Source organism: Emys orbicularis, chromosome 7, assembly GCF_028017835.1.
Source record: "Emys orbicularis isolate rEmyOrb1 chromosome 7, rEmyOrb1.hap1, whole genome shotgun sequence".
Taxonomy (NCBI): Eukaryota; Metazoa; Chordata; order Testudines; family Emydidae; genus Emys; species Emys orbicularis.
In genome coordinates this window covers 125,741,952-125,985,744 of record NC_088689.1, presented here as the reverse complement: position 1 = coordinate 125,985,744, position 243,793 = coordinate 125,741,952, and the positions used below count along the sequence as shown (strand labels likewise).

The following is a 243,793-nucleotide window of genomic DNA, read 5'->3' as shown; positions in this document are numbered from 1 at the left end:
GGAAGAATCCTTCTGTCAACCTAGTGCTGTCTACACTGGGGCTTTGGTTGGCTTAACTAAATTTCTCGGGGGGCGTGTGAGTTTTCCCCCCCCTTACGCAACATAGCCAGATTGACCTAAGTTTCAGGTGTAGAGCAGGCCTCACAAATTCATGGGTGTGCTCCTCACAGATTCATGGGTGTTCTTGTTCTGACCCAAGGCAGTTCTGAGCTTGTAACCACAGGAAAAAACACTCGGTGGGGTTTGAAGGACTGTTCAGGTGCCAGTGCCGTTGTTGTCGCTGGGGTGATCTCTGAAAAACATACTGGCGTATGTTCTTTTATTGTTCTCCGTGTATTTTCTCTGTAATGCTTGCACCTTAAGAATAAACGTGCTTGCTTAGAAAAGGCTAGGTGGTAACTTTACAGAAGGCAAAGCAGGCCTGCTGAGGTAGATTACCTTATTGGGGTTATCAGAGTGTAGGCCGGGAGCTGTGCAGCCTGGAAATACCCTAGTCAGGATGCAGAAAGACACGTGTTTCTGCCCAAGAGAAGTGATGGCCGGGGAGCTGGAAGCCTGCGGGCAGGTGCCCTTGCTGGACCGCAAGAGGGAAATACAGGTGCCGTTGCTCTGAATGGTGACAATGATCATCTTGTTTGAGCTCCTGCGTAGCACAGGTCAGAGAATCTCACCTAGGAATTTCTGCAATGGACTCATTGCCCCACACGTCATAGGTAAATACTCTTGAGTCCAACAACATTTGGATGGACAAGAGTGTATCTTTTAGCCAGGGCGGATCTGGGGAGGATCTTGTGGGGGGCTATAACCACCCCCAAATTTTCCTTAGTCCCCCTGTAGCAGCCGCTGGACTCCAGCCGCCCAGCTCTGAAGGCAGAGTGGAGAGAGCAATGGCTGCTGGCCAGGCACCCAGCTCCAGCAGCAGCAGAGAAGTAAGCCCGGGCAGTGGTGCTCGAGAGCAGCCCCCCGCCCCACCCATCGGGGCACACCGACTAGGGCAGGTGGAGGGTCTGGGGCTCCCCACAGCAGCCTGGATTGACCCACTCCAGCCCAGGCTCCTGGGCCCTCCTCCCTGTGTGCCACGAGGGCTCTGCTAGTCCCAGAGCTGGGTCTCCCTGCCCGGGCAGCTCTTACCACCTGCGAGCAGCCAGTTCCACGCACTGCTCTGGCTTCTGGCCTCTGTCCTGGCCAGGGGGTGGGGCCCTGGGGGTGGAGAGGAGGAGGAGGGCCTTGGGGGCATGGCCTCATGGTAATGGGGGGCTAAGGCCCACCTCAGCCCCACCACCACCAGGAAGAGGCTGGCACCACCCCTGCCTTTTAGACAGACCTTCAGTCTTGATGTAACAACTCCAACTGATGGAGAATTTACTATGTCCCTTGGTGAGTTGTCCCAATTGTTAATTACCTTCACTGTTAACAAGTCGTCGTATTTCCAGTTTGAATTCCTGTGCCTTTGTCTGCTAGATAAAAGGGCCTTCTAGTGTCAGCTATGGCCTCCCAGCCAGAGATTCCAGCTAGGTGGGGCAGAAGCAGCCAAAGCAGGAATGGCTGCACTGGGTGGAGGAGGGAAGATGGGGCCCAGACAGAGCCTTCCTTCCCCCTGCACTGCTGTGGACCCAGAACTGTGCGGGGAAGGGCCCCTCGCAACACCCACACACTCTGGGGGCAGGAGGACCCAGGAGGTGCTTTTCCTCTGCTCCCCCATTTGGCCTTGTGATAAAATTGCAAAGAGGCCAGCTAGAGACACCATTTAGATTGTAAATTCTTCAGGGCAGGGACAGTGTGTTACTGTGTTTGTATAGGGCCTAGCACAACAGGGCCCCACTCTTGGTTGTCCCTTAGACACTACTATAATAAACATTAATAATAATATTAATAAGCTAAATAGGTTTGGCTCCTTAAGTCTTGCCCTGTAGCATATAGCTACCTGACCTCAAATCACTCTTGCAACTCTTTGACCTCTCGCCAATTGTCCAAAGTGTGCACACCACACCTGACCACAGGATTCCAAGTAGTGATTTCCCTGCTCTATAGAACATACGCCTCTCATTTAAAAGCAGGAGGAAAAAAGCATTCATGCAGGAAGTGAACAGATGCAAAGTAGCTGTGTTACAAGAGATAACAATGAAACGTTGGCATGGATGAAATATTTAGGTCAAACACATGGGCATGGAAGTCATGCAGGAGACATCCTGATGGTTGACAAATTTTTAGCTGTGCTCCAATTCTGTGATAGCAGAGCACAGATGATTTTGGGCGGTTTAAGATCTGGGGGTGAAATCCTGGCCCCATTGAAGTCAATGGCAAAACCCCAATTGACTTCAACTGGGATGGTACTTCCTCTAGGTGTCTCCATGGCCCCATTGAAGTCAATGGCAATGTCTCCTCCCTCCTCTGTGATGACAGCTTGCACCCAGCCTTTAGGGTGTGGCAGAGCTTTTCCTTTTCTTTGCAGAGTCTGTTAACCCTTTCTTCCCCTTGCTGATGAAGGGGGCAGGGTACATCCACCCCATCAAAGGCAGCTCTGTTATTAATCATTATTAGTAGTGTTTGCATTATCACAGCATCCTGGAGCACCAGTCATGGACCAAGTCCCCATTGTGGGAGATGCTGTGCAAACATAACCCAAAGACAGTGCCTGTCTCACAGAGCTTACCATCTAAGTAAGCTTTGTCTCACTCTTATCCCCTGCCACCACATGCCAACCAGCCCCCAACCCAAACTCCTCTCACGATGACCCTGCAAGAGATGGGACAGTCCAAAGGCAAGAGCTCAACCCTGCAAAGTGCTGAGCGCTGCAGCCCCCCCATCCAGCCAAGCACTGAAGCACACGCTTCACTTGCAGTGGTTGACTTCAACGAGACAACTCATGCTCAAAAATAAGCATGTGTGCAAGTGATGGCCTGGAGTCAGAATGCTCAGCACCTACCAGATTTGAGCCCTAACAGCTTCAGGGGAGAAGGAACACGCTGGTGCTTCCGGAGATGCCAACATGGTGGTCACCTTAGTGCACGTTCTGTATGAGACACCGGCATTGCTGTACGCTCCCCGGCTAAGCAAACAAGTCTCAATTCCCTAAGAGAGGGGAAATGCTAATTTATACAGTAATATTTCCTACTAGGTATACATCAGTAGATTAAGGACCAGACATTCTCTAGGTCTTTTAACCAGCATTTCATCTTCTTGCTCTACCAATCATCCCTGTAGCATGACTCTCCAAGGGACGCATTTTTGACAATCTTTTACAGTAAGCCCCTTATTGCTGATGAGAAGAACTGTACCAGTATACAAAACATAGGCTGAAGAATACAAAGCAATCAATGTAATCTTTATAGCAATGAATCCTGAATGCAAAAGTAATGAGTTTGCAGAGGTTTTTTTGGCAGGCTTCTAGGACTCAGTAAGTCAATAATTCTGCAATCGTCACTTTTTGAGGTTACCACCAGAAGTTCTGATTGCGAGGACGTGCAGTACAGAACCAGCTAGTCTGGCCTTGGTAAAACTGTGTGATCCAAAAACGGGAAGGTTATATGTTTCTAGTTTTAAAGAACAAAAAGTCTCCTTTTGTACAGACAACAGCTGAATTAGCACTGAGACATAGTAAATTAGATTATATGTTTTAGGGTATATTCAAGCACATTTCTGTACGCATCATGCTACCAAATCATGAAAGGCACATAATTAGCTTAGAGAGCATGTCTAAACTTCCTTTTTAAAGCAGAACCAACACAGCAGCACACTGGCATTCCAGTTCTGAAACCAACACGCCAAATTCAGCCCTCGGGCCTACTGTGCTGTCTTAATGGGGTTACTTACTGGTGGCTACTGAGAGCAAAACTCAGCCCAGCACCTTTAAACAAGCCCATCACTTTGGAGAACTTACCGCAAAAATATCTGAAGGAAAGTGATGCAGTAAAAACCACGAGGGGCAATACGCATGGCATTGAACTGTCTGGGTGAATTTAACACTTTCAATCCCTTGTCATGGACTGCACCAGAAGCATTTAAACAAATAGGTGGACCCAGAAATGTATTTCACTCTTGTTCACTAGAGTATTCGATAGAGAGAGGTTTTCTGTTGGAATTGTCTTTAGTTAGGTGCACTCAGTGCTTAATATGTAATGAAAGTGGCACTGGGGCTCAAGCAATTTTTTTTACTTTCATAACGGACGCAGCAAGTCCACAGGTGCCGTGGCTATGAACTGCCAAGCCCACAGGTGCCAGGGCTATGAACTGCCAAGCCCACAGGTGCCGGGGCTCAGCCCTGGCACAAATTAAGCACAGTGGGCACTTAATGGTATGTTACTATCTGCTGTAGATGGTTGCATCTATGGCTACATCGCCATAATGCGCTAGGAACTTGGGCCCCTGCTTGCGTATACATACGCTACCTTGCGAGTATAAATAGCAGCATAGCTGTGGTAGCACAGCTACCGTGCTCTGGGGCAATTCTGCACCAAAAAATAAAAAATTCTGCACCAAAAATTTTAAAATTCTGCGCATATTTCAAAATTCTGCCAAATTCTGCATATTTTATTTGTCAAAATAATGCAATATAATCACTCTGGTTTCAATTATTTAGGTAATTTATTTAAACTACAATACAATGGATGCAGAATGGCAGTGGGGAGCATTGGAGGAAATCCCCAACCCCCCTTACCTAATAGTAATGTAGCTAGGTTTGACCCTTTATTTCTAGTTATTAGTCAACAAATATATGCAGCCATATGCTCAGTGTTACAGCATAGGTAACTGAAGAGCAAGTGAGAGCTGGGGAATCAAACTCACAATTTATATTGGCTACTGACCATCTCTAGAAAGGTCAGTAGCAAACAGTTCATGGAGCACATTTTGATAGGAAATGTTTTCAGTCCAAATATTTAGACCAGTTCTAATCATGAAAGCACCATAAGCATTTATAAGGCCATACTGCCCTTTACACCCCTCTGGCAATATGAGGGAGTCTTAAAACTTTTACACCTGTTTTATACTCCTGGGGGAATTCACAAAGACAATGGGAACAATTGACTAAGCAGGCAGGCTGCTTCATTCTGCTCTGCCTGAGGGGACAGAGTCTGCCCCATGCCTGCCTCCTCAGAAACACCCTGAAGTCCTGCCCCTCCATGCTGAGCTTGCTGTAATAGCTTGCACGACTGCCCACTCACCCCCTCACGGAGGTGATTTAAGTCTCTACCAGCTGCTCCGGGCACCCGAGCCAATCTGCCTGTGCTGCCAGGGAGGGGCGCATGACCGCTCTTGCAGCTTTCCTTTGCATTCCCATAAGAAGTCATTTTTCTGCGGGGAAGCAAAGAAATCTGCGGGAGTCATGAATTCTGCGCATGCGCAGTGGTGCAGAATACCCCCAGGAGTACACTACTAGTGGCAGCAAAGGCATGGCTCAGCTGTGCCAAGTGCATACCCACCAGTTTCAGGCAGGTTGGGGACTCTTATTAGTGCTTGGCTACATAGAGCATTAGTCCCACCAGAAGGGTGTAAATTTTAGTCTGCACTAACAGGCTGCAAATGGGCCTGCATGGACCCTGCTGGCGTTAAAAGTTCCCTACTGCATGTTAACATAGTCCTGTTTCAAACAGTCCTACATTAATGCACACTGGGGAATTTTTAGTGCATGCCAGCAGGGCCCACATGGGCCAGTTAGCGTGTGACACACTTGTGCAGACTAAAACATACACCCCTCTGGTGAAGACTAACACATCATATTGACAAACCCTAAGATATAGTATTCTTGGTGGAATGTATCATTGCTTGGTAACGTTCCTGTAGGATCATTCTACAGATAGAGGATCTGAGGCACAGAAAAGCTAAGTGACTGACCCAAGGTCACACAGGGAGTTTGTGGCAGAGCAGGAACTTGAACCCAGTTCTCCCAAATCCCAGTGTAGTGGCCTAACCCCTGGACCATCCCTCCTTCCAAAAGACATCCATTTTTGATTAACTCTTTAAATCAGCATTGGCCTCATTGGAGCTACTACTCTATTTCCATCAGCTGAGGATGTGGCCCATAATATTTCACCTTATTCCTACCTCCTGAAACTTTTGATAATGTGGTATTATGTCTCCTATTTTTCCTTCATTCCTTTGCACTGAAGAACTCCAGCAATCAAAAGCTTGGGAAAAGAGATGTTAGTGTAACATTCACTTTGATCAGCAATGAATTATTCCCTTGTGTACAAAGTATTTGGTCTCTACAATAGCGCACAGGTAGTGACCCGCGATGATGGCAAAGAAAGACCACAAATGCATATGCTACAGATCTTTTCATTTCCTTTTGGTGGTAAGAAAAGAAAAAATAATCTTGTACAGGAAAGTGCTTGGAAAAAAACAATTGTTAGAAAAATAATAGCATTGGTACAGCAAAAAAATATAATTACATTTACTTCACAAGAACTAATATTTCAGTGGTCCCCACCTTTTTTTCCCTAACTTATTTAAATCTATCAGTGATTCTAAAGATAAGTAACTATAAATAATTCCCTTACATTTTATTTCATAATTTTAGGTTTCTCTTGCCTCTGTTGCCAGCGGTTATTAAACTACATGGTAGAAAGGAATACGTACAGGTCTAAATAATATTTCTTTTTTATAAATACTCATTCACTTCATTACAGAAAATAAAATCAGCCTGCACTGTCTAAGCATTAATTGAGCACCATTGTTTTTCTCCTAAAGTTAGTGCAATTTTCCCTTTTCCCCTACAGGACAGAAGCTTTAACGATGAGTAGTAAACACAAAATCACGATTTCATAGCTACTCTTTCTCTTCCCCCTCGCCCTGTTATTTTTTTTTAATAAAACATACTTTGAAATGGTATTTTTGGCATTTTCTCAAAAAATATTATGGGTGTCATTTCATTACCATTACTCATAAAGGTTGGTGATAAACTATTAGTCTGCCTGTTGTATGACCATATCCTATTACTTGGTGAAATATAAAATGCAAAATGCATATGGGATAATGTATCTTCTTTTTGGATCCAAACATTACATGCACGAATTCTTAGGCAACATTTGACAAAGTAGGCAAAGGCCAGAGTCTCCGAGAGGTGGAAATTAGCATAACCTTGTTGACTTTAATAGAGCTATGTCAATTTATACCCACTGGGGATCTGGCTAGCAATTTTCATTCTAAAATAGACCAAGTTTAGATGGCAGAATAAAGATGCTGATAACAGCCTAGCAAAGGCATGGATTACAAAACAGTGGACATGATCATGAACAGATTAGACAAACACCAGCCCGGGATGGTCTAGTTAACAACTAGTCCTGCCTTAGTGCAGGGGAGTGAACTAGATGACCTATCGAGGTACCTTCCAGCCCTATGTTTCTATGATCGTAGTTTATCGATACCATAGTTTTCAACAAACTGATTACATTTGCTCTCCTTAGTGATGACTGAGGTATAATGCAGGTTAACAGGATCTCAAAAGGTTCTGAGGTTGGGTTTGGTAAGTATGTGCACCCAAAAGTTCAGGTATTTATCCAAATTTTTGGATAAACTCTTTGGTTTCACACATTGCTGAAAGTCCCCGGATGTTCCCTCCTATACTGTTCCTGAGAGTGCCTGGCTTCTGATCACACCCAAAATAGAGTGAAAATGGGCAATATGTTCCCATGTGTAGTAAAACTGTAGGGAAAGAACTAAGGGGCAGAGTCATCATACAAAAATAGCCTCGCCAAGTCACCACCACACAACGTCCTGCAGAGTTCTGAGTAGATGGTCTATATGTAACAGGCAGCAAGGCTGGTGACATACAGACAAAGACCACTTCTGCAGTCATCACTCAGCCAAACTGACTCCAGTGGGAGCTATTCTTGAACAAGGACTACAGAATCAGTTGCGCCTAGATGGGAGAAACCCAAAGAGCACAGATGCCTTGCTGGGGAAGAGCAAAGCAATGCACTAGTACACATTAACCAGCGTGTGTAAGAGGGGCCACGTGTTTGCACGTACAAAGTGATCTGATTGAGACACCTTGGAAATCCGAGATGAAGCTTACTCATCCCCTCTTGTTTGCAGATGGCCCTGTATGTATAGAAATCCACTGCAGCATTGCAGATGTCTGCTGATACTGAGTTACTGCAGCCCAGAACAGTAACTTATGCCTTGTCTGGTAAGTTAGGATGTTTTTCCAGTGTGTCCTGGCTCTTCCATGACCCCTCCCACATTTTCACAGACCCCACTGCCAAGATGATGTTTAGAAGCTTGATGTCCCAAGGTGGCAGGAGCATAATGCAAAGTAGGTGGGTTTGGCTTACAATTTTGAGGCAGATTTTGCTATGCTTTTCAGTGTACACACCATGGGATCATATGGCCCAATCAGACTGTCTTGGACAAATCCAGCGTCCCATTTCAAGACGGAACCAGGAGGTTCCACAGCTGATGCAATTAGAATATATTAATTTTAAAAATGTAACCAAGGTTTTGTGAACCTTAAAAATGGGTTTCAAGTTTTGGACCCATTGGCAGGGTGAGATCCTAGGTTTGGGTTAGACCTTAGTTTATCTTAATTGGCTCATCCATCCATTTCCCCCTTTTATCTATGGTGGCACTGTATCTAACTGTCTAAAGCTACAGAGAATTAATAAATACATTGTGGTAGCACCAAACCAGCGGCTGTTAGCACTGGCCACAGAGGTCATATGAAATTTAAAATATACCTAAAAGATAGTGACTGATAAAACAGCACACAGTGTATTCATTCTTCATTTGTTCCCCCCTTAGTGCTGTCGGCCTAATAAGTAAAAAAAAAAAACAACAACCCAACCTGCTCTATTTTCCTTATAAAAAGATTGTACTGAAATGCCAAAAATACCCCTATGCAAATTGCGTAGCACCTTGAAAGGCCAAAGCAGCCTGTAACAAGAAGACAAATTACTGATTGAAAGTAAACAATTGAGTACAGTGACAATGAAGTATCACTTTTGTCATAATGCTACATATAATGTAGAGTACGTAAAATGCAGTGGTTTGACTGCAAGGTTTAACACAAAAAACAGTAAAAGCAGCCTTAATATAAACATTTTACGTACAAAAATATTAAATCAAAATAAATAATTCCAGCCATAAATATTATACTTTACATCATTAAGAATATACAATATCTATATACACACACACACAAGTACAAAAGTAGAAGGCAGAGGTATTGCAACACTATCCTTCATCCATCTCATCTCCCTGCTTTCAGAAAACCTGAAATATACAAACAAGTTACATGGTTTAGTAAGATGGTTATTTTTGCTTTTGAAACATCGACTTCTCATATCAGAAAAGCTTGGAGCCAAACAGCTTGAGGACGCCAACTCGAAAATCAAATATCCATCTGAAAATGTTATGTCATATCTGCTATTGTTACACGTAGTACCTGAGGTCGCAAGAGCTGAAAAGAGCAGAGAAAACACGTTTCTCCACCTCTTTCAGTTTGCATATGACAGTTCTGTATGTACAGTCAGTCTCACTGTTTCCCTGAGCTTGACCCTGCTCCCATTCAAGAAAATCGACAAATTCCCATAAAGTTTAATGGTGCAGAACCAAGTGGTTTATGGTGTGATCCACTCAGCATGGGGGGAGGGGGGGGGAAGCCATCAAGGAACCACAACCATAAGTGTAACCGGATTCTTGATTCTAAGGTGGGCCTGGGGTGAGTTAGTGCAGGGGCTCTAATTGACCCCAGCTGGCTATGGTCTAAGGGGCTGTACTCCAGCTGAGAATGGGTGGAGCACAGTTCTTGGCACTTCTGAGTAAAATCAACCCGTCTCCAGTGTGGGGGTCTTTTGGACAACATCTTAAAAACGGAGGCCCAGCCTACGTGGAAATGGAGGACTAAATTTTCAATGGGCAATTTGAACACTGAAGACTGGACCCATGTGATTTACCACTGCACTTACCATGACTGCATGTGTAATTGCTGCACATGCAAATGAATATTTAGATGTCTAAATCCCCATTCTGAACATGCAATTTCAGTAAGTGTGCGTACAATCATGGAAAATGCAGGCTTAAATGTAGGTCCACAAATGAACATGCCTTCTTGCATGTGGACCTTCTCTAAAAATTTGGTCCATATGATCTCTGGTATTTTCTTCAAGTGGAGTGTTTTGTCCTGGTGTCTAGGACATAAAGCAATTCCTTGCCTTGTGTTGTATGTGCCAGCTGACAGTCCTTTCCATCCCAATGGTGGCTGAGTATCAGTGAAGCCGTATGAATTTACATGGTTGTTTGATAATTCCTTTGGAATTAAAGGCATTATATACAAGTCAAATTTTAATACCAGTGGAGTTTAAATACTGGGTAACATTTTCAAAAGCACTTAAGTGACTTAGAAACCCAAAGCCCAAGTCCCATTTTCAAAAGAGACTTAGGCATTCAGGGTAACATTTTAAAAAATGCCTAAGTCCAAAGCAGACAGAATTCTAAGTGCCTAAATCTGGTTTGAAAATAGGACTCAGGAGTGTTTTTCTTTAGCAATAAATTCCTGGAACGATTTCCCTTAGCACCAAAACAATGGGAACCTACCATTGCTACAACACTTGAACCTCGAGGCCTGTTCCAGATGATGGAGTGCACTTTCCACAGTAACCACCACATTTCCCTATTACTTTGGTACCATCCTGCGGGAAAAATCAGAAATGATGTCTCAAAACCATGTCACACCAGAGGAAATCAAATGCTGCCATTTCCAGATACCCGAGTCTGTGGCTCTTTTAATAATAAAACTGAAAAGGTTTATTGGAAGGGAAAAAATTCTGCCCAAAAATCTATAATGATTTATGAATTAACAGCTATTTTTTTCCTTCGATGCAAATGTAATTACATTTATGGCTAATAGGTCAGATGCTGGCCCATTTGCATGCAGAGAAAGTAGAGTATTTGTGAACTGCCAAATGAAATGACACCCAAGGAGAAGGCCATTCGATGGGAAGTCCTCTAGGCCTGAGCTTTCTCCAACTTGCCCCCACAGAGAGAACTTTCTCATGAGTGAATTACTCGGCTCCTCCCCGTGGATAGGGACGCAGATTAGATAGGAGAAACAAGAGAGCTGGAAAGAAACTGCACCTCAAATGTTACCGAGCACGTGAAAGGCAAGGGAAGATGTTTGCGGACACGACAGCCAAGTGTTTATTTGGAGGGGAAAAGCCTGGTGTGGTGCAGCAGCCCCAGGTGTGATGAAAAGTGATGCTGTGGGAATGCGGAGTTCACTAGATCTGGCAGCTATTCTCCCAGATTCCTACAGCGCTCTCCATCCTTTCTACGCTGTAGACCAGGGGCAGTCCATTATTTTTTGGTCAGGGTCCAAATTTCTTGGTCAAGGTCCAGACTCCGGAGGAAAATAATAAAAAACCAAATATCCCCACCAACAACCACCCACCACCTCAAGTAAATAAAAAAAGATTTCTGGGTTTGTTCAAAAGGGTCTGGCAGTCCAGATTTGGCCTGTAGTCCACCTATAGACTACCCCTGCTGTAGCCCACTGATAGATGGTGAAAGACAGACAAGAACGAGAAGACCTTAGGCCTGAGTCTGATCTCAGTTAAATCAGTGTCACCCCATCAGATTCAATGGATCTACACCAGAGTAACTGAGATTTGAATCTGGCCCTCTCCGCCTCCTATTGTCTACAGAGCATGCCCCCCTCTTGGTCATTTCCACAGACACACGCTTTTCAGAGGGGAATTGAGCCTTAAATTACCTGAAGATTGGACTTAAATGCAGCGCAATTCTGCACAGAGCACTTATTTTTAAACTGCAGTGTATGAGCTCTCTCCTGCGCTTGGTGCTATTGATCTGTGATTGTAGCAGACCACTCTCATCTCCGATTGGTATTTCTTCTCTCCTTCGGTTTGCTCTGGCACTTACACCCCAAGAAGGTTGCCAAGGGTGATCAAACTAAGCCATGTCCCTCAGGGCTTGATTTGATTCTGCCAACTATAATTGCCCCATTCGCCTCTCTCAGCACCTAACTGGACTGCTGGAGGTCTGCTGCTGAAGCTTCTCCTTCCTGAAGGGGAGATGAATAGATCTGTCCCGGCCCCGACTCGGATCCAGGGCTTTGCGTCCTGAGCTCACTGGCAGCTAAAGTGGAGCAGAAGCAGCTGCTTCTCCCCAGTATTAGGTACCAGTGATGTCAGCAGCTGTCGCAAAGGATACAGAGACCCCTGAAACTGACAAACACCAATCTAAGGCTGGATTCTGCTGGGCCCTGACATGGGTGCAGCGTGGGGCGCGGCACAAGGAGCTTCCCCCAGCACTGAGCTGCCCCCAAAAGGACCAGACAGAATGGCTAACCTTGCAAGGAAAGAGAGGAGAGGGGCAAAGGGAGGCAGGAGAAGAGGACAGGGCCACAGCTGGACTCCCCTGTACAAAGGTGAGAGCAGAGATTGCTTTGTTCTCATTACTCTAGGGGCGCACAGTGCCCTCAGAAAGGGCAGAGAAGAGGGAAAGCTATGCCTGCTTCCCCCCCACACTCCATGCACTGGTGAGCAGAGAGGGGCTGGTGTACCAGAAGCACGGGCATGGTAGTGCCCCTTGTGCTGGGGGAGTTCAGGGAGGTATTCTGCCTCCTGGTGCTAGCCCTGGGGCAGTGCAGCGCCTCACCACCCCTTCGGATGAGCTCTGACCCCAGTCCATAATCAGGCACAAAACTGACTGCTGGCTCCAAACCCTCTCCCCGCTGCCACCAAAATATAATCTTTAGCAAAGTGAGATAAAAAGGTCTAGAAAGAAACACTGACATATCACGCCATTGCTATGAGAGTCCAAACTGACTAACACCAGGAGACTGCACCAGCTCAAACACCAGTGGCATTATCCTTATCAAAATGCATCTGAGTTTGGACAGCACCTCGCACAATAGGGTCCTGGGCCACAAGCATGACTTCTAGGCACTGTCACAATACACATAATAAATGATGTTATGCTGGATGGTGTGAATGGCTGCCATCAGGTGGGGCTTTGATCATGAGACCTGTTTAAATGGCAACTGGAGGAAGCAATTAATCTCCTTTTATATAGTGATAGCTAAAACAATAGAAGCCACTGCCCAAGGCGTTGGGGTGCACGGCAAGCCTGAGCAAGAATTAACTGAGGGAAATAAGAAGGGTTTCTTTGGGACTGATTGCAAACACGGGGCCAAGGGCTTGTTTGACACGCCAAGTGTGTGTGTGTGAAGCGAACAGACTGAGAGAGAAGCAGTGGTGAGCGTGACCCTGAGAAAGAGAGCAGAGAGACAGAGTTCCTTGGGACACATGACTGCCTAGGGAAGCAGGCTTGGAAGCAAAGTAATTGCCTGCTGTTTGTTCTTACTGTGTTCAGGGAAACGGGAGGTTGTGTACATTCTTTGTAAATAAATAGGATTACACCAAAGAATATACCTGACTTGTATCTTCCATTTCTCCTAACGGAAGCAATCCTGCAAAGCCTCGATAACTGGCTAGCCACTTGGGCCACGGAGCAACAGTAATAATAATAACCAAGCCATAGAGCAGAAAAGTAATGCCAGGTATAAATGTTAAATGCTTATGGTGACATGGGGTTGTAGATGGGGGCTCTCTGAGGCACTGATGTCTGGATAATACCGCGCACTGGAAATAATGACCAAAATCACTTCCAAAAGTTAGCACCAATTCTCAGAGTTCAAAGCATGATCAATATCTGGAGGGGGAAGGTGTGAGAGGTGAATATCCACAGGGAATATCCCCCTCCCATTGACCACATGCTGCAAGCAATTCACACCGTGTCTGTGCAAGCCAGGAAGGGCTCCATCCAATGAGATGTTGAGCACTGCAGCCCAGATCCTGCCAGGCACGTAACTTTGATTTCAGTGAGATTGCTCTCACGCTGCTCGGCACCTGGCTGGATGAAGCCCCAAGTATAAAGTGGGAATCTGTAGTGAGCAGAGGGCAGAACCCACCCCCCCTTGCCTGAGCTGATCCTCGCGTTCTTATTCAGGGTGCTGGCTGGAAGTTTGAAAGGTGCCTATGGGAGTTAGATGTTCAGTTCCTCTTCAAACCCAGAGAGGCTCCTCTGAAAACCTTAGCCATGAACTCTAAGAGGACGCAGCCTGAAGACATTACAGCCTAAGAATGACTCTCTTGCTTGGTTCTTCTTTTCCTCTCTGCTAGCTTCAGTCTTTATCTTTTCTCACTTTCCCCCCCACTCTCTCTTCTCACCTCATACCTTGACATCCTCTTCTCCCACTGTCTGTCACCCCTTCTGCCTCTCTCCTCTTTCCCTTTGTAAGTAATACCAGCACCACAGTTCAGGGCAACTGCACCTGTATTTCCACCTCTGTGGTCCCCCAAGGGCACCTACTCTAGGCTCCAGGCTCTTCAACCGTCACCTCTCTTGGGTGGAGACCTGTGCTTCTTCCCCTCCTGACCGGGGTTTTTCCAGACTGCACAGTTCCCTGCTTACACACATGCTAAGAAGCTTACCAGAGATCACTCTCCAACTCTAAGAAGGGCTCTGGTCGGAGTTAGTCCTTCAAACCTCCCCAAAGGGTTTTTCTGTGGTTACAAGTTCATAACAGCCTCAACTCAGAACAAGACACCGACAGCGCAGATCAGCCTGTTTCTTTTTTCAGCTTGGGCCTTTGATCCCCAACCTTCGGAAACAGGTAATGAGCAGATAACAATCCCTTCCTCCGGGCCTGGCTTCAAAAGGTTGCGTTTTGGCTAACCAGCAGATGGCATTTGTATTCACCTCCTCCTAAGAATTCCGCGTCATGCATATTGTCCCAAAAGATCGTTCTTGTCTGCCGCATTGTTCAATAGAGCCCCTTGATCACCCCAGCCCACAATAATGCAGAACCTCGGCATTTAATACATTGGACTCCAAAGATACTTAAACTTAATTCAGTAAGGTTTTCCAAGCATATTGCAGGAAATTGCCATGTCTGTCACAACCAGCATCTGATACTGACCAGGGATAAGCCAGCATCTAACTCTAATATCTACCCATGCTGGACACAGATGGACAAACATTGACTAAGTGGGTCTTTAAGAGTAACTGCTCTAGCAGCCAAAAGAGTTAAGCTGCTTGGGGGCAGAGCTGGCTTCTTCATTATAGTGAAATGGGATCCTGATTCTAAAAGCTACTGCAAGCAAATAATAATAGCCGCACCCCCATTATTGGTTTTACTGATTGCTCTTGGTCATGAAATTAGACATTATAGACAGAAAAGGCTGATGAGGTCAAATTTTGCAGCCCTTACTCAGGCAAAGCTCCCAGCAAGAACTTTTCCTGAAGCAGGGACACAGAATGTGGTCCGTTCTGGTTCCACATCCTGTCTGGCGCAGGCTCCCTGCAGAAGGATTCAGAAGCTAATTAAAGACGCGTGTGCACCGCAGTGTTCAGTGATTTTAGCTTCCTGGTTAAACAGACCCATTAATTAATTGCAATAATTCAGATCAAGTAAAGTTTACTACACCTGTCCTACTCCAATACACACACACACACACACAAAGTTATGGGCTATGCTTCACATATCTAATGCCTTACGTTGGATTTCATTATGACATGTTGTTAGAAGAATGATTCTATGCACGATAAGGTGGCACACAGTAATTAGGTACCTCACATTAGCAGGAATAACCAGATTCAGAATTAATACGCTCGTTCTCTTACCGGGGATTTTTGAATTTCCGACACCGCGTAATTCCCTTGCGAGATCCATTTTGCTGTTTCTGTTAGCGAAAGGCCTGTTCTGTAAAGGTCAATGCTAAAGCGACCCTAAAACATAAAAACACATCGATTATCACAAAGACGTACCTTCTGAAATGGCTCACGCAAAACACGCTCTGAGAAGGGTGCACAAGGAACCTGAGACCCCACATAACCCCAGAGCCATATTTAAATTATATTATTCTTCATTGTTGCAAGCACGCTTCTGTAACAACATGCCACGGTGTCATTTTTCTAACAAGATCTCGCCGGCGATGTTTTCAATTTTTCCAAGCCCTGAGAGTGATTAGCACATACTGTACAAATCACAGCATGACTCAGATTAAGAATTTCTTTTCATTTGGGGCTTCAAAGGAGGGGGCTGCTTTTCCACCATTGGCCAGCTGAGGGCACTCTTGGCCTTCCCATTGCAAGCTGCAGAACCTGGTATCCTTCATCAGCTCCTGGAACATGGAACAAAACTGCATCCAACTCAGCCACACTTGATAGCTTTTTTCCCCTTCCTTCTCACCTGCAGAGGGCATCCATGTTCTTATTTTGTCCTACCTTCCCCCCCGCCCCAACTTAAATAAAAATCAAAACTCTGTTTTGTTTGGTTTTTAGATATGTCCTTAACTTAACTGTCCTTTTTTTATCAGAAGCAAAAAATGCTCACAAAATTAAGGGGTAAGTCTGCACTTGATGCCCATGCATAACTCCCATTAGCAAACGCCCACCTGACTTTGTGCTTTGAAATACCCCTTTCCACCTAACCCAAAGTCCGTGAACCTGCTGGGTGTTATCTCAGCCTGACCTGGAGTCCAAGATGGCTGCTCTACTAGGAAAAGGCAGACTGTGGCTAGCTGTGCTCAATGTACTCGCTACCTCGGGAATGTGAATTTCCAGTTAAATGCCACATATCTACTTAGGTGGAGAGAAATCAACATTCCTGAACGTTCCTGAAGTAACAAGTCAATCCCTGAGACGTGGTGCTGTACAGAAACACAACAGCTCCAAAAGTTGGAAGGCAAGGAACCGGAGAGACCTCTCTTCCGCTTTCAGCTTCCTGGACTCCTTATTCACTAAACCTCGCTCCCAGACCCTCCCCCTATGACCAAGGTCGAGAAACAAGTTCTTTCTATCAGAACTGATCACTCGTTATTCTTGCTCCAGAATTCAACAGTGTTATAAGCTGGTTGTGCTGGAAGCCGATAACACCTAGGAGGCTAAATGAGGCACCGGTAACATAATGTAAACTAGCCTTCTACTGACATATTGTATTTCAATATAGTGTATATCACGCCACGCGTCAGGGTGAAGCTACTACATGCTAGCAGGAGCGGCAGAAGGTCCCTAAAAGTGGGGGGGCTACCGAACGGAGGCTCCGCCCTTGCACCGCCCCTCCCCTCCCGAGGCCCCACCCCCATGCCAACCCTTCCCCCGTCCTTGCACCACCCTTTCCCCCTAAGATCCCATCCCCCACTCGCTCCTCTCCAGCCTCTCCTTCCCATCGCTAGGTAAAAAGTGGGAGGGCCATGGCCCCCTGGCCCCCCATTCCGGCGCCCCTGCATGCTAGAGCATTTCCAAATGTGCATATTGGTCACAACCACACTTCTCCACCTCACTGGGCCTGTTCTTCCCTCCCTTTCCTCTGCAGGCTGCACAAACACCTCCACACTTGGCCCCTTCGCTCTCCTCTCCCTCTGCTGTGTGCACCCCAACACCAGCGCACCGCTCCCCTGCGGCGGAGACCAGACGATCACACAGACTTCAGTAGATTGATCGATTCTGTCTTCAGCGCCACCATCTTCCTTGCCAAACAGCTCTACTGCTCACGGGCTGCACCTGTGCCCACAGTCCCCCCGGCCCCTTTTTGCTTCTGACTCTCAACTTCCTCTTGCTTGCATTCTCTGCGGGAACACGTGTGTTATCTGAGGAGGACTCTCTCCACTGCCTTCCACTTGCCTCAATCCTCTTCACACACCTTTCCCAGCACTGTCTCCTTCAACCTGATCTCCAACTTGAGGTGTCTCTCTCGCTCTTCTCTCCTAAATCCCCCATATCCTTGCAACTCTGAACCTTCCTCTTCCATCCGCTCTCCCTCCTCTTTAACCACTCTCCCCTTCGCCTTCAGATATGCCACATTCCCTCCGGCCCCCGAAAACTTTCCTGCAAGCCTCATGACAAGCCCATCTCCATCCTCCATTTTGCCTCTAGGCTTCTCAAGTGCATGATCCCTGTTCCTGCTCACCTGACTTCCTTTTCCTTGATCTGCTGTTTGGCTCTGTCCCCTTCCCAGCCACACCTCCTCTTTGGTTGCATTCTTCTTGACTTGGCTGGTAAAGTTGTCCTCTCTCTCTATGCCTTAGCACTCTGTGACTGTGCTATCTTGATCTCCATCCTTGTTCTCCAGCCGCTCCTTCAGTGCCTCCTCCTCTGCGTCTCTCTCACTAGTGCAGAAGTCCCTCAGGGTTCCCTGATTGGCTCTCCCCTTTTTCTCTTTGTACATTCAGCCTGTGTGCCCTCAGCCACTCAAACAGCGTGAAGCATCACTGTTATGCTGATGATTCACAGATCTGCTGCTCCACCCCAGACCCACCCCTGCAATTCAGCTACTTCACATATCTCAGACTGTCTCATGCAGTGGTTTTCAACCCTGGGGGTCCACAGACTATGTCTAAGAGGTCTGCGAAAGGTTGTCGTTACCAGAGAACAGTGGTTTTCAACCTCTGGTCTGCGCACTCCTGGGGGTCCGCAGACTATGGCTAAGATTTCCAAAGGGGTCCGCACCTCCATCCAAAATTTTTTAGGGGTCCGCAAATGAAAAAGATTGACAACCACTGATCTAATAGCTCAATCTAGCAGAAGAATGGTTCAGAGCTTAAGGTGCTAACTAGGGATTTGGGAGATCCAGGTTCAATTCCCTACTTCACCACAGACTTCCTAGGCAAGTCACTTAGTCTCTTTGTGCCCCAACTGAAAAGTGGGGGTAATAGCACTGCCCTATCTCACAGGTGTGCTGTGAGGATAAATGCATTAAAGAAAGCAAGGTACATAGATACTACTGTTGGGGGCCAGATAAGTATCCAAGATCAATAGAGGGGGAGGGATAGCTCAGTGGTTTGAGCATTGGCCTGCTAAACCCACGGTTGTGAGTTCAATTCTTGAGGGGACCACTTAGGGATCTGGGGCAAAATCAGTACTTGGTCCTGCTTGTGAAGGCAGGGGGCTGGACTCGATGACCTTTCGGGGTCCCTTCCAGTTCTATGAGATAGGTATATCTCCATATATTAGATCCCACCAATGCAAACTGAATCAGGCAAAACCTCCCCAATCTTTTTTTTTACCCTTGTTTCCCCTTTATTGTCAATTCTCTCCCCCCGTGCTGGGCTGTTGGATCAGGCCTGGCTTTATGGAATGTCTTTTTTTGAACCCTGCTGGTTGTCTCCCAATAACCCAATAGCTGTTTGCAGAACAGAAAGTACACTTTGTACAGACAAAAGAAAGTTTCAGACCGCTGAGATGAGAATGTGACAGTTGTTGGAGTTGGGCTGACGTGATCAAGAGTAATTAATATAAAGTCTGAACATAACAAATGGAACCAGTCCCTAAGAAATGTTATTGTCAAATACCTGTGGGCATTTGGCCGCACTGTAGCAGTCCCCCGCAGTGGCATAAGGAACAGGTCGTCCATCATGTGTCCGTGCAAACTGTAAATCAGTTGCTGAGAAAATTATTTGGTGAACAGCATAGAGAGGACATATGGGGAGAGAGAGAAATTTGAACACGTTATTTGCTAACCAGTACATCTGGGAAATTTGCTTTTATATGTTTATCTAGTGAGTTCAGCAAGATCTTTTCTCTTCGCTTTGCAGCAGTAAAACCCCAGTTCAGCAGGTTGCTTAAGAATGTGCATAACATTCCGCACACGAGTAACACACTGCACTGAGTGGGGTTCCTCACACATGGAAAGTTGCGCATGTCTTCAAGTACCTTGATGAATTTGATTGTGTAGAAACAACAACTAACACGGACAGAATGGTTTTGGTTATATTCTCACAGCAGAAAATTTCCCAGTAATCTGAACCCACCGGTAACACAAAACACATGAACATCCAAAGCATATATTTTCCCTTAAACAAAACACGGTATTGGAACAGAACAAAACTGTTGTTTCAAAGTTAGAAGGGCTTAGTGAAAAATGCCAGCTAATTGATTTCAAATAACGTACAACAAATCAGACTGGGATTTTCAGAGGAGACTATGGAGAATAAATGACCATTTCCTTTTGTATTTTGATGGGACTGGGGTGTCTCATCCCCTTAGGCTCCTTTGAAAATCTGAATCTTCTGGTTTCTATAGCTCACATGGCGGGGATATTGCCAAAGTGCCTAGCAATTTGCAAAGGAAGCGATAGCAATCACGTGAGATTGGTTTATCTGGCCGTTTAAAAAATCTGCAATCTTTGCCCCCTCAATGCCAGTACTAATACTATGCTGAAAACTGATACCCAGCCAAATTCTACCCTTAGATGAAGGTGTGTGGGGCTCCTCTTGGAGTCAATCTCAATGGGCCATCAGACATGCACCCCCAGCTCACCCAGCGTCCATGGGCATGGCAGGCATAGGAGATACATGTCCCATCCTCCTCCCACTGAAACCAATAGCACAGCTCCCATCGCCTTCAACAGGAGTAAGTTTGGTTCCCTATGGTTGGCTCATTACTTACTGAAGTCAAGGGAAATACTCCTATTGACTTCAATGGCCATTGGCTCAGGCCCTTGAAGAGTTCAGAGTTCAGTTCCAACTGCACTAATGGGAGTTATATACTGGAGTGCTCCATGCAGGGATGAGCATCTCTGAGTCCCTGGGGCCCTATCGTGCAATTGCAGCTAATGGCATGTTGTGAGTGAGAGAGAGACGCAGGGCCAGGCTCTCCAGGGTTATATTTGCAATTCGATTCCAATTTAATCTAAAAATATCAACAAACCAACGCATAAACCAGGCTGAGTTCACAGCAAGGTAACAGATAATTCAAAGGAATGAGAAAACAGTCATTATTCTGTGTTTTTTCCTGTCTCAAGGTGATCTAGTTTAATCATTCCTAGTGCACCTAAACTGCTTTTCAGGGTAAAGATCTGATGATTTGGGGTGATCGAGTATAAAATGAAAGGAGGTCTTTCACAAGACAGCCCAAGAACATGGCACACTGAATTCCCTCTCTTTGTCTGTATTTACAGCTCCATTTGGGTAAAAGGCCCTGTTTTTTACTCACTTATTATCTGCATTGTGTTCAGGTCCAGCCTGACTTTGCTGAAGGCAGAAAAACCAGCTGCTGTGTAATCTTTCCTACATTGGCAGTCTTCTCGTCTGCTCCCGTTATACGGACATTCGGTCGGGTTATGTAATCTAAATCAAAAGAAAACCCTTTCTACTCATGACAGGAAAATATTGCCATGGAAAACAAAGCAGCATGAAGCTCAGAGCCAAGAGATTGCTTACCTGTAGCCGTACACTTCAGAGAAATTCTCCGCATACCCACTGACAAGAGTCACATACTCTTTTGGGCTGTCAGTCTGCATCCCAGCACAATAGATCTGAGAGTGACAGAGATCATAATTTTGTCAGACACTGACTGTGAAAAGCATGTGACTAGAAAACTGACGGTGGGAAATGCATAAGTGAAGAGCGCACACAAGATAACCATGCAGCTTTAAGAAATGCGGAATAGGTTGCCGAAACACACCTTTAATATCCTTCCTTTAACTTTAAGATAATATTCACCATCTTCAATGACACCTTTGAGTCTTTTAACATCTTGGCAGCTGCTTGGTAATTCACCTGAAATGACACCGAAATAGTTGTAGTCAAGTAGTCATTGTAGATCACCATTCCTTCTGGGAGCGCTTAGGCCCTGATCCCGTGTAGCATCTAAACATATGCTTAACTTTAAGCACGGGAGTGGTTCCAGGGAAATCACCCACATGTTCAGCGCTTTGCCGAATCAAGGGCCTGATGCGGGAAGTGCCGAGGACTGCAGCCCTCACGGAAGTCAATGGGAGCTGCAGGCGCTCGGTGCCTCTCTGGCTCCACCGTAACTGGAAAGCACCAATCCCTAGACTTACAGTCATAGATGTTGTGACACGTCCTCCTCTCTTCGGGTTTTAAATCAGCATGGCACAAAGCGCTCGCCTGGTCATCGTTGGTCAAGCATTGCACTGACCGGTGCATCACTCCAATGCCACAAGTCACCGAGCACTATAAAATAAAACATTGTAAGGACTGTGCTATGGTGCTAGGCAGGTAAAACACAGACCGTTGGTTGGTGAAGATCAGATTGCCAAGGCCCCAGCCCAGCACGTGAGCACACGCTGAACTTTAGACACACAAGGAGTCCCATGGTTTCTGTGGGACTACTCACCAGCCTTAAAGTGCTTTGCAGGATTGGGGCAGAAGTGGTTCAAGTGAACCATATGCTCAAGCAAAGAGTCCCAGTGGCTGCTCATTCCACTTGCTCAACCCAGTGGATTGACATTGTTTCACACCAGCAGGGATGCACGACAGAGAAACATTCATTAGGGAGCCAGAATCCAAGCAAGTCTGCTTACGAATGTGAATCTCTGCTCCGGGTCAAAGAAAGGCCCCTTTGAACAAACATGGGTTCATTTATGATTTCATATCCAAACTGTGCAAGAGATCAGGTGAAATGGTGGCTACACCTGGGCTCTCTTTGAAACCCAAACTCAAAAGGAAACTCAGGGGTAAGGACTGAAACCAAAGGAAGTGTTTACACCAGCTCCTGTAAACGGAAATCATCCGGTTTTGCGCAGCTCGAGGCCTGAATTTTCAAAAGCGAAGAGTGATTTTGGATGCTCTCCATGTTTGGGAGCCCAACCAGAGACACCTTAAAAGGACCAGTGCTCCCATTAAGTTTTAAAAATCAGGCCCATTTACGGTGTCTCAGGATGGGCAGCCAGAATCACTAGTTCCTGTTGAAAATTTATTCCTAACTAGTGCACAGTAAGATGGCGAAAACATTCTGCACGTGTTAGAGCCAATCACAAATTATCAATTTGTGTCTGTCCCTGGGTCACTCTGTATCAGTCCCTGAACCATAACATTTCAATGGGAGCAGAATGGGGCCCAGGATTTGAACAAAGCTGAGAATTATTTCCACACTAAATTATTTTGAAAATCAAAGGTTGGCAAAGCCATGGTAGTTTACAATGGTTGGTAAGGACAATAGGGGAAACCAACAGCCAAATTTTTACTTTCTGAAGTGTGTGTAACTCCCAAAAGAAGTTCTATTAACTCAGACAAATTTCACAATGTTTTGCTTGACTCAGTCCTCATAAAGATTCGATACATGTCCTTATATGCCTGAGATGTGTTAATGAATCAAAGCCACTGGGGAACATAATGTTTCAAAGAATGGCAAAGTCTTCAAAAGTGAATTGTCATCTTTTAACCAAAATCTGATCTGGTGGTTTAGGATCCAGAAAAGGTTTGGCGCTATAATAATTTTACACTGAAAGGATAGTTTCTTTTCAATGCTCTATCATAGCACTTGAAGTAAGGGGGGAAAGGAAAGTGTAATTCTTTGTGTGTTGAAGCTCAACATTTGTCCAAATTTTGGTGGATCAATTATTCACATATTAAGCCTTGAACATTCATGTGAGTGAATTTCATTCCAAAACACATGGCCAACCATCGCTTTTGCTAGATCCCAGTCAAAAGATCACTTCCTCTTTTTTGCCCATCTGTGCAAAGGCTGCTGGGATATACAAGCTACCTGGGATGGCAAGAGTAAGTCAAGCAGAGCACAGAGGGGAGCTGGGAGGAAGAGATCTGTGCCATGCAGTCTTGCTAAGACAGAAGGGGAGAGCAGAAAGGAAGGGCCATAGGGATCAGAGAACCATTGACGGTTCTGTGACTGGAGTTATCGGTCACCTGGCTTCAGCAGCAGTGCTGTGAGCATCGGAGCTGTCAGCTGTTTGACCGCTGGGTGTGGGACCCTTGGGAACAGTCTCATAGGCTAAAGCTGCCATTGCCTGAATGTGTGTTAACCAACGCATCAATTTCGGGCCAATGTTTTGACCCACCGGCTCAACTTCAGCCTTTCTCGCCCCTTGGTAATACTGCCTCTCTCCAGGCACAATTCAACATTAAACTTACGCTCCCCCAGTTGCCAACTCGCCATGTTGCCAAAACTGGACATTCCCCGAGGTAGCATGTGTGGACATTTGGTGGCTGGGTGCCAGGGCAGTTGTCTGTATTCTGGTAACCGTACTCGTAATGGTCCTTCTCGGTGTAAATTTCACTGCACGAGACCAACCTTTGCTTATAGCCCTTGCCGCAGGTCACAGAGCACTGGGGAAATGAAGGAGTTTGGTTAACGTTGTCCATGGCCGCTCGCAGCGTGTCTTTCACAAACAGGGAAAAAGAAAGGCTAGCTTGAATTTTATGCCAGTTATGGAGGTGGTGTGGGGGAAGGGATACTATACGCTTGTGCTCAGAATGATCAATAAATGACCGGTCTCTCTCTCTGTATCTCTCTCCCCTGTATTTTCTTGGGCTCCTCCCCACCTCACCTTTTACCATTTCTTTCTTTCTTTTTCTCTCTCTCTCATCTCTGCTGTGTCAGCAGCAGCCTGGTCAGTTTCCTCTGTTGCTCTTCCAAGTGGAAAGTACTCCTTCACTTGATGCAGAAAGAAACAATCTGTGATTAGTTTGTTTCCTTCTGCAGTGAGCTCTGGCTCCAAAGGGAAGTAGACAATTTTCCTCGGCACGCCTCCTCCTTCACATTTTAAGTGGCAAATCCTGCTCACTTTACTCCCACGAGTAGCCCTGTGAGGGCCAGTGAGAGTGCTGGGGTCAGGAAAGCGAGCAGGATTGGGCTCTCAAATGCTACGGTATGCAGGATTAAGAGAAGGATCTGGTAATTATGCTGATCTTCGAAGGCCAGATTCTAGGCTGATGAAATTGGTGTAGCTCCACTGAACTCAATGGAGTTATACCAATTCCCACCAGCTAAGGAGCCGTTTCTAGTGGAACTGTGCAAACAGGAGGCCGTGGTTTGACTGCGTTCACTTATGTTATGTGTACCAAGGGAATAAAAACATATTTAATCTACACTGTACAGTAGGTGGAATCCATGTGGGAATAAAAACGCTTCAAGTTATCAACCAGGACTGTACTGGAAACTGATCTTTACTTTTTAATATCCTCTCTTTTGTTCCTCTCTCCCACAGAGAAACTACATAGAAAGAAACAAACTAATAATTAAAGTATCCAGCACCATGCTGCCAGCACTAATTACTGCTCCAGCACATCAACCCAGGCTTTTCTTGGGGGGAGGGGGCAAAGGGATGGTGCTCCTGTGTGGAAAGACTTGAGTTTTTTGGTGACATTTGCACCAAGCTGAGAATCAGCATCACTCCGTCCAAGTCAAAGGAACTCTCCATTGCTTTGCTCCAGCGGGGGGGGGGGGGGGGGGGGGTGTTGGCTCTGGCTATTCAGAGGGTACATTCACACCCTGCTCAGACTAATGATGTTGAGGCTCCCAGTCCAATCAGCAGAATGACGATTGCCGCGGAGCGCTGCGGTAGATTCCCTATGGTGCTCACCTCCGACCACTCCCCTGTAATCCAGATGTACTCGCAAGGCAGTAAATTGCAGCTCTCCCTATCAGAGGGGCGCTTGCTCGCATCACAATTCACGCTGTCCTCCTCTTGGTTATTCTGATTCATGCACACAACTTTCCGGTACCGGGACCCTTCCCCGCACGTTTTCATGCACTGCCAATAAATGAGAGAGGTCAGCACGGATGTCACAGAACTTCATTTTAATTCACGTAATGACGCAAAAACATTTCCCCAGTACAAATGATAAACTAATGCTACTTATAACTAATAATAGAAAGCAACAGCATTCATTTGTATCAGAGGTAGCGACAAGCGGCCACAACTGAGATCAAGGCTCCACGGTGCTAGGCACTGCACAAACTAATAAAGAGAAAGAGCCCAGGTCTTGAAGTGCAAACGTTTACATAGTAGGGCTGCCAATTTTGGTTGGATGTATTCCTGGAGGTTTCATCACAGGACATAATTTTTAATGAAATATTCATCTTTAATTCCTGGAGACTCCAGGCCAATCCTGGAGGGTTGTCAACCCTACTACATGAACAAGACAAAGGGTGGAAGGGGAAACAGAGGCACAAAGAGGTTGAATGACTTTCAAAAGGTCACACAGCTAGTCAGTGGGTATATAATATAGGTTTTCTGATTCCCAGTCCAGTGCCCTACCCACTCACTAGACCCTACCTGCCTCTTATTGTCTTTCTAACATGCCTATTTTATATCCAATTAATGTAAAATATGGTTTTGCTTCCTTATTGGCCATCCTTATTTTGAGACTAGGAATTGTTCAGGGGCTGCTCGCAGCCTGATGTAACAAGAGTTGGCAAGAGTCAATAGGGCGGCACGGATTAGTTTTTAAATGCTGGTGGATCCAATTTGTCCTTGGCTACCTTGCGCAGCCCAGATGGAAGAATTAACTTCAGTGTGGGTTTATGTATTTAGATTTAGCCAACAACATACTGAGGAGAATGGCAGGTAAGTAGTAAGGTAAGCAGGTAAGGTAAGAATGGCAGGTAAGTGGAGGGTAGACAGAATGTGCACGGAAAAATGAGGGGAAGATAAACTTGGAACTCTCGTTGATGGATTGGCTGGAGAATGCACATTTGAGGAGGGTTGGACATGTGATAAGAATGGGAGAAGAATGACCGGCAAAGAAAGCATTGGAGGAAAGGGACCGCAATGGAAGACAGAGGATACAATGGAAAGACTCTGCCAAGAGAAGACTGAAGAAAAAAGGACTTGAACTCCAGGGCCTATAACCCTGTAGGGGTAGATTGACTTCTATATTTGGGGAGACAACTCCAGCCAGGCCAACGGGGCCGCGTGTGGGGGGCAAATTCTGCACCTTCCTGAGACTTGCAGTTTGGAGGAGCAATGCTCCCCCATGGCCCTCCCCAAACTATGTGCATGCCTATAACCAGAAGTAGTGGCAAATAATCATGGGCACCTCCGACACCATGTAAACGGGAAAAGGAGTTGAGAAGTGAAGCGAAGTGGGGTTTATGTATTTAGGTTTATTAAAAAGCACCTATCACCAATATTAAAAAATAAAAAATGATTTGTGTCCTACACAAAAGATGAGAGCCCAGAGAAGGACTCCGGAAGAAAGGTTCCCCAATGATCGCTCATTTTGAATAATAAGCTAGCTACGTACGGTACACATCTGGCACCCTTTACAACAATATTTCAGTGCTTCACAATCTTGAATATATTTATCCTCCCCACATCCTTGTGAGGCAGGGCAGGGCTACCACCCCCATTTTATAGACGGGGAACTGAGGCACAAAGTCTGTGGCAAAGCACGGACATGAACCCAGGTCGACACTAGACAAGAGCCCTGACCTCTGGGCCAGCCTCCGTCTACTGCCCTACAACCAGACAACTCAACCCTTCCTGCAAGGCCCAGGAACCTTTGCAACACACCCCAAAGCTCAACAGACTTGGGCTTTGTTGGGCAAAAAGTAGGGGGAAGTGAGACTTTCAGAGTGAAGGGAGCCTGTCAGCTGGCTCATTTCTTTTAAACCTGGGGTCCGTCAGCTCAAGCACCTCCTCTGATTGCAAACACCATGTTACCCCCGAGGGAGAAGAGCTCTCTCTCTCTCTCTCTCTCACACACACAGCCTGGGCCCAAACCATGGAAGGCTTCCAAAGTCAAAACCAACATTTTAGACTCCGCTTACAATCTGACTGGAAGCCGGTGCAGACCTGGGAGCATCAGCACAGTGCGTTCACTGTCTGATGGAGCAAGCTGCCTTCTGCACTAATTTACGTTTCCAAAAGATCTGGAGGGGAAACCCCCTGGGGAGTGCACCACAGCCGTCTCGCCTCGAGGGGACCCAGGCGTGGCTCATTGGAGCAAGGCCCGCATTTCAAAGGGAAGGTCGCCCCTGATTTCCCAAGCACTGGTGAAGAAAAAGCAGCCCTACTGAGACTGCTTGGACTGTGGGAGGGCGACTGAGAGCAGAACGGGAGCTCTTCATCAGCCAAAACATGCTAGGCAAACAGGTCCTGTGTACACGCTTTACCCACCTCGGGCTGGGCTCTGAAAATACCTTGATCGATGGATGGAGAGGTTCACCACTGCTCCTGAAAGGCCCAATCATTCAGCCCTCTCTGTGGCACTACTCCCATGAGTAAGGGCTGGAAGATCAAGCGCCTAACTCAGCTTAAAGGTTAAAGTAAAGGGAAAGCGCAGCTCCCCCACCCATGCTAAAAGCAGAAGGAGCTCCCCTTCTCAACTTGGCTTGAGTAAAGCGGGCTCCCCTCTCTCCTCCTTGACTGGTGCCTTGAGAGGTCCCCCTACTGCTTCAACCTGGTTTAACCACTGCCGCTACAATGCATGGTATTACGAGCAGGATACTTCAGACAAGCCCAACAAATGCTTTCTAAGCCTTCTACAGCCACCGGAGGGTGGAGAAACACTCCGATCACAAGGCCGTGCTAAACTAGGGCATGGTTCCTTCCTGCACTCACACAGATAGGTTCTCTTCTCAAGGCGCATTCTACCAAAAGTATGGAAGGGTCAGAGCCATTGACAGCAGAAAAGTCAAAATAAAAAATTACCAGAAGCGGCTAAGCTTTCAGCTACCTGGAGTCGTTAACAGACCATTTTTGAAAATTATCATTGGATATAATGTGCAGGAATTGTCTTCCTCTAAGCAAAGGATGTAATATTCAATCGGACTGCACGCACGCCCACACACACAAATCTACATGCCAAGTTACCTAGGGTTTCATCCAGTTAGCTTCACCATTTGTACATAATTTTCAAGATCTCTGACCCAGTCACTGCTTTCCTATGATGAGCGAGATCTACCGAATACACCTAGGTGAAAGGCAGTACTATCAGAGCCTTTTGTTTTTAATTAGCTGTCAGAACCCAGACCTCAAATTATTTCTTGAGAAGGCTGAAATAAAACGTCAATAAATAGAAGTGCTGTGGTTACGAGCAGCATAGCCCTTTGGATGCAGAGGGCTCACAGGAAATGCAAGTTAATGCTCAACATCAATATTTAGTAAATAGTAATCATGCAAAACTGGAAACACCCCCAACCAGCAGCTTTTATTTTGGAGGAGTAATTTAGCAGCTCTGAGACAAGAGCCAATATTAAAAAATCTGCAGTCTGGCAAAAGACCCCACGGTCCGCATGTGCTTTCCACCTTATTTACTCTCTTGTTGTAAGTCCCGAGAGTGGAAATTTCCCCTAGGTCCGAACTGAAATGTAGCACTCCTAAGGGGAACAGAATAATTTGCTTGACTGTGATTTCCCCAGAGAAATCACAAATGTGCTATATTTGCCCTTCTCAGGTATCGCCTCATGGTATAAGTAGAGAACTCTTTAAATTACATTTAAAAGTGGGTTACTGGATTCCCTAAGCACAGTCAACAAAAAGCATTAATTGTCACCTTTCCAATGCAGCCGTAGAGCTCCATTCTAATTAGGGAGTTTCTGCAGAAACCTGGATGCGACGGGAGAGGGAATAAGTTGTATGATTTTTAAGCTAGACTGATGCCAGCCCCGGTAAATGAAGAGAAACTTCATCTAAGCCCAGCAATAATACCACAGGCAACAGGTTTGAGCATAGGCCTGCTAAACCCAGGGTTGAGAGTTCAATCCATTTAGGGAACTGGGGTAAAAATCTGTCTGGGGATTGGTCCTGCTTTGAGCAGGGGGTTGGACTAGATGACCTCCTGAGGTCCCTTCCAACCCTGAGATTCTATGACTCTAGGTAGTGGAAGCCCCCTTGCTAGGCTGAAACATACTAGAAAAAGTTCAGACTGTCACATTGTCCAAGAGGCAGAAGAATCCTTGAACATGACTTCCAGTTTGCCCTTAGATGCCATGGGGAAAAGACAAAGTGACTGACACATACAGTGACAATATATTGCCATATTGTGTTATTCATTTTTTAACTCGGGAGGAAGGAGGGTCTTGCAGTTAAGATACATGGACTGAGACCCAGGAAATGAGATTCCAGTTCCTGGATTTCATGAGTGACCCATGGCAAATCGCTTCATCTCTCGGTGCCTCACAGTTGCTCATTTGTAAAATGAGGAACCTCGCCATGTTCCCTGAAGAGCAAAAGACCTGAGCAAAGAGGAAGGCGAAGCAAGTCTAATGCATCTCCCACCTTTCTTCCGTCTTGTCTATTTAAGCTCTGATTTAGCAAGATACTTAAGCAGGCACTTAACTTTAAGCTCATGAATAGAGTTGGCCAAAAATTTTAACTTTTTTTCCCACCAAAAAAATTGCAGCTTTAGGTCAACTGAAGCATTTTGTGAATTCATGTCAAGCAAGCAAACAAAACAAAACAAAAAAAGTAAAAAACAAAATTAGAACATGTTTCAATGGGCATTCTGCCTAAGTCAGGACTGAAAGATTTCCCCTGAAGTAACAAATGCCAGAAATACACAATTTCGTATTTTTGCTGTTGTTGTTGTAACTTCCATTCTTTTGCAGCATTCTCGCATAAGGGTGAACATACAAATTCTTTCCCTCCCAATTTTGTGCTTTTCCTTTTGGTCCCACCTAGGGTGACCTGATGTCCCGATTTTACAGGGACAGTCCCGATATTTGGGGCTTTGTCTAATATAGGTGCCTATTACCCCCCACCCCCTGTCCCAATTTTTCACATTTGTTATCTGGTCACCTAGTCCCACACCCATTTCGTCCTTGCAATTAACAGGGCCTTTTCTATTGACATCCGTTTCATGGAATCACTGAGTAGAAGGCCAGAAGGGAACATACAGCATGTTCAGGCCCTCAGGCCCGCCGACAGCAGTTCTGAGTCCCAAGGCAGAACAGTCAATGGGTCCCCTAGAAAGGGATGGCTGAGGTTTGATTCGTGCAGGGCGGGCTGGAGCCGGGCCCCACGCTGCTGCTGGCCTGGCGTGGCCACACGGGCGCGGAGCTGGATCTCGTGTGGCAGCTGGTGCAGGCACGCACAAGCCGCGGACGCGCTCTGCCTAACATTTGGGTGGTGCTGTGCCTGCGCTGGCTGGTGCCCAGCGAGCTGCCGGCTGTACTGCTGGGTGCTCTCTTCTGGCACGGCCAGGGCTTCCACCTGCCCGCCCGGCTGCCTTCACCACCGCTGGTTTTTAGCCGCCAACTCCGTGGGTGCTTGGGGGCTGCAGCACCCATGGGAAAAAATGGGGGAAAAAAACCCCCACTGGCAGCCCCACTACCAGAACCTCCCCCTTCCCCGAGCGCCGCCGGGCCCCGCTGATCAGCGCCTTCCTCTCCCTCCCAACACCTACCGCCTGCCACGGATCAGGCTTTGGGGGAGGGTGGAGGAGCGAGGGCGCAGCATGTTCTGGGGGAGGGGGCGGAACTGGGCGGGGGCAGGAAGAGGCGGGGCGGGGGCGGGGCCTCGGGGGAAAGGGTGGAGCGGGGTGGGGCCAGGGCAGAGCCGGGGGGGGTAGCACCCCCCCCCGCAGATTAGAAACTCGGTGCTGGCCGTGCATGCCTAGGAGCCCTGTGGCCCGCCTGGGCGATTTAAAAGGGCATGGGGCTCCCGGCCACTGCTACTGTGGCAGCAGCCCCCCAGGCCCTTTTAAATCGCCCGGGCCCCTGGGCAATTGGCCCCTTTGCTGGGCCTGTCTCCCCTATATCAGAGGCCACCAACACCATACAGCACCTGCCCTCTCAACCCAACAACCTCAGCATCCTCAGTGCTGTAAGAAGCAAGAGATGGTTTTCAGGATGTTCCCTATGGCTTTTCACTGGCAACACTAGAGTGGTGTTTTAAAAAAAGGAAGACTAAACAATGCTTGACAAACTCCCTGTCAAAAATGAAATCAAAAAGAGAAGGGTTCTGTAATGTTATTTTAGGTCATGCCATTCGTGTCAATTTGGGTTCCCTGCATTCCTTGTTCAGAGCATGCTAAAGCAATCTGTGCCTCAGCCCTATGAATAACGTGCAAGCTACATTTATAGCTGGCAAGGAGGTGATTTGGCTTTAACCGTACATCTGACAAAATAAAAACTACTCCAAGAGAAGGACTTGGGAACAGATACAAAGTGACAAATTCAAAATGGGCAACGTCCGCAGTGGGTTTCAATTAGTGATTCTTCATGGGCAAGGAGGGTTTTCTCTCCCCCCTCTGTCCCTAAAGCTTCCTTGGAATCCAACGTGTCACATGCTTGAGATCTCCAGAGTGCACAAAGTCCGGTGGGGAGCCCTTTAAGAAACCAATGTGAACCATAGGCGTGCGCACGGGGTGTGCTGGGTGTGCCCAGGCACACCCTAATGCAGGGGTGGGCAAATGGCCCCCCCTCTCCCAGCGCGGCAAGCCGCGGGGTCTGCGCTCCCGGGCCGGAGTGCCCGGCTGAGTGTAGCACGCCGCTGGCCCCTCTCCCGCCTTCCCCCCTCCCCTGGAGCCCTGCCGCCGCACGTGCAGCACTCTGGGGGCCGGGGCTGTGCGCTCCCGCGGGACAGTGTTTGGCTCCGCGGGGACGCTAGGAACCTCATCTCATGGTAAGGGGTCTGGGGCCAGGGGGGTTGGATAAGGGGTGGGGCAGTCAGGGGACAGGGAGCAGGGTGGGTTGGATACGGGGTGGAATCCCGGGGGGGGTGGTTAGGGGTGGGGGGTCTCTGGAGGGGGCAGTCAGGGAGCAGGGGGGTTGGATGGGGCATGGGAGTCCCAGGGTCTGTCAGGGAGTGAATAGGGGTCAGGGCAGTCAGGGGACAGGGAGCAAGGAGGGTCCTGGGGAGGCAGTTAGGGTGGGGGGGGTCTCTGGAGGGGGTGGTCAGGGGACAAGGAGCTCGGTGGGTTTGGATGAGTCAGGAGTTCTGGGGGGGGGGCTGTCAGGAGGCAGGGGTGTGGAGAAGGGTTTGGGGAGGCAGGAAGCAGGGGGGGGTTGTATGGGTTGGGAGTTCTGGGGGTCCTGTCAGGGGGTGGGGAGCGGTTGGATAGGTGTGGGAGTCCCGGGGGTCTGTCTGGGGGTGGGGGTGTGGATAAGGGTCGGGGCAGTCAGGGGACAGGTAGGTGGTAAGGTCCTAGGGGGGCAGTCAGGGGACAAGGAGCAAGGAGGCTTAGATGGGGTGGGGTCCTGGGGGGCAGTTAGGGGCAGGGGTCCCAGGAGGGGGTAGTCAGGGGACAAGGAGCAGGGGGGGTTAGGAGTTCTGAGGGGGGAAGTCAGGGGGCGGGAAGTAGGTGGGAGTGGATGGGGGCAGGGTGGGGGCATGGCGGGGGCGGGGCTCCCTGGGTGCACACCCTAATGGAATGGGCTGTGCACGTCTATGATGTGAACATCCGCCTCCCACAAAAGTGGTGGGAAGAGGAGCGGGTCATTCTCTCCAGTTGCAAAAATGAGAGCGAGGACCACAGGTTGGAGATGTTCCTTGAAGGGCTAATTATGTTGTTTGGTAAGTACTAAAACTGCATGCTGGTTGGTGATCTACTTTGCTTCCCGCTTGCACATTCATTAGCTGAATGGGTTTAATGTGCTCTGTAGAAGAGAATGTGTTGTTTGGCCTTTTGCACAGCTCAGCCTTTTGCAAATTTCTTTTATGCTAACGCACTTCTGTCTGAGGCAAACAGCTCATCGTCTATTCTGTTCGGCCTCTGTTTCTTACCTCCTCAGTCTTGTAACTGCAGGGTCAAATCTTCAGCAGCTGTAAATTGGTGTAGCTCCATTCAATGGACCTATGTCACTTTACACCAGCTACAGATCTGATCCCCAACGTTTCTAGTAGTTTTGGAATCATTCCTCAGATGCCCCCACATAAGAATCTAACATCATTACAGCTTTCAAACACTAAGATTATGGCACAGCTAATGGAACGAAGTTGGTTACATTTGTCTGTAACATAGTCCATAAGGCCAAGTACTACAGGGCCGTGAGGTATATACAATAATCCGTTATGCTGCAATGAGTGAGTGTACTGTACTGTAATGAATCAAGGATGAGCGAGTAGAGAAGGAACAAATAAAAGGAAGAATGGAGCTGCTGCTTTGACCTTGGATCTTCTTGCTGCAGGTGAAACATTCCACAGCCTTTGTAGGACTGAAATGCTTTTTGTTTCGTCTGTGAATTTTTTTCTTATTTCTTGTATACAACTGATGTTGTGCAGTCTATATGGTTTTATAAAAAGTGAATATAATGTAACTGGAATAGTTTTATAAAAATATGATAAGTGAATATAATGTAACTGGAATATGCTTCATGCAAAAGGTCTCTTGTAAGGTATCATTACAAAGCTTATAATCTACTGAGTGTGATCATCCGATTTGTATAAATGTACCACTCTTGTATCTGAAACTAGAAATATGAAATATAACTCTGAGGGGCTATTGTAATTATGCAAAGTGTGGGCCATTAATGATGGTTTGGAATCTTGATGACTCCCATTAACAAGGACCATTGTCTGCAGATGACTGTGTTTACCTGTGAGTCTTCCTGTATATGTGTGTGCTGGCAAGTGAGTATTGAAGTCTTGCAGTGACATGTGATCATGTCACCTGAACTGAAATCCATCTTTAACCTGGTGCTTTTCCAGTGAGGGGGGTTGGAAACCCAGAGGGACAAAGGGTTCCCGCCTTATGCAAAAGATATATAAAGGGGTGGAAGAGAACAGAGAGGGAGAGGAGCCATCATGGAGAATCCCCTAGCTAACACCTAAGCTGGAACAAGAGCTGTACCAGGGGAAAGAATTGTGCCCAGGCCTGGAAGGTGTCCAGTCTGAGAAAAAACTTACTGAAGCATCTCTGAGGGTGAGATTATCTGTATTTAGTTTGATTAGGCATAAATTTGCGCATTTTATTTTATTTTGCTTGTGACTTACTTTGTTCTGTCTGTTACTACTTGAAACTACTTAAATCCTACTGTCTGTATTTAATAAAATCACTTTTTATTTAGTAACTTACTCAGAGTATGTATTAATACCTGGGGGAGCAAACAACTGTGCATATCTCTCTATCAGTGTTATAGAGGGCGAACAATTTATGAGTTTGCCCTGCATAAGCTTTAGGCAGGGTAAAACGGATTTATCTGGGTTTAGACCCCATTGGGAGTTGGGCATCTGAGTGCTAAAGACAAGCACACTCCTGTGAGCTGTTTTTAGGTAAACTTGCAGCTTTGGGGCAAGTGATTCAGACCCTGGGTCTGTGTTGGAGCAGACTGGAGTGTCTGGCTCAGCAAGACAGGGTGCTGGAGTCCTGAGCTGGCAGGGAAAACAGGAGCAGAGGTAGTCTTGGTACATCAGGTGGCAGCTCCCAAGGGGGTTTCTGTGATCCAACCCGTCACAACCACCACAGAACAATAATAAAGAAAATGGGAGTTTTCGAGCACACCAATATTCTGAGCAGGTGAAGATAGTAAACAGGCAGTGCTGGATTGTCCTTTGCATTCTGAATAGAAAGGACCAGATTCCCATTTAAACTGAAGACCCCCTCTGGCAGCATAAACAGGCCTTAAAGAATTTATTCCTGCTTTAAGACCCTTTTGCATTGCAAAAGCATTGTAAAGGGACCTTAGTGTACATGAACACCAGGCCCTAGATCGCTTAACGATTATTCTGCTCTCCTTATGGGTTGGAATCCGCACCATTGCTGCCTTCATTACTAACCACAATGTACATAGGTTCAGGACATAGGCTCTGATCCTGCACCATTCAAGTCACTGGGAGCTTTGCCATTGATTTCAATAGGTCCTTAATGCACACCAACCCCCCACTGATATCAATAAGGGTTATGTGCCTGCAGCAGGAGACAGAGCAAAAGGCACATTAAGCAGGTTGCCATTTGGATTGAAGAGGAGATTCATGAAAGGTCTCTTACACAGGAGGATGCAAAGCAATTCTCCTCATAAAAGCAGCAGAATAAAACCCTGAACTTGACCCTCTCTGTGCTCAGAAATCTCTCTCAGCTATTGCTTACTAGGAAATACCCAGCCCCAGGGTTCTCCAGGAGAACGGGATGGCATTTAAAAAGAACCCACCATAATTAAATATTGACACATTTTAAAGTGGTTTCCATTTTGCAGTGTTTGAAACAGACCCACAAGTTTCATTTTGCTAGAAATCACCAAAAATGTCTCCAATAAATGAAACATTTCAAAAAGTCAGCAGGTTGTCCGATTCCCCCCCCCCCCCCCCCAAAAGACCATTTTTTGGACCATCCAGCTGAAAAATTTCAAACAGTCCTACGCTCACCCCTTTTCATCTCCTGGCCTGTTGCGTATTACAGGGATTCTTTGGGGAGCCACGTCTCTCCCTCCCATTCACCATTGTACCACTTGGGGTAACTACAGCAGAAGTTACGTGTTTTAACTGTGTTAGAATGTAATGTAGCAGCTGGAAATAAGGGGGAGAGGCTAGTACCATGTGACCAGTCAACTGCCAATGGATTATGCCTTGAGAACCTCTGACATAGGCCATTTTAGAACAAAATTGGCTCTGTGTTCTCATTTCGAGTGTACATTTTGTGAACTGGGGTTTATAGACCATCATATTTATCTTCAGAAAAATAATCTGGCATCATATTAAGCTTCCTTCATTAATAATTGTCTTTGTGTCCTTCATTTTGGTTCATTAGAAGTCTAAATTCTGACTGTGGATGGCCTAAGAGGCATAAAAATCCTGCATTTAGATAATCAAATTGGCAACCTGAATATCCAAATGCAGGATTTAGACAGCTGAAAAGTGGCCCCTACATCCACTTGTAGGCCTTGGTAGATAGTAAGAATCCATAGCTTCCCTGCTGACCTTAAAAAGGCCTCTGGTTTCATCCTCGTTTGCCCTTGCTATAGTCACGGGGTCCAGCAGGTGTGTCATAATCTCTGTTATAACGATCATCATCCCATTTAGACACAGTCTAGTAGGTTTACCACAAGTAATGGTGAATATTCTAACGATGCCTGATACCGCGTGTTACACCAACAGACCCTGGTCGTCGGCGAGTGGGATAGAACCTAGGACCTCTGCAGCTTAGTGCATGAGCCTCTACTGCATGAGCTAAAAGCCATAAGGCTCTTAGGTAAGGCCGCAGAGCAGACTCATTAATCTCTCTCTAAGTGGTCTCGGTACCACTAGATGGGACAGAGCACCACACCCAGGAGGTGTGTGGGTTACACACGCACCGGTCATAGTAAGTGCACACAGTGCAAGAGATCTGAGTGCAGCTTGAATCTAGGTGTGTTTCAAAGATGGTGGAGTGAGGAGGAGGAATTGGCCTGCTGGATGGGGAGAGTTATCACGTTACTGCAGGGGGCGGGGCGGAGGGAGTTTGGACAAGTATCCCAAAGGCACATAGATGATTATGTAGGGTGGGAGGTTACTTTTTAAATGCCCAGCTTACACAGCTTCCTACAGCTCTGCAAATAGTGAAACTTAGCTCAATAAAACGTACTTACCAAGTTACTACTCCCGCATGTGTACGGATGGCAGACTCACGCCCAAAGTCAGCTACTAATGAACGGGACTAGTGGAGTGGAATCGGGTGCAGCGTCAGCAAAATGTGAAAAATACTGGCTTTGTGTAGGTCCTACCAAAACATTCTGCAGCATGCACATATACAACTATACTATGCATCTTCTTAAGCTCCAGTGCTTTCTTTGGTACTTTCTAAAAAACTGGCACAATCTGCACACATCACTGTTTAATTTATGCCAGACTTTCTTTTACATATTTTTTTTTTTTGGCCATCTAAAGTTTTAAACTTAAATGCGTGCACACACATACATACGCACACACACAAATACACCTTCAGTCTGGATCAAGGCAAGCGCTAACCCTGCTTAGTGTAAACCCTGGCCATCTGACAACAATCTTTTGAACAAGCCAGCCATCTCCTAAGTCTCTCTGTAGTTCACACTTCACAGAACGAGTAATGTGATACTGGTAAACGTCAGGAAGAAGGTCTTACTTTGGTATGCTTTGAATACTGCTGAAGCTGCCCACTACGGGCCCTTTCTACTTACAGCTTGCCATTCCTCCATTTCCCAGCTGTAACGGGGACATTCAGCAATGTGGCATTCCTGTTCAGAGACTGGTCTTGTGAATTGGTAACAGTCGGTCTCCCTGGCTGTTTTCTGAGTGCCCGTGTGGCAATACACATTTCTCTGCTGAATGCCTCGTCCACAGGACACGGAGCACTAAAGAGGGACAAAAAGAAGTAAGTTGCAGCTTTCCTTATTTTCCTTGTGAAACTCTCTGTTGCTATAGTGAACTTCTCTGATTTCAGACGAGGACGGGAGCGGAGATAATGCTCTGCTTTGAGTTTGGAAACACATTTAACACTTGTCTGAGCTAGCAAGCAACAGCACCTAGACATTTAAAACTCTGACTCCTTTTGATGCAGAAAATTCTTCTCCATGTAAGAAAACATTTTGCAGGGAATCTGAACCCATAGGGTGAAGTCCTGGCTCCAGTGAAGTCAATGGGAGTTTTGCCATTAACTTCAGCGGAGTCAGGGTTTCACCTATAAGATTTATACTGCAAAAATCTCTAAGGATAGCAGCATTGTTAAAAATAATCACAAGATGCTAGAGGCAGCAGGAATTGTATGTTACTCCTTGCACACTCAGTTCAATAGTTTAAATAAATCAAACTTTACAGAAACATCGTTCAGTAGACTGATCAGCCTGTAATGAAAAGCAAGCACGAATTATATAGCATAAGAACTGAAGCAACGAAGAATTGTAGGTACGAGACTTCTGGCATTACTTTTAATTTACATATACACCATAGCAAATTACTACATACCGCATATCCCCACAAACAGAACTATTTTTGTAAATTAGTTGCTTTACTTTCACATATATTAGCTTCATTATGGCATGAGCACATTTTTATCCACGTCTAGTCATATAATGAAAGCCTGGTTTTAATCATGAGCAAAATAAGTTTTTCAGATTTTTGAATATTGATATCTACAGCTCACTGTTTTCAATAGCTTAATTTTTTCCATACAAAAATACTTTCTGCTAACATCCCACAATATAATATGTTTAACTGGTACTTAACTTCACTGTTCTATGGATTCTTTATTGTTAGGTCCTAATATATAGTTTGTAAATGCGGAACAAGATTAGTAAAGATTAGATAGAAGTGTGTATAACAGAGGTGTATGGTTGAAATGTAGATATTATGATTAACATTTTGCTTTATTCAAAATTAGTAGAAAAGACCTAATTAATATATGAGATACTGAGCAAACAAGTTTATAATACCACAAAAGTAAGCCTTATTAAGTAATGGAATTAAGCAATTTATAACGTGCAAGGAATCCTCTTCCAAAACTTTAAAAAGTATTCTTCTGTAATGCAGCGTTTCCTTTACTATCTGAACACATCAGAAAGCAAAGGAGACCAAAAAACCCCCAACCCCTGACTCTGAACATTCTCCTGATTATAAATATTTATGAAAGGCTGGTTTGTGTAACTTGGAAAAGTAGCACAACGCAGTTAGATTCCTATGATTGGTGATGCAAATACATCCCATATGTTGTAGTGCTTCTATTGTGATTAATAACACGGTTTATCTTAAACATTCCACAAGGGAGAGCGAGCTGAACAGTGGAAACACAGTCGGAGAAACACATCCACCCGGATGCTTAGTACATTTTAAAATAACTTTTGTCCAAGTTTATCACCTACAAAACACATTTGCAAGAATGTTGTGATAGTGACAGAAGCGGTTAAAGTTGCAGCTCTGTCCTAGACGGGGCTGATCCTGCATTTGATATCGAATTGAACAGGAAAATGTTATACAACATAGTGAGCCAAAAAGGACAAAAAGGACATGTTCTCTATATGTGTATATACACACCTCTATCCTGATATAACGCTGTCCTCGGGAGTCAAAAAATCTTACCATGTTATAGGTGAAACTGCGTTATATCGAACTTGCTTTGATCCGCCGGAGTGCGCAGCCCCGCCTCCCCGGAGCACTGCTTTGCCGCGTTATATCCGAATTCATGTTATATCGGGGTAGAGGTGTATCTCCTCACTATATGTTCCATTCTATACATCCGATGAAGTGGGCTGTAGCCCACGAAAGCTTATGCTCAAATAAATTTGTTAGTCTCTAAGGTGCCACAAGGACTCCTCGTTCTTTTTGCGGATACAGACTAACATGGCTGCTACTCTGAAAAAAGGACAGTGATGTCTTATTTTAGTAATGGGAGTTTATTGTATGAAAAGCTGTAATAACTGGACTCCAATTTACTATATGTAAAACTGTAATACTCCCAAGGACCAGACAGGGGCTTTTAAGCCATGGACACAAGCCCCCAGGAAAAGATTTTGGCTAATTTAGGGGCCCACCTGGAATGAAATCCTGGCTCAATTGAAGTCAAGAAAAAAACTTAATTCAGTGGAGCCAGGATCGCGCCCATGTGTGAGCTTAAGTCAGGAAAAATCTTTTGGAGTGGGAATTTTTTCATCAACTTGAATGCGGCCAGGATTTCACTCCTGAGATCCCTGCTATACTGTCATGTTTATCCAGAACACATCCAAAAATCCCAAAAGAGACAAGGCTCCAAAACTACTTCTTTGGCTTAATCGATAACAGAAGAGAAACTGCTGCCGCTATTAGAACATTAATACTGGATGGACATCATTTTCCTTACAAATCAGAGCGGTGTCATCTATAAGGTTCTGAAAACAAGGAAGTTGCCAGTTTATGGGCTAGAATTCTTTCAAAGAGGTTACCACACAGTCTGCTTTGGATCAAGCCCCTAATCAGTATGCAGCCTTCTCACTCTCTGTTTATAACGTTTACATATGTGTCAGAGTACAGATAGGATTTTACAACTGGATTCCTAATAATAGAATGATACACTATTATAAATGCCCATTTAGACAGAAACTCTGCCCTACAGTATTTTTAACAGTGATCATTGTTTTGCTTTATCAAACCAATTGACTCACCTCTGTTGATCTGAGAAGAGCAACTCTGATTTACACCTACTGGATATCTGGCCCTAAAAGCATAATGAACCTGATACTACAGTCCTCCCCCTGTTCATGTAAGGATCAGGATGTACTGTTACTATACCATATATAAATATCATATTTTTGTCATCTATGGGACAGAACAAACCTGCCACTATTTTCACCATAGACCTCAATGTAGTTTAGCACAATTTCTCCACTGTCTACAGAGAAACACAACAGTAAAAATGGAACATATTAACGCACGCACAAGTTTATCACTGAGAAAAATATAGGGCCAGGTTTCAGCCTGAAATCTACATAAAGAAACAGACAATTTTCAGACTACAGAATAAGTATTGTTATTTTTACTGCTTAAAAGATAATGGTGCTGATTTACACATAAGACATAAGCCGTAGACATATCTGGCATGAGCTGTCAGACATATCTGATGTCTCAGGGCATTTCCTTAGTTAAAAACACAAGTCCATTCATTACCAGAAGAGAAAAACCTTTTCAGATGAATGCATAAATTAAAAAATATTTTGCTCTAGGAAGGAGGATTTACAATTATCTAGAAAAGAATTGCTCAGAATTTAAATACAAGCAGTCCAGATAATAGAAAACATATGGGACTGGAGCACTCTCTTAAACTTCGTGCTGGCTAGTATTCATTATTAATCATTCACCTTCCCATTCCTAAAAGGAAAAGGAAATGGCCACGGGCACACACAACACAGACTGTGGGTGTGTGGTGACAAAGAAAATGTACGTGTATTTTAAAACTCTGTCTTACATCTCACACAATCTATTGCTGGTTTACCTGCTACAGAAAGAGACAATCTCGTGGTAGCATAGCACCGCTCTTATTTTTACAGCTGATAAGAGCTATGAAAAAAACAGAGTGCTTCTTTGATGGTATCCAAACTGTTCATAGCTAAGATTTCAAACAGCACATAGCTCATTTCACCCGGTGTGGAAGGATCACACCAGCTCTCTCCTCTCTCTTTAACATGGCGTGTGAATGGTGCCCAGGCCTTGAACTGGCCTGCTACAAAATGTCACTCTCCTTGAAAAAGGCATATACAACTGGCTGTAGTTTTGCCCATATTTGTATTAATTGGGGACCTTATCCTGCAGTCCTAATTCAGGCCAACCCCCTCCTGGTTGTTGAAGCCAATGAGCCATCTGCATATGCACTCCACCATGCCTGGGGCTGTGTCCTGTATCTCTAAGGTCCTGCTCCAAAACCCATTGACATCAACGACTGAACTGACGTCAGTAGGCACTGGATCCAGAGTGCAATTGTTAAATTTCTTCTGTTTTAGAATCCAGGCACATTAGATATGTGTTCAGTGTTACAGAACGCAGAGCTTTACTTTTTGCTGTCAAGTTTCCAATCAGAAATCAATTTCTTAACTCATTTAACCATTCTAGTGACATCTTTGTGCCCAATTAGAGAGCAGATGTTTGAAAAAACTCTGGGCCCGGGCTTCAGTTGGTGTAAATCATTACAGCTGCATAGGCGTCAATGAAGCTACATTGATTTACACCAGTGTGGGATCTGGCCAAGCTGACTTCAGTTGACCAGTTATGCTTTTCTTTTTTATTTAGCAGGCTTCAGGATGCATCATACAGAGAAAGCATTTTAATCACTGTTGTTCAGCAGTTTATAAACAAATCACTTGTATACCTCCAAAAGTATTTAGCATAAAAGGCACTTCTAGAAGTGTGACATGCATGTCACTATGGCATGACATTATTCAAACCTTCTAACTGTTCCAGTTTTACTATATCAAACGTAGACAAACTCTGCCGATTTACTATATGGTGACTGGCTCTGTGTTACAGACAGAATAAAAGGAAACAGTATCATAACATCATTATTTTTAAATGATCTATTTTGCTGTTATAAGATGCATTTTCATCTTTGCTTTCATAGCTAATTTTTAGGGCCAGATCCTCAGCTGGTCACGCGGGCAATGCTCTATAGTATATAAAGAATACAAATATTCTTTAATTGCCTAGTCATAACAGATTACTTTAGGCCATAAATCACCTCATATTCTCATTAAGCTGAGCTTCTTTCTCAAATTGCATGAAACTGAATCCTATCATGCAGTAGAATGTTTTGAATTTTAAAGCATTTATCTTTATCAATTAAAATTAGCATGTTTTTAAGCAATCAACAGACCGTTGTGTTGGTACGTTGACTTTTATTAGCTGCAAAAATTGCTTTCAGGAGCAGTCACTTTAAATAAAGTGCAGATCTGATATGATGAGACATTTTAATGGTCATGTGATTCTTTATTCTTGTAGGCTCTGGGACAAAATTAAGGCCTCAGTACTGCAAACAATAAGGCACCGGGCTTAACTTTAAATCTGGGAGGAGTCCCATGGAGTTCAATAGGGCTGCTCGGGTGCTTAACGTTAACTACTTGTGTATTTTTTGGAGGATCAGGGCCTAAACAACTAAACCTGTATGATGAATATATGCAAAAAGAACAGGAGTACTTGTGGCACCTTAGAGACTAACAATGATGAATATATGATTACCCCATTCTCCAAGAAAGAAACACAAATATTGTACAGCACATATTCTACTTATTCTAAGAGGAGAATAAAAAATCCAAGTCTGAAAATAATGATGGATTTCATGCTTTTTTAATTTAATATTTGACATTTGATAAAAATTTATCTACTAATATTAATATTTGTCTACACAAATGCATGTATAGATGTGCTCATGGTTTATCTTTTAGGGAAGGATGCATACAGCAAGAATCTTAGGGTTTCATATAGAAAGCAAAGAAAGATTGTGAATGAATATGACATTGTACAAGTTAAAAATTCATTTACTTATGGATCTTCAATAATTTGACTGATTAGCACATCATTAAGGTACATGCAAAATGGAGATTCAGAGGTAAAAATAAATCTGATTAAATAGGTTAAAGGTGCAATTTGGTGTTATGGAAAATATGAAATTTTAGTTTCAAAACCCAAATCCCACTATCAGTGTTAGCGGAAAAAGGATGAGAAAAGCAAACTGATATTTTTCATGCCTGAAATATTTCTCAATAGTTTAATATGGGGAAAGCAATGTAAATAAAGAATCAAAATGGATTAAAGTTATGCTCTCAGCAAACAGCATACTTGAAAAATCCAGACTTTCCTACTTTCCTGCAGCCTATGCACTAAGCAGCTGATTTTGTACTGACAGGGAGGTAAACTGCTGTTGTTACAGTGTAATGCATTTGGAAGAACACAAAACGGAGTGAAAAGTATGTTTTAAAATTAATAGCTTCTATACATTTTCTCAACTTTAATAGGAAAATGATAAACATATTTTAATTTCATATGCCTCCAAATTCATCACAATTGTATTTAGGAGCCAACATATTTAAATAATAAAGAAGAAGAAGGAGAAAAGAGAGTCTGCTTACTCATACACAGTAATGCCTTTTCTAGCAGCAGTCGAAGAAATTTACAACAGTTGCTTTTTTGTTAGCAGTTCACCACCTTTTTGTATCTAAAACAGTGCTAGGGTTTCAGCTGATGCAGATAGTGCAACTCCAGAGGCTTATGCCGATCTACCCCCGCTGAGAATGTCACCCAGAACATTTATACTTTTATTGCAAAAGGATTGAAATTACGCTGGCAAACAATTCAACAGATAAGGAATAGCTAATGGTGCAAAAGGTAAAATGTTGCATCTCACCTGTCCCCAGTCTCCCGTTTTCCACTTCGGACATCTGCCCCCTCTGCACTTTCTTTGCACGTTCGGTTTAGCAAGGTGCTTGCAATAATCGTTCTCTAAGCGGTTTCCTTCCTTTGACAAGCAGTACACATTTCGGTGTTTATGTCCCCGTCCACAAGAAGCAGAACACTGGAAATGGAAAGCAATGAGACAGTTTTAATACAGTTAGGGCTACATTGTTACATACATCCAATAACTAAACAGGGTATTTATTCTCAACGTAACAAGCCAAAAATTATGCCCTCCGTCTCACCAGGGTAGCCATTAATGATGAGGGGTTGTAACTAAGGACAGAATTTAGCCCATGAGAAATGTCCTCATTTGTATCATGTATTGCATCTTATTCTTGCTTGTAAAAGCCTTTCTAAGAAGAAAATACCAACAACAACATAAAGGAATTGGATAGAAATTGGCATTCAGCAGGCTAGATTCTTGGCTGATATAAGTCAGCATGACTCCAGTGACTTCAAAGGACCAAAGTCAATTTACAGCAGCCGAGAATCTGGCCTTTAGTATGGCACATTCTACCACTAAAAAAATTAAAGGGACAGAGTCCCTTTTGGGTAGCCATTGACTTATGTGCCAAGCGAGAGTAAAAGGCGGGGTAAATCAGAAGAGTAACATACTACGCCCACTTTGCGCAAATTAAAACGACTCCACAAGGAGCGAGGCAGTGGAGAAACAAATCCATAACCTTCCGAACGCCACGTTTCTAAAGCTATGTTTGTTTTAATGTTGTACTAAACAGTGCAGACCGATTTATTTTTTATTAAATAAATACTGAAATCGGGACAAGCTCCCACTTCAGATTTATACGTTTTGAAACCGACTCAGAAGAAGCCAAGAAGACAGAGCATAAAGAATCAAAGCAAAAAGCAAATCAGCAGGTAGGTGAGCTGTAAGCTTTGTAGTGAAGCAACTAATTTCAACCTCTCTCTGCAGGTTCATTGAACTTTTTCAAATGTGACCACTTCTGGCATGCCAACCCTAAGCAACTTTGCTTTGATTTCAGATTAGTCTCCTTCAAAAGATTTAGGACTCAAAAGCGGTCTGGAATCACGACAAGAATTTAATACGACAGTTTCTTGTTGAACAAACCCTTTACTCAGCATGATGCACTGAGAGATTCAATTTCAATTTCTTCATTACATGTTAGGCAAGTCATTGCATGTTATATCACAAACATACTGATTTAATCCTTCAATACAAGCACAGGATTTCTGCAATCTCTCAGTATAACTGTTCTCCTGCTTTCATTTTAGAATGGAATGAATGCAAGACAATGGAGATAAATAATGTCAAATAGACCTTAGGATTCTTCCTTTCTCTTGATGACTCTTATCAGTGCTTTTACTAAGAAATAAATCAAGCCAAAAGTTTCCCCTCACCCCCAGCTGGTAAATAAAAACACAAGGATTGTACATGTAGGAGCTTGGAGGTTTCATTAGGTTTAGAAATTGGCCAGAGCCAACCCCCATCTATTATTATTTTAATTACAGCAGTCAGGTTCAATTGTGTAGGACACCGTGTTGACTAGCCATCAGAGAGACTTCCTGCTCTGAAAGGCTTACAAACTAAATAGACCAGACAAAAGTGGGGAGCAGGGGAGACAGCACATAAGCAAAAGGTACAAACTGAGGCCAGGAGATATTTTAGGTCCCAGATCAGGAAAGCCCTCACACACACGTTTAAGTGCTGCCCTGAATAGGGATTGTTCCCTGAAGCAGTGCCTAAATGACTTGGCCAAAGACACACAGGAGTTAGGAACTGTGGCAGAGCTAGGAACTGAATCCAGATTTCCTGAGTCCCAGTCCAGTATCTTAACAACATACGAATGGCCATACTGGGTCAGTCCAATGGTCCATCTAGGCCAGTGTCCTGTCTCTTGACAGTGGCCAATGCCAGATGCTTCAGAGGGAATGAACAGAACAGAGCAATTACCGAGTGATCCATCTCCCATCATCCACTCCCAGCTTCTGGCAGTCAGAGGCTTATGGATACCCAGAGCATGGGGTTGCATTCCTGATCATCTTGGCTAATAGCCATCGATGGACCTATCCTCCATGAACTTATCTAATTCTTAACCAGTAGATCATGCAGATGCAGAGTTTGGGGAAGTCCAGATCCAAACCATGTGCCTGGCCCCAGTCACTGTAACATGGTATGTCAAAACCCTGAAGCTAAACACCCTGGTCTTTGAAGGTGTTCAGATCCATATTTGAACTCCGTATCTCAGGCCCAGCCCATTACTTTGTCAATTATTTGTTAGGATGGCCGGCTGGCTGTTCACTTCTTATTCCTTATGCCCGATCTATAGCTCCTTTCATCTCAAAGGATCCCAAACTGCTGTGCAATCCCCGGAGTGGATGTTTGAAATACTTACACGGATTGTGTAGTAGTTACCAATGCTCATCTCATTGACTTCAGCTGAGTGTTACTCAACACGCAAAAAATGGCAGCAACTGGTACTGTGGAAACAGAGTACCCCCGAAACATGACTCCCCTGGAGATCGAATGAAGGACAGTGCACAGCACATTGGAAATGGGGGAATGGAAAATTTGGCCAAAGCTATTAGGTTTAATCCTTACGCGTACAAAAAGAGCCATGGGATATTTATTGTTAACATAGAGCAGAGGTCCAGCACCTTGGTTTTTAGCATCTCCCTTAGAAAACACCCTCCCCACACCCAATATCAAAGATGGCATGGTGAACAATCTACCTTGGAAAGCTAAATAACCAAGTTGACTCCACTGGGAACTGAACCTGCGAGGCCAGGTATTCAAATGTTCATGTATTTGAGCAATCGGAGTGGGAGGAAGCCCTTGCGTGTGATTGGGAAAGGGGGAGCCAAGGACCGTCTCAACTGTAAAGTAATACAGTCTACTATGGAGCACCCAAAGAACAGAGAAGATGAACCAACATAGGATGCAGTGGTGCCTACACAGTGACCGTAGTTAGACTACTTCATTCCACCATGCTATGTGTCAGCGGTGGGATTTGAGCAGGCTGAACTTTCCTCTGGATGAGTCAATCCACTGTGCCACCCAAGCGAAGACTACATGTATTTTCAGTTAGGGGAGGGTCTTTAAGTTTTCCTAAGGGTTTTGTTGATGTGTACTGTAGTTTCAAGGTGGGCCACAAAACAGCTCAGCCTCACATTAAAAAACAAACAGAAAACACAGCTCCTTCCTCCAACACAGGGATGTCTTAAAATTATGGAAATTCACAATCTTGACAAAATTTCAGATGTCAGCAGAAAAAAAAAAAAAAAAAAAAAAAGGTCAGAATTTTTTCCAAAATTTTCTTTTGCTTTTTTGCCAGGCTTCAGAGCTGGTTAAAAAAATTCAATGGTATTTTTAATTGGAAACTCAGTGGTTTTTGTGAAAAATGTTCAAACAGCTCAACTTCAAAGCAAATGTAATTAAAAATAAATTGTGTCTGGGCAGCAAAGATTAAGAACATTCTCAAATATTGTTACAACCAAATACCTTCTAATGTTTTCATTTGGTTACCGTCTTTGGACTACATCCAGCCATTATTATTTAATACAAATTTCCGTTATCTTCATTACATATTCTGCACCTGGAATGGTGGCGGACGTGGCTTTTAAACATAACAGTGAAAAATCAAATAAATCCCTAGACTTGATTAGTATTTGGAGAAATGTACGTCTTTAATCTATATATTTTCCTCACATTCATTACATAGAGAGACTAATAACAATGCTCATGCATAGCACCTTTCTAGGGAGCTGAAGGTATTTGACAAATATTCTGTCTTTCAAGAACTATGGTACTGTAGGTACGGTGCCAGTGGTAAGTATTTTTATCCTCATTTTACAGATTGATGTACAGAGAGATTCAGGGTCCAATCCTGTGAGATGTTGAGAGCTCTTATAGAAGGTGATGAACTCCCATGTGCGTTGGGGGTCATACATGCAATTCATTCACAGTACCAGGAAGAGTATTCAGAATATCTGACTCTAAGACCTATACTCTACATGGGAAAAGAGTTAGAATCATAGAATCATAGGACTGGAAGGGACCTTGAGAGGTCATCTAGTCCAGTCCCCTGAACTCATGGCAGGACTAAGTATTATCTAGACCTCCCCTGACAGGTGTTTGTCTAACCTGCTCTTAAAAATCTCCAATGATGGAGATTCCACAACCTCCCTAGGCAATTTGTTCCAGTGCTTAATCACCCTGACAGTTAGGAAGTTTTTCCTAATGTCCAACCTAAACTGCCCTTGCTGCAATTTCTCTGCCTGTAGCACATGAATAGTTCAGTCTCCTGTGGGCTGTAATACTTTGGTCTCGTTTTGGTTATTTGGTTTAGTGTGTGGGTGGCCTGTGATATACCTGATATGATCTGATGGCCTCTTCTGGCCTTAAACCTGATGTCGCTAGGCAAGTTTCACGCACATTTACATGCACAGAGTTGCATTCTGACTTTAAAGTCTAGGAGTCTGTGTACATTTAACTGATTTTGCTAATGCTTGAATATAATTGGGATATTCTCAAGATGATGTTGTCTGGTACCAAACATTCTTCTGTTCTCCCTTTCTAGAACATAAATGAAAAATAGACAGCTATGCATAAACATTTTTCGATCTAAGCCGTATTTGCTTTCACGTACATGTGAATTGTAAACTCTTTTACTCTTAAAGGAATGATAGTAGGATGAACAATCGAATGCAACTAAGACTGTAAGGGCTGGTCCACTCTAAGCCCCCAGTTCGAACTAAGATACGCAACTTCAGCTACGTGAATAACGTAGCTGAAGTCGAAGTATCTTAGTTTGAACTTAAAGGTACTTACCGCGGGTCCACACGCAGCAGGCAGGCTCCCCCGTCGACTCCGCCTACTCCTCTCGCGGAGCAGGAGTACCGGCGTCGACGGCGAGCACTTCCGGGATCGATTTATCGCGTCTAGACAAGACGCGATAAATCGATCCCAGAAGATCGATTGCTTACCGCCGAACCAGCGGGTAAGTATAGACGTACCCTAAGGACTGAAAATCCCTTTGCCAAGAGCATGCATTGTGAGTTTTTTAAAATTCTTTTCAGGTATTTCAAGTTTTATTGGGGCACTATTTTTAAGCATATGTGATGCAGAAAAAAAGCTTAAGGATGTGCTTCACTTCTACTGTATGTGATTTACGGAAGTACACACCAGGGTGGTGCACCCCGGCGCATCTTTTATTTCTAACACTGGAAGAACTTTGCAGGTCATTAACAGAATTTAGAATTCTTTTATAGCTGGAAACAACACGGTCCGCTTACAATTTAGGTCAGTAACAGCTCCACGGTGAGGTAAGCTTTGACCTTGGCTTCTTTAAAGCCTGTGAAGTGTACGGATGAAAACACTTCCTTTTTTTCTTGGTTTTGTTTGTAGAAAATACTTCAAAGTAATGGGGAAAGGGGGGAAATGAGACTCTCTTTTCATGGAATATCAGTCTAATCCAAAGATCATTTAAGTCAATAAAGAGACTGCTACTAACCAAAATTGGCTTTGGATCTGGCCCTAAATGTACAGCAGAGATATTGGATGGATGGTCTTATGCGAATTGGGTTTCTGGACTTAGGGGTTGTACTCTCAGACATGCTCAGTTAGTCTAACTCTGTTCCCACTGACGTGCTTTTGAAGATTCTACCCTAACACCTTACAAACGGGGCAGATTGTCAGGCCAGGAAACAACAACAAAATCCAACACGAATCTTGCAGACTGCCCTCATGCAAAACTTCCATTAGCTATGGCTGGGTTTAAGAGAGTAGAAAGACTCCAGGAAGTTGATACCCTGGGGTTTTTCATATACTTTGGAGCGCAAATTAAATGGAGAATTCCCATTCGTCTGAGAGAAAGAATAGCCCAGAAAAGTCAATCTGAGCTACTGCAATTAGTCTGCACAGGCAACTGCCACTGATATTAGACACTGACTGAGGACTGCAGAAGGCTCTACAAGCGAAACTGGGCTCTAGGTTGCACCAACATAAAATGGAGTCACTCCCTTGAAGTAATGGGCACTCACAGCACCTGGCGAGATTGGGCCCTTTGGTAGCTATATGAACGTTTTAGACATATACGGTCAGTGAACTTAGAAGTTCAAGTGAAGTTTTTCTTGGGTCTTTCAGAACTGCCCCGAACCTTTACTCCCTGCCACGTGGGGCTTTGGAGGGTGGTAAAGATCCTCCCTCTCGCACCTATGTGGCTAGCCTGAGCTAGAGAGGTGCTTCAGAATAGCAACAAAGTCCCAATCCACTCCCAACAGGCTTCATTCACTGCCAGCTAGGGAATGTAACTTGGATCTTATCAGCACAAACTGATGAAACAGTGGTGCTATCTGGCAAAGCATTCTGTAGGCTGATTTCTAGTCAATTTCACTTTTGTTTGCTGTCAGTTTCAGCCTTCTGCTTCTCATACTTAAGCAGGTTGCTGGGGTTGAGAAAATAAATGTGGAAAACTGTTATTACTTTAAAAATAAACTGTGTCCACTACCCTAAAGGGATAGTGAAACATTTCTATCCTTTATTGTTACCGTTATTCTTTAACATGTGTATAACATGCTTTACACAGAGAATAAACAATCTCTTCCCAGAAAAGCTTAGAATCAATGTCCGGGGTGCATAGGTTTAATTTACTTCTATTTTTTATGTGATTAATTATAGTAAGGCACCTAGAGTCTTGGAAAGGTGTCTATTTAAAAATAACAAACCTAAAATGTTCTACTTAAATTAAATAAATATTCGTATTAGTTGTTCCCATCAAGGTCAGTGAAGCTGTAACTCAGAATGTGAAGCAAAACGTTTCCTGGGATGCAATGCTCAGTTCCACTGTCCAGGTGCTGGCATTTTCATTTTCACATAAATTTGCTTTCTATTTCAGACTTCAAGAATTATGAAGATTATTTCATTGTTACCAACTATGTGTGAACTGCATCAGCTTATTCCTCACTGCATTGCCTGTGTATAAAATTTGGAAGATAAGAAGCCACCTTCTTCATTAAGGCTCTTACAAAATGGAAAGTGTGCATTAGATTCCAAGATTTCTGACTGGCTTAGTGCCTGAAAAGAACGGAATATATACCCACAAAGACCACCTAGGTTATAAAAGATTTCCACAAATTATAATCAGTTAGGACCAACTTCTGCAACTGGATATATGTGGATGATACCAGCGCGAGAACTGACCCTTATAATGTGCATACTTTACACTGTCTGTATTTTCAAAATGGACACCTGGCTGTAACTACAGGGCAGAACTGCTAACTCCCACCAAGAATATGGCTAATTCTTCAGAGTAACAAAATGTTATGAAGTGTTGTCAAGGCCATTTTTACAGACACCGTGCAGCAGCCTTACAATTTGGGAAGTATTAAATGTAATGAATACAAGCTGCAACAAAAGGGCTTCCTAAGCTAATTATAATCAGTTACCTGAAGAAGGGAGGGAAAAATCAAGCTAAACACATTTTTATCAGATTTTGCAATCTGCAACTTTTCAAAGGCAATTAAAACCCATTCCTGAAGGTTTACATTTCCACACTTTTAGTATCATACTAAAAGTAAACACTCATTCGTCCAAAAATCTTAGCTGAAACATATGCTAGATGAAACAAAACAGAAAAACTAAGGAGGTTAATGTTTCTCCTTCATACAACGTAGTGTCATTTTACATTAGGCACTAAGCTACTGAAATTCAGTGGGCCTCTTTAAATGCAACTGTAACCAGATCATGGCAATCAAATAGCTACTGCACTTCGCTTCTGCATTGGTGCACGCAAACAGATCCACTCACAGATACTGCCAGTGCTCTGCAAATGTGGCCCTATGAAGCACACAGCGCCATTTCTATTGTCAGGATGAAGACATGTTAAGACCTATGCATATCTGTTAGCAAGATTAGCATGGATAGCTTCTGGCCAGCTGGCTGCTTATTGGACCACATGGATTTTTAAAAACATATTAAGGTCTTTACATGGCATTCAGCAACACCGAAACAACCTCCAAAAGTGGCAATTGTACAAGGACTTGCTAATTTCATAGGCCCTGATTCAGCAAGGTATGTAAGCACCTGCCTAACTTTAAATACATGAGTATTCCCGTTGACATCAGTAGGCCTAGGCACTTGCTTAATTAGGGCCCTAGTTTTCATATAGAACGACTTCACCACATTTGTGGAACTCATGGTGCTAATGATTGCAATGCTACTAGTGCATCTCTACTGCTGGTGTCCGTCTCTGGTAACAAGTCAAAAGACATGTCAGCTATTTACAACTAACATGGGAAGAGTAATCTTTATACTAAAGAGACAGAGCTACTGAAGCAGGGACATAAACAAAAATTACTCCACGGCACCAGAGTCTACCAACGTCCCCCCCTTCCCCCAAGCAATATGCACGGTAATACTTTCCTTTCCACTGACACTGTAAGAGAAAGGAGGGAAGTGAAAAGTAAATGGACATTGGGATTTTTCTTGAATTGGATAAAATTAATATATTTGTGAAAGAAAATGCACATGCCTGCTACAGAACAACACATTCTATTTTTAACACTTCAGACCAAATTCTACCTCCACTGAAGTCACTGGATTTCCTTGAGAGTGAACTGGGCAGAACATGCCTATGTTTCTGTAAGGAAAGTTACTGCCATGGACACCATAGTGTTGTATCCTGTTTGGCTTTTCAACCACATGAAAGGTGGTTTTACAATAGACTATTTGGCTTCTTTGGACTTCTGCCATCCACTCTATGGATCAGAAGTGCGATCAGTGGAGCAGGTTGAAATTTTCTGGCATTTGAATTTTTGAATCAGTTTTTCATTTCAATGACAAAACCATGGCCAAAAAACGGACAGAATTTTCACAATTTCCCCTCCTCCTCCATAGCTGCTGGAATTAGGAGTGTTGCGGGTGTTCCCGCACCCACTGGCTTGAAGTGGTTTCCATTATATACAAGGGTTATAGTTTGGTTCAGTGGCTCTCAGCACCCCCACAATAAAAACTGTTCCAGCGCCCCTGTCCTCCTCCTCCTCACATTTTCCAACAAAACTCTATTGATCAGTGATCAATCCTGCTGACAAAAAAAAATCGTTGACTTCAAGTGGAGCAGTAGGCGCTCAGAATTGCTGAAAATCAGGGCCTTTGGACACATCTCCAGTTGGGCTATCTATTTCCAGCGTGGGTAGACATACGCACGCTAGCTCTGCTCGAGGCAGTCTGCTAAAATAGCGGTGGATTGGTGGCAGCGGGTAGTGGCATGGGCTAGCTGACCCATACGTACCTAGGGTCTCCGAAGGGATTGTACTTGGGTGGCTAACTCAAGCTGCCGCCCCCACCCTCACAGCTATGCTGCTATTTTTCCCATGCTAGTCTGATCAGAACGAATGCGTGTACATCTACCGGAGCTGGGACTTACACCTCCAGCCGCAATGGAGACGTACTCTAAGTGTGTAAAGACAGGAACCCATAATCTGAGGCACCTAAGTTAGTGAGTGCTGTGGAAAATTTTGCCTTAAGTGAATACTGTGCAATTTGTACAACAGAGATGGATGTGTATGTAGCTTATTTTACTGGTCCTACCCTGCACACTAAGCCCAGGCTCTGACTCAGGTTTGAGCCCAAGCTCCCTTTCTGTATACACACACACACACACACACACACACCAGTCTGCGTTGGGTCAAACACTCAGGACCCTACTAGGAGCTGGCTCTGACCCAGTCCAAGCCCTACAAAATGATGCGAGTCAGAAGGTCTGTGTATGAACACGTTGGCATGGCTCTGACACCAGATCCAGTAACCATAAACCCAGGTTTATGATGCAGTGTGGATGCTCAGGGGCAGGGTTGGAAACATTGAGTCCACGAGCCCGGACCCATAAACTTGGGCTCACACTATGGGGCTAAAAATAGCAGGGTAGATGTTCCAGCTGGAGCCTGGGCTCTGAAACCCAGCGAAGGAGGTTGATCCGTGGTCTGAGAGTCGCTGATGCGGGGTTTTATTTTGCAGTGTAGTCCTACCCTGAGAGATGGCCCTTGGTCAAACAACTCTTTGGCAGGGAGGTTGCGCTAACTCTTCAAAAGACCTGAGCCAAAGCCCACTGAGTTCAGTGGAAAGATTCCCAGTGACGTCTTCACGCTTTGGATCAGGTTCCGACTGCCCATATCTGTAGGCAATAGGGAGCTCTGAATACACCACAAGCCAGGAAAAAGTCACGTACCCATCTTTCTCCCTGCAGCATCCAGGTCATGTTTGTAATAGCCCAGAACAGCCCTAGAAGGAAATATGGGCCATCTGTTCTGCAACGTCATTATATCCTGTGTAGTGATGTGCCAGCTGCTGAAGACCACACTGCTGCACATGCATCACTACGTGCAGAATTTTCCCACGTGTCCCATGGTCCAAGCTATTTAACTTCAAAAAATAATACCTCGTAATGACCTCGGGTCGCACTGATGCGGGCAGCATTACCGGCACCATTTCCCCAGTGCATTAGCTACTGACATATTTTCAGTCAACATGAGGCCTGCACTTTTTCCTTCCTTCTTCACCCTCCAGGACAAAGTGATATCTAGGTTACATGAGCAAGTTGGTGTATGAAAGTGTAAAGGCGTCTGTGTGTCCAGGGAAGCGTGACTGACATGCTGAGGAACTAAGATGGGATCAATTAAAGCAGAGGGTGACCTAATTTAGCTGACATCACACGTTTCTAATGATGACGTATTTGTACTACGGTAGTGCCTAGAGGCCCCAACTAAGACTCTGGTTTTGTTATGCTTGGTGCTGTACAAACACATAGTAAGAGACAGCCCCTGTCCGGAAGAACTGACAATCTAAATAGGCAAGACAGAGAAAATGACTTGCTACAGGGATTTGGTAGCAGAGCTCCCTTAAAACAGAAAATATCTTGGTATGACTCTATATTCAAATACATCATCGATCACGTACTGTCCAGAGGCTAACATATGGTGCTTAGTATCAAAGAAATCATGCATGCAGCTAACCCACCTGCCTTACCGATGAAAAACATGAATAGAGTTCCTTAAGTGTCTTTGCAACTAGGTTTACACCACTATTTCTTTAACAACCTAATAGTCACTATGTGTGTTATATTTATGGTAAATGCCTGCATGCTCAGAGTCCATGATAATAGCATATTCTTCTTTCTAAAGAACAAATCTATTACTATTTCTAATATTTCAGCAATGAGGAACCAACTACTATAGTAGTCTAGGGTATTTACGGATAAATTTGCAACATGGGGAAAAAAATATGTGTAGGCTTCAAATCATAGCCCAGCTTGAAGGCACTGTGTTCTTCATCTCATCCATGGACATTCCATTTCCGTGTTACTGCCCTTCATGGTTTCCTGCCATCGGACACGCTGTTCAATTGCTGTACGGGAATTCAGTGCTTTGGGAGACAAATGTAACCTGGTGGATAAATGGCAACCATTGCTGGTTTGTTTCCTCCCGGCGGGTGGAATGAGGATTAGCTCTTTATGATGTCAGTATCCTACGTACCTACAGGTAAGCCCAACTGTGCAACGAATAAGCTGAAGCGACTACTTCGCTCTCTGAAATCACTTGATGAACCATCAGCATTTGCCAGCACAACTGCTAAATATCCTTTTGATCAAGTTCATGCCAATGTGCTGCAGAGACCAGCAAATGTCCAGCTCATGGGAAGAGGGGATACTAAAGAACTAGTAAAGCACAACTTGCTATATATGAATGAAAGAAAGAAGAGCTTAATGCACTTGTCAATTACATCCTTTGTGCCCAAGGACTCTTGCTCCCTACCTGATTTCACTGCAGATGCAAGAACTTTGTGTGGTCATATAACAAGTTACTGGCAGCCACTGGTAGGGGTTAGAGTGAGAGGCTTGCTGCTCCTTGGAAGAAGGAAGGCAAAAATTCCTAATGTAGGAGCATGCAGGGGTCGGCAACCTTTCAGAAACCTTTCATTTATTTGTGGTAATTTAAAGTTTCGCGTGCCAGTAATACATTTTACATTTGCAGGGGCTGGCGGATGGAACCTCAGGCTGGCAGCAGGCTGAGCGGACTGGCGGCTGGGACCCCAGGCCGGCAGCGGACTGGGTGGTTCAGCCCGCTGCTGGTCTGGGGTTCCGTCCGCCGGCCCCTGCCAGCCGGGGTCCTGGCCGTCGGCCCCGCTCAGCCTGCTGCTGGCCTGGGGTTCTGTCCATCCAGGCAGGCAGCGGGCTGAGTGGGGCCGGCGGCGGGGACCCCAAGCCAGCAGCAGCGTGCCACAGTAAATCAGCTCGCGTGCCGCCTTTGGCGCACGTGCCATAGGCTGCCGACCCCTGGGCTAGACTAAAAGAGAGCGTAGGACAAAGAGCAGAGCATGTGTAGCTGATCAGCTCTGTTCCCAGCCACAGTTGTCCCAGTATGAGAAAGAAAATACTAGGGGAGCTAGGGAACAATACTTCATCTAAAAACCCCCACCTAACTAAGAATCTACAATGTGTCCAAAACAAATTACATTATAAAGCGGTTAATTTAAATGCACTGTCATCAGAGGGCCAGATACTGAGCGTTGTCGCTCCAGTGACTTCAAGGGAACTAGAAGATGAGGTTTAGCCCCATAAGGAATCAAGCCTGGAAAAGTGCTGAATGTGGTGACGCTGATCCGGGAAAACACTTAAGCTTGTTTAAGCACTTCCATATTCCCCTTGAGCTCAGTGGGACTACTCCCATGTTTCAACGTAAGCAGACGTTCAAGTGCTTTGCTAGATCCGTTCCAGAGTGCTCAGCAGAAAAGCTAGTCTGAAAGAAGCCTCTCTCGAAGGCTCTGTCTGTGCTATGAGGCTGCAGTCTGGGTTCTAAGTAGGATGGATATTAAATGCCATTAGCCAGATTCTGGCTGTACAGTAGCACAGTAGATAGCTAAGATTGTCTTCCTGAGACAAGAGGGCAAAAACACAAGATAAAAAGAAGCAACAAGCAACCATGCAGTAATCCTCAGTCAGAGCCTGGTATGATGACTCATTATTCAGGTACGCTGCAGCAGCCAATCCACAAGCCAGGACTGGGTCAGATAACCCCCAAGCAGCTATTTATTGCCACAGAAAGAGCAACAAATCAGTCTGTGCAGTGTCACCACTCAGCTGGGAACGCTCCTTCTCCCTCATGGTGTTACCGACAGCCTGGCTTCCAGCCTATTCCTGCTCCTGACTCAGGTTTCCAGCCTGTTCTCACCAGCTGACCCTACGCCAGCATCCACTTACCCAAACTGACTCCACCCCAGCCTCGGTGAGTCACCCAGCAACCTCCTAACAACTAATGCTATGTCTACACTATTGCGGTAAGTCAACCTACACAACTCCAGATACCTGAACAACGTAGCTGGAGTCGACGTACCTTAAGTCGAGTTACCGCGGGGGGGTCGACGGGAGAAACTCTCCTGTCGACTTACCTTACTCTTCTCGTCGGGGGTAGAGTACAGGGGTCAACTGGAGAGCAATCTGCTGTCGATTTGGCGGGTCTTCGTTAGACCTGCTAAATCGACCGCCGGTGGATTGATCTCAGAGCATCGATCTGGGCTGTAGTGTAGACCTGCCCTAAGCCTTGCTCTTTGGAAGCAGCGTAAGATGCTGGATCATTGACAGAATTTCAGTTAAAAGAAGCCCATGGTCTGCAGGTGGATTTACCAGCAGATAATGCAGTTGAAAGGGAGAACAGGTGTCATAGTAACAGTCATTCATATTAACATAGTCACACTCAGACAAACTGCTTGGTTTTCTTAAGGAGCTTTTCAACAGAACATGAGCAAAGTGAAAACTACTACATGCCTTTGAATTATGCTAAGGTCAATTCTATGCTGATTGTCTGAGTCGTGTCAAATGCCACAATCCCACCAATAATAAGATGTTTCGCAATGGTCTTTAAATGAGTATTTAAAAACTCTCAGAACATGTTTTCCCGTATTCCTATTCACAAACAGATTCTTAGAAAAATAAATGGAAGTTTCAGAGTACTGTGACCCTACAAACCACGACACAATCAGAACTCTTTGGGGTTTGCGCGCGTGTGTGTACACAGCTCCTTTTCACACAAGTGTCTCTTCTCATCTAATATCACAGGATAAAATGATTTCTCCTGTAGTAAAATGAGTAATTTTATCTATATTCAAATAATGGTACGAAATTAACTTCTTCAACATTGTAAGTACTTTCAACTGCTCATACTCTCCATTCCAGATAAAATCAAACGAACACTATCATGATTTTGGGATTAAAAACAATGGTAATTTATTATGTATTAAACTAGTTTGTGTCTAAGAGTTAGATTTACTGTAACCACTTTAACTTTCAGTTCCTGATGTTTTTTCCTTCTGGGAATTTTCCAGGTTTATTTGTTTAAATCTAGAAAATATACAGTGTATAAAGAACATCAAAATAGTGCCTCCAAAAATACATATGTCCACAAAACTTCACAAATTGAAAGGTTGCTACAGTAATTCTAATCCCTATAACAAAGCATCAAGGTAATCCTGGTCCAGCTACTGCTTCCTACTTTTGGATTCTTAGTTGCAAAATTCAGCCCTTATTCAGGTCAGCAATTAAGCATGTGCTTGACTCCTAATGACGTCAACGAGGCCTTAAGCACATGCTTAAAGTTAAGCACATGCATTAAGTGTTTTGCTGAACTGGGGCCCTAAACTGTACATGTCTGTGAGATGCTAAACAATATAATAACTGATGCTTAGTTTGTATAGGGCCATATTGTGACTGTGACCCCCTCCGGAATTAGTTGTTCCTGACATATTACTCTAAATCTCCAAGGGACTCGCCCTTGGACTATAGCCGGCACTGAAAATCCCAGCCCTTTAAGCTCATGAAGACCACAGTGCTTTGAGCTGATTGTGTCAGGGTTTGAACCTAGGGCTCTAGTGAATCCAGATATTCCAGATCTGATCCCTATGCTATTAAACCAATCCTTGAGTATTTCAGGTAACGTGGCCAAGGTTTTGGAGGTGCTGGCACTTAGATTGACATGGACTGGAGATGCTGAAGGAAAAGGACCTCATGTCCAATACTTCTGTTCGGATCACTGAGGTGACGGTGAGATCTGACTCAGCTGTAAGTGGTGGTGGTTTGGGGTGATCTCTTCAGTTCTGGAAGACACTGAGAGGAAGCAAGTTTTGGTGGAGTCAACAACTGATGAGGCAGAAAGTGAGGAATGGGCTGAAGCAGGAGAGGCACATGGAACAAGGTACCCTCTGCAGATGAGTGATGCCCAAGACTGCATTTAAGGAGGCGAGGAAAGGGAAGAGGGCCCAACAACGGAACCCTGAGGGCATCATAGTGAAGGAGAGTAGCATTAGAGTTTCCCTGGCCCATACAAAGAAGGAATAGTTAGACAGGAAGAGTGAAACGGGAAGCTCAAGATGCTATAAACTCAACTGCACTTTACCATGTGATAAAGGTAGTTGTAGATTGAATCAAACACCAAACAGAAGACAAGGAGAGTTGAAGAGTTTAAATACAATTTTTAAAAAAATCAACACAAACATTTGTATTTCATACACAGGTCTAAAGAATTCTACAGAGCTAATCCTGACCTAGGGGCCAAATTTACCAGCTTTTCTTTTTCTTTTAACCTACACCTGGAAGTTGGCTGTACATGGAGTCAGAAGGACTGAACAGCCACTAAGATAAGACAGACAATCCATGCCCCAGAGAGCTCACAGTCGAAATGGGCAGAAAGTGGCTTTCACAGAGGGAGAGGATAGCTTAGGAGATTGTGAATAGAATATGGAGCCTCTCACTTTATTTGCTGCAACTTCTTATGGAAATATTATATGTTTTGTTAAGCCATCTACTTCTCAGTGCGTCCCTGAGCACATACTATAATGCCACCCATTATCTGGCAACGTTAAGGACCTTAGAACCTTGTCTGTCTTTCCTTGCTGCTACAATATTTTGTCCCCCCACATAAGAGTCCAGAGACTGATCATTATTATTTCTATAGTGGCCATGGAGGGAGGGGGGACATGACACTTTACAGAGCTGCAAAGTTCCCTGCTGTAAGGAGCTTACAGTCTGAACAGACGTCGAAGAGGCAAAGGACGGGGGAAGCAATGCAAAGGCAGAGGGAATGAGCAGTTCTGTTGAATATACATCTCGTCAGTTTCAAGGGTGTTTTTGTTACAGCAAAAGTAAGCGTAAAGGCTCAGGCAGCACCTGGGTAATGTTGCTGTCAGAGCAAATACATTTTCTGAGGAATAGAGGAGACTGGCAGAGCTATAGTCAACCACATCTGCCTCTGGTTATCACCTGTGCTTCGGCAAGAGCTGACATACTAACTGCTAAGAACATTATCATTCTCATGGCACTGGAAACAGTGCCGTTCTCCAACCCATTTTCAGTTAGCTCCGTGGGGGAGGCATGTTTATCAGTCACTGTTTTCAAAGGACTCTAGTCACCAGAAATGTTACACAGGCTTGGTCTACACTACACAGTTAGGTTGACGTAATGCCGCTTACGTCGACCTAATTATGTCAGCGTACACACTACAGCCTTGTCCTGCCAATGTAAATGCCCTACTACACCGTCATAACAACTCCACCTTCAGGAGAGGCGTAGGGCTTATGTGGGTGTAGTTAGGGCCAGCAGTGTCTGTGCAGACACCGTGTTACCTGCATCAGCTGTTGGCTGCCTGGTCAATGTCATGGTCCCTTGCTGGAGCCATGAAATTGATAAAAAAGCTGGGCGGCTAGAGCATGACTGCCCCTGTCTTCCCCACTCCCAGCCAGGCTGCTGCCCGGAGACTCCCCACTCAAGGAGCCGAGAAGAAGCCCAGGTGGTTGTCCCCCACTGCCAGCTGGGAACGGGGAACCGAGAGCCGGCCGGGGAAGGAAGCAGCTGGGCTCCTGGCAGGGAGCTGCGCAGAGGGCTCTCAGCACCCCCCCCCCCCCAATACCCCTCGTCAGTTGGTGGAAGCACTCCTGGTGAGGATGCACACCACCGACAGAAGGGAGTAGTGTAAATATCAGCCACCGCAGTAACAGAGATCGACTTAGGGTGTAGCACAGACATGCCCATAAGCCCAGATTTTTAAAAGTTATTTAGGTGTTGCTGCACTCAGCATTGCAGTACCTGAGTCTCATTTTCAAAATTAGGGCATCTATTTGGATGCTCAAAAACATCTAGTCACCTATTATCAGTTGAAATCAATGAGTTTTAGGTGCCAAGATGCTTTTTGAAAATCCCACTAGGCGCCTAAAATACTTTTAAAAATCTGGCCCTAAATCCCCTTTGAACATTTCTGTTGGCTAAAGTCTTTTGATAATAATGATGGATAAACAAGGAGACCTGCTGGCAAAAATCACACAGTAGATCATGTTTAAAATGATAATACTCTTCTAGAGTTATCTCAAATACAAGCCAAATTCAACACTGACTTATACCCCACTGCCAGGCAGCTCCGTGACTGTCACAACTGAAACCAAGGGGATAGCATTGGGTAAAATAACTGCTTCACTGGACCCTTTGTGTTTTCTAATCAGAAGAGAAGTGAGCAGGTTGTGAAGCCTGTGATAAGTAATTTCTTCATTATACAGATCTCATATCAATGTACAGCTGTGCTATCTATTAGGGTACACTAATGCAATCATTTATTTTCTTGAGAAAACATATACCCTGATTATTTACCCTCTAATCACTGTATGCCATTAGTTTGAAGTGCTCAGTTTTAATAGGATTGTTTGCAGTGTTGATGTAGCCTCATGATTTAGCAAACCAAAGTCTAGATTATTGGCAGGCTTTTGATAAACTGTACGCAGCCAATCAGATGTTGTTTTGCAAATGCAGTTATAGGACTCAAGGCCTGGATTGGTCTGCCCATGTGGATCGAATGGCAGAATGAGACCACAGTTTCTCCTGCAAGTATTTGACATAACCCCCATTAAAATCACTGAGTACAATACTCACGCAGTGAGGGTATAAGAGACCCACCTCAATAAATACAGAGATATTACTAGTATGTACCCTATGATTTGCTTACTCTTTCAAAGAACTGGCTTTCACAACTCTAGTGCTCAATTCGCCACGACCTCTGTGTGTAAGAAACTCACATCAGTTTCAGTGGGGATTCTATACTCAGGAGGGTGAAATTCTGATCCCATTGAAGTCAGTGGGAAAACTCCCATTGACTTCAACCGGATCAGGATTTCACCCAGACAGTTTTTGGATACATGGATTCAAGGTTCTGAGTGTACGGATTCTTGGTGACCTAGTTTTTAGAAGTGTGCGAATGTTTCCCTTCACCATTTGCATGTACATAAAAAGTTGTTCTTTCTCAGCCAACTTAATTATGCACCTGAATGTTAAGAAAGTATTAGTTATCCCCAGTCACAGTGTTTATATGTTTGTGTCCTAAAAGCAGGTCTATCAGATGGATGATGATTCCCCCAGTGCTTGAACGCTAAATGTTCTTGAATAAACAAGGAGTTTCAAAGGTACCACATGGTTTTGTGATTCTTTTGTTCCCCCGGAATGTACATTACAAAGGTAATGCTTGGTGCATTTACACCTGCCATGCCATATGATAATGGTAGGATTTCACACACAGCTTTAAAAATTTTATATATAAAATCTCTATCTATCGGCTACATCCTGAAATGTTTAGGTCAGATAAAACTCCCCCCCATCTGATTTCATAAAAGGTCACTACAAAATCTGCCTGAGTAAGGGCTGCAGGACTAAATATTAATAAAATGAACAGTCTAAGTTCTGCTGTTTTACATAATACATTTCAGTCAATCATGCAAGAACACTATCCAATTAAATACTTGCATGAAATGACTCATCTGTACTTTGTAGTCACAGTGAGAGGTCTTATTATTGCAAAAGTAACTAAATGTATGTCTTTCTAAATATAGTTTATATTACTTAGTATGAATGACTGATTTCCTTAGAGAAGCACTAAATAAATAATACTGATTTTTAAAAACCTGTTGACAGAAGATATAATCTTACATCACCTATTCAGAAAGTCTTGCCATCTTATAGCATTAAGTGTATTATTGTAGTTTAGCATAAGACTCAAGAAATCATTATACAAATTCATTTCTGATTACATTCTACTTGTCTTTAATGTTCACTGTTCGATGTTAACATTAAACATTGTAAATGTATGCAATATTTATATAAAATTAAATAACAATATTGGAAAAATAAATACACTTTATTACATAAATACATAAATCCATACTGCTGAAAAGTTTCAGCTAATACTATACTCTTGTTTCAAAAGTGACCAAAAATATGGTAGTGACACTCCATCTGAACAGATGAAGTATGAACGGCTACCGAATGACGTCTGCAATCAATGTCAGAACTAGAAGCAAGTGAGGCGATACAATAATAAAAATTGGACTCTCCCTACTACCTACTGTAGTAGCGCATGGTAATATGAAAACGAGGGATACATATATATTTATTATATTTTTCAGGAGAGACAAAACTTTGGTTCCTTGTTGAGCCACAGATTATCATCCAGGTCCTCAAATACAGCTCTGGAATCACTTACGGCAGAGCTCGGGCAAATAACAGATAAGATACTTGACATGAAAAATCAAGACCCTACATAGGAACAATAGTGGCTCAGTTCTGAAAATCTTTCTCCAGCGGGAACTTTGCAAGAGAAAGGACGGTAGGAGCGAGTGACGCTACTACTGAATACTTTGGTCACAAGATTCTCCACTGAAGAGTTAGAGCAAACATTAATTAGCATAAGACTAAGAACACAGTTTACGGCTGCATGCACCCAGTGCTGCAAGATTGATTCTGCACACCTGACCCAGCTCATTGACACCTGGCATCAGTGGGAGGTTTGGCTGGGGAAGGAATGCAGGATGGAGTCCTGTCTATCAGACACTGGGGGGCAGATTCAGCTGTGGTGTAAGTGGGCACAACGCCACTGAAATTGACAGTTACGCCAGAGCTGCGTACAGCCCTATGGTCTGTTCCCGAAGAGACGTGGTGATAATGCCAAATGCTGGATTACACCAAAAAACAACAGAACAGTCTATCCATCTCCTTCGGGTCTTGCAAACATTCAAGCACATGAACTAGAAGTTAGCAGCAATTTTCAGTACGTAGTTGTGGGACAAAACAACTGCATCGGGTATTGAGTAGTGCTCAGCTCATTCACTGTTAGCACCAACTATCAGTATAAAAGTGATACATTAGCACCTCAAATTAAATATTTCAGATCTGTCCCTTGTAATGATGAAGCACCATATAAATACTATTCAGCAATGTTATGGCTATCACATAATTCACTGAGGTATGAAAAAAATATTAGAAATGTTACCAAAAACATCCACAGAAACTACAGTGACGTTAAACTCCAGCAATGTGACTTTTAAAACCATAGTGTTTAAGGAAGTCAATATATTACAAAAAGGCCTCTTTTTTTTTTATAAAGTGCTTTCAAGTCAAATCACCTTTAAAAAACCTTCAGCTATGTTATAACAAAATATACAATACATTTTGACACGTGTTTGCATGTCATTTTAAAATGGTCACATCAAATGGTTTTCATTTTATTTAGCCAGCGTCCCAAGTCCCACACTCACTTCAGTGTAAGAGCACCTGTTAGCAACCAGCCAGGAGCACTAGAATTCCACCTGTCCTCAGGTGGAGAGGGCCTTTTATACAGGAAGTCAGTATTATTCTGTGGAGTTCACCTTGCAGAGCAGACAGATCCCAGGCTGGGCAGGGTAGAGTTTTAAGCTACAGGATGCTATATAATGGTCCAGATCATCCCCTGCATTAGAGCTGAAGCTGTGGGTGGATCACTCCAGTGCAGGAGAATCGTCCCAGTGGCACAGAGCCAGCATAACCACTCCTATTCCACTCCCCTCCCAGAGGTTGGAGAGGAAAGGTGACCTAAAGTAAGGGGGCTTCCCTACTTCCTGTTGATCCCTGGCTGCCATGATAGTCCCACGGGCAGCTAGTGTAATTTAGAGCAGTGGTTGGGGATCGGACCAAGGATCAGAGAAATATGCAAGGGTAGCTTAAAGCCACTTTAAGCATGGCCCCTCATCAGTTGCACTATATGCTCCACAGCTGAGAATAAAGGACATTATATGTATAAACAGACATGTACATACACCTCTACCCCGATATAACGCTGTCCTTGGGAGCCAAAAAATCTTACCGCGTTATAGGTGAAACTGCGTTATATCGAACTTGCTTTGATCCGCCGGACAGCGCAGCCCCACCCCCCAGGACCACTGCTTTACCACGTTATATCCGAATTTGTGTTATATCGGGTCGCGTAATATCAGGGTAGAGGTGTATATAGAAGTACATATACATGTATATATGCATTATACTAATGTAGGAATGTGCATGTGTTTTCTGTGTGGGTGTGTATATATTTATAAACTAATATATACACACTTATAAACACACATACTTGCGAATGAGGGCAACTTAGCACCAAAATCCTCCCGTAACTACAATTTTTTTTGCAGAGAAAATGCAACATGTGCACTAAGAAATGCACAATAAAATATTAACATAAAATATAATCAAAACTTTCATTTAAATTTAAATGTACTGCTTAAAATGCCAGGTTTGAATTTGCATACAAAGAACTCAGTCATAACCAAGACTCGTAATGCATAGTGCTTGCAATGTAATAAAATGTACAAAGTTGGTTATCTAGCAGAAAGTGCCTTTTAAATTAAAGGAGTTTACCTTGCTAATGTAAGCCCTTCCTGAATGTGTCACACTGAATATATTGTAAATAATCTTCTTTAAGTGCAGTTTTATGACACAAAATATTAACACCTTGGCTTTAAGCATATTAGATTTGTTGTTATGGAACATCTATAAAAAGAGTCACAAAGAGAAATATGTTATGGTCGTACCGAGCTCCACGGACCAGCATTCCAGGCAGCATCTCTAGGACAGTCCTGCATATTGCACTGCTCACGGTCTGGTGGTTTGTCGAGAATTTCACAGCTCAGATCAGGAAACCTTTCCCCGTTAGAGCGCTGGCACACCACAAGCCTTGTTCTTGTTCCTGCACCACATGACTTTGTGCACTAGAGAAAGGAAATCAACAGAGAACGGAGTTATAATATTAGTAATTTGCATATGGAGCATTGTCTGAGCCAACCCCCATTGAAACCAATGAGAATCTTTCCACGGACTTCAGGGTCGGGTGAGACAGGCCCCAGAAGAGGGTGTTGGTGTTTTTTTTAATTTTCAGAAGGGACCAGAGATTTTGGGGGCCACTATTTTTGGGTGCTCAGAATAAGACACATTAAACGGGACCAATTTTTAGAAAGTGCTAAACACCAGCCCAGTGCTTTTGAAGATGTCTGAAGCTGGACACTAAACTCACTAGAGCAGGTTGACATAATTCAAATGAGTAGCTTTTCTCTCAAAAAATGGCCTTTTTTAAAGAGAGTTTTCAAAATCTGTCATTGTCCGGAAAAGTTTCTGCGACGTACTTAATTGAAAACATTATCAGACACTTTACAGAACTGTTTCAGCTCCCAAGAACTCGTTTTTCAGTAAACGAAACATTTTGCTAACCACTGTCAATATTTTTTTCTTTCATTTTTCAACTCCCCGCCCTGCCCCCCAACTGAAAACCTTGGCTTATGTCTTTAGAGAGACAGGAAAAGGTTCACTTGGCTCTCACCTCTCCCCAGCTGCCATAAGCCCACTGAGGACAAGGGCCAGATTCACATGATCTCTGCTCAACAGGTTTTGCTTTCTCATCACAGTTACTTGCAGTATATCCGTTTTCATCCTGGCACACCACAGCCCGCCGCTGGAATCCCCCAGCGCACGTACTAGAGCACTGCAAAACACAATCACCCACGCTGCCATAACGTCCAGTTATTGCTTTAGCTTCCACTGGCTCTCCCGAAGGGCCATGAGAACACAGCTCTGGGAGTGCGCTCGTGCAACAGGAAGTGAAACGCCCACCTCTCGCCAAAGGAGCTAGAGTTAATAGACAAATATAAAGTCTATGGCATTAGCATAACTAACATCCTTTTACCTTTGCAGCATAGGTGCTGACTCCGGGGGTCCTCCGGGGCTGGAGCACCCACAAAAAAAACAACAGTGGGTGATCAGCACCCATTGGTAGCTCCACCGATCAGCTCCTCCTCCTCCCTCCCAGTGCCTTCCGCCCGCCACAAATCAATTGTTCAGTGGCGTGCAGGAGGCACTGGGAGGGGGACGGGCAGAGTGAGGGCAGGCACAATTGGGGGAGGAGGGGGAAGAGGTGGGGGCCTGGGGTGGAACGGGGGTCGAACACCCCCAGCGAAATGAGGAAGCTGGCGCCTGTGTTTTGCAGGCTACGTAAATCAAGCAGAAAAGCCTGTTGTTACCAACATCAAATCCCCCATGACTCTTTAGGCCCCAACTCAGCAAAGGAATTATGCGTGGGCATAACTTTAAGCGCCTGAGCCATTCCATTGACTTCACTCAGATATTTAAAACTCCTCCCACACCTCATCACCTTGCTGAAGCGGGACCTTAGCAATGCACTGTTTCAAATCTGCGTTCACAGGGTGTGTTTAGAAAAAAAATAAGACAGTCTCAATTGTGGTTGGTCGCTAGCCCTTAGCAAGGAGCAGAGCTGCGCTGCCCCAGGAGAAGACCAGGAACCACATGGGGACTCAAAGGCACCATCTGATCCCTAGTTAGTCCTTGGCCTCAAGGGAAGTAACGTTGCCAGCCCTCTGCCCGGCAGGTTACTTACCCTGCCGTGCCTTCTGGTGCTTTGAAGGAGCAGAGCTAAGGATCCACCCGTATGCATGGGCAAAGGAATAGAAGGCCCATATGGGTAATGAGTGCAGGGGAGCGAGGTAGTACCTACTTGCACATCTGTGCAGGGGGGAAATGGAACACAGGGTTCATAGTTTGGCCTGAAGTGAATAAATTGACACTTACAGCACCCCATGGGCCGATTCTCCACTGGTTGCCCCCTGGTATGTGCGCGGGGCCAGCGTTCTGGTTTGGGTTTCTCCCCGGGTGGGGTTTTGGTGGATGCTCCGGGTATGAGAAAGGGTGGATTGGCCTGCCGGAGTCATGGGTGTTCTGACAGGAAGACACAGAGCAATCCTGGTCCGTTGCCGGGAGATCGTCTGGATCGCATTCACTTCTATCGACCACCTGGTCGCTGTAATTCAAGCAGACCACCTGCCGCGTTGCCTTACCTTGGCCGCACGTCACTGAACACTGCATTGACAAGTGGAAAAGAAGACACTCATATCCAGCCTGGAGAGATGCTTTTTAAAATGAAACCACTTGCCAATAAAAAGAAGTTGAAACATCTCAACTTCCTTCCCCTTCACCTGGATGACAGAGTACATGAGAAATATATGAACTAAATTGAAGGAACAGGCCATATAGATTATATTTTGGTAAGAACTGGATTTGCTTACAGAACTCCACTCCAGGGCTTTCCATTGTCCACACGGCGTTACGGAGCACACTTCTGTCGCTGAAGGTTTAGGGAGGTGAAAACAGGCGGCTTCATCGGCCACTGAGCCCTGATCATCACGACAGCTGACATATCTCATCCTAGTACCTTTCCCACATGTCATTGAGCACTAGGAAAGATCAACAAGTAGTTTAGTGAGAAGTCATCTCCTGTCGCGCAATGTCACAGACTTTGGGATAAAAATCAAACCAACGATAACTAAAAATGTGTCATCTTATAAAATGTAACCATTGACCACACACTTACGGGTGTCCAAGATCCAAATCTCCATTGTGTCCTGTGAACGCTGGGCATAGATCTTTTCGTTTCTGGAGCAGCTGGATGGAGAGGACATGCTGCTATTTCACAGTCCTAGCAAACAAACACATGAGAGGAAATGAAAAATATTGGATTATTGATTTGCAGATGCTCCAGGTAAGTAATCTCCCCAATGTAGTTAAGAAAGAAGGAAAAATATACGGTGCCCTACAATCTGTTATTTACAAACTCTTCACTTCAATAGAAGCAGGTTCTGCTCTTAGGTCCTCATGACAGATCTGCAAAATTTGAAATCAATACATTGTGGGGGGCAGGGGAAGAGGGGAACTGAATTGCATCCAGCTTTTGATTTGCCAATATCCTCAAAACTACCAAACCTCACAATCATAGGTCATCTGCATTTATGATGATGAACTTCCAAAGAAAGGAGTTTTGGGGACAAGAGTAGAGATTGTCACCAAGAAGGCAATAGGCGTTCCAACTCCTAACAGTTTTCAATGGCCATTGGGCTCCTAACACCCTTAAGCACTACTGAAAAATACCAGCCAAACTAATTTTTGTAATCACATGAAAAAATTGGACCTGGAGCAAATGTACTGAACATAAGTCACGCTGGTTTTGGAAAGAATGAGACAAATTTTTAACCTTCCTCAAATATGTTCCAAATAAGGAACTGTCTGGTCAATGTCTTATGCCTCTTTCAATCAGGCTTTCACAAAGCAGTGTGGGCGAGAAGACAGAGCACTGAACTGGTGGTACTCAGGAGCCATGGGTTCCATTCCTGCATCTGCCACTGGCCTGCTGGGTGACCTTGGGCAAGCCACTTCACCTCCCCGTGCCTCAGTTTCCCCAACTGTGATCTAGAAATCTATTCACTGATTGATGTCCAAAAACTGAACCCCCTTGTATTGGCGGATGAAATGCTGAAATCTCTGCCAAACATACCTTGACTGAAACAGAGAGTCCCGAGTGTATTAAATGTAATAAATAATCCAAAATAACTGGAACAGAACATGGAGATGGAATGTGACCTTTACATATTGCCCCTGATGAAAAATGCTTCCGTTTTGCAAACTTTACATAATTTTAGCATATACTGTATTCTGTACCTTTGCAGAACTTTTCCTATCTAATGGCATCCAGATACCATCCACACTGTGACACACAGAGAAGCTGGATTTGGATGTAGGGCTAGACTGTGATTCTATCCTTCTGAACCGGAAGCGTGATAAACTGACGATTGCACAATATCAGGAGTTCTGAGAGCCAGAACTGGTGAGGTCAGGCAGGAGCCATCAGTATAATCCGAGCTGCTTCTTGTCTTACCTTCCTTAACATCTTTGGAATGAATAGAAAAGGAGGGAAAGCCTACATCTAAAACTACAAATGGTAGATGTTTCTTCTGTGCAGGATTTATCAACACATGAAAGGTCAGGGTCATGAACCAATCCATGGGATATAAAGCGGGAATAATTGAAGCTAGAGTTACCATACCAAATCTGGTGCATCAAATGTATTTGTAATAATTTCTGAGATCCAGGCTCAGATGACAACCTCTTTTCTTTTTTAGTATGAGGAAATAAGGGGAATACAAGCCCTTTCCCACAAATTCTTGAGGTACCCATTCTGTCGCTTCTGGATTGATTACGTCATCTCCCTCTTGATGCATAGTGCTCTCACAAGACTAGTTACTAAAAAGGAACTGGAAGGGAGGCAGAGATTGAAACTGAATGGTGTAACCATCCTCAATACGTGAAGAATCCACTGTCACCCAACCCTCTTGAAAAAAAGACAGATGGGAACCAAAGCGAGGGAGGAAAAGGTATAGATCCTTGTAGATTAGTCCAAGTACCTTGACTGTGGCATCAAATCTGATGCTTTTGCATATGTCCTGATTGTGAGTTTACCAAAGAGGATGACGGACCAGTTGTCCTCTTTTGATATCTCAATCTCATCTAGGATTGGTCAGAAGATCTCTGTTGATAAAAGTATCAGAAAAGTGTTCCTCTATCTCGAGGAAGAAGGAGGAGGACTAAATTGCTTCCTTCTAAATACTAATATGTCTATAAACTCAGTGACCTAATAGTGGATCTTGAGCCTTTCAATGAGCGAAGACACTCATCCATTGTAGTACTAAACAAACTGTCCATCGAATGGCAAATCTTCAATGGTTGCCTGTACTTCCTTAGGCAAACCTGATGCAGACAACTGTGATGCACATTTCACAGTAATAGCTGTAGCCACTGGACAGACACCAGTATCAGCAGTGTCCAGTGCAACCGGCAGTGCGGTTTTAGCAATTAAGTGACCTTCTTCGCAGATTGATCTAAATTCATTTGTAATTTCTACAGGTATCTTGTTCTTAAAATCAAACAGAATGGCCCATTGAAGAGTATCATATTTAGACAGCATGGCTTGATAATTAGCTATCCTAACTTGTAAACACTGAGGAATAAATTTTCCTTCCAAAGATGTCTAGTCTCCTTGATTCTCTTTCTTTGGGCGTTGACTTTCCTATTTGTTTTGATTTTGCATTTGCAGCAGTAACAACAAGTGAAGATGGAGTAGGAGAAGTATAAAAATACTCTAAACCCTTGGACAGTACTGGATATCTATGATCAGCACACTGTGAAGTAGTGGCAACTGAGACAGGAGTAACCCAAAGATCTTTTGCCAGATCTAAAATTCCTTCATTTATAGGTAGCGTGCCTCTCCTCTGTGGGCAGGTTATGTATACAGTAACTAGAGTTCTTCAAGATGTTTTGTCCGATGGGAGCTCCATGTCAGGATGTGTGTGCACCTGCATGCTCTAGATTGGAGATTTTTTTGTTGTTGTTGTCAGCAGTGCCCTATGCATCTTTATAGTCTGGTAGGAGAGTATGCAGGGAGGGGAAGACCCTCCGCTGCTCCGTTTTCTATTCATGGAGCCCAGAGGCAAAGACAGCGGAGAAGAAGGGTGGGTAGTGGAGCACCCACAGGGACAAAACATCTCAAAAAACCCCTCCTGTTTCTCTACAGGTAAGTCACTGCTCCTTCTTCTTTGAGTTATTGTCCCTATGGGCGACATGTAGCCTGCCCACACTCACCAGCCACCGCAGCTTGCTGCATGCACCCGGGGACAGTGCCCTGCTGGCCAAGAGCTGGCACGCAGTGGGGGCCTGCGCTGATGGAGCAACAGGGGGGGCAGCCAGCCCTGCGCGCTGCAGCTTTGCCTCGTCACCAGCCTTATACACCCACCCCTATTGTCGGCCACTGGACCCACCCACTCACCGCGAGAAGGGATCCAGCCAGTAGCAGGACCCGCCAGTACTGATGGTGAAGGGGGACAGAAAATATGGGACAATTTGCCTGTTTTTAAGAAAAAGTTGGGACACCTGCAGGAGGGCTTAAATACAGGACTGTCCCTTTAAAAACGGGACATCTGGTCACCCTAGGCATGCTCCATGGTATAGAACTGACACTAGGAAGCCCACTGTGGCTTCGACATCAAAAACAGAGCACGTGACAACTACAACAAGGCTGTACAGATCCATTTCATGGCCTACGTACACGTTCAATCCTCACCAGATCTGGCAAAAATGCACACTGGAACGCCCTGCCCGCCGCCAGGTTTGCTAACAGAGAGCATTGGAGCAGAAAGGGCGCGGCCTACAAGCTCTGCTGCTCTTGCCTGAGATCTGCCCCAAACCACTCAAGTTGGCCACCGACGGTCCGTCTCCACTGCAATTAAAACCCCGGGGCTGGTCCATGCCAGCTGACTCAGGCTCACGGGGCTGTTTAACTGCGCTGGAGACATTTGGGCTCAAGCTGGAACCCGGGCTCTAGGACCCTGTGAGATGGAAGGGCCCCCGAACGTTTGCACCTCAATGAAAGAGCCCCACAGCTCAAGCCCCGTGAGCCGGGTCAGCTGGCACAGGCCAGCCGGAGGCGTCTAACTGCAGAGTAGACCTTACACCTTCAGCTGGTATAAATTAGCATTGTTTCACTGAAGTCAGTAAAGCTATGTTGATTTGCACCAGCTGAGGAGATAGAATCATAGGGTTGGCAGGGACCTCAGGAGGTCATCTAGTCCAACCCCCTGCTCAAAGCAGGACCAATCCCCAGACAGATTTTTACCCCAGTTCCCTAAATGGCCCCCTCAAGGATTGAACTCACAACCCTGGGTTTAGCAGGCCAATGCTCAAACCACTGAGCTATCCCTCCCCCCTGGCCCAGGGATCTTCAAAAGAGCAGATCTTGGTATTGATTTACTAAGCCAGGAACAATTAATAAAGAGGAAAGACATGTTTATTTTATCACTCCTGAAAGAGGCAATGCCAAGATGGGAACAAGAGATGGAGAGAAGTGTAACATTTACCTGTGTGTCCGTCGGCCGCGTGGCAGCGTTACACTCATTGTCATCCACTACTGATACATAGGCACCGACGACACATTTCACTGCTCTCATTTGGTAGCCCTGCCCACATGTCATTGTGCACTGGGAGGGGGAAAAAAATAAGAAAGACATGCACATGACTGAATAAAGATTTGACCTGGACAATATTAAGCGGGGTAGTGTATTCGAAGCGCATCATTGCTTTCATAACATCCACCAAAAGTAAAAAAGCCTTTTTCTTCTACTTCGATCATTTCAACTTAAAAGTAGGTCAAACTTAATTCACTGCTTCCGTCGGAATCCTGCATGCTTCATTTATCGTCTTCAAATATGGATGTATGAGTGTTTAAATGATTTCCCATTCTGTGGGATATGAATTTAGTATAATCCCTGTCACATTGCTTTGCATGCAGGCTGTGCAAACTTCCAGTAACATACCATGATCATGAATGAAAGGCATTATGCCGATCAGTAATTTGTGTGGTCTAGCTAACTTTTTTTTTTTTAATTAAATAACTAAATCATAAAAGTTACAGCTGCAATGGAAATCAAGACGACAGAATTCTCTGGAAGAAATTAGCACAGATTGCTTATTTTCCCCTCTGTGGAAATAAATTTGAAACACAACAAAAACTAAGGCGAGATTTTGAAAAAGGGCTGCGGAAAGTCAATGGGCGCTGCATTTATGAAAATCAGGCCACTTCTTATTAAAAGGAGGTAATATTGCCTAGTGGATAGAGCACTGGCCTGGGATTCAGGGAATCTGGGCTCCAGTTCCAGCTCAGCTGTTGGATGACCTTGAGCAAGTCACGTCAGCCCTCTGTGCCTCAGTTTCCCCATCCGTAAAATGAGGGTAGCGATACTAACCTCCTTTGTATAGTGCTTGGGCAAGGTGCTGAGTGCCCGCAAGTCCCAAGTGGGCTCTCAGCACTTTATCAGAGCGGGTATTGCTATTATTTAGGTGCCTAAATATGGACTTCATAGTCTAAGCTTGGAAACCCATGTTTGAAAATCTTGGTCAATCTATTATAAACACAAATGAAATTTCGCATGGTCCTGCTACTGCTGTCAGACCATTCATACCAGGAGCAGAAGGAAACAGAGTCTCTTACATTACCTGTCCCCAGGGTCCTACTTGCCACGCCGCACATTCCTGTTGCTGACAGGTCTGCACAGAATTGGGCTTACTCTCCGGATCACAAAACCTGTCGTTGAATCGATCTTCTCCAAACTGGCACCAAGTCTGGCGATGTTTGTGCCCTTTCCCACAGGTTACCAAGCACTGCAAGGAGCAAATCACAGACTCGGGGTCAGATCCTTAGCTGGTGTCAATGGAACTATGGTGATGGACAGCAGTTGAGAATCTGCCCGTGATATTAAAATCAGACCAGAAACCATCACCAAACAATTGTTTGCTTAGAGGCGTGTCTTTAACTAAGAGGAGTTGGTTCATAGCACCAACTGGAGCTTAAAGAGAACTATGGGGGTCAAAACAAACATACAGGGAGGGTTGAAAATAACATCAAGTCAAAGAACACGGAGAAATATCAGGATTATTATTAATCACCCTGTTTGGGTAAATCAATGTAATTAAGGATGTACAGTGCAACTCATACAGGATTTACTGGGCTGGATTCTGATGTAAACCTGGTGTAACTCCACTAACTTCAGTGGGGCTAGCTCAGCTTTACAGCAGTGTAACTTTTCCTCTGTGTTGCTAACATTCTTGTTATTCGTGAGGTTGGCTCCCTAGAACAGGGGTCGGCAACCTTTCAGAAGTGGGGTGCCGAGTCTTCATTTATTCGCTCTAATTTAAGGTTTCGCGTGCCAGTCATACATTTTAACGTTTTTAGAAGGTCTTTTTCTATAAGTCTATAATATATAACTAAACTATTGCTGTATGTAAAGTAAATAAGGTTTTTAAAATGTATAAGAAGCTTCATTTAAAATTAAATTAAAATGCAGAGCCCCCCGGACCGGTGGCCAGGACCTGGGCAGTGTGAGTGCCACTGAAAATCAGCTCGCGTGCCGCCTTCGGCACCCGTGCCATAGGTTGCCTACCCCTGCCCTAGAACTTCTTAAGAAGTGACAGAAAGCAAAGGATCAAATTACGGATGCTGTAGCATGACGGTCAAAATGGGAGGTGCAGAAGCCCTTGCCTCCAAACCAATCCAGTGCAGAAGGCAGCCATAATCTGTCTCCAGGGACCGAGGAGTCTGGAAGGCCACAGCCAAGCACTAGCCGGGCCTCAATGGGGACAGGAGTACTGGCAACATCTCTGCAAAGATGTAGCAAAGTGCTCCTCTTTCCATGTTCCTGCCAGCCCAACGGCATCACAACTCCAGGGGCTGACGCTCTCGCTTCCTGCAACACAGCTCATGTTCTTAGGCGCCGGAGTTGGACCAAAGACCAAAGTGCACTCACTGCGGGATTTTTCCTCTGTCATCTCATTTCTTTGACTCCTGAAATAACATGACCCCTGGAGAAGTGAGCCCTGTTTAGACGAGCTACTGGGGTTTGCGTTTGTGGAGCTAGGGGGAGGAATACCCTTCTCCAGGAGCCCTGTCAAAGGCGACAAAGCACCCCTGGAGCTGGAGTAATGCCTCACTTCCCTATTGTAGGCACATGCTTTCCAGAGAGAAAAATGGCCAGTGGAGCTGGAGGCTTAGGACCAAGGACACTGCTTCCCCACTCCTCCCTTTATCCTGGCTCCCAACTTTTCTTGTGTGCGGGGGTGAAGAGAGCACCTCCAGAGCAGAGTGCTGATACCCCCACCGGGCATAGGACTCTGTGTGACATCTTTCACTCCTTTTCCACAGCAGAACCCCAGTGGTTCCAACGTGCCCCCTCTAAGGGAAAGACTCTGGTCTTTAGTAGCCATTCATCAGTCATGGGTAAAGACAGGCACATCAGTGCAGGCTGACTACTAAGTGCAGTGTTGCTGTACTTAGTAGTCCCAGGATATGAGAGACACAAGGTGGGTGAGGGAGTATCTTTTATTGGACCAACACCTGTTGGTGAAAGAGACAAGCTTTCAAGCTCCATGGAACTCTCCCTTTTTTGGTTTTAAAACAGTAGACACTTACTTCTGACCAGTCACCTGTTTTCCACTGTGGACACAAGAAGTCACTACAGCGCTGTACAATGAGCTTCTCCTGCTGGCTGCATTTACTGTCATCCAGTACATCATTGAGGGTGTTAACGCAGATGGCTCGTCGTCTCCTTGTGCCACCACCACAACTTTTAGAGCACTGAAAGAAAGAAAAACTCAGTCAACACACATAGGAATTGTGCTCTGGGCCAGGCCAATAGTCTATGTAGGCCTGTAACCTGGATTAGATGCGCAGAAGGAGATGCAAGAAACCCCATAAAGAACAACTGTACAAAAGTGTCCCCATAGGGCAAGTTTCTTCCTAAGCCCAGGCAGCTGATGGCTGGTTTTGACCAGAAGTACAAAGGTTTGTATCCCTTATATATTCTTTTTTTAAATCTTACCAAGCACAATAATATCTTGTGGCAATGAGTTTCACAGGTTTCATTATGGGTTGTGCCAAAAAAGAATTCCGTTATTAGTTTTAAATTTGTTGCCTTTCGATTTCATTCAACTGGCGTCTCTTTGTACTTGTATCATGAGAAATGGTAAATAGCAGTGGCCCGGTTTAACTTCTCAATACCAAAAATTGTTTTCAGGGCTTTGGAACTGTGCTCCGGCTCCGCTCCAGCTCCAGACAAAAACCTGCAGCTCCACTGCTCCAGAGCTGCTCCGCGCTCCAGCTCCGGGCTCCGCTCCAAAGCCCTGATTGTTTTACATCCTCTACCATTTATACCAAGGTGCCTTTACACCACTCGGGCACTTTACGTGGCCTCAAGATGTGTCAATGCCAAAGCAGTGTAAAGGGGCCTCAGTGTAAACGAAGATCAAGATACATAGTATTTTAAAAAGTCAAGTGATTTATATTGCAGTCATGAAACAGAATCTTGTCTTTATTTCAGTCTGCATGCTAAGGCCACACACAAACTCTTTATGCTAGCAGCTGTATGTGCAGAGAAAGGTCAAGATCTGTTTTACAGACATCGGAGGAATGCAGAAAGCAACGGCGGATGCGTTACTGGGCAGCTTTGGACCCAGAGAACATGCTGAAAAATCAGCAGAAACGTCACTGTTTCCTAGGGTGACCAGACAGCAAATGTGAAAAATCGGGACGGGGTGGGGGGTAATAGGAGCCTGTATAAGAAAAAGACCCAAAAATCGGGACTGTTCCTATAAAATCGGGACATCTGGTCACCCTACTGTTTTCCAGTTCCATGTGCTATTTATAGCTACCAGTTTCACGGACTAGCTCCTCCTGATGACGGCTCCATGCAGGACTGACCGACTGCAGAGTACATCTAATGCACTATTCCAGTAGAGGGCTTCAAAGCAGCAGCAGAGGACTGCAGGATACTTTCCAAAGCTACTTTTATTACTAGGTTAGGCTGACCAAATGCCTGCCCTACCTAAACATTTGACTGGGAGCTGCCAAGAATACACAGGCTGGAGATTTTTACCTGAAATAAGGCAAATTTCACCACTCAGGTGACATACTTACATCAGACCAGGCTGAATACCGCCATCCTCCTACGTTACAGTCTCCAAAGCATTTTTCCCTAGTATTTGGCTTGGTTTGGCCACTGCAGAATCGGTCGTCGACTTTCTCGGTCTTCCCTTCCGACCTACTGTACTTTGTGCAGTAGACTTCTAGCGTTCGGTATCCCAGCCCGCACTGTGCAGTGCATTCGCTCTTTCTAGCGATATGCCACCTGGGTACAACCCCCCCCCCAAAAAAACACCATCAGTAACTCAGCCAGTTTTATGCTGTCTAAAATAGTAAGCCTGGAAGAGCACGGCGAATGCACCTGGTTTTGAGAGGAAAAGCAGAAGCAGAAAGGGTTGCTGCTTTTTAGTATCCTAGGTGTATAATGCAGTTAGTATCATGTGACATAAATAAGGAATGTACGTACTTTAATTATATAGATTTTTAACTCATTACAACACCACCCAAAGCTTTGCATCTTCAACGTGCTGTCTAAAACATTAGCTAATTACTCCTTGCATCACTCTTGGAATGTACATATGTATTGGCCCCTTTTTATGGATGGGGAAACCAAGGCAGTGAGTTTAAGTGACCTACCCAAGGTCACAGATAGAGTCAGTGGCAGAGCAAGGATTAGCATTCAGGGGTTCCTGGCTTCTAGGCCTGGGTTCAGACCCCTAGACTATGCCTCACCCTCAGAAAACCAAAAGCTTTCCAAAAACATGGCATCAAATGTATTAGATTTGTATGGGCATGAAGCGTCCGTCAAATGTAATTCCATGGAGCAGAATGCTTTAGCAACACTTTCAGCCCTCTGAAGTGGAACCGAGTGATTTGTGTACTGGTACAAGATCGAGGATACAAAGAAAGAGTTCTATCAATCAGGGATTAAAAAGCGCTTGCTCTCAGATGGTGGGACTTTGGTCCTGGCATTTGCCAGGGGGGCTTCTACTGCCCGCAGGCAGTGATGCCAAAATTAAGGCCATTTAACTGAGAACCTCAGGGCTTTTGTCCACCTTTCGGTTCTTGAACACACTTTCCTATCCACAGCCACATCCTCATGCTTTAGTCACCTTTCCTACCCTGAAGCTAGGAGATTAGACATCCTCCTTTAAGACTGAAATGGCAAGGCGGCAAGAATGCAATGTGTGTGGCATTCTCTCCAGAATCCTCCAGAATCACCTCCATGCTGTCCCCAGGCTGGAGAGCTAAGGTCCAGCGGTTGCTGCTGAGCCTGGATTTTTCCCATGTGGTTGCATTAAATTTATGTCCACATATATATGGTGCAGTTTCCATAAGGCACCAGAGGTCTGATTTTCACAGTTCCCGTGGACTTTAGCTGGAGCTGTGGGTGCTCCTTGCTTCTGAAAAAAAAACAGGCTCCAGATGTGCTTTCCGATGTTTCGATATCTGCCTCATGACTATAATAGATCTGTGCAGGTGACGGGAGACTTTAATTCACACTATTGGGATTCCTCACTCCAGAATCTGGGACTAACACGTTTTCCACTATCAGGACTTGATATAAATATTAAATTATATCACAGAGTGCTGGATGGGTGGCAGAAAAAGCACAGTTCAGTTGACGGGCCACTGGCCTGGGAAATTGGAGCCCTGAGTTCTCTTCTTGGCTCTGCCACTGATCTGCTAGGTGACCCTGGGGAAACCCATTCACCTCTGTTTCCCAGCCTTTGGATTTATCTTGCAAAGTCTTTGGGGGCAAGGTTAGTCTCTTAATGTGCCGTTAATACAGATCCTAGCACAATGGGCCCCAGACCAATAATAAATAATAATAATAATAATTAAATGCATGTTTAGTCTTAAAGGCTTACTTTCATATTTGGTCACGAGCAGTTGTGTTTATTCTCCCATCAATGTACTGAGGATACATGCAAGTAATTGACATTAATGCAATCTACACAGCCATATTGCCCAGGCGTCAGAGAGGGACTAGGCCCCAAGGCACTGAACATTTTTCATAGCTATTGGGTAGAATCCTGCCTTTGCAGAGATGCACCTGCATATCTAGGAGCAGAAGTTGGCCTTTCCTACTCTTTTGAGGGTGTTCTCCATGTTCCTCTTAAACATCCCCCATCTGCACTCCCACCCGCTACACATACACACACTCTTCTGGGTTTTATCCAAGCCCCCCACCCTAAAGATCATCCAATGCAGACACCATTTTTCCAAGCGAGGACTGCTAAACTGGTCTGCCTGCATCACTGCCTCATCACCAGTTGTCCCCAACCCTGTCGGAGGCGCTTGTGGTTACTTCACTACAATTGCAGACTGGCAGGATATGACATGGTGAATGGGGCTTGATTACATGAGGTGCTGAGAGCCCACTTGGGACTTGAGGGCACTCAGCACCTCGCCCAAGCACCTTGCAGAATTAGGTCCATGGGAATTAATTAATGTCCACTGAAGTCAATGGAATGAGTCCCATTGACTTCAACAGGCATCGGATCAGAGCCCAAATTATAGTCTCTTGTATAGAAAATGCAGAGCTCCTCATCTTGGCCACAAGGCCAAACTCCAGCAGAGTAGCTAGGAAAATAAAATAAAGATCTGGAGTCAGTAGGTCCTGATTTACAGGCCAGTCTCAAATCTGTTATCGCTTTCCTAACTTTTAGTAAAAAGAACAGGAGTACTTGTGGCACCTTAGAGACTAACAGATTTATTAGAGCATAAGCTTTCGTGGGCTACAGCCCACTTCTTCAGATGCATAACTTTTAGTGTTCCCCACTCTGGAGCTTCCAAGCTGTTGAAATGGCAACTGAGTAACCGTTCAGCTGTTATAATGACAATCTGAGAGGACCATCACATTCTCAGTTGGAATCTAGATAAAAACTAAACTGGCCCAGCAGCAGCCACTTAACCCCCCCTCTGCCCACACTTTAGTTCAAAAGTTCACAATTTAGTGGTAGAATCTCCGTCCATAGAGGTTTTTAAGGCCCGGCTTGACAAAGCCCTGGCTGGTATGATTTAATTGGGGTTGGTCCTGCTTTGAGCCGGGGGGTGGACTAGATGACCTCCTGAGGTCTCTTCCAACCCTAATCTTCTATGATTCTATGAAAAGTGTAAAAGTTAAACAGGTCTAGAAATAATGGTTCTTTCAGAAAGTTTTCCCCCCAAAAAATCTTTCGCCATACTGTAATCGTCAGAGGCAGTTGTTTGGCTAAGGCCCTCATCCAGCAAAACACTTCGGCACATGCTAACTTACAACTCACGAGTACTCCCGCTGACTCCAGTAGGACAACTCACATGCTTAAAGTTAAGCACATGCTTAAGTTGCTTTGCTGGATTTGGGACTACTTTTGTTTATTTTTTAACGTTTGCAGACTGCTTCTCCCGGGAAGACAAGATCACCATGCAGTTCCCAGCCTTGTTGATCAAGTCAGGATAGGAATCACAGGCTTTTGTCTCATGTTTCTACATTTCGCAGCATTGAATAAAGGATGTGCCCCTTGCAGTTAGTGCTTCTTTCACCATAGAAAGGCAAGCTGAAGTGAAGAGTGCAAAACATGTCCCGACTCCCTCCTACAAAGAAGCCAGTGTGCACCATTAACTTGCAGCAGAATTTTCATAGAATATCAGGGTTGGAAGGGACCTCATGAGGTCATCTAGTCCAACCCGCTGCTCAAAGCAGGACCAATCCCCAGATAGATTTTTACCCCAGATCCCTAAGTGGCCCCCTCAGGAATTGAACTCACAACCCCAGGTTTAGCAGGCCAATGCTCAAACCACTGAGCTATCCCTCCCCCACATTACGCTGCAGAAGCCTACAAAAGCAATGTTATTGTCTGCTTCAGCAAGCATAGGTCACTGAGAAATAAGGAACCACAAAAGGCAGTGAAAGGAAAGAAGACTAGGCAATAAATATATGATGTAATGTATATACATGACTGAGTAGCGTGCACCTTAATTCACATTCTGTGCTACAAGGCTCAGTTACTGGATCAGGTTGGGGAATTCGATCACATCTTTGATCTGACACCATGAGTTGATCAGATTCTCTGGTACAAATGGGTTTCCTTTTTCGTTCCCCTAAACAGGAAAAAATACATTTTTAAACACATACAGGAAAGTGATCCAATCTAGTCTCTCTCTTTCTGTTTTCAAAATAGCTTCTTAAAAAAATTCAAATTGTGCTCTGCAAATCTATTTGATCTAGGGGATCTACTATAGATGTGAAATCTGCATTATGAACTCAAAAAGGATCCAGCTTATTCAGATGGACTTTAGTACAACTGGTGAATGAGAGAGAGGTAGTGTATAAGAACATAAGAACGGCCATACTGGGTCAGACCAAATGTCCATCTAGCCCAGTATCCCGTCTTCTGACAGTGGCCAACGCCAGGTGTTTCAGAGGGAATGAAGAGAACAGATAATCAACTGATCCATCCCCTGTCACCCATCTAGAGGTATACAGAGGTACAGAGACAGATGCTCCTGAATGCTAACCCCAGCTCTGACATTGACTCCTGTTGCAGCTCTGGGAATGAGAAGGAAACGCTCTGTGCCTCAGTTTCCCCATTGCAACACTTCCGTACCTCATAAGGTTGTTGTGAAGCTCAGTGAATGAATGTATGTGAAGCGCTTTGAAGATGAGAAGCACCAGAAAAGTGCTAAACATTATCAGCTGGCATAAGGCAGCATAGATCATTCCACTACTACAGCTCATGGAAATGATCAAACTCATATGATATAAGAAGCTCAGAGAAAGCAAGTGAAAATGCATTTATTACCACCACCAAAGTCCAGAAAATGCCGTGACTGATTTAAAATACTCCAAAGCACATACCTTGGCAAAGTTTACTGCAGGCTTGCCACGGGCCATAGATGTTCCAGTAATACTGCTGAGGTTTGTCTTCAATTGGGATATTGAATGTGTATCGAACATCAGGGTTATATAGATTACCCACTGATAGAATCTGGGGAAAACAAAGACACACACGGATAAACTAAGACCAGTCAATATCTGTGCTATTTTCACTCAAATAAAACTCAGCGGAGGTACATTTGCGTGAAAGAAGTACACTTTACCTGAAGAACAATTTCTTGCTCAATGCGCTCCGTAGAATTAATCCTTTCTATTGTATTGTCTGAGCCACTGTATTCGATCACAGCATTCCCAACTTTGATTTCCCTTTTAAACATGCTGACGACAAAGTCTCCATTCAAGATGAAGGCTCCATGACTGTTTGATAAGGCTGCGCAAAAGAGGTAAAAACAAAACCCCACACTCACATAAGTAACTCACGTACGCTGAAGCAACGTAGATCAAGCACTTGATTTGAGGTCCCGTAGATACACACATTTTAAAACTATGGGGCCAGACCCTCCGCTGGTGTAAACTGGTGGAGCCGCATTGGCTTCAGTGATTTCCCTCCCTGATTTCCAGCAGCTGAGGAGCTTGCCCATACAGTTTTGGAAACGCCATGCTTGACATCAGTGGAAGCGGAGGGAGACGCCACATATTACAGGATCAGGCCCCTAGGCTGGAGTCATTGCCCCACTGCGGAGCCCAGCAGCCAGGCAGCAGGGTCAGGTAAGTCAAGGCAGTGCTACAATTTTGCTGCTTTTGAGACTTTTTTTGGGGTTAAAAATCCATATTTCGAGCCCTGCAAAATGAGTTGTTTTTGGAGGCGGGGAGGAGCTGCTGTAGTTTTCAAAGGAGGGGATGGGGAGCAATCAGCAGGACAGGCCTTTTCTGGTCCCAGGCTGGGACTGAGAAGAGGAGCCTCCCTCTGTGAGAAGAGCCCTCGGTTGTCCTAACTCACGTAGGGGCTGGGGGGAACAGCTATGGCTTCCTGACAGCCTCCTGCATTGAGAGGATTTCAGGCCTGGGGACACTCTATCCCACGATGGTGTCTCTGATTTTAAATCAAGATTGGATGTGTGGTTAGATGTTGATGGATGTTTGGCAGTGCATGCGTGTGTTCCTTCTGTGTGCCACCACCCCAGCCCTGCGCAGACAGCTGGCATGGCAGATCTCGATCGAATCGCCCAATGACCACAAGATCCGTTAAGGGATGAAGGCAATCTGCTTTGATCTGTTTGCTATCACTTAAAATCTATCTTTTGTAGTCAATACATTTTTTTTGCTTTGTCTAAAACAGTGTGCCTTTGAGTGAAGTGTCTGGGGGGAAATCTCAGCTCTGTGAGCAAAGGCTGTTGCATATCTTTCCCACATCGAGGGTAAGGCGAACTTTATTAATGAGCTTACATTGTACAGATCCCTGTGCAGGGCAAGACAGCCAAATTTTGGGTTTATACTCCAGTGGGAGGTGCAAGCCTGGAGAGCTGGGAAATTGGTTGTCTGTCTGAGTGGCTTATGTATAGGGTGACCAGACAGCAAGTGTGAAAAATCGGGACAGGGGACCAGGGCGGTAATAGGAGCCTATATAAGAAAAAGACCCCAAAACTGGGACTGTCCCTATAAAATCGGGACATCTGGTCACCCTACTTAGGTACAGCACTGAGGTAGCTCAGTTTGGGTGTGTGGTGCCGCCTGCTGTCCTGCTGGGTGACAACAGGGCCTGGTGAGGCTGGCTGTGTCTCCAGCAAAGCAGTGTGAGAAAAGGGCCAGCCCAGCTGGGGGGTTAGAGGGGTGCAGCGGTCCCCCTGGGGGTGACAACCTGTCTGCACCCCTGGGGGTGACAACCCATCACATGCTTTTCTGAAAGGTCTGTGCTAGGAATTATTTGGGGCAGTTCTCTGGCCTGCGTTACACAGGAGGTCAGAGTCAATCACAATGGTCCCTGCTGGACTTGGAGCCTATGAATTATTTAAAGATGATCTTGTAGATCCTCTGCCAGTCAAACCCATTGGGTCTCTCAAGGGAGAGGAGCTTGAGGACAGCGGCAGTGACAATACAACCGCTGTGCCTGCAGCCGAGGACTGGTCCTGCTTATTGTGGTGTATCACAGCTCCGCGCTGGGAGACCATGGGGACGTCTACACGGCGCGTAGAATAGAGACACTGCACGGCCCCCTGGCATGGATGCAAACAGCTGTGTGGATGGTGAGACACTGCTTGAGCCAGTAGAGTAGAGACACCCCTGAACTCCTCAGGGATCTACCCTGCACGGGTCTCTACACGCCCAAGCTGTGCCTCCCCCATCTACACAGCTGTTTGTAGTAGTATCCCCCTGCCTGCCCATTGCTGGAGCCTTTCCTAGCCACACGGAACTGCTGGAAACTTTCCCCACCACAGGGAAAGCCTCTGCCAGCAGGGAAAGGCTCCGGCAGCTCCCCATGGTGGGGAAAAGCTCTGGTAGTGGGAAGCCGCAGCGAGCTACCGGAGCCTTTCCCCATTGCCAGAGCCCTTCACTGTTGCGTGTCGCTCCACACCACAGGTAGGAGGCTTTTCCCTGTGGCATGTAGCTTGTCATGCTGAGTACAATCCCATCAGAGGCCCTAGGAACAGACACAGGGCAAGTAGCCCTTCCTGCTGTCACGGTTTAGAATGGGAGCGCAGGCAGAGCTAGCGTGGGTATGCCTGGCTGCGCGGGAAATCACATCTTCCAGCTGCCGTGTAGGCAGACCCTACGCTGGCCCCAGGCCTTATTAGAAGAAAGGCAGACTGCCGGAGGGTGCTCCTAAAGACAGGGCACAGGCAGGGCGGCAAAGAGGTGCTAGCTTGGTCTTTAAATAGTACATGTAAACTGCACCTCAAATATTGCAACACACGAATTGCACAGATAAAGACAGGGGCCGGGCAAGGTTGTTCGCGGTAAAGGTTGTCAGGCTGTAGAACCTTTCCATCCTGCATCGGTAGGGTACGCGCCATGCAACTGAGCTGCCTGGATTTCACCTTCCAATGGAGTTCAGCCAGCATCATCTTTTTTTTGTTTTATTCCAGATCTTGAGGTATGCAAAAACACGGACGGCTTAAAGCCTAACTGCTTTCTAAAAGGACCGGTTTCCTGCAAACAGCCGTCTGCTGCACAACTTCACACTAATGCGATTATGTAGCTAATTTCCGAAGTTAGTTTCCCCACCATTTCACCCATCACAGCTACATTACTACAAAGGCTCTCTACTGTAAAACCTAAAGCTACCATCAAAACATGGAAGGAGGGGTTGAAACATAACTAGGAGAGAGAACAAAGCAAAAGGTTTCTCAGCAGCCAACACGTACATGGCCAAAGGAAAACCTCAAAATGCAGGGTTCAGCCCCAACCAAATTCCTCCTACTGTGACTTAACACTATTAAGCAGCAGTAAAACACATTAAAGGAATCCATTCCATTTAGTGCACCTTCCTACAACAATAGGGGAGACTGTTTAGACATCCCAGACTGGATGACAACATCAAATTCCTCCTAGATTGTTATGTAACTACTACAAGGTTCACAATATCCAGGGCCTAAGATTTCACACTCAGTGAACTGCGAAATGAGTGTACACATGCACACTTTTCACTTGCCTAGCAGGCCTAATAGAAAGAGCTGCTTTCCCAGCAATATTCAGTTAAAGAAATCACAACTGGCCTAGACCCTATACTCTACGCTGCAACATTAAAGAAGATTTGACTTCATGCTTCTCAAGAAGATTAAAGCCCTTCAGAAAGAACTGAGAGGTTATTCTGGGCGCAGGGGCCTGGCCGGGGTAGACTGTTCTGAATACACAGCAGGGAACTATATACATGGAAGATTATTTTTCTAGGAAAGAGAAGAATAGGGAGGACTCTGGAGAAAGACAGAAAGTGTTTGGAAAGTTTTACGGTTCTCTTGGTAACAAAGCTTGCATATCCATCCAGTTTTGCTTAATTAGACACTTGTAAACATACATTCATAAATGACGTAGCCACAAGTTAATGGCAATATGTATATAAGGGCAAAATACCTTGAATGGCCCCAATCCTGGAATCAAATCCATATAGCTGGACCCTTCGGGCACAGGCGTCCACTTGCATGGATCAACTGTCAGGAGCAGGGCCCAGATAAGTCACCTGATTTTGTATTTCCTTTCCCTGAACTGTATTCTTATTGGCAAGATTCTCTAATGACTGCAAAGGAAATATTTTCTACATCTTAAACAATGAAGAACACCATCAGGCCATTGATTTTCTTTAGCATATCAGGCTAGCTTGAGCCCTCTGGGGCCTCCTGGACAGGAAGCGTGACTCAGAACGTCACCACCTCTCCCTGAGTCTCCTCTTGCCTTTAGCTCACTTCCCACTTCAGGCCTGGCCAGCTCTGCTTGGCATGGCTCCGCCCACTCACTTCTAGAGAAAGGGTGGCTCCGCCCACTCACTTATGGGGCACAGAGCCTCTACTGTCTCTCCCCACTCCTGGAGTTGTGCCATGCTGGGGGTGTTCCTTACACACCACTCTTCCCTTGAGCATCTGGGTTAGGATAAGGGACAATCTCCCCCATAGTAAATCGAGGCCTAAGTAGTGATACTACAAAAAAAACCAACAACCCATGGGTGAAGTTAACTCCTATACACAAGGCCCATCCATCATCCTACTTTGAGGGCTTAAGTGGAACGTAAGTGCTGCAGGGGTTACATGCCGGCCCTCTGCATGGGGATGAATTTCACCCCAAGTGAAGACAACATTTAAAATAACTAATCATTAAAGCCAACACACACACACACACATACGTATTCAGTTATTTTAAAAAATCTATTAAAATAAAAAACAACCTAACAACAACACCAGCCTGTTTTGACAAGCTGATTATTCCGCCTTTCGAAAACAAGATGACGCCTATTGTCCAAACAGGGATCTAGATACATGCGAATGATCCACGGTGCTGCTGACCAACCCAAACAAAGGATGTGTGCAAAGGAAGAGAAACAGAGTCACAGTACGAGCACTCTGCAAATCAGGGGCAAAACTTCCTGGACTTCAATATGGCCAGGATTTCACCCCTCTCAGGATGAAATTCACGGCTGTGTAAAGGGCCAGTATGAACCCTACTGGGGGGGAGACAACAGGACTGAAGTCGAAGACAGGCCTTACTGGGCATCTGCCCAGGTATCAAATTCACCCAGAGGTGAATTTCTGTAGCGGTGGATTCTGCCATCCTTGCTGTCCTCACCAAGCCGTACTATTTCAGGAGCAAGTTACTGCTCAGAGTGAACTAGGGGGTCAGAATGTTGCTGTCGCGTGTGCGCAATAGCTAAAGGTTGAGTTACCATTATAACATATCGGTTTAAATAAAAGCAAGATGCTTGGGACCTGATTCTTGTTTACACTGCTCTGGCAGAGGTAAAGGGGAAGTTGTATAAATGAGGATCAGGCCTGTTATCTCCCAGTGGAATAGTAAATAATATATATTTTGGTTACATTACCTAAAAATATGTATAGAATTTCCCTTAAAACCTTGTAAATGTCTCTGTCTTTATGCTCCAGCAAATGTAGCTTATAAAGGGATCGGTGTACCTGCGCTGGGACTCCGGAAATCAGAGCTCAATTCCCAGCTGTGTCACAGACTTCTTGAGTGACCTTGGGCGAATTACTTAATCTCCCTTACTTCCTACCTGTGGAATGGGAATACTACTACTTCCTGATCTCACAGGGGCATTGTAAAGATAAAATAATTAAAATTTGTTAGCCTCTCATGTACTACAGCAATGAAGACCTTATATAGATAGATGAAGCAAAATTAAGGCTAGTCCATATGGAAGATATACTGTACATATTCTTGACAGTGAAATCTAAATATTCCTTACCTGAGAAAGGGCCGTATAAATAGCATGTGTCTCTACATTCTAATGGGCATTAAACTTACCAAGGTAGTTATCATCTTCTGGTTTCCCTGAGTAACTGTGCTGCCGCACATCAATATTTGTAGCACCAGCGGGTATGCGTACCACAGTGTTATAGCCTAAAAGATTGAGCAGAAGGTCAAGACTATTCCTCAGCCATTCCATTTATTTTTTTATGGGAGGAGGGAAAAATCTTTAAACATTTTAAATAATCAGGCATTACACAAACCAAATTTTTCCTGTCAGGGTAGCATAAATAGCTACAGAACAGAATATACCACAGCTAGAGGGATTTTGCAGCTTACATGAGCGTTTTCGTAGACTGTAGGTAGTTAATGCTTTTATAGGCTTGCATTTTTCTCTATAAAGTTTTCTGGTGACAGAGTCTTACCATAATGCACTGTATTAAATGTGCCTGCAACAGTTTTGCATGAAGAATTATCGCCACCACAAACACCACATTTGTCTCTTCTTGCCTTGGAATTTAGCACATGATCACAGCCAGCTTGCTTTAAGAGAAAAAGTTAAAAACTAGATTGAACAAATATTAAATAAGACAGAACTTACAAATCTCCTAATTAAATCATACTAATCATCTGTGTACAAAGACCACCGCCAAACTATTCCCCCCCCCTTTCCACATGTTTAGTTAATTTACAGTGTAACCATCTTACACTGAAGCTGTTTTTAAGCAGAGGGTCTCCAAAAAGCAAGGACTCGTTATAATCAAACGCGGAATTTGCACACTGCAACATTACGACAATTTGGAATTTCTTTCCATAACAGTCAGTTTATTGTATCCTACTTCACTATTATTAACAGTGGGTAGCAGTGGATGCTGGTGCCCCTCACTCCCAAACAAGGCTTAACATCAAGGGATTTGTGTACTTGTGCCTGCGACTGTGCCACTGGTAGAAGAAGAAAAGATGGCAATGTTATCCAGTTTAGAGATTGCCATGTGTACAAGGGAACCTCAGTTTGGGGAGTCACTCTGGAATAGGTTGTTCTCAGATGGAGGAGAATAGCATTAAAATAATTGTGAAGAGGGGAAATAAATTCCGGCATGGTCAGACTTTCAAAAGAGCCCAGGGCTAGATTTTTCATGTCCTCCCCACTCAAAATTGGGCTGAGATTTCAAGAGTGCTCAGCACCCAGAAACTGCAACACTTATGGACAGATTTTCAAAGAGCTCAGTGTTGAGCTCTTTTGAAAATCTGGTCACTTATTAAGGTGCCAAAGTAGTTGCTGAGGTCTCTGGAATTTTCAGAGGGCTCAAGGCACACAACTAGAGCTGGGTTTTCCAATCACAAGACACATGACCACGAGAGCAGGGCTTCTTTGATTTGCCTCGGGAAGAATCCACACTAGTACCCGTGAAGCCCAGAATGTGGAAGTGGGATCGAGAACTGATCTTTTCAATAAAAACAAGAAAACAACCTAGTTAAACAGCAGAAGGAAATATTTACCCGACAAAGTCCTTGCACACAGATGTCATTTGTGTCTGGGCCACAAGGGGTGCCATCAACAACTCGGTCCCTGAGCTGATAGTAGGCTGTGTTTCCTGCTACCCTACAGAACAACTTGCACCGATCTTTCATTAAAACTGGAAAAGCAGAAGGTCACGTTATTTTAATTCTATTCCCTTATGCAGCCATTGCAAAGAGGCGGACGTTTATTTCCTGACATACTCACTTCCACTGTATTTAGGAACCCAACGCACATTAGGAGGTAGACCGTTAATGTTAAAATGCTTCCCATCAAAGTCAGCGCACTGCTCATCTCGGAAGTCTTTCTTTAGTTTAGAGCATGGTTCAGTGTTGCAGGATTTAAATTTCATTCGACGACCCACGCAATATTTCCCACCATTCTTGGGCCTGGAGAAAAAAAAAAATCACTTTAGTTCTAAGATGCAATGATCAACCACAAGCCTAAGAGGCAACGTATCAACTGAGCCTCTATTTGAGTTCAACCTCTCTCCCTCTAATATATCAACTTTTGGTACTTTTCATCCTCCGAGCCTCTCAACCTCGCTCTCCCATCTCATGAAAGATGCTCTTCCAAATGAGACTGGAGGCTATGAAACCCATCAAGGTCCTTCCTGGAAAGTGGTTAGAGTGGTACCCATTTTCCTTTCCCAGGGACAGGGTATGCTGCCTGGATTGCACGTGAGCACGTATGTTACTCTTCCTGGGTTTGAACCCCAGGCCTGGTAACAGGTGGCGGTGTTCTTATTATGATGTGGAGCGCTTGTATTTAACGGTTATGTTGTTCTTTTATTCAGAGATTCCATAACACAGCAACCAGAGCCTGCAGCCATCCACAAGCTTTCCCCAGCCTTCCAAAAGGGAAGATGACTTTGGTCTCTGCTGCCACCCTCCACCTTATTACACAACGACAGCTGTTCTGCACGCACAGGGGTAGGAGAGGAAGCTTAAACTTCTTTGGATCACTCCGATACTTGCGCATGATGGGCCTGATTCAAAGCCCACTGATGCAAATGGGAGTTTTTCCACTGACTTCAGTGAGCCTTGGATGAAGTGCTATGCTACCAGCCACCGGTCTCACAATCACATTCCTCTAACTAGTTCAAGACATTTATTATTTACAACACTTCTGTTACTGATGATGAAGAGCCTATATTTTGTTCTTGCATTTCTTTAAGAAAGATCTCAAATACAGCTAAATACTGCAGGCAGTAAGTGGAAGGGGTTAAGAAATAAGAACAAAGACAAGGGAAAATAAAGATGTGGGCGGGGGAAGGAGGAGTGAGGTAGAGTGAGCTGCACCCTACAGCTCCTCAGAACAAAGCCCTGATAATTTGCCACTTCTCAGCAGGCTAGTGGGATACCCGAAAGGCAGACAGATCCGGATACACAATAGGGCACAGCTCAAAGTGGGCTGAATGCAGGCCTGACTATGGAGCTGCAAAGGGGAAACCTCAAACAAGTTCAGAACTACTTTGGACTGAAAATCTAGTGAAACAATGCTCTCTGGTGAGATTTCCATTCACCTACTTCTGGTTACAAATGAAACCTGGGAATGGCGGAGGCACAAAAACCTCCATAGGCGAGGGAGTCAGGATGAGATGCTTAACAATCCTCAAAGACCCAAAAAAACCAACCAAGCAAAGTCCAGGGTCAGTTTGTTTCTATACAGCAGTCGAGAGGGTGCTTGGCAGAAGACTTCATGGGTGGCAGCTCAGGGGGTCAGGAGAGATTGTACTTGGGCAGCTAGCCCAAGCCACCACCCATGCAGTCACGGCCATACTGCTATTTTTAGCAAGCTACCGCAAGCAGACTAGCTAATGAATCAGTGTGTGTATATATCTTTAAGGGAATCACCTCATTATCATGGCCGACTCCACCCTCTTCTGAGGAGCATAGATTATGCTGGGGAGAGTGGGCAGAGAGAAAGAGATTCCCAGGAGGAATGAATTCCCCCTCGGCTGCAGTCATTTTAAATTTTATGTTCTGAGAATCTACAAATAAAGATGGGACGATCCCTAGAGAGACATACAGGGACCTCATCACCATACGAACTTGAACCATTGGTGGCCCAGAGCACCTTGCTGTGACAACTATTGTTTGAATTACTGGAGAGCCTAGGAGCCCTAATTGATTCTGATAGCGAGAAACGAAAACACCAACCACAACGTTTACCTTGCACAGCCAAGTAACAGCTTCTTCACATAGGTGAAAGTCTAGGCTCCTCTTGTCAATTTCAATGGCAGAAAGTGAAATTGACAAGAGCTTTCCAGGTGGGCAGCTGTCATTTTGACTTTCCTGATGGGAAAAAAAAAATCATTTTTCCCCCGCAAAACTGAAATTTTCCCCACAGAAAGGGCACTTCCCATCAGGAAATCATTCCGGCAAACAGCTTTTGACCAGCTCTACTCATAACCTGCCACCCCAAAACCACCAGTCTCTGCTACATGAACCAGTAATTGTCATAGTAATGAGAGAATGAGCGCTCCTGCTGTGACATTAGAGGTACTGATCAGAAAGCACTTTCAGGACAGGAACTCATTTTCAGACCTAGGAAGTCCCCTTTGGGATGAAGTTTATGGCAGCTCAAAGGATAATGGTTCCAGAAACTCTGGTAAAATTCCATCTGGCCACTTTTGAGGACTGAGCATGAGAAAGGCTGCGACACACCTTATAGAACATGCAATCGTTCAGTTTAAAAAAAACCAAAACTTTTACAACTGCTACCCTTAATTGTCGGCAGGATAATGGCTGGCACAACTGTACAGTGCCCTCTAGAAGTTGGCCCCCAGGGCAATCATCCTGCTAGCCCACTCCTAGAACTGGCCCTGATCACCTGCTTGTTAAATTTTCAAACAAGCACCTTCAGGTTTTCTTTTATGCTGCCCCCTTGCAGTGTTCTTCCTCAAATCCCTCTTAAAACTCTGTGATGCCTATAGAAAATTTGACAATGGATAGGCCATAAGAACAGCCATACTGGGTCAGATCAAAGGTCCATCTAGCCCAGTATCCTGTCTTCTGACAGTGGCCAATGCCAGGTGCTTCAGACGGAATGAACAGAACAGGTAATCATCAAGTGATCCATCCCCTGTCGCCCATTCCTAGCCTCTGGCAAACAGAGGCTAGGGACACCATCCCTGCCCATCCTGGCTAATAGGATGGATAGGGGGGAGGGATAGCTCAATGGTTTGAGCATTGGCCTGCTAAACTCAGGGTTGTGAGTTCAATCCTTGAGGGGACCACTTAGGGATCTGGGGCAAAATCAGTACTTGGTCCTGCTAGTGAAGGCAGGGGGCTGGACTCGATGACCTTTCAAGGTCCCTTCCAGTTCTAGGAGATAGGATATCTCCATTAATTTAATTTAATTTATCCTCCAGGAACTTATCTAGTTCTTTTCTGAACCCTGTTATAGTCTTGGCCTTCACAACATTCTCTGGCAAAGAGTTCCACAGGTTGACTGTGCGTTGTGTGAAGAAATAATTCCATTCATTTGTTTTAAACCTGCTGCCTATTAACTTCATTTAGTGACCCCTAGTTCTTGTGTTATGAGAAGGAATAAATAACACTTCCTTATTTACTTTCTCCATACCAGTGATTTTATAGATCTCTATCATATCCTCCCCCCCCCCACGCCTGTCATCTCTTTTCCAAGCTGAAAAGTCCCTTAATTAATCTCTCTTCATACAGAAGCTGTTCCATATCCCTAATCATTTTTGTTGCCCTTTTCTATACCTTTTCCAACTCCAATATATCTTTTTTGAGATGGGGCGACCAGATCTGCATGCAGCATTCAAGATGTGGGCATACCAGGGACTTGTATAAAGGCAATATAATATTTTCTGTCCTATTATCTATCCCTTTTTTAATGATTCCCAACATTCTGTTGGCTTTTTTGACTGCTGCTGCACATTGAGTGGATGTTTTCAGAAAACTCTCCACAAAGACTCAAGATCTCTTCCTTGATAACAGCTAATATAGACCCCATCATTTTACATGTATAGTTGGGATTATGTTTTCCAATGTGCATTACTTTGCATTTATTAACATTGAATTTCATCTGCCATTTTGTTGCCCAGTCACCCAGTTTTGTAAGTTCCCTTTGTAACTCTTCACAGTCTGCTTTGGACTTAACTATCTTGAGTAGTTTCGTATCATTTGCAAATTTTGCCACCTCACTGTTTACCCCTTCCAGATTATTTATTAATATGTTGAACAGCACTGGTCCCAGTACAGACCCCGGGGGACACCACTACAGTAACTCCTCACTTAAAGTCGTCCTGGTTAACGTTGTTTCATTGTTACGTTGCTGATCAATTAGGGAACATGCTCGTTTAAAGTTGTGCAATGCTCCCTTCTAACGTCGTTTGGCAGCTGCCTGTTTTGTCCCCTGCTTGCAGGAAGAGCAGCCCGTTGCAGCTAGCTGGTGGGTGGTTGGAACCAGGGTGGACCGGCAGCCCCGTATCAGCTCCCCCATCAGCTCCCCACTCCCCTAAGTTCCCTGTGCAACAGCTGTCTGCAGTTCAGCTGTGTCCCTCCCCCCACTGCCATGTGCTGCTGCTGCCCTCTGCCTTGGAGCTGCTCCCAGAGACTCCTGCTTGCTGTACGGGGGGGAAGAGGAGAGCTAATGTCAGGGTGTCTCTCCCTCCCCCTGCACCCCGCTTACCCCATCTTCCATAGAGCAAGGGACACACACCACAGAGGGACCTTCCAGGCAGCAGCAGCTGCGGTCTAGTCTCAGCTTGCTGATCTAATTAACAAGGCAGTGTACTTCTGATCCCACTCTTCATACTTAAAGGGGAAATGCGCATCTCTCTCTCACACACCCACACCCACACAGGGTGTGTGTCTCTGTCTGCCCTCCCTCCTTTCCTGCTGCCTAGTAGAGTGTGAGAGTTAACCCTTGAGGGCTCAGCCCAGGTATGGCTCTATGTTTTTTGCTGCCCCAAGCAAAAAAAAAAAAAAAAAGAAAATTCCGAGAGCGCAACTGCCGAAGCAAAAATGTGCTGCTGCAAGCACTTGCTTGGTTTGCTGGTGCCTGGAGCTGGCCCTGGCTCAGCCAATTGCTAGTTCATCATTTAGCAGTAAGGCACTCCCTGGGAAATATCCCACTCTCTTATTCCACCACCTCAACCAAGCTTCACAATCATCATCACTGTATACCAGTATTAAATTGTTTGTTTAAAACTGTGTGTGTGTGTGTGTGTGTGTGTGTGTGTGTGTGTGTGTGTGTGTGTGTGTGTGTGTGTGTAAAATATAGTCTTTTGTGTGATGAAAAAAATTTCCCTAGAACCTAACCCCCTCATTTACATTAATTCTTATGGGGAAATTGGATTCGCTTAATGTCGTTTTGCTTAAAGTTGCAGTTTCAGGAACAGAACTACAACGTTAAGTGAGGAGTTCCTGTATTTACCTCTCTCCATTCTGAAAACTGACCATTTATTCCTACCCTTTGTTTCCTATCTTTTAGCCAGTTACCGATCCAGTTTTAACCAATTACAATCTTTTAACCAGAACAATGCTAACCAGTATTTCTTGTCATCTCCTTGTGCTCCCCGTCTGTCCGTTCTACCCACTTGTTGTCACTTGTCTTACATTTAAAACTGGAAGCTCTTTGGGGCAGGGACCTTCTTGCTCTGTGTTTGCACAGCACCTAGCAACATGGGGTCTTGGTGCATGCGTGGGAATCCTAGGCACCAGGATGATACAAATAAACAACAAAGTAACGTGAAACTGGAAAGAGCCCATTGGCAGATTATGCTTTTGTGGGGCCCTGGGCCAGAGCAAGTGGGGGCCCCTCCCCACTCCTTCTGCCTGCAGTCCCCCCTCTGCCTCCTTCCACACTCCTATCGGGGAGCAAGGTCGGGGCTTGGGGGCTTCCCCTGCTCCCTGGCAGTGGGTGGGTGGAGCTGGACAAGCCCCTGTGCCCGGATCCCGCTCCTGGCCAGGAGTGCCACGGGTAGAGCAGGTCAGCTGCGGGGGTGCCCATTTTTCAGGGCCCCCGGGCACAGGCCCTGTTGGTCCAGTGGCTAATCCGCCTGCAGTTTGTTCTAACCACCGTCTACAGCTGCAATTTAAAATTAAAGCTCCAAAAGGCGAAAAATTAGATTTAAGAGTAGAACTGCCAGATCACACATTCCAGTGTGGGTTTATTTGGTTGATAACACAATCAAATGTAACTGCAGCTCTCCTTTATTTCCTGGTGTTACTGAAGGAATGATACGACACTTTAAATTAAATCTGGGAGGAGCCAGTTTAGGTGACTCATGAAAAATAGTATCCATAAGCCAAAAGTGATGCAGAACAGTACAGACGCACACAGGGGCCGAGTTAACTTTCCTCATAACTTGTGGGCATAGAAAATATCAACCACCAGTCTCCATTATCTCAACTCTTTGCATTTAATACACTCTTTTTAGGCCAGCCCATAAGAGGGCAAGAACATTCCACGTAGATAAATGGTGGATGGGGCTGAAATGTTCTATCCTGCAGAGGGCAGTGTGACACAATCTCAGGGGAAGATTTGTAAAACTAGAAATGGGAGATAGGCACCAACCTCCAGTTTACAGTCAAACTTCCATTTATGCCTCAAAAAAACCCTCCCCCTAAAACGACAGTAGCATCTGCTTCCCATTCAGTATGCCTATGAACAAAACAAATTGCAAGGGAAACTTTCCAAATTCAAATACATTCTGAGATTTCCCTAATGAGCCACAATACAAGAAAGTGAAACAAAAATAAATTGTGCAAATGTCAGAAGATCTTCAATGACTAGCATGACAACACACAGCCTACCACCAAAAATACATCTTCCCGCATTTATAGCAATAATATTTAGCTCGCATATAGTGTTTTCCTTCTGCAGATCTCAAAATACTTCATCAGTGGAGACAGCCCCAGTAATATCTATTATACAGAGAGGGAAACTGAGGCACAGAAAGGCAAATGCCCTTTCTTAGCAGGTCACTGGCAGAGCAGAAATGGAAACCAGGTCGCCTGCCTCCAAATCCAATGCCTCCCAGTCAACACTGCCTCGCTACTACTTATTACTCACTTTCACGTTCCCTTTTAAGATGAGTCAATAACAGGGCATTATTATTATTTATTTGTATTACTGGAGTGCCTAGGAGTCCAAGGCATGGACCAGGACTCTACTGTGCTTGGTGCTGTACATACACAGAAGAACAAAGACAATGCCCGCCCCAATCTAAGGATTAGACAAGAGACAACAAACACATGGCTATAGACAGGCTGACAGGAAGTATAAGGGAACAATGAGACAATATTGATCAGCATATCACACATATCAGATACTCCATTCCCTACCCTGGGTCACTGAAGAAGAGATTATGGGTAGTTCTACCCATCTCTACATACCATTGTTAACACATGTATGGTGTATTTTTAGATAGATTGGGCAGGCAGGCATTTCATCTCAACCAACGACCACAAAAGAAATACAATGCATCGGTAGCTAAAAAGGCACCACTTTGCCTGTCAGTGATTTCCTCTCCTCAGTGAAATGAAGGTGGTTGTAATGTAGATCGCTTAATTCTTCTCTAGACAGAGAGGACTAGATTCTGGCTTTCGGCACAATTCTCTGCAAAGGGTGATGCATAAGTTCTACCCACTCCAAGAGCAGTCTTATGACTTTGCGGCCTTGGCTACTTGGCCATTTATTTAAGCCAGTGAAAAACACACTGCAGACACTCTTAGTTCAGGTTAAAGTCGGCTTATTTTGGTTTGGCTTAACCCTGTTCTTAATCACCTGAAGCTCAAACCAATAGAACTGTAATTTACATCAATGTAATATAGTGCTCACCCAGCTTTTTGCACTGGGATAAGCAAATCGATTTAAAAATCAACCCTTTAGCTAAAGCAGTACACTTATACAAGCCCGGAAACACATTTCTGAGGAACTATCTTCTCTGCAAGGGCGGCTCTAGCTTTTTTGCCGCCCCAAGCATGGCAGGCAGGCTGCCTTCGGCGGCTTGCCTGCGGGAGGTCTGCCAGTCCCGTGGCTTCGGTGTACCCGCCGCTGAATTGTCACCGAATCTGCGGGACCGGCGGACCTCCCGCAGGCATGCCGCCGAAGGCTGCCTGACTGCCGCCCTTGCAGGGACCGGCAGGGTGCCCCCCGTGGCTTGCCGTCCCAGGCATGCGCTTGGAGCACTGGTGCCTGGAGCCGCCGCTGCTTCTCCGCCCTGTTTCCAAGGAGTTGTAATCTACTGCTGGCTACGAGCATCAGTGACATTTTCTCACTTCCCACTCCCACGCTGGCTCAGCTAATTATGGGTCCAACCGTTCTTTATCCCTGCTCCGGGTAGGAAGTGAGCAGATGAGCAGTCGCGCGTACTCCCATGTAGATGCCTCAGGAGGAGTCCCTTAGACTTTATGCCTGCATAAGTGAGTAAGTGAGAACCTAGCCCTCAATGCAAGTAGCTAGACAGGGCTATATTGACCATCTTACAGCAGAATTCTTTGGAAAGAGAAATAGGAGGCACTCAGAACTGGGACAGATCCTCTACTAATGACATCAGTGGAGTTACCACAATTTAGACCCATATAGGATTGGACATATTGATCTTAAACCAGGAAATAAAAGCGGAGCTCTAGTTATTGTAAACACGTACCCACCATGCACAAGAGGCATTTGGTCATCTGAGCAATCCAACATGCTACAACAAACTCCAACACAAACCCAGGCAACTCCACTGAACATCATCTGGGAACATGAATTTGAACTAGAACAGGTCAACATTTTCGGAATTACAAATTTTTGAGGTAATTTTTAGTCAAAAATAGTTTCATTTAAAATAATTGTCAGGAATTTCAGCTTGAACGGTCATGATTTTACAAGCATACCAAATATAAATGTTTTTGTGCTGATCTGCAGTAAACCCAGCAGCATATCAAATTTGCTTCCAACCTTCAAACAGTAACACTTGAGGTTGAGTGCTTGCATGAGAACATAGATCAGAATAATAGTTTAATTATTAGCGCTGAAAAACAACAAGGAGTCTGGTGGCACCTTAAAGACTAACAGATTTATGTGGGCATAAGCTTTTGTGGGTAAAAACCTCACTTCTTCGGATGCATAGAGTCTCTATGCATCCGAAGAAGTGAGGTTTTTACCCACGAAAGCTTATGCCCACATAAATCTGTTAGTCTTTAAGGTGCCACCAGACTCCTTGTTGTTTTTGTAGATACAGACTAACACGGCTACCCCCTGATACTATTAGCGCTGAGAGTTTTCATTCTTAGGTGAACATTACAGCTCTTCTAAAACCAAAAATAATCCATTGTAGGTGTCACAGGATTCTTATGACACAAGAATTAGTTTCAGTTTGAAAATATTTTCCATTTACATTGCAAAAGCAGTACTACAATTTCATGATGGCCTTAAATTATGCAAACCTCTACAGGCTTATATTTTAAAGAGAGAAATACATTGCAACTATGACACTTTAAAGCATAATGCTCCCATTATAAACAGATATCATTAACAGAAGATGTATTTTTCATATTAAGGTGGTAAACAAGAACATGCAGGATTCTTGTCATATATAATACTAACCACTTCAACACCCGCCCCCGTACAATTAGACCTCTATGCAATTACATTTTCCAGACATGATATTTGAGATTAGAGATAATATACTGCATACAAGAACCTACCATAAAACAAAGAATGCTAAAACTTGCCATAATCTGGCTGTCAGCTTCGTAACTTTGCTATTCATTTTCCCTTCTGCTAGTATTTGAGGCTTAAACACACTTACATTGATTTTTTTTTTCCCAAACCCCAAACCACTTTGATAATTTTTGAGACACACTTGAAAAACTTTCACAGAGCCTGGTAAAACTGAGATGGCTGACCCTGACCCTGAAAAAGAAATCAGCTTCATATAAAATATTTTCAGACACTGATTTTCACCAATAACATGTGACATTTTTAGTGTCATGAAGAAATACTGGCGCATTAGCCATTCTCAACCAGCATGGTCAAATACTTTTTATGGACAGCCATCAAGTGGCAGATGATGGGAAATGAAGTAATTCATGCATACAAACCTGCTCATTCTATGCATAACCCTACCATTTCTGAAGCATCTGTACTAGCAGGTAACTTCTGTTGTGGACTGTTTCTCCAGTCTAGCAATATCCCCCTTCCCACCTTGCTCCACACACTCACACCCACGCACAGCTAAATCCCTGCTAGAGATTCAAAGATCCTTCCATTTCAGTATGTGGCCTATCAAATCAAACTAGGAGACAGACCTGGGTTCTCATCCGTGCTTCCACATTGACTTGTTTTGACTATATAATGCACCCTATGTAAATACTAAGCTTTATTATTTTTCACACGTACCTCTCAAGGCATCAGAGTGATTGTGTTCTGCTTCAGGAGAGCTGGACACAACCCCACTGTCCCGAGTTATTATACAAAGTCCACTTATGCATGTGCACTTATGTTGTGGGCACAAGTGACATCATTTACAAGTGGAACACTTGATGGTGCATACACAAAAGGGGTTCTGAGCATGCAAATTCTATTCTATGCATCCAGGTCGTTGCATTTGGGAACGGGCACACGAACAGAGGCAATATACAGAAACACCCACAATGTTTTGCTCTAACGGGATTGATCATTTTAGTGTTGCATGTTTCAAGCCAAGTGTTGCCCGCACACCATCTTCCTGACCAAATATTTCACTCTAGGGCTAGACTTCCATTTTCCATGCATCCCACGAGGGCCGGGTCTTCCCATTGGGTATGAACTCGGTCTCCACCTGCATGCAGTTCAATGCCCAAAACTCTGTGTGCCCAATCACTTGTGCAGGCAAATGATGGGGTTTGTGCAGGTGTGTGAAGTGGAGCTTTTGTACTCAGGTGAGACCGCCCAGACATTTGGGAGGAGATGGCATGCACACCAACAGAGGCCACATTTTAAAACCCGGCTGTGACAGATCTGACCACCCCTTTTCCAAAAAAAGACTGAACATATTTCAACGGGGAAAGGCTCAGAAGTAGTTTAATCTGTAGCTCTATTACCAGCTAACTGTAGTGCCAGCAGCTCAGCAGTTAAGCGGTTCGAAACATGTATTTGTAGATACGCTTGCATGTCAAACTCAACCAGTTTTCAACACACGTTGCTACTCTTGTGACATACCCGAAATGCAGATCTGACTAGAACCGCAGACAAGGATGACGCGGACATCCAAACAGCCTTTCCTGCAAATGAGGCTCCCTGTGCTGATGATCTAAGAGCTATGTTTTCTTCTGCTATTACTACAACTGTGCCTTTCTTTGACCCAATGTGTCAGCAATGCAGATACTGTCTGTGATATGCTGCAGCAGTTGGCTTTAGCTTTACCATCCAGTTTGGATTTCCCAGGTGAAGGGTCTGGTCTGGTCAGCTAATACATTCCTCTGAGTGCATGTCAAAACACGGTCCGCTTGCCTGTCGTAGGCTTACAGCTTCCTACTGTTCTACAAAGTGCTCAACCATGTAGGTGTCAAAACATATTATAGACAGAGGCAGTAGCAGTACTCCAGCTAAGAGTTCGTGGGCTTTTTCCATTTTAATCGTTGGATTGGAGAGGATCTTCACTCCGTCAGTCTAATAGACCGTTTCACTGGCACACAAGGCGCCAACCTGCATGCTCATATTAAAAAAAGCTGCTTAAAAATGTAAAGTCTTTTTTTAATATACAAGGGCAAACAAAAAGTCATTTGGATCCGACTTCAGAAACTGGGGTTGTTTGTTGTTGTTTTCATAAGGGGTCATAACAGAGTCAAAACATTTAGGAATAAAACTGCTTTTCAGCTAGATTAGTGCTAGTTGATATTTTAGAAAAGAACATTTTGAAAGGGGGGGGGGAGAGGATATGCAGAGGTTCGTTCTTTCTTTCTAACTTTATTCACTTGTCTCACTCACTTGCACATCACAAAAATCTCATGAGGAGAACGTAGGTCCTTGCAGCCCGCATCATATCATCACATTTAAATGGCAAAACAAAGTCACCGTAAAACCTATGTGGGCCAGCCTAAGACAAAAAAACCCCAACTCTGTGGAGACTTCATGGTGGGTTCAAAGGGAGGACAATGCCAATTATAATGCTCTTGAAAGAAATCAAGGAAAATAAGCACAATTGACTGCACTCCGGGTGGGGTTTTCAAAAGTGCATTAGGTTGTTAAGCACCCAGATTTTCAATGGGCGTTGTCGCCTAACTCACTTAGGTGCTTTTGGAAATGCCAGCCTACAACGTTGCTTAGGAAATACAAATACACACAATGGAACTTCTGAATTCCAGAAGGAGGTAGCACTGATGGGGTCCAGGAGACTTCTTACCAGAGAATCTATCCATCCAGCTGCCTAATGCTCCATACCACCAGGAATGTATTTCACCAAAAATGTCTGAGTGTTTGGCTGGAGGACTACTTTGTGTGATCCTTTACACACATGGAATTATATTTGATCTGTGAAGAACCAGCCAGTTTCTGCATTGCTCAGTTGCTGCAAAACTGGCGGAGGCCGTCTGGAGTGAGAACGCTCTGATGCTTGTGTTTCTGGCATTATGCTCAGCATTACTTTAACGAACTTGTCAACGTCCAATTCCCTTGCTCTCAGCCTTTCCTTTACGGTGACATTTGCTCACGCAAACGGAGCAATCTCCATGTATCACTCTAATGCCAGTGTCCCTGGTCTAAACCTCCCTTCCTCAATTAACACTCATCTACCACAGACTTCAAAGAGCGGAGAGCAGGTTTTGCGGAGTAATGCAGAAACTGACACGGACCCACTGCTAATGCCAATTTCCTTGGCAATAACCTTTCTGACACTACTGGCAAGAAAGTGGAATGATTCCTGCCTTCAAGTGCTCACTCGACTCTTACTTTGCCTTTTTAAAGTCCTGTTTTCAGCCAACTCAGCAGAGCACTCTCTCCTGCCCTCAGTCACCTCTGCCCACCCCAAATGATCCCTTCCTCTCCTCAACACTCAGGGACCGAGTGCAGGCAGTAAGGCAAAAGCCAGCCCAGTCACTGCGTTAAACAGATTGTTTTCAAACCAGCTGCTAACATTCTACAGGTCACGTACTGATCCTATTGAAGTCAATGGCAACATTCCCTATGATTTCAAAGGGCACATGAGTTTGCTTGACATGTTTATGATAAACATCTTTAAATGCTTTTTTATTATTATTATTATTATTTTTTTTTTTTAAAACAGGGTACAGATTTCCATAGAGCTTGTCTAGTCTGTGCCAGCTCACATGTAAAAGCATAAAGGGGCTTAATGAAGTGTTTGTGGAAGGAACTTGATTCATACAGTAGCGCTAGGTGGACATTTGGTTGGTATCTTAAAACTCTGAGTTCCAAGGTCATTTGGAGCAGAGTCAGGCCAATGCTTTTGAGCAGCCCACCATCTCTCTTCAAATATTTAGCTCTGGGTGGCCCAGTCAATATTTTGGTCAGTTTGGGCCCCCAATCCAGTGTCCACCAATCCAATGTCACCGCTCGAGCCATTTGTTTATCAAGAACACCAGCAGGTTTTTCAGTGCTATTGTACTCACTCAGGCCTGTTGCATTCTCGAACGGCGGTTTTTATGCCACCACCACAGGTTCTTGAACAGCTTCCAAAGGGACTCCACGATCCCCACGCTCCATCTGTTACCGGCGCCTCTCGCTCCTTGGGGACACACACGCCATACTTGCAGTGCTGTACGCAAAAGAGAGCATCACAGAACGATTCTTTTCCATTACAGAATATTGACGTTTTAGAGGATAGCAATCATCATTTCCCCTCGGTTTTCAGCCCATGTTCATTTGTCTGCCTTTTCTCAACAACTACATTCACAAGGAAAGGAACATTTTACAAAAGCAGCCTTAATTTACTGTTCATCACACTGGCTCAAAAACTTGGGAAAACATTTTTAAATGCTAGAGCACTTAAAATCCCCGGTGTCTGATCCTGCCTTCACCGAAATCAAGGATGACACTCACATGTCCCAACTCCGGAAACCACTACATGCTTAGCTTTCACTTTAGGCACATGCTTACGTGCTTTTCTGACTTCAGTAACAATAAGAGTGGGTCACGTGGCATTATACTGCTCTGGATGAGATTAGGGTGAAGCAGCAGGTTCAAAACTTTTGCATCCTTAAAAGGTGAAGACCAGACAGATTGCAGAGGCCAGAAGAGTGATTTATAGAGAAACGATAACAGCTACACCAGCCAAAAAATACCCCCTGTTTACTGATCCTGAACTGTAAAGCAACACTCGTAGTGACGACTTTTGAAAAAAAGCTACTTATCTGATTTTCTGGCTACAGGCTGAGAGCCACATTGCATCAGTAAAAAGAGACAGATGATCAGGAATATAAAGAAAGAAAAATCTCCTGAACTGTAGAAACTGCCAGAATAAAAGGTAAGGGAAAACATAAGAAAAGTAGGGCAATAAAAACGGCAAATAAAAACAAGTGGGGTTTCTTCACCCCCGGAATACTTTTTCCACATCACTTTACTTCCCCAGGCCTATTTCCACGTAAAAGTTTTGTTGGCATAGCGACGTCAGGTCCGAGTGTGAAAAACAAAATCACTCCCCCTAACCCACGCAGCTGTGCCAGCAAAAGCCCTAGAGCAGATGCAGTTATACTGGCAAAAAAAGCCTTTTGTGGGAGCAGCTTATTTTGTCCAGGGAACTGGTATAAGCGATCCTGGCAAAAGCACGTCTTTTGCTGGTCTAAGCTGTAGGTTTGCCGTAGGTTAGGAGGGTTTGCTGGTAGAGATATAGGGGCATGGCAAACCCTCTCTAGTGTGGCCAGGGCCTGAGAAACATAGGGTCAAATCCACTGAATTCCATGGTGACACTTCAAGGGGGCCAGGCTTTCACCCCTAGTGAATTTTGCGTCGCCATGGCCCCTAGAAGCCCTACTCGGTGACCAGGACTCTATTGTGCTTTTTAACATGGAGGGTAATTAACCACTGACATAACTCGCCCAGGGAAGTGATACATTCCTCATACAATTGGTGCTGTTCATTGGAGACAGGATGTCTTTCCAAAAGACATTCTCTGTCTAATCCAACCACAAGTTACTGGGCTCAATAAATGCTCCCCTGCAGAAACTACTGGGTCAAATTCTACAGCCCGGGCTATGCAAGGGGTAAGACAAGGTGATCATAATGATCCCTTCTGGACTTAAAATCTATGAACGTGGCTATTTGCTACATCCTATTTTTACATTAAAAACAACACTCCAGAGCCTACAGTGGGGGGGATGGGAAAGGAGGCAAAAGCGAAGGCTATCAGTTTGTCTGCAGCACATCCTGTTGCCTTGGAGTACTGAAGGGGTTTTTGAATAACGGCTGCAGATCACCTAGGCTCCAACATCTAAGAAGAGTGGGATGAAATAGGAGCTTGATCCTGAAAACACTTATGTACGTGAGTAGCTTTACGCAACCAAGTAGTCCCAGGCCTTGTCTACACTATGGGGGGAGATCGATCTAAGTTACACAACTTCAGCTACGTGAATAACATAGCTGAAGTCAACGTACTTAGATCTACTTACTGCGGGGTCCATGCTACGCGATGTCGACTGGAGACGCTCTCCCGTCGACTCCCCTTGCACGTCTTGTTCAGGTGGAGGACAGGAGTCGACCGGAAAGCGATCAGCGGTCGATTTAGCAGGTCTTCACTAGACCCGCTAAATTGACCGCTGATGCATCGATCGCCACGTGTCCAGCCCCTGGTAAGTGTAGACAAGTCCCCAGTTACTTGTGTAAAACAATTCACATTCATAAGTGTTTGAAGGATTGCAAGCTAATAGCCTGATCGATGCATTTCTTATTTGGGAGTGCTTAAAGTATTTGAATGTTTAAAAAAAATTCCACTTTATTGGCAATAATGTTAAATGTGATTCTGGTTCAGCAGTCAATCTCTATTCGTGGGAAATCAATGGGATTCCCACAGGTGCTTAATTGCTTTGGGGCCAAAAATAAATCAAACACCCTCCATCGACATCGTTTGAGATCCATGGATTTTTCAGCGCCACTGCAACATGTACGGCTATTCCTCTGACATCGCGACAGCTTCTTGAAACTCAAGGATCTGGCACAAAATTCTTCTCAGAAAGTGACGGTCCCTGTTTCTGGGCATTTATAAAGAGATCAGCAAGAGGTTTCATCCTAACAGATGGAGCCTGTTTTCCGTGAATGCTTGGGTGCAAAACACTCTGCATATTTCAGACAGCAAGGAATGTTGGTACCGTCAAAGTAACTATGATGCAATTTTTTTTGCCCTTTAAAAATGGCTGATTAGTTTTATATCACATTTCAGGCACAATCTGAGCCCTTTCCTGAAGCAAAAACCTATTGAAATCACTGTTTGTTCGCTGTTTGCGCAGGGCCTAGCACAATCCGTGACCAGTGCTGTTAGGTAATAATTCTGCAGGAATAAAGACTGTAGGTGTATAACAAAAATGATCATACCTGGATTGAGAGTTTAATGCCAGAAATACTAATAGCTTACACAAATATTTTGCAAACAGTAACTCATGAATCTTCATAAACAGCCCCATGAGGTTGCGGAAGCAATGTGACCATTCCCTTTTCTCAGACTATTGTTGACCGTTTAATCTGGCCTCCTGGCTAGCTCCGGCCAGCAAATTCACCTAGAAAAGGGGTGGCCAACCTGAGCCTGAGAAGGAGCCAGAATTTACCAATGTACATTGCCAAAGAGCCACAGTAATACATCAGCAGCCCCTCCACCCCACTCCCAGCGCCTCCCGCCCACCGGCAGCCCCACCGATCAGCGCCTCCCGCTCCCTCCCCGCACCTCCCGATCAGCTGTTTTGTGGCATGCAGGAGGCTCCAGCGGGGAGGAGTGAGGGCACGGCAGGCTCCGGGGAGGGGACGGGAAGAGGTGGAGTGGGGGCAGGGCCTGTGGCAGAGCCAGGGGTTGAGCAGTGAGTACCCCCCCGGCACATTGGAAAGTTGGCACCTGTAGCTCCACCCACGGAGTCGGTGTCTGTACAAGGAGCCGCATATTAACTTCTGAAGAGCCGCATGTGGCTCCGGAGCCACAGGTTGGCCACCCCTGACCTAGAACATCCCACCTCAACCCAGTTAGCGTGTGGATGAGGAAAGCGAGGCACAGAAAGCTCTTTGCACAAGCCCACAGATCCCAGGAATTCTCGCCTCCCTGTTCTGTGCGCCGGCCATCTGGGAAAGCCAATGTTAAACCTAAAGAAAATGTAGGGCCCAATCCAACTCCCATTAAACATCAATGGTGGTTGGATACGGCCTTTAAACCAGGCAGTCGTAAGCCTATCATAAAACAGGCCTTGCAATGAAAATGCTGACACACCCGTAACTAAAGTGGCACTGCTCAAATATTGAGACAAATCACAAACCATTCATCAAATTAATGCTGTGTCAACAAACATTGCTAGATTACTGCTGAGGCCGGACTGGCACGAAAAGAAACCGAAACGGAATGGTCTCCATGGTAATGGAGTCAGAATTTGCTGATGCACCCTGGTTTCTCTGGCACGCTGGGCTCAGTTCATTTTATATTTAATTTGTGACTGATCTCTACAGCCACAGAGAATCCGTGGGGAGTTTCAACAATTTTTGCAGAACTATCCAGTCAAAACTCCATGGAAAAGCTGTGTAAAATCTCAAGAAAAAGTCTGAAAAAAGATTTCCCCGCTTACTGTCCCTGGGCAGGTTTTATTCATCCTGAACGACTCCATGTCTTCTCTCTCACCTGCACATACACATCCCACACCATGCGCTGCAAAAACGCGTGACCAAATCTTTCTCCATTAGCAAGAACATTGCACACGCACTGGCTAACTGTGCAGGATGAGGAGTGGAACTGGAGAAATATAGTCAGGTTTCCGAAGAGGGCTAGTTTAGTATGGCACCGGGGGCTCAGAAATGCAAACCAGGGCCAGCTGCTACCACGCTAAACCTATATAAACACTGGCCTCTCAGCATGCTTAAGAGAGATCTCTTTCCTCCAGCGCTGCCTGCCTATTTGGGATGGGGTCTATTTGCTGGATTCATTTGAAGATGTGCTTGTCCACTAGTCTACAGCATGCCCTGGGTTTGCCTTCCTCTGCACACTTGATTACCAAGGGCCATATTGTTTAACAAGAGCCTGCCGCAGTACAGCCTGTTTTATTAAAAAGTCCTACGACGTCTGTTTCTCCATTGAGGGCCCAATCCTGCCGTCTGATGCATACATCACTGCCACTGACGTTTCGAGAGTTTAAGCACTGCAGGATGGGGCCCTGTCCTAGTTGTTTTCAGAGGCACAGAGAGTCAGCAGCTGTCATCAAAGTAAAGAGACACGTGGCATCAAGATGGCAGTGCTGTCCCAGAGGAGAGACTTCCTGCAGAAATGTTGACTTCGGCAGTGAAGTATCCAGCCACACACAGGCTTGGCACTGATGACCCAGTGAAGCAGACTGAATAACTTACGAATATAGGCAACTAACAGAGCTTGACATGACTTACAAGCTTCACATCTGATGGCTAAGGACACGGAACTCTGCCAGGAAATTACACTATTGATTATGTTCAGAATTTCAGGATTTGTGGTCATAAATAGCACATCATTAAAGAAAGAAAGAAAGAGAGAGAAAGATGTTCCACTTTAATAAACAGCAAGATTAAATTAAGGAAATACAGTTGTGTTTCTTGGAAACATACTGTGAATATTCAAGTTGCGTAACTTTCATGTCTTTTTTTGTTTGTTTTACATCTATGTTTAAATATTATTTTTGTGTTTTGGAAACACATGAATTAAAAACAAAAAAATATACAGTGTCTGCCAGAGCTCTCTTTCCTATGGGCCTGTGTCTTATGGAATGAGTGGAAGTGCTGTTGTTAATCCAGTTTTTGTCTGGACCAACTTCAAAATAACTTACGCAGACATAAATTCACGAAGGGAGGTCGTGATGGTGGAGGGAGGCATTATAACAGAGTCTACTTTCCTTTGTCTCTCCAAGAGACTCCTAGATAATTCACCCAATCCAGAGCCCATGCATCAGTTGACTTGCTACTAAATAGATTGTCAGGGGGCAGACAAGTGTACCAAGACTTCACGCATGCATAGCCTATACGACTACCTACTGCCCTAAACAAGAAACCCAAAATCATGATTATGCCTCTACCGGTAGCAAAAAAAAGGCAACCATATCTGTAATTCTACGCTATTTGAAATAGTTTCTAAAACCACAAGAGATATGGATACGTTTATTATCCTCTTTTTTTTGCATTGCTTATTTTAAAATCAGTGAAGCAGTGATACTGTGAAACAAAAGTAAATGATCATCACAAGTATTCACCTAGCAAAAGCCAAAAAACTGAGTTTGGATTATTACTTGATTTAATTTGGTGTCAGCTTCAGTGCTCTCATATTCAAAATATGTGCAAGTTAATACTCCTCTGTTACATAAATAGCTTTGATTTAGGAATAAGATTTTAAGGTGGGGGATACGATATCCGAGTTGTTTTATCTCCGTTTGGACAGGCAAGCCCTTTGGTTTCCAAAGATATTTCCATTAAAAAAAAATGGCACTTTATTTTCTCTGCCAACCCATATATAACAGACTTTAAACAAGGCGACTTGAGGCCAAGCATTACTGAGCATGCAGGGCTGGCCACATCATAGCTTAGTTCTAAAATAGCTACTCATTCCCAAGAAATTAACTCCAGATTTTGTACATCAGTGTTTTGCAAGACACAGCAAAATACGGGGGAGGATTTTTATGCTGATCCAAACTTTGGAAGGGTAAATTAGACCAAAACGCAGAAATGCTCCCTCCTCCCACTTTTCTATAAGGCCCTTTGGCCCAGATCCACAACGTGACTAAGGCATTGTGATGCTCGGAGTCATGACACCTAATTTTTAGGTGCTTAGAAAAATCACAGGAACAACAATGCGACCCACACAGCCTGAACTGGGTACCCAGACTCCCTATTCAATGAATGGGGAGAGAGAGGCACCTTAGAGTGTGATCCGCAAAAAGCCAGCATGCTAGGCAGGGACCCGCCAAGGGGAGATGCTAAGGAGAGGGGTGTATCCTGAACTCCACCGCCTTACGGAGATAGGCACCTAAGTCTGGTCTGGGCCTGTCTATGCTAGTGATCCACAGCCGGGAACGTTCTCTTGGACATTTAGGCATCTCAGTCATTCCTTGCAAGAATGAGTTAGGTGCCTCGCTCCACACAAAGCAGAGGCGGTGATGCCTACTGGTTAGAGCACGCACCTGGGATGCAGAAGACCCAGGTTCAATTCCCACCTCAGGCAGAAGAGGAGAAAGGATTTGAACAGGGGTTTCCCAGGAGAGTGCTATGGGATAGTCTGATCGGGGGAAGAGGGTCTCCCTCACTCTCTCCTGTTGAAGCTGTTCCACTGTGGCTAAATAGTGAAAGAGTCACTGGGAGGGAGGGAGAGGCAGACAGACAGAATATGCCCATTGGGGATTTGCTGGCTTAAAAACAGAGGGTCCCCCCGACACGTGGCCAGACTTGTGGACAATTGCCTTTAGACTTTTTTCAGACACCAGAGGCCTCAGCATCTGCCTCCATGCGGAAGAACAGGCATTTGCCGTGTACGTCCTTTGAGTCTCTGGGCGTTGTTAACGCAGTGGTTTTATGCTACTGTGGCAGAGCGGCTGTTTGGCCTGTCTTTGGGCTCGGAACACCACACCTGAGAGGCTGATTCCCACAATTGGTGCAGTTATTCAGTTGCTGGTTAGGGCGGAGAAAAAAAAATAAAGGAAGAATGTGATTGGAGGAATGGGGGACGGCATGGAGTTGGGGGGGGACATTGGCCTGACTTTGTTTTCAGGCACATATTTTGGGCTGAGGAGGTTTGGATGGTCTCTTTTTGCATCTGTGATTCGTTAGGAATGTGACTGTAATTTCTGGATTTCGTTTTGAATTTTTTATCCCAATAAACACGAACAGACGGGATGATTCTAAAGCCAAGTGGTTCGGGCACCCAGCTGGAAAGCAGTAAGCTGGACCCACAGTCCAGTCTCCAGTGTTTTTATACCGAGCTCCACATCAGACTATCCCATAACTCAGTGGTTAGAGCATGATCCTGAGAGGTGGGAGACCCCCGTTCAAATCTTTTCTTCCTCTCTGCCTGAGGGGGGAATTGAACCCAGGTAAGTGCTCTAACCACTAGGCTAAAAAAATATCAGATGAGGCACTATCACCGCCATTACCTCCTAGAATTTGAAGGGGACCCAATCCAGTAGGTTAACTCTGAGCAGGCAGCCCTACTGGACTGGGCCCCATGGGTGAGATAGGTACTCCTCTGCCCATTGCCTCATGCTTTATGGATTACACTGGGACTTGGGCGGGAAATCGGCATCCATCCAGGCGCCTGGAGAGAAGCAGCCACATGCATGATCAGCGGCAGAAACTTTGGGGCCCAGGGAAGTTCTACCCTGAAAACTTGGATGTAAGTAAGTTGAGGCGCCTACAGGACTGGGCGGCAGCCGAGTGTGAGTTTTGTGGATCGCAGTGAAGCCTAAAACTGGGACTTAGGCCCAGATCTACAAAGGTACTTAGATGCCTTTCTCCCTGCTTACCTTCGTATGACTGGGCTACTTCCAGATTCTGCATTATGGGACTTGTGATTTCTCACTATTTTTACCAGGACTGACCACGAAAATAGTTACTATTGGGATTAGTGCTCCCGCCCGCCCACCCACTTTGAGCAGTCTAGGGTGACCAGATGTCCTGATTTTATAGGCACAGTCCTGATTTTGGGGTCTTTTTCTTATATAGGCTCTTATTACCCCCCACCCCGTCCTGATTTTTCACATTTGCTGTCTGGTCACCCTAGAGCAGTCCCATTGAAGTCAGTGGGAGATACCTTGTTGCTTTAACTTTAAATTTACCTGTCATTAATTCTTACCACGTCTGAGTGTAATACATCTTCTTTATTTACTACAATGCAATACAAACACACACAGTAGCATATCTTATACACACAGAGTAGTAAGACATTATCTGTTGGTCTTATATTGTGAGCAATACCGAATGAAGTCGCTGAAAAGCGACTCATTTGGGATAGGAACTACACCCAGTAGTTTTTTCAAGATCAAGCCCGTATGCTTTTTAAAGGGTGAAATTCACCCTTATGCAGTGGGCCACCACAGGGTCTACGCATTCCTGAAGTTCCACTTAGGTCATCAAAATCGGGTTCAAACTGGCCTTAGGCCGACTCTCTGACCAAGGGGGAACCTCAGGGAAAAGTGATGAAAATTGGTTAGAGCGGTAGACTGAGCCCACTGCCACACAGATCCAAAGAGCAGTATAAAAATGGGAATTTCAAGGTTATTCCCATGACACAGTCCCCTACGTGGATGCACGAGAAGATGTACAATTTCTGTGCCTGTGCTTGTTCATCAGAAAGAAAAGTAAAACGATATATTATGCCCATTGACTGAATCATCACTTAGCAAAACACGTTGACTAGAAAGGTTTCAGAAATGCAGAAAAATTTAATAATCTATTTCTTTTATGAAAGTATATGGGTCAAATGTAGCCTAAATACATTTTAATTAAAATGCATTTAAAAGACTGTATGTATTAAGACCAGGGATTGGCAACCTTTGGCCAGCGGCCCATCAGGGAAAGCCCCTGGTGGGCCGGGCCAGTTTGTTTACCTCCAGCATCCGCAGGTTCGGCCAATCACAGCTCCTGTTGGCCGCAGTTCGCTGCTCCAGGATAATGGCCGCCACTTCCCGCAGCCCCCAGCACATCCCTTGGCCAAAGCCGCTTCCCGCAGCCCCCATTGGCCTGGAACAGCGAATCATGGCCAGTGGGAGCTGCAATCGGCCGAACCTGTGGACGCTGCAGGTAAACAAATGCCAGGGGCTTTCCCTGACGGGCCGCATGACAAAGGTTGCCAATCCCTGTATTAGACAGTATTAGGAACAGCAAGTCTTCCAAGGCAATGACAACTATAACTATTAATGGTTACCCAGCGTGTTAACAAATGTGAATTTTTAAGACACAAGTCCTTGAAAACCATCAAGCATACAGCTGCTTGGGAAATGTTTTTTGTTCTTACAAAAAATTCTGATAAAAGCTAAAAAGTTTTGGTTGAAATTTTTCTTCAAAATGGTTGGGTTCTCCTGGAAAAACTAAAATCCCATAAACTATCCCTCCCCCCCTCCAGTTTTTGGCATATGAACACTGAAAAATTGAGACCACAAACTGAAACATTTTGTTGAAATCAGACATTTCCCACAGACATTTCCATTTCTGATGAAAAAAATTGTTAAAGAAAGTTTCAAATGAAACATTTTGACCAGCTCTGTATTCTACTCTGAAGTTGTCCAAGCAAGGAGCCAATTTTAAACGTACTAATTACCAACTGCATAGATTTAACGTCCAATGAATGGGACAGGAAAACCTCCCAGAGTTCGCTCAAGTAATTCCATGAAGTACAATTAGCTTTTCGAAAAGTAGAATACATTTCAAAAACACAATAATGGCAAACAGGAGATTATATAAGGAACAATTTAGAGGCATTTGCAGATGATACATTACTACATTAATTCCAAGTTAGAGAGACACTATCATTTTGACATCATACACCATCAGCACTGACAAGGAACAGAACACATTACCTCCTCCATCACAAGCCAGCATGATTACACTGTGCCACCATCAAAGCTATATAGAATTAGCCTGGGGTGAATTTCAGTTGTAAATTACACTCCATACAACTGAACTTCAGGGGGGAAAAAAAGGCTTTTGATTGATATAGACAGTATGAGCCTTTTAACACCATTTTTATCTACAAGGGGGTGAAACATCAGGTGTTACAAACCTTTCCGGGTTCACACGCTGTCCCATCAGCCCAAGGTGTGTGTTGAGTACGACATCCTTTGTGAGCTCCATCAATGCTGATGCACCAGAGACGTCGGCACTGCATCTGCTTCATTTATTGAAATGATCATAGTATTAAGTAGTGTCCGGCTCGAGTGTGATGCACACTGTTTATCACATGACATTTCACAATAGATTTGCCATCACTTACACAATGAATGTGTGCAATATAAAACAGGGCCGGGTGGGGGGGGGGGGAGGGGTAGTACTGAATAGCTATGGGGACATGGAGCCTTTCAGCTCTACGATAGATCAGTCCCGAACCTGGATGAGTGTGGGCAAACTTCTTCGCCTGCGTGGAGCCCACTTGAAATCAAGCTACCAGTAGAGCTGATTTGAAAATTTCTGTCAACAGGCGATGGGCTGCGTGTGTGCGTATTGGAACCAAAATCATGACCATGATCATGAAAATTCCCCCCCGTCTCCTGCTACCCGTTCCAATCGAACTGTATGGGGAGACTTTCGCACACCAGTAAAGTGCTTGAAACCAGAAGTCATTCTTCCGCTCTACTCTGCGCTGGTTAGGCCTCAGCTGGAGTATTGTGTCCAGGTCTGGGCACCGCATTTCAAGAAAGATGTGGAGAAATTGGAGAGGTTCCAGAGAAGAGCAACAAGAATGATTAAAGGTCTTGAGAACATGACCTATGAAGGAAGGCTGGAAGAATTGGGTTTGTTTAGTTTGGAAAAGAGAAGACTGAGAGGGGACATGATAGCAGTTTTCAGGTATCTAAAAGGGTGTCATAAGGAGGAGGGAGAAAACTTGTTCACCTTAGCCTCTAAGGATAGAACAAGAAGCAATGGGCTTAAACTGCAGCAAGGGAGGTCTAGGTTGGACATTAGGAAAAAGTTCCTAACTGTCAGGGTGGTTAAACACTGGAATAAATTGCCTAAGGAGGTTGTGGAATCTCCATCTCTGGAGATATTTAAGAGTAGGTTAGATAAATGTCTATCAGGGATGGTCTAGACTGTATTTGGTCCTGCCATGCAGGCAGGGGACTGGACTCGATGACCTCTCGAGGTCCCTTCCAGTCCTAGAATCTATGAATCTATGAATTGTTAAAGGCGGCCTAGTCAGCAAGCTGTAAATTGGCCATTCAGAAATCTCACCTAAGATAGTGGTGATCATAAGCTGTTCCCCTCTGGTAGCATTTTAGTAGTCTATGTGAAATGGAACACAAAAATAGCCACTGGAATTGGCACTAACTGGCACCTGTGTGGGGAGTCTCAGCAAACAGCAGGGGACAATGTTTTTGCCTTTCAAAGGTGCTCAGTAGAACAGGAGTGAGGCATGCTGCAGGGCAGAGTGAGGACTATTGTGTGATGCTTCTGTTTGGTGGACAGAGGGCTTCTCTCTCCAGGGCAGTCATATGTTAAATAGCCTCTCTGTGGCTGGTCCATAGAGGACAGTTGCATTTTATAGCTCCCAGCTAATCATCTTGGGCCTGGATTTTCCAAAGGGACTCGTTATTTTGGGGTGCCTCCATGTCTAGGTGCCCAACTTGATATACCTTGGAAGTGATGAGCACCCACCCTCTGAAAATCAAGCCTCTTTCAAGTGTCCCAAGTGGGACCCGTCCAGACTGAGGCTCTCAAAATCGCTAGTCACTCCTGAAGATCACGGGTGTGATCCTTTAGCGAAAGTGGTAGAGATTTGTGCTTCGGAGACGGAGGCCCTGGAGTCAAACCCTGCCGATGGCCTACGGTAGCGGTTGTTAGGGCGACGCCTTTTGCCACTGACAAAAATGAACAACCTGGGTACCAAACTATATGGTCATGGGACTAACCCAGCAATGCTTTATTCCTATCGCATGTTGCGAGCAGAACGAAGAGGTGGAAGAGTACTTACCATGTATGGGCAGACTTGAGAGCCTGGTCCAAAAATTAACTCGCATTGTTTATTAACATCATAAATTACTCCTGGGAGTTGCTGAGGCAAAGTGTAAGTCCTTGATACAGGCTCATCTAGTAAACACTCCCCATAACCGGTGCTTCAATAAAACAGAAGAACAACAAGGTTAAATAGGGCTTTGTCAGGCCAGAGCCCATCTCTTTTTAATGTATTTATCAATGCAGTATCTGTGTGCCACATAAAGGTTAACAAAGTAGACCCCAAAGACTCCTGCACCGTACTGAAATATGACTGTCACCCATTTTACACCTGGGGCTGCTCAGGGGCATACCCTGCTTACATGGTGTGCCCCAGGTCCTGGTTTATAAACAGAACTGTGAAAAAAACACCAGATTGCCTTCCTCCCAGCCTGGGCCTTAACCCACAAGCCCATCCTTTCTCCCTTGTTATTGGGTTGTCATATTTAACATATACTACTTCAGCTACTGAGAAATACAGCACATTGCTTTGGATACCAAGAGTGAGTGCAAATTGAAAGAGGAAATATTGAATATTCCCACTACACAAACAGTGTAAGAGCCACCTCGAGGGATACAAGCTCTCAGATCTGACTATACACAACCTTGGGCCTTCACCTGCTCCCACCAAACCAATGGGAGAAGAGGGCAGGCCTAGGACATGTTCACACAAAACTCTTCATTGTACTTCAGAAGAACTCCGAACTTTCGACTGACATCATGGGCACAGATCCTGGGCCACGTTAGGGCAACTTTGTGTCATTCCAAGAGGTTGATGCAGCCTCAGAGCTACTTAAGTAAGCTATCAGAGGGCTCCTTCTGCATAGGGGGATCCTAAAGAGGTGCAGTGCCACTGTAGCGGCTGCTATACTAACCCCTTCCCAGCTGCCCACATAGGGAGTATGGCCAGAGGAAAGGATGCATGGCCAAGCCCCCCTTTCCTCCTTCATCCTGGTCATTCTCAGATGCCAGAATGGGCAGTCAGTGTAAACCAGAGCAACCTCAGGGCCTCTCTAATTTATTCCAGGGTCCAGGTTGGCTCCAGGTCAGCTCCAAGGCCCGCAGAGGTAGATTTCATGGATTTTAGCAACTGCCTTGCTAGCTGTACCAAGTGCTCCTAACATACAACTCGGTATCTGGGTCACAAGGCTTGGGAAACTGCTGCTCAGGTTTAGCAGAGATGACGAGTTCCTGAAAAGTGATTTCCAGTGGAGCCAAGACTTAGCCTTCCCCATAGAGAAACAATTCCTTGCCAGCTAATCCTGAGACCGAACTGGCAGGGACTGAAACTCAGAAGGTGCATTTCTACACTATGTAAACGGGACACACACGCACGCACCCCACTTCAGCTCCTTTCCAAATGATGCACACTTTGCTTTCAGTGTAACAAATCAGCTCTTTGAGGGACGCTGTATATATAACAACACCGCCACATATATAGTGTCTTACTCTAGAAACTCAGTAATGTATTTCCTACTACATTTTGACCACATCCAGGGGTTGGTGTAGAAGTTCAGTGTTGGCGCCATGACATGTTGTTGATTTTTCCCTCCATCTTCTTTGCACTTATTATTGTCATCATGCGGCATGTTAAATCTACAAAAAGTAAAACAAGTCTAATGAAGTGCACGTTAAAGACCACATATACCGTACTCCAGCAGAAACAGGGTGTATAAAACATTTTGTCTCATTTTGAAACTGCTGGTCAATATTACAGATACAAATAAAATTAGCCAAAATATTTGGAATAACCAATACACAGTAACTGCTTTGGAACATTATTGGATTCTTGGGGCTTGTAGCCATTTGCAGCCAGAGTACACAAAACCTTTCAACATCAGAACTCTAAGTGGCATTGTGTGTACTCGAGGTATTCTCAAGCCAGACACTTTGGGTAAAATTCAGATGCAATTTTCTTTCTTGCTACCTGTAGCCATGATCTTGCAGGCATTCTGGACCTCACAGGATTGGGCCCAATGTTATGCCAGTGACAAGTTTTCCCCAGCCAATCCAAACAGTCAAAGACTTTGGCTGGGAATTTGAAAGTCGATAGGAATTTGGCACCTGACTCTCTTTGGCTCTTTGTAAATCCCAGCCTTTCGCAAACTGTGGTGAAGTTGTGAAGTATGGGCATCATTTTGGACTTACACTGAGGCACTGTCTGTACTGGGAATGGCTATTGGTGGCCAGTCACCAGCACGGCTGCACCAGTGAAAACCCCTAGTGCAGAGAGACACAGCTAACACAAATCACAATTTGCACCAGAGCAGAATACCCCAGTTACCAGTAGAGTAAACGGCACTGATGCAAATTGTGTTTTAAAGCAGTGTTGCTTGTCTATTCTAGGGGTCTGCAAGCCATAGATGGCTGAAGTCATAGAATCATAGGGTTGGAAAGGACCTCAGGAAGTCATCTAGTCCAACCCCCTGCTCAAAGCAGGACCAATCCCCAGACAGATTTTTGCCCCAGATCCCTAAGTGGCCCCCTCAAGGACTGAACTCACAACCCTGGGTTTAGCAAGCTAATGCTCAAACCACTGAGCTATCCCTCCCCTAAAAATGTTTTTTGTAAAAGGTCCCTAGTATAGTTAAGCCCTGAGAGTTCAATACCCTAGTAGCAGAAAGTTTCTAATGAAACTGAACTGTAGTTTTAGACATCTAGGGTCAAGTTTGTCCTTGACATAGTTGCCTAAATGGAGTCACACCAGGGATGAACTTATATTTTATCTGGTAGGTTTACAGAATGCCATCAAGCATCAATATCAACATAAACCCATGTGAGATTTGCAGCACACGCTCAATTGAAGAATGCTGCAAAAATGTCACCAAGACAGAACATCTTAAGCTGCTTTGCTAGTTGAAGTGGAAGAGGGGAAATGACTTGATGTGATCCGAAATTTGAAGGCTGATGAGTTTCTATTTCCATTCAGATTTCGTCCAGTGAGCCAACTCTTCCCTCAGCCTCCCACATGAGGCACTCCGGTTCAGGACCACCTCCTTTGGATGAAGTTTGTGAAGTAAGCTGCTGCAAGTTAGGGGTGGGGAAGGCCAAACCTTGGGGATTTCCGTCAGGATATCAAATTAAAAAAATACAATTGCACTTAAATATACACTGCCCAAATGAAAAACGTTTTAAGCAGCGAATGAGCTGTTCATTAGAACTCACCAATCCCACCTCTGATGTCTCTAATCTAAAACCCAGTATATTATTTTAATTGGTGATGTAGCCATCAGATAGATGACACATCCTGAACTTGCAAGACAAAGGACTACGTGATCTAAGCTCATCTTTTTCGTCCCTACCTTCAACGATCAATTGGGGGCTCAACTGGATGTGGGGGCATTGGGAATCCTACCTTCATCCACATGAGCACTGCCTTGGTGGAAGCTGTCTCAGTCGAATGCCAATCACACTAAGCTAAGTTCATCCTCTGGCGTAACTACTCCATTGACTTCAGTAAAGTTACCCGCCAGGGTAGGGTCTGTTCTGAGAAACGCGCAGTGGCAGGGGCCCTGAGGCTAGGTGGCAGAAGGGGAGAGGTTTGCCCATGTTTACTCTTAGCTCTTCCACCATTGCAGCCTCGTGACGAGTGTGAGTGCGTGCAAGGTGAGCGGCGCATGCAGTACGCCATAAAATGTGTCAGCTCCAAAGGCCGTCAAGACCTTGGATCTTCTTGGAGACACCCTACGGACTCCCACCCTCTGCCTTTAGGGGCGAGTTAGGCCTGAGAGGAAACAACAGTGCAGGAGGGGATACGTGTTCGTTTGATTTGGGCAGGGGGATGGGAAGGGCAGCATCCTTTTCTCCCCTACTCAATTTCTGCCCACAGCTGGGGACTCTCTCCACAGGCGCCAACTTTCCTCAGCGCCGGTGGGTGCTCGCGCCTTCCCCCGCCCCAATTCCGGGCCCTCCCTGCCCCTATTGGACCCCTCCCCAATCCCACGTCCCAGCCCCGCCTCTTCCCCGAGTGCGCAGCGTTCCTCCGCCTCCCCCCTCCCACCCAGCGCTTGCCACGCGAAACAACTGTTTCGCGGCGCAAGCGTTGAGAGGGAGGGGGGAGAAGTAGGACGCGGCAGCACGCTCAGGAGAGGTGGCGGATGCAGAGGTGAGCTGGGCGGAGGGGCGGGGAGGGGAGCTGCCGGTGGGTGCAGAGCACCCACCAATTTTTCCCCATAGGTGCTCCAGCCCCAGAGCACCCACGGAATTGGCACCTATGACTTTCTCTGACACACCCTCCCACCCATTCTGTGCTCCTCCTGGGCTGGGCCTTCTCTTTGCCACTCCATGATGCTATGGAGCATCTTCAGCCGCCTTCCAGATGCTGCCTGCTGTTTCGCCTCCTTGTCCTTGCACCTCCTACCCAAGTACGCTCATTTCTTGGCTCAGCTGTGCATCAATTCCACTTAGCATATATCTTTGGCTATTTAAATGTAAACTTATTTACATAAAAACATACACATGGCCAAGTTCATGCGCGATCGTAAAAGCAGTACTTAGTCCGTTATCTTCGCTAATTGAACAGCTTCTGTACGGATCACAAACAGTGCCCAGTTCAGCCAGACCTAGAAAAGCAAGGGCAGAACAAAAAGGTTTACGATAAAAAAAGAAATATTGCTCAGAGTTAAGCACATATTAATATTGTCACCTCAAAGGAGTAAAACAAAAATAGATTAAGCTTACCTAATGTATCACATTTGTCGTGAGCTCTACAAATATCCTGTCTGAAAGCAGAACAGACTTGACGCTTTTAATTTTCATGTACACGCAAGTTACAGTACAAATGCAAAAATTAAAAAAAAAAAAATTCAAAAGCAATTCTTGGTTCTCCAGCTGACATTCTCAAGCTGGTTTTGTCACACAAGCTGTCAGTGAACAAAGAGGTCTGATTCAACTGCCTATTTAAATGAATTAGAGTTTTACCAATTTCCTTCAATGGCATTAGGAGCAGGTCCTGGATACTACAATCAATCAAAGATGCATTTAACAGAGGGATAAATATTTACCATACTTCTTTTCATTGCTACACTACTTCCACAGTTGCAATCCAAACACTTGTGGTCATTACTGGGCTACCCCAAATGAATTATTTCTGATGATCACATGCATTATAAATCAATCGCTTCCAACTGTGATACTCAAATGGCTACATTATTAATGAGAAAACTTAATATACCTGGTAACAAGTACAGCAGTATCATGTTTGGGTAGATTGTTTTCTTCAGGGTGGTTCTGGGAATGCTGCCATTGGCAAAAGTTTTTTAATGTTGTCTGGGCATTATAAGATATTGAAGGACCATCCTAGCCATAAAAAAATATATATACAAAAATGTGTATTTTAGTTATTTATCTCAGTGCCCACTCCCTGTGGCAAACACAAAGAAGAAAAAAGACTTTTATTACCTGTTCATTATGTATCACGACTAATTTCACAATAACAATATTAATTAAATTTCCAATACTTGGGTCTTTATAGATAGAGGCTACCTGCATTAGAGAGAAATGTTCAGAGTTATTGCCAGCTTCAAACAAAGAATTAAAACAACACAAATTTGTCTTCTGTTCTCTGAATGAGCGGAGCATGGAAGCTCTTCGCTCTCTCACTGGGTTTTGTAGTAGAATTTTAGCTAATAATCTGGTCATGAACATCATCTCGGTGCAAAACCTTGAGAGATTTAGCATCACACCTTGAGCATTGTTTTAAAATGAAAATGAAAACCGTGTGTGCCAGAATCCCAAAATCTTTCAGTTCTGTGCACATATATTATCACCCACATTCTATCCTCAGATAGTGCAACTATCACTAGCTACGATTTTCAAAAGCGACTAGTGATTTCAAATGCTTCAATTTCTGGGGTGCCCAACTCAAGATGGCTTAAACGTTGAGTGCCTGCCCTCTGAAAATCCAGCCCTTCCAAATAAGTCTCAAATTGGACACGCAAAATCACTAGTCACACTTGATGATCTTGGCCATTCCCTTCCAGTAGATAATACTTTATGAAGTTTGTACATTTTGGGTGGAGACCGGGAGGGTGTGCAGAGATTTTCACCAGATAACCTTTGTACATATTTTGCTAAGCCTTACACTTAAGTGCGTGTTTATCTGTTTTATACTCTACTTTTCCATGGATATCATTGGGGGGGCGGGGTTATGGGAGGTAATCTGAGAGTGGAATTTGACCCACAGAAATCAAAGATGGAAAAATCCAAACAGATCATCTAGTCGCTGCTGAGGGCTGGTCCAGGAATGTTTCCCATCGGATATTTACTAGCGTTTTCAAATAAATGGGAGATCTGCATCCAAAATAACTGCAGCTTTTAGCATAGTCATCTAGAGGATCATATCACCCTTCCCAAGGGACCTTTCTAACAACATTCTATTTTCTATACCTCTGTCTGAGTCTTTCAGGGAACTTAACTTTTTTTTTTTTTTTTTTGGACAGCTCCTCTCTGGAAAGCACAGAATAAATTATCCAAGTGAATATCAAAATGCATTTCCAGGCTGTTCAATGTCCCATGCACCAAAGAAGAGAGTCACTGAACATTAGGCAGCAAGAGGAAAGCTGTTGCTATGCTGAAAAAAAGCCTTTGTTCTGAGAAACAAGGGCACTAACTAAACACTGACCCTAAACATGCTCTTATTATTAATCTCCTCTCATGACAGATAGTGGTAGTGTCTTTTGAGCCCCAGGATCTGGACTCTAAGTTCAGAGATCGCATCTGATTTAGGGAACGTGGAGTTCTGTGATCCAGAATCTGCCACCCATAGCATCAGCTCACATGGCTGTCGGCTTCAGTGCTGAGGGTAGAGATCAGCGCTCGGCAGACACAGAAAGCTCAGAGCTGATCAGTGAGCTCAGCACAAAGATCCAGTGGCATCTGGAACCATTAAGCCTGCGTAACCCACCTTCTGGGTGTGGTGTTCTGTCCCATCTAGTGGCACCAAGACCACTTAGAGAGAGAGAGATTAAGGAGTTTGCTCTACAGCCTTAGCTAACAGCCAGTTGGCTTTTAGCTCATGTGATAGAGGCTCATGCACTAAACTCCAGAGGTCCCAGGTTCGATCCCGCCCGCTGATGACCGGGGGTCTGTCAGCGTTACACCTGCTTTTGAATGGGGTGAGAAAGCTAAGGAAGATGCCAGCAAAACCACCCTACCACTGCACACAAGCAAGAGTTGCCACTGGGACTCCTACTACCATCGTGGAAAGTCAACTGATACTACTACTCTTCATGAGCTTTAAGCAGCAAAGAAAATTGGGTAACAACTCAACCTCTAAATCTCAGCATGTAGGAAGGGGGAGGAGATCCACCCTTATGATTGTGTATGCTTGGAAGCCACATGCGGCAAGATTCCCATTCAGCTTGTACATCACACGGGCCTGAGTGGGAAGGAGACTAGATCCCAAGGACAGCAGCACTAGCCTGTGGCAACCCTACTGCTGGAGACCTGGGGAACTGAAGGAACGAACCACAGGAATAGTTAATTTGTGTGGTGGAGCCAGGGATGGAAGAACCCATCCAACAGGACTGGAAGAGTCTCTTGTGGGTTCCGACATTTTCTATATTGAGGGAGGACATGGCTGAAGTTTTGTCGATCTGAGCCACATTCCATCTTTACCTAATCCTGACTTTAGTACAGTACTTGATGTACACAAGCTATGAGTATCGCACCCTCTTGGGATGGGGCGAGTAAAATCCAAGGGGGAAATTCTTCCTTATTTTGATACTTACTATTGACATTAATGTTAAGATATAGTGTTGCAGATTAGCTCCATGGTAGGCAACCATTCTGCTGTCTGCCACCACCATGACTTCCACAAATCGAGGGTAGGAGAGGAATCGCTTTGTCCTTCGGTGCGTCTTGTCATCACTTGTGTTCTCAGTCTTGTTGTTATATGTAGAAAATTGATTTCCTGCTATGCTATGTTTTAATACCTCCACGTCCGAGAACAGACTACTTTCTTGCCATTGTCTTCTCCGGTTTTTCCTCTTGCTCTTCTTGTGACTATTTTCATGCCCTATGGTTTAAAAAAAGATGGATTCCTGATTGAATGCATTCAAAACCACACATTTTTCATGTTAGGAACACACTTCAGTTCATACAACAGCTAGTAGCCTGTCTCCTACACTCATTTAGATTTGTTCTAAGTAGCCATGCAAAACAAGGATTGCATGGAAAGCCACAGTTTAGCAAAGCACTTAAACATGTTCTTAACTTTAAAGACATGAGTAGTCCCATTGAAGTCAATGATGCTTAAAGCTAGACGTGTTTAAATGCATTGCTGGACCAGGACCAGAGTAATCCTGTATGTAGGAAGAATTCATACTAAAAAAATCAACTAATTTTGTTCTATTTGTATCCAGGAATTTTAACTATTCTGTCTGCGTATAGATTCCATGTGTGTTCAATGTGGCTATTAACCCACATAAGAGAATAAGGGCTAAATCCTGCCTCTCTTACTCAGGCACAACTGAAGGATGGAATAAGGACTGCCAGATTTGGGAACCAAAGACTGAAGCAACTACATATGATTCATTTCAGCCTGTAACAATAGCATGGCTGTGCTTCAAATATTTTTTCCCCTCTTATTATTCTGTGCCACCGAAACAGTAAAGGTCATCTAATAACACAGCTGCCACTGACTAAAGAATAGAACACAGGAAGTTTCACATATACTGCTTTTGATATTCAATTAGGCAAAACATAAAAAGGGACCTGGAAAGTATGCTAAAAGCTGATATGAAGATGACAGAGTGAGGAGGGTGCATGGGCAAAGAAACATATGGAACATGTACAATTAAGATTTACCATCTGATTAGTACGTAATTATAGCATTATTTAAGTGTAAGAGCAAAATCACTGGTATTTGATGCCACTTAAGTTTTAATCAGCTCATCAGAGGAAGGAGCTAATTGAATGTGATTCATCCAAGAGAAACAGTTCAGTACTGCTAAGTAACATAAAGCCAAATCAGCACTGTTCATCTAACGGCCTACAGACCTCGTAGTCTTTGTAGCTTTTCTTTAATTTCATCATGCTGGTGAAAAATATCCAATTTCCTTATCTGACCCACTGAGAAGGGTACAGGAAGCAGAATATTAGGGAACAAAGGAACGCTCAGAGTGCAAACAAGATTTCAACGATAGGGAACTTCTTGGCTATTTGACATGTGCAGTTTCCTTTTTGGATGTTTTAGTAATAATTTCCAAAGCACTGATTTTAAAATGTTAATAAATAGCAGCAGCCAGCTAAGTGTATGGCCCAATGACTGTTCAACTGAGAACGGATAATTTGCCTCCTCCATGTCAATACACGACATTCTAAAATTAAATGCTACCGTACCGCAAACAATACATAACTCATATGAAGGCCAGCCATGTTTCCTTATGTTTGGTGTGGACTACCTTATGACAGCTAACAATCCACACATAACAGCTATTTGAGTAGGAAGCCTGGAAAAACCCATGGCATTCATATATAGCTGGGTTGCGCTAGTTATCCTGCACTAAGCAGTGCTGTTAAAGTGGGCATGATTATGATCTCATGGTAAAATAACTTCAGAGGCAACATTGGCATACACCAGTGTAAATCAGTGTGGCAGTGGGGGGAGATGGATCAGCGTTCATGTTGCACTGCCCGTCAGTACTCAGCCCGGGCCAGGGAAGCTAATGATCCAACTAGAAGACCAAATTCGGTGATGAATCCGGGTCACATGCCACCTGCATCTGCTAAGAAGTAGTGCAGAAGCAGGCCAACTATACCTATATGTAATCCCCTTTTCTTTTCTAGTTTTGGGCCAAAAACCTTATAGCTGTAATTATAGCAGCTATTTCTACTTGCTGTGAGTGGATATGGAAACATTCCCAGCCTAGGGGGCAGTATACAGGCTTGACTGACTGCAAACAAATAGTTGCTATTTGAGCATCCTAGAGCAGTGGTTTTCAAACTTTTTTACTGGTGACCCCTTTCACATAGCAAGCCTCTGAGTGCGACCCCCCTTATAAATTTTTTATATATTTAACACCATTATAAATGCTGGAGGCAAAGCGGGTGAAGGCTGACAGCTCACGACCCCCCATGTAATAGCCTCGTGACCCCTTGAGAGGTCCCGACTCCCAGTTTGAGAACCTCTGTCCTAGAGGGAGTGCAGGAAGTTATTAACCATGCTCTCCAGCGGTTCTGAAGCCAGTGTGGAAGTTTGCATTAAGGACAGACATTCCTGCATGTACACACATACCCCTTAGCTAGGAGTTGGAAGCTCTTGACTAATCAACAGTGAATTCTCTTGCCAGGAGTACAAAACTGGCAGCCAAGTTGAGCACTGGTTGGAGCAGGGGTGGGCAAACTACGGCCTGTGGGCCAGATCCGGCCCACCAGCCGTTTTAATCCGGCCCTCGAGCTCTCGCTGCGGAGTGGGTCTGGGGCTTGCTCTGCTCCAGTGCTCCAGCCGGGGAGCAGGGTCGGGGGCCATTTCACATGGTTCCCGGAAGCAATGGCACGGCCCCCCTCTGGCTCCTACATGTAGGGGCAGTCAGGGTGCTCTGCTTTGCACGCTGTCCCCACTCCAAGTGCCGCCCTTGCATCTCTCATTGGCCAGGAACCACGGCCAATGGGAGCTGCAGGGGTGATGCCTGTGGACTGAGCAGCGTGCAGACCCACCTGGCCGCGCCTCCGGGTAGGAGCCGAGAAGGGACATGCCGCTGCTTCTGGGAGCCGCTTGAGGTAAGCACCGCTCGCACCCTTAATCCCTGAGCCTCCCCTGCGCCCCAACCCCATGCCCCAGCCCTCCTACCCTCCAAACCCCTCGGTCCCAGCCTGGAGCACCCTCCTGCACCCCAAACTCCTCATCCCCAGCCCAACCCCAGAGCCCGCACCCCCAGTTGGAGCCCTCAGCCCCCTCCCGCAACCTGAACTCCTCATTTCTGGCCCCAACCTGGAGCCCAGGCCCCCAACCAGAGTCCTCACCACCTCCCGCACCCCAACCCCAATTTTGTGAGCATTCATGGCCCACCATACAATTTCTATTCCCAGATGTGGCCCTTGGGCCAAAAAGTTTGCCCACCCCTGAGTTGGATCCAGCCAAGTCCAGCCCTGCAGGGAGAAGACAGCACTGCCAGGTGCAACGCAGACTGAATGTGGGGTTGGTTCACAATATGGTTTCCTGTAATTTTACAGGTTAGCTGGACCTTATTGGTCTGCAGCATTTCTATGGTAAAGTTCTGAAAGGTCCTTAGATCCAAAAAGGAAAAGAAGCGACTGGGGGATGGATCACTTGATTCCCTGTTCTGTTCATTCCCTCTAGGGCACCTGGCACTGGCCACTGTCGGAAAACAGGATATTGGGCTAGATGGACCCTTAGTCTGACCCAGTAGGGCCATTCTTATGTTCTTAAGTAATTGTTTTTAATATAGGTTTCAGAGTAGCAGCCGTGTTAGTCTGTATCCGCAAAAATAACAGGAGTACTTGTGGCACCTTAGAGACTAACAAATTTATTAGAGCATAAGCTTTCCACGAAAGCTTATGCTCTAATAAATTTGTTAGTCTCTAAGGTGCCACAAGTACTCCTGTTATTTTTGTTTTTAATATAGCAATGGGTTACAGTTAAGGGGACAGGGAAGTTTGGTACTTGCTGCCTTACTCTTGTTATTCGAAGATGCGAGCTTAGAATTAAGTAAGTAGGGCAGTTGTATTTGTGTGACTATAGAGAGGGTGGGGGAGGGTTGGCAGAGTTCATTTTTATAATTTGGATGGAAAATAACAATACTTATGTTAAAGCTTTCTTATTTGTATCAATTTAAATTTTCACAGTTGCGCAAAATGATGGGTTGTAAGTATTTGTTTTATTTTTATCTATTTTAAAAGTTCACAGTTGCGGGAGCTTATGGGGCAAGGGGTCAGACAATTCTTTAAAGATAGAAGTGGTTGAGATTCAAAAAGTTAGAGCTTTGTATCAGTTCAAACACAAATTGTCAAAATACACACAGTAAATAGCCTTAAAATCAATCTCTCATACTTTCTCAAGCAGCATTTTTATTGCTTTACCTATCTGTCAATTTCGATTCTCAATGGAAACATTTTGTCATCGGGGTGTGTGTGTGTTTGGTGAAATCGTTGTTTATTGACATTTACGGACATACATCTAATCCTTCCATGTCTCTCTCGATAGGCGCCCCAGAAAAGCACCAGTCAGTCATATTTATACACTGGGTGTTCCAATCTCGTTACTGAGGGCTTGTCTTCACGTACAGCGCTGCAGATGCACAACTATAATGCTTTAGTGAAGATGTTACTATGCCAACAGGAGAGTGTCTCCCGTCGGCATAGCTAATCCACCTATGCAAGAGGGGTTAGTGATGTCGATGGGAGAAGTCCTCCAATCCACATAGTGCTGCCTGCATCGGGGGTTAGGTCAGTGAAACTACCCTAGAGCAACGTAATTATACTGATACACGTTTATAGTGTAGACCTGGCCTAACAAACTAAACACAGTCAGGGGGAGGGATAGCTCAGTGGTTTGAGCATTGGCCTGCTAAACCCAGGATTGTGAGTTCAATCCTTGAAGGGGCCATTTGGGGCAAAAATCTGTCTGGGGATTGGTCCTGCTTTGAGCAGGGGGTTGGACTAGATACCTTCTGAGGTCCCTTCCAACCCTGATATTCTATGACAGCAACTGATTTAAAACCATTCATGTACTTTGACAATAATGAGCTGTTATCTTAACCAGCCAGAAATGGGACACTTTAATTTGTAAAAAAAAAGAAACGAAACACTAACCGCAATATACTGCTCTCAAGCCATGCATAAAACTCCCAACAGCAATTGTGCATATGGTCTAAAGCTGTTGATATCTAACTTGTCACCATTAAGATGGCCACCAAAGGATAGAAATGATCCGTACCGCTTGAATAGATCTACATTCTGCAGTCTAATTAAGCAGAAGTGAAAAACTCAGAATACCATAAATTAACAGTGTGGGTCCAATAAAGGATATTACCGTACCCATCTTGTCTCTCTAATACCCTGGAGCCAACACTGCAAAATTTAACTTAACAATGGCAAGCTTAGTCTGAAAACATGGAAAGCAATGAAAAACGCTTATATTTTGAGCTATAATAAGAGTGTGATGTTTTGCATTCGTCTACCACGTTGATATATCAACAGATAACAGGAAGCAAAATATTTGTTTGGCAATCTCTCAGTTCCTCGCAAATGACTGGAAAGCACCTACCTACACATGACAGTAATTAGATGGGTTTAAGGAACAAGACATTGGCTTATTCACAATAAAATCCAAGTCCCAATGATGAGATGTTTTTTCAAGTGCCTGGCGTTTAAAGCCAAGTCACCACTAGATTAATAATTCAAGGATGAACGAAGCTATCCTTTGTACAGCTCCAACAGTTGATATTCATTTAAACGTCGTCAAAGAACTAGTCTAACAATTTCCTAACATTGGATTTTAAGCCATGTCTGTTTTTAATGATTGCTTCAGTTTAGCAACCACCCAGTACAGTACTTGATGGAGCTAAACTCTAACAATTAATTTTCACTTGCAACGGGAAGGAAGAAACGAAGCCAACGGAAGGATATAAAGACCCAATCCTGTAAATTTTATTCACACAAGCAAACAACATAGGCCTTGTACATTGTGCAGTCATTTCCAGTGGTGCAAATTGGAGGTAAAATGCTACCATCCTGGTCTGATGGCATTCAGTTTGGCCAAAGGATGATTCAAAGACCATTGAAATTAAGTCAATGGGACTCTTTCCATTGAACGTAATGGACTTTGGACCAGACCCAAAGGCAATGGAGAATCAGGTCCTATAGGGGTACTCCGACTGATTGCATTAGTAAGGGTGACAGGAGTAGACACCCAGATTGCTTTTGAAGTAGTAACTATTGTTATGCTAAAATTAAAAGAGTGATCACTTGTCCCTAATAGCTCTAATCCTTTCCACTTCCACATTAACTTGCCCTTGGGACTAGAAAGCATTTTGCACAATTAAATAAGGCATGTGACAATGAAAGCAATTCCAGTTCAAGTTCATGAAAGCTGGGGCGGGGGGAGGGAAGTAGCTTCTTAGCTAACAGTATTAAAATTCCCTTCCAGGTTTAAAAAAAAAAAAAAAAAAGTGCTTTTAAACTAACTTATTATCAAATGCAATTTGAATACATAAACCAGGTGTTTTAGTACTTAAGACTCACTGTTTGGTAGTTAGTCTATAAAGTCTCTATAACTGCTCTGACCCAGCGAAGCAGATGCTAAAGCTATAGTTAGGAAGTTAATTATTGCACGCTTTCATAAAGCTGAGCAAAATTTAACTGAGTTCCCTCAAGGCGGTTAAACACCTTGTGACCTGACTCCCTAGAACTGAAGTTGTTAGGGAGAGCTATAGGCAATTCACCCTTGCAGAATGGCTTTGTATATGTGCTTGGTTTCAATATATAGGCCTGATCCTGCTACCCACACTCACATGAACTCCCAGTGAAATCGCTGGAAACACACCTAGGAGTACTGGCTATAGAATCCAACCCTGTTGTTCTAACTCTCAATAGGAATTTTAACTCCGATTGCTACCAGTGACAATTATGCAAGGAAAGGAGAATAGACCCTTACAATGAACTTCAAAACAACACAGCAGTGTTTTAAACAGCCCTTATAGCCTTTTTTATTTACCTCCCTTTAAAAACATCTAATTGTTTCAAAGAGTCTTTTCACTGAAGTTCATGAAAGGTGCTAACGAGAACACAAGGGAAACAAAAAACTCCTCTCTCCGCCCAACACACAGGTACAATGTGGGGAGCAGTAACACAAGCGTTGCAATATTTTACTAATGTGCCTCAACCCTGACCTCATGGGGCCATCCCTAGGAGTGAGAGGAACAGTTCAGATTCCATACCAGCTGAGGCCGCTAACAGGGGGTGAAGTTTTGATTGCGGTTTCTGTGATGTGGAGACCAGAATCAGAGGGAGACCCGGCATTTCATTTCACAAAAATAAGCATCGGCCACTACCATCTTAGGAGGGCTCTAAACCAGTCACCTATAGATGGAAGAGGCTATACTCCATTACCCCTGATCCACCCCAGATTTCAAGAAACGTGCACACTCTTTTGACTGTAATTTATGAAGATTTCCTTTTGGATGCCCCACAGTCCACTGAGAAATCACATGCATGGTGACAGGATAGTAGCTGTATTTACAGTCGCAGTCTAGAAAAATACGGCATTTACTGTATTTGGATTAAGCAAAATAAACAAAAAATCCTACCTTATTCAAATGATGGGCATTCATTGAACTGTCCCAGAAGACAAACTCAGATCTTTCCCTTTTAATGACATCAAGGCAAATTCTCTTTCTGTTACACCACCGTGTAAATCTGGAGTTACTCTACTATAGTCAATGGATTTATTCCAGATTTACGCCAGTGTAACCCAGAGCAGAATTTAGTTTTGGTGATGGAAGTTTGTTATGCTGCTAGGATGACAGCTGGAGATGGAGGAGTGAAAAGAGAGGGGAGGGGAGTGGCTTGCTTGGTAGCATATTCTGACAATCGGACAATTCTGACAAAGGCAGAATTAATGTTAACTCCACTTCCATGACTATGGACCCAGAGAATTGTCAATTGCTCCAGTAGGATATAGAAAACAGCATTTATGGACTGGGGGGTGGGAGTGAAGAACAAAAACGAAATGGGAAACGAATAATCAAACCCAAACAAGAATCCAATGAAAAACAACATATTCTACGTTCATACATATGAGACAAAAATGATAACCGTCTGATTACTACTTGCACTGCAAACCAAAGAAAGTTCAAATACAAATCAATCGGGGGTAGGGATAGTTCAGTGGTTTGAGCATTGGCCTGCTAAACCCAGGGTTGTGAGTTCAATCCTTGAGGAGACCATTTGGGGATTTAGTTGGGGATTGGCCCCGCTTTGAGCAGGGCGTTGGACTAGATGACCTCCTGAGGTCCCTTCCAACCCTATGATTCTATGCTTAACAGTGTATAGAGCTAAATTAGATCTAGTCTTTAACGGCAAAAGAATTCACTAAAAATGTATAGATATAACTTATAGCGTATGCGCAGACAAAACTGTAATACAGTAAAACCATATCATACAGCACACTGTTCACAGGCATGTTAAAGCCAGGCGGAGGATGGAAATCCCTATTCACAAAGGATTTGAAGATTTCGGCATTTGTTTTTATTCTGATTAGGAATGAAACCAGAACGTTTCTAAATTCTCCACCTTTGTTTCGATTTAACCTTTTTTCTACCACGCACAAGAATTTTGAAACAAAAAGTCGTTTCACACTGAAATATCAAACTGTGCCATAGATTGAGATGTCTGAGTACAGGACTAAGATCTCATGGCCCAAATTCATCTCCTTGTTAATGGTCATGGCCTATTTTGCCCCACTTGGACCTTTTCAGTCTCTGCACCTATGTATTCTGATCATCAGAAACATCCAACCCAGAAGCATCTGCTCATAGGGACAGTTGCCCTGCTGGCCCTGAATCCTGGGTTTTCTTCTTGAAACGTATCAAGCATGTGAACAGCTCAAAGCACAACAACATTTAATACCGCTCCTGCAAACATTACACCTTCCGGTCTACAACGCTTGATTCCCGTGCTATGAATTCTTACGCACTCAAGCAGATTGCTGCAGGCAGTGGGCTAACTGCCAGCTAAACCGAGGGAAGGTATAGGGGAAGGGGGGGGGGCAAATAGACCTTCACAATTACCACAAATCCCCCCACCCCTTCTACAAAGCCCCAGACAGGGCAAATTTGCTGACATCCCTCACCCCCATCATTCCCCTTTCCAAATGTCTTGTATCGTCTCTCAAGCCCCTCCCCAAGGCTCCCCCAAGCCCATGTCCCTCCCAAAGACCCCATGTGCCTGTATCCCAGTCAGCCCCCCTCCTCTCCTCACCAGACCCCCAGGGCTGAGTCACCTCCTCCACTTCTCCTCTCGCCTACTGGAACCTCCTTCATGGGAGGGGGAGCTGGACTGGACAGGAGGCCCTGGCCCTAGGCCGGCTCGGCACTCAGAGCCAGTGGGAGGGCAAAGGAGGGAAACTTAGCCCAGCCAGCTACTGAGAGCAGCCTTGTGGCCGCCCAGCTGGGGGACAGAGAAGTGCCCAGTGGGCCCAGCTGCCTCCTCCCAGCCCAACCCGGCCCACCAGCAGAGAAGCAATTGCTAAGCTGCACTAAGATGCAGCCTCGGGCTGTTCCCTCAGCTGCCTCCCTCACCTCCAGAAATTGTCTCCACCTGATCAGTAAAATTAAGCCGTGCCAGTGTCCTTCTACTATTCCACTACCCCGCTTCGTTACCCCTCTCTTGGGCCTGCTATTAACCAATTGGTTCCTTTGGACTTCCACTGGGAGCGGGAGGAAGGGCTCATCCTCCCCGAATTTTTCCTCTTCCGGATGCCTCTGCCCTGACACAGGCACCTTTTCCCACCCTTCCTCGTGGGCTGAAGTTCTGCTGTGCTGCCCGTCCGGGTCTTGCTCTGCTGAGCTGTCATTCCAATCTCGAGCCACAAGGAGGCAGCGGTGGGTGGGCTGAACCGAGAAGAAGCCATGGGTGGGGCACCGAGGACTGCCTGCCGTAGTCGCGTGGCTCCAGCAATCTATTCTCCCAGGGGCCCAGCATCTCTCTGAGTGTGGGGCAGCAGGAGGTTGAAATCAACAGGGGAATGGAGAGCGTCTGGGATCATAGGGGCACTCCTGCCAAAAATCACGAGTCAGGCCCCACACAATCATGGGGTTGGCTTAAAAATAATAAAGGTCGGACTCTTTTTACAGACTTCCCAACAGGCCCGGGTTTCTCGGGACTGTCCCTCTTTGACCCCCACGTGCCCCTTGTCACAGTTAAAGCTGGGAACATTTCCCACATTCAGGCCACTTGGGTGGGGGGATTGTGCAAAAGGGGCAGGTTGTCCCAGAGCCCCATTTGAGAGGGCCCCCAAACCCAGTGGTATTGCAACCTGGCGCATGGGGTCACTGCGCCACTCAGGTTTGGTTCAGCTGCCCCTCTTTTTCTGTCTATGGAGGGGCAGCTGGTCCAAATTTGAATGACACTGCGCCCTGCTTTAGCCACTAGAACCATTGGGAGATATGTTTTTATTTGCCTTCTGGTTTCACGTCAGGCTTTTCTTCACAGCCACAAGAGCCAGAAGCTTACTTCTGTAAGAAAGGAAAGCTGAGATTGCCACCTAATCACATGAGTCCAGGAGCTGGGGCTTTAAAACACACAGCCAATATTGTGAGACTCACAACAATACTGCAAGCTAGAAACACAGAAGCAGAGATGGGAATGATTCCTCAGGGATGAGTGCCTGGGGTGGGAGGCAGGGTAAGGGTGTGTCAGGTTGGGAGGTATCCTGTGGGATGTAGGAAGAGACATAATCTTGAGATATGGAGGCAGAGGTAGGGGATTCTGGGAAAGGGGAGATTGGACTCTAACAAGTCACATATAATCTCATTATCCTGAATCAGGTGTTCATTTAAAGATATTTCAATGGCATGCAAGACTCATTTTCTCTCTCACACACACGCCTTTTCAATGTATCTGGTGGCTAGCCACAGCCTGAGGCACATCCTAAAGTTGAACACAACCCATCATAAAAATCTTACAATCAAATATTGTGACCCCCGTTTCCCATCGCACAAACACCAGTTTACAGTCTCTTCTGCACAAAGGAAATGGAAGACCTTCTACCCTCTCCTATGACAAGGCCCCCACCAAGCCATTCCTCAGTCTGAGCCCCTCACCTATGGGACCCCAGCCTCCCTATATGCTTGTGAGGAAATATGGGATTTGCAGTAGGCCCATAAGCTTTAGAAATCCAGGCTCTGGCAGACTCAGGAGGGGCAGTCCCAGGCCAATGGGAATGCCCTGGCTGTAGCTACTCCTGTCCATAGCAAGGGAGTGCCACCAGTAATCTCAGGGAGAGAGATGACAACAGAATGGATGATGGGAATAGAGGATGCTCAGCGCATTACAGGTGCTCAGCATCACCTAGGATCAGGCCCAACATTAACAAAGGCTTAATTAGAACAACGATCTGGTAGCTTAGGCCATAGTTCAAATGGCCCCAGGCTACGGTGACTCTCCAGTGTTGTGTTCAGCAGGAAAGGCCGTTAAAAGTTACTTTGAAAGCGTAATGTATTACAAGTTACTCACTAATGTATCTGAGAATCGGTGACACATTACTGATTAGTTCGGTGTCATGCGTGTCAGTAGCACGGCGAGACATATTTTGTACCATGACTCTTGTGGCATCATCAGAAAAGGACCAAATGGAATCCACGTAAGATTAGGTCTACACAGGAATAGGTTACTTCTATGGAACAGGGTCTAGAACCACTTATGGTGTAAACGGATTGAACCCAATAGAGCTACACGGATTTACACCACTGGAGAAGCTGACCTATTTACTTTGGCCACCTTATCAATGCGATAACCGCACATTCAACAGCCTACACCTTTGGGAACTGCAAGCATTCATCTGGCCAGAAGTCTGGGAAACGTCAATGTCCTACAAGATAATAATGACACTCGGCGTGACTGTAGCAAAAGCTGCCTCTTTATTGAAGAGAGGAGCAAATAATTCACAGCTACTTTGCATTTCACCTTTCTCCCCGCTGGCAAAAAACCATCCACGAGCGGACTGAGCAGTTCTCAAATGCTAGAGCTAGCGAATGTCTTCGGAATGTTTCTATGTTTATTTTTTGGTGCTCTGGGAGCTAGCTATCCAAGGAGTGGGGACGTTTCTGTTTGCTGAATCACTGAAGCTAAACAATCAAGCAGGAATTTAGAATGGTAAGTCGAAATACGCAGGTCAGAATTTGGGACTTCGCATTTGTGACACTTTTGCATTCGCTTTCAGGAGGTGCTAGAACATTCTACGCTCGAGAGCGGCTCCTAACGAGCGTTGGTGCAAGTAAAGCTCGGGGCTGGTAGGGTTGTGGAAACTGAACAGAAAAGCTTGCAACATAACCGCATTTCCTCTCCTCCTCCTCCTCTCAGTCCGTGTCTGCAGGGGTCTCTGCTGTAGCAAGTTCTGCCTGTTCTCCCACAGCTCAGGGCTCCTCTGTCCTGCACTAACCTGAGACCAGCTCTCATTTCTTACCACCATAATATGAAATAGCAGGACGGCCTTTTCCTGGCTCTCTTTCAAGATGGGGAGGACTCATCATCTTATCAGCGTCGCACCAATGAGGTGAGTGCTGCTGTTTCATCAGAGAGTTTCACCCCAGTGGATGCTTCTGCTTTAACAAATGCCATTACAGGGCTAGGCCCAATGTGACTTGCGACTGCCATCCAAAACCCACTGCTATCTCTGAATCCCGAGGCAAACGAGTGGAAGGGGCCTGCTATTCTAGCAATGAAAGTGGGGACAGCAGCCAGTGCTCACATTTGATCCTTGTTCCTACATATGAGAAAAAACTTCTTGTCTATTTCAGCCACAGCCTGAGTCTGTTATGCCAAATGGAAGGAAAAATGAGGTGTAGCGGGGGGAGCCTGTGCTAAACGTTTTTTGGTTTTTTTGTGAAGCTGGAAAGAAAACAGAAAAAGCATAATGAAAAGTCAGGTGGTAAGAGGGCAGATATCAGAACCCAATTGGAATGCAAAGGAGGGAAGAACAGAAACAGCTAGTTCAAAATATAACTCTTGCAAGGGGTTTGTAGTAAAAGATATAGAAATGGGCAAATTGGGAGTAAATAATAAGCAAGACCAACACTGAGAAAACAAAACACAACAGACAGGTAGAATTATAACAGAAAGCTCCAGGCAAGCCGTAAAAGAGCTGGAGCATGAATAGATAGTAGTAGCAAAAGATCAGAAATAAATTAACCAAAACTGACCAAAAACACACCCCAGGAGAGATATAAGAGACAGAAGAAAAGAAAGGTAAGCAGCAAAAACCAGACAAAGATGAAAAAAAAACACATGAGAGAAATAAAGAACCCTACAGCACAGAAGGGGTTGGCTTCCTATCGCTCACTTTCTGAAAACAACAAATCAAATTAACAACTTCAATAGAGGCGGCAGGCTGGAAGGGGAAAGCCACAGATATAAGCACAACTAAGGAGTTTGTGTGACGTGTACACACATACAGGTGTGTTTGAAAAAAAATGAGTATGTTAGAAGTCATGTTCATCCAACCCCCTCTGGAAATTGTATGGAACAGAATGAGAGAGGAACCGAAGTGGTTTATTTAGATATAGGGGAGGTTTCCTGTCGGTGAAGTAATAACCGTAGCTGGACTAAATCAAGACTGGATGTCTTTCTAAACGATATGCTCTAGTTCAACCACTAGTTGTGGACTTGATGCAGAAATTATGGGTAAGGTTTCCTGGCCTGTGTCGTGGACTAGATAATCCTAGTGCTCCCCTGTGACCATGAAATCTATGAATCTACACAACTCCTTCACCTTAGGACCTGCGAGTGTACACAGGTGAGCGCACAGTTATCATCCAATCCATTGGACGATCTCTCAAGTGATTCTAATACAGATTCTCCTTCCTTTCGACAGCAGCGGCAGACCCTCCCTCCACTGAGCTCAGAAAGCTCAGCTCTCCGCCTTCACTGAGCAGTCTCCCTTCTGGATTAAAATTACATTTTTTAAGCTCTCAATCTCCACCTCATTAATTGGGACTGCTTAAAAATCCAGTGGCAGTTGGAATACCTAGGGGAAAGTTTTATGGGGATGCTCTGCTGGTGTGAAGCAAGGAGAGAGAGCAGGGCTGCCGTGGGCAGCTTGTCTAAGTAGCACCCCCTACTGGTATTTCACATCCACCCTGGCCAGTCTTCATTTTTTAAATGCTGTTCAAGCAAGTCTAGTTAGTTAGTTACTGTACCAGAGCCTGCGTGGGTATAAATCAGGGGAAGAATCACCTCAGCAGGTCACCCCATGTTCAAGAAAGATGAATTTAAACTGGAACAGGTGCAGCGAAGAGCCTGTAGAATGATTGGGGGAATGGAGGGCCTCATTTTAGGAGAGGAAAGTGGAAGAACTTGGCTTGTTTAGCAAAAAGAAATCAGAGAGATAGGATTGCTCTCTATAAATACATGGGGAGAGGGTAAATACCAGGGAGGGTGAAGGGCTACTTAAGCTAAAGGACAGCTTGGCACAAGAAAAAATGGATATAAATGGGCCATGAACAAATTCAGGCTGGAAATCAGAAGAAGGTTTCTAACCATCAAAGGAGCGAGGTTCTGGACCAGCCTCCCAATAGGAGTTGTGGGGGCAACCAACTTAATTAGTTTTAAGAGAGAGCTGGACAAAATGTATGAGTGCAACTGTATGAAAGGGTTGCTTGTGATGGTAGGAGGCAGCCCTGCGGCTCACTTGCAGTTTATGTCTTATGCTCCTAAAGCTCATGCTTCAGGGTTTCAGCCAGACACCTGAAGGGGTCAGGAAGGGATGTTTTCCCCAGCGTATGCTTGGAAGATTTTTATCTCCTTCCTCTGAAGCATCAGGAATGGCCACAGCTGGAGATGACATATTGGGTGGGATGGGCTCTGAGCTGGCACCGAGCGTTCTCTCTCTCAGGGGCTTGGCTGGTTAGTCCTTGCTCATATGCTCAGGGCCTAATTGATCAACAAATGTGGGTCAAGAAGGCATTTGCCCCCAGGTCAGCTTGGCAGTGACTTTGGGGTTTTTTCACCTTCCCCTGCAGCATGTTGGTGCGGTCACTTGCCAGATCTCATTTAATCATTTCCCTGATATTGTGGGTGCGCTGGACACTGGTGCCTCCTATTCTCTGGCACAGAAAAGTCTAGTCTCCTGAGGGCTGTGATACTTTGCTCTCATTCTGGCTCTGGGGTTTAGCATGCATGGGCTGGGAGCTGTTGGTGGCCTGTGACACCCAGGAGGGTCAGACTAGATCAGCTTAAACTCTGGGACTCTATTGTGATGGCCAAAGGAAGGGAAGGGTTAGTGAGGGTACAAAGGCCACCTCTTAACTCCCAAACTACACTGGCGGGAAGCAAGACACAGAGAGAAGGATATGGGACAGGCCAACAGTGAAAGAACAAGGAGAAGCTGCTATTAACAGCCTCATAACCCAGGACCTCAGCATAACTACAATAGCCTGCTATACTGAACAACAGCAAAGCCTTGGCAATAGTTTATTATAACACACATCATTAGTCCATTAACCTGTATGGCAGAAGAGCTAGGTCATGTGGTCAGGAGAGCCCATACTGCATTTATCTAAGGGCTGGTCTACACTGGGGGGGGGGGGAGGGGGGATTGATCCAAGATACGCAACTGAAGTTGAAGTATCTTGGATCGAATTACCTGGGGTCCAGATGGCGCGGGATCGACGTCGCAGCTCCCCCGTCGACTGCGCTATTGCCACTCGCTCTGGTGGAGTTCCGGAGTCGACGGTGAGCGCGTTCGGGGATCGATATATCGCGTCTTAACGAGACACGATATATCGATCCCCGATAGATCGATTGCTACCCGCCGATATGGCAGGTAGTGAAGACGTACCCTAAAAAGCAGCTATAAGAAACGGCTAATTAAAATTTAGCAGAACCAAAAAGACAAATATGCCTGCATTCCCTAGCTGACCTGATCAAGTGAAAACGAATAATAGTAATGATAAATACTTCCTGGAGATCACTGGAAATGAAAGACCCTACTTTATCCATCAATCATAGCTCAGGGGGGAAAGCTTTTCTTAGACACTGTAGGATGTCTACAACTACTTCATTATGCTAAGAACATACTTGGAAAACATTGTGTTGTGTAGAAATCGTTTCTGTGCACAGCAGCCTCTAAGAGAGAGAGATTTAATAAAGCCACAGTCTTGCAAAGGGGTCTGCCCATGTAAAGCTCATTGCAGGTTTGGGGTTTAAGTCTTTTCTGGGGTTGAATTTCCGCTTTTGGCGGATTTCCGTTTTCCCCATTAACTTGCAGTACAAATGGACTTTTCACATGTTGGCTGCAGCAACAATATAAGTTTAATGTCATCTACAGATCCCAGGTACAATGCAACTGAGCTCATAAATTCTAATGAGATCATTTCCTTTTCCCCTGGCTTATGTGAACACGGCAGTTTGCCCAAAGGTGACTCCAAACTGACTCCTAAAGATAAACTTGAGAAAATGTTGCTGGGCTTCACTTTTTCCCTGAAGTCATCTGAGCTTCTCTCTTGCCTCTAGGGCCTGGTGAAGGCGGAAGAATATTGGTGAGCCAGTGGAGGGTAGTGCATATGGCCACTGACCATGCTGTGCTTATTCTGCTATTTCAATGTCCACAGTTAACAACACAGCACCTGTCACCAGCACAAGATTCCCTTAAAATTGTTGAACCAGAAATGGGGGAAGGGCAGAACCATGCTGCCTATTTTGGGTCCTTTGAATCTTATTATTTGGACAGAACTTTAACTTATTGGGGCTTCTCTTTTTCCACATTGTGTGGAGCAATAAAGAACAAGCAGCAAAGGAAAAGGGGAAGCACAGCAGATTAGCAGAGGACAGAAAAAGACCTGGGTAATTAAGCAGAATAATACAGCGGGTTGATTTCTTGCGAAAGCTAGTGGAGCACGAACACCTGACCTGAAACTATTAGACGCGGCACAAGGTTGAATGATATGCGATCACTCCACAAAGGGAAAGGGCCTTGTATTCAGGGCCTTTCCATCTACCTTTGATTCAAGGGGTTCCGAGATCTGCTGGTCCATTCTTCCAGGGGTTACTGGTGAATTGTGCCAGATTCCATGTTTCTTTCCAACTGTTCTGAGTCTCCTGCATCTGATCTCAAAGAAGGGAGCAGAAACAGCTGGAAGAGAGAAACCAGAGTGGCATAGTCCAGCAGCAACCCTTGGAAGAACAAATAAAAGCCTTGTGAGATGTACCATTATTCCCCCAAATGTGTGTACACGTGTGTGTACCACCATGCTTCCATTACCATGAAATCTACCTTGGTCTTTGATCAGTGCCTTGGGACATCTCCTTGAATCACTCTGTCACCATACCAGCTCTAACTATGTAGACTTACATTTGAATGGCAAAACCACTGCCTATATCCTCCCTCCCACAATGAGCCACAAGTGTAAGATACAATGTAAATTCTGTATAGCACTAATACAATACAACTGCATCACATAATAGTCCAAAGGAGATTCTCACTGTGTACTCGCTAATGCATACAAGCGGCCATATTCTGCTGCTCTTACTCACATCAAATCATACCTTTACTCCATGAGTAATCCCACCTACTTGAAGAGTAACCATACCACTCAGTCTGAGTAAGGTTGGCAGATTCATGCCCATAGTGTTTAAGTTGCAATATACCACACAAGAGGCATCTGTAGGTTTAGTACACTAAGGAGTGGTGCCCGAACACGGGGAGAAAACAGGAGACCCAAGAAGTAAATTAATCAGTGAGAGCATTAAGTAACCTCTGGCAAGGAAGAGGAATGGTTGGGAGAAGAGACGAGTCATTGCATTTTGGACCAATTCAGGTAAGGAGAGATCGGGCTTAGAAAGACCACGATGGAAGGAATTAAAGCAAGCAAGATGACGGAAGTTGAAGGCACAAGTGAGTTTCAGCTGAAGTGTAGGAAAAATTGTGTATGTTAGGACTTATGGTTAGGAGGGAAGAGAAGTAAGGTGGTACAGACACAGAAGCCATTTAAGCCACAAGAGCTCAGAGATGACTACTTTACCTCACGGTAGGCATGATTGGGATCAATGGTGGCGATGGAAGTGGTAGAATTTGGCCTCCGGTTGACCTTCTTAAGTTAGAAGTCAAAGACAAGATGTACCTTACCTGAACAATAGCAACAGACTATCCCCAAAGCAAAGAGCACCACACCTAGACGTTCACAATAGCCCCTTCATTGCACGCCCACAATTACTTCTAGCCCAAACAGTGCCAGTGTCCCCTCCCATATCACGGTAAATGGTTTATAATTCAGCAATGCAGCATCATGGAAGTGACTGTATGGGGAATAGTCAAACGAATACCTGAAGTATCACAAGTGTGCCTTTCCCTTGGTGAGTCTTTTTGAGGTGCACCGTGTCTGTAGACCACATGTGGCTTATTGTGCTCTTCTTCATACTCTTGGTCATCAGGGGATAGCAGCGGCTCTACAAAATAGTCCCCATCGTGAGACCTGAATGTGCCTAGCTGAGAGTGGAGAGAGACAGGTAGTCAGCTTCCAGTTGGAACATGCAAGAGACTAGGCCTACATAATTACCGTATAAAATGGACATGGGAACATGCAGAAGTTTCTAGGGCATTTACACTTCCTTACAATGTTCAGTTTGGCAAGCAACCCCTACATCTGCGATGGCTGAAAGCTATGGGCCCAATTCTGCTACGCTGAGTAGCACTTTACTCTGTAGACTTTGCTCCCATTAAAACCAGGGAGATTATTCATGGTGTAAGTTACTACTCACCAGGAGTAAAATTCAGCCCTGTGTGAAGAGAGGACACATATTAGACCCAGTTCTTCCTTTGGATATGTTTGCAAAATTACTCCTGATCTCAATGGGAGATGTTGGAGTGCATCTTAGGACAGAGTTGGGCCCTATTATGTTCTGCCCTCTCTGTTTCTCATACATAAGATATGCCAAGAGCAACTCTGAGCGGAGACAAGCTGAGCATGGTATCGAGTGGCTTGATCCGGGAAAGGAACTCACCTGGTGAAGCTACTGCCTAGGAGAGACTATCAACGCTTCTAGCCCACATGACTGCGGAGCAGGCCGTGGGGAAAAAACGCCACTCCCAGGTAAATGTATGTCATAAGACAAAAAGGTAGAACCATAGAACCATAAGGCTAGAAGGGACCACGAGGGTCAGCTAGTCTGACCTCCTGCCAAGATGCAGGTACCCGAGCACGATCCCAATTCTGAGCATCAGCTGCACCGCCCCAAGGCATACGCGCCCTGGCCTCGTGCAAAGCGTATCTACCTGCATCTCCGGGGCCAGGTATGCTAGCGGCAGCCTGTCTGGGGCCGAAAGGGGGCAGGCAGCAGCTGCACCCGGTTCTCCCTGGGGAACCCCTTTAACCAGGAAGGCTGTTGGTGGAGGCTGCCCAGGAGATGGAAGGTATCAGCAAAGTGCCCAGGCGCTCTGGCCAGTCTCCCACAGGTCACCCCTCCCCCCAGCAAGGATGGATCAGGATCATCCTTGGAAAGGCTCCCTACTCGTGGCTAAGCCCAGCTCCCAGGGAATGAGCCCCAGTTCAGGGGAAAGCAGCCAGACAAGCCCTCCTCCACCCCCCCCCCCCGCAAGCTTCCTGCACAGCTGTTTGTGTTGTCTCCTTCTCCCCCCAGCGCCTCACCTCTCCTTTCCCCTCCCCCCACGAGCTGGAGCTGGGAGGATGGAGAAGGCGTCTTGACATCTCCTCCGGCCTCCTTAAATCCCCAGCAGACCTGGCTTGGGGCTGGCAAAGTGCCTCGCACCTCCTTAAGGTCGTCCCCGGGAAGGGAGGGAGAGCTCTTAAGGCGGCACGCTTGACTGGCGGGGTGGGGGGTCAGGGGAATTGAATCCTCCCCTATCTCAATCTGGGGAATGGTTCACAGGTGTGCCGGGGGGGTGCAAACACCCCCAGGCCCCGTCCTGCAGCCAGGGCATTGCCTGCTGCTGGGCTTCCTTGCAGCTCCCCCCCCCCCCCCCGGCTCCTTCGCCCCCGCCCACCCAGGCTCAGCACAACAACAAACAGGGGACGCTGCTGGGAGCGCGCAGCCCCCGGGAAAGCGCAGAAGGGGGGGGGGGGGCTTTGCAATGGGACTCCCCAGCAGCAGTAGCAGCTCGGCCACCCTGGTGAGTATGCTGGATCCCGGCTGCCTGCTCTGGGGGGTTTCTCTTCTTTCCCACTGAATTGGGGGAGGGGACAGAGCTTGCAGGACTGGCCCCCGCCCCCACTGGGTGGCCGTTTTGCCAGGACTGGGGACTGAAGGGGGGTTGCCTCACGTGGAAGTTTGGAGACACCCCCCACCCCAGCATGTGCAAGCTCTGCCGGGGTTTGGGGGGGCCGCACTAGCACCCCCTGTCCTTCACTCCACGTTGGGACAGACGTGGCTTAACCCCCCCCCCCCCGGTTGAGAGCCCCCCCAGCTGTATTTAGGGCAGAGCTCCAGGCCAGACCTTTGCAAGCCCCCCAAGTCAGCCCGGCGCGTCTGCAGGGCGAAAAGCTAACCGGGCTGGAGCGGCCCGCTCTGTATTGCGGGGGGGGGTTAACTCGGTGTGGTTGCTGGGGGCACAGAAAGGGGGCCTCGCCCGCGAGTGCCTTGCTCCACCTTAACTGCGGCTGGCGTCCAGTCAGCGGGCACCAGCTCGTGTGGCGAGCAGCCCCCGGGGTGACCCCACCTTCTTGCTTCCGCTCGGTGCTCCCGGACCCCGGCGTGTGAAAAAGCCCCGGCCCCTGGTGACCTCCAGAGAAAACAGGGCAGCCCCGGCAGAGGCTCCGGGCTCGCATGCCGCAGGGAGGACCCAGCTGTGGCCTTCAGTTACTTCCATTGCTACTTTACCACCGCAGACCCAGACCCTGCTGGAAGGGGAGAGCCCCTGGCAAGCTCGCTGGGGAGAGTGCGGCGAGCTCCTGGACATCCGCCGTCCCACAACTTCCCTGCGGAGCCGAGCCGCAGGAGGCGATCCTGGAGTGCGAGAGAACCATGGCAAAGAACTCCGCAGCAAGGTGTTTCGTGTAAACATAAGCACCTGGGAGATACGGATTTAAGACTGGCTGCGAAGCTCAGACCTGGAAATCCCCAGAGGCAGCGAAGAAAGAAGGCGGAGGGGAAGTCACTTACCATCCCTGAACACAGGCTGATGACCGCAGTGTGCTGGGGCTGGGTATTCACATGTCCTCTATAAAAACAGTGCTTTACGTCGCTGGCCTCCTCGCTGTAAAACCTGGTTTGGTTAACCCCCGGGGCTCCGAGGAGGCTGACCGTGAAACGTGGCGCAATAAATCCAGAATGGGCCGTGAGGTTGAACAGAAACTGCTCCCCAAAGGCGGAAAGCCGGTAGTGTGCGGAGGAGGAGTCGGTGGCCCAAGGGTCCGGGTCAGGATTAATACTTCGTCTCTTTCGTTTGAAGTGTACGTGCGTGGGAAAGGGGGCTCCGAATTCGTTCACACGGGTGGGGGTGACGATCTCGAACTCGCGTAGTTTCTCCAGTAGTTGGGCTGCAAAGAGTAACAGACACATGCCCGGTAAAGAATCGCTCTCTCGCTCAGGTCAGGCAAGGCGTAGCTTTTTCCCACACACTTATATTGGATGAAAGCAGCCAGGCCTGGCTTTCTAAAGTTGTATCTAGCAGGGTGGGGGGAGGATAGAGGTAGCTATCCTTACCAAACAAATCAATGCACCACTAGGTTGCCTGCAACGGGTGGTGAAGTAGTGGTACTGTATTTGCCTCGCAGGAGCACCTAGAGACTTTAATCTAGACCAGGACCCCTGCAGAGCTAGGCGCTGTACACAAAAAAAGGCAGTCTCTGCCTCCAGCAGCACAAGGAGAATCCTTAGTTTTTCTATAAACCCACCAGGGACTGCCAGGTGCCCAGACCCTGCACCCTTCCTCCACTTCAAATGGGTTTCTAACCTCAGGCGATTTGCAGCTTCAGAAAGGTTCCAAGGACGTGAAGACCATGTTCAGCAGCTTCTGACCCCCAGCCCTGGGTGCCCCGTGTTTTCCCAGCCTGAGAAAGGCGCACAACTTTTTAAAGTTATTGAACGGATGACTGAGGGCAAGCCAAGGGAAATCAATGAAACTGATACTGCAGAGTTGTAGAAATACCCCCCCCCCCATGTTAAAATGAGGTCTAAGAAACAGCCCAAAGAACTGGAAACTTCCCTGAAGGAGCTCTGGATGCCCAAAGCATCTTCTTACCTTGTCTTGGATGCAGCTTCTGCTTCCTCGCTGCGGTGGTGGCTACATTCAAGACGTCCTGGAGAAAGAGTGTTCCTAATCCCAGTGCCCATAACACAAGCTGCATGGTGGTGTGAGCTGTTCCTTAGCAGAGAGCAGCCTTCCCCCTCCCCCCTTTTAATTCCACCCCCGCCCCCACCCCTTGCTCCTGCTGCTGCTCGGAAAAAAGAAAAACTTCAGAGCTCCCCCCCCCCGCCCCCAACTTCACTTTATTAAAAGTGGGAACCACTCGCATCCGATTTGTTCACCCTGGGCTCTGCTGTGACCACAACTGCCAGCGGAGAGAAGATTAGCAGCGGCAGCAGGAGGAGGAGGAATAATCGCGCACGGGGTATCGGATACACCAGCATAGTGTAGTGAGAGGGGCTCGGGAAGGAACAGGGAAGCGCCTGCTGCACTTTTGGTGGGCTGCTTTTTCCTCTCTCTCCCCCCCTTCTAGCTGGTGCCCTCGGAGTTCTTGGGAACCAGTTCAGGAGACCGGAGGGGGGCGGTCTCCGGCAAAGCAAATGCCCAGAGCCCGCCTCTGGAGGAGGGCTCCTCCCTGCTTTCTTAGCATGTCACTTTCTTCCCTTCCAGTGAAGCTTTTGCTTCTGGTTTTCCAGGAGAAAAGACCTTGTCCGATTCAGTACCTAGGCCAGGACTCCTTTCCCTGGGAGGAGGGATGAAGGAGGGAGAGAGATTTACAAGAAGCTGAACACTGCAGCGAGAATCTCACTGAACTAAACTCTACCACTGTACTTTGTTCCTGTTGTGCACTCCCCCCACCCCCTTCTCAACTTAAAGCTGCCTCATCGGGAGAATCTAATGATTCCTTGAATCTTATTTGCAAAAAGAACAGGAGTACTTGTGGCACCTTAGAGACTAACAACACCTAGTGACTTTGGATTTCTGAAAATATATGCAGCTCTTATAGACTTGGATCAGTTCATTCCTCCAGGAATGAATAGTTCATCTGAAAAAGAAACACTATTAAATGCATTCAAAGGAGTGAGAATGAGAGCCTCTCTCTTTAAAAGAAATAAAAGCAGCAAAATGAATGTGGCAGCACCCAGACCTTGTAAACTAACTAATCTCTTTACTTTTGTTTATTGAAAGTACAAGAACTTTAAAAATTCAATTAACTTGCCACTTTCCATGCTATTTGTTTTCTTGTGCATTTCTCAGAGTTAGGACAATTAAAATCGGTGATGTGGCCCAGTTTTGTGTATAGTCAGTTTCATTTTGGCAGTGCCAAACATTACACTGCCCCCCTTTTTTTTTAATTCAAAATATTTCCATTGATCTTAAGTTTTATATAAAAATCTAGTTTAAATTGTGCTCCATATTTAAATTGAGGTGGTCCCTTTAATTTTTTCCCTGTTTTCAGGAAGGGGAAAGATACTGTCAGATTTCAAGGCTTCAAATCAAATGAAAAGCAAGTTACTTATGATCTCTCTAGCACTTTTAAACTACTTTACTCTCTGTGAACTTGGAGCAAAAGTCACCAGACTTTACATAATGAATGTGAAGACCAACGAATTGTCCCATGCAAGGATATGCATGCTATGTCTCTTTAAATCTGTCACCCAGGCCAGCTGGGGTGGGGACATGTTCTAGGCAGGTCTACAGTGATGCTAAGAAAGAATGGCTTTGTAGTTCTCATAAAGTTCCCTGTTCAGCATTGGAAGGCAGCGACTCTTTCTGCAGTTCGTTTAATTGTCGATGGCGTAGCAGGCTAGCAGAATGCAGACCTTTGTCAGAATAGCTGAACTGGAGTGTTCCTCCACGAATTGAATTGCCTCAGTCTTGCATCTTTGCCTTATTTGCTTCTCTTTCTGTAAATCGCCTATACAACATGCATCTGGATGTACCCACAGTTAATTGATTGTGCATGTACAACAAGTTAAAATAAACCCTCAAAATAGGAAAGAGACCAAACCATTCTGAAATAACTTCAAGCTGCTGGGCCCACTTGGTGTTCGACTCAAACCCGCTGTTTGTGCATTTTTTCGCCTGGCTTTTAGCAAAAGTGGGTCACTGCAAGTGGGCGGAGTCACCACACTGGACCGTGCACTTGTGAAGGCCTGAAAAGTCACCCCACCTGGGGCTGGTGTATGACCAAAAAGGGAATCTGAAAACAGCAATACCTGGAGTCCCAGATTGAGGTTTCTCCGCAGGCCCTGTCTGCTCAATCAGTGAGTCAGCAAAACCTGCTTAACCCTTTCACAGCAGGAGCAACACCTGCTAACCAAGTGTGGGGTGTCAGGCAAACACTACCAGCCTGTTACAGTCACCATGTGAGTTTCCTGAATTCCCCCTGTCATTGCAGGAAACCACCATGCCTGTGAATGACAAATTTTCTTGGTATTGTGTCAGTCTGAGAGAAATACTCTTGGCCAGCAGCTTGGAACAAATGGAAGTGCTACCTGGGCAGGTAACAAAGGGTATGTCTTCGCTGCAGCGTTCACTTGGATATTGCCCTCGGCTCCCCCACCTGCCCTGATAGGCTGACCAGATGTCCCGATTTTATAGGGACAGTCCTGATATTTGGGGCTTTGTCTTATATAGGCTCCTATTACCCCCCCCCCCACCCCGGTCCCGATTTTTCACACTTGCTGTCTGGTCACCCAATGCCCTGAGCTTATTGGTGCTTTCGTCCCAGGTTAGCTGGCCCAGTTGGGGCTATAGGCTGAAACCTGGGTGTTGCTTTCACTTGGGCTAGAAACCTGCCCAGGTTGCCGTGAGGCTGCAGTTACTCAAGTGCTGATAGCAGCGTTGGTGCTAGGATATGAGAGAGACAAGGTGGGTGAGGTCATCACTCTCACTGGCCCAACTTCTGTTGGTGAACTAGAAGAGGTGCTTGGTGTAGCTCGAAAGCTTGTCTCTCACCGACAGACATTGGACCAGTAAAAAATATTACCTCCCTCCCCCCCACCGTGTCTCTCAAGAGCTGATAGTCCTCCACTGTCACCCCACAATTCCCCCCCCCCCCCCGCTACCCACCTCATGTGCCCAGAAGGACAGTTTCTCCCACAATTCACACCTAAGCTAGGCGAACGGGGGGGGCTTAGCCCAGGGTGCTGATCACCACAGTTAACTCCGCATTCCCAGCATCTCCCGATTCCTCCTCCCCAGACAAAGAGAATAGGGAAGGCTGGCTGCAGGTGCTGAGCGACATCAGGCTGCCAGTCAGCAACACAAATAATGTCCTTGTGAAAAGGGGAGAGCCCATAGCAGTGCCCTGCTGAGTACAGTTCTGTTAGTGCTTTAATCAGAGATGGGGGCTGTAGCCACTATTATTTGTATCACAGTCGTGGCTCCAGACCCCATTGGGCTAGGTGCTATGAAACAGTGTTTCTCGACCTTTTTGATACCAGAGACCGGCTTGCTGTCTCCCTAAACTCTGTCAGGGAGATCTCAGGGACTGGCACCAGTCCATGGACCGGTTGTTGAGTAACACTGCTATACAACACATAGTAAGAGAGAGTCCCTAGCTCAGAGTTTACGGTCTACATAAACAAGACACAGGGGTGGGAGAAAAACAGTATTATTTCCATGTTACATATGGGAAACTGAGGCACAGAGACCCCCTGGGTTTGTCTATACAGAAACTCAGTGCACGGCAAGCCAGCATGTGAATCTACAGGGCACTAACTGGCTGTGTGGAGCCTGCTACCATGCACTAAACTTTCCATATTACTTTCAATAGTACGTCAAACCCTACTGCAGAACTAGCAGGGTACACACGGCCAGTTAGTGCACGACAAACTAGCGGCTGTAGAGTCACACTCCAGCTTGCGGCGCGATAAGTCACCATGCAGACAAGCCCTTAATGATTTGGCCCAAGTCATACCATCCATGGCAGAGAGCTGGGAATAGAACCCAGAATTCCTAAATCCCAGTGCAGATCATTTACAACACAACCAGCCGAAACCCATAGGAGGGACAGAAGCAGAGATGGTAGGATCTAGGGTTTGGAAATTAAGAGGGAAAGGTGAAGACATATATACACAGATCCATAGACTTTAAGGCCAGAAGGGACAATCATGATCATCAACTCTGACCTCCTCCACATCGCAGGTCAAAGAACCTCACCCAACCACTCCTGAAATAGATATTAATAAGCCCCCAATTACTGAAGAATCTGAGCAGGAGACAGGAAAATTGGAAAGAGGAGTAATAAGGGACCTGAAAAAAGGAGGGAAAAATCAAGATTGTATCATAAATGACTAAAGCAAATTATTTGCTCCCTTGGAGAATTTTATAATCCTTTATTTTATATTTTGGGGGTTAGAAATTGTAGGATACAATTTCAAAGGGACAAAATTTTAAAACACATTCTAGCAGTGGTATTAAAAATCACAATCTTGTATTCCTGCTGTTCTAATCCATTCCAGTCCCCTTCCTGTTCAAGGCAAGAAATGCCTCCCATGATGATAAATTATTTTGAATTAAATTTCAATGTCATTTGAAAAAGCTAAATAATTTAACACTAAAGTTCAAACAATACATGTTAATCATCCCAGATGATCTGTGTTCTGTGCTTAAGCCCGTATACAATCAGATGCAGAATGGCATTAAAGTTCATCTCTCATTCTGGGAGGTGTGGTATTTGCCTATTTAAAATGTATTTTTATTGGCATTTGGATAATGTCAAATAAGTTGTATATGGTTCATCATTCTGAATAGTTACTGCTGTGGACTGGGAAATACAGCAGGAAAATCTTAGTATAAGTGAATAGATGCGCAACATCTGAAGGAACTAAGCCATAAATACAAACTCAGCAAAACACTTTCCTATCAGGGAGGCTCTGTTACTACTTACAGCATGCAAAGTCTCTACACCCAAAGAAATAACTAAAGGCCCAAACCTACACAAGCAAAAATCCTGTGTGACAGTGGGAATTTTGCCTACATAAATACGGCAAGCTGTAATTGCTTGATTTATGGAGTGAAAGAGCACTTAATCACCACACACAGACAGTACAGTATCTCAGGGAACAAATGTAGGTTTAAGTAGAATACTCTTGGGGACACCAAACTTGCCTCTAGCTTTATAGCTCTATTTTCACTATCTTTCCTGGGTCTTATCTTTCTATGTTGGGGTGACTGTGAGCCTAAGTAACTTTAATCTCTCTGTTCTTTGCTGTCCTGCTTGTCGGTATCAGCATTGTCTTCCTTTATCTGCTTCCACAGTTTGCTTGCCCAACTCTTATTCCACAAGGTAAAATGTTTTCCTTTGATGGTAGATCCTCGGTGCCACAAGATAACCAATGGCAGCAGCCAGATTTTCCCTTCCTCTTGGGACCAGATTTAAATCCAGGAATGGAAGGCTCTCATTCCTCTTAACCAGCATACTTCTTTCCTCGCGTATCTTAAATTCTCTTATCGCATCCGCCCTCCAAAGTTTTAGCAAAGATATTGCCCCCGTGTCCTCTTTTCTCTGAATTCAGTAACTTCTCCATGCAAAAACGGATATCCCTCCAAAGAGTATTTTCAGTCACTGTGCCAGAGCCTTTATTTAAAATCCGACAGCAACTGAGCCTTTCCAACCTGGCCAGGAAGTTGAACACCTGCAGGTTCTTGGCATGCACTTAATTTTCAAGCTTCTCTTCATTTCTCTGCCAAGCAAAAGCTTTTGATGGTGCACCGCTTAAAGGGTTTACATTCGTGGTCTAACTCCTCTGCAGGAGCCATTCCAGCTTCTGCTTTCTCCATTCAATTCACAAACTTTCGCTCACATAATGGACTCACCTGTGCCCGGTGTGGTGCGCGGCCATGCTGGCTCAAGCAGGGCGATCGATCTAGGCACTTAGACGGTTCAAATCACTGTAGTATCTGAGCAGCTCAGTCATTAATTGATTTTATCCTCAATACCTGTACGAGGCTGGGAAGTATTAAACTCATTTTACAGATGGGGAACTGAGACACAGAAAGGTTAAATGATTTGCCTAAGGTCACACAGGAAGGCTGTAGCGGAGCTGGGTATCAAACCCTTGTCGCCTGAACACTAGTCCGGAGCCTTATCCTCTGACTAGACCATTCTTCTTATCAGCAAGAATTGTGCCTCTGGTAGCAGAAGCCCCCCGGAGCAAAGACGGATGATGCAACCTAGCTGCATAGGCTGATGGAAGAGAGTGGTAGTTTGATTCTGCCCTTTTCCTAGTAGGAGCTATTTTACACCACCCTCACCCCAGGGCATAGGGAGGGAGCAGTCCCTGCTTTTCCTGGAACATGAGGGAGTAGAAAGGAAGTTTCTCCTACACCCTCCCGCTGGCAAAGTTCAGGAACAACCTGGGCCACTGTGTTTAATGCCTCCAGGTTTTCCCTCAGCAGAAGCTTGTGTATCTCACGGAGCCTGGAGGATCGTTTGATACTAGTAAGTTGGGGGTGAGAGTGAAAGAGGCAGGCTCAACAGTTATGAGCTTGATGCAGAAATTGGTGAGGTTCTCCAGTCTGAATTCTGCTGGAGGTCAGGTGAGATGATCCTAATAGTCTTCATAGAAGATCAGGGTTGGAAGGGACCTCAGGAGGTCATTTAGTCCAACCCCCTGCTCAAAGCAGGACCAATCCCCAAACAGATTTTTGCCCTCGATCCCTAAATGACCCCCCTCAAGGATTGAACTCACAACCCTGGGTTTAGCAGGCCAGTGCTCAAACCACTGAGCTATCCCTCCTAATTTTGCAGGTCTAGTGCTGGCCCATCCCTCACTTTTTAAGGTTAGCTTTGAAGTATGTTTTCAGTATATTAATTATTTTGCTTATGCCTCCTTTAGTTGTGTTTGCAGAAAGTTTGTACTTAGTTTGACCTAGTCGCTGTATCTTGCCATTCCATTACAGAGCTCAGGAGCGGAAAGCACATACAGACTATTTTAATGCAGCCATGAAATGGGACAGAATTAAGGTTGCTGTGGGACACTTAATGCTGCATTTCCCGACTTTTGGGCAATTAAAACCTCAAACTAAACATTGCATTAATTTATAGCGTGCATTTAACATGCTGTAAATTGAGCAGAATCTGAACACGTTTCTTTTGATTTTTGATATTACGCATTCCAGGTGCCTTTGCAAAAAAAATAATAATAATAATAATAATACTGTCAAATTAAGAGTAAATATAGCAGATGTTCCTTATCTCCGCCCCAGAAGACAACCTATGAATGCTGAAACTGATGCAGGTACAGAGTGTTTCCGCCCCAGAGCAGTGGATTTCAACATATAGTCTGCAGATCCTTGGTGGGGTCCACAGACTATGTCTAAGATTTCCAAAGGGGTTTGAACCTCTGTTTGAAACTTTTTTAGGGGTCCACAAATTAAAAAAGGTTGAAAACCACTGCCCTAGAGCCATGTACTTTTACAGTATTTCTTAACAGATGTTCAAATAAACTAATTCTCACAACCGTCCTGTGAGGCAGATATTACATGTATTATCGTCGCCTTATAGATGGGAAAATGTAGTCAGTCACTTGACTTGCCAAAGGCCAGGCAATAAAATGGTGCCATAACCCAATCTCGTGATCGTTCCACTGGAACACCTCACCACATCTAGATGCAGCACTGAACATACAAAGCAATGTCAGTGGCACATCTGATTAAACCATCACATTTTTATTTGAGTGACGTTTTCAGGCTTTTCCTGAATAGTAGGCCTTCCCCAACGATTATAAAATGGAAATAGCTAGTCTTTTTTTTTTTTTAAATCAAAACCAAGATACAGTACACATGCAAAAAACTCTTCTTCCACAAATTGGCCTCTTTGTATGCCATACATGACTTGAAGAAGAGGGTCACGTTTTACTCAATTGCTTTAAAATCTTCCTTCAGGAAATCTTTAGCCATATTGTACTATATACAGAGTGTTATTAAATCTGCACTGATTATAAAACTACCAGAAAACAACTAATGGCTAAATGAAGGTAAACGCTTTAGGCTCAATCCAGCTTCCACTGGAAAATCAGTGGCAGCTGGATCGGATCCTTGGCGTGCCTTCCTGTTGATATTTTACAGCACCACAGAAGGTTTATTAATATTTCCCTAGACAAGCGAATAGACCACGTTGGATTTCATTACCCGGGTGCAGTGGCTTGAAAGAACCATCTCTCTCCAGCATGGCTGCATCTGCTAGAGTTTATCACAATAAAGCTGCATGTTTAAAAGGCAGGCCAAGTAGCTAAGGACCACAAATGGACTTTGGGGGGGGGAAATTCTAACAGGAGTTCCACCCGACCAAAGAGCTACCTGAACTGCATAACTACCACGGCCTGAATGCATTTGTCTCAGAGCCAGTTTCTGGCATGTGGCAACCTTGCAGAAGCATGTGGCACCCCCAGCCTGGAGCATCTTCTTGGTGGCCAAAGCAGTGGCAGTGAAGTACATTTCCTCTGTAAGGCCCTGGTTCAGGAAAGCACCTACGCACGTGCTTAAGTCCAGTCCTGTTCAGCAAGGCACTGTAAGCATATGCTTACATCCCGTTGGCTTCAGTGGGACTTAAGCACATATGTAAGTGCTTTGCCTAAGAGGTAGGCTTGCTTGAAGCAGGGTTTAAACTAGGAAGAAGATGGAAGAGGTGAGAGTGGCTGGAACCTCCTGGGAAGTGGAGCCTTCTGGTGGGACAGCAAAACTGAGTGAGCTGGTACCACCTCAGTGGTTCACACACTTCCTCTGAAAGCAGCAATAATTCCCCTAAAATTTGCTCCTCAAACTAAGTATGAGGAACTACCGCTGGACACCTCCCTCATCCCCAATAGCAATAGGCCAGTGTTCCTCAGACGGCGGGATGCAACTGGCAGGTGAGTGGTGAGGGAGGACTGCCTCAGTTAAGAAAAACAAAACCAGGAAAATGGCAGAGGTGAAATGGAAGTTTTCTCTCTCCCTCTCCAGCTGCTTCTGTTCCCCCCTTCTTCTCATGCCCCACACGCACACACTGCTTCTGGGGAAGCAGCCGGTGCACTGCAGCACTGATGCTTGAACCAGCACCTCCCAGTGGAGCAGAGTGGGATGGCGGTAGAAATGGACAGCACCCCACCCGAAACCAGCCATAGCTTCTGGCTGCAGCCCCCCTGCAAAGCCTGCGGGACTGAGATCAGCAAGGAACCCCAACTGGCATTTTGGGGTCTGGGTTGAAAGCAGTGGAGAAGCACTAACACAGACTCGTTTCACTAGCCCACAGTCTCAGGTGGAGTTTGCTGAGACACGTCAGTCTGTCTGAGTGAGTAGCCCAGAGAACCATGGTCAAATGTTGGAAGCATAATCTTCTTTTAGAGCAATGAAGTTATGAAATACTTGGCCATGAAAATAGGGTACCAGATGGCTTTGGAAGAATATTTAACAGAAGACCGTTCTGTTGCCATGCCTAAAAGGACCTAGGGAGTTTATATTTATAATGGTCTATTTCTTCGGAGGCAAAAATTTATCAGTATCGTCAGTTCTGATTAATCTAAAAAAGAGAGCTAGCAAGTAAACACACGCATTCAGGAGGTTTTCTAAAATTAAATGGCCAGAGAGGAGTTTTTCCTCCCCTTCTCCTAAGAGAGAATGGCTAGCATGATATTCCTCCTACAGTTTTATAATTACATAGTGGTACATGAAAACTAACATGACAGTTTGCTGCAGGATTCTGTTTCGGAATCAGTTTGTTCCACAGATGAATTATTCATTGCATAAAGTAGTACAGTAAACGCTGTTTTATCCGGCACTTCGCCAACCGGAAAGCTCTATAAACCGGCATTTCTGATCTTCATTGAAATTCCGGTTTATAGTCTGGTTGGCGTGGGGCCAGCACGGGGGTTGGGGTGCGGGGTGCCAGATCTGGGGGCACTCACCTCAGGCGGCTCCCCACAAGCGGCGACCTGTCCCGGCTGCTCCTAGGCAGACACGCAGCTCCCATAGGCTGTGGTTCACAGCCAATGGGAGCTGGGGAGCTAGTGCTCAGGGCAGCGCTCAGAGCCACCTGCCGCGCCTCCGCCTAGGAGCAGCCAGGACAGGTCACCACTTGCGGGGAGCCACCCGAGGTGCGCGGCCCCTGGATCCAGCACCCTGCACCCCCTCCCACACCCAAACTACCTCCCAGAGCCCGCCCCCCCTCTTGTGCCCCAACCCCACACCCCCTCCCGCTCCCAAACTCCCTCCCTCTGAGTTAACCGGCATTTTTCACTTACCGGCACCCCCATTCCCCCAACATGCTGGAAAAAAAAGTCTTTACTGTAATTAATTGTAGCTGTTTTACCTTCTTATCAGTATTGCTAACTCTAAGCACTGAAAAAATCATGAGTCAAGTTTAAAAAAATCATGATTTTTCTTTTAAAAAAAAGTGTGATCCATTTTATTTGACTTTTGGTTTCTGAGCTTTTACAGTGCACATAGTGTAACCCACCCACCTCCTGGGTCTGTCTCATCTAGTGGCACCAAGACCGCTTAGAGAGAGATTAATGAGTCTGCTCTACAACCTTAGCTAAGGGCCAAGTGGGAATAAGGAATTGTTGTTTACTACTTCTCATAACACAAGAACTAGGGGTCACCAAATGAAATTAATAGGCAGCAGGTTTAAAACAAACAAAAGGAAGTATTTCTTCACACAATGCATGGTCAACCTGTGGAACTCCTTGCCAGAGGATGTTGTGAAGGCCAAGACCATAACAGGGTTCAAAAAAGAACTTGATAGATTCATGGAGGATAGGTCCATCAATGGCTATTAGCCAGGATGGGCAGGAATGGTGTCCCTAGCCTCTGTTTGCCAGAAGCTGGGAATGAGCGAAAGGGGATGGATCACTTGATGATTACCTGTTCTGTTCATTCCCTCTGGGGCACCTGGCACTGGCCACTGTCAGAAGACAGGATACTGGGCTAGATGGACCTTTGGTCTGACCCAGTAGGGCCATTCTTATGTTCATGCAGTAGAGGCTCATGCATTTAGCTCCAGAGGGCCTAGATTCGATCCCACCCACCGTCGACCGGGGTCTATCGGCGTTACAATAGCTCACGTTTTCAAGTTTTTCTCTGCAACCGTGAGGTCTAGACTTATTTTTTCCAGTGAAAGCTGAGCTTCTCACAGTCACTTTAATCCAGGAACTGGGGCTTTACTGAAAAAAAAAACCACCCCAAAACAAAAAACAACACCTCAACATCATGAGATTCATGACAAAGTCCCAAGAGTTAGCAACAGTGAAGTGAAGGCAAAGGAAGCAACGATTTGCTTTGGAATCCAGCTGTTCCCAGTTTCTTTGTCATTGTATAGTCTACCTGCTTTGCTTTTGAAAAATTAAAAAAGAATAATCCAGAAGATGCCGGAGTGAAGACAACGTAACTCTTGTAAACTACTCTGAAGTTAATAGATCAGTTGACTTACTGGACAAGGCTGATATAGTGTTGTTATTAATTATTTGATTGCGGTAGCACTGGGAATCCCAGTTGTGGGCCAGGACCATCGTACTAGCTGCTGTACAAACCCAGAAGAAAGTCTCTGCCCCAAACAGCTATCGTGTAGCACTATTTTATATTGCGGAACTGGTATGCTTTCATCTGAGGAAGGGTTACTTAGAACTAACCATATGGTCATGTGTTGCACTTATTAAGGCACAGAGAGCGCGTATTTAATTACTACATTATTTCCATCTAAAACATTTCATAACACAGCAACGAGAGCCTGTTGTCAGAAGCTGCTCTCAGCCCACCGTCCCCTCTGCAGTCCAAAGTCCCAACTGGAGGAGGCTGACCTTGGTCTATGTAGCCACACCCCACAACCACACACAACTCTGGCAGTTGCTTCACCCAGGTTGAAGGTTGGTATTGAGTTGTAGCCAGTTACTGGGATCAGCTGACATCTCCATTAGGAGGTTGCCTCAGAACATGCTCGGTGTTTGTACAGTGCCTAGCACATGGGGTACAGGTCCAGGGCTCCTAGGCACAACTGCAATGCAAGTAACTTAAAAAAGAAGCCAAGATTAAATAGCCAACTGCTCAACGCTGAACAAAGTTCGGCAAGAGAAAAAGTGACATTGGGATCGCTATCTAACAAGGATCCCGGTCATCTTTTTTTATTTAAATACCTTATTCCATTTTGTGAATTATTCTGATCACCTATAAGGCTATGAGAATATAATTTTAAACAACCCGCTACCTCACCTGCAGTTTAGAACAGCGGTGTCCTACCTGTGGCCCTCAAGGGCAACTGTGTTACAAACGTTTGCATATGATGATTGAAAAATGGGCTCCAGGAGCGGTGTTTGAATCAGCCTCATTGCTCCAGGGGTTGCTGCTTCCCCACCTGCCTCCCCCTGCAGCCAGGCGCTCCAAACAACTACTCTCCCTTCTCTGTTCCAGCAGCTCACCTGCGGGCCACCTGGTGCATCACCGAGGAGAGCAAGGGAGAGGAGCTCTGGAAGCTCCAGGGAGAGCAAGGTTGGAGCTCAACTGGCTCTGCCGGAGCTTAGAGAAATAGTTAAGGTATTGATTGCAACCCCTTGACCTTTTAAAAGGTGTTTGGCCCTCGGGCTGGACTCTGCTGCGTGAGAACATTAGCCATTGTTTATTCTGGAGTATTCACCTTTCTAAACATCACAGTGCCATTAAAAAAAGCCGAGGCGTTATCATTTGCAGCACAGTGGGTGGCATCAAGCTATTAAGGGAAGCATTGAATGATCTACTAGGATTTTTTTCAGGGAGAAAGGGTTGCCTATTAGCTCCTCTTTATGGTGCAAAGGTAGCTCCCAGAGGCAGAGTGGACTGTCCAGCTAGAAGTTACACCAAGATGTAGGTGATTTCTGTATTCGCACAAGTCTTCTCCGTTGAGATCCCAGATACGTGCCATTGACGGCTGGTGTTAGAAGGACCATTTGACAAATCAAAAGCCATGCTCCTGAGTTGTAGTGACCTTCTGTCTCCAGATCACTGTTCTTGGAGCAGAATTATCAGGTTCAATTGTCTTATAGCAGAGGATACCCGGTGAGAGCCCAGGTTGCATACAGCTATAACTACAGCATAGGCTGTGAAGGACAGAGCTTTTGGAATATTTGTCACTGACACCTTCTTGTTTTCTGTACCTTCTATCCAGATGGTCCTTTAGGCCACAGTCAAAACAGGTACTCATTTTCCCTTTGCAGCCAATGCTCAGGTTAGCAGAGAGCTGTTTCTCTAGGTGGCCCTACGCTGTCACTTTCATAGATCAGAGTAAGCATTTCCTTCTGCTTCTATTAAAAACCATGTGAGGTGCATGGATCTCTCTTTGATCCAATTATACTTCTGCTTATTTTACAGCCTGTTAAAAACAGGTAGTTTACAGCCAATACACCTGATCTGCCAAAAATGATCTTCAGAGAGGGGGAAAAACATGGCTATAAAAAATAGAAAGCATAGCACAATCCTGTCATTAGTTATCCAGCATCATTTGCTGCACAAATACTTTAAAAGTACCTACGGGTAGTTTTCCTTTTCAGCTGTCTGGTAGAAATGCTTTTTGACTAGTTACGTGATAACATGAAACACTAAATTTTCATCTGATAAGAGTGTCTTTAATCAGCCTCACTTTACAGCGTAAAGTGTCTTCAGGACCACGCAGGTCGGGCTACCACTGCCATTTATTAACGTAGGGGCCTCTTGCTATGCTAAGTGCAATGAATCTGGTGGTCCCAGGTCCTGTGGCGCAGCCGTGACAAAACAGTCACACAAATAATTCAGCAAGCTTATTTGGCAGCTGCTGTGTAGGGATGGAGACTGGAGTCTCCTTCAGTTATAATAAAAAGGGAGGTTCCCTTTGGTTTATGGCTGAGGTCAGTGGAAGGCCAGTGCGAGGAAGTTTGTATTGCAGCAATTTGTACCTTATCTTGTTTATAGATGTAAACAGAAGGTTTAAATTTCCGTTACTGAAGCCGTCTACACAGACAAAGGGTTCAGTGTAGAGGGAAGTAGAGAAAGATGGGTAGCTAATATATATTCTTCAGCATATGTTGAGAAGTATAGGAAAAAGGTGTCATTTTTTTTGCAGTACGTGGAAGCGTTAGGACTTCATTGTAGTGAATCAAAAAGTAATCTCTCTGTAGCCTTCTATGCTCAGTCTGAGATCTCAGTAGTTCTCCAGGCATGGTAACTCTTAGCTCTCTATGGGCTTGATTCAAAGCCCACTGAGTCCTTCTGTTACTTTCAGTGAGCTTTAGATCAGGCCTTAATTCCCACACTGGCTAACAGCCTGTGGCACTTAATGTCACCACACGAGCTCTTCGCACGCTTTCAATGCTGGCACATGACAATGCTTTTGCAGAATGTACAATGTGTTTGACTACATCAATCCCATGCCAAGCCATTTCTGCATGCCCAAACTGTGGATAGGGGTCTCTCAAGAGGAGAATTTGGCCCCCTGAGTCAGCACAGCAACAATTTTATCTTCCCCACAATACAGCCATGAACCATCCAAAGCAAAGCAGATTGTTCAGGACTCCCACATGTCTGTAATATGCTGAGCTCTTTTGGAGAATCTGACCTCTTATTTTGGTGCCTGATGAGTTCTTGAAATTCTGGCCGGAATTGTGGCTACCTCATTCTTTTGAAAATCTGGCCATTGGAGTTGACCAGTTCATATAACTGGATAATTGAATAAAATATCAGCTTCAGAGACCATTCCAAAAAGAATCTACAACTTGTTTTGAAAGGGAACAAGAGCAAGAAATGCATGCTGTGTTTAAGACATAGCAATACTGTAAATGGTCCTGGAATTGGTTCTCCCACATCCAATAGTTCAGTAGCCTTGATGCATGGAAGATGTTTTCAAATTCTTTCCCTTCCTTGGGAAGGTGTAAGGAATGGTTCTAAGCCATCTAATTCACATGCATACTGTACAGCAGGAAATACATCTCTGACTCATTCTTTGTGACATGGGATCCAACTGGCATGCCTCCGAATGCGCCTGAAAAGGTGTGTGCTTACTCTTTTCCACCACCTCCCACATTTGTGCCAGTTGGACCTATCTCTTGTTTCATTCTTGCAGAATTCTAAGAGAACCAAGGAGGAGGTATTTTGGAATTATGAGCTTATTGAAAAAAAAAACCTCTAAAAATACCCTATAGTTTTAGTAGCCCATAAAGGCAAAAGTGCCGGAGAAATTAACTTATTTATTCCTACTTCCACAATACTGATATAATTCAGTACTGGAGATAAAACATCAAGGGCACAGATTAACAATGACTTCAGTCTAAAATTGGTTTAAGGAAGTAAAGCTAACAAAATAATCACTAGTGATCACTTGTTTAAAATGTGATATTTAAACATACTTTTAATCAATCAAAATAGATGAAATACAAAAGCAAATTAATCCTTACAGGATGTTAGGAGTGTGTTTATGGTTAGGCTCTATAATAAGCACATTGGTAGAAAGTTTATTTTTAAAATCCCAATGCTTTAAAATAATGTATTGCTTTTCTCAAAATTAAAAAGCACACTACAAAATAGTTGTATTCAAACATCGTTATGGGTAGTTTTCGTGAGCATACAGCTGCCCTTTAATGTTTTCAAGTATCAGAGGGGTAGCCATGTTAGTCTGGATCTGTAAAAGCAGCAAAGAGTCCTGTGGCACCTTATAGACTAACAGACATATTGGAGCATGAGCTTTCGTGCGTGACTACCCACTTCGTCGGATGCATGCATCTGACGAAGTGGGTATTCACCCACGAAAGCTCATGCTCCAATACGTCTGTTAGTCATCCAACGAAGTAGGTATTCACCCATGAAAGCTCATGCTCCAATACGTCTGTTAGTCTATAAGGTGCCACAGGACTCTTTGCTCCTTTAATGTTTGCGTCTTTTATAATCATCAGATTGTAACTAGTGAGACTGAAAACGACACTACTCACCTCTTTTAGAAATCGAGCAATCATACAACACTTTGAGTAACAATGGGAAAAAAACAAGGTAAATTGCAGTTTGTGTTATCAACATAGAAATGATCCCCAGTTCACAAGGAATGCATTTTGGCAACTCTCTTGTTGCATCATTTCAAGTGCACTACATCAAACCCATCCTATGCATGGTCAAAGAAGTTAGCAGAAGTCAATGCAAACAGCAGAAGACCTGATGGATTTGAGGGACCTGTACTTAGCATCATTTGACGACCACAACACACCTCACAATATTGTATTGGGCTCACCAGTTTGGAGAATTATGGGCAGAACAATAATAATCTAACTGTGAATCTCTAATAAGATTGTTGCGTCAAAGGCAATTGTCCCCCAAGTGGTCATGAGAGCTAAATGGAAGAAAGGTAAATGCACAAAAACTAGGTGAGAGATGCTATAGTAAGAATGCCATATGGTTACTGCCTTGGCAAATTGCAAGGATACAGTTCGATTTCAAGGAGAGCATGGATGGTAGTTTGCCAAAGTAACAGCTATGGTGTATGAGCAATGGGCTTAAATCACAGCAAAGGAGGTTTAGATTGGACATTAGGAAAAACTTCCTAACGGTCAGGGTGGTTAAGCACTGGAATAAATTGCCTAGGGAGGTTGTGGAATCTCCATCACGGGAGATTTTTAAGAGCAGGTTAGACAAACACTTGTCAGGAATGGTCTAGATAATACCTAGTCCTGCCTTGAGTGCAGGGGACTGGACTAGATGACCTCTTGAGGTCATCTATGACTCTATGACATAACCATCCGTGAGGGGCAGTACCACACAAGGAACTGAAGGCATCTAAGCAAACCCAAGGACACTGGTGCTCCATTTCTTTAGGGCACCCAGAATGCTCATAGTGTGGACAAAAGTAACACACCCTCATCCAATCATTGACAATTAAACACACCAGGATCAGCAAAAATATGCCCCAGCTCTGCAACTGAACAGGTCTTCACAGAAGGAACTGAAATGAAGGGTAAGTGGCCATGTTTTCAGAAGGGCATTGGCAACTAAGAAACTTAAGACCACCTTGGCCCTCAAGTATAGTTCAGCTGGATCAGAGAATCAGTGCCTTGATCTTTAAAATCCTTGCAGTCTTAATACTGACCTCCTGTTAAGTGCTTTGAGATTTATTGACGAAAAGTGCTATACAAGAGTTACGTATTAGTATTATCATTACTAACCAAATAGTGATAGAAGTGGAAACATTCTTTTTCATGACACTATTTTAAATTAAGGTTTCCTGCCCAGTTCTGTGCATTCAGGAGTTTCAGACAGTGCTAATAAATAAAAATCAGTATTTGGGTTTGATAGTTTAAGGTTTGCTCATCCTGACTTAAACCCACACTTTCCCGGTTGTCTGTTTCAAACTTTTCAGAAATTCTCTGCTTGATAAATTTGACCAGCCCTCCTATGCAAACTCCAGGAAGAAGTTTAGACACTAAGAACCGTGCATGTATACATGAAGGATTATTTCCTTTTGCCTAAAGGCTTTTGGAAGGTGTTTATCTGTGGCTCATTTGCCCCATGCAGAGACAGAATGACATCACACTCAAAGACTGCTTAAATTGGTCTACTCATGTTTCTCTGTGTGATTAAAGAATCCCATTAAGAGGGTTTAAAATGTTTAATATATTAATATGATTTTTAAACTATTCCCCCCTCCTCCCCCGTGGCTTTAGATACTAATTACCTATATTTGATTGCCCTGTTGGCCAAAAGAAGGCCATTGAAACATTAATTCAAAGACAGGATAGGGAATATTTTCTAGAATTTAAAAAAAATATCAAATACATTTTAGGTCTTGATGAAGTCAAACCATTCTGATATCTGAATATCTATTAATCAGAAAAAAATCCTTCACTGAATAGGTTGTTACTTTCTGTAATGGATTTACTAGAGGAAAAATGGAGCCATGTATTATTTGGATGTAGACTGTAGGGAGGATAAGCATGAGATCAGCTCAAAAACCAATCCAGGGGGTTCTTGGCAAGCGTAGGACAAAGTGTGTGGTTTGCATTGTTTAACCACCCGCAGTATTGCATGAATCCCAAATGATGTGCACAGTGATCTTTGAAAAGGACACAGGAAATTAGAGCTGTTGTCGAGTTAATGAAAATGAGAGGGGAAGAGGATTGAGAGGCAGGCCAGAGAGAGGGCTCAGTTTCCTGCCCCAGTTGCATTTTATTAGGGGTTCCCAATTGGCATCATGCATAGGTTGTGAACATGTATTAATTTATAGGAGTTCTATTTTAATTGGTCTGTGATTGCAGGGTTAGCTCCCTCCCTTTCTTACTTCAAAACTGGGGGGAGTCGAGCTGACCTGTACTTTCAGCTCTCAGAGAAGCCTTGAAAACTGGAACAGAGAAGCAGTTCAAATGCAAACACTGGCTACAGTAGACCTATTTATAAATAGTTTAGAAGAACAGCATGAACTGTAGAAGCAGGGAATTTTCTTTTTTCTTTTTTTCTTTCTAAGTTGTGCTGCCTCAGTGTTTAGATTTGCTTTGCTACACACCAGCAGGCCTTGTGTTATAAAAGAGTAAAATCCAAATACAAGATTCAGCAAAGAACTTGCATCTGCTGAGGTTCCGTTGCAATCACTGCTTAAGCGCTTTGCTGAATTGGGGCCATTCTTCATCTGAACTCACCAGCTGCAATTGCCATTTTATCACCCAATCCTACAAAGATTCACGACTAATCCTCCCTCACACTAGTAGTCCCATGATGCCACTAGAGCCAGACAGGACCGTGGAAAGGGAATCAAGGATGCAGCATCGCCAACTCCAAGTGTTCATGAGTTAGGCCCCCAGAAACCAAGACAGTCATGACACTTACAAAATAATGTTGGGTTCTTTTCATTTGCCTTTGGGATTTTGAGTCATTAGGGTTCATGGTTTCAAGCTTTTCACCACAATTGTGAGGACCAGAAACTTCTCTAACAAAATGAAAGCTGAGATTCTCATATGACCTGGCTGGAAGAAACCATAAAAATCACTGATAAAGTTTGCGGATGACACAAATTGGGAGAGTGGTAAAGAATGAAGACAACAGGTCATCGATTCAGAGCAATCTGGATTGCTTCGTCAACTGGGCGCAAGCAAACAATAGGCTTTTTAACACGGCGCAATGTAAATGTATACATCTAGGCATAAAGAAAGTAGGCCATACATACTGGATGGGGGACTCTAGCCTGAGGAGCAGTGACTCTGAAAAAGATTTGGGGGTTGTAGTGGATAATCAGCTGAACATGAGCTCTCAGTGTGACTCTGTGGCCAAAAAAGTTAATGCAATCCTGGGAAGCATAAATAGGGGAATCTCGAGTAGGAGTAGAGAGGTTATTTTACCTCTGTATATGGCACTGTTGCAACCAGTGCTGTTGTCCACAATTCAAGAAGGATTTTTGATAAATTGGAGAGGGTTCAGAGAGGAGCCATGACCATGATTAAAAACGTGTTCCTTATAGCGATAGACTTAAGGAGATTAATCTATTTAGCTTCAAGAGCTAGTTAAGGGGTGACTTGATTACAGTCGATAAGTACCTATCTGGGGAACAAATATTTAATAATGGGCTCTTCAATCTAGCAGAGAAGGGTAGCGCCTGATTAAGGCTACGATTCTGTCATTGAGGTCACGGAAGTCACAGACTCCGTGACTTTCCGTGACCTCCGTGACTTTCGCAGCTGCAGTGGCTGGTGCGGCTGATCCCAGGGCTGCCAGAGCAGCTGGCCCTGGGGCCAGCCACATCAGGAGCTGCTGGAGCGGCCCTAGGGCCAGCCACACCAGCCGCTGGTCAGGTGGTCCTGGGGCAGCTGGCCCCAGGGAGTGCCTGAGCAGTGGTCCCAGGGGCCTCAGAGCAGGGGTGGCTGGGGGGCAGTCAGCCCCCACGGTCAGTGCAGGGGCTAGCCATCAGCCTCCAGACCCCAGCAATGATGTCCTGGGGCCCCCCAGAGCAGCAGTGCCCAGGGCCCCAGGACCTGCTAAGTTTTAGTCATGGGTATTTATATAGTAAAAGTCATGGACAGGTTACAGGCCATGAATTTTTGTTTATTGCCCATGACCTGTCCATGACTTTTACTAAAAATACCCATGAATAAATCTTTGCCTTACGCATGATCCAATGGCTGCAAGGGACTGGAAATAAGGGATATATTTTTAACAGTGAGAATAATTTACCGCTGGAACAATTTACCAAGGGTCGTGGTGGATTGTCCATCTTTGACTACTTTTAATCAAAATTGAATGTTTTCCTAAAAGATCTGCTCTAGGAATTATTTTGGGGAATTTCTATGGTCTGTGTTATACAGGAGGGCAGAGTAGATGATCTAAGGTCCCATCTCGCCTTAGAATCTATGAATCATACAGTCACATGACTCCAAGAGCTTGGGCTTTAAGAAAAACTGGAAATATAATGGAACTTGCATAAAATCATGACAATGGGGAACACTGGGGCTGGTGTTCTAGCTAGCAGGTTTTATATGACATAGGGAGCTATATAGCTACATAGGGCTACGGTTGTCCCTGTGCCTTTCCCCCAATCCCAAGTTAACACTATTGTTTTGTTTTTAGATGCCTATTAAAGAATGAATTAACTTCTTTTTAAAAATCTAGGTTAAAGTGCAACACTAACGTTAAAAATAATAAAAGGTAGAGACTCATCAAATGAAAAGGGTTTAGATTCTCACAGTAATGTTAACTTTCACATTGCACATCCTTCAAACCTACTTTAAACACTCTAATGTGCAATCAAAAAATATACCCAACTGAGTAAATTCATTTTCTTAGCCTTTCTCATTTCCTGACTTTTGTGTCTTTAAATTGATAACCTTAACATTGCATCAACATCGGATTGAGGGTTTGTGTTGCACTTTTGTTTTGTTTTAAGAGAGGCAGCACAAGGAAAACTAGCCGTGGCCTTTCTTCAACTTGTACCTCCTCCCCTGCCCCCAAATAAAATCTGGCAACACTAGATTTTTTCACCATCATGTGGCATTTGAATCACATTTCTCCTATGAGGAAATCAGTGGTCAGCTCTAGAATATTGCCAGAGCTGGTAGAAATTTTTCAGATTTTGATTTGTCTATTAGCTTTTTCTTCAAAAATTTGAATTTCAGCATTGAAATTGGACGTTTTAATCAAATATTATAGAGCTAGTTTAAATCTTTCAAAGTTTTGAAAATTTTCAAAATTAAAAAGTGTCAGGGAACATTTTCAAAAATTTTCATTTTTTACTGGTTTTTCAAACAGTTCTGTTATTTATGCCTTAAATTCATCCCTATTGTACTGCTAATCAGCCCCCCCCCCCCATTCCACATACACACCAGATTTCATTTGGATTCCTGTTGCATTTCAGATCATAGAATCATAGAAGATTAGGGTTGGAAGAGACCTCAGGAGGTCATCTAGTTCAACCCCTGGCTCAAAGCAGGACCAACACCAACTAAATCATTCCAGCCAGGGCTTTGTCAAGCTGGGCCTTAAAAACCTCTAAGGATGGAGATTCCACCACCTCCCTAGGTAACCCATTCCAGTGCTTCACCACCCTCCTAGTGAAATAGTGTTTCCTAATAGCCAACCTAGACCTCCCCCATTTCAACTTGAGACCATTGCTCCTTGTTCTGTCATCTGCCACCACTGAGAACAGCCGAGCTCCATCCTCTTTAGGTAGTTGAAAGCTGTTATCAAATCCCACCTCACTCTTCTCTTCTGCAGACTAAACAAGCCCAGTTCCCTCAGCCTTTCCTCGTAAGTCATGTGCCCCCACCCCCCGATCATTTTTGTTGCCCTCCACTGGACTCTCTCCAATTTGTCCACATCCTTTCTGTAGTGGGGGGGCCCAAAACTGGACGCAATACTCCAGATGTGGCCTCACCAGTGCCGAATAGAGGGGAATAATCACTTCCCTCGATCTGCTGCCAATGCTCCTACTAATGCAGCCCAATATGTCGTTAGCCTTCTTGGCAAGAAGGGCACACTGCCGACTCATATCCAGCTTCTCATCCACTATAATCCCCAGGTCCTTTTCTGCAGAACTGCCGCTTAGCCAGTCGGTCCCCAGCCAGTAGCAGTGCATGGGATTTTTCCGTCCATTCTGTGTGGCCTAAGAGCAGAGCACACCTGAGTTCTGGCTTGGTTTCACATATTACCAGTCCCATTCTATATTAGCTGAATATCCGCCTGAGTTTCCCTCATATCAACAAACCTCACAGGCTCTTCTCATCCTCACCCTCATTGCTTCACATGTACCATAGATTTATTTGAGAGAGAGTCTGGCAACAAAGGTAACCCGCAAAGAAAGAAAAAAAGGTGCATGTGTTTTTGGGCACATCAAGACAGAGAATAAGAAGGGTTGAGTTTTACCTAGTCTATCATTCTGAATTGCCTTTAGCTTTTTTCTCAGGCTAATGATACTGTGCCGCTGCTGTCTAATCTGTTTGGTACTGTGGAAGTTGTATTTATAGTCCAGTTACTACAATACTATTTATACTCTAGTACTAGAGTTACTAATTATAGTCCAGCCGGGGCTACAGCAGAACTCAGATCCCCATTGCTAGGCACAAATGGCTAGTAAGAGACAGTCCCTCTCCTTAAGAGATTGAGAAGATAGATAAAGGGTGGGAGGGGAAACAGACCCAGAGAAGGGAAGTGATTGTGCCACGGTCGCACAGCATCTCAGTGCGGGAGTCAGGATTGGAACCCAAAACTCCTAACTCCAGTCCATGCTGTCTCTCAAGCGTGTGAATCATGATAGGAGGTGGTTAAATCCATCCCCAAATCAAGAGGCCCCACTCTCCTTCCTGCTGGAGATAGTACTTCTGGCCCTCTTCGCTGGCCACTGAATGAGAACCTGGGAATGAAGTGTGGGTTATCCCTATGGAAATGGACAGAACTACCGTCAGAGTACTTCAGCGCAGTGGTATCTTGAATACTCATTACCAGGATGTCCCACGTTCACTCCATAGTTGTAAAAAAGAATAAAAAATATCTGGAGCCAACCCTGCAAACGCCAGGGAATACAAGCTGGGTCATTCACTCCGGGGCTGGAGAATTCAGGATGTGGTTGTCATGAATCTAAATCAGATTCTTCATCAAGGCTACTACCTAGAGAGAGAGAGAGAGAGAGAGACTTTCTCCTCCTCACTCTAGCTTGCTAAAATGGCCTGTGCTGTCTATTGTCAAAAGACAGGGTCTCCCTCAATCCTGGCATGGATTAAAGCATCGTGGAGTGGGTGGCTGCTACGCTACAGAGGTAAACTGAGTCCCGGCAGGCGCACAGAGACTGCCTTGCATCGCTCTCACCAGCCAGCGAGTCGGTAGACCAGTTCTGGGTGGCTCTAGAGAGGAACTTCAGCACCGTTATGGGGAGGGGCCTTTACCCCTCACAACAGCCCTAAAAAGACAACAGTGATTTATTCTGGCAACGTGTCGCTTGTTTGCTTTTCACAGCTGGGGCCTGATCCTGCCGAGTGCTCTGCATTTCCTGCAAAACATGCTCAACCACCAGGCATGTCTGGGGCTTCTGAAGGCCCGGGCTCAGCTCCTTGGAGGATCAGGCCTGCGGGGAGCAATGTCTCGGATGCGCCGAAATGCTCTGGAGACTGTTTTCTGCACAGCAGCCTATTGAAAATAATATCCAAATGCAGTGAAATTGGCAAACCAATCAGAGTACAGGGATTAGCATAAAGAATGGTAGGTCACGGCTGATATGGAAATAACCCACGAGCTGTCCCTTGAAGTTCTCCATAAAGCCTCACATGCGATGTAGGGAAAGCTGCTGCTCGAGGATTAGGAGGATATTTTCAGGCCAGCTCGCTCTGCTCCCTCAGCCATGAGGCAGAAATCTGAGCAGCAGTGATTAGATAATATAATGCAACATTAATAGTAACAGAAGCAGCCTCGTCCGGAAGACAGGAACTTCTGTGCCCTTTCCTAAAGGGAAACTTCCCTTCTCAGTGAGAGAAGAGAAGCAAGGGAGCATTCAAACAGTGGGCAGGGCACAGAAACAGAAGAGAGAACAGAAGCAAAAAGGAGGCAGGACGAGGACAGAACAGACAAGCAAGGAAAGGGAAATCAAGCATTGCTGTGTTTTATGGTACAGCTAGCATAGAACCCAGAGATAGGAAGGACCTGTGAAGTCATCCAGCCCATGCCCTACCAGTGCAGGATTATTGCCTTGAGTGTATCCTGGAGTGTTTTGTCCAGTCTAATTCCAAATGACTCAGGTGATGGACCTTCCAGGACTCCCCTGGACACGATACACCCCAGCCTCGTAATCTCACTGCTAGGAAATATTTGCCGATGTTCAGCCTCCATTTTAACTTTGCTCAGATTCGTTTGATTTTTCCTGGTCATACCTCCTCCTACTGCTACAGGGCTGGACAGTGTCTAGACATGTGTCCCTTCCAAAAACCCTCTCCACTCCAAATCCCCCTTTGCACCTGGGGCTGCTGCCGAGGCAGTGCAGAAGCTCCCTGAAGCAGGGGTATTCCTGTGGGGGTCCAACACAGGGTGCTGGAGCGCCTCCTTGTGGCCACAGCTGGAGTTTAGCTCTGCCAGTCTGACACCCCTTCCTGCAGGTGCTGACTCCATCTCTCTCTCAGGACTTGACTGTTCCCTCTTCGTGGCTTGACCCTCTGGCCAGGTCACTGTAGTTTTCCCCTTCCAAAGTCTCTCTAGACCAACCGTTCTGGAAAGCCTTTCAATTCGCTTCCCCTCAATGCTGCCACTTCCCCGGTGGCTGGTAAGGGAATCTGGGCCTGTCCTCTTCTCCGGTATCCTGACCCGGGACCCTACAACCAGCAGCCAATGTCGGCACTGTCCCACCTCTTGCTGCTGTTTCCCTGGACTGCTTACTACATTTCCTCTGTCAGGCTCCTTCTCCACTCTCCTCTGGGTATTCCCTTCCCTCCAGGCCAACCTCCCTTCTATCCCTAGCCTCAGAGAGAGTGACTACAGACCTTGCTCCAGCAGCCCCTTTCTGCCCCAAACTACCTGGCTTTATAGAAGCTCTGCCTGTTTCTGTCGAGGTGAGCGTCAATCTTTAATTAGTCCTCATTGCTTCCTGGCTCCTTCTCCAGGTGCAGCTTAGGTTAATTGGCCCACCTAACCACCTTAACACCTTCAGGGGCTGATGTGGGGTAAACACCCCATCACAGGGCCCATATATCTGCCCTGTGACCCCCTTGTAATCTCAAAGGGGCTTCAGGACAGTGATGAATAAGGCTCCTGTTTGCTGGAATCTGAACTCACTTCACATATGAGCAAACATCAGAGCCGCCATCTTGGTTGACACATTGAGCATTAGTTCTACAATGAGCAGCTACAGCTTGCTAAATAGCCAGGCTTGCTAACATGGGCTACAACAGAGTCATAACACTGCTCTACAGCCAAAATGCTTCTGAAATAAATGTAGTCAAACTTTACTAATTCTGGGTCACTGAGAACGAAAATGATGCTTAAAATTGTTGATTGGCTATAGTTTTCAAGATATGCTATTGGGTCAGTATATACGACCCTTGACTTGGGAATGGCGGAGGATAAGTGAGTTATAAAGGGAAGGGATCTCAATTTAAACCAGAAATGACTAAAATACATCTTTGACTGGATCTATGAATAAATCTATGACTGGGTTTGGACAGTACTTGCTTTTTAGGCAAAACAATGAATGATGCAATCTGAAGCTGGTATTGCGTCATACATGATATGAATTGCATCATGTTATTCCTAGAAGTCATGGATGATGCAATCATAACGAAGCTTACATCACTCTGCTGAACAAATTGCCCTCTTTCAGCTCTAGAAATCATACAGTGTCGTGCTCTCTTATTTGTCAGTGTTTGATTTTGCAAAGGGACACATTTCTGTTTAGCCAAAGTGAGCAGAGATGCCTCATACTTGTGTGAACAGTGCAGATAACTTCTGCTATGTTTGTGGTGAAGTGACTTTTGCATCACAAAAGCGCAGTATAACCACTATGGTTAAGAAAGCCTATCACCTTTATTTTGGCTGCAAAATTGGAGATCAGGACAAGAGGTGGGCCCCACACATATGCTGCAACACTTGTGCAACAAATCTTCGCCAGTGGTTGAACAGGAAAAGGAAATCTATGCCTTTTGCAGTGCCAATGATTTGGAGAGAGCCAACAGATCATCCCAGCAATTGTTACTTCTGCATGGTGCCTCCAGTTGGGAAAGGTGTGTCAAAGAAGAAAAAGTGGACTGTGCATTATCCAAACATTCCATCAGCTATACGCCCAGTACCCCACGGAGAAGGACTGCCGGTTCCTGATGCACCAGAATCATTCTCACTTGAGTCAGACAAGGAAGAGGATGAAACTTCTGGTCCTGAACCATCAATGTCACAGGACCCACATTTTCTCCCATCCTCCTCCTCTGAACCACACCTCATAACACAAGGTGAACTGAATGGCCTTGTCAGGGATTTGGAACTACCCAAGAGTAAGGCAGAGCTGTTGGGCTCCAGACTAAAGCAGTGGAATCTCCTGGCAGGTGATGTTAGGGTTTCCATGTTCCGTGACCGTCAAAAGGATCTTGTCCCATTCTTCTTCATGGAAGGTGATCTTGTAGCCTGCAACAACATCGATGGTGTGATGGCAGCCCTCAACATCGTTCACGATCCAGATGAGTGGAGACTGTTCATTGATTCATCGAAGACGAGTCTTAAAGCTGTTTTACTGCATAATGGCAATGTTTTGCCATCAATTCCAGTTGGTCATGCAGTCCATATGAAGGAAACCTATGACAACATGAAACAACTTTTGAGGTGCATAAACTATGACCAACATCAGTGGCAGCTTTGTGGCGATTTGAAGGTTGTTGCTCTCTTGCTTGGTCTGCAGACTGGATACACAAAGTACTGCTGTTTTCTCTGCGAATGGGATAGTCGTGCAAGAGATTCCCACTACATCAAGAAAGATTGGCCACTCCGACAGTCATTGGAGCCTGGGAGGAAAAGTGTTCAGCATCCACCACTTGTTGAATCAAGGAAGATTTTGTTACCACCCTTACACATCAAGCTGGGTCTGATGAAGAACTTTGTCAAGGCCATTGACAAAACACAAGCAGCTTTCAAGTACCTCCGTGGAAAATTTCCAAGGTTAAGTGAAGCTAAGATAAAGGAAGGTGTCTTTGTTGGTCCTCAGATTCGTGAACTTCTTCGAGATGATGCATTTGACCATGCACTGCGTGGCAAGTAAAAGACGACATGGAAAGCCTTCTAGTTAGTGGCAATAAATTTTCTCGGAAACAACAAGGCAGACAACTACAGGTTGTTGGTGGAAAACCTCCTCAAGGCATACAAAAGCCTTGGTTGCAACATGTCACTAAAGATACATTTTTTGCACTCTCATCTAGATTTTTTTCCACCGAACTGCGGAGCAGCGAGCGACGAGCACGGCGAGTGATTTCACCAGGACATTGCAACAATGGAGAAACGCTATCAAGGCAAATGGAGCCCATCAATGCTTGCAGACTATTGCTGGACAGTGACAAGAGATGCTCCATTTAATGAATACAAGAGACAAGCCAAGAAGCGCCGAGTAGACACTGAATAGGACTAAACTATGTACAGAATAGTTTTTTGCCTTTTGTTTCATAATAAATTTTATTTATATAACCCTTTTGCTGATTTTTAAAGTGTTACATAAACAGGACAGGTGAAATATTATCATGTAAAGCAACCATAAACACATGAAAAGACCTAGGTTTACAATTTATGATTAAAACTCTACTATCTACACAATATACATAGATATAAAATGTAAAAACTTAAATATTTTAGAAACAGTAGCCAATCAGTTGTTTTGTCATATTTGAATTCAGCACATCAAAATACATAATAAATAGCACATTTTATCTCTGAAGCAGACGACTTCTCAAAAATTGTAGACCAGTGTCCTCTGAGGATTGGGCACAGTGTGTGTGTGTGTGGATCTGTAACATACACTGACCAGTAGATTACCACTAAAAAGAGATATTGGGATCAATCCAAAGCCCATTAAAGTCAATGGACAGGCTCCTATTGACTTCACTTGGCTTTGAATCAGTCCCACCAGAGAGAGCAGCTGCAGAGGTAAATGGTTTCTTCAGTGAAGTGAATGGTAATTTGTCGGTTAGGCCAAATACTTCACTGCAAAAAATATAAATTGTTTATTAATAAAGGCTTTAAAGATCAGTTCCTGTTTTTAGCAAAAAATATATATATCGCAAAGTAGATAGTCACAGCTGAGTTCCTGGAAGGAATAGAGGAGGGTTTCCTGGAAAGATAAACATGTAAAACACTCACATTCGATGTTTAAAAATATTAATTTGCAAATGAGAAGGTTCTTGGAGAATCTATCACTTGCATTTCAAATGTTTTCATACTGGTTGGTGCTTTCAGGAATAATCCTGCGTTGGCAGGGGAGGTGGACTAGGTATTTTAACAGGCCTTTCTTTTCTTACTTTTTGATTCCTGGTACAGAGCAGTCTGAAAGTTTCCTCAATAAACAATTCTGCCCATGGCTAAGATGTTACCAGATAACTATATCCACAATTGGACATTCAGAAGAAGGATGGTTAGGGCATGAGCCTGGTACTTAGAAAACAAAATTATATTCCTGCTCTGCTGTAGACTCCCTGTGTAACATCAGGGAAGTCAGCTAGGCAAAGATTTTCAAAGGTATTTTGTTGCCTGAAGAGACAGATAGGTACCTAGTGGGATTTTAAAAATGCCTGGGTACTTCACTCCCATTCGAGTCAATCAGAGTTCATTAGGCACTTAGGTGTTTGTGAAAATCCCACTAGGCACCTAGTTATGTCTTTAAACACCTAAATAACTTTGAAAATCTGGGCTTCAGACTCTGTGCCTCTATTTCTCCATGTGTAAGATAGGGATAGTAGTAACTCCATTCCTCACAGGGGTGAGGGCAAGGTAAATATATTCAAGATTGTGAAGTGCTCAGCTACCACAGTAATATGGGTCAAATAAATACCAAAAACACAATGGTACTTATTGATTTGATCTTTTGTATGACCTGAGGTCATATGAAATATTTTCCAACAGGTCCGTACTAACAGAGCATCATCATAACCATTGTCCTTACATTATTAGGCATCACCACAAATGGTAGATCCCTGCAGCCCATTGGATTACTGTTTCCAATGGAAAGCTTTTTCGGAACTTGGGCCCCCGTCTTGCAAATGATTAACTTTGCACAAGTGAGTAGTGTCCTTGGGAGGACGGGACTGCTTGCACAGATGCGATTAAGCATGTGCATGAGTAGGATCAGGTTCTTGTAATCCATATCCTAAAGGCTATTAAACCAACACTCCAAATAAATTCATGTGCAAAATTAGACAAGAGAGTTTCAAAAAGCTGAAAGCGTGGCTAAATGTTAACACTTTTAGGCATGTGTTCACTAACAAAAGTATAGTGCTCTCTTAGAGCTAAAAAACAGATGCATGTCTCTGGTCCCACCGTCTAACCGGCCTGGCATGTGGCAGAGACACCTGGTCTTAGCAATAGTCATCGGAAGACAAATCTGATATAGAAAACACTCTGTTTTTGTGTTCTAGGATGACGACAACATTGCACTATGCCCGAAATATCTTGCAAGCATATGTTTTGTTTGTATACAAACCTGTACCCTACATCTGAAATACACTTGCATAGCATCGTATTTGGCAAGAGAATACTTGCTAGAATTTCTTCTCTAGCACCAATTTTCTTTTGTATTTAAAGTGATTATTATTAGCAGAACGTTCTGAAGGTTGTCTATTGGGTAATGAAAGAAGATTTTCATACATTTTGTAAGAGGCCACCCACCATTCTCCAGATTTACAATGAGATGAAGGAAAAGACAGTGTAATCATCTTTGGAAGCCTCATCGAGTTGTTCAACATCTTAGTCTTGTCATCAGCAGCCAAATGAAGACGTAGAGGAAGATATTTGAACTACAGAAGCATGTTTCCACAATGGTCTTTTGGGAAATACCTATTTTTAGCACATCAATAATGAAAATAGTACAAAATTGGAAATATATAAACACAGGCTGAAAATAAACCAGAAGTGCATAAATAATCACAAGGAGAAGAAAGACACACATTGAAATCTCTGTTCCTGTTAACATAAAAGTCTGCAAAATATTGTGGTGTCTTAAAGTTAAGTCTACAGAGGGGGCCTGCCTCAGACTGTGGACTTGGGTCCCTGGTGGTGCAAATGGCAGGGGACAGTGGCGGAAGCCCTGTTGTGCTGATGAGCCTAAGAGCTGGTGGGTGCAGCCTATAAAGTGGGCAAGGCCAACAGGGGCTTGTGGTTCAGGAGATTCAACATGTTCCCATAGCGGCCTCCATGGGTGGGGTTCTATCTAGTCATGGCCAGAACCTAAAACTGCTCTCATCTGTCAGAGTCGGGGGAGGGGGAGGCAGAGGGAGAACCTATGCCCTGAAAGGAGAGGAAACCCAAACAGAGTTACTTTTAGGCCCAGTAGGTTGAGTTTTACCGGCAATTGAACGTTCTTTCCTACGCAAGTTTCGTGTTTGTGGAAGGGCCCTAACATTCATTGTGGCTGAAGCAGTTATCTGTCCCCTGGACTGAAGCTGTGTTGCTCTCTGCCCAGACATGCCTCTTTTAGTTTGTATTTTAAACTATTGGGAGTAATTACTGAAAGTCAAATAGTACGTAAGCCCCTAAATCACTAAAGTACTTTTGAGACTTTTACCAAGTGGTTTGACCAAGTTCATACTTCAAGTGAATGGCAAAGCCACCAGCATAACTCAGGGGTTTGTCACTAATTCAGTATTGGTGACTGCAAAGAAAATGCCTCTTCACTTTTAAAAACAATGCAGCTAATATTTTGAATCTAATTCAGGCATTGGTTGATGCCGTCTTTATTTTTTTATTGGCCACCTAATACATCAGACTTTGCAGGAAGATGCTGCTACCAATGAGTCCTTTCCTATCCAGTCAAGAAATACTGGTTTTAAATGATCCATTGTTTTTACGCTGTGGGATTCCCTGTCACAAGATCCCGTTGAGGCTAAGAGATAAGTAGGTTTCAGGGGGGAACAATTAGGAGAATGAGAGCATCCTCCAGAGACATTTGAGTTAAGATTTAAAAAAAAAAAAGTGTATCAGAGATACAAATCCTCAAGTTTAATAAACCAATCCACTAATTGATAGGGGGTTAGAAAGCCTCTTCCCCTCTGGAGAGATTTCCTAATTGTCCATTACAGGATTTCTTGCACTTTCCTCTGAAGCTTAAAACATTTTTTTAAATGTATATATCTCTCTCATAGAACTGGAAGGTCATTGAGTCCAGCCCTCTGCCTTCACTAGCAGGACCAGCTACTGATTTTGCCCCAGCTCCCTAAGCGGCCCCCTTAAGGACTGAACTCATAACCATGGGTTTAGCAGGCCAATGCTCAAATCACTGAGCTATCCCTCCCCCCAGCCAATGACTGTCAGAAATAAAATACCAGGCTAGGTTATGATCTGGTATGGCAATGGTTATGTTCCTGTTTATAGCATGGGTTAAGAGAGAACATTAAATACAAAGGTAAAATTTAATTAAGTAGCAACCCCACTTAACTCTTTTTTCCCAGACATCAACGTTAGCATAGAAAAGAGATTGTAGGAGAACTAGAGCCACAGAATCATAAAGTTGTGCTTCCCAACGAAGAACACAGCAAGAAATCCAGACACTGGCCCTTTCCTTTTCAAGCTATGTCTTGCTTGATGTCTTTACTGGCCATTAACATGGCAGCTGCTGCGCCGAAAGCAGTGGTCAAAGCTAGCAGAGTGCCTGGTGATGAAGCTGGTGGCTTGGTGAAAGCTGACATCAGTAGAGGATATATCAATTTGTTAAATACACCAAAACAAATTTGCTGCTGTTTTTTTTTTAAAGTTACACGTAAAAGTGAGGCCAGATGAAAGCTGACATTTCCTGGTCTGACAACAGATATAATAACTGATCCAAAAATACTGCAGTGAGGAAGTCACTGCCAGGTTTCTGTTTGGGTGGATAATGAATGAATGAATGAATGCAGTAGTTACATGAAAGGAGATGTCGCATTACACTGCTATACAGCGTTCCAAAGGATTGTAATTTGACTGCCTTCGTCAAGTGAGGAAAGCGAAAACATCCACCTTGGCTGCCTTTCCGAAGAAGAGGGGCTGACTTGGCAAAGCTGAGAAAAGTGGTTTGGCTTCTTCCAGGCTGATCAGCTTCAGCCACCTCGTGCAGGCTGTCAAGTCTTGTGCTATCATATAGCAAGGCCTTGAGACAGCGGAGAGCAGCACAACCAAGGATACGGAGAGAAATGTGTGTCTCTGTCAGTGGCTGGGACGCAGGCAGACATGCCTACTGGTTGGAGCAGGAATCAAGAGCCCGGAGTCAGAGACCAGATGCCGGAGCCAAAGTCAGGAATCAGAGCCGAGGGTCAGCACCCAGTTACCTGGAGTGAGGCAAGGCTGGGAACAAGCCATGGGCGACCTGCTGCTGTTGGGCTTAAGAGCTGGCCTGCTGACTCTGCCAACCAATTAGGCGATGTAGCCAACAATTAGGCTGGTGTGCTCATTAGGTTGCCCAGAGACTGACTCTGCTGCAAGCCCTACTTCCAGACTGGCTCTGCCCAGGCTGCACTGGTGTACAGTGCCAGCAGCAGTTGGTTTCCATGGTTTATGCAAACGAACCCAGCAGCAGTTGGTTTCCCGCCCTGCTAGCAAGGGACCAGCCCCACGTATTCTTTCAGAACATGAACCCCCCCCCCCCCCGCCAAAGCCCTCCCCCAACCCATTCCTCCACTCCTGGGCCTGCAGCCACATCATATTCACCATTAGATAGCTAGAAGGAGAGAGTTTCTCTCCATGCCTCCCAGGGAATAGCATATGGCCTCTCTTCAGAGGGCTACCAAATAGGACCGCTCTGCTTTCCAGTCCACAGAGAGGCTGCCTGACCTTCCAGCATTCAGGACATGGTCTCTCTCTCTCTCACTGCCAGTGGCTGAATAACCAAATAGGGGCACGTATTGTTTCATAGTCCTTTGTGTACCTCTGACACAGAGGGTGCCACCCAGCTCCAGGAAATCCATATATTCCATCCATCCAGACTGTGAACCCCTTACTCATGCCAGTTAGCACTGACATGCCTCAGGAGTCCCCTGCACTCAAATTGCCCACCTACGTAAAATATTTATATTTTTAGACTAGACTACAGTATTGCGAAGTTTGTCAAATACAAGTTATTCAAACAAATATTATTCAGCCAGCTTTCGGTTTCCGCCAGCTGTAGCCTCTCCATACTGTCGTACGGTTGCGAAACTTGGGCACTGTGCCACTCAGTCTGGGCAACGCTGGAGGGTTTCCATGCAATATGCCAATGATGTATATTGGGCACAAAGTGGAATGACTTCATTTGTAATGCAGATGTTTACGGTCGCTCCGGTCTATAGACTACTGGGACCATTGTCCACAGACGGCGTCTTATGCTTTTGGGACATGTCGTGAGGGTGCCACAAGACATTCCGGCAAACGCCGTTCTCCGGGTAGCTGGCAACATCTGTGATAAAATAACACCAATCGCGGGTAGAGGTGGCCCAGAGGCAGCCCCCCTATTAAATGGGTTCATCAAGTCTGTTCTGATGTATTGTGGTGGCAAAGGAACGGACCAAATGGCCAACGATCACTATGGCTGACTGTCCAGCTAAGCATTGAAGAAGAAGCTTTTGGTTAAAGAGAAGTTGGTATTTTGACCTCCTACTTTTGGACAGTTTCTAGGGTTAAAAACAATTAGTTAGAAATGAGGTGAGAATGGTACTAGGAAGTCACTGCATTCTGTGGTTCACCTCATCGGCTGAAGTTAAAGGAAAGACTGATTGATTTCACCGGGCTCTAGATTGACCCCTGTGGCCTAAATTTTCAGATGTGACTGGTGATTTTGGATGCCCAACTGGAAACACTAAAAAAAATTCCTGATTTTCAGAGGGCGGGTACTCAGCACTTTCTGAAAATCAGGGCCCTGTCAGGTGTTTCAAATTGGGCACCCAAAAACACAAGTCACTTTTGAAAATGTAGCCCATAGGACAGGCCAACTGTGGGTGTATAGGGCCAGATTTCCAAGACAGCTTACTTCCCAGCAGTTCCCACTGAAAAGAGGAGGGATGTTAAGAGCTTAAGCCAATCGCTATTAGAGATCAGGATGAAAATGAATCTACTGCGGGGTTCTTACACTTCCTTCTGAAACATCTGGTACAGACCAATGGGAGATTAGATACTAGACTAATGGACCCGGGAGCTGATCCGATATGGCAATATTTATGTAATAATGGGAGCTGCTAAGTAATGAACACTTCTGAAGGTCCGATCTAGATAGACCAACTTCCATCAACTTCAATGGAAGCTTTGTTTATGGGAGGAACACAGATCACAGCCAGTTCTGGACAAGGTGCTTAATGCTGGTGTTTGTTAATATCCACCTCCTTCTAGGCATGGGCAGACACTCCTTTTTCCTAACTCCTCCTCCCTCCCCATTCTGCCCCAGGGTGGGTGCAATGTATTGGTTTACTTTTTGTCACCCTTTGTAATAGTCTGGTTCCACTTTATTTTTGTGCAGCAGTCTCAGGCCTCCAGATGAAGAGCTTTAGCAATACAAGTGATTATTGTTAATTGATCAGCAGCCGATTTTGTCAGCCATTGATTCGATCTCACAGCAGTTCCCTGCAACCCTTGGTTCTTTTAGTCGGCACAGGACTAATCATGCAACCTTTGATTCTGGTTTTGACCCACAGCTGTCACCAACCCATTCCCCAAGCAGCTAGGTTTAACTTCAGATTTACCCCAGGCATAGGCACTGACTTCGTGGTGCTCCAGGGCTGGAGCACCCACGGGGAAAAATTAGCGGGTGCTCCGCACCCACTGGCAGCCAAGCTCTCCCCTCCTCGCCGCGTCCCCGCTCCTCTCCCTCCTTCCCAGCTCTTCCCGCCCCCCCGCTGCCTAACAGCTGTTTGGCGGCGCTTAGGACTTTCCGGGAGGGAGGGGGAGGAGCGGGGACACACTCAGGGGAGGAGGCGGAGAAGAGGCAGGGCAGGGGCAGGGACTTGGGGGAAGGGGGTAGAATGGAGGGAGGAAGGGGGCGGGGTTGAGGTGGGAAAAGGCAGGGTGGGGCAGGGACTTTGGGGAAGGGGTGGAATGGGGGTGGGGCGAGGGCAGTGCAGGGGTGGGAAGAGGCGGGCCAGGGTGTCACTGAGTGTGTGGGGGGGCCAAGGCCCTGCTCCCCCAGCTTCCTGCGATTCACCATGACTCTCAGCCAGCCAGTAAAACAGAAGGTTTATTTAGACGACAGGAACACAGTCCAAGACAGGTCTGGCAGGTACAGACAACAGGACCCTCTCAGTTAGGTCCATCTTCGGGGGCAGGGAGGCCAGAGACACATTGGGAGACCAGAGCCCCATCTGAGCTCCCCTCCATTCTTCCAGCCAGTTCCAAACTGAAGCTCCCTCCAGCCGTCTCACTCCGCCTCCCCCCGGCTCCTCCCCAACCCTTTGTCCCGTTTCCCGGGCAGAGGTGTCACCTGGCCTCCAACCCCCTTCCTGGGTTCTCATGTTACGTGCTCAGGTCTCCTCCCTCAAGGAAAGTCTCCCATCCCCAATGCAGACAGCCCCAGCCAAACTCCCCTGCACCCTTCCCCGGCCAACACTCCCCACTCAGCATTCAAAGAACCCATTAAGAACAGTCCCAGTTCGTCACACAGGGGCAGGGCCAGGGGAGGGGGGGTGTCGAGCACCCACTGGGCAGAGGGGAAGTTGGCGCCTATGACCACAGCCTAGGTCCAGTTTTGCCTTTATGGCCCTGAGCCTGCAAACAGACTTGCCGCTTCCATGACTGATTTTCCCAAATTGGGACATTAGCAGCTTTGAGTCTGCCAGAGGACTCCAAACTACATGAGTTTCCTGTGATTTGGGGTTGCATTGAGGAAGCCTCATGTTCACATAGAGAATGGAATAACTTACTGGGAGCAATACTGACATTTATACTCACAAGTCCGGAAAGCTGTACAAAGCCTAACTAACAAGTCCTTAGTCTCACAGCTTTTTTCTCTGTTGCATCAATATGTACTTCACTAAATAATCAGTGCCAAAAATACTTCTATATTTTAAGTGACACAAAACATTTCATGTGTCAAACTAGAAGTTACCCAGAAAGCTTCATATGGACCATCTGTATTTGCCACTCCATTATATACTTCCCTGAGTTCTGGGTCACAAATTCTATTCGTTTTCAAAAGCTGGCTAAAATATCATTTGGATTTAATCCTGCTGGCTTGGATACTGCATAGTTGGCAGGGTAGGACTTCCTGGCTTTGCAGATGACATTTAGCAGCAGCAAGCAGAGAGCATTTAAGAGGAATAAAACTTTTTAAGCAGTCTTTGGACACTGGGATGATTTTCAAAAGCCATGGCAAATACACTCAATACATCATTTGTTCTGTGTTACTCTAAAATATGTACATTCCCTGGAAAATATAAGTAAATCAGACTAAAGCAAACAACTGTAAGTACTTGATTAAGATTGGAAAATGGTTATTTATGAGGTAAATAAGTACTTATACTGAATAGTAAACATCTCCCGTTTGACTGTAAAAATATCTGTTTTATGTAAGCACAGTTTTATCTAGTTGCTCTGGGCAATTGAGTTCAAGTACATTTTTTTTTTAAATTAAAACAAAATCGGTCAGGCCTTCGTCTTATAATGTGGTTCCGATCCTACAATGACCTAAATGGGGCTTTGTATGGGCATAGAGATCTGCCATAAGAATTAATGCTTTGGATCCCAGTGGGAAACAGACCAGCTTATCTGCTGTTCCTGAAGATGCTATTTGGTGGGTGTGCAACTGTGCATATACTTTTTCCTCTAAACTCTGCTTCTTCTTACAAAATGCTGGGTGATGCTGATCTTCTTAGCCTACCTGTCTCATAGGAATTCCATCACAGACACTCCATAGCCCTTTGCTTAGCACAAAGCAGACAGAAATGCTAGCGCTCCATTTTCTACTGCGCTCATCTCTTGACTTGGGGGGCCTGGGGTGAGAATTCTCAGCGCAGACATGTGGATTGGTGCACTGACTATTGACTTTTAGCTTCAATACCATCTCACATCATTAAATGTTTTTTTCTTCTTCTTCTCTCATTTGGGGCTTAGACAGTGTCTTGACCTTTTCCATTACTAAAATCCCTTGTCACCACTGCAAACGTACATCCAAAAGCAAAACTGAATCACACCAATATGGATACAGACAGTGCCTACCCTGTACTGAACACAACCTCAGAGAGCAGACCAGAGCTCAGGTAGTTGACAGTTCATACTCCAAACAGCCACTTACCTTAACGATGCCCACAATTTCCACCTACTCTGTTGCAAACAGAGAAATAACAATCTCCATTTTGTTTTCAAATGTGTCTTGTCTTGCTTTCAGCACTATGAGGAGAGTCAAAGAAGAACGTGGAAACCCCAATAAGTCTAGAGAAGGAAGAAAATCTCAGTAAGGTCAGAGTTCAGAGTGGATGAACATCACAAACCTTGGCTGCTTATCTGAACCGCATACATGTCCAAGCCTCACCATGCCTCTCTAGACCTTCAAAATCCCCCTCCCTGACAATGGGCTTCAAGACAGACCAGCCTCCGACACTCCACTATTACCTTTACATGATGGTATCATCTAAGGCGGATAACGTGGCCCCCTCCCACAGCATCTTTGGGAGTGCTCCCAGCAAGTAGGTCTAATGCCCCCTCACGTTATTCCAGGATGATCTTTTTGAGGGGGTGGGGTATGGAGGTGGGAAGGGACAGCTGGTAAACGTGCCTCCCACAGAGGTCCTCCTTGCTGCTGCTGAGTGATCAGGCTCTGTGGGCAGCGACAAGCCCCATACAACATTCTGAGCAGTTGCAAGTAGAAACCCAGGCTCAGTTCCCGGGAAAGACACAGTACTTTTTTTCCAGTTGCTCAGTGAGAAATACATAATATACCCAACCCTCTGGATACGGCAGCTGACTTTCTTGAGCGCACGGCATAGGGCCTTGAACAACTACTTCAGAATCTTTGCAGGGAGATAGCATCGGCCCTGGGCCTATCGCCATGCTGAGAGAGGCGGAGAGATCCAGATTATATTCCCTGTTTTGAAATCTTTCACTGATTTTTAAAAAAGATACAAAAAGCGGACGCTCTTAACAGGCGCATTGGCCCATGATCCTGCCAATACCTACACACAAAATGTTACACGCAAGCAATCCAGTGGAACCAGTCAGCTGCAGAAGTATCGCAACAACTAGGTCCACGGTGCAGCTAATTTTGCACCAGTTTCTCCCACAGTTCTGCTTTAGCTGGAAAGCTTACCAGACAGTCAGTTCCCACAAGGTTTCCAGATCAGAGAATTTGGGGGATATGTCTCAGATTACTGAGTCTCTAAACTTTGACCATTGTTACCTTTTACAGGGATACACACTGGTTTGTGTCCTCTAGGATGAGGAATTTAGTCAGGAGGAAGTGTTCCCTTTACAAGAATCCTGCAATTGACATGATTGAGAGATCTGTTGCCCTCTGTAGTGTCAACTATCTTCAAATTAAAGTTCCGCAAATCCACAATGGCCCAATAGATTCCAAGCCTGTAACAGCCCCTTCGATGTTCTGTGATAATAATCCATGAAACAATGGCCACTGCATTGACACAATAGACAGGACTGCTGTTCTCCGTTGTGTCAGTGATCCATGTATTACAGGGTTGTGTCTCACATGGTTCCATGTAGATCTTTCCCTTTAAATAAAAAGTGAAAATACAAGTCGAAGGTTAAAATGTTGTTAAGGGTCAGCTCTAAAACCACACACATAAACAACCATCCACAAAACCCCAGGACATTCTTACATTAGGGACTGCACTCAATTCTTTCAACTTATTGTACCCACTTATCCTGGTACCTGTGGTAACTAGAGTTGATTTGAAATATTTCATTGAGACTTTTTTTCAGCCCCCAAAGAGACTTTTTAAAAACATCAAACCCAAACATTTCTGCAGAAGATTTCCATGAAAAGTTGTTTGGAAAGTGAAGATTTTTCTTTTCTTTTTCATGTTTTTCCACAGAAAATATTTAGTATTTTCCAACCAGCTAGAACTGAATGGAATCTGATCTAGTTGGTAACTAAATTAGGGTGGGCTCTCTATAGAGCAGTATGGTGCCACTTTTGGTCATAAGGTTCTGCTGAATGCTGTATGTAAAGCAAGACACGTCTGGAAACGATGTTACTGTGCCGGATGTGTTGATTCACTGAGGTCCAAATGTCACTCCTAAGAGTATTCTTCCTATAATCAGCGAACAAGAATTATGGCTTTGGTTATTTAGCTGACTGTGAGTAACTAAAGTAGAGCAGCGCTCAGATCAGAAAGATCAAGGAAGGGTAGTCTAGTGGTTAAAGCACAGGCCTGGTAATTAAGATGGCTGGGTTCTATTCAGCTCTTTGCCCTGTACTTCCTGTCAGACCTTGGGCAAGTCTCCAGCCTTTTGTTTCCCCATCTGTAACATAGAAAAGTTCATTAATTTGGGTAAAAGTCTTTGAGATCTTTGGTTGACAAGAATAGAAATGCAATGTATTAGTACAGTGCGGTGGATTGAGCAAAATGGATCATCCCTGTAGATAAGACAGATACTGGATTCAAATCCCTGAAATAGTTGTTCATAACAGGGCAAATTCAGGACTTTCCATTGATTTGCTTTGGAGGTCAAGTCAGACTTCTGACATTTTTCTAAAGAGAGAGGATTTGGGACCGCAATTCCTAACCTTCTTGGAGTACCCACAAAAAGAAATAAAAATCCAGAAAACCAACCAACAATGTGTTAGCCTTTCAGTAGCTGGCTCAGTCACACTTTATAAATGTACCTTTAATACTGTTTATGAAGGGTGAGTGTTTATTAGGTGGTTAATCAATTGTTAGAAAGTCCAACAGGTTACTTGTTACTATGGTTTATAACCACCTATAACACTTTCTACTGATTTGCTTAGAACCATCTATAGCATTCCTCATGTCTGTAATGTGCTTATATCATACAGTAACCCTCTGTCAACTCTTTCTAAATATATCCTTCATACAAAGTGTGGCCGCTGGCTGTAACACTTGCCACACAACCAAAAATAAATGGGGAGAGGCAGCAAAGAGTTAGGTCACTTAAGAAAAATTGTCACAACATATCGTTTATATTACGTATTCAGCACCGTTCCAACATGCTCATCGGCTTTTCTAATCAGGAGCCAGGCTTTTTTAATATGGCAGTGCTAATTCATCTTTGCAAGTGTCCTCTGTAGTTGGGATTTTGTATGTATAAGGACGTGAACTGTCACTGGTACAGAAGGAAATGGGATGGGTAAGAAGAAACAGATGGTCTCTATGGCATTTTCACCAGGGAGTACAACCCCTGTGGCATATTGCAAACCGGACTGTAATGCTCTTACTTTTGTTTTAGTTTTTAAAGCCAAAAGCTGCGTGTTGAACTTGCAGCCATACAAACCTCAGCATGTTTATGCCACGGCACATTGTAGCAGGGTTGTTAGAGATAGGCAAGGCCCTTGAGATTATCTAGCCATTGTCCCACCAAAGCAGGGCTGTACTGCTTTAACAGTGTTTTGTCCGCTCTGGTTTGAAGTGGAGCGAGCGATAGAATTTTCATGGGCAGCACAGACTGAAACGTGAAGGGATCTGCTACGCAACTGGCTGCTTATCTTCACTGCCTCACTTTGTAAATTTCACTGAATAAGGAGCTTACCTTTCTCTTGCAGCTTAGGAGCCAGAGAAGAGAATGCCTTGGAGGTGGTAGGACTCACACCCAGGGATCATAGGAGTGGGTTGATTCCCAAGATGGGGCGTTTCCCAGAGGAAAGGCCCTTGCTGACTGCCTCTGGGTTTTCCCCTGCTCAGTGCCTCCAGGCCAGTTTTGTGAATTGCCCCAAGATCAGATTCCGCTAAATTCTCCCAAAGGAAGACTTGTTAGCTACAGGAGCTTCATCTCACCATTCATTCTTTTGGTGTCAGCAGGAAGATTACTGCCGATGAATAGCAGCGATGACCAATCAATGCAGCAACCATCCGAGAGAGAAGGGCTAAAACACGGAGAACGGAGCAGAGGGATGGTGGTGATCGGAGCAGGGGATGGTACCCGGCCATGCATTTTTATTGTTTGCGTAGCCATTATAAACACAAATGTCAGGCCAAAGCAAAGGAGCGTCAGTGCTGCTGCAATCACACGTGATGCATTTCTGCAGCACAAACCTGCAATGCCACCAATAATCTGATTTGCTTTAAACGGCTGCTTGTTTTACAACGGGCAATGTCTTCCCTCTTATTTCACCCTGGTGAGGATTTTCATGACTTGCTTTATTGTCCTTTAAAATACGATCAAACAAGGCTCTGAATAGCTTGTATATCTTGGGCTGAAAAGCACATTTATGAAACCGGATGTATGGCAATAAACTGGGAAAAAGAAATCTGACCCATTTGCCCCATGGAAAGCCACTAAAACTCCATCATCAGCTCATTTCCCTTCTCCAACAGGTGTAAGAACAAAAGACGTATTGTCATTAGCCAGCATATAGAATAAATAAAAAGAACGTGGCCATGCTAGCTGATGTGTGTGTGATAGAGACTATTGTTTCATCTCCTGCCATTGCTAGGGTCTTGTGTGACGAGTTTCATCGGATTGTGTCACAAAGCCAGCATTGTCTTCTGAATCCGTCTCAATGTTTAAATTGACCTCTCAGTATTTTCCTTGGTTGTCACACTGAGTGCAATGTTTATCTTGTTATGCTATTTATACAGAGCAGGCTATTTTTCCATACGGGAAATATCATGTGTCAAGCATCTGAAATTCCAAAGAAGCATATATGAAGGCTGCTCTTTACTCTGACAAATGATGGGAAACATTTGTAGAATGGTGAGAACTTTATATCATTATTAAGATCTTACCACTCAGTGTGAGGTATTGAAACTCGTTATTCCCATATTCCCCCAAGAAATCTATGGCAGACAGGCCCGGATTAACTAGTGTGCACTGGCACAGGGCCTCCTACCAAGCTTGGGGCCCAACCAGGTTTGACCCATCATCATGGAAGGGTGGCTGGGCCAAATTTGAGTGGCGTGGAGGTGGCACACTGAGGTTTTACCCCATCTACATACTGTGGTGAGAGCAAATGGGCGGAGCTGGGCCAGGAGCCACTGGGCCATGAGTGTGGGGCAGATTCACTTTCCAACCCCACCCCTCCTCAAGGCCCTGAATTCCACTCAGGGGCAGGATCTGATTTCCATAAGTCCCAATTGTCTTAGGTTTTGTGGCACTGTTCCATGTTCCCCACAAAAAAGTCCTGGCCCAGTTGAAGTGGCTCCTGTCGTGCGGGGCTGGACTCCCTGCACTGGACATTGTAATCTGGGCCATGGTGCAAGGGGTCACACCACCCCGCAGGGCACCCCCATTATGACAGGGTGCTGGGGCCAAAATTGAATGAATGGCATTGCGACCTGTAGCACCAGGGTGGGGGGCGACGCGCAGTGCCACTCCCTCCATTTTGGCTCTGGCATCTTCCCATCATGGGGGGGTGGGGGCAGAGCCAGACCTGAGAGGTGCTGCCACCCCTGGGCATGAAGGGTGGGGTGGCAGTGCCCAGCGTGGGGAGCCATGCCTAGCCAGCCTTGCAGGACAGGAGCCGCAGCTGTGAGGTGAGTGGGGAAGGACAGGGCTTAATTTGTGCCAGGCCTTGCCAGAGCTGAGCCCCGGCACCTGGGCTTAAGCCGCAGCACCTCTTTCATGATCAATTAAGCACTGGGGGGGGGGGGGGCTTCCTCTGTAACTCCCCCCCAACTGAAATCCCCCTTCTGGGGGCAAGATCCCATGGGACTCCCACCCCAGGGGAGATGGGGGCTCCCCAATTTCCATAGTGAACGGGGCCCCAAAATTCTCTAAGCCGGTCCTGACAGCAAGGCCAGGAACTGAACTCCTGTCACCTGACTCCCACTCCAGAGCCAGGACCACCTTCCTCCTGAAGAGCTGCGGAAATCAAGGTATCAGGTCAGCCTTTACAAAGACATCCTGCTCACTCATTCGCTCCAGTCACGTGGCCTCTTTTCTGTTCCCTATGTGGATGAGAGATCGTTTTAAGAAACCCACTGCTGTGCTCCCTGCCTATACATAGCTTCTAACCAGGAACACAGCGCTTTCAGAAGCAATAAAACGATAAGATTCTGATATTGCACTAGCTTTCTCCTACCATCTAAGCTATTGCCCTTATCCTCATTGGGGCTGTTAAAACCAGAGGGAGTAGAATCAGGATCATATATTTTCATCTGCCTAAATCTAGGCTCTATACAGTCTCTTCAGTTACTACAGCAATGGGTACCTTACAGCTGTGGATAATAATACATGAACCAATGCAATTCTGTGGTTCTCTTTCTTGCCAGTGCAGTTTAATAAACACTCTCAGGGCAGCTAGTCTGTCCTCCCAGCTATGCTAAATGAGCACTTTAGGAAGTATCACCTCCCCTCAGAGCATGAACTTCGCAGTGCACCCACAACGAGGCACAGTTTTCCGAGGCGCTGAGTCAGAGGGACTGGTGGCCATACCAATAGGAGTAAGGATTTTAAGGGGGGAAAAAGACTGAGAGAGGGAGATGAGACCTGCCCACCAGATGTGTAGAGCAGGGAACCCAGATCAAAGAGAAGGTTTTCTTGCAAATAATCTGCATGTAAGAAGGATTAATATTGCCCCATAGTAGACAAGCTCCTTTAACATTTTCCATCTGAAAATTGGCACATTTCTTATAAGAACAGCGTAAAACCTTACGATGAATCTTGGAAACTGGGACCCCAGCAAGGAGCCATGGCCTGACCATTGGTGTCAAGGGCTACCTGGATTAAGGATCATTTTCTTTATTCCTCATCCCTCCCTTGGTGTCCTATCGTAACTTCCTTGATAAAAAAGCCCAACTGTTAAACAGACTCTCTTCTTTCTGTGCCAGCACCAGTCCTTAACGGCTCCCGTAGCAAGAACAGAGCTCAAATGCTGTGCCGAGCTCTTCCTTAATCCCTCACACATGATTTAGTCAACACCAGTGGAGGAGAAGGAGCATAGAGGTTTTTCTCCCCCCACCCCCTTCTTAGGTCAGAGAAAAGAGGTGAAATTCAATAACGCTGCTGTGCTGGAATACAATGGGAGCTCCTGCAAAGTGCTGGGAGGTTCAAATGCAGAGTGCAAAAATCGGGGTGGGGGGTTGTGAATGGCACGCCACGGTCGTGCTCTCACGCTACTCAAGCCCTAACCCCGAATCTTTTTCTTTTTGAAAGTCAGCACCGTTAGGTTTTACAAGAAGCCAACTGGAAGATTTCATGTATCATCCTGCTGTTGCCATAGCATTAAAAAATATCTTAACGCCACCACCGCTGGAGAAGGCATCGTTAGAAAGCTCCCTCTCCATGAAACTCAGGCGATATTCTGTGTTTGGCAATACTGGAGATGCCTATTTTATAAGTGGGTAGGGAAGATTTTAATTCCTTTAAAATGAATCTAAGCAAATATATTCTGGGGGGGAACAAGACTGACCCGTTAAGTCTCTATCAGTCATAAAATTTTAGGGCTGGAAGGGACCTCAGGTGGTCAGCTAGACCATCCCCCCACATGGAGGCAGGACCAAGTATACCTAGAATGTATGTGTTTTCAGAAATCACTCTGAATAATTGCAGGTCCAGAATCTGCTCATGTTGAGTAACACCTCACTCCACTGACTTCACTGGGTGGAGGAGCTACTCAGGCTGAGTACGGGTATTGGAATCTAGGCCTAAACAAGAGTGAGCAAGTGGGAGACTCAGGGGCTTGGAAGCGAGATATGGGAGGTACCATCTCCAGATGGTTGTTCCTAAATGAGGTCCAAGGGTGTCATCATCAAGGCCCGGTGTACACCTGAAACTGAGGTTGACCCAGCTATGTTGCTCGGAGGCATGAAAAATTCACACCCTGGAGAGACGTAGTTAAGCTGGTCTAAGCCCTGGTATAGACACCACTAGGTTGATGGAAGAATTCTTCAGTCAACCTCGCTACCACTTCTCAAGGGGGAGGGATTTAAGACAGCAACAGAAAAACCCCTTCTGTCGCTCTAGCCCGTGTCTGCAGCTGTGGTGCTTGTAACATAGCCATATCCCAAGAGACATTAGCCTAAATCATCCTCGCCTATGTAGCAATGCTGCACCGCTCGTACTGTGGAGCGTTTCCCCTTCCTGGGGGAATCTCCACATGATATAGCTCCAAGCTGGACCTCGGGGCCACTGTAGCATCTTGCAGCCCCAGGATTGAGTGGGTGTAATGACGGCTTAACGCCACCTTTGTCCTCTCTTCCTCAGCTGCACCAGGAATTTACTACATGATTGTGCAGTGAGTAGCAGCAAATGGTGTCTGGATCTCAGCAAGGACCTCTCAGTGCTGTGGATAATAAATGAGACAAGGGGCGGGGGGCCACCAGCCCTAAAGGCCATAGTTACTTGTGCTAAATAAGAGAACAAGCTTTCCTCAGCCACTCCCCTCTCCAGGCTGTATTTCAGATCTCTCTCCCCACAGCGCTGGATCACCTCATTCCTCAGAAGGACAGCTGGAAAAGGAAAATGAACATGCAGAAGTCAGCGGTGTTTCCAAACCTTGGCTTTCCTACAGAAGGGACAAGCGTGGAGCCTGTCATACTCTCGTAGACTAGAGAGATTTGCTGGAAATCCTGGGCCAGGCACACAGATCCCCAAGAGGTTTAAAAAAAAAAAAATGGAAGGACCCAAATGGAGGCTACAGAGTAAAACGGATGCTACATTCTTCAGTGCTAATTCTGGGTTGGGGAGGTGGTCGGGCCGCCTGACCACAGAGTATAATTCAATAAGGGGAGGATGAAAAGGTACTAAGAAAGAGAGAGAGAAAGCACTGGGCCTGGTAACATACGATGTGGTTCAAGCCCACACAGCGGACTCAATGAATTAGTAACAATTTCCTATTACAGCAAATAGCCCTGTATAGAACAGGGAACCAAAGACAACTGGTCCTGGCTTGCAGTGATTGGAAGCTGTTGCCGATACAGTTGCATTACAATCAGCCTCAAGTCGTTAAAGATAAATCTTAATTTTGGTAAGAAAGTCCAGGGCATTCATTTTAACCATTTTGGTTTTGCTACTGGTCAGCTTGTTCATTCTGATGATCTGACTGTATGGTAACTAACTTAAAATGCTGTGTGTTTAACTTCCTTCCAAAAGCAAAACACAGGATGGCTAGTGTGGCCTCTCTCAAAGAAAGAATTTTACAAGCACAGATTAGAGACCAGTTTTACAGATGCCTTTCTTGTGCTCGGATGGTTGGCTGCTGCTGCTACAAGAAAAGGTCTTTTATTGCAATCACAGCAGAAATGTAAACATTTGAAATAAAGCTAAACAAGAGTTTGGTTGTTGAGGAAAGGGACAGTCATCCGTCAGCATTTGGCAAACAAACCATTCTTAAGAGTGGTTTTCTGCAACTCTGACCTTTAGGTCCAGCAAGCAGATCAAATATTTTAGCCTCAATCCTTTTTTAACCCAATGCACACAGCTTCTTACAGTACCTCCTGCTGGCTGGAATACAGAGCACCATTGACAGTTGCCTCAGGAAGCCTTCTGTAATTTGTTCTCCAGCTGGATGGTAGGAACAAGAAACCTAAGTGCCAAATCCTGATCCCATTGGCGTTTGCTACTGGGGGAGATTTTTCCAAGGCAAAGGGTTATTAATTACCCAATTCTCATTTGGAAAAAAAAATCTATACAAGTTGGATGCCTAACTCCTTGTCATGCCTTTGAAAAATCTACACTTATGACTTCAATGGCCCTAGATGTGAAATCCTACAGTTATAGGGCCAGTTTTATACCAAGGTGTGTGCTGACAGGTCCCAGAGACTCCAGTGGAGTTGTGTGTGGAACTTGGCTCATAGAGAGGGCCACAAGTCCAGGTTTGCCCCAAGTTTTAAACATTTTCAGGGCTGCTTCTCTTCTACCAAATTCTTCTCTTACCTCAATGTGTGTTTGCAATGTGCTTAGCTGGCTGTGGGAGTGGCTTGCAGACCCAATTGCATTATGCATGTGGTTCAGATTCAGCCAATAGCTAGTCTCACATCTCTACGAATCTCAACCGTGTTTTGATATTTCAAACATTCATACACCTGAACTTTTTCGATTGCTTTCTGTGTCTATGTTCTTAAAACCAAGTACACGCCCCTAGTATCTGAGCACAGGTGTTTGATTGATGTGTTTGCTCTTAACAATCTGTGACGGACACACACACACACCCGTAGACACACACAAATCTGACAATTTTCTTCTCTTTTTTGAATCATGCCAGGCTTACATGCAGAAAGGGAAAAAAAGCAGCCAGGTGACTAGAAAACCATTCTAAAATGAATATTGAAAAAGTATTTGCATGGGTCAGTTAAACTTTAAACCGTTCAGCACTGGAAGCCTGCCTAGCTGAGGCAGTGTGTTCGCTTTGGCAGACTGCGTGACTTACATTTTGCAATATCATTCCTGTTCTTTGCAATTTTGGTCTTATCAAAATTAACTGCTGAAATCAGCACAGCTATTACATAAAAAGATAAAATGTTAAAAGTACTGTGATTCTTCTGTGAAACTGCATCAAGGTTGCAAAGTCAAATGCTAGGATATGCCTGAATCGAGGTTGCCTGTGTAACCTTAATTTGGCCCCCTTCTTCATAAGCATTATGATACAGTCTTCAGTTACATAAGAGTATATTAAAATTGGAGCGAAGGGACAGTCAGCTATCAAGATTCTACTTCTCCTGCAACTTGACATGGAGAGGAAGGATGGTACAATGGCTAGGGAGCTAGCCACAGACTTGGGTTCAATTCCTTGCTTCGCCACAGACTTCTTGTGTGACCTTTGGCAAGTCACCTAGCCTCTGCGTGCTTCAGTTTTCCCATCTGTAAAATGGGGATAAGAACACTGTCCTGCCTCATAGGGATGTTGTGAGGCTAAATACATTACAGATTGTGAGGCACTCAAATACTGTAGTGATTGGGGCCAGATAATTCCCCTAGTTAGACTGAGGACAAGACTGGGCCCAATATGTCCTCTTACCCAGAGGCATGTGAAGACTAGGATGATGTACAGTCATAATATTGCCTTTTCCTTAGCACATGTCTGAAGACAGCGTATAGCTGGGGTTTGGGATTCAGTCAGCTATTATCGTTTTACAAAGATATGCAGCCCATTCTGCAGTCACTGCACAGGGAATCACAACAAGCAGTATGTTCTAGCTTGCCCACCTTTTGAATGAAACCCCGCCCCAGACATTGATCTTAGGTGGAATCATTCCAAAACCAGAATTTCATAATTTGGGAGATTATTAGTTCCTCCCTCTCCTGCCAGTTTTTCAAATGCCATCAATCAAATCTCACAGAGGAACAACAACAACAGAATGTTCTGACGCAGCACAAAGTGTTCTGGAAAGCGACTTTTCTAGCTGTGATTTGGAATCCTCACTCCCTGGCACGGAAGGGAGGGAAAAGGAAGAGAGAGAGAGAACTCTACATTCGGGGCAAGATTATGTTATGCTGGGCTGGGGAGGGGCTGCGGCAGTTCCTGGAGGTGTTATGCCTTTGGCTTTGTCTTCACTACCCGCCGATCCGGCAGGTAGCAATCGGTCTATCGGGGATCGACTTACCGCGTCTAGTGAAGACGTGATAAAATCGATCCCTGATCGCTCTGCCGTCGACTCCGGAAATCCACCACGGCAAGAGGCGGCAGCGGAGTCGGCGGCAGCGGTCGACTTTCCCCCGTCCTCACAGCCAGGTAAGCCGACCTAAAATACGCAACTTCAGCTACGGTATTCACGTAGCTGAAGTTGCGTATCTTAGGTCGGACCCCCGCTGTAGTGTAGACCTAGCCTGAGAGAGGCATAACGATTTCACTAGGCACTGGGGGTGATGGAAAGCTGCTTTGGAATGGTGAAGCTTGTGCCCCTCCCTTCCCTAGTACACCTCTACTGTTGTCTCTTGGCCATAGGCCCATGCCAACAAGTGACCCTCTCGCTTGGGCTGCTGTCATTATTACAGTAGCTCCGAGCAGGGTCAGGACCCCACTATGCAAAACATGAAGTAGGAGACAATCTCCTCCCCTACAGACTTCTTAGTCTGCTCCTCTCCGTGTGCTCCTCAACCCTTATATCCACATCATAGCTATCCCCTGAGCAGGTATCCTCAACAGATGGTTTCCAAATGAGATCTCGCGATTCTAGTGCACCCTAGCCATAATTTGGGCTTCAAGAATCGTTCTCAAAACCACAATTCGTTGTCTTGAAGCTGTATGGCATTTCGGTACCAGCCTGTTTAAGTTCTTGTATATTTATCTCAAACACTGTCATCCACTCCCCCATGCCCTGTCAGTACTGACCTCGGCATGCAATCACCAGTCTTGCCTTCGTCTTAAGGCAAGGACTCCTTGAACTTTGTGGTCTATGATAACAACTCCCTCTGTCTGCTCCTCTCAAGAGACAGACGGGGTTATGATCTTGGTCAGAGTGTGCCTTCTAAAGAAAGCCAGTCAGTCATGGAGATCTTACAAATACTCATATTTAGGTCTACTAGAACAACATGAAGCCTAGTGAAAATACAGAGTAGGGCTCTTTCTAGCCTGGGCCGAATTTGTAAAGAAAAATTGTTACCAAAAAAATATAAAGAGAAGCTTTCCTGCCTTGCTAGAAATCAGCATGATGTCATGACGAAAGCATGCGTCTTATTCCTAGGACAGTGTCCGTCTCACCCGTCAACTCTTAAGCTCAGTTTTAGAAAGTCTCTGATCAATGGAGGGGAAATTGTCTTGAGTGAACCAATTATCTATTTTTCCAACCCACGGCATTCTGAAGTAGCATTAAGTCCTGTCATTCCTAGACTTTGACCCATTGTGTGTTACCCAAGTTATATTTGCCATTATGAGACACCTTCCGATCATTTGCCATAATCAGATCCATTACACATATCTGTATGAACACAAAATTCCTTTGAACTTCAAAAGAGTTTTAGTTCTTTGATTACGGCTTTATCAGCAGCACATAATCAAGTTACAGACAGACCCACTCAGAATTTAGTCTTAACCCTTTTTGACTGCAGACAATTGCAGGTACGTAGCCAGCAAATGGCCTTGTGTTGTATCCAAGTTATTTATCAAGATAAACTGTCTCTACTTTTTCAGGAGACAGTCTTCCCTGTCAGGTGTGAAGGGTTAGCCTCTTGAGATATCAGAAGTCATCACAGCTAATAAAGTAGCTGCATCCCAGACTTTCCTGGAAGATGGACTTTCAACAACTACTCCACATATCACTTTGATCCTGATAACATTAAACATCAAATATCCTCAGATGGGCGTTTGACCCCGAGTCCATGCAGCCTTTCAGAAGCATAGGCTCAAGCAGCGGTCCAGCAGAACTAGTCTAATACAATTTAAGTTCAGGGACCATGAGTTTTCACATATTTTAAAGTATAAGAATGCGTTCTCATTTGACTTCCACTGTCTATTGCACTGAAGGCCGAAAGAGTTAAGTTTAGGGATGTAATGGGGAACCTGGGTCTCAACACAGTCCTGGCTGGGACAGGCGAGTCCCATAGGTGGAAAAAAATCAGAAAGGGGCACTGCCTGGTAGATGGACTGTGGAGGGAACTGACTGCCTTGCTACACTATTAATTAGTAGCTTTGTTTCACCAGCTGGTCGGGAAATATTGACAGGGCTTTCCCAGAAAGCAGACAAAGCACACACCTGGGGGAAAGTAATTGCCCGTGTATCTCACTTTTACATCTAGGTGCTCCCACCACTGTTAGTGCTATGAAATCCATTTAAACAAAATGGAGCATGCCTGGCCTTTCCTTCACCACAGGACATTGCAGCCAGGACATGGCAGGCGGGCTACTCTCCCTGCATGACCCCTTCTAACTCCCACTACTGTTAGCTCCAACCTTCCACCCCAGTTCACTGTTCCTCATCTCCCACCCTTCCACTGTTATCCCCGACCCCTTCTCAGCAGATGTGGAAGAACCTCCTCTCACCAGCTAGCAGGAGGGGAGATGACATAGTGACTCTCGGGAGCCTTACTTTTGTGACATGCCAGTGTCAAATCCTCCAGCAAACTGGTCATTCGGCAGCAAACCTACAGAAAGACAAAGGCACAGGAATGTATGAAACAAATGCTTCTGGAAATTCTAGCCATTTGCGGAGGCCTTTTGGAAATACGGGCTTAAGTAAGTATCACAAACTGTAGGCACAGGAATGTATGAAACAAATGCTTCTGGAAATTCTAGCCATTTGCGGAGGCCTTTTGGAAATACGGGCTTAAGTAAGTATCACAAACTGTAATATATAATTCAATTGTGGGGGGAAAACCCCTTGTTTTCTGTCTGAACCTCATACAGATGCAGCGCTCTAGTTTGCTACAGCTTTCAGCACAGAAATGTGGTGGTCTTCTTGCCAAATTTAGGCTTAGTGTGTTTCCAAGTAGACGGGGCTCTGAGGGGGCTGATTCCATATTAGTACTGCAGTACAGCATGAATCCAGGGTTTAGATACTTGCGGTTAAACGTCACTACAAATTGTTGTTTTATCAGTTGTAGCTGATGAAGAACAATGCTTGTTGTGGTGGTGGTTGTTCAAAGCCTTTCGATACAAAAAGTTGCACATTTTCTAGAAGCTGGACTGGGTAGGGCAGAGCTGGCAGATTAGATGATACGCTCAGGTTGGTGAGATGGACTTTTAACGGATCATTTGAACAGATATCCATGGTGATGTTAATATGACAGCTCAGCTATCAAGAGAAAATGCATTAGTAGCACTGTGTGAATATCAGATTTTTAAGTTCACTGGTAATTCCGGAAAAACATTGCTTCAGGTCCAGTGAAACATTTAATAAATGTTGACCATTTTTTAAAGGTTTTTGTTTTTAAAAATTAAAGGAATTTTCAAAATGAAAAGTCATTTCAAACAAACAAAAACATCTAAAGGTTTTGCCTTTTCACTCCCTCCCCCACAAGCGATTCAGAAAAACCAACGTGAACTTGCAAAACATTTTGGTGTCACCAAATCCTCATTTTTCACCGAAAAAGGCTTTGTCTGAAAAATTTTGCCCAGCGCTGTGTGTTAACCTCAGCACGTGACTTTTATGAAGCCATGGAATGGCCTTTTTTATGGGTGGGGAAGCCTGACATGGAACACGTTAATGTGAATCAGCTGCTTTCATCAAATTCCTGATTGGTTTGCTCACATCTGTAGATCAGCTCTGCCTGGGTCCTGCTCTGTGGAGCTGGCTGATCAGTGGTGGCTCTCTCTCAGGGCCACCATTTCATTTCACCTTGCACAACACATCGAGGCTGCTACAAGAATTGACTGTTGCTCTTTTCAGTTCCCATCACTTTCACATTGCCTGCTCTGTATCTAGGTGAGAGGCATTCGGAGGCCGTCTAGACCAGCGGTTCTCAAACTGTGGGTTGGGACCCCAAAGTGGGTCACAACTCCATTTTAATGGGGTCACCAGGGATGGCTTAAACTTGCTGGGCCCGGGGCCGAAGCCCAAGGACTTCAGCCCTGGGCAGTGGGGCTCAGGTTACAGGCCCCGCGCCCAGGGCTGAAGCTCCTTGGGATTTAGCTTGGGTCCCCCCCACCCGGGGTGGTGGGGCTCAGGCTTTGGCCCCCCTACCCAAGGCGGCGGAGCTCAGGCAGGCTCAGGCTTCGGTCCCCCCTCCTGGGGTCATGTAGTTATTTTTGTTGTCAGAAGGGGAATGAAGTTTGAGACCCCCTGATCTAGCCCGATATTACTACACTACGGGGTGACAACAAATGGGATGATTTCTCACATGGCCCATGACTCTAGGATAGTATTATTTCCAGTTATGTCTGCTCCTCCCCGCTACTAGCTGCAGCTGCTTCACAAGCCTCGCTCTTTTTCCATGACCTTTTACCATCTGAGCATGTATTTCCCCTTTAAATGGGTTTTTCAGCGCTTGACTCCAGGTGTTTCTCTTCCTTCAACTGACGCTCGGGCTGTGGATGATGCAATAGAATAGGCTCTCTGTTGAAAGGCAATCGGATCACAGATTTTTGTTATTAGGCTTGTCATCCATAGCTGTTCTTAGAGACGGCAAGTGCAGGAAGATAAATCTGGAGGTTAAATTATCTCCATTTTTTCCTAAGTGCACACTTTGTCTTCTTGTTGTCTTGTCATTCAGTCCTCAGCGATACACCGAAACCCCACGCTGCTACCTCTTGCTGATAGCTGATACTTAAACTACATGAATTGCAGTGACGGAGTTGGGGAGAGCAGAATCAGTTCTCTAAGTTACAGGGGAAGCTTATGTAATCAGTGCAGTGAATGAGAATGTCTGACATGAATATAAAATTCCTTCCCTGTGCAAAAAGTAAAATAAAATGAGTGATGTGCACTGCATGCCACAGAGACTCATGGCAATGTTTTCCAAAGGCGGGCGACTAGTAAAGGCATGTACACATGTATGTACTCACATTTTGTTCATGCAAAATGTATGTAATATCAAACTGGAAACACATATTTTCTATCTGTATGGGCATCTATTTCCCCCCTCAACACACACAGGCAAACAAAGCTCAGCAATCTAAATATTTGGCCAAATGTCGAGACGACAGAAGATCCACAATGCCATAGATTGTTACGTCAAATATAGTAGCCAATCCCTCCTCAGCAACATGGGCTACTGTGAGCACATCCAATCTGTCAACCAATCACTGTAGTGACTTCCCATAGATAGAAGCGTCATTTTCAAGGTGTGACAGTTTGGGGAATATGTCAGTGTCCAATTATGAATTCCATTTGATTTTATGAACACTATTGATGACTGCAACCTTCCATATGCGTGAGCACTTCCATTTTGTGGCAGAAAACACACTCTGTCAGGAAGAGGAGGTGGATGAGGCATTTCTAGAACAAATAACAGAAGTATCCAAAAAACACAAAACCTGGTAGTAATGGAGATCTTGAGCTGCCCAGACTTCTGTTGGAAAAGTAATACCGCAAAACACAAAATGTACAATATGTTCCTGAAATGTATTGCAGACAACTTCTTGTTTGAGATGGTGGAGAACGCAACCAGGGAGCCAGCCATTTTAGACTTGATTCTGACTAACAGGGAGTAATTGGTTGCGAATCTGGAGGTTGAAGGCAATTTGGGTGAAAGTGATCATGAAATGATGATTCATGATTTTCAGGAAAGGAAAGAGGGAGAGCAGCAGAATAAGGACAATGGACCTCAAAAAAAGCAAACTTTAACAGACTCAGAACTGACAGGTGAGCTCTCATGGGAAGAAAATCTAAGGGAAAATGGAGTTCAGGAAATCTGGGAGTTTCCTAAAGACAATATTAAAGGCAGAATGGCAAACTATCCTGATGCAAAGAGAAGATATGAAGAATAGACAGAGGCCAATATGGCTCCATCAGGAGCTCTGTAATGACCTGAAAATCAAAAAGGAATCCTTCAAAAAGTGGAAATAAGGACAAATTGATAAGGATGAGTACAAAAGAATAGCACAAGCCTATAGGGACAAAATCAGAAAGACTAAGGCACAAAATGAGTTGCACTTAGCAAGGGACATAAAAGTGGATAAGAAGAGGTTCTGTAGATACATTAGGACCAAGAATGAAAAAAGATAAAGAAAATATAGGTCCACTACTTAGCTGGGAGGGAGAACTAATAATGGATGACATGAAGGCTGAGGTGTTTAATGCCTCCCTTGCTTTGGTCTTCTCTAAAAGAGTTAATTGTGACCACATATTTAACACAACTAATATTAACAACAAGGGAAAGGAACACAAGCCAGATAGGGAAAGAACAGGTTAAATAAGTTAGATGTATTCAAGTCAGCAGGGCCTGAAGAAATTCACCCTATGATACTCAAGGAACTAGTGAAAGCAATCTCAAAACTGGGAGTGATTATCTTCGAGAACTCAGGGAGGATGGGCGAGGTCCCAGGAAGGGAGAAGGGCAGACGTAGTACTTATCTTTTAAAAGGTGTGGGGTGGGGGGAGGGAAAGGACCTGGAGAATTATAAACCAGTCAGCCTAACTTCAATATCTGGGAAGATACTGGAACAAATTATTCAACAATCAATTTGTAAGCACCTAATGGATAATAGGATAATCAATAATAGACAACGTGGATTTGTCATAGAATCATAGAAGATTAGAGTTGGACGAGACCTCAGGAGGTATCTAGTCCAACCCCCTGCTCAAAGCAGGAGCAACCCCAACTAAATCATCCCAGCCAGGGCTTTGTCAAGCTGGGCCTTAAAAACCTCTAAAGAAGGAGATTCCACCACCTCCCTAGGTAATGCATTCCAGTGCTTCACCACCCTCCTAGTGAAATAGTTTTTCCTAATATCCAACCTAGACCTCCCCCCACTGCAACATGAGACCATTGCTCCTTGTTCTGTCCTCTGCCACCACTGAGAACAGCCGAGCTCCATCCTCTTTGGAACCCTCCTTCAGGTAGTTGAAGGCTGCTATCAAATCCCTCTCAATCTTCTCCTCTGCAGACTAAATAAGCCCAGTTCCCTCAACCTCTTCTCAGAAATGTCAACTGCTGGAAATGGGCCATTTTGATTACCACTACAAAAAGTTTTATTTCTCTCCTGCTGGTAATAGCTCATCTTAACCGATCACTCTCGTTACAGTGTGTATGGTAACACCCATTGTCTCATGTTCTCTGTGTATATATATATCTTCCTGCTGTATTTCCAACTGCATGCATCCGATGAAGTGGGTTTTAGCCCACGAAAGCTTATGCTCAAATAAATTTGTTAGTCTCTAAGGTGCCACAAGGACTCCTGTTCTTTTTGCAGATACAGACTAACACGGCTGCTTCTCTGACACCTATAGTGAAGACAATAGATGTTTTGCAATTGACCGCAATGCGTCCAGGATTTCACCCCTAGCATTAAAAAGCTCTGCTTTGATAGTTGACTATGATTCCATAACAACCACTGTATACTCTGGAGAAAAATAGTTTATCGCATAATAAAGCCTGAGGACTGCACTGACCTTTTTTTAAAATGGTCAATATTATTATATATATGTATCCAGCATTTTTCTGACATTTTGACCAACCATGATTACAAATTAATTTCCAAGCTTAAAAAAACTCTGATCTTTCCATAGTATCAACACTCCCCAACAGAGTAATAAAGATCTGTGTACACAACGTGAGGTGATAACCAATTTCTATTCTGTATCATGGCACACATCCAATAATTGCTTAAACTGCTAACTCCGTAAATTGTCATTTTTATGCAAAAGCTCTGTGGCTATAAAGTTGGGTTTTGCTCACAGCTTTGGACACAACTCCATTGGAGCTGAATTCCAAAAGAACCCAAGAAGCATAAATTAAGGAAATATTATGCAGAATGCCAAGGTCATTTTAGTAATAAGTTTCTCTCCAGGCTGGATTGCAGGAGAAAGGTAATCCCACAGGGAGGAGTGAGCACATGTACCAAGTAAATTCCTGATGCTGCATGGACGCGCTTGGCTATGGTACAACTATGTCTAATAGCCCAAAGTAAAGCAGTTAATGGGGAAAGATTGCTCCTAATCAAACTAAGCACTCTGCATAAGAGTTGAAATTAAAATCTTTTCCTTAATTGATATCCAGACCATGTAAATTCATTTGTCAGATGGGTAACAGAAAATTAAATTTAGGCTAACATAAATCCAAAAAAGCAAATAATGTTTCATATAACTGCAAGAGATATTGCCTCTTAGCCTAGATTCTTTTGTGTTTAAGTCACACATAGCATGGGGGAGTATATGAGAGGAACAAAAGGTAGAAAGGGTGTCTGGAGCCAACATGCCCTGCTCCCCATTGAACCTGTGTGCCCAGGAAAGACTTTCCAGATTACCAACATGTAAATGAGGCTCATTGGTTTTGAAGGGGTATATTAGGGTGAGCCTGGGAGAAGCTGCTCTAAGCAGCATGCTCTCTTCAACAGCCAAAGAACTTCTGAGCAGAAATCCTTGCAGCATTAAATCTAGAGATAATCAGAAAATAGATTTCAGAGTTGTAGCCGTGTTAGTCTGTATCAGCAAAAACAATGAGGAGTACTTGTGGCACCTTAGAGACTAACAAATTTATTTGGGCATAAGCTTTCGTGGGCTAAAATCCACTTCATCAGATGCATGGAGTGGAAAATACAGTAGGAAGATATATATACATAGTACATGAAAAGATGGAAGTTGCCTTACCAATTCTAACGAGACAATTCAATTAAAGTGGGCTATTAACAGCAGGAGGAAAAAAATCACTTTTGTAGTGGTAATCTGGATTTTTCCTCCTGCTGATAATAGCCCACTTTAATTGAACTGTCTCATTAGAATTGGTAAGGCAACTCCCATCTTTTCATGTATTTACACCTGCGCCTGTATTTTCCACTCCATGCATCTGATGAAGTGGGTTCTAGCCCATGAAAGCTTATGCCCAAATACATTTGTTAGTCTCTAAGGTGCCACAAGGACTCCTCAGAAAGTAGATGGGTTAAAAAAAATCAACTTTTCAGCAAATTTTGGAAAACAAATATTTTGGTCCAAAACTAGTGAGAGGAGGTTGTGTCATAGGAGAACCATGCCATGAGGAGTCCTGGGAACTGTCTGGCCAGAGAGCCTGGATCGTAGAGGAAAATGAAACTACAGTAGAACCTCAGAGTTATGAACACATCAGGACTGGAGGTTGTTCGTAACTCTGAACAAAAACGTTATGGTGGTTCTTTCAAAAATTTACAGCTGAACATTGACTTAATACAGTGTTGAAGCTTTACTATGCAGAAGAAAAATAATGCTTTTAACCATCTTAATTTAAATGAAACAACCACAGAAACAGTTTCCTTACCTTGTCAAATATTTTTTTTAAACTTTCCCTTTATTGTTTTTTTAAAGTTTACATTTAACACAGTACTGTACTGTATTTACTTTTGTGTGTGTGTGTGTTGTGTGTGGTCTTTTCTTTCTTTCTTTCTTTCTTTCTTTCTTTCTTTCTTTCTTTCTTTCTTCTCTGCTGCTGCCTGATTGCATATTTCTGGTTCCCAGTGAGGTGTGGTTGTGGTTGACTGGTCAGTTCGTAACTCTGGTGTTCGTAACTCTGAGGTTCTACTGTATTAGGCACCTGAACTACAACTCCCATGATATATGGCAACGCCATTTTGAATGAAAATATTTCAGTTTATAGGCTTTTTTTTTTTTTTTTTTTTTTTAAATCAAGGTTTTCCACAGAAAGGAGGTAGTTTTCACCAAAAAATGTTGTTTAATCAAAAACTCAATTTTCCATCCACAATTTGGATGGAAAATTTCCAATCAACCATAATAAAGACTCACTCATGGCTTCCACCCATTTAGGGCCTGATTCAGACTGACAGTCACAAGAACAAGTCTCCCCCACCCTCACGTCCACCTTTTTTTAAAAAAAACTAGCCCAAGCAGAGCTTCCTGGGAGAAGTCCTAAGAATCTAAGCCAGTTTACACCAGCTGGGGGCCTGGCTTTTAAATTTACAAATGTAAAAACATAAGTAGCATATGTAATTTTGCCTTGCAGTAGAAAAAAATTATTAGTGTTACTATAGGAATGTACCCAGTGGGCAATGTCTCAGAGAAGAAATTTCAACCAGAATTCACTTAGAATCGCAGCAGGTGCTTTGACTTGGAGTCTGCTTGTTTTCAAACTACAAGACAACTACTGAACATGGGCAATTATGGAAGGACCATATTTTCCCACCATTCCCAATCTCACTGCATTTTTTAATTGCTGAATGAAGTTCATGGTAGCATCAATCTCTTGGTTTGGGATTAACAATCAGTTCAGAAGAGTTTAACCTGCTTTGCTCTGAGCTCTCAGCTAAGAAACTGGTCATTAACTACTGTTAAAGAATTACTAAGTGGTTTCCAGGGTTTATACCAGCAACAATTAGAAATGTGATAGGCACAAACAATGGTCAATTCATTGACCATTCCAACTCTTGGCGGGTACCAAGCAGATATAAAAAAGGATACAGTATTTAGTGAAAAGTTCTATAAAATGACCTACCATAAATGTTACAATGTGTTTGTACAGCACCTAACACAATGAGGCCCAACCTGAATGAGTCCTAATAATAAGTCATTCATTATTAAAACCATTCACAAGTCTGAGGTCATGCGAACAAACAACAACATTTATAACCTTGGGAAAAAACTGCCACAAGTGCTGGTTTGCATTTATATAAGCTTCATATTTAAAACTTCTTTCCAAAATATTTGAGAATTATTTAAAAGTGCCTAAAGGAAATTCTCTGCTCTTCAAGTTATCAGTCAAAGGGAAATGTTTCTGTAAGTGCCATCAAACAGCTGTTTTATATCTTAATTAAGGGATTGAGTTGTTATTGGTACTTTCAGAAAAATGTATTTTACTGATAACTAAAATGTAAATATTTATGCCTTAGTTATACAACTGAAGAGAAATATTTCAGAAATATCTTAATCAGTTGTTACTCTACCTGCTAGCAGCATAACTAATTTCATTAAGCATTGTGGGTATTAAGTAGAAATCAACATGCCAAAAGCAATAAAGAAACAGTCTACGTATCTAATATCTTATCCAAAAAGAGTGAGTTAACACTATTCTTCCTACCCCTTCAAAATAGTTTTTTATTACAAATGTGTTGAAACAGAAATAGCCTGCCAGTATTCACCCAGCTTTATAGTGTTGTCCTGTGAATACTTATTCTAGCTTTTAAATGAGTCCATTTTTCAACTGTGTAGTTTTCTGAATATATTACATACAAATGTTCCTGCTATTAATTTCACAGAAGCACCGTCTGTTAAGTGAACATGGGAGAATACTAATGAAAGGCAAGGTTTACATTTATAAAATTTGAGTAGAGCACTTGAAATTCTAAGCCCTGTTCCCACAAACACTTATTCATATATTTAATTCTGCTCATGTCAGAAGACCCATTGTACTAAGTGGCACTAGACACACGAGTAAAGTTACATATTTTCAGGCTCAGGGCTCTAATTTTAAGACTTATGTTTATCCAGGCCCCAGTTCAGAAAAGCATTATGGCGTGTGCTTAAATCCAGTCCTATTTTGGGAAACACTTAATCAGGTACTTACAATTAAGCATGTTTTTAAGTCCCATTGAAGTCAAAGTTAAGCTTGACTGTTTTCCTGAAGAAGGATGGTGGGGCTCCAGTCAGAACTGAAACATAACATGTGACCAACTGAAAACAGTCTGCTCACATTTTGAAAAATACAACAACCTGATCAAGCACAAATGTTCTTATTAAAATTATTCTGCAAATAAAGAATGTGTTTGAAGATGTGGTAAGTTGATCATATTCCTCAGATAAAAAAAGAGTGGAATTCAACCCAGCTCTGGTGACATGAAAATGATAGTCCTCTCACCATGGGTGAAATGAGACCAGAAAAATAAAGAAAAAAATCTTTTAAAAAATGTATAAACTACAGATTTGGTTGAGGGAGGGAGAGATTATTAAAGCAATGTTGATTTACTCCCTTACCCGTAGAAAAATATTTCCCATCAAATCGTCTCATGTTGAGAATAGTTTTGTCCCCCACATTCCATGTGCTTTCTCTCTCCAGTGGTTCTTCCCTTTCAGAGAAATAAATCTATAAAAAGATAAGAGAAAATGAATCAGAATTAATTGTATTTGAGAGAGAAAAATCTGTTTGTCACTATTTTATGTTCTAGTTAACTGCATAATAGCTGAAGACAATCCGCTCAATAAGACCATGGGATGCGTTAATCCTAGAAGAGATCTTACCTCAGGAGACAAACTTGGCCCAGTATTTGCAGTAGAAGGTCATTTAAATAGCCACACTCTGATAAAACTTTTCCAATTATGTTATTCATTAAATATCTGTATATGTGTAATCCACATGATTAACTGTGCATGTGTAATCTACAAGATTAAGTGCCCCAGTGGATTAATTGTCATTGGAAAAGCAATTTGTACTCCTCAGCCACACATTTGTATTAATCTTTTATGCTCACAAAGGAAAGACAGAATATTCTCTGATAAAGACCTTACAAGCATGGACTATGAAAAATAATTTGGAAATTTTCCCCACCCATAACACTGGGGACTTTGTCCTGACCTCCTTACAAAGGCAAAACTCCCATTGACTCCAATGATGTCAATCAGAATTATGGTTGAGTCAGGAGTTGAAAAGGACATTGGGCTCAATTCTGCACGGTAATGAGCACTCTGGCCCCAATCATGACTAGGCCCATCATGAAACATTCAGAGCTGCTATAAGGAGGCGTAACTCCACTGAAGATAGTGGTGCTGCACCCATGAACAAGCAAGCCAACCGTAGACCCATCTATAAGCTATAGCTCTGTAGCAAACAAAAGAACGTTGTAGAGGCCCGATGCTGCAGAAATTGCCTGCGCCTAGTGACTTAGATTGGAAGAGTTGGGCCACCTTTAAACAGTGGGGTCTATATGGCCAGTGATTGGGGGCTGGAGTGGGATACTGTTAGGTATTTGTTTGAAGGGCGATTGTGCTCTATCACTTACAGATATTAATATTTAAACAGTTAAATAAGGCTGTGGCCCACGACTGAGCCATATCAGAGGCATGGCTGTGTCCACCTCAAGAGATTGTGGTATATGAAGCATTTGTATTCAGGCAAGACACACAAAACCCAGGCAACACAAAACTACTCAAGTATCAGAGGGGTAGCCGTGTTAGTCTGAATCTGTAAAAATCAACAGAGGGTCCTGTGGCACCTTTAAGACTAACAGAAGTATTGGGAGCATAAGCTTTCGTGGGTAAGAACCTCACTTCTTCAGATGCAAGTAATGGAAATCTCCAGAGGCAGGTATAAATCAGTGTGGAGATAACGAGGTTAGTTCAATCAGGGAGGGTGAGGTGCTCTGCTAGCAGTAGAGGTGTGAACACCAAGGGAGGAGAAACTGCTTCTGTAGTTGGATAGCCATTCACAGTCTTTGTTTAATCCTGATCTGATGGTGTCAAATTTGCAAATGAACTGGAGCTCAGCAGTTTCTCTTTGGAGTCTGGTCCTGAAGTTTTTTTGCTGTAAGATGGCTACCTTAACATCTGCTATTGTGTGGCCAGGGAGGTTAAAGTGTTCTCCTACAGGTTTTTGTATATTGCCATTCCTGATATCTGACTTGTGTCCATTTATCCTCTTGCGTAGTGACTGTCCAGTTTGGCCAATGTACATAGCAGAGGGGCATTGCTGGCACATGATGGCATATATAACATTGGTGGACGTGCAGGTGAATGAGCCGGTGATGTTGTAGCTGATCTGGTTAGGTCCTGTGATAGTGCTGCTGGTGTAGATATGTGGGCAGAGTTGGCATCGAGGTTTGTTGCATGGGTTGGTTCCTGAGTTAGAGTTGTTATGGTGCGGTGCATGGTTGCTGGTGAGAATATGCTTAAGGTTGGCAGGTTGTCTGTGGGCGAGGACAGGCCTGCCTCCCAAGGTCTGTGAAAGTGAGGGGTCATTGTCCAGGATGGGTTGTAGATCACTGATGATGCGTTGGAGAGGTTTAAGCTGAGGGCTGTAGGTGATGGCCAGTGGAGTTCTGTTGGTTTCTTTTTTGGGCCTGTCTTGTAGCAGGAGGCTTCTGGGTACACGTCTGGCTCTGTTGATTTGTTCCTTTATTTCCTTGTGTGGGTATCGTAGTTTTGAGAATGCTTGGTGAAGATCTTGTAGGTGTTGGTCTCTGTCTGAGGGGTTGGAGCAGATGCGGTTGTACCTCAGTGCTTGGCTGTAAACGATGGATCGTGTGGTGTGTCCGGGGTGGAAGCTGGAGGCATGAAGGTAGGCATAGCGGTCGGTGGGTTTTCGGTATAGGGTGGTATTAACGTGGCCATTGCTTATTTGTACTGTGGTGTCCAGGAAGTGGACCTCCCGTGTAGATTGGTCCAGGCTGAGGTTGATGGTGGGGTGGAAGCTGTTGAAATCATGGTGGAATTCTTCCAGGGTCTCCTTCCCATGGGTCCAGATGATGAAGATGTCATCAATGTAGCGTAGGTAGAGAAGGGGCGTGAGTGGACGAGAGCTGAGGAAGCGTTGTTCCAGGTCAGCCATAAAGATGTTGGCATATTGTGGGGCCATGCGGGTGCCCATAGCGGTGCCACTGGTCTGGAGGTATATATTGTCACCAAATTTGAAATAATTGTGCGTGAGGATAAAGTCACAGAGCTCGGCAATAAGTTGTGCTGTGTCATCATCAGGGATACTGTTCCTGACAGCTTGTATTCCATCTGTGTGTGGGATGTTTGTGTAGAGAGCCTCTACATCCATGGTGGCTAGGATGGTGTTTTCTGGGAGGTCACCAATGCATTGTAGTTTTCTCAGGAAATCTGTGGTGTCACGGAGATAGCTGGGAGTGCTGGTGGCGTAGGGTCTGAGTAGGGAGTCCACATATCCAGACAGTCCTTCAGTGAGAGTGCCAATGCCCGAGATGATGGGGCGTCCAGGATTTCCAGGTTTGTGGATCTTGGGTAGTAGATAGAATAACCCCGGTCGGGGCTCTAAGGGTATGTTGATTTGTTCCTGTGTTAGTGTAGGGAGTGTCCTGAGTAGATGGTGCAGTTTCTTAGTGTATTCCTCAGTGGGATCTGAGGAAAGTGGCCTGTAGAATTTGGTATTGGAGAGTTGTCTGGCGGCCTCCTTCTGGTAGTCAGACCTGTTCATGATGACAACAGCACCTCCTTTATCAGCCTCTTTGATGATAATGTCAGGGTGGTTTCTGAGGCTGTGGATGGCATTGCGTTCTGCACGACTTAGGTTATGAGGCAAGCGATGTTGTTTTTCCACAATTTCTGCCTGTGCACGTCGGCGGAAGCATTCTATGTATAGGTCCAGACTGTCATTTCGACCCTCAGGAGGAGTCCATGTGGAGTTCTTCTTCCTGTGTTGTTGGTGGGAGGGTATCTGTGTATCAGTGCGCTGTTCAGTGTTATCTTGAAAGTATTCTCTGAGTCGGAGGCGGCGAAAGTAGGCTTCCAGATCACCGCAGAACTGTATCATGTTCGTGGGGGTGCTGGGGCAAAAAGAGAGTCCCCGAGATAGGACAGACTCCTCTGCTGGGTTGAGTGTGTAGCTGGATAAATTGACGATATTGCTGGGTGAGTTAGGGGTACCCCTGTTGTGGCCCCATGTGCCAGGTAGGATTTTAGACAGCTTACGGTCCTTTTTCCTTTGTAGAGAGGTGAAGTGTGTAATGTAGATCTCCTGTCTTATTTTAGTAAAGTCCATTTGTGTGGAGGGTTGGTTATTTATGAAAGTCTCTAGGTTGGAGAGCTCTTTCTTGATGTTTATCTGTTTGCTGTATAGGATGCTGATCAGGTGGTTCCTCAGTTTCTTTGATAGTGTATGGCATAATCTCTCACTGTGGTCTGTGCAGTATGTAGATAGCAATGGATTTTTCACCTTCAGTCCATTTGGTATGATGTCCATCCGTTTGCATTTGGAAAGGAAGATGATATCTGTCTGTATTTGTGCAAGTTTCTTCATGAGGTTGATAGATTTCCATTCCATACGGCTAAATGCAGTGCCTTGCATGGTGTCAAGTATCAGAGGGGTAGCCGTGTTAGTCTGAATCTGTAAAAATCAACAGAGGGTCCTGTGGCACCTTTAAGACTAACAGAAGTATTGGGAGCATAAGCTTTCGTGGGTAAGAACCTCACTTCTTCAGATGCAAGTAATGGAAATCTCCAGAGGCAGGTATAAATCAGTGTGGAGATAACGAGGTTAGTTCAATCAGGGAGGGTGAGGTGCTCTGCTAGCAGTAGAGGTGAACACTTTAACCTCCCTGGCCACACAATAGCAGATGTTAAGGTAGCCATCTTACAGCAAAAAAACTTCAGGACCAGACTCCAAAGAGAAACTGCTGAGCTCCAGTTCATTTGCAAATTTGACACCATCAGATCAGGATTAAACAAAGACTGTGAATGGCTATCCAACTACAGAAGCAGTTTCTCCTCCCTTGGTGTTCACACCTCTACTGCTAGCAGAGCACCTCACCCTCCCTGATTGAACTAACCTCGTTATCTCCACACTGATTTAAAACTACTCAAGAGAGTTAAGTCCAAATAGGACCACAAAGAGTTATAAAGGGATCTCACTAAACTGGGTGACTGGGCAACAAAATGGCAGATGAAATTCAGTGTTGATAAGTGCAAAGTAATGCCCATTGGAAAACATAATCCCAACTCTTCATACAAAATGATGGGGTCTAAATTAGCTGTTACCACTCAAAAAAAGTTCTTGGAGTCATTGTGAAGAGTTCTGTGAAAATATCTGCTCAACATGCAGCAGGAGTCAAAAAAGCCAACAGAATGTTAGGCACCATTAGAAAAGGGTTAGATAATAAGACAGAAAATATCATAATGCCACTCTATAAATCCCTGGTACGCCCACACCTTGAATCCAGCGTGCAGTTCTGGTCGTCTCATCTCAAAAAGGATATATTAGAATTTGAAAAAGTACAGAGAAGGGCAACAAATATGATTAGGGGTATGGAACAACTGCCATATGAGAAGAAATTAAAAAGACTGGGACTTTTCCACTTAGAAAAGAGACGGGGGGAGGGGCAGGGAATATGACAGAGATCTATGAAATCATGAATGGGGTGGAGAAAGTGAATAAGGAAGTGTTGTTTACCCATTCACATAATACAGCAAGAGGGGCACCCAATGAAATTAATGGACAGCAGGTTTAAAACAAACATAAGGAAGTCCTTCTTCACACAATCCACAGTTAACCTGTGGAACTCATTACAGGGGGATGTTGTGAAGGCCAAAGGCATAACTGGGTTCAAAAAAGAATTAGATAAATTCCCAGAGGATAGGTCCATCAGAGGCTATTGGCCAAGATGGTCAGGGACGCAATCCCATGCTCTATAGGTCCCTAAGCTTCTGACTGCCAGAAGCTGGGACTGGACGACAGAGGATGGATCACTCGATCATTTCCCTGTTCTGTTCATTTCCTTTGAAGCATCTGGCACCAGCCACTGTCAGAAGATAAGATATTGGGTCTATGGACCATTGGGTCTGATCCAGTATGGCCATTCTGATGTTCTTAGGAGACATACACTGGCCAACTTTTGTGCCAGAGTAAGCCACTTGCCAGGCACCTGCAAATTCATAGACTTTGGTTGTATGCTTATGATGCAAGTTAAATATGGAGTAGACTGCTGAAGCTGTGATCATCAAGAGCAAGGATCGTGTGTGTGTGTGTGCGTGCGCGCTTGCATTTATTTTCACACAGTGCTATGCTGCCCTGGTACTCCACTGTTACTTCAGTTCATCCATTCTGCCTCCCAATTTCTGCATACAGCCCCTGCAAGAAGAAAAAAAAATCAGTTGAGGATGCCATTTCCTTGAATTGCCAGAAATGAAGCGTTGGACAATGTTAAAAAGAGGCACAATGCCTACTGGGAAATAGCCAAGGCTGGTCCAAAATTTTGCAGTGAAACTTTTCCCTCCAATGAAAAGCTAGATATTTGACTAAAAACATTTTATTTTATTTTTTTGGTGGAAAGTGTCTGCTTTCCTTGAACATTTCCAGTTTTCACTAGAAAACCAAAACTGAAAAAAATTGACTGAAAATTTGGAGTTTTGGCAACTGAAAATTTCAGATTTTAGTTGTGCAGGTGGGGGGGTATAAAAAGTAAAAAAAAATTCCTGGGGGAGGGAGAAACATTTTCTAACTAGTTCTAGAAGTAACTTCATTACCAGATGACTGTTCAGTCGTTGCTTCTTGTTCTGCACACTACCTGGGGTGGACACCCCCTCCCCCTTGACCTTCCCCCAAAGAATCTGGGTGCAGCTAGGTAACAAAAAGATATCAAACAAGCATTTGCCAGGTATATACAGCTCTATCTGGGCACAGCTGGTCCTGGCCTTGTAGATATGGAAAGTTTTCCACAAGAGTCCACAGCACAGTTGCAAGATTCCCTCTCTTTTCTCCTAGTTCCTTTTCATTCCAGCTTGGTCTCCCCTTCGCAGATCGCTGGGATTTAGTCCTCTCCATACAGTGGGCAGGGATGCTGAATGCTAATGCCGGCAAAACAAAAACTTGCTGCTGCCCCAGGCAGTGATTTTTTTCCCCAGATGGTTTCTTTGGGTACCAAACCAAACCTCTGATTCAAACTTTGTAGATACCAAGTTAATTGAATTCCATAGGGTATTATGGTTAGACCTGGATGTGTTAAGTGTTTCATTACACATCCCTCTCTGGTTAGCCTTGATGTTTTGCAATATTAGCCATTGTTCACTTGAATAAAATAGCAATCGCCTAGACACAAGAAGTGAACATCTTTCATTTTCCCCTTTAATTTCAATAGCTTTACACTAAGTGCTTAGTTTCTCTCATCTGATGTTGAGAGCACATTTCAATTATGTATACTTCTCCCAATTTCCGTTTGTTGCCTTCACACCAAAGATTTTTTTAAAAGTAAAAAAAAAAATAATCAGACAAAGATATTGTAAGAAAATTCCACATCATTGCAATTTTAGCTGCTTTAAAAAAAATGTAACTGATGAATGGATGGAACCCAGAATGACTATTTAAAAAAAAGCCCTCACTTTTCATCCACATACACCGGCTCTGAAAATTATTGCAAGGAAATCATTTCTTTAAGTACTGTGTGATAAAGAATAACTTGAATAAAACAGCTATTGTTGGTCAGGATTAAGATCAGACTGATGCTTCAAAAGAATACTCCTAGAGCTGCATGGATGGACAAACACCATGAATGAATACATGAAGAGACTTCACCAAGTGCATTATTAGCTAGGCCATTCACTGAATGGCAGCTGATAAGATTTTCAATAACGTGGGCTCTGTTAGCAGTATAATGGTCTGTAATCTAAACATAATTAAAAGTGTTAACAATTTTGTAGCCTTTATCTGAACACATTTTTCCCACATGCTTTAAGTGACCGGGTCATAATCTAAAGACAAGCAGCTCTCTTGTTTTACACTATTAGTCTGGTGAGCTGTAACTTCTTTCTGTGCACAAAGGTCAATGTACCCCAGGCAACATCTCTTGTCAGTATCTTCCACAAATCCAGGATGCACTAAAACAAACACAGATGGATTACATGTTGTCTATTAGCTGGGCACTTCTTTTCCTTTCCTCAGATGCCAAAAAAATAATTAAAGACCCTTTGAGTGTGAGCCATGATAATACATGCATATTATTCAGCAGTGATCCTGAGTTCAGTGAAAAAATTTAAAGTTTAAACTCATTTAACCAAAAATTTATTATGCAACTGTCATTTATAAGGCGTATATTTATACAGTTAAATAAAAGAAGGGCCAAATTCTGCACTCACTCACAGGGCAAATACAGCCTGGGGTTGAGGGGAGATTTTTCCAAAGAGCTCAGGTTGATTTTTGAAAGACTCTCCTCACCCAAAAACTCCCCTTGTGACACCAATGGGCAGATTTTTTGCTTTGCTGAGCTGTTTGGAAGATCTAGCCTGAAGATGGCAGTTTTAAAGTACTGCAGTAAGCTGCATATTTCATAGTCATAACATTTAGCAATGGAAATGAGGTCTTCGTGTCAGATTACACAAAGCATCATCTTAATGCTAATGGGTTCACATAGGGCCTGACTGCATTGGAAACATGCATGCATGCTACTCTCATTGACATCAAGTCCCTGGCTGATATTAATGGGAGCTGTGTAGACATACCACAGGGCAGAGCTTGGGACTACTCGTAAGTACACAACAGTATGTGGGAGAACACTGAAGTTCCTAGGAACAGATTCTGTAGGCAATGGGGCCACTCCCATGAATAAAGATTGAGCGGCTTGCAGCCATTACTCAACCAAAACTCCCCTTGTCTCTGGGGGTGGGAGAGAGGATGAATTTCAGGATTGTACATTACGGCAAAATTTAACTCTGTTCTTAAGATATTAAAATTTCTGTTTATGGCAGAGAAATTATTCGGTCATAATTGTACGATGAATCACAGGATACTTGAGATCCTAAAGGATCCATCGACGTCCTTTCACACTGTGAATAACAAACTCACATGTGCAGTTTGCACAGCACTTGGCCCAGCTCTGTCTCACCCACTTAGCTATGTTAAGAAAGATTTATCACTGGTTTCCGATACTTACTGACACACTCAGCTACACCATAATCAACAGCAAAGCAAAACTAACCGCAGTCATGCTGAGAAGCATATAGTGCATGCGAGCCATTAAACCTTGCTTTAGTATTACTTAAAGGATAATTACTAGCTCACTTTAATTTGAAAAAATTTCGCAGGAGGCAGGATAATTGTTTTATGACACATTCAATCAGAATAATTCAAATGTTAAATTCATGCTATAAAATTTACCTAACAAATGTTGAGGTTTGTACATTTCCCCTACCCTGTTAGTAACATTAAAACTGCTTTGTCTTTTTTTTTTTTTAATTTGTGAGTGCCTGTGCCTCCTTTCCTTGTGAATCTACTGCATGGATTAGATGTAGATGCATACTTTGGGCACGAGGAAAATGCAGACGTGAAAGGAACAAGGGAAGAATTCTGGTGGTTTGCAAGAGATGAAGAATTTCAAATATGGTGGCCAAGAGACAGCTCCTTTTAATGATCATATAAAAAACAGAAGCAGAAATGTAAGCCTGTGCAATTATTCTCTGTTTCATAACACAGCAAAAGGCGAAGGCTTTCTACTTGCCTGCGTTCCTCTCCTGACACTGCCTTGTGAAATAGGGGCACAGAATCACCATAGCAGCTCGGCTGCCACCCCCATCAGAGCTCCTGATGTAGCCAGGGAATAGTGGGCTTGGCCACGGCAGCCTGAAATTCTAGCAATCCCCAGCTACCTCAGTGGCCCCGGGGGCCAGAGGCAGCAGCTCAATCTTGGAGCAGCCTTCAGGTTGTGCCAATGTGCACTGGGGTGACCAGCCTGGATGGGGCATGGTTCCTTTGCTGCCCCTCCAGAGCAGCAGTGAGCCCAGCTTGGTCTTAGCTAAGGCACTGGACCATAGTGCCTAAGTGATGACGACATCCCGTATCGAGTTACAACTTATGATGCTGATGACAGCAGCAGTTCTGGAACTTTACACATTGGTCCAAACAGTCAATGCAGGATCCAGAGCTGAACATCCCCAGAGTTTAGGAGTATCTGGCTTCTGGCTCTTTGAGAAGGAGTGACCGGTTTTGATGTTTATGTCCACATTTGATTCTGGACTTCCCCAAAGTTGGGAACTTTGATTTAAATAGAAGCTCCTCTTTAAAACATTATGGAGAACAAAGAAGGGAAATAGCATAGGAAAGAGACACCATAAAAATTAAATTTGGCCCTAAAAACACACCACATTTTCCCCCTTAAACGCTCATAAGTAATCATAGTCCAAAGCAGAGAGTTAGTAAAAGCAGTTCTTCATACTTGACGTGAGGAAACAATGTTGTTGGAATAGTTAATGAATAGTTACAGAAGTTTTGTAATAATATGGCCACATTGCCACATTTACAGATGCTTAATTATGTGATGTAACATGCTCAAGATGGGTTTGGTGAAGTTGAAAGTCTGGAATCACTCCCCAGTTATTTATTTATTCTTCAGATCAGTATTTTACCAGTGGCCTTTCTGGAAGTTAAGTAGTGTCTAGAACTGGAACATTATGCTAGCAAGATCGTTTATAATAAAAGTGGGTCATAAAACTTAAAATGCTTTTCCTCCTCATTACCTGTTAGGTTCACTCCCTCTGGGACACCTGGCATTGGCCACTGTCGGTAGACAGGATACTGGGCTAGATGGACCTTTGGTCTGACCCAGTATGGCCGTTCTTATGTTCTTATATTCTCCTTCTTATATCGACATGCTTAACTCCCACGAGAGGAGGATGGTCCCTGCTCTAGACTGTGCAACCTTCTGCAAGTTACGTAGAGCACCATTTTCAAAAGTGCATAAGTGACTTGGGAGCCCAAGTCTCATTTTCAAAAGTGACTTAGAGCTGCATTTTAAAAGGTAGTCAGTAGCATACAGAGACAGATAAGCATCTAGAGGTAATTTCAAAAGCCCCTAGGCACCTAACTCCCTTTAGTGAAAATCCCACTAGGCACCTATGGTTATATTTAGGTGCCAAAATACCTTTAAGAGCCAGCCTTAAGAGCCTGAAAGCAAGTAGGACGTAAGGTCCTCAGGCACTTGAGCCATTTTTGAAAATGTTACCCTTAGACTCTGTTCTCTCATCTGTACAATGGGGATAATAGCACTTCCTTACCTCACGGGGGTCTTGTGAGGATAAATATAGTAAAGGCTGTGAAACTCAAATGCTATGGGGACCAAGTAGGCACCTAAGGGGGAGAACGTTAATGGGAGGCACACATATGTAGAAATAGAATAGTCACTAATAGATGTAAATGTTAACCAACATATAGGGCTCAAATCCCATGTGTGACCCCGAATCCTGCCTCCAGATCCATGTGGATGAACTCCTCCAGCCAGGCAGGCTGCCGTGGAAGCGAACTGGCCTCCACACGGACCCAGGAATCCCACCGCACAGATTTGATTGCAGGATTGGTCAGGTTCTGCCTATGTAACTCTGAAGTGCTCAGACAAGAAAAAGATGACCGTGGTGCAAGTGCCTGGTTAGATTAGGTAGATCTGCCCTCTAGATTTCTTATCTGGAACTCCAATCCCAGTTGCACATGTGGCCCTTGCATACAATGGTCAGTTTTGCACATTTGCAATAAGGATGGCATTACTAGTGCATCCTAGGACAATATCAACACTGTAGCCAATCGGCATATCTAGTGTGGCACGATCTTTCTTGGAAGCACTATTGTTGGGCATGCGAACTCGGAGTGGATTAGAAAAGACAATTGTATAGCCTGTGGTAGAGGTCAGATTGCACATGCTGCACTGTATGTATTTGGCAGCCTCGTAGAGACAAATACATAATCACAGAGGTATGCAATCTGTATGGAAAGTTCAGGCCAGATAGAATTACACCACCAGGACGCAAACAATAAGCAGTCATTTGCAAACGCCACATTAATAGATGACCGTTCTCTACCTATCCAGTGATTTATAAGCTAAAGCAGCAATTGCCTCTTTGAAAGAGGCCAGATATTAATTGTCCTCTCATCAAATGTACGTACAATACCCAAGCGTTACCTAAACATCATTTCCATCCTTTCCTTTGGGGAAAGGAAAGCCAGCTAAAAAGGATTGCTTTGTTCTTGTGCCAAAGACCTGCCACAGGGGAGAAGAAACTTCTGTTTCTTCATCAAATGCTTGCTAAATAAGCTCCAACTGGCTAGGTGGCACAACAGGCAACATACCTGCCTTTTATCTCTGCATATTTGGATCCAGGTCAGGATCAGGTGTTCCTGTCCAGTAGGCATGGACATCTGTTCATATGCCAAAACCACCCTGTATTGGGCACAGTCAGCAGCCCTCTCTCAGGGGAGCTGAAGGATTTGAAGTTCAGGGCACTGGCCGAGCTCTGGGCTGGATTGGTACGAGTGTCCAATGATTTCTGGAAGTGTGTTGTCTAAGAATAACCCAAGAACAGGCAGGAGGCATCAGAGGAGACTGGCAGAGTGGGAGGCCGGATGAATGTGGGAAAGTGCCCTGCAGACATTACAAGAGAATGGAGAGGAAATAAAATGATGGGGTAAGTGGGGATTGAGGTACAGTTCAGCAGGCAAAGCAGAGCTGCATTTGGAAAGATCCAGGTGAGGGGGTGCAAAGTGGCTCTTGTCCACCTTTACATGCCCCAGATCCCCAGGGCAGCTGTCACAGAGGCAGTAGAGTAACTGGGAAATCAGTGCAAAGGCGAGTCTGCCATGTGCCCACCTACCCCTGACATGGCCCCTATCCTGGGAGGGGGAGGAGAAGAATGGAGGGGAGCCAGCTGTGTCGATTTAATGCCAGCCTGGTGTTCCCAGCTGTGGTGTGGGAGCAGCTTTGCAATGCTGATGGTGGCTTGCTGGTGAAAGCGGGGAGAGGATATCAGATGTTTTCAATGAGCAGATCTGCCCAGCATGTTACCTGGAATAACAACAACCGAGGACATTTTATTGTGGTATTCCTATAGAAGTACCAGGGTCAAACAGGACCAATCCAGTAGAAATAGAAAACTATTCTCCGAAGTCATCATCATGTTGAAATCCAGACTTAAAAGTCGGACAGAACATGTGCGAGCGTGATGAATTTTCACTCTTTTTGAATGATTGTTATCAGCTTAAAGGAATAGCAAACAAGTATGCTCCTCAAATCTACCTTTAAAAATATATACAAGAGACAAAAACAAAAAAATCTGTGCTCCTTTTTGGTTTCAGAGCTAGTTTTCTACAAGCCACCCTCATTGTGCATCTCCCAATTCTAATGAGAGCCTTTGCTTCGGTCAGAGAAATGGCCGAGGAGCTATAAGCCGAGGAGCAGATGCACCAAATGAAGTCCCAACCGTAGGTCACGTCCCATCCTGGTCTTCGGGGCTTGCTTTATTTCCAAACACGAACGGATCTACTCAGAGTCCCAGCTAACCACCACATGAGCCTTTCCAACTTCAGCCAGCCAGGAGGAGAGAAGATGCCACCTGTTCCGCTACAGTAGCATAGTATTCCTTGTTACCCCTTTCCTTATAACTCCTCCCAGATCACGCATGGGACCAGCAGGAACCCGGGAACCCCTTACATGGCCATGTACCTTTATACCTTGTCCCAGGAAGCCAGAACTCACTTCACAATCAGATTCATGCGAGTGAAACCTTGCACTTGTGTAATGCTCCCCCTGATTTCATTGGTACCCCCCACACACAAAGAACTCCTTGCAGGATCAGAGCCTAACGGACTTATATGCTGGGCAAAGCCTGGTGGGGAAATACCTTCTTTCCAAGGAATGGAGATCAGAGGGCAGGCGACGTGACAGATCAAGCAAAGCACGGGGGATGGACATGGATAAGGCAGACAGGAGAAAGAGAGGCAGAAATCTATTGTGGTCTAATGTGACTTACAGTAGACAGATCCATGGAATATAACGACATTCTTTCCGACACACTTAGAGAGAACAGTGTAGCAGAGGGGAATGAGAAGGTACATTTAGAACGTTTCATTTGGGTTTTGTAGGTGGAGGGGAGCGCTGATGCAAGGGACTCCCAACAGGGCTGCCAGGGAACAGCAATATTTTTATTTGCAAATTGAGCCTAACTTTCAAAAACAAGGTGAGATGCACGTGTGATGGTCACCACCTTGGCCAATAGGGACCGAACTGAAGACCTCCACCACCAAGAGCATTAGCCTATATAGCCGGGGCGGCCAACCTTTCTGACCCTCCGAACCACATATGACAATCTTCAGAAGTTCAAGAGCTGGGGCGAGCTTGACGGGACTTGGGGCTCCAGCCCTGTGGGAGGTGACTGCCGGGGCACTAGCCCCACAGTAGGGTGGTGGGGCTAGAGGCTTCAGCCCTGCAGAGAAGGGGGGTCTCATGGCTGCAGCCCCACAGGAGGTGCCTTCCGGGGCTTCGGGCTTCTGCAGGAGCGGGGCTGAAGCCCTGAGCTGCAGCAAGCTCATTCTGTGGGGCTGAAGCCCTGAGACCCCTCCCCCCCTCCCCGCAGATGTGAAGCCAGATATTTGCCAGGGTTTGCTGGCCCCACTTGGTCACATGGTACTGTAGGGTCCCCTCTGCATGTTGCCATCTCCCACCAACATAGTGTTAGTGTAGACAGCGCTTAGGTCTCTGTAACTTGCGTCGCTAAGGGGGGGTGGCCTTTTCACACTCCTGAGCAACATAAGTTACGTTGACTGAAGTGGTAGCATAGACCTGTCCTTAGTCCTGCCATGAGTGCAGGGGACTGGACTACATGACCTCTTGAGGTCCCTTCCAGTCCCGTGATTCTATGAAATGGAGACGTTTTGGATTCAGAACTTTGAAATTCCCATCTCTAGAAAAAAAAATAGCCAACACTATAAAGTAAGGGAGACAGAATGCAAAGAACAATTTGCAAACAGAAAATGCATTTGACACACTTAGGCTAGGTCTACACTACCCGCCTGAATCGGCGGGTAGAAATCGATCTCTTGGGGATCGACTTATCGCGTCTCGTCGGGACGCGACAATTGATCCCCGAATCGACACGCTTACTCCACCAGCGGAGGTGGGAGTAAGCGCCGTCGACTGGGAGCCGCGGCAGTCGATTTTGCCGCCGTCCTCACAACAGGGTAAGTCGGATCTGATACGTCGAATTCAGCTACGCTATTCGCGTAGCTGAATTTGCGTATCTTAAATCGACCCTCCCCTGTAGTGTAGATGTAGCCACAGAAAGACCCTTGCAAGTGAGAACTGGATTCAAGGAGCCAATCCCACACCAAAAACCGTGATTAAATGTTCATTCTGCTTCAGAGCTAAGTGTATGGTCATGGTATCGTCCAGAACGAGCCCCCTTGTTCTGAGCAGGAGCTGTTCCTGCCCCGTTCCCTGCAGCAGAATGCTGAACATCCCAAATGTAACCAGCAATGACTGAGATTTGGTTACTTCTGGAAGCCTGGCTGGCTCAGCTCATGCAGCGAGTGGTGCCGATTGCCCCTCATTGCATTTGAAAAATTTTTCATCTGAACACGGTGTCTCTTGACACAATAAATAGCATGCCTGTAGACAATACATAGCCATTGCCTCTATGATTTCAGCCAAAACACCCCTTTTTCCACTTGTAATTAAATAGAAGGTCAGGCAACACCCAAACAAGTCAGCCAGGAAGGCTCAAAAGAGTAAAGCTACGAACAGATACAAGCCCCCCACGTTTTAGATAACAGCTTTGCTAAGGACCACACGATTGGATCGTTTTTACCCTGTGTCACGTCTCATGTCATTAATGCTGAATCAGGCCCTTTTCCTGCTGCCATTGACTTCAGTCAGTGAAGGATTGGGACCTGGATTAGTGGAGACTTCTGTTTATAAGCCCGGGGGCGGTTTTGTTGTCATCGACAGGTTTCCTTTCATTAGACCTTTACCTGGTTACTGTTTGGATTCATGGATGGTTGCTCGAGATATATTCTGAGTCAGAGCCCACTTCAGCCCAAATTTTGCCACTCCTCTCTGACCCAACACTATGGGAGTGTTGCCATTAACTTCAGTGAGTGCAAGGTCAGATCCTAGGACAGCACATACAGAAATATAGTGGAACAACTGGTGCAATTCTGCTGTGCAGGTAAAATGCAGAGAGCTCATGGAGAGCACATGCAGGACTGTCCTCTGCATAGACGTACTGCATGCTAGCAGGTATGCACACAGGACAACTGGGTTGGTGGGTGGACAGTTGACTATGTGCGGGAATTTAGAACCCTTAGGCTGCTGTGGCACTTCCTCTATCCCTCTGCAGCTGTAGGGTGGGGCAGGAGTGGCGCCAGGGTTTTTGACGCCCTAGGCGGGGGTCCTTCCACGCTCCTGGTCGTCGTCGGCAATTCTGCAGTGGGGGGGGGTCCTTCCACGCTCCCAGTCTTCGGGGCACTTCGGTGGAGGGTCCCGGAGCGAGTGAAGGACCCGCCGCAGAATTGCCGCCGAAGACCCGGAGCGCAGAAGGACCCCCCCGCCGCCGAATTGCCGCCGACGGGGGCAAAATGCCACCCCCCCAAATCCTGGTGCCCTAGGCGACCGCCTAGGTCGCCTAAATGGAAGCGCCGGCCCTGGGGTGGGGAGAGGAGTTTTCCTCTCTGGATCTTTGCTTCCCCAGAACATAGGACATTTAAAGTTAGACTTTGTGCTGTGCTGAGGATTTAGTCCTTCAATGGAGTTCCACATAAGCCTATGACACTGCCCAGGATTGAAGGTGATTCAACATAAAAATCAATCCAACTCAGCATTTCTAATGCTCAGTTCCACTGCTCAACTCAGCTGTAGGCCAAATACACGCTCAAAGTCGCATGACTTGTCTGCAAGGGACGTTGATTCCCCGTTATTTCTACACTCTGGCAACTGGGAATGTTGGAATTACAGATCCATCACGGAATTCCCATGACCTCATAAGCCCCATGAAATAAGCTTGACTGGTCTGGGTAGTTCTCAGAACCTCAGAGATTGAATTTAGTCTCGATGCAAGATACGGATGAGTGCAAGGCTTTGGGCTGGGAACTGAATGGGTAGAGGTGGGGTTTCCAGTATCTGCTTCTAGAGATTTTTTTAAAAGATCAACATTGAGTAGGAAGGGAGTGTGCATGCACACACACCCAATTTCCCCTGCCCCCGAGCTGAATTTTGAGATTTCACCAATCACTGCCACTCACCCCCACCCTCTCAAACAGCTGCTCTGGGGTGGCATTGTAAGCCAGCGGTCCTGTGGCTTTGCGCCACCCATGAGAGGTGTACTGGCAACAATTAAATAGGGGGCACTAAAGCAGTAGGGGAAAACTGCTCTCAGTGACCAAAGAAGGGTTGCTAGAGCATCAGAGAGAACCTTTCATTCGTCTTGTCCTTGTATCTTGCCTAGTCATATTCAGTAGCCTTGATTAGCTTCTAGTGAGCGTGCTATGGAAGCTTTAGCAGGATTGGAAAACCATACCATGTCTTGCAGCACGTCTCTGCACATGGGTACATATTATAGACACCCGCAGATGTAGTATGTAACATTCACAAGACTTCTAATTAGGTTTCCACTTGTCGTATTGGCTCATCTCTCGGCATTCTCATCAAGCCGTTCCTCAGACCAGCGTGTACTGGTTTTGTTGTTACTTCCCATCATCTGTTCATTTGCTGGTTTCTCCCACCAGTTATGTCACCTTGTCATCTAGCTTGTGAACTCCTTGTGTCACATGCTCCTGTGCCTTACCCGTACACTCCAATTTGGCCAATTAAGAGGGCTTTAAAGAGGGCACCTGGGCCTGGAGCAGGGAAGGAAAAAGACCCCGTGAGACAGAGACCTGGTGCGGGATAGCAAGCTTGGGAATCACTGAGGAGAGTGGCAGAGAGAGTAGACGTGGGTCTCTCCCTGCCGGCTCCATGGGAATAGGGAGACAGGTCAGAAGCAGGAAGTTCTCTGGGAGGGGAGGCAGGGGGAACCTGCTAGGAGAGACCTTGAGAAGAGAGAGGCCTAGTGTGGGGGAGACCCAGAGAGTCTGAGCAGACTGGTTCAGTCAGGAAGGGCAGGTGAGAGCTGCCAGAGACCAGGGGCAGTGGAGCAGGTCCCATGAAGAAGTAGAAGGTGATTCCTGGGAGAAGACAGGAGAGCTGCAAGAGGGGTTGCTGGCTGGTATCCAAGCCAGGACTGGATGACTGGAGAGGGCTGAAGGCAGGAGGAGCAGCAGCATAGGGAGCTGCCTTCTCTCTGTAAGCTGGAGCCAAGGGTTCGAAAGGGCTGAAGACAAGGGAGCAGCAGAGGAATTTACTCACTGACATCTCCAGGGCTGGAGAGCTGGACCCCAAAGAAACAAGGAGAGGGCCAGGGGGAGTGAGCTGCTCTTCCCAGTGGGAACCTCCATGGCCTCTCTGCTGGGAGATCATCTTTACACTCCAGCTGGAAGAGCTCGGGTGGCAGTCATGCAGGGGGATGGAAGAGGATGGTTAAGATTTCCAGGTGTGGTGGAAGACATGGGGGTACTGCAAGGATGCTCCCCAGCCGGGAGACTGTGAGGAGTTCCTGCTGAAGAGCAGGCTTGCACTTCAGCTGGAAAAGCTGGGCTGGTTGTCCTGGTGCAAGGACAGGGGAGGACTGCCAGAGAGTCCAGGTGTAGTCAACGACACTAGTGTGATGCCTGGGGTGTTTTGGGACAAGATGTTGTCTGATCTTACTGATTGTTTGCACGGGGATGAGAAATAAACTATATGTTTGGAACAGTTGTTTAGACTATCTTGTAATACGTCAATCCCAATGAGGGGTATTATTGAGACAAGAAAGCCTGAAGCAGAGTTGTTTGCCTGTGAGGGGAAACTGAGGCAGATATACCTGTCACACCACAGCTTGCTGCAGGAAGGTGCTCCAGGCAGGCTGCCTTCTTAAAGATTGTACAGACACTTATGAAATACAATGCCTAGCACCTTGGGACTATGAGCACCAACGGTACCTTTCACTCCTGCTCCAGTACAAAGAAAGAGAAATAGTTTTTTATATATTTGTATGTAGGAGACAGATTGTACAAATAGTAGCGTGGATAACGGTGCCAAAAAGAATGATGTATTTAAGAGAAATACCTAAGAAGCCAAGTGTGCCATGATCCCATGCGTCTCACAGTGAGCCCCCAGAACACAGAACTGAGAGTCAGACACCTAGTTCTGTGCTCAAGATGACTAGACCCCACCTCTCACTCAGTTTGATACCTTCAACTCCCAGCAATAGTGGCTAGTGAGGCCTCTGTATCCTGGCTTTCTTCTCATGAAGGCACAAGTCGTTGACAAAGTTCATCAATACAGCAAAACACCTGTCCTACATCAGCCACACCATCAGGGGCTCATTCACCTGCACATCTACCAATGTAATATATGCCATCATGTGCCAGCAATGCCCCTCTGCCACGTACATTGGCCAAACCGGACAGTCTCTATGCAAAAGAATAAACGGACACAAATCTGACATCAGGAATCATAACACTCAAAAACCAGTAGGAGAACACTTCAACCTCCCTGGTCACTCAATAACAGACTTAAAAGTGGCAATTCGTCAACAAAAAAAGTTCAAAAACAGACTTCAATGAGAAACTGCAGAACTGGAATTAATTTGCAACTGGACACCATCAAATTAGGCCTGAATAAAGACTGGGAGTGGATGGGTCATTACACAAACTAAAAACTAATTTCCCCATGCTAATTTTTCCCCCTACTGTTATTCACACCTTTTTGTCAACTGTTTGAAATGGGCCACCCTGATTACCACTACAAAAGTGATTTTTCCTCCTGCTGATAATAGCCCACTTTAATTGAATTGTCTCGTTAGAATTGGTAAGGCAACCCCCATCTTTTCATGTACTATGTATGTATATCTTCCTACTGTATTTTCCACTCCATGCATCTGATGAAGTGGGTTTTAGCCCACAAAAGCTTATGCCCAAATAAATGTGTTAGTCTCTAAGGTGCCACGAGTACTCCTGGTTGTTTTTACAAAACGTTTAGGTTTGAGCAAACACAAAACAGTGTTTCATTTCCAAGCTTTTGTCCCCTCATTTTTTTTTTAAAAGGTACTTTCAAAACAGTCATTTTAAATCAAAAAGTCAAGCGTTTTGTTTCAAAAATGTCAGAACAAAACATATGTGTGTGTTTTTTTTACCAACACAGTTAGGTGAAATTGACACAAATTCGTGAACTATGCTGGTCAACCCGAATCTTTGCATTCTTTCACCCAGTTCTAGTTAACAGTCACTATCCTTCTGTGGGTTTTACTGTCAGTGGACAACTCTCTGGAGATCTTTTCTTTTCTTTGCGTGTGTGCTGGAGGGATGTTTTGCAAAATATCCTACACGAGTCAATAGGACCCCAGGGCAATACTTACAAAGTTATATAAAAATGTGCAGTGCTTACAGTTTGCATCTGGATTACAGTTTGTTTCCCCCCCCCCCCCCCCGCAACACTCACAAATCAGAAATGGACTCTTGATACAATTAGAAAGCAAAAATCAGACATTTATATTGACACCCGGAGGCCTGTGGCCAGAATTCAAGAATATGAAAAATTATGTGTGGAATTCACATGAGGGCATGAGGAACTCCTGCTGTAACCATAAAAAATGTCCATGTAATTCCACAATTACAGCATATACAGAGCAGGAAAGATAAGGGGGGCAGTCTGGGGAAACAGAATGAAGACCAACAAGACAGAGCGAGAGGATGAGTGGGGATTGACTTGGGGAAGCCTTTAAAAATACACTACAACTGACGAGATAAATGTCTTCAGCGTTTTCCTCATCTATTACTATTTGTCTGTCTTATCCACTCTCAGATCTTTGGGGCAGATCCTCATCTGGTACAAATCAGTGAAGCTATGCTGTACTTGGAGCTGCATTCACCCATTAACTTCTGTGTGTTTCATGGCATATCTGAGGGGAGAATATTGTTTGGTTTTAAGTAGAAGTGAGCCAGCAGGAAGGGTAGCATGTCGCCACTCTACGCATGCTTCAGGTCTGGCACAAAATGCATAATTTCATTTCTCCCCTTTGTGGAAAAATGTGTAGAAGAGAACTGGGAAACTGGTACAAAATATTTTTAGCTCCGTGGGCTTCGTTAGATTGGGAGTGCTGATTAAATAACCAGGTTCCTAGGCAACCTGCCAATCTGAACAGGGGAAGTGAAAGCAAAATAAGTTAATGTAGGAATGTGAATGTTTGACAGGTCAAGACTGACCTCCAGTGAATAAATTCGGATTCATGGGGCCAGATCCTCAGCTGGTGTAAATTGGCATAGCTATGTGGAGTGGAGAATCTGGCCCACTATCTAATTGTCAGAGGAGATTATTATATATTAAAGTTTACCCTCTTTCAAAAGTTGTTCAGCAAGACGGCATCATATTTTCTTTTGTTCACTTGAGAATCAATAATAGCAACAGGCTTCTTGTTTGTTTGTCTGCAACAGAAGAAAAAATGTATGTGATGCAAAACCACTCTCCATAAAAAGCTTTCCTGAACTGTGCTAATTGCTGCGCTTCCGGCCTGAAAATTCAGAGTGGGTTATAGAAGCTAAGGGCAGAGCAGCAGTCACTATTTAGCTGGGACCTATTTGGATAGCTCAGGAATGAGTCATACAAACGACACCACTAAATACGCTGGTCATTCATCAAAACCAATCTGATCACAGACACCACAAGACCATGTTATCTCATTGCCAGACACCACATTTCCCCAGTATCTTCCGTCTGTCCTCCAGCCAGGACTCCTCACAATCTCACTGTCTTCATTTTGGCCTTCTATGTATTTCTTCCTCTGTTTGAAACTCTATTCACTGCTATCCTCCAGGTAGTGGGGAGGAAAGGGAGGAGGGGCGAGTGATCAGAAAGTAACAATGCTGAAGTGATTATTTTAAAAAGCTACTAGTTGTTTGAAAGGGGATAGAAAGTTGTTGTTCCAAACTCATTTTTGGCAACACTAGCTCCAGCTCAAACCTCTGAAAGCTGTGGGGGGAAAAACAACCACCACCACCAACTATTACCACCAAATTTGTGAATTGGCTTAAGGAGACATTGTACAAGGAGAAAAAAATAACCAAAGAGGAAAAATGCCTTGAGATGATCAGCATAACAGGTTGGTTTATTTTGGGGTTGCTGTTTTCAGGGAAGTCTGGGGCCACTTCATTGTGACCATGTGCCCCCAAGCTTATGAAAAAACTTCACGCAGGTAGATTCAAACTAGTTCAGGTATGTCTACACGAGCTGCAATCACACCCCGCAACTGCAGCGTAGACCTACCCTACGTCCCATTCATAATAATGCTCGGATGCTTATTTCTTGGACAAGGAGAGAAAGGCAAATGGTGACCTTGCTGCTATTCTTTTGAAGCATGCCGAACACTGTTCATATGTGGTTAACTAGTTCTAAATATGCGAGCGTCCACCTTAGAAATCATGGGCCGGATCCTCTGCTGATATAAATGAGGGTAGCCCCAATGATATGATTGGTGCTCAGTCATCTTACACTAGCTGAAGATCTGACCCAACATATTCCCCATTGTATTATGAATATTGTTACGTGTTTCATTTCTATTTACAGGGTCTGTACATATCTGATCAGCCCTTTTTCTCGCAGGAAGTCCATCAGCCATCTACTGCCATTTTATTAGGTAGCATATGTCCAGATGATTTCAATAAGGCAAGTTAAAAAAAATGCTGGTTTCCTGCTATTACAATAAAAACCACTTGGAAGGATTAATTTCAAGTGATAAATCTACTGCCCTTTATGCACATGTACTTTGTGAAAATGCACTGCTTCCTATCAGTTGCATAAAACAGCATGTCAGTTACATATATTAGAATATATAAAATACATAGTATGTCTCCTTGTTCTATTGACTCCTGATTAGCTGACTGTATTTGTTAACTCCTAAGCAGTATAATTCTGTGTAAAATACATGCACAATTACATGACTAAATACATATTATCAGTAGAACACCAAAGTTGGTGTTAACACACTGATTACAGTACCAGGTCTTTTGACAAACTGTGCATCATTTTTATATTAAGTTCTAACAGAACTGTAGACATCCTCCTCTTAGTGTCTTCAACTTTCTAACATCTCCTGAAGTTGATGGGTTAAGTAGGATGTGCAGTTGTAGGCACCAGATTCTTTGTGGGTTTTAGAAGTTTGTTACATTGACGTCTGGGACAGTTACAGGGAAGGCCACCTAATTTTCAAGGTACAATCCTGTTACCCTCCGTTATGTGAAAGCATTTTGTAATTATTCTTATATGGACCATATTCTAAGCATGGGATGTACACTATACTGGCATTTCACATCAAAGCTGCACTATACATGAGAAATTGTAGGTGATTAGGAAGAGGAGCTTGGAAGGCAAAAAGAAAAAAGGTGTCCAAGAGCATATATTCAAATTTAAAGGGGAGTTTATTTTAGCCATACTTGGACATCTCAGATGCTCTTTCTGTGAACATCTGAGTAATGGAGTTTACTGACGTACATGCTTGTGATAAGGATTTTGAACTTGGAAGTTCAAGAATTCCCGCCCCCAGAAGTGGTTTGGAGCATGGGTCACTGCCTTTAACACAATGGGAGATGCTGATCGCCAAACCCGACAGGACTCTGAAAGAAGAGCATATAAAAGCACCATACAGCAGGGTACGTTTTCACACTATGCACGCGTTCATCTTCACTTTGTGTGAATGAGATGAGGAAAAGCAAGGTCTATTTCACCCAGAGAGGAAGAATGTTCCCGTTTTCATTATTTCCCTTACCTGCTGTGCTTCATCTCCTTAAATCTCCATCTATGGCTTCAATTCCTTCTCCCAGTTATAAAAGTGATGATCATTCATGTGTGACCAATCACAACTAGCCAATTCAGATCTCACTTTGGATATGGAACGTCAAATGCATAGAGTGAAAGGCTTGAGATTAAGTGTGTGTGTGTGTGTGTGTGTGTGTGTGAGAAAGAGAGAGAGAGAGAGAGAGAGAGAGAGAGACGGCCTGTCTGTCTCTCTTTGTCTATATAATTTGAAGTTACTCTATTTTGCTAATAAATTTGAGGACGTTGCACTCCGCTCATTGTACGATCTGAGAATAGTAACAGGATTTACTGAGTAAATTATTGGCTAGGAGTTAATCACTCAGCTCTCACATACAGAAGTAATGAAATAAGGGCTAAAATATGCCAATCACAAACAAGCGATTGACATTTTAGCCTTTCAATTAAGTCTCTCTCTATCAAAGGCCCCAATGCCACAATTCATTGCCGGCAAGCAGACTGCTGCACCTTCATGGAGCCCTGTTGACTTCTCTGTGTCTCCATGCAGTGCACAGGCAAACTACAGTGCCTATCAATGGAAGGCTTGGGGTCTTAGTTAGTACATTAACTCCTTTACAGAGATCAGGAACTGCAGCTAAAATGAGAATTTGAGACCAGCCCCAACTGTGTGTGATATCTTGGGAAGTCCTGCTTTAATTAAGGAGAATTGGGTTAGATCATTGCATTTTTGTAGATTGCAGCTTTGAGCCATCCCTGTAGCGCTGGATGTTTGTGGTCTGCTCAGCTTCCTGTAGTTCAGTCACTTTTTGTTTAGCGTTTGCCACAGGAGATCTTGGCCACAACATCTGTGCATGTAACATCAAAGATTGACTTCAGTTTACATTCTGGCGAGATGAAGTAAATGCAAGTTGTGTGTGTGTGTGTGTGCGCGCGTGCGTGTGTGTGTGTGCGTGTTCATGGGTGTTTCTTAAATATTAATTTTGCTTTTGGGAAAAGAAATGTCAATGGTAGGTTTACAGCTCAGTGTCAGATCAGCACAGGAAAAAAAAAATTGGGGGGGGGGGACGACAGGCATCGTCCCTTTCCTGGGATGGGAAGTTGCATGCTGAAGAACAGCTGAGATGTGTCTGTCTTTGTGCAAGGAAGATTATATGTTCATTTAGAAGTGATGTTTGGCCTACCAATAGAAGGTTGCCTTTTCCTCCCCCTTCATCTTTATAAATAGCACAAACATTTTCCTGGATAAAAATAATTATGGATAAGGCCATATTTAGGCACAGGCACTAATAAATAATAATGCTTCTCTCTGATACTATTCATCATTTATATTATCATAACATCTAGGAAATCCAGTCCTGGACCAAACCAGGACTTCACTGTGCTAGGTGCTGTACAAACAGAACAAAAAGATTGTCAGCTGTTTTGGGCAGGGACTATCGAAGTATAAGATGAAAAATGGATAGATACAGAAACCGACGGGGGAGTACAAGGAAACAATGAGACTGTATTGGTCAGCATGCTGGGCTGTGGTCTCAGCACACTGTTAGCAAACTCTTGGTAGGCTTCATGGCCTGTTTATATATAGCACCTATTCTTAGGGCCCCAGCTCCTGTAGTCAGACGATGAGATCACAGTCTCAGTCTTCATTGATAAAAATTATCTTCAAGAAGGGAAGCATTGTCTAGTGGTTAGGACACTAGCCTGGGATTTAGGAGACCCTGAGGTCAATTCCAAATTCAGCCGCAAGCTTCTTGTGAGACCTTAGGCACATCACTTAACCTCTCTCAGCTTCAGTTCTCCATCTCCCCAATGGGGACAATAGCACCACTCTATTCCACAGGAGTGGGGTGAGGATTAAAACACTGAACTGGTTAGAATACATAGCGATGGGAGACAATACACATCGCCCTCAGGGATGCAGAGGAAAAGCTTGAAAGGCCATTGCCATGGCTAAGCAGTCACCTGAGTTTCCCGTGCCCTCCCCCTCCCCTCAATATTAGGCATTCTAGTATTTTAAAAGATATTCTTATGTGCTATTGACACAGCTGTAGCATGCAAGCTGGGTGATAAGGCTATCAATCCATGATGCAATGATATGGTATACTCCATTTAGTGGTTTACCACCATCTCCTGTCAATCAAGCCTTACGTTTTGAAACAGGGAATTCTGCTGAGCGAGGCTCTTATGGAAACAATATTCTATCCCCACCTGGGTAGTCTCGAAGGGCTCTCGCTGCAAGAGTGTAACGATGCGGCGACTCACCGCGGCGCCTCCTGCTGGTCGTCCAGGGAATTAGCTCTCCAGCCTTTGGAGCGCCCTCTGCAGGCCGATGTCCCGCTTGTCGCTGGCCCCCGTGTCCATCCTGGACCCCGGCGCCCCTTTTGCTTGGGGGCTGCCCCCTGGCAGTACCCCCCCAGTCTCTGGGTCTCCCCTCCCAGGGGAACCCCCAACCCCCTATCCCCGCCTTCCCTCAGTATATGGGTACTGCCAGTCACCATCTAGCCCCCGTTCACTGGGGCAGACTGCAGTGTACACATCATTCATCACTGGCAAAGGGGGGTTTGGACCTGCTGCCTTTGCCTACCCCAGGCTGCCCCTCTGTAGCCCCATTACCTGTTCTGGCCTTTATCAAGGCCTGCAGCCTGGGGGTTCGCCAGGCTGGAGCTCCCCAGCTCCTCTAGCCTTTCCCCAGCCCTGCTCCACTCTAGGTACCTTTGTCCGCTCCCAGCAGCCAGGCCCTTCTCCCTCAAGAGCTAGAGGGAGAGTCCTTCAGCTCCTGGCTTCCCTGGCCTTTATAAGGCCAGCTACAGTCTGATTGAGGTGTGGCTGTTTCCCCAAACAGCTGAGGCTTGCTGCTTTCCCCAGCAGCAGCCCTCTCGCAACCTCAGCCCTCTCCTACGGCTGTTTTCAAGCCCTTCAAGGCAGGAGAGGGTGACCACCCCGCTACAAAGAGAAACAAGAACGCTATGTAAAAGTGTTTCATTTTATTCCCCTCTTCTCCCAGTTGGGAGCATACCCGGGATGAAAAAAAATACTCCTGCCTTAGTCCATCCCAGGCTGATTGAGGACAACAAATGCAGGGCGGGGGAAGGAGAGGCGGAAAGACAGTAGCAAAACAAAACTGCGGTCATCTAGGGCTTCACACGCATAACTGTGCTATGCAGCATGGCTGCTCCAAACAGCAGCAACAGCTGGGCTAGGACACAGATTGCCCCTGCTGCAGAAGGCGGGCCCCTTCCCTCTGGAGTAGGGAGACCAGATGTCCCGATTTTATAGGGACAGTCCCGATATTTGGGGCTTTTTCTTATATAGGTGCCAATTACCCCCCACCCCCATCCCAATTTTTCACAGTTACTATCTGGTCACCTACTCTGGAGCGAAAGGAGAGTTTTCTGTTAGCACCGTACAGTCCACGAGACACAGGTAAGAAGCTCTGAGTCCATCCAGAGGATTAGCAATACACACATAAGTTCAGGAGCCTCCATTTCTCCTTTAACCCCATCACAACTAGCCAGCGTCAGCTAAAGTTTCTAGCGGTAACTTTAGCCTATGTTCGGCTCCCTGGGCTCTGTTGTGAACCTCTGCTTTGACCAATCACAGGCACCCAACTTTTTAAATTTTAAAATATTGTTTAACACACTTTTTAAAGAGAGGTTCCGCTGGGTATAGCTGCAAAGCAAGGCCAGGAGCCTTTCGTTTGGTCTCCATTAAGGCCAGTCTACATTTTCCAAAGTAAATGTTGCTCCCTCTCCCCCAATTATCTATATTATTACCTCCAATTATAGCTGTAATAGCTCAGGAATTGCCATTTTGTTCTTCCCCTTGAAACCCAGGGCAGGAATAAATCACTGATTCAGCAGAGAGCATTGGCATTTTATTCATGCGGGGCTGAATACCTGCCTAGACAAAGAGCTGGTTAAAGACTAAATACAAAGAGCCCTTTTGTGAGGGGCTAAGTTCATTTAGGAGAAGTATTAGTTCAGTCCCACAGGAGGCGGGAATCAAACTTTTTTGCCTATCACCCTAATCGAGAGGCCACCGGTAATGAAGCCAAGTATTCTGGTGGCTGGAGAGGGGCTGAGGGAAAGAGAACAAGGAGTTGGAACTGCAAATGCACATGTCACTGAGAATAATGGACCTTGCTCCTGTTTCCATTGGAGTTAATGGCAAAGCCCCCATTAAGCTTCAGAGGAGGATAAGGACTGTGATTGTAAGTATGAAACCAGAGTCACAGCTGGAATTATGACTATTCACACCCGATGAGGAGCCGGCTCTAACTTGGTAAAACTCTGAGGCGGGAGAATGGTGACAGTGACAGAAAATGCTTTCAAAACCAATCACGGGAGCAAAGAGACTGAAATTGGATTTGAAAAAGAACAGAATTTAGAACTTGAAAACTTGCTAGAAATGTACTGTATTAAGTCATCTTGTCTATTCCCCCTGCTAATACAGAATACAAACGAACGGCATTGCCATTCTAGATCGGGCCAACATTCAGTCTACTCCAGCATTCTGTCCCTGATGCAATGCAAGGAGTAAAATCCCTATAACAGACCCTACTGAAGGACATTTCTCATGCAGTTAGTGGCTGGTTTATAGCCTGAAGCTCAATAGTCTTGATATATTCTTCCCTTTATTTTTTATTTATTCCTATTAACATTTTTTGACCGATATTAAGATCGTTGTCTCCATATCATGTGGCAGTGAGTTCCACAGATTAATTATCCTTCACATAATAGATATTTACTCTTCATCAGCTTTCAAACGTGTTTTGTTTTCACTGGAAAACTCCTTGTTTTTGCAATATGAGAAAGGGTAAAAAAGGAGCATCTGACTGATCTTCTCTAAACCACTCATTTGGGCCCTCTTGTTCAATTCCTCTCAGTACAATACAGCGTAAGGGAGAAATATTCAAGAGCACTCTGTGGTGGTCTCACCCTACTCCCATTGACTTCAATGAAACCAAGTTAATCTCTCCTCCTATGGGGGAAGCCCATCTCCATTGCCCTTCTGCATTCTATTTCACCCCCGGCTTTTTTAGGGTGATTTTTAAAATTGTTCTGTACAGTATTTTCCTCGAATGTTTTGTGCAATGTGCAAATAATGGCAATTCTGCCCCTTCTGCAGCATCTGTGACTTTGATCATTAAAGCGTGTTTCCATTTACTCTGCCGTACCTCTTTGCCAATGGTTGACAAGGAACGGATTGGAGCAGTGTATTCACCTACTTCCAGTAACCGTTGACTTTCATCACAGGCTACTAAGGGGGAACATGATACAATTAGACATGAATGAGACTTGGAAACAGTCTTGGAACTCAGGACTTATGGCCATTGCTAAGAGCGGTACAGCAGGTACCAGTCCTGATTGTAAAAAGGAGTGCCGACAGGACGGCCCACACTCCTCTAACAGGCTCCAACAAAGAATGTGAAGCTGAACCATGTGAGGCGTTTGAGAAACCACTACTCTGCAGTAGACTTAAACTTAAGCAAATCTGCCTTGATGGGGCACGCGCCTCCATATGCTTTCTAGTAGTTTATTTGCAAGAAGTTCAAACTGCTGAGAGAGAGAGAGCATATGAGATGTTCACACTGACAGTACCAATGTCAGAAGTAATGCCTTAGCACTTAAGAGAAAGGCTACAATAATAAGCTGGTAATATGCTTTTAAGTGGCATCTCGTTAAACGAGCTGTTTAAGTCATTCAGTTTGCACACCAAAACGTGCAAATTTCATACATCACGAAGGCCGGCTTTCTGCTTGACTGTCTAACTAAACCAAAAGTGAATCTGGGTAGTGTTCTTAGCCAAATTGCCCTGTCATTTCTTAGATAAATTACCCTGTCATTTTTTAAAAGGAGTCTGAGTGGGCATCATTTGACGGTTACTTGTTTCTGTAACTTGTAACTGTAAAGGACTATAATGACTATAAAGCAGCTACACTAAGCAGATGGCGTGTTAGAGTAAGGCAATAGAACATTAAACAGGATATCTTGTGTTGTTTTTATTAAGAAGAGCATATAGCAAGAACACAGAACTATGCTTGTGTCATACAGGCTCCCCGAACAACCTGTGCAAAGAAGCACCATAATATCGAATATACCAGCTGAAAAATCCAAATGTCTGGGTAGGATCTATTACTTGACTGGCTGAAGAGAAGGATTAATTCTTACGGGTTTGGGGTGGAATTTTCAAAAGCACTCAAGGTCGGCCAAACTCTGCTCCCGCTGAAGTCAACAGTAAGACTCCCTAACTTCCAAAGAGCTACCCACGTGCTTGGAAGTTCAGCACCTCGGAACAAGTTTGCAGGATTAGGGTCTTAATGCGGAGATCTAGGAAAGCGTGGGGCAGTTTACAGCAAACGTTTTTACAGAGCAAGAAATCTTTGTTTCCAAGACAATCCATGCAATACCCACATCCTGCTGCCATTAGAGTCAAGACCAAATAGCATAAATAGGCCTCGAGAACGCTGCAGAAAACATGCCTTGGCACGTGCTGCAGGTCTAGTCTGCCTGCCATGATTGATATCCATTTTTAGTCCTTTATGCTGAAACGTGGCCCTGGCACCAAGAGTTTGGCATGTCCTGACTCCCAATAGCAGGCAAGTTGTTTCAGGTTAATAGCGCTCACTAAGAAGGGGGCACAACCCCATCAGGTTACTTACTTCCATAAGGCTAAGTACTGTCATTTCTACAGCCCGCTGAGCCCAGGAAGCTGCTCCTCTCCAGCCAAGGCCCAGCTGCCAGTGAGATCCTCCCAGGGTGCAAGGGCCCTTCCCCTCCCACTTCTCCTTTTATAGCCTCCTCTAACAAGCTGTCTGCTCCTCCCACCCTGATTGCCACCTTGCTGTGGGTGCAGGAGGGCCTCTCTCTCCCCTTGCAGGGGCTGGGAACCCTTTCTTCCTCTTGCTAGAGGATCCCGGGGAGCTGGAGCACGTCCACCCCATCACACCTGTGTTCTAGCACAACTACACATGCTCCCTGTCTAGCTTAATCTGCATGCACAATAGTTGCTGATTTGGATGGGCCTGTGAGAATTCAAAGTGTTTGACAGGTTATGCCTAGCTAATCCAGGACTCTTTTAAAAATCTGCTATGCTGAAACAATGGGCCAAATCTAACATGATTCACTGCCTGGGCACCCCATTGACTTCTAACACTTGCACCAGGGTGTAAATTGGGGGCGGGGGGCAGAATTTGGTCCAAAGTGCCAAGTCACATGTTCTTGGGTTAATTAATGTTGCACTGAACAGCCCCAGTGATATAGTTGGGGCGGAGCCCGGCACGCACTTTGGATCTGGATCCAGATTTCAAACATCCTAAAGTGCAGTGGCGCGTCCCCCTCAGCGCATACATATTCAGCAGGGCATTTAAACACAGGCAGCCATTTAAGATTAAGTCCCATTGGCTTAAGTGCTTGAACGGGGGCAACTGTATGCAAAATGGCACTAATGATCCCTATATATAATTTTGTTACAACACACACACACATTTTTGTAACAGTCTTTGAGACGTCTGGATGAGAGACTCTCACTAAGTGTAATTTTTAATAGACATCTTGCTTCCATTAGGTAACTGGGTGTGTCTCATGATTGTTTGATTAAAAATTCAGCACAGGAGAGTTAAAATAATAACAACAATCCCAGCCTGAGCATGGCTTTCTCAGTCTAAGCCATTGCGGTAGACTGATGAGTATTCTCTCTTGCTGAAATCTAGCTGAAAGATTTTATTAGGTCATATTACAAAACTGTCTTCCTAAAGAATGAAATAAATTCATCTGTTCAGTGATAGCATGCATGACTGACATGCTGCACTCACCAACATCTTGAACGCAGCTGTGAACATCTGTGTTGGTGCCAATTAATCCGTGATAGTATCATGGAGGAGGGAGACAGAGAACCTAGCACAAAGCTCTATTCAATAACCAAAAAAAAAAAGTCATGCAGGTGTTCTATGATTTTTTGGTTTTGGGGGGCGGCTGCAGAAATGTGATGCTTGAGTCAAGGTGGCCGAAGTGTTGCTGAGTTATGAAAAACAACCGAGACTTTCACTGCACGCTACATTTGGCAGTGTGGGTTGCATGCGTGTCTATCTGCATTGAAGGCAGTAGGTGTTCATCACTTTTCTAAATCGGGGCCTTAATATTTATTTTAAAATCAGGGCTTAACTAGCAACAGGTACCGGTTGCTTTGTGAGCTTTGAACTAAACGAGTCTTTGGCGTTTTAAAGACCAATATGTGTAAACATCAGCTTTTCCAAATAACATTTTAATACCCAGCTGATCCTTTATTTCAATATACAAATGACAATGCAATGTTGCCAGCATCACGGAACGAATGCTGCAGAGAATACACACTGGGAAAAGCAAGGCAGTAGGCACAGAAAGCGCAGACGATGAAGAATCAAAGAAGTTTCAGACACTCAAATCTAGTCGCCAAAAACCTGGTATTCACCATTTTTCTCAGTTCCACACAGGCACTAGGGTGGTATTTTAATCATGGTGTGCCAGAGGCAGAGAATTAAACCTACTCCTATTAATGCTAATACATAGTTAGAGTATTGCACAGATAAGGTACCCTAGCATATCCTTTCCCTCGTAATTCCAGAGCTGAGAAGGGACGTTCAAGTGATTGGTAAGAGAAAAAGATCATTAGGATCATTGCTTAAAGGTACAAATCCCACTTGCCCACAACACGCATTGGGTTGGATGTCAATTGAGTGATGAAATTATTGAAAGTGTATTTTTCTGGCATTGATGAAAGCCCTTTTACCGTTACACACAACGCGATCTAGAGCAGAGCGGGGCAGATATTCAGGAGGGTTTGTGTGTGCAACTGCATGAGCAAAACTGACATCCAAAGTTGGGTGCTTAATTGGCTTATGCGGTTACCATGATTATATGTGCAACTGTGCTGAACTGCAGGTGAAAATTTTGCACACCTGCTTTTGCACGCCCACCCTTCTGAAAACCTGGACATAAATATTAACTGCTAAATGAGGTCAACTTGACATTTGATCCTCTTTAATCTGGTAACCAGACATTGGGTCATTTGGCAGAGCTTTGGATCAGACAAGCTCTAAAGGTTTGAAAGCACACTCCAACCCTGCCCCCCCCCCAAAGTCCCCCTTTTGCCCTCCACCCCCCTACTTCTCTCCCAGTTTAACCAGCTCCTTTTCCCTCTTCCCAATATTACTTGCCTCCTCCACTCCCCACCTCTTTCTTTGATCCTTAGCAGACTCTCTGGCGCCCAGCAGTTCTGCTACATTTGGTGATGTCACACTGGGGAGTCTCTGCAGGTCTGGTACTCTCTCTGCTGGCTTTGGGCCAGTTGCTGTATTCAAACCTCAAAGTCTCTAGGGCTTCCTTAAATGATCTCTGCTTCAAAATATATTGCTTCTCTTCTGACCTCAGGGAAGTCCCAGAACTTGTGAGATCTGAAGGCAGTAGCCAGTCTAGCAGAGCAGGAACCAAGACTGTCTGGAACCCTCAGATGGATTTCACAGCAGAAGTGAGCTTTCTGGAGGGTTGGGGAAAGGTTTATATAGACCTTTTCAGACCTACAAAGAACTTGTGTTCAGTTCTTAGACTCATAGACTTTAAGGTCAGAAGGGACCAATATGGTCATCTAGTCTGACCTCCCGCATGATGCAGGCCACAAAAGCTGACCCACCCACAACAGAATCTTCCAGCCTGCGACCCCTGCCCTATGCTGCGGAGGAAGGCGAAAAACCTCCAGGGCCTCTGCCAATCTACCCTGGAGGAAAATTCCTTCCCGACCCCAAATATGGCGATCAGCAGTACCCCGAGCATACAGGCAAGATTCTACAGCCGGACCCTCATTTTACCCGCGATGGCACGTTAATGCCTAATTGACTAAAACCACGTTATCCCTTCAAACCATTCCCTCCATAAACTTATCAAGCCTAATCTTGAAGCCAGATAATTCTTCTTGAATTATGGGCTGGATTTTGGACCATTTCCTAATTTTTTTCCTGAATCACTTCTTCTATTAACCTAGTGAAGCAAGTGGTCAGTTTATCCAATAAGCTACTTGTAAGAGGTTTAGCCCGTAGATTTTCTAAAGCAAAAAGAAAGTGTTTTGCAGGTCTCTGTAGTAACGGTGTAGGGAATTTTGGAGCAGATAGCCTGCAAGAGATGTCCCATTGGAGAGCATTTGAAGAAAATCTATTGGACGGGGAGAGACTAAACAATTTTGTGGTATGTGATACCATCGTATTGGAGTTCAGCTCACGATTACTAGGTGAGGAAGTGAGACAGAGCCCTTACAGCTCTGGACAATGACACCCCGAGTACTGTATATGGAGGGCAGCCTAAGCAAACAAGAGAATGGCATGATTAGATTAAACATTGCTACAACCTACATGTGCAGGAAGGGATATACAACCACGGAAGTGAGTTTCATGTCTCTTGGAAGTGGTAGGCAATCGGTTAAGCAAGGTAACTGATGTGGGAACTGTTGCCATGGTGCGTAGGTAATGGGAGATAGCATGGGGAGACAAAGAGAAAATGCGAGGCTCAGAGTCTGGGACACACAAGGGAGTAATGCTGAAGAGTCTGGGATTTTCATATCAGAGGGTGAAGGACAGACATGGCTGAATGCAGAACAAGAGAGTCTTATTCTCTGAATTATTTACTAGCCTGGAATTTATTGAGCTAAGCCACTAGCCAGGGTTAAACTACACTTGCTTTTATAACACTCATTTTTATTTAATGGGTTTTTTGTCTTAATTTTCTAAGAAGCTTTTCTGCATTTAGGATCTTCTGTGGTCTCTGTCTGTTTGGGGAATGATTCCTACCAGCCATCCTGCAGCCTTTGCTGCCAAGCAGTCGAAGGGGGAGTTCTGATCCTAAGAGCCCACAGTGACATCATGGTCAAAGGCATCAACCAAAGGCATCCCTCAAAGTGTTCTTGGTTCTCCTGCTGCAAAACCCAGGAACAGACAAAGCTGGCAGATGAGGGATTAGCTGAGGGGCAGACATGAGATTTCTTGTTTTCGACGGCAGGATCGAAGGGGAGTACAATACATTATGCAGTGCTTCTGCAAAAGGGAGGCAAATCGGATGAGGTGTTAGGGAGATACGGCGGGGTTCAGAATTGAGGTGAATATTTCCCTAACTTCCTTTGCAACATACAGGAGATTCCGCTTAATAGCAGTCCTCATATTAGCAACTTCTGGTTAACAGCAACATGTGGTTGGGAACCACTCCCCTCCCATTAACTCCAACATTAACGGGATTCAGCTCTTGACAGCGGCAGGCCACTTATTAGCAACTTTTGGGGGGGGGGGAAGGGTGAGATAGTCCTCACCTACAGGGAGGTTCCCGAGGCAGCTGCCTGGAAAGGAAGCACTGGGATGTGCCAGCCTGAACACAGGGACTGCCCAGGAGGTAAGGGGCCGTCAGATGCGAAGGGAGGTTGTGGGCAGGGCTGCCTGGTACCTCGCCCTGTGCTCTCCACCCTGCCAGGGGGCTGCAACCAGGAAAAGAAGCGCTGGTACATGCTGAAGCCTGATGCCCCAGGAGTCCAGGGAGTGGTATGGTGCAGCCCCATGGGCCCCCCGAACCCCATAGAAAGCCCCCCCCATCCCACTGCAGCTCCCCTCCTCAGGTAGGTTTGCAGGGCTGCTGCCAGGGAAGGCAAAACCCAGTGCTTCCTTCCCTGGCTGCTGCCTCACAAACCTGCCTCCCGCTTATTAGCAACTGCAGGATAATGGCAACTCTTTGCTGGCACCCCCATGTTGCTAATAAGCAGAATCTACTGTCATTACCTGAACGATGCCTCAGGCTAACAACTCCACGTGGCTTTTATTTTGTTGGCCAATGGGCTAGTATTCGTTTTCAGAAGCTCCGGGCCTGCCCTACCTGCAGTGACCTCTCTCCGTGCAGAGTGAGTGCAGAAGTGCGTTGAAAAGCTGCCACCTAAAAACGGGATGGCAGCTCTCTACACCCGTTCTGCATTCCCACAGATGAGCACCAGCTGAGGAGCTGGGCCACGTACTTTCAGTGATTAAGAACGTCTCTCTTTGGCTTTCCTGACGGAGGTATTACGATAAAGGTAATTTTAAAACAATTAATAGTCACATTTTGCTTTAAAAAAATCTCATTACAGTATACCGAGTACCCTGGACAAATTGAAGGCCTTCCAATATAGACAAGCATATGTGATAGAACTGGAAAGGAACTCCTGGGTCCTCAAGTCCTACCGCTTTGCTTAGCAAGATGGACTCAACTTTGTACTTTCTGGGCCTGATTCTAATCCCACATGACTTTTAGGGTGGGGGGTTTCAAGAGTGCCTAATGGGGGGGGAGGGGCAACTCATATTGGAAGTCAGTTTTGACTTAAGAGCTGTAACTGCTGACTTTGATGAAGTTACTCATGCTTTATATTGTTTGAACTTATGTCACCCCTATTGGCAGAGATCTAGTTTTGGCTCAAAGGCATCAAATGTTCAAGCCATAATTACCTTACTATCCCTCACTGTCTGACTGATCTCAGTATTCCTAAATGCAGTGAAGAAGAGCTCTGGGTAAGCTCAAAAGCTTGTCTCTTTCACCAACCGAAGTTGGTCCAATACACGGTATTACGTCACCCACCTTGTCTCTCTCTCACCTGCTCCTAAACAGCCAAAATACATTTAATCTTCCGAAAACATTAACTCATTATTCCTTGTTTTAATAGCAATCGTCATTCACTTATGTCTTCACCCGATTGAACAAGCTGTTCTGTTTGTGGGTTTAATCTGTTGACAGCTATCTGGAGAGTAGCAGTTTCTAAACACAATGATAATCTGATTGATGCAGTAGCTTGTGATCATTTTGGTATAGCATTCGAACTAGCACCAAAGAAATGATGCCTAATTAACACTCTGATTGGCATTGTGTATGTGAGACTTTCCCCATGGAATTAATTTTTGTCTCTGCCATATTAATCCACATCTGTAAGCATGTGTTATTACTTACATCCAAGACACAGAAAATATTTTCTTCTTATAACTATTCAGTGTGCCAAAAATTCTCCAAAAATTTAAGCCAACTGCTGCTGTTTAAATTGTTTTGTTAATCATCAAAGGCTACTTACAGCAAGGTTTGCCAGAGAAAATCATGGTCTACTTTCAGGACAAAAAAAAATCTACAATAAAACATCATTTTGATATTTTAAAAACTGTTGACAGATGCTGCCAGCGCAGCTGCACATAAAGGAAAAAATCACCAGAAGGAAACAATAGGTTGGAGACTAAAATGGTATGATTCTCGATCCATCCTTTGTGAATTCTGATATTCTTAGGAGAGCTAGATTTGAAACTAAAGTCTTGGATTAAAACATTCCCCAAACTTTGGGGTTGTTCAAAATCTAAACTCAAGCAGGACTGGAATTTTTCAAGTAGCCTCTATACGGATAATGGGCAACCTCAAACTCCTGCATGCAAACAGTCAAACTTTTGAGTGTACAAAAGCTGCAACAGAATCCAAATTTTGCAGCATGGACCTATTTCCAGAATACACAAGGATATATTGGGTGTGTACAGGTTTAACAAGGAGGCACCTGTAAATTCAGATTTTTTTCCTAACAAACTTGTCGACATAACTAAGGGTGCCACCTTCGTGCATGTCACTAGTCCTAGAAGTTGCACCTCTGAACTCAGTCTGTCCAAACATGACATCCCAGCTTTTGACAACATGGGTAGGCCAATGCTGTGACTCTCAGCTGCTTCCACCGAGAAGCCAATGGACCAAATCCAGTCCTGGAGGCAGTCCAGAAATCTTGGGAGTTTTCTGACACTCAAATATACCAAAAATGCAAAAAAAGAAAGTGTGGCCTAAAGGGTAAAGCCAGTAGCAGGGACTTCTGCAGCTATTAGCAACCAAATCAAA

At 44.9% G+C, this 243,793-nt stretch overlaps 1 protein-coding gene across 2 annotated transcripts; it reads right to left on the bottom strand.

Annotated features, from left to right (window-relative positions):
- Nucleotides 1-10,538: 10,538 nt before the first annotated feature.
- ADAMTS9 (ADAM metallopeptidase with thrombospondin type 1 motif 9) lies at nt 10,539-146,141 on the bottom strand. Of its 2 annotated transcripts, XM_065407328.1 has the most exons (39): nt 146,036-146,141; nt 144,955-145,331; nt 142,162-142,324; nt 123,891-124,177; nt 121,561-121,644; nt 121,334-121,458; nt 120,841-120,881; nt 120,617-120,722; nt 117,610-117,756; nt 116,141-116,282; nt 114,236-114,340; nt 103,941-104,086; nt 90,574-90,755; nt 90,348-90,484; nt 89,273-89,390; nt 88,905-89,000; nt 83,204-83,370; nt 82,962-83,091; nt 82,078-82,204; nt 78,173-78,383; nt 76,670-76,834; nt 74,701-74,865; nt 73,566-73,685; nt 69,197-69,301; nt 68,892-69,059; nt 68,398-68,685; nt 67,136-67,297; nt 66,354-66,530; nt 44,415-44,582; nt 37,738-37,911; nt 25,304-25,474; nt 23,853-24,047; nt 21,803-21,935; nt 21,424-21,518; nt 21,180-21,274; nt 20,953-21,086; nt 19,311-19,402; nt 15,643-15,747; nt 10,539-10,628 (listed from the first exon to the last, which is right to left on the bottom strand). In XM_065407328.1, exons 1-39 carry the CDS (start codon nt 146,139-146,141, stop codon nt 10,539-10,541), a joined length of 5,799 nt encoding a protein of 1,932 aa, XP_065263400.1. The 2 variants fall into 2 exon arrangements, with proteins under 2 accessions (XP_065263400.1, XP_065263401.1); XM_065407329.1 differs by lacking the exon at nt 121,561-121,644.
- Nucleotides 146,142-243,793: the final 97,652 nt, after the last annotated feature.

Excerpts from the sequence above, each read along its gene's own strand:
- ADAMTS9 (XM_065407328.1), bottom strand. The coding sequence starts at position 146,141 with ATGCAGCTTGTGTTATGGGCACTGGGATTAGGAACACTCTTTCTCCAG. Across the intron at positions 74,866-76,669 it reads AAACAGGTGACTGGTCAGAA|TGCTTGGTAACCTGTGGGAA; the intron begins GTAAGTGTCTAC and ends TGCTCCTTGCAG. Across the intron at positions 66,531-67,135 it reads CTTATGGCAGCTGGGGAGAG|TGCACAAAGTCATGTGGTGC; the intron begins GTGAGAGCCAAG and ends TCCTTTCTCTAG.